Genomic DNA, 214,134 nt, shown 5'->3' with positions numbered 1-214,134 from the left:
GGATGAGAGAGCTGGGGAGAGACATGCCGGACAGTGCTACAGGCCGGGTCGCGGCACATGGGGTGCACCTTAATTCACAAGGTCACCTGCGCCCTGATTTTTTTTTTAGGTGTTTTCATGGAAATTTAAGGTAAATTGTTCGGCTACTCTGGGGAATATGCTTGAAAATTTTCTATGATTTTTTTTTACATGTAAAAAAATACAAGAGTAACAGACAAAAGTGACTCATGGAACCTTCAGACCTTTCATCTTTCTCCTTTAAGTCTGTCTTTTCTTCTGAGACAGCTAGTCCAAGGTTTAAATTGAGTACTCGCTCCTAGAGTACTCATCTGGTCTAGCCTTGGGACCGACCATAGGTCCCATAATGACAATCCTGACCCACATTTTTGACATCTGTCAATCATTCAGATTGATCAAATAAAACATTTTGCTGTAAAAAAAAAAAAAAAAGGTGGGTGGGTGCTACATGGAGTCAAAAGAATCCAAAACTTTGTAACCAGCATCAGGTGCTCTTCGGCATAAGACGACAAGTATATTGTAACAAAATGCCAGGTAAGGGGACCCACAAGCAGACTCAGGACACAGGGAAAAGTCAAAATCTGTTTAATGGAGGCAAAATTCAGTACACAGGAAGTCAATCAGCTCAGACAAAGGTACAAAACCTAAACTCAGAAATCTAAAGACTTAAACTGGGTCAAAGCACAAGGAATCTATCAGAAAAAATAAGGCTAGGACATAATGCAAACTGGGAGATTGCAGAAAGTTTCTGTAAAAAGTCCTGGAATTCAGTGTGAATTTCATCGACTAAAACTATGACAAAAATGTTTGTTGACAGCTTTTTTTTTCCAAGACAAAAACCAGACTGACACTAAGAAAAATAGATCTGTGATGACTAGAACATACAAAAAGTAAGTTTAGTTTTCGTCATCTTGACGAAAACTAGACTAAAATGTAATGTAGTTTTCGTCGGATATCAAAATCTGTGATTTTCTCCACTGTGGTTAAATCCGTCAAAAACAATGCAGCTGTAGCTATTCTGCCTCTCAGCTGTAGAAAACAGGGACCCCAGATTTGACAGTGTGCATACACACTATCATGATTTAGTACCAGATTTAGGCAAGAAAATAAATGCTTGGATTAAAAGTAGACTAAAATGTGAGGACTTTTCATGGACTAAAACTAGATCCAAATTTTTTTAGTTTTCGTTGACTAAAACTAGACAAAAACTAAAAAGGGTAGAAATTACTAAAATGTGACTAAAGCTAAAAGACATTTCATTTAAAGACTAAAACTAAGACTAAAATAAAAATAGCTGCCAAAATTGAACACTGTATGACACAATTCAAAACAACACGATACATACGAAACGAAATGATACAATACAATAAGATACAATTTAATAGAATATGATGCAATTTGATATGACACTATTCAGATGAATACAATATGGTAACATCCAATACTATATCATTAGATGCAAAAGAATATGGTATGAAATGATTCAGTTAGGTTCAATACAATACGATACAGTTTTATACATTATGGTACAATACAGTACTATTTGAAATGATACGACACATATGAAACAAAACGAAACAACATGAGAAGAGAAGAGACAATACCATGCAGTTGAATTCAATACAATATGATACAATTTGAAACTACAGTATATCTTTAGATACAATAAGATATGGTATCAAATTATTCAATTTGACATAATACAATATGATACTAAATGATGCGAAACAATACAAAAGGTTACGATGCAGTAAAATATGGTACTATACAAAACGATACAATAAGATATGAAACAATACGATCCTAAACTATACGATACGATACTAAATGATATGATGCGATATGATATGATACTAAATGATACGATACAGTACTAAATGATATGACACGATATGATACGATATGATACGATATGGTACTAAACGATATGATACGATACAAAACAAAACAATAGTGTACTAAACCTTATGATACTAAACAATAAGATACAGTACTAAATGGTACAATACAATACTAAATTATACGATACGATACTAAACGATATGATACGGTACTACATGATACGATAAGATACTAAATGATACAATAGGGTACTAAACGATACGATAAGGTACTAAATGATACGATACGATACTAAATGATACAATAGGGTACTAAACAATACGATACGGTACTAAATGATACAATACTAATTGATACAATAGAGTACTAAACGATACGATACGGTACTTAATGATACAATACGATATTAAACGATACAATGCAGTACAATACGGTACTAAACAAAATGATACAATACAAAACGATACGATACTAAAAAATACAGTGCAGTACAATATGGTGCTAAACAAAACGATACAATACAATACTAAACAGTTTGATACAATACGATGTGATACAATACGATACATTACTAAATGATACAATATGATACTAAATGATACAATGCAGTACAATACGGTACTAAACAAAACAATACGATACTAAACGATATGATACGATACTAAACGATATGATACGATACTAAACGATATGATATGATCCTAAACGATATGATACGATACTAAATGATATGATACGATACTAAATGATATTTCTCCACTGCAGGTAAGTCTGTCAAAAACAATGCAGCTGTATCTATTCTGCCTCTCAGCTGTAGAAAGCAGGGACCACAGGTTTGGCAGAGTGCATACACACTACCATGATTTGGTGCCAGAATATTTTAAATCAATATTAGATGCAATCAGGCAAAGAACACAATTTTGGCTCATTACTGCCATCAACTGTACTGGTGTAAGTTTAGGGGGCTAACAATGGAGGAGGGGAGGTCTACAGGGAGACAGTCCTGGTATTTCCTACAGCTTCTGGGCAAAAAAAGTTAAAATGAGGGATGATGTCTGTTGACTTTTACAGCAATTCAAATATACATTTTCAGATTCATTCCACCTACAGCGATTATCAAGGTTTGATTAAGTTTTAGTTATGTTTTGAGTTCAGTTTTAACCTTTCAAAATGGGATTGATCTTAAAACACACTCAAATTTACAAAGTCTTTGTATTTTTGCCATATTTACATAAATTCTGTGTTTTTGTGCATTAAAAAAGAGGCAAACCTTGTAAACAGGCCTCATCTAAGTCAACTTAAATGCTGCATTATTGATAAAACGTGTTAATCCTGTGTGCATAACTCCCCTTTTAAAGAGGATGTATGGATCACAGCAGAGAGCTGTCACCGCTCCCATTCCTCCGTCCATGTGCTCTTCCTCTCCACGCTCTGCCAGCTTCCTGTGTCTGTCCGGAGCACCGGTCACTATACAAGCACTGACCTCCATTGTAAGTTATACTCCAAACAAATAGCTCTGAAGGACATCCTGTAATGGGACAGTCCTCTATTGGAGCCAGGTAGGTCGTCCAGATGTTCCAGACAAGGACGGAGACCTTTTAGACCGAGCTTTTAGTGTAGGACATTTTAGGTAAGATTTGTGCCCTAACAAAGCAGGAAAATCTGATTAGTATGGCTGTAAAGATAATATTATTTTTAACAACTTTAAAATTACTTTTTGATGGCTCAACAGAGTTTGAGTACATCCACAGTGTACAATTAAAGTATATAGTGGAGTGTTGGACCTTGTGTACAAGATGTGGAGAGTTGCATGTAATGGGAGGACACATGGGACAACTGTGACTCAGAGGTAGAGTGGGCCATCCTCCCCAAAGACCCCTGGATGCTCCTCACCTCATATTAAAGTATTCTTAGACAGATATTTGGCCCAAAGGTCATGCATAGGTTTAACAGTTGGATGCAAAATATTCTTCGACTTCTAACATAGGTGATCAGGTGATTTCCAACTCTCATCCTAACCTGACACAACAGATAGACTGTTTCACAGACTTGTGTCCTCCCACTTCAGTTAGGACTTGGGATAATGTTTGGTGCCATGTCATGATGATCTCTGTTCTTTTAACTTTGACTTTTACATTTTATCTGGTTGTATTTGATCCTTTCCTCATTGTTAATTACTACAATTTTTCTTTATCATTTCTATGAGAATCTGTGCAGTATGTCTGAGGCTTTTGTTCTCTTTATTACTTATATGTTGTCATCTGGCAGATGGACATGTGCAGTGCTTAGAGTACAAGACAAATTTCCCTAAGAGAACAATAAAGTGTACTGTATCATATTGTACTGTACCGTATTGTATCAAGTCCTGTTTTATTGAATTGTATCATATCATATGTAATCCTGTCATATAGAATCATATTATATCAAATTAAAATGTTTCATACCCTATTGTATCTGTTGTATCAAATTATATCTTTGTCATTGATACAATCTAACCATATTGTGACAAATAATATTGTATTGTGTTGTATCAAATTTTATTATATTGTATTGATTATTGTATTTCATACCCTATCATATGGTATCGAGTTGTATCATATCAAATAATTTTCTACTGTATTCTTTTGTATCTTATTGCATATAGTTATATTGTTTAGTATCGTTTGTATCATTTAGTATCTTATTATATTGTTTAGTATTGTATCGTTTAATATTGTATCTTTTAATATCATATTGTTTATTATCGTATTGTATCTTATTGTTTAGTATTGTATCTTTTAGTATCATGTCATTTATTACCTTCGCCAAGGAGGTTATGTGATCGGCAGGGTTTGTTAGTTAGTTTGTTTGTGTGTTTGTTTGTTACTTTGTTCGCAACATTACTCAAAAAGTTATGGACGGATTTTGATGAAATTTTCAGAAAATGTCAGAAACAGCATAAGGAAGAACTGATTAGATTTTGGGAGTGATCCAGATCACTGTCTGGATCCAAATTTTTTTTTAAAGGATTCTTTACTATTGGGAGATAGGGCTAGTGGCGGAGGTCTGTGCTCTCCGAGTACTTTTCTAGTTATCGTATTGTATTGTTTTGTTTAGTATCATATCGTTTGGTATCGTATTGTATCATGTCAAATTGATTAATTTTATACCATATCCCACTGTATCTAACGATATACTGTGGTATCAAATTTTATCATATCGTATTAATTCAACTGCACGGTATTGTATCGTATTGTCTCTTCTCTTCTCTTCTCTTCTCTTCTTGTGTTGTTTCGTTTTGTTTCATACGTATCATATCATTTCAAATAGTACTGTATTGTACCATAATGTATTAAACTGTACCAGATCGTATTGAACCAAACTAAATAATTTTATACCATATCCTTATGTATCTAATGATATAGTATCGAATGTTATCATATTGTGTTTATTTGTATAGTGTCATATCAAATTGTATATTCTATCAAATTGTATCGTGTTGTACTGTATCATTTAGTTTCATATGTATCGTGTTTTGAATTGTATCATACAGTGTTCATTTTGGCAGCTATTTTTTATTTTAGTCTTAGTTTAGTCTTTAAATGAAATGTCTTTTAGTTTTAGTCACACTTTAGTCATTTCGATCCTTTATAGTTTTAGTCTAGTTTTAGTTGACGAAAACTCAAAAACATTTTAGTCTAGTTTTAGTTGATAACAAGTCCTCACACTTAATCTTTACTTTTAGTCCAAGCATTTATTTTCTTGCCTAAATCTGGTTTAAGTCATCAAAGATCTATTTTTGTTAGTCTTAGTCTAGTTTTTGTCACGGAAAAAAGGCTGTCGACAAACGTTTTTAGTCATAGTTTTAGTGGACGAAATTAACACTGGTATCATATTGTATTAAATTGTATCTTATCGTATTTTATCATGATGTATCCAATTGTATTGTATTGTATTATTATATTGCATCATATCAAATCATTCATACTACATCCTACTGTGTCTAATTGTAGCGTATCAAATTGTATCACAGGGCTGCACAGTGGTGCAGGGTTTAGCACTTTTGCCTCACAGCAAGATAGTTCCTTCTTTACTTCCCAGGGCCTTTCTGTGCAGTTTGCACGCTTATCCTGTGCATGCATGGGTTCTCTCCAGGTACTCCGGCTTCCTCCCATCACCAAAGACATGCGTGTTAGGTTAAATGATCAATCGTATCACATCTTCATATAGAAATGAATTGTATTGTTTCATATCAAATTGTATCATCTCCAACTCCATCATATTATATTCTATCAAATTGTACGCTATCATAATGAATTGTACTTTATTGTATACAATCGTTATATACCATATTGTGTCAAATTGTATCATATCTAATTGTATTTCATTATGCTGGATTGTATAACCTGAGCTTGACAGTTAACTTTTATCACTGTTCACTATCAGTGGAGCTGGTTGGTAAATCTAACTATTCATGAAGTTGGTCAAGAGGCAGTTAGAAACATCTTCCACCAAAAAAGCTCTCAATTCAGTTCTTTGCTCTTTAAATACAGAAATGTCCAGTTCCAGTCAAACTGCCACAGTAGTGGCATCCATCTAAACTCTTCCACGGCCACCGTTGTTTATAGGCTTGCAGTAAAAACTAAACTACGTGGCTACCAGCTCTTTCTCCTGGAATGACTCTGATTGGTCTGCCCTTTCTCTAACTAGGAACATGTGTGTCAGCTTATAGCTTTGTAAGATAGATCTGCCTGATGACAGACAAGGAATCTGGCCAATCCATTTGTTTTGCAAGGAAACACTTTCAACAATGACAACACCATTAAGCATTCAGAAAGCATTAGTAAAGTAAAAATGGTTAATAGTTAAGGTGCTAAAGCTTAACTAATGCATCAATAAAACATTAATAGCTGAATGTATGAATGACATAGATCCTTAATAATGCTGTACAGATGATGACTTCATTTTTTACCTATGCTAAACATGTCTACTTGTCAGTACAGTGTAACCCCATCACCCATAAATGTACAACTTTTTTAAAAGAGGGGAAAAACCCTAAACACTCCCATAGTTTGTGTTTGGAGCCTTACTAATTTACCCCTCCAACATTAACACCTTTAAAGAAATAAGCCTTATCTTTCAAGCTGTGAACTGTTGTTGATTGCTTCATTCACATTGTGTAAACATGAGCAAACTGAAGATGGTTTAAAATGAAACCAGATCACTGAGATACAGCATTTCGGCTGAATTTAGTTTTACATGGTTCGTGATAAAACAACTGAGACATTAACTGCTTCCTCTGTCAGCCTGCATAACAACATAGAATTATATAAATTGTGGTCTTAACGGTGGAAGTCCCCTCTGCAGACAGCTGTCTGTTATGATCAAAAGACAACATGAGACCGTAGATGAGAATGCTGAGCTAGGAGCAGAGTAAACAAAGAGCAGAGGCGTTAAAGAGATCGCCTTATCTCTGTGTTTGAAATAAATTCTGATGACTGTCGACTTGTTTCAGTTTTCCCTGCCGGCTGCTGGATTAGATCAGTCTGAATCCAGTGTGTTTGAGCTTGTTAGGGGGGTGAGGGGTGTTAACTAGGTAGAAGTCATTATTCAGACTTTATACAGGCAGAAATGATTAGAGAATTATTTTTAAAAAAGGATAAATAAGACACCTATTCATTTCACATTATGAACTATGAGCGGGTCTTTACAGCAGAAATAAACCCTGATAGTTCAGTGCATGCAAATTAGATGAAGATAGCTGCTGCTTACTTCAACTGTTAAAAAGCAGACTGGACTCATAGCCAGTCTGGTGGAAGGGGGTAGACTTATCTGCAGTTTCTCACCTCATTTTTTAAAATGTATGCTGAATAATGAAGGATGTAACTGGAGCAGATCTCACAGGAGTGGATGGTTTTTCAACGGGTGCATGGCAGCCAAGTGACGGCTGTATCACAGCCTGATTTTCATTTTGGTGTGCGTGCTAACAAGTCAGAATTTTCAGACTGCCTGCATGAGCGTCACATATCTTTTGCCTGATACAAGCATACAACCTGAAGAAAAGGAGGCTTGCCTTTTTTCTGTAACCTCTTTTCATTACTTTACCTGGCCAGTTATGCAATGTTTTTCTAGTTAAGACCAATTTTTGCAAGATTCTCCACTTATTAACCCTCAGAGGTCCACTGGCTATTTTGCCACTTTGTTCATTTTTTTTTTGAAAAAATAAACCACTCAGAAAATGTACAGTAGACCATGCTCATGTTTGGTATAATCTTTTTCCACACTACCTCAACTTTATAAAATAAAAACAACACTTTTTTAGTTCAATTTACATTTATTTTACATTTATATCAAATTAAAATGATCATATTTCCTGTTTTACTTGGCCTATTAGAATCAAACAAAAACTGAAAGAAAGCTTAAAGATCATGCTTTCCACACAAAGTGATTGCAATGCAAAATGTGGCACTGTTATCATGCTTTCATGAGACAAATGTGGCACGTGATGAAATCACCTCATTATCTAAGAGCTACCCCCTCTTCATTGCTCTATTTGGCCATCGTTGCAACATTTTCGTAGTCTTAACCAATTTTTGCCACTTTTAGCTCTTTTTGCTACTTTTTAACCACCCTCACTACTTTATCCTGTCAATTTTGCATCATTTTGGAACTTTCATCCCTTATGCCAGTTTTTACCATTTTTAAACCCCTTTTAACTACTTTATCCAGCCAATTAGTCAGCCAATTAATTAGTCTCAGTTGGTCTGGGAGATTGATGGTTCGAATCCCAGTCAGGTCCTTAACTTTGGATGAAAGTGTCTGTGACATCAGGAGTGCCACATCAATTTCTTTGAGAGGGGTGGAGTCAGACAGCTCATTAACATTTAAAGCCACAGAAACGGCTCATTCTGAGAAGGGCTGAAACAGAGGGGTTTTAAGACATGCAAAAATCAAATACTGGAGTGTTTTGTCAGCAACAGACTTCACAGGCATGTTTTGAGGACCCATGAGAACTATATAAACTTGTCTTAAAAGGGCAAAATATGTCCCCTTTAATGACTCTTCCTGCCAATTTCAGTCCCTAAACAATTTGGCCTTCTTTTAACCCATTCTTGCAATTGTTTAATTGTTTTCCATTAAATTTGTCTCATTTCCTTCTATTTTTTCTAGCATCTCTACATTTGTGCACATCATGGCTTAACAGTAAAGTCTGACATACTTTCCAAATGGTTTAGTTCCATGCATTCATACAGTAGCTGAAATGACTGAAGTTGGGCTGCAGATGGAGCCAAAGAGCACACATAAGATCCTCGTCCTCAGGCACCGTCGAGATTCTTCCATCAAATTTCACCGTTTTGTTTTACCTTAAACTCTGTAGATAGGATTACTTTCATCCAATGTTGACAGATGTTTTCAGTTACTGATTTGTTTGCCTCAACCCACAGATCATCTTTAGGTCTTTCTTCTACCTTTTAATCTACCTAAAGGTCTGACTCCTGCTAAATGTAAATTTTCCTTGCTACCATTACACCATGAAGACAAAAGATCTCCCCAAGCAGCTCATGGAAAAAGGTTATTTTGATGTTAAAGTCAGGGGATGGATATAAAAACACTAAGGCACTGAACATCCCCCAGAGTTCAGTTAAATCCATCATCAAGAAATGAAATGAAGATGGCACATGTGTAAGCCTGCCTAGATCAGGCAGACTGAGACCTCACAAACTGAGAGTCTGCGTGTATGGAGCGGCGGGCTTGGGTCTAACTACTTGAGGATGGCTTCTGACTGGATCTGTAATAGGTATGTGCAAAAAGCCTAAAATCATTCAACATCATATTGCTACAAAATGCTGCTGTTCTCATCAGTCTGCACTTTGGAACCTATTCTCAAAACTTTCGATTCTCAGGCATCTAAAATGCTGCAGATGAACAGCAAAACTGCAACAATTTTACTCATCAACACTGTAGAAAAGCTTGGCTACATTTGTCTGCATGCATTTCAGGGCTGCGGGATCCGTGCCGTCAGAGGGATCATTCACGGCAGTCAGCCTGCTCAGGTGGATGTTTGTCTCCGTGAAGAGCTCTTGTGAGCGGGACAAAAGGCTCTGATGGGTCTGTAAGCATCTCTCTCAGAGTCCGGTTTACTCAGCCATATTCAGCGCTCACACACATATAACCCTGATGGTTTCTGCTCAGCAGACATAAACCTCTCACAGGCTGTCAGCACTCTCCACCGTCTCCTCTAAGTGGACAGGAAGTAGAGGGAATGCTCACATGTGTAAACACAGCTCTCCTCCCTTTATCTACCTCTCTGGCTCAATTTTTCTCTAACTGTCACTGCAGAAAGAATAAAAACAGCCTGGGAGCGATAACTTCTTTATATGTCAGTAAGCATGAACATTTCAAAGAGGACCTGATCTTAGCTGAAAGCTGAGTAATGCCCTTACCTGCAGACAGGTGAGCGAGTCTCTGCAGTGTAGTCGGTCTGTCTGCTCTCCTGTGGACTTGTCGTCACCTCATGTTCCTCTGAATGAAGAGGTCAAGCTCATCCGGCTGCTCACATCCATCAAACACTAAGAAGAGTTAGACAAACACAGATAAAGCTCTCCCTGCCTTCTGTCGGCTCTGGACGGTCTAGAAGATTCTGAATGGAAACACTTAGAAAATCCTCGTCTACTTTTACATCCTTAGGCAGAGATTTGTCTTTGATTGGCAGAAACATCCATTCTATTTAAGCAACACTGGATAGAAAATTAAACCAGTGGCTCTCAAATGGTCAAGTCTCATGGCCTCTTCATGAAATTCCACTTTCACCACTGAAATTTATTGAATGCAAAATGACGCACTTGAACCTTAGATGGAACAAAAAGCACGACTGAAGGAAGTTGCAGGACAAAACAATGTTGAAGATTGATATATTTCATTGGAAAACCAGCTAAATAAGATGGACAAGTCAAGATCTGCAGAAAACAACTAAACATTCACTTGTCATCACAGAAACAGATAAAAAATTCCTCCATGTTAACTTAAAGTCAATCACAACCCAGAGGAATTTGGTTTCAAAAACTCTTTAAATGCCAACATTTCATATTTTTGATTTAATATACCATCAGTTTCCTTTAGATTACCAGAAACCATGAATTTAGTTTTCTTTTATTTAAAGATAATTTATTGACATCTGAGCGGAGATTTTAAATTTTCCAGCTCCCTTTCTACTCCACATAAAAGTTCCTTTAAAATTCTTTCCGGAGCAAAATAAATTTTTATTTTCTGTAAATATTACGCTTAAAAAAAAAAGTCAGTTACAAAGCAGATATTGATATAAGAATGAACAGTATTGGGCCAATCACTGATCCCTACTCCACAGGTAATCTAATTTCATGGGTATTTTTTTTTAAAGAAAGTGACAAAAAAACAAACAAACAAACAAGATTTTAGCTCATGGAGAGGTGAAATGGTTTTACAGTAATATTTAGGAGTAAAATTCAATAATCAGCAGGAAAACAACTTTAAGGTCACAGAGATGCTGTACATTATGATTCTATTTGTTGAGCCATGCTCTGAGTCAAATATAGTTCTAAAACTATTTGCTACTCTGAACAGTCAGTCCAGAAAGTTCACACTGGTATCGGACCAGTACTCACTGTCTCCCAATACCCAACACCTTGGTATCGGAATCGTATCCAGAAGGAAAAATATGGCATCGGAACATCCCTGGTAATAGATGTAGCAATAGCGAGTGAAAGCAACATCAGGAAGGAGAAATGAGAGAAGCTGGAGAAAAACTACGGGCTGAAGGAAGAGCTGGAGAAGATGTGGGTTTGAAGGCAACAGTGGTGCCAGTGGTGACTGGGGCACTGGGGCTGTAACCCCCAAGCTGGGTGAATGGCTCCAGCAGATACTGGGAACAACATCTGAGATCTCCGTCCAGAATTGTGTAATCCTGGGAACAGCTATGATCCTGCGGAGAACCCCCAGGCTCCCAGACCTCTGGTAGAGGACCTGAGCTTGAAGGAGACACAATACCGCCCAGGTGGGCGAGGGACAGTGTTCATTTCATTGACTAAAACTATGACTAAAAATGTTCGTTGCCAGCCTTTTTTCCATGACTAAAACTAGACTAAAACTAAGAAAAATAGATCTATGATGACTAAAACTGACAAAAAGTACGTTTAGTTTTTGTTGAGATGACTAAATCTAGACTAAAATGTAATATAGTTTTAGTTTGACATTTAAAATCTGTGATATTTCTTCACTGCGGGTAAATCTATCATAAAACAATGCATCTGTAGCTATTCTGCCTCTCGGCTGTAGAAATCAGGGACCCCAGGTTTGGCTGGTACCAAATCACTACCATGATTTGGTACCAGATTTAGGCAATAAAATAAATGCTTGGAGTAAAAGTAAAGGCTAAAATGTGAGGACTAAAACTAGACTAAAACTAAAAAGGATAGAAATGACTAAAATGTGACTCAAAATGCATTTCATTTAAAGACTAAAAATAGACTAAAATTAAAAATAGCTGCCAAAATTATCTCTGCTTCTGCCTTTTCAGAGGTTACTCAACAAATGATCAGGGATTTTGTTTAATATGTCTTTACAGTGCAAAATGTTTGGTGTTTATGTTATGACTAACTAAACAGTAACTAACTAATACTGCTGCACCACCATGACATCTAAGATCCTGCAAATTCACGGACAAAAGTGTTACTAACTTTATAGTGATACATCTTAATATCATTTGTTTACTTCAAATATTTCAACCATAAAATATCTACCTTGAATTTCTTACAATTAAAATATTTTTGGGATTGAGATGCCAAAATATGAAAGTAAATATACAATTTAAATAAGCTGAAAATAAATTCAAACACAGCAGGTTTTGTAGAACGAATGTATGTTTTGTTTTGTTTTGTTTTTTTCAAAAGGCAATAATATTTTAAGACACAAAGATATGCATGCCATTGACCAAGCCTCATGGTGACGTTACTTTGCACATCTTTGGTCTGGAGCATCATCAGGACCAATCTAGGATAATCAAAACTTAAAACAGTTCTGGTTGTACTTCCTGTTTTCTTCTGCTTGCACCAGAGTCTGTCTCCTCTCATTCTGTGTTTACTAAAAATCTCTCTGTTTTGCCCAGCACATTGCAGAAGTTAGCTAAGCAGGTTGCTTTTGTCAGGATTATATTTTTCTTATGATGTGTCTTCTCTGAAATCCTGTGGTGACCCCAAAGAGGAGGCCCGCCACACAGTTAGAGCGCTGCTGTAGACAAGCAGAAACAGCTGACTGGTGAATGATGTGGTAAAATAGTGTTGAAATGATATAAAATATGATTTACAACAGAAGTTCCACCTGGCCTAGAGACATGTAAACATACGACAGCATGCTGATGCTCCTCTAAGAGCTGATGAACTACCGATGAGGATTTGGGTATTTTTATTTCAGATCTGGGTTTGACTTTCTCAGGCTTTGGTATCTGAAAAGAGATTCTTCTAATATTTTCTCCACTCGCTATTATTTATTTTACCTGAATGGTGATGGGCCCCCTATTGGTCTTTGACTGGGGCGTCCAAATCTCTAGAACCGGCCCTGTCAGTTAATTATATAAAAATGCAAAATGAGGAAAATTCATTGACCAGTAGGTTTACCTTGTATATGAACACTTGAATGTTCTAAAGAGGGCTAATGTTTGAGTATTTTTAGATTTTAACCATAGTTAGGAACCAATCTCAACAGTTTGGATAAGAACCTTACAGGGTTTTAAGAAGGTTGTTAAGTAAGGCACATTTTATTTAATCCACATGCCGTGTTTATATGAGGAAAGTGGTCACATCAAAACTTTTCTAATCTTGCACCAAAGTAACTGAGAACTTGTCTCTGTGTGGTTCCTCATATTGTGTGTGTGTTGAGTTTGTATAGAAGCTCATTCTCCACGGTCTGAAGGCGAGATGGCACCCTGAGGATTTGCCTATCAGTGAGAGCACATGTTGTCCTGTTCAAAAACAACCAGCTATCTAAGACCACACATGTGTCTGCTGGGGCGTACGACTGCACTGCTTTACTGAGCACACTCACCAGTGAGTAGGAGAGTGTAATCAGTAAAGCACTTGTCTGTGTTTCTTTCACTTCCTCCTCTTAAATGAACAAGAAGCAATTTCACAACCATGACAGACAGACCCATGCACTCACTGACTCACAGACATGACACTTTCAGAGAGGACTAAAACAATAAAAAATATCACTGACTCAAAAGAACACATGAAATAATCTTGCTTTTCTCTTCTTGTTGAAGATCATAAACCCTGCAGGTACTGATCCAGCCACCTGATGGCCATCATCCAGGCTTGCTTCAGGCACATGCCCTATCTCTCCAGGCAGCCTCCTAGTTGACCCCTCTACCATGCAAACGGCCACCCCAAGGCCTGGAACCATCCAGCAAGTCTTAGGCATCAATATTTATTTGATCAACTTAAACTGTGACCAAAAATGTTTGTCAGCTAGCTTATTCTGTAAGAAGGACTAGGCTAAGACAAGCTAAAGATACACTATATTGCCAAAAGTATTCACTCACCTATCCAAATAATTGAAATCAGGTGCTCCAATCACTTCCATGTCCACAGGTGTATAAAATCAAGCACCTAGGCATGCAGACTGTTTCTACAAACATTTGTGAAAGAATGGGTCGCTCTCAGTGAATTCCAGCATGGTACTGTGATAGGATGCCATCTGTACAACAAGTACAGTGGTGAAATTTCCTCGCTCCTAAATATTCCACAGTCAACTGTCAGTGGTATTATAACAAAGTGGAAGCGATTGGGAATGACAGCAACTCAGCCACAGTGGTAGTGGTAGGCCACGTAAAATGACGGAGCGGGGTCAGCGGATGCTGAGGCACATAGTGCGCAGAGGTCGCCAACTTTCTGCAGAGTCAATGGCTACAAACCTCCAAACTTCATGTGGCCTTCAGATTAGCTCTAGCACAGTGCGTAGAGAGCTTCATGGAATGGATTTCCATGGCCAAGCAGCTGCATCCAAGCCAGACATCACCAAGTGCAATCCAAAGCGTTGGATGCAGTGGTGTAAAGCACGCCGCCACTGGACTCTAGAGCAGTGGGGATGTGTTCTCTGGTGTGACAGATCGTGCTTCTCCATCTGGCAATCTGATGGACGAGTCTGGGTTTGGTAGTTGCCAGGAGAACGGTACTTGTCTGACTGCATTGTGCCAATTGTAAAGTTTGGTGGAGGGGGGATTATGGTGTGGGGTTGTTTTTCAGGAGCTGGGCTTGGCCCCTTAGTTCAAGTGAAAGGAACTCTGAATGCTTCAGCATAACAAGAGATTTTGGTCAATTCTATGCTCCCAACTTTGGGACAGTTTGGGGATGGCCCCTTCCTGTTCCAACATGACTGTGCACCAGTGCACAAAGCAAGGTCCATAAAGACATGGATGAGAGAGTTTGGTGTGGATGAACTTGACTGGCCTGCACAGAGTCCTGACCTCAACCTGATAGAACACCTTTGGGATGAATTAGAGTGGAGACTGAGAGCCAGGCCTTCTCGTCCAACATCAGTGTGTGACCTCACAAATGTGCTTCTGGAAGAATGGTCAAAAATTCCCATAAACACACTCCTAAACCTTGTAGAAATCCTTCCCAGAAGAGTTGAAGCTGTTATAGCTGCAAAGGGTGGACCAACATCATATTAAACCCTATGGATTAAGAATGGGATGTCATTTAAGTTCAATGCGAGTCAAGGCAGGTGAGCAAATACTTTTGACAATATAGTGTAGATCTTTTATGACAAAAACTCAGACAAAAACTACATTTATTTTCTATCAAGGAGACTTAAAGCAATTTAAATGTGATTTTGTTTTTATAGGACATTCAAAATCCATGGTTTAAGAGGGCACAAACTGTTATGTTGGATGAATCCGAGGCTCTTCTGCTGGATTTACACAAAGAAAACACAAACTCCTTCAAAAAGTTTGGAGAAGTTTTTTTGTATAAATAATTTCTCCCCTTTAGTAACACTAATTGGTGCTGTATTAAATAGCGTTGGAAAGCTTTTTAAGTCAACTTTACTATTAGGTACAACTTGTAAGGATCTTGGATTCGTTGAATGAGCAGCACAGCTAAACGTGTGGGTAGCACCCTGATAGAATGTGTCAAAATGCCCTGCAATATTCTCCTGTTGGTATTCACTCTTGTTTGGAGTTTCTTGGTGGATTGGATAATTGCACTCTTATTTTACACAGTCACTCAGTAGTGTGTGGAAGACCCATATGTAGCCACAGCAGCTTGGCCCCTCCTCTTCATGCTAGACTCCAGTCTGGTCACATTCTGCTGTGGGACAGCATCCCACAGGAGGAACTGGTCTTCCTGGGCTGTTTTCTACCTGGGATGCCCACTTCTGTCTGTCTTTGACTTCACCAGTCTCACAGAACTTAGTCCTAAGTTTGGAAGAGGTACCAGGGCTGACACCAAATAATGCTGCTACTCTGCTTACTCCAACTTCCAGTTGCCCTATTGTGCAGGCCTTAACGAGAAGAGATAAACTTAGCACGTTGATGCTTGGAGCACGCACAAACTCAAATAAGTCTCGGTACAAATGTACACAAGTGGTGTCAATTAGGTGCCAATCAGGTTCCAGTCATTCGCCTGTGGCTGGCAGCACTTAAATACCAACAGGAGCATAATGCAGGGGTTTTTGGCACACTTTCACTTGCTACCCACATGTTTAGCTGTTTCGCTCATCCCATGAATGCCCGATCCTTACAAGTCCTATCTAATTATAAAGGTGACAAATCAGGCTGTCCAACAATATATGATACCACACCAATTAGCATTACTGAGAGGGAGAACTAATTGACCAAAAATACATTTCCAAACTTTTTTGGTGCTCTATGCACCATGCAAGACCTGACTTCCCTGCTTTCAGCAGTCGAATGGCAGAAGTGCTGCAGATGTATCCAACCTAAAAGCTTGTGCACTCTTATATCATGGATTTTAAATGTCCAAGAAAAACGAAATTACATTTAATTGTCATTTAGTCTCCTTGACAGAAACTAATCTTACTTTTTGTCAGAATTTTTGTCACCAAAGATCTTTTTTTAGCTTGTCATCTCAATGGAAAAAGCAAGTTGACAACATTTTTAGTGATAGTTCTAGTCGATGAAATTAAAACTGGTGAGTGGGACTCTCTGGGCTGTACCAGTTCTTAGGGTGGTGGGGGGAATTGCGGAGGGGCTAGTGACTAATTTTGACAAATAGTTTGACCAAAAAGAAAGGACTTTTTTTGCTGAATTTGGGCTAAAGTGTTTTTGTAGTTTTGGTTGACTTAAATGTCTAAATCTGTCAAGGGTAGAGATGACTAAATGTGACTAAAACTAAAAGGTATTTTAATCTAGTAGGATTAAAAAGCTGTCAAAGTGAACTCTGCCAGGTGCAACAGGAGCCTGTAGAAGTGCAGTTACCACTCATGTTTTAAGGGGATGATTCACATCCCTGCTCTCCTGAGCATGTCAGTATCACAGCATGGTCTTGCTGATGATACCTAAAGCCGTCACAAAGGAGTCCAGCTGGCATCTCTTGTAGAGCTGGGCAGTTAATCACAAATTAGATTAAAGCTGCAGTTAGTGATTTGTTTTTAGTGTCGTATGCCCACAAAAACAACACAACCCGTCAGGGTCTTGTTATTGAAGCCATCTAATAGAATAACTCACTTCTGCAATGCCTCCTATGCACTCTCACTTGAGGAAAACCAGCAAGGGATGATGCTCCAGCCAATGAGGAGGCTAGTATTCGCAGCCAATAACGGCTCAGGATGGAGGGCGTTCCTACTGGCCGCTGTAGTAGGTGCCCTTGCGCCTCTGTTCAGTGAGAAGTTGATACAATGGCAGAGTTACCAGCGGTGTTCAGTCCTACGTAGAATTTGTTCATGCTGAGACGAAGGGTTTTCTAACCTGTAATTCGGCCGTTGATTTCAGTGGAAAAGCGGAGCAAAATCACTCCACGAGAAGAACAGGAAGGGAGGGGGAGTATAGTTGATTCTATACGTTCTCACTGAATGTTACATACTAAAGCTTTAAATGGTAATACGGCCTGCTGCAATGTACAGCAGTAATTGCAGAAGCTGCAACATCTCTTTAACATGAAATGTGTCAATATAGCAGGTTAATAAATTCGTTTTTGCAGCAGCAGCAGAGCTTTTATGCACATTATGCAAACATTCAAGTGTCATTTTTTTAATGGTTTACAAAAATCCTCCTTTTAGTGTTTTATGCATGTTTTGTTTCAGCCAAAATGAGTGACATAAAAATGATAATCCCTTCAAAAAATTAACTGGTATCAAATTTGCAATATGAGCAAAAATAACTTCTTCATTCTATCTAGCACTGACGAAGCCTAGGATTAGTTCATGGAAATCAAACCCTCAGCTGTGGTCTGCTTAAAGCCAGCTTCACCTCCTCCATCCTCACCTCCTGATCTGGTCATTAGCATCAAGCCAGTTCTGATCTGCCAGATGTTGCAGTTTTTTTCCTCGATCCACAGAGACAGCATGAGTCAGTGATTAAAGATGGTCCATCTGAGATGTATTCACAATGAGGAGATGATGAGTCAATTCAGAATAAAACAGAGCTGATTGTTATTTTACGATGATGACTGCAATGTAATCTGGGTCTACCCCAGAGCTCGCTGGTCTCCTCTGGGTGTGCACAGAAGACACCCAAACAAAGAAGTTCTTATCAGTTGTCCAACTACCTTAACTGTCTCCTTTCCACACCAACAAGCAACAGTTGAAATCCGAGCTCTCTGAGCTCCTTTCTCTATCACCGATGATTTACCAAGCCACTGTGTGGAAGAAGTTCATTTTGAGGTGTAACCATAAGTGTGGTTTGGACTGTAGGCAACATTCATTTTGACTGTACTAATTTGTAACTTAAACTGTGTAGACTCTTCCTCCACATTAAAGTGATTAGCTAAAGTTCAGGCCAAAACAAACAGAATCTAAAATGTGAGTAAAGAGCAGGATTTCACATCTTGAATCAACTTGGCAGCCAGTCAAACAACTTCCTCTTTATCCCTTCAGTTCTTTAGTTTCTCTCCACCTCCTCCTTCTCTTTTCCTACACTCGCTGTGATGCAGCCCTAAACAAAGTGGGACTGGGAGGAAGTGATAAAACTGCACATCCTGTTGCCCTCATTGTCTCAGATAACATTTTCCACCGATAGAAGAATGAAACACCAACCATGGAGAGGTGCTTTCATGACAAAAGTCACCAGACTCTCCATTTGATTGTATGCTGGAAATACTTGAACACCCACTTCATTGGAAAGATATGATTTATATAGCCTACGTGTTCTCTTTTATACCAGGAGGGGCAGAGATCTCTCAGTTTATCAGTCTCCTTTAATCTTTTGGCCGAGTTTTAAGGAGAAGCAAAATACTCTGTGCCTTAAAGTTAAAAAATGCATGGTAGAGGATGGTAAGGCAGACAGGCGTGGTCAAAAGTAGGGCTGAATGATTTGCAAAAATAATCTAATCGCAATTTTTTTCCCCCAATATTGTGATTGCAATTTAATGTACAATTATCATTAGGTTCCTCATCTTATGTATTTTACAACTTCAAGCAATGATTCATTCCCTTTTGAACCTAAGGAACATGAATGATCTTGACTAAATGTAGAGAGAAAGCTCTACTCTAAAGATACTCCTTGGGTTAGTCAGTAGCATGCTTTGACTCCAGAGAGCACATTGCTAGAAACCCTCATATAGATAGATACATTTATGGCAATGTGTATCGAAAATAATGAATCTGAATATGAGGATGCAACAAGCTTTGCGCTTATAAAGGAGTCGGCTGGGGTGGAGGAGGTGAAGATTTCCCAGCAGCAGCGTGGTGCATCAGCATTAATTCAAGCAGGGATTAGTGACAAGTGTGTCATATTAAAAACACTGCTGTGTTCTCATTTTGATTAAGAAAAGCATGCATACAAACTGAAAAGGACAATTTTCAAACCATTCTAAAAAAAACTGACACATAAATGTTTGCATAATGTGTTCAAAATTTCTGCAACTGCAAACAATGAATGTCTTAAACTAGTGTTTTGACGCATTTCAAGTTAAAGAAACATTGCACCCCATGTGATTTGTAAATTGCAGCACGCAATATTGCAATTTAATCTAAATTGCGATCGATTTCTCAGGCTGCCAAGGGCCCATGCTGACCAATGATTTTGTTCCAACCAGACTCTACCAGAGTCCAAAGCCCAATGTCTGCCTGTGGAGAATGTGTATGTGCATCCAGCTGTTGCCATGATGAATATATTGTTTTTGTCTCCGTGTGGACAGAGCCTTGGACTGGTTAAAAAAATGCACAAACACCTTCAGTCATAATTCCTTAAAAATACATCTACATGTCTAGATGTGTAGATGCACTGAGTTGCTGCCATGTGTCAGACTGTTTAGCTATTCCTGTTAACAAGCAATTAAAAAGGTGTTCCTAATAAAGTGGCCAGTGAGGCTGTATCAGAGTTATTTCTTGGTAGCATTCCAAGTTATTACTGGGTAGTTACCACCTTATTCTTCAGAAATGATAATATAATTATACTTATTACTCTAATATTACTAGATAATTACAAGGTAATTAGGCCCTACTTAAATAAAGTGTTACCCAGTTCGCTTATCTTGGCAGAGTAACCCATCAATCCACTAACTGCAAGGCTAAGATAAACCAAAGACTTGGCCTAGCACATGGGCCCGTGGTCCTCCCCTTCTTATTATACTCTTGTGAGGCTTGGACGCTGACTGATAGCCAGAGTTGCAGCTGGGGTCCTTTGAGAAGACTTCTTTTTTGGTACATTCTTGGGTATCATTGACAAGACCAGGCTGCACAGCGGCGCAGGCGTTAATGCTGTCGCCTCTCAGAAAGAAGGTCCCTGGTCCGCTTCCTGGTCAGGGCCTTTCTGTGCAGAGTATGCATGTATATCCTGTGCATTTGGGTTTTTTTTCCAGGTACTCCAACTTCCTCCCACCACCAAAAACATGCTTGTTAGATTAACTGGTGACTCTAAATTGGCCATAGGTGTGAGTGTTGTCAGTCTGGTTGCCTGGGACCCAGTGGATTGGACCAGACCTCAGAGGCGGCTGTTTGCCATGGAGTGGTAAGTTTGGAGAACACTTGGAGAGATGGGGCCTAGAGCAGGCCTAGACAGTGGCCATCAGGAAGCCAGAGCAGTTCAGGACCGAGGTTGACGCGGTAAAGTGCAGAACTGGCATATGCTCCCATACCTGACCTGCAACTTTTATTTGCTCACTAGCTGCTGAATATGAAGCCTGAAAATCAGCAATACATCTATAAAGAATTCATACTTTTACGAGAAGATACAGACTCAGCCTTCATGTAATGACTGTTTTAGACTATTGTAAGTCATTCAGTAGTTTTTAAACAGAGCACCTCCCATGATAATAATGGCTGTGCTTTTCCTTCTGTATCCGTTGTGACTGCAGAGCCCTCAAATAAAGCTGCTGTAAAATAACCAACTACGTATTTCTAATGTGTTGATTCGTCACCCTGTTTTTCTGTGCTTATGTTGGTTTAAAGTCGCATTTTCAGTGTCTAAAACTCTCCTTTGTGCTGCCCCCCCACCTCCTCGTCTCCCAGCATTCCTTCATCTATTAATGTCCTTTCCTGTCTCTGTGGCCATCACTGTTTTTGCAGCCCTCTGCCGGAAACCAAACAAATTAACACTGCATTGTTCAGGCCACTCACATTAGAGCTGGAAACATCAGCACAGCAATAATTTCCTGAAACCGCACATTAATAAGCAAAGGCCAGCGGTGATACGTCTGTGTATGATGGTGTGTTTGAACTCAGTCTGTCTTTGAATTCACGTCCTAACTCTTTTATTTCATTCTCTGCAGCAGCAGTCGAACTGATGATTATCTGAATTTTATGACTTCATCCTGCTGCAAACATGGAGCAAGAATAAGGAACTCCCAGACAGTTGTTCACCTTCAAAACAACTAAATGTAGACAGACACGCCCCAAAATGCCAAATGCCATGTGCTTTACTAAGCATGCCTTACATTGTCAAAATAGGGCCCTAAGTCTGAAACACACTACATGAACAGAAGATTTGGCCACAATTGTTGATTATTGAATCCAGGTGTTTCAATCAGACCTGTTACCACAGGGGAATAAAATCATGCAGTCTCCATTAGCAAACATTTGTGATCTTAAATGGGTCGTTATGAGGAGCTCAGTGATTTCTGTGATGGATTTGCAAAGTCCCCTCCCAAGGATCCTGGGAGCTATGTTGTCGGGGGCTTCATGCCCCTGGTAGGGTCTCCCAAGGCAAACAGGCCCTGGGTGAGGGACCAGAAGAAGCGCAGCTCAAAGACCGTATATGGCAGAACGGCAGGAAGGACTCAGATCTCCCTTGCCCAGACGTGGGTCACCGGGGCCCCCTCCTGGAGCCAGGCCTGGGACTGGGGCTCGATGGCGAGTGCCTGGTGGCTGGGCCTGCACCCATGGGGCCCAGTTGGGCACAGCCCGAAGGGGCAACGTGGGTCCCCCCTCCCATGGACTCACCACCTGTAGGAAGGGCTATAGAGGTCGGGTGCAGTGTGAGCTGGGCGGCGGCCGAAGGCAGGGACCTTGGCGGTCCGATCCTCAGCTGCAGAGGCTGGCTCTGGGGACATGGAATGTCACCTCTCCTACAACAGCCAGAGTCTCAGCCCAAGAGATAGAAGAGCCCACATCCGCGTCCCCAGACTCTGCTTCCTCATTGGAAGGCGTGTCGATGGGATTGAGGAGGTCTTCAAAGCATTCCTTCCACCGACCCACAACGTCCCGAGTTGAGGTCAACAGCGCGCCATCTCCACCGTACAAGGTGTTGACAACCCACTGCTTCCCCCTCCTGAGACGCCGGATGGTGGTCCAGAATCTTCTTGAAGCCGTACGGAAGTCATTCTCCATGGTCTCTCCGAACTCCACCCACGTTCGAGTTTTTGCCTTGGCAACCTCTGAAGCCGCAAACCGCTTGGCCTGCCAGTACCTGTCAGCTGCCTCTGGAGTCCCACAGGCCAAAAAGGCCTGATAAGACTCCTTCTTCAGCTTGACGGCGTCCCTCACCGCCGGTGTCCACCAGGGGGTTCGGGGGTTGCCGCCACGACAGGCACCGACCACCTTACGGCCGCAGCTCCTATCAGCCGCCTCGACAATCGAGGCACGCAACACAGCCAACTCGGACTCAATGTCCCCCGCCTCCTCCGGAATGTAGTTGAAGCTCTGTCAGAGGTGAGAGTTGAAGCGCCTTCTGACAGAGGACTCTGCCAGACGTTCCCAGCAAACCCTCACCATACCTTTGGGCCTGCCAGGTCTGACCGGCTTCCTCCCCCACCAGCAGAGCCAACTCACAACCAGGTGGTGATCAGTTGACAGCTCCGCCCCTCTCTTTACCCGAGTGTCCAGGACATGTGGCCGCAAGTCCGATGATACGACTACAAAGTCGATCATCGAACTGCGACCTCGGGTGTCCTGGTGCCAAGTGCACATATGGACACCCTTATGCCTGAACATGGTGTTCGTTATAGACATCCCATGACAAGCACAGAAGTCCAGCAACAGAACACCACTCGGGTTCAGATCAGAGGGGCCGTTCCTCCTAATCACCCCCTTCCAGGTCTCACTGTCGTTGCCCACTTGAGCATTGAGGTCTCCCAGCAGGACGCTGGAGTCCCCGAAAGGAGCACTCTCCAGCACTCCCTCCAACGACTCCAAAAAACAGTGGGTACTCTGAGCTGCTGTTCGGTGCATACGCACAAACAACAGTCAGGACCCGTCCCCCCCACCCGGAGTCGGAGGGAGGCTACCCTCTCGTCCACCAGGGTAAACCCCAATGTACAGGCTGCCAGCGCGGGGGCAATCAGTATGCCCACAGCTGCTCGGCGCCTCTCACCAGGTGCAACTCCAGAGTGGAAAAGGAGTCCAACCCCTCTCAACAGGACTGGTTCCAGAGCCCAATCTGCTCTTGGACATTCAGACCTGATTGTTACTGCTCACTGGGTGACTGAAACCCTTAAACCAGAGGAGAAGCAGTGGGCCGGCCCTCAAACAGACGGTGAAATTGATGTTTGGTTTAGTTAAAGGTAAAATAAACAGTTAAACATTTTATAGTTGTTTGTTAAGGTTCCCAGATGTCAGCGGAGAGAGTGGCATCCTTACACCTTATCTTTCATTGATCTGACATTATCATCATATCATTTAACTTCAACAGAAAGCCTGCAGACACGTCACTATGTGCTGATGTAGTTTTACAGTGAGGCGTCATCTGTGTACACAGGCAGTAAAAATCTGTGGTGTGGAAAGAGAACAACAGCAAAAACAGGCCATAAAACCAGCAGCAGCAGATTGATGAGAGCTTGTGACTGGATCATTTAGCTAGGTTTGTTCCTCTGAGGGGAAGATAAGAGCTGCTATTCAACATTAACTCTGCTCATCATATTCATACATACCTCTGCATGCTCATCTGTAGCAACAGATGTTAGCATAGCATGGCACTATGTGCTAATTTTTGGGTTTCAACCCTTCATAAGGCAAGGAACCATATATGGTAACTTGGGTCGACTTCCTTCATGGGCCCTAATCTGCTCTAGCTAACATCTTATCCATAGAATAAAGACCCAAGAAACTGGAGTTCAGGGCTATAGTATGGATTCTTCTTCTCTTTTATGTGAAACTGTAAAAAACATGAAATAATGTCATTACAAGGTGTTCATGCACATATTCATGGTAAAGTAACTCTTTAGCACGTAGCTGCCACATAAGAAAGTAAAAAACCTTAAATAAGAGGCATACAGGCCTAGTTTAAACTGACACGCCAGATGGATGTGTTTCACACATCCATCATGGAAAGCTTCAATAGGAAACGTTTGAAAAAGGCAGAGGCTTTGAAATAAACTCAGAGTGTGATTAGGTGAACGTTCTGTCTGTCACATCTCTATGAGCCAATAAGAGCAACAAAACACGTGACGTAGCAGCTATCGAGCTGCACATGCGCAGCTACTGAGGAATAACGCGAAACATGGCAACTATAGACATGTATGTACTCGACTTTTGTCATTTTTGAAAAGAAAACAACTCACTGCTGTTCTTTGTTCTTCTTTTAATGAAGAAATGTGGTCAAGTTCTGATAAAACTGGCGCTTTAGCAGCATCCACGCTAATCTCTTCCTCCATAACTGCACCAGCCTCTTGCTGCTGCTTGTTTACGTCACAACTCTGCTGCGCCTTAAAGTCCTGCCCCTCATCGCTGATTGGTCCTGTCACTTTCTAACCAGGCCCAAACGGTTCAGATGGGAGCTTTGCAAGATGGATTCACCAGTGAGAAACATGGAAACGGGCGTATCCATCTGCTTTGCAAGGTTAGGTCTAGTTAGCATCTAAGCTAATTTTTGCATTGTTTTTAAATGGCAAAAGCTAATTGTGGTTAGCATCTATAACAATTCTACACAAGAACAAAAAGTGAAGATTAACGCTAACAAAATTGTGTCGTGGTGCCTGAAAACAGAACAATTTGGAAACAGGGTTGAGAGTGAACGTTTTTCAAAACGCTGTTGGGAGGGGGGGTTCTCTTAACCTTGCAAAGCAGATGGATTCTCTTGTTTCCGTGCTACTCACTGGCGAATCCATCTGAACCATTTGGGCCTGGTTTGAAAGTGACAGGACCAATCAGTGACGAGGGGCAGTACTTTCAGACTAGGCTGAGTCGTGACGTAAGCAAGCAGCAACAAGAGACCGGTGCCATTATGACGGAAGACATTAGCGTGGATGCTGCTGAAGCGCCAGTTTTATCCGAACTTGATGACATTTTTACGTTAAAAGAAGAACAAAGAACAGCAGTGAGTTGTTTTCTTATCAAAAACAACAAAAGTCGTGTACTTACATGTCTACAGTTGCCATGGAGTTCACTCCATCGGTAGCGGCGCACGCGTACCTCAGTAGGGGCTACGACGTCACATGTTTTGTTGCTCTGATTGGCCCGTAAAGATGTGACAGACTGAACGTTCATCCAATCAAAGGCTCTGCCTTTTCCTGAACGCTGTCTATCAGAGGTTTTCCAGTGTGTCAGGTTAGGGCTCTCTCTCATCTACAACATAGATCCATGCCTTTCTGGTTTTATCGTTTCACCCTGAGCTTATTTTTAGTGTAATCCCTGTAATCAGTGTAGTTAAGAAAAAAGGTGTCACTGTCCAACGATGACTGTGGCCAAATTGATAAGACTTGACTCACATATTCGATTCATTTCCTCATTGACCCTCCATGACTCACGGTACTGGCTTTGTTAGAGGCAGAGAGAGATTTTCTGTAATCACTGAGATTTTGGACCTTGTAGTAGCATGGTTAAAAAGTTAATGTTTAAAATAAATAAAGTCCCTCTATTGCTCTATAAGGGCAGAGTGCACTGACTCTAATTAAGAGATCTTTAATTTTATAAATTTTATATTCTGTATAGATAACAAGGGGGATATCAATGTAGACAAGAAGTCAAACTACAAAAGCTGCTCATGGCTGTTTTTGTATTTCAGCCAGTCTGATTTTTAGGAAAGAGTACTCTGAATGTTTGAATCTCTTATCTCACACCTCTACCATGTTAATTAGTGACTGGAAAATGTGGTTTGTTATCACAGTGAAGTATGGGCGAATAAACGGTGATTAGGTTCCTATTTTGGAAACTAAAGGGAACAAAAACACCTCATTAAAAGCCTGTCTGGTCTCCATTTCCCAGCAGCCATCAGTCTCTCCTCATATCCGTTTATATTGTTCCTAAAATGTCACTTGTGCCCTAATAGCAGCTTAATTCAGTCGGATGTTTGGCCATAACTATTTATTATCCGTGTGTGTGCTCTGTCGGCAGCTTGTTTGAGCAGCTAATCGTTCAGATGGAGCCGCTCTAAATTGGATGGTGAGGCAGAAAATCCTGTACTCTTTAAACCAACCCGTGAATACTTTTAAAACCTCCCTATCTCCCATTTGGATATAGCCTAATTGAAAAGCAAATAGTACAGCTGAGTGCACCCGTGAATCGCTGAGTGATATCTCCTTAGCTGCCGGAGGAATGAATCTCTGCTGTCGTGCATCCTCTCCTGTTTTCCATTGCTTCAGATGGCCTTCGTCACGCATTATCTATTGGATTATTGTTCTGAGGATTAATGTCTTGATGTGGGTCGTTTTCACACAGTAAAGTGGTTTTAGGGACGTCTCCAGGCCTTACTGTTGACTCACCAGATGTGACGTGGAACAAAAAGAGGCGGCAACTTTCAGGGTGAATTTTAAAGGATTTTAAAAATAAGAAAGTAGAGATGATGGGGATATTGTTTGATTTTTGTTTTTGAAGTCTGCAGAAACCACACTGGGGATGGCTTCCACTGTCATAGCTCTTTATATTTATGTGTTGTGTTACAGTTTCGCTACTCTGTCAGTATGTTAACTTGCAAGTCGAGTCATGTCTCAGTTGGGCGTTTTAATTTGGCTTCTGACTTCGTCTCAGTAAACAAGCATCAGGGACGAATTGGGACCAGCAGAGGCCAGTTGTGCAAAACAAAACCCAACATGCTCCGTGCAAACCACAATCAGTGCTAAGTCATAGATATTACAATACATCACAGATACACACATCTCCATTCCAGTTTACCCCAAAGGTGCTCAAGGGCTCAAGGTCAGGGATCTGTGCCGGCCAGTCAAGTTGTTTCATGCCAATCTTATCATACCATGTCTTTATAGTCCTTGCTTTGTGCACTGGGGCACAGTCATGTTGAGATTGAATAGGACCCTCTCCAAACTATCGCCACAAAGTAGGAAGCATAACATTGTCCAAAATAAGATTGGTCATCTCTGGAGATAAGGAGCCTAGCTCAAGCCCTGAAAAAACAGCCCCATACCATTATCCCTCCTCTACCAAACTCCACAGTTGACACTATGCAATCAGGCAGGTAACATTCTCCTGGTATCTGCCAAACCCAGACTCACAGAGAACTGTGATTCATCTCTCCAAAGTCCAGTGTCAGTGCACTTTACATCGCTCCATCCAATACTTGGCATTAGACTTGTTGGTGTGAGGCATGCATGCAGCTGCTCAGTCATGGAAACACATTCATGAAGCTCCCACTGGATAGTTTTTATTCTTACATTAATGATAGTGGAAGTTCAGAACTGTTCAGTGTTGGTGTCTTCCACTTTGTGGCTGAGTTGCTGTTGTTCCTAAATGCTTCCACTTTCCAATAACAGCCATTACAGTTGACTGTGGATTATCCAGCAAGGATTCATGAACCGTCTCACTGCAAAGGTGGAATCCCTCATCGTACCGCACTTGAAGTCACTGAGCTCTCCAGAACGACGTCATTTACATCCGTAATATTTGCAAATGGAAACTGCATGGCTAGGTGCTTGATTATAAACACCTGTGGCAACGGGTCTGATTAAAACACCTGAGTTCACTAATTAACAGTTGTGTCCAAATACTTTTATCCATGTGGTTAATATAAGGAAGGCTGAAATGGCCTCCGGTAAAAGGTTGTGAACTAAGCTGTGTCAGTCTGTGCTAGGAAATTTTAGGGCACTGGATATATTAACACATGATTTCAATTTCTGACTATGTTATAGAAAGCCTCATTTCAGTTGATCACTGTTGGACCTTTCTCAGATATGCATCGTATCTCACAACATTACCAAACAACTAAAAAACAAGCTAGCAGCAAGGAGTATGTAAAAGCTTGAAAACATAGATAACTTCACAGCCCACTGTATTTCCATGCACACCTCAGCTTTACTTTCAGTTCAAATAAAATGTCGATTATCCCTTTACCTTTCAGTGGTACGCTGTTTTAGTTTGGGGTCAAAGCCTGGCGTGGGAACTGTGGAGCATGCTCAGAACATTTAGAGATATAAACATACACAAGTAAATGGACCCCAAACATGTTATCTATGAGTGTTTGTCAAATGTTTGATATCCTTAATGAGCTACTTTGTTCCTCTTATCAGTGAGGTTTAATCAACAATCATTCACAGAATCAATCACAATGATTTGTATGGAGCAACGTGTCTGACTGATTGTTAATGGACTGATGATGGTGTGAATGAAGTTAAGATTAGAAAATCAGATATCTAGGCCTTTAAACAGATTTGTCTTTTCAGTTCTTTTTACTTGTGGGCTTGCAGCAATGAAGGGGACATGTATCACAATGCACTATGCACTTTAAGCCCCATCATTTTGCTTCCTTGCTGAGATCTGTTTAAGATTCATCACTTTTAGATCTTCAAAGTGACTGCAGAAATTAGATCATTCATTTCTACTGCAGCCTGGTTTAAATCAGCTCAGCATTAGTCCTCAAATGTAAATTGTATATGTGTATACTGTCTTGGATTTTCCTCGATGTTGTTACAGTATGGTTCTTTTCAGGAAGTAAGATGATGTGATGTAGTTCATAAAACCACAAAGTCAGGTTCAAACATGGGTTAAACAACCACTGGAGTTCATGTCACCTTCAGTTAAATTATTTTAAATGACAGAGATTTTATTGGTTGCAGGTTTAATCCCAGCTCCCATAGTTTCATTTTTAAGTGTCTTTGGGTGAGACACTGAAGCCCATTTTACTCCTGTTGCATTAAAATCAATGTGCAAAGTCCTAAAATGAACTCCTACAACTTAGTAGTAGTAGTTGTTTTTTTTTTTTTATTTAGGACAATTTAAATAGTGAATGATGGTATAAGACTATGCAGGAGGCATGAGTTTGCATATTATCATGCTTTTTTCAAGAAAAAGCATCAACCTTTGAGAAAAGAACTACACCAACTGTAGTCTCGATGGTGATCTATAGCATTGTGAACAAGTAATACCCCCTCCCTTCCTTATTTCTGATTTTTTTTTTCACATTTTTCAAACTTAAATGTTTCAGATCATTAAGCAAATTTTTATATTAGCCATATACAACCAGAATAAATAAAAATGCATTTTTTAAAATGATGACTCCATTTATTAAGAGAAAAAAGCCATCCAAACCTATCTTTCTAATCCCTTTAATGGTATCTGTCTGACAAAATGGAGGCTAAAAGATCTCCAACACATCAGGGCCCCATCTAAATAAAATCAAGAACAGATAAGAGACAAAGTAATTGACATCTATCAGTCTGGAAATGGTTACAAAGACATATTCAAGGCTTTGGGATTCCAGCAAACAATGATGAGAGCCATTATCCACAAATAGAGAAAACTCGGAACAGTGGTGAACTGCCCCAGCCTGCCAAAATTACTTCTAGAGCACATGAACGAATCATCCAGGAGGTCTCAAAAGAACCCAGAACAATATCTAAAAAACTGCAGGCCTCACTGGACTCAGTTAAGGTCAGAGTTCATGACTCAACCATAAGAAAGACACTGGGCAAAAATGGCATCCATGGGAGAGTTCCAAGGCCAAAACCACTACCGACAAAAAAGAACACATAGTCTTATCTCACATTTGACTGAAAATATCCTGATGATCCCTGGCCTGTGGACTGACCAAACTAAAGTTGAACTTTTTGGAAGGCCTGTTACATCTGGAATAAAACTAACAGCATTTCATGAAAAGAACATCAACCCAACAGTCAAACTTAGTGGTGGCAGTGTGATGGTCTGGACCAGGATGACTTACTGTAATTGATGGAACCATAAATTCAGCCCTCTACCAGAAAATCCTGAAGGAGAATGTCCGACCATCAGTACATGACCTCAAGCTCAAGCACACTTTTGTAATGCAGCAGGACAATGATCCCAAACACATCAGTGAGTCCACCTCTGAATGGCTTTTTAATAAAAGCACAATAAAGTTTCTGAGTGGCCTAGTCAAAGTCTGGACTTAAATCTAACTGAGATGCAGTGGCATAACACTTAAGCAGGCCATTCTTGCTTGAAAACCCTCCGATGTGGCTGAATTAAAACAACTCTGCAAAGAAGAGTGGGCCAACATTCCCAGTGATATGGAAGACTCATTGCCAGGTTTAAATTCTTGCTTGCAGTTGTTGCTGCTAAGGATGGATCAACCATTTATAAGGACTTTTTGATTTTTCTGAGATTCAACATGAAAAAGACTTACAGTTTAGATGAATATCTACATTTTTCCACAGTTATCAGGTGATGTAAACATGGGTTATTTGCAAAAGATGGAGAATCAAAAGCCCGGTGCTGCAGCTCCACATAGTGTTCAACGGTAGCTGTCACTGCTCTCAGGCTTTTTTGCCTTCCAGGCCACCGTGCCAGCACATGACTGAAAGCTATGAATTGTGAGAATCCCATCAGAGGCAGCCTGACCTGGAAAACTAAATAACAAACATGTTTGATATTTAAAATTCCACAAGTCTCAAATCATGTCAGGCCCTCTGAGGTTGCAGATCAGGCCTGAAGTTGTCTAGTGTGCAGCTTGGACCTGATTCCTCATCGTCCTGTTGCAGAAGCACTAGTGTAGTCTATTGCGGTCTTTCCTAGCATTAACATTTGTAAGAAGTTTGCTGTTGCCCTCTGCCCTGCTGACATGCACATTATTGTTTTCTATGGGGTTTCACTTCTTTGTTTTAAGAGCTGGTGTCTCACTTGAATCTATGCTTGGCCTGCAGTCTTACACCATGGCTGACAGAAACAGCAACAGCATGGATGTCAGATGTTGTAGGAGTACTGCTCAGCTTGTTTAAAGGTGTCCCATAAAAATGTGCTGTTGTAGCTTCATAAGAAAGGGGGGCTTTAGCATGTGATGATCAAAATTTGATTAGGTGTCCCCTTTGATGAGCTTCAGTCAGTCTGTCTGTTGAAAGTGTGCACAATTATCAACCAGAAGATGTATTTTTATATAAGGGGTTTATTCCATAGAAAAACTGTTTAACTGGTCATTTTTTGTCATTTTTAGCCGGGGTCAACCTTGGTCCTGAACTACACCTCCTAGCTGACCCCTCCATGAAGCATGCAGTTGCCCCCAGCATCTTGACCAGCATGGACCAGTATGAACTGAGCTGGATCAGGCCTGGGGAGGATTTCCTGAGCACGTTGGCATTAGACACACAGTTTCACAACAATAAGGAGTCCAACTGGCACCTCTGGCCATCAGTCAATGTCCAGGCTTCGCTGGAGTATAGTAAGACCCCGGTGCCTCACCTCAGACCCCAGGCTGAGCCAGCATCCTTGACATCACAGGACAGTCTTCCTGAAGAGAAGTCACGTTCCAGGTGCCAACCTGGAAAAACTGCCTGAAGTTGGGCTAAGCAGTTGAGAACCAGTCCACAACACCTCAGCACCAGCAACATTCAGCCTGCCTGATCAATCATTTTTGATCTGCATTCATCTCGTAGCTGCAGCATCAGGAGTACTACCACTATGCAGATGTTTCATTCAAAGGTGTGATTTTTAAAATAAAATTTAAGTCTTTTTAGGGCCCTGAGAATGACTCCATGAAGGATCTTAACTGGGCAAAAGTACAACCAAAGTACAGAAAGTGTTTATCTGGAGATAAAGAGGCATCATGAGTTATTTATCTTGATTAAACAATGATTGTTTCCTTTTGATAGGAATGCTATCAGATTATCACCTACGGATGTCTTATTTTGAAAGGGTAAACATGGGCCTTGTTTCTTTGTGATAAGATAAATTAAAGTAACGATGATTGGACTATTCTCTTTAGATAATTACATAACAGAGTGATGAACTGGAGGTTGTAATTCTTTGTTCCTTCAGTGATTTCTTATTGTTACATTTGCATTTTTGAATGAAAGCCGTCTCTTCTAACATGATTTTCTATGTAAATATCTGTTTTTACCTCCGCCAAGGGGGTTATGTGATCAGCAGGGTTTGTTAGTTAGTTTGTTAGTTTGATTGTTTGTTTGATAGTTTGTTAGCAACATACTCAAAAAGCTATGGATGGATTCTGAGGAAATTTTCAGGAAATGTCAGAAATGGCATAGGGCATAGGGAAGAACTGATTAGATTTTGGGAGTGATCTGGATCACCAGAAGTTTTTTAAAGGATTCTTTACTATTGGGAGATAGGGCTAATGGTGGAGGTCTGCGCTCTCTGAGTGCTTTTCCAGTTTAAATAAGGTTTCCAAAAGGGCCAGGACTGGAGTGGGACTCTTTCTCAGTCTTGGAGTTTCATGGCTCACACCAGCTCATTTAAGTTAAGCTGCGAGTTAGTGGTGTTGAAAATAATTATTTTCATACCGTATTGTGACACAGATGTGGATGACAATGCATTGATGCAGACAGAAGCTGCTTGTGTGTTTATACCCTGCAGCTGGATCTACTGTAAATACTCTAATATAACCTGTTTCCCTTCCAAACATGGCTGGTTTCAAAGCATTTTAACTATTCAGCTATTTACAGCTATTTCAACTAGTCTATTTTAAATTGTGCAGGTTTGTGTGTCTGTGTAACACTGATAAAATGTGACGATACTGAAACAGTCAGCTCCTGTGTAAAGACTGCTGGCGCATCAACATGGAAATACTCAAGAGTCCACAGAGTGTCAGTCTGCTGATGGAAACACAGAGCTACAGAGGAAGTTAGAAACAATTAGAAAAGAAGACAGCAAATAAAAGGATAAGACACCTGTGTCTGGAAGGTCCAGTCACTCATTAATCAGTATTCATGGCTACTATTACACCATGAAGACAGAGGAAGACTCCATGCAACTCAGAGAAAAGGTTATTGAAAAGTACAAGTCAGGGGATGGATACAGAAAGCCACTGAACATCCACCACAGCTCAGATAAATCCATCATGAAGAAATTAAAGGAATATGGCGCATGTGTAAATCTGCCAATTAGGCCATCCTCACAAACTGAGTGACCATGCAAGTAGGAGACTAGTGAGAGAGGTCACCAAGACACCTATGACTACTCTGAAGGAGTTACAAGCTTCAGCAACTAAGATGAGAGAGACTCTGCATACTATTGGCTGGGTTCTTCACCAGTCAAAGCTTTATGGGAGAGTGGCAAAGAGGAAGCTACTGTTGAAAAACATCAGATCAAATCTGGACTACAGTTTACCAGAAGGTATGTGAGAGACTCCATGGTAAAGCAAATAAAAGTTATTTGTTCTGATGAGGCATAAATGGAGCTTTTTGGCCCTCAGACAAGACAGCAAACACTTCACATCACCGCAAACGCACCATCTCCACTGAGAAGCGCAGTGGTGGCAGCATCATGCTGTGGGGATGCTTCTCAGCAGCTGGCCGTGGAAGGCTTGTAAAAGTAGAGGGTAAAATGAATGTTGCAAAATATAGGAGAATCCTGAAACGACCTTATCTAGTCTGCAAGAGAGCTACAGCTTGGGAGAAAATGTGTTTTCTAGCAAGACTACAACCCGAAGCATACAGAGATAGTTACACAGAAATGATTTAAAGACAAGAAGGAGAATGTTCTGGAGTGGCCGAGTCAAAACCCAGACCTCAGTATGCACAGTCATCCTGGAGAGCCTCTTTGTGGTGATAACGATGGAACTGCCACAAAATTTTTCACTGAAAACAAAGAACCACAGAATGAGCTTCTGAACAAGTTGCTAATTTCTATTCCTGCAAAGCAGGTGGGGTTCTTAACAGGTAAGCAAACAAGTGGCAGAGTGTCCTAATGGCTGGTTAATGTATGAGAAGCTTTATTGTGCATCTCTCTTTTCCTCTCATGGTTCACTGAGAAACATACAAGCCTACGTGCCACCCAGAAGAGCACAGGAGCCTCTGTTTGCTTTCTTTCAACATGAATCAGTTCAAGGCCGATTTAACTCCTCGATCCTCTGCAGTGAGAGAATAAATGAGTTAATGGTCCCAGGCTGCAGGGTTAATTCAGTAAGCCTCAGTGCATTTGTGTTTTAAGCAAGGCTACCTATAGGGGGAAAAGAGAGAGCTTTATAGGGCCCAACCACATGGGGGCCCCATGGAGGGCAGTGAAAAATACAGTAAATTGTGAAGTTAAGCTGTGATAATCACATACAGCCAACCAGGGCTTGACATTTACACCCACCAATTAGCCAAATGAGGGTGGATTTTGACCGTGGCAGGTAGCAGCGTGATTCTAGATGGCGGGTTGAATTTATCAGTGTCACAACTTATGCTTCACGCTGAAAGTTCTTGTCTGTTAGCCCTTATGATTTAGGCTTATGACATAGAGGGTGTTCGGCACATAAAGGGTCAGATTTCCCTCCAAAATAACTGAAAAATGTTTGGTCTCTTCATTTGTGCGTTTTTACGCAGCGCCAAGGGCTTTAAGGCTGTATGATACACATAAACACGACATTTACACACATACACAAACACACACTCACACTGAGGTGTCAGTAATGCAGACTGAAGGCTTCTATCTGTTTAGGAAAATTTTTTCAGAATGTTGGAGGATAAACTCGGAACTGAACTTTCTCCTTCTGCTTCAAAGCGCCTCTCTATCCATGGAGGATCAGCGCGTAGATTTGCCATATATCGATAATTAAGGGTTATAAAAGATGAGAGAAACTCCAAAACTTTGAATCAGCTCACTGAGACGGTGAGAAACAGAGGCAGAAAGATTAAAGTCTGTAACTGATCACTGAGGAGTCCAAGGGAATTCAAATAAACAGTGATTTTTTTTGCTTCTTATATTATACATCAGACAGTCCAGTTGTTTAATGTTCTCCAAATGTGAGTTTTGACTCTTAATGACTGTCTCTAACAGTGAAGTATGACACTTACCTCTGTAGTGTGCTATGTACAGGGAGAAGTGCTTCATTAAGAGCAGAGCTGATATTGATCATATTGATCATGTGAGCACGTATGTCATATCTACCCTTTGTACAAAATTTGGCATATAGCTCATAGTTTCCAAACACCAAAAATTGTGGCTAGTGGAAAATACCGAGTGGCTAGTAAGTTTGCAAAACCACTAGCCACCGTGGCTGGTGAGCAAATAAGTTAATGTCAAGCCCTGCAGCCAACTATCCAGGGAATGTTCAACCCGAAGATGATTTGTGACAATCAGAGGACCATGGGGTTGCTCATCACCTGAAGCTGTTGAGTTTATCGTTAGCCCCCAAAAAACCACCTCATGAAGTCATACTGAATTACTGGAAATATTACATTTTCATGTAAACAGCTCTGCGATTGACTGGCAACCAGTCCAGGGTGTATCCTGCCTCTCATCCAGTGTCAGCTAGGATAGGCTCCAGCACCCCTGCGACCCCCAACGGGATCGGCAGTAAAGAACATGGATGGATGGATGGATGGATGTAAACTAATGCCGCACCACCAATTCCAAAAAAGTTGGGGTGCTGTGAGAAATGTAAATAAAACTGAATGCAATGATTGTCAAATCACAGAAACCCATATTCTTGTCACAATAGAATAGATACAACATATTAGATGTTGAAACTGAGGCATTTTACCATTTCAGCAAAAATATTAGCTCATTTTGAATTTGATAGCAGCAGCACATCTCAAAAAAGTAGGGACAGGGCCATGTTTACTGTTGTGTAGCATCCCCTCTTCTTTTCACAACAGTCTGTAAACATCTGGGAAGTGAGGAGACCAGTTGCTGAAGTTTTGTGACAGGAACGTTGTCCTTATTCTTTTCTGATGTAGGATTCTAGCTGCTCAACAGTCCTGGATCTTCTTAGCAGTTATTTTTGTTTTATGATGCTTCAAATGTTTTCCGTCGGTAAAAGGTCTGGACTTCAGGCACCTTGTACTGTGTAGTTTTTAACCCTAAAAATGAAGTATGAAACTACATGCAATTCAGGGGCCTCTGTTTAAGCCGTTAAACCATGGAGAATAAACATCATGATAACAGTTAAATGCACATGCGTGTACTTCACATGCAAACAGTTTGCAGACAGCGGGCTGCAGACACTAGCAGAGTCTGATCTCTGCCACATCCAGCAACATTACTGGGTGTAGATGGTCTGGTAAGACCTGATTCAAGTCTGAGCTTTGGCTACTTTCCAGCATGTCATTCATCACTCTCCCCTCCTTATGTCCTTTGCTATCCATTGTCCTGTTTTAGTAAAGGAAAATTCCCCCATTTTTTTGTTTTTAAAAGGTAATCAATGGGCTGCAGACACTAGTAGAGTCAGATCTGGCAAACATGCAGTAATATCACCGTACCCTGCCAGTCAGCATGGTTCATAAGCTGGCGCTTAAATAAAACTAAATGTGGAATGTCAAATAGCAGTTTTTACTTTGTTTGAAACTTCTCTGCTACCAAAAATCTTGAAACAAAATCTGCTCTTTATGCTTTAAATTTCCTTGTATTGCTTATTTGGGAGGCTTTAACGAAGACATTTGCTGTCCTGATTTTCTATTTGCGTCCCTCTGTTTCCTGCTGTCCCTCCCTCTTCCCTCCCTCTCTGTGTCTCTGTGGCGGCTGGCGACAGGAGTATCGATGTATGCCGTGTTTTCTCTCATTAATTTATCAGTACGGTGGGGGGGGGGGGGGGCTCTGTGAGGGGAGATAATGGCCTCCATTTGGCCAAGGTCAACAGTCAACACATTCCTCAGTCGTTCAAATATAACGACTCACTAACTTCTGTCCACCGACACACAAACACAGGGCTAATAGATTGTTAGTGAGCTTGTACTACTGTCCTGTCTGTCTACGAGGGATTGGTCTTATTAAAGAGGTGATACAAAGCCTCTGATACCGGGCCGAGTATCGATTCCATGTTGGAATGGTTAACTTGTGATAACAGCTACAGAGAAATAAAGAGAGAAAATAATGTCCAATATTGACATGTACCCAGAACTAAAGAGGACTTTAATGTTTGTTATGTTTTAACTAGAGCAGGGATGGGCAACTCTGGCTACTATGAGGGCAGTATTCATCTGATTCTCACTTTCTGAGGGTCAGATTTATTACAAGGTTTAAGACGAGCCCTTAATTAGTTTAATTAGGAATCAAATGAAAAACTTTCATCAGAACTTATATGACAACATTTATATTTTCTAAACTCAAAATGACATTAGTAACGAGCTATGAGCTTTAAAAATAATACAAGTACAAATGCCAATTCCAAAAAAGTTGGGACGTTGCGTAGAATGTGAATAAAAACAGGTTACACTGATTTGCAAATCCTTTTCAACCTTCTAAATACAGGACAAAGCCAAGTTTTTTAATATTCAAACTGATTAAAGTCATTCATCTTTCAATATGCACATATTCTGAACCTGATGCCTACAACATGCACCAAAAAAGCTGGGACAGTCGCATTTTTCACCACTGTCTACCATCACCTTTTTCCAGAGGGGTCTGGCTGCAGAGCGTACATCTGTGACGGCCACTCTCAGACGGCTCATTTGAGCCGCCTGAGAGTGGCCGTCCCCACACTCCCCACACTTCAAAATTACAGACTTATAAGATTTCATGACTAAAACAAGGAAACCAATCAGAGGTCTAATCCTGGATTGAATAATGTATAAACCTGTTTTAGAAGTAATTGACTGTGGCTCACTTTAGCTTCATCAGCTGTAGCTAAAGCATACAAATTTTTCAATCAAGAGCAACCCTTTAAATTTCAAGCATTGATTTATTTTTTAAATGTTACCCTTTCAGGACCAGTTTAAGTGAAAAAATATATATATATCCCTGATGTTTGTAATAAAAACATAAACAAACAAAAAAAATTTAAATTCTAAAAGCAAATTAAATATCCTTGAGGCCTTTTTACTAACATAATACATTATTAATAACAGTGCATTATCATTGCGTTATTATAACTGCATTATTATTCATGGGGCATTTTTATTAACGTAATAAACTGTAAATGCACTTTGATTGCTACATTTTTATAAATGGTGCATCATGATTATAAATGCATAAGTACATAGAGTGCATTATTATCACCATTATACATTATCATTAACAGTGCATTATTGTTAACAGTCTGTCGTTATTATTTTGCATTATCATTGACCGTGCATTAATATTAACTGTGCATTCTTATTAAAATTGCATTATTAATTACAGTGCTGTTTTGTTATCAATATCATGCATTAGAGTGCATTTTTATTATTATTGTATGTTATTTAAAGTGCATTATTATTATCATTGTATGTTATTTAAAGCGCAGTATAACCATCATTTGATTGTTATTTACAGTGCATTATTATCATCAGTCTATTATGATTATTATCATTTTATTGTTATTTACAGTGCATTATTATTATCATTGCATTGTTATTGACAGTGCATTTTTATCAACAGTCTATTATTATTGTTATCATTGCATTGTTATTTACAGTGCATTATTATAATCATTGCATTGTTATTTAGAGTGCGTTATAATTATCATTGCATTGTTATTTGGAGTGCATCATCATTATCATTGCATTAGTGCATTATTATTAACAGTCTGTTATTATTATCTTTGCATTGTTTTTAACAGTGCATTTTTATTAATAATGCATTTTAATTATCACTGCATTGTTATTTACAGCGCATTGTTATTAACATTATACATTATCGTTAACAGTGCATTGTTAATAACAGTGCTGCCACTGAAAACTACAGGAAGATAGTGTGCAATTTTCCCCTCATGCCAAATAGAGTTAAATGGCTGACATTTCATGATGATCTAGAATAAAATGCTACTTTGAAGAAGCGACTCCAGAATAAAACTCTAGTATTATGAAATGCATATTTGTTTTTCTAGCAATGGCTGGGGAATCTTTCTTACACTAATGTTGTTCATAACTAAGAGTACAGAGCTTATTACTGGCCCGTTTCAGGTTTTGATATTACAGTTTATAAAATTCTAATGAAAAAAGCAAACTCTTCAGAATGAATGATGTGAGCATTAACACAGTCAAAACAATTAGAAAATGATAATAATAAGAAAAATAATGACACAAAAAGCTGCAAAACAGCCTTGACACCCTCTAAGGGTTAACAACATGTGGCACTGTAGAAACTTGGCAGTGCAAGATAGCAGTGTCCTTGGATGGTGGGGTGGGGTGGGGTGGGGGCTCTTTATGTATGTATTAAAGGTTTGCTTCAAGTTGATGAAAACAAAATAAGTTGTACATACTGAGGCAATATAACACCAATTTAACCAAACTTATTCTGCTCCCTTTTTACTGAGCTTGTCCATCTAAATGCTGCTAATTACACAGTAGCTCTACGCAGTCTAAAATGTCCTCTTGTATGTGGTTGTATTGACAGGATCTTTATTTGGGTCCCTCTGGTCAACGGGCTATCTACAGAACATTTCACCCACCAACCGTGTGTACTATTCCTCTGACTGTTGACTCTGTCCTGCACAATTTGTGAACCATTACACAATACAGAGGACGAGATCAATGTGCAAACTGTTGATTTTGGAACATCCTCTTGTGAGTGTGAGGTCGTTGAACCCCAGAATTGAAACTCAAAGAGCGTTATGAAATCAATGAACTTTAACCCTAAAAAATATTAGCCATTATACTCCCACAAACAGCCCATACTGTGAGCATAACTCAATCTGAACACCTGTAATCATCTCTTAAATGAAAAAAGCATTGTGAATGAACTGTGTGAGGATCAATCAGTGCTCCGCTATCTGTGAGCTGTCCCTGCTGTCCTGAAGGTTCACTCAATCATTAACCTAATCTGCTTACTGAAAAAGTCCCACTCACAGTGTTTGCATGAGAGCTCCATGATAAGCTATTTGAAGTTGAATGTGGTGATGGGACGATCATTGACATGGACTACACTGTTTACTGATCTGGGGCCACCTTTGATTTCTCAGTTAAACAGCAGAGTAAAGAGCAGCAGATAGGACTGCCTCTGTGCAAAAGGCAATGCAAGAAACCATCACACATACGGGGGCTCAGGATCTGATATCTTACTCAAAATGATGTTTTTGACTTAAATATGGGTGCTTATAAAGTATTCCTTCAAAAACGAAACACTTAAAGCCAACATACAGTGCCAATGAAGTATTCATCACCCAATTTGATGGATTTTATTAACCACTTTTAAAAAGTAGTGTAAAATAAGTGACGGCATAAATATTCACCCCCTTCAAGTTAGTGTTTACTAAAGTCCCTTTCGGCTGCAATCACAGCTCTGATAGGTCTCAATCAGGCTTGCACATCTTTACACTGCAATTTCACTCCATTCTTCTTTGCTAAACTGCTCAAGCTCTGTCAGATTCCACGTGGATCAGGCACGAACATCCCTTTAAAAGTCTAGCCACTGATTCTCTATTGGACTGAGGTCTGAGCTTTGACTCAGACTATCCAATACATTGACCTTGTTGTCTTCAAACTATTTCTGTGTAGCTTTTTCTGTATGCTTCAGGTCGTTGTCTTGCTTAAGAGTAGTCTTCCCCCAAGCCATAGTTCTCTTGCAGACTGAATGAGATAGTCCTCTTGGATTTCCCTTCATCTGTCAACACAGTTCACCGTGCCATCCACAAATACAAGTTAAAGCTAGATCATGCAAGAAGAAGCCATATGTGAACACAATCCAGAAATGCCTGGATGAAAGATAATTTAAAATGGACTCAGGCAAAATGGAAAACTATTCTGTGGTCAGGTGTGTCAAATTTTTGAAATTCTCTTTTGAAACCATGGCCACCGTGTCCTGCTGACTGAAGAGGAGAGGAACCATCCAGCGTGTTACCAGCGCCTGCATCTCTGATGGTATTGGGTGGCATTAGTGCCTATGGTGTGGGCAGATTACACATTTGCAAAGGAACTATCAATGCTGAGGAGTACACAGAGGTTTGAGAGCAACATAGGCTCCCTAGACAACGTCTCTTTCAGCAAAGGCCTTGACTATTTCAGCAAGACAATGCAAAACCGCATACTACATCCATCACAACAGCATGGCTTCACAGTACAACAGTCCAGGTGCTGAACTAGTCTGCCTGCAGCCCAGACTTTTCACCAAAAGAAATATTTGGAGCATTATGAAAGGAAAAATCAAAGGTCCAGGACTGTTGAGCAGCTAGAATCCTGCATCAGATAAGAACGGGACAACATTTCTCTCCCAAAACTCAAGGTAGGGGGTGCTACACAATGGTAAACACGGCCCTGTCCCTATTTTTTTGAGAGTGCTGCTGCCATCGGATTCAAAATAAGCTAGTATTTTTCCTAAAACATTAAAATGCCTTAGTTTTAACTTCTGATATGTTGTTTCTGTTCTATTGTGAATAAAATATGGCTTTATGAGATCTGGATATCGTTGCATTCTGTTTTATTTACATTTTACACAGCGCCCCAACTTTTTTGGAATCCAGGTTGTTGTATTTGGACTGTTACCTCAAACTTTTTGTGCCTTCAGCTGAGGATGAAGACATCTTTCTTTATGTCTGTCCATCCAGCTCATTTTTTAAGCAGATATCTCAAACTTTGCACAAATATTCAGCCTGACTCACAGGTGACCTGACTAGATTTTGAAGGTCAAAGGTCATTAAGGCTTCAGTTTACAGATGAGCTAAAACAGAATGACTCAAGACTTAAAACAAACAAGGTTTATTGTAATTATTACATATTTTGACAACATTAATTCATTGTTTATTACATTTTAAGGCACCTGCCATTACACATAAGAGCATCATCATTCAAACACACAGCACAAGAGAAAGGCTGACAGGATATTTACAGAGTTAAAGAGCACAAATACAGCAGGGTACGACACCATATACACAAAAAGAGAAGATGTCTGTCATGTGAAGGCACTGCATGGTGAAATGTTCGATTTGTACCTGAATATAACGTCAGGAACCAGTCCGTCATCCTGTCTGTTGGTTTGGAGTAAAAAGACCCCAGAGAGGATGAAAAATACAAAACAGTAGAAGAAGAGTCTTTGTCATCAGCTCCACAGTGTCAGAGTGGATGTCAGAGTGTCTCCACAGTCAGTGTTTGAACTCGGCCTCGTCCTCGATGTCCAGCTCCTGGTCCGAGTCCTCGGATACCTCAGAGTCCAGCTCTGTGGGTGACGGCTGACGGCAGCCGCTCTGCGTCAGCTCTGAGGTCGCGGCTGAGAGTCTGTGAGCCGGGCTCTGGGTCTCTGACGCCTCGGTGCTCTCCTCGGCTCTGGTGCTCCTCCCGGCCAAGCTGTCCTCCTCTGCCTCCCTCTTTCCTCCCTGAGGGTTCTCCTGAACACAAGGACAGAGGATAAACGTGTGAATCCAGAGGTCTGTGCTAAACTAGGGCTGCCAAAAACAGCAGTACTTTCATAGTGTTACTGTCTTAAAACCACACAATCTATGCTGTTTTTTTCTTTTTTTACTTTAGTTTCATTTGGTCATTTCTAACAACTTAAACTCAAGTACCCTGGTAGAATGCTGTTGTTGTTCCTAGCCTGGGACTTCCACATTACTAAAACTGACCCTGAAAACTCAGGCATTTAAGTAGTGTGCAGAAGTTTGCTTGCAATTTTTGACCTTTCAAAAACAAAATTTGCCAACCCCATGCTGGATGCAATAGTATCAATGTTTTTTAATTCTGGTGGTATAAACTAAATACTATAGCTGCTGAATTTATCCCATCAGGTTGACAAGGATTTAGTTAAAGGCAAAAGAATCAGAGCCAGCTCTCACCTGTTTTAGTCTTCTCCACTTCGCTCGTCGGTTCTGGAACCAGGTTTTAACCTGAAAGACAAAATTATCATTACTTTAGATTCTTCGGCATTGATTTACAGTGTCTATGAAAAATCATCTTCTTGGATGTTTTACTCTTTTGTTGATCTTATAAATCAAACTTGGTCAATATAATTTGGCTTTTTTTTTGGGAAAAACAACTCTTAAATCTCAAGGTGAAAATGGATTGCTACAATGTAATGTCAACTACATTAAAATATGTCATGTAAAATAAATGACTGCATAAATATTCACCCCCTTCAAGTCAGTATTTAGTAGAGTCACCTTTGGCTGCAATCACAGCTCTGAGTCTGTGTGGATAGGTCTCAGTCAGGCTTCCACACCTGGACACTGAAATTTAACTCCATTCTTCTTTACTAAACTCCTCAAGCTCGGTCAGATTCCATGTGGACCAGGCATGAACATCCCTTTTAAAGTTTTAAAGTGATTCTCTATTGGATTGAGGTCTGGGCTTTGACTCAGACACTCCAGAACATCCACCTTGTTGTCTTTAAACCATTTCTGTGTAGCTTCTGCTGTATGCTTCAAGTCAATGTCTTGCTGAAAAGTAGATCTTCCCCCAAGAGACTGAATGAGATAGTCCTCTAGGATTTCCCTTTGTTTTGCTGCATTCATTTTACCCTCTTAGCTATAAAAATCCTTCCAGGGCCACTGAGAAGCATCCCCACAGCATGATGCTGCCACCACCATGCTTCACAGTTGGGATGGTGAGTTTGTCTTCTCTGATGGCCAAAAAGCCCCATTTTGTTCTCAAAGAGACTTTGAGAACAAAATGAGACTTTGACTGATGAAGAACCCGGCCAACAGTTGTTGTCTGCAGAGTCTCTCCCATCTCAGCTGCTGAAGCTTGTAACTCCCTCAGAGAAGACATAGGTGTCTTGGTGGTCTCTCTCACTAGTCTCTTTCTTGCACGCTCACTCAGTTTGTGAGGACGGTCTGATCTAAGCATGTGTCGTATTCCTTCCATTTCCTGATGGTGGATTTAACTGAACTCCGGGGGATGTTCAGAGCCTTGGAAATGTTTGTATCCACCCCCTGACTCGTACTTCATACTGAGCTGCTTGAAGTGTTCCTTTGTCTTAATGGTGTAATGGTAGCCAGGAATACTGATTAACCAGTGACTGGACCTTCCAGACACAGGTGTCTTTATACTACAATCACTGAGACACATTCACTGCACTCAGGTGATCTCTGCTTCACAAACTGTGAGACTACTAGCACCAGTTGGCTGGACCTGTTGAATTAGGTCAGTCACTTTAAAGGGAGTGGATATTTATGCAATCACTTATTTGAAATTACATATTTTTGTTTAATATATATTACTTTGTAGAAATCTGTTTTGTTTTTAAACAGTCAAATTATATACTATGATTGAAATAAAGTCAATAAAAGGTAAAACATCCAAGGGGCTAAAAATGTTTTTTTTCAGTCTGTAACCTGCAGCCAGGTAGGTCAATCTTTCCACCCAGAGTCTGGCTCATTTCAGATATATGCTGCTGTTTTAAGTTTATTAGGGAAACAAAGTTATTTTTACTCCTCATTTTTCGTTCAGAAAAACCTTTAAATAATTTGAATGGATAGTCTGCATATCTTAAACCAATGAAATAACCCCAGATATATTTTGTCATTACAGAGGTGACCCTTTTTGTTTGCTGATCCTCATTCTACACAGGACTATATGTGAAACAGCACTGCAGGGAAAAGCCAGATCTCTGGAGAAATATTTGTTTTATTGAGATCTATGGAAAGTTCAATGCTGAAGTAACATTTTCTACTTCTTTCATAATTTCATAACCACTGTTATAATAACATCAATTATTTATGTTGGTGCAACTCATGAGAATAATCTAACTTTTTTATTGATGCTAGTTAGGAGTTAAAAGATACAGGAGTATAGGGGAAATAAAAGTAATAATGAATAGTATTGTAGAATGTAAATGTTTTGATAATAAAGTCAAAATATTAAGTTTGAAAAACATTGAGGAAACAGAGGAAATATTACCAATTTTGTCAAAAGTAAAAGAAAAAAATAAGAATAAGTTATTTTAAATAAAAGGATGAATTTGTAATTTGAAAACTTTTAATTCATTATCTAAAATTAACTTAATTCTGAAAACATGATATTATTATTATTATTATTATTATTATCATTATTATTATTGTTATTATTGTTATTATAATTATTATTATTATTATTATCATTATAATAATAATAATAATAATAATAAAAACTTATTTTTATTGTTCGTGGTTATTTTTAGCTCTGAGCTGAGCGCACAGACTGAAACCTCAGATTAAATCTAATTGGAGTCACGTGTCTTTAGCTCGGTTAACGATGGCACGCGCACGATAATAATGATGATGAATAATGATGCGCATGAATTATTCTGTCCTGGCGGATTAACTGGAGGCATGCATGTTTGACTAACCATTAAAACATAAATGCTCTGAATCATTCAGCATAAACTAATGCTCGTGTTTCTGTGCAGGCTGAGACGTTGGTTTCTCTCCTGCGTGCAGAGGTGACTGCGCTATCCAGAAGTCGTCTTAAATCTAATTTAGATGTGATGTAGGACTAAAACTGAAGAACCTGTGATTTCTAGGAGGGTAGCTCTCTGACCTGTCTCTCTGACAGCTGCAGTATCTTGGCCAGCCTCTTCCTCTCCGGAGGAGAAAGGTATTTCTGAGTCTCGAACTTCTTCTCCAGCTCGATGGTCTGATCGTTGGAAAAACGGACCTGACCGCCTTTTCTCTTGTGGAGGGGCCGCTGGATGAACGGGGACCACAGCAGGGGTTTACCTGGAGAACAAGAGGAGGGAGAAATGAATCCTACTGGGGGTGTATAACGCTGTCTTTATGTCTGTTTGGCCTTTATTCAACAAGAGAGACGGGAAAGACAGAAGACTGGAGTAGACAGAGCCAGGATCAGTGCGTAAAACACTCCTGTCTCCATGTGCGCCTCTACCATCTGAGCTAAAACGCTCCTTTATCATTTTGTTCACTTCTTTAAGTTGGTTTCTTTCAATTCAATGAATACTATCGATTTTAGTGTTGATTTTATGCACATTTAAGGCAAAAGATGAAGGAAAAGCATTTCAGAAAGATCAAAAGGAGGAGTTTCTCTGTTATTCACTGATCTGTTTCATAAATCCTCTGGACTGAAGCCTTCCAACAGATTTTAGAAAGTTGGACACAAACTTACAAATATCTTATTTTATTTATATTTTTATGTTTTGTAAGTCAGGCATCTAAACCTCAATTCATGCGTACTGGGCAAAAATAAAAATCAGGCAAAAATAATCTTTTAATTAAAAAAAAAAAAAAAAAAATCCAGAGCCTGTTATATGGAACCCTTTTGCAAAAAACGCACGTTCACTCTTCCATTTCTTTATCAACTATTGAAAGCCTTAAAAACTCGCCCACATCTAATTATTATTGTTTGCTAAATTCATTATTTGGCAGGAAAATTCAACATCTGCAGGAAAAGGAACATATCTCTATGAGAGATGAGTTCTCCTAAGGGTCTGGCTCCTGGTTTTTCTTATTTAAATAGTTTCTAACATGTTAACAGGACGACTGGGAGACATTAAACTCCTTCTAGACCAAATTTAGTCTTCCAGGTGTGCCATTCGCCTTTATCTTTAGACTGAGGTTCAGTAAATTGGTGCGTTTTTCTTTTCCTTACTATTGCAGCCTTAGCTCTGACAGGAGGCCCTGTATGTCTAATAACAGACTGACATTTATTTTTTAAAATAAAGTCATAATTAAGTCATATTTTAATGTTTCCTTCTCTTTATCTTCTTTACTTTTTCTCTTCTCATTTCCATCAAAAATCATGTTTGTTAATGTCAAAAAATCGCTACTCCAATATTTTTCGAGGGCCTACAAACACTGAAACAAAGTTCATATTTTAAACGAACAATATTATCAAAAACGGCAGAGCTTTAATTAAAAAAAAAACTCTGTTTGGGTGCTTGAGAGAAGACTGTTCCTTTAAAAACCACTGGGAAACTCCGCACACTGACCAAATTGCGCAAGTTCTTTGGCGTGTTTTTGATAAGGAGCATGTATTTCATGTTTTATGGATATATTCCTCTGTCTCATGAACATGAGTGAATTAATGCTTTTATGCATTTATTTACGTTTTAGCCACTCTGCAGCTCTTTTTTAACGTCATGTTTTTAAAATGAAAGAAAAATGTCACTTTGGGCCCAGGAGCTGCTGGCATTTTGGAGACCCCCCTACCATGAAAAAACCCTAAAGTGGGTTATTGATATATGAAAGTTAAGTTTAAAAATCAAACCACTGATTCTGAGTGAAAAAGCATTCAGTGTTTTCAACCAACAATCCTCGATCCTGCGCTTTTTTTTCGCTCTCCAGCCTCTGTGGCAAAGGGTTTTTAAAAGTTAAAAGCCTTTTTCAGTTTTAACAAGCCTTAACCATTCTGTCCAAAAACACATTTAAAAGAATAAGGTGGACTTTAGCATATTAAAATGTTTTTAAACTAGAATTAAAATCCTTTGAAATGTAAAAGAAAACTACAATTCCAACTTTCAAGCTTTTGTCCTCCTCCAGGAGAAAACCCAAACCAACAGCGTTTCCGGTGTCATAAAAAGGCACTACTCTGTTACAGGCGGGATGATATGAAACAAGGCTGTGTTCTTATGCTTCTTCTTCTTATAGGAGTATACCTGCACAAATTAAACAGCACATCACACACATATTTTAACAGTGCAGCTCGGGGGAGAAGGGCAGAGAGTAGTGGGCACTTCCTTGCACGCATGCGCCTAGAGAGAGGAGCTTTAAAGCAGGAGGAGGAAAGTTCAGATCCGTGTTGAACCTTTTTCTCCTCTGCAGATAGAAGCCTCGAGTCTACATTAAAGACCAGTGTGTATATGTGTTTGTGTCGCTGTGGATTCGGAATGAAAGCCTTAAAGTCTGTGCGCAATTACGCACGACAAACGCATAGAGAGACTTGGCCTCTTGGCTGTTATTTTGTTGAAAAAAAATCTCCCTGAAGTGAAAGTCATCTTCATTGAAACATAAATATAATCCACAAACAGCCGAGCTCAGTTAGAGGGAGGTGGACCACGTAGAGGCCACGGTCTACAGTCCCAGGTAGGCCGTGCGTCCATGCGCCTTTGTTTGTGAGCAGGCAAGATGTTCATTTTTAAAACTTCAATATTTTCGATCGATACCAAAACAGATTGTCATTTTATAAAGCAAAATATTGACCAGAAGTCCCCACAACCCAAAGAACTAAAAACTCAACTTAGAACGTAGAACTTAAAATGACTGATATGAGCCGATAAGGAGGAGAACAACACATGCGTAATTTTGCATCACATAAGAACCTAACTGGAGTTCATGTTTTTGGGAAGACAGTTGAAAAGAGTCAGCATGGGATGTTTATATCAAAAAAATTAGTCCGATCGTGTAAAACTAGTGCTGACAGCCTCTGCGTAAAATGAGTAAATGGGCCTGCTGTCATGAATCCGCAAACCTTTGAGTTTAGAGCTGACATCACGTGATCCACGCGGCAGGAAGTCTTTGCTCTGATTTTTTCGGGTAAATTTAACATTATCCATAGAAGATATAGGTTCATAAAACTAATACCAAACAGATTAATGGGCCCAAAACTCTTTCATAGCACAGTTGCATTGTGGGAGGATCTCTCCTCTGCAGCGGCAGGGCTGTAATCAGTGGCTTTTCCTCGTCTCTTTAATGAGCTGTAGGAACAATAGCAGAGCTGCACGCTGGCCTGCTGCTCGCTGTCTTTGAGGAAGGTCGTGACAGAGTGAAAACGATGGCCAAATATCCGCTTCATGTGCTTCCTGCTCTGTGGTGTGATTAGAGACCATGGCATCCTCCAACAGACGCTCACGTCCTCTGCTCCCACTGACACAACAACAGCAACAGATAAATGTGCTGCAAACACCTCCTGATGAGTAATCTGTGCACAGGGAAGTTGGCTAATCCAAGGCCAAGACAGAAGACTACTGAGAAAAACTGCTGTGGCTTTTTCTGCAGAAAGTCTAGTCTTATTGTGGATGAAGGTGATTAAAGCAGACAAAAATTAAAGTGTTAGATTCTGCAAATAAATCTAACAGAGGGAAGCATATCACTGTCATGCTTGGATATCAAAAATAGGGACCAGTAGCCTATCATGCTGCATGGAAAGCAGGGGTTTCAACTGATAAAACCCCCTCCAGCTACTTTTTCTGCCTGTGAAAAAGAAACTAGAAGGTCTGAAATCCTTCCTGCTCCTCGGTTCACTGAGCCGTGGGTAGCTTTAGTAATCTGGAGTCGTCTCGGACTCCTCATCCAGGAAATTTTTAAGCACCCGACACTTAACTTTCTGCAATCTGGTGAATATTTCAACCCAAACTTGGGGGCGGATTTGAATTTTGTGAAAGGAAAAAAATGGTACAGACTAAATAAGAACAAGAAATTATTTTGATTTGATTTCTCACATGGTCATTTTAAAAATGAGTGGTTTGATGAGGAAAAATCTCATAAAATACTCATGTTGACTTCTTTAAACACTTCAACTAAAAGAAGACTGTTGGATTTTAAAACTAGGGGTGCACAATTTTATCAGCATGACATCAGTGCTGGCACTAAATGTTCATTTCGGCTGATAAATCTGCTGGCATCAGCTGTAACGTCCAACGTCAGATCAAGTCTTTTCTTCATGCGTCATCATTCCTCACACTTTAAAGCTGGGGTGTCAAACTAAATCACAGCAAAGGCCGGATTCTGGATTCAGGACTAACCTGAGGGCCTAACAGGATCACCTTTTTAACCATACGCTGTCAACCTTAATTCACCAGTAATAAAATACGAAAAAAAAAACTTTGTAATGATGATAAACGATTTGACATTTAAAAAGTAAAAAAAAAAGTTTAAAGGCTCATAAATGTGAGAAAAGTCCATTTATTAGTTCAAAAAGGTCAAAACATGACATTGAAATTGAAAAATATATTTTTTTCAATGGCTAATATATTAGGAAGAAGTCAAAATAATGAGGTCAAAAGGTCAAAATCTGAAATAAAATTTGTCATGAAATTTAAAGTTAAAATAAGATTCAAAAATTTAAACTGGAAATCTAAAAGGTCAAACTATGGGATTATGAAGTCAAAGTCTGGAGTTGAAAATATGAGATAAAATACAAAATAATTGGTTAAAAAGGTCAAAATATCACTTAAAAATTAGAGTTATAAATCTTAAAGCACAAAATATTTATGAGAAGTCAAAATCATGAGTTGAGATGCTCAAAGTATGAAATTAAAAGTCAAAATCCTAAGTTTGAGTCCTAATTGTGAGATGCTAAATTGCCACATTCTTGACTTCTTATGTAATCACTACTACTACCTACTTTTTCAGATTTTATGACTCAACATGAATACCTTAAATCGTTAAGAATAAGTTGAAATTTTTATGCCTGAGGAAATCTGCAGACCTCAGACTGATGGGCCAGTTATAACAGAAATACGAGATCATCTTGCGGGCCGGATTTAACTGTTCCACGGGCCAGATTTGGCCCCCAGGCCTCGAGTTTGACACCTGTGCTTTAAAGTGTTTTTAAGGACGGAAATGTGTCTCTTTGTTCATCCTCGAACTCTAAATTGTGCATTTTAAGGGCTGAAGTTTTAGGTCTGAAGTACATCTAAATATCAGTATCGTAAAAAGAATCTTTAAATACCAACACATCATATATCTCTGTTTAACCCCTTAAAGCCTGTTGTTGGATATTTGATATATACTTTTATGATACCTCTATCTAATCAATATGATCAATAGATTACTCAAAAAAAAACTTCTGAATACAACCTGATAAATGATAAAAATGCCCTCAAGTGGATGATCAGTTACCAAAAACACCTTATGGATAAAATGAGATACTAAAAATATAATTGTTAAATTTTATGGAAATTTGGATTTTTAAAAATTTCAGTAGGAAGTTAAATGAACATTTCAGTTCCAAAAAATTGGAATTTCCTGGCTAATATTTGTGTTTTAAGGCTTTAAGGGGATAAAACCCCAGTCACAAACCTTACCTCACTGCTTAACAGGAAATCTATAATGAGTGATTTTAACAGAGGACTGGTTTTGTGTTGATGTTACCAGTACACAGACATATACGTACAGATATGTGCACGTGTTTCATGAGGCGTTGATGGGCCCTGACGTGCCGCCGCTCAGGGCTGGAGAGGACAGCCAGGGTCAAGCTCAACAATCGGCAGCCAGGATAAGCTCGATGGCATCTCTTATGTCCAAGCCTTTCACCGCTCATAACAGGCCCAGAGACCAGGAGTGGTTTTCAGGTCCTTGGGACATCCCCAGCATGACCAGTAACCCTTCTAACCTGGACAGAACCCTTAACTGAGCAAACCCGCCACATCCTCAATGTAGAAATGATTTTTTCAACAGATTATTTTCACATGACCCTGGTAATATGTAAGGACATCCAGAGCATGACCAGGGGTGAGTCAATCCTGATTATTTATTTATTTATTTATTTATTTATTTCAGAAAAGAAAGAGGAAAAAAAAATCAAAATGTGTTTCCCTGTCTTCAACAACCATCAGTTTTTAAATAAAGTATTTATAGTTGCATGTGCACTCTTGTAGTTTGTTCACCACCTTCATATAAGCTTCAGAGTTGACGATTTTCTTCATTTTTTTCCTTCTCATTCCTTATGATCTGAGTTTTTAATGCTGAGCTGTTTAATTTTTGGCTTTAGATTAAAATTAAAACAAATAATCACAGACAACAGTCATATAAAGTTTTAATAGTAGGTGTCTTTTAATAAAACCTGTTCCTGATGAGTTTAAATACTGATCTGTTTTCTGCTGAAACGCTTTTTAAAGAATTATTTGTTCAACCAAATCAATTAAATTTTGGCCTTATGAGTCTATAAAATACAAAAAAGGAAGTTAAAACTGAAGGATAACCTCTAACAGAGCCATCACATTTTCTTGTCCTGTTAAAATCGTCTCTTAAGCCTTAGTTTTACGCACGTGTGTTGGTTTTTACGCACTGCGCACACGTGCGTCACGCCGCTCTTTCACGGATCAAACAACCGAGAGTGTTTCATGTGGAACAATCTAAAACAAGAATTACAGAGAAAATAAAAAATAGAGGAGAACACAGGAACCCAGATTATTAAACCTGGTTAAACTGAGAAGAACTCCGGAAACTGAATGGAAATTCTCTTTAGTTAAAACGTTAGTGAATGATTTAAATACCTGCCTTTAAAGTTTAAGTTCTCAAAATGTGAACATGCCTCAGTTTTTATTGTCGTCTCCACAAGGCCATGCTGTTTTTACCACTTAAAATCCTTATAGCCGACTCTTCATCTATTCTTCTCGGGTCCCATTAGGCTCGATGTGCTGTCCCTGTTTGCTTTATTTTCGACCATAAAGAAAGTCAGCCACATCCTCACAGCAGGCCCGGCAGAGGAAGTGCAACAATATGTGAAAAACGGATCCCGGGCTATCAGAGGCCGAGTGTTTCCTGAATATGTCTGTATTGAGGATGTCGATAAAATAATCAGCAGCGTGCAGCGAGCTCCCGAGGAAGCGGCTGGCCGGGGTGAGCCAGGAAAACATCCAACAGCTTCTGAAAGCAGATTTACTCCTATCGACAGGCTCACGGCTTCCGCTAGGAACGGAAAAAGAGCCGCAGCACAAAGGCAGACGGTCTGCATGTCACACTAGAGAGGAGAGGACAATCAGTCACAGCTTTACCCCCAACCACAGCAGAAAGGATCACCCATAGGGAACTCTGGATCAAAAACAGGGCGGCACAACCGGAGCTGGGGATTCTTTTTAGCTCTCTTTAATCCCACGTGCTTCAAAATGATCAAATCTTCATTGTTTCTCATGATTATATTTTAACTGTGTGACAGCTGGGTCAGAGTTGTGCAATTATGTTGGAAGAAGCAGGAAAACGTGGTGTTTGTTTGCAACTTTTGATAATAAAACAATAAATCAGCCTGAATTTTGGTATGAAATAAATGTATACATCTGATAAATATATACAGAAATAAAAACAGCTCTATAAGGACCATTTCATGAGACGCACTGGAGATGGAGGCCTCAGACCTCTACCTTTGCCTAAAACCAGCTCAGTACCAGAATAATACACTTTCTAGTATAAAATAAACCCAAATTAAAACCAGGGCAACAAATCACCAACAAAATGCAACTTTTAAATCACTGCAGACTCTTACACAAAACCTAAGATGTACAAAAAAACTGCCATCATCCTCACACATCCAGATCATTAACATTTCAATATTTTGTGTAAAAAAAAAAAAACATTATTTTATTTCTCAGTTGTATTTAAAAAAAAATACAGAAACTAAATGATGTTCAGTTACACTCTGAACAAGTGAAAGAGCAAAGATATGTTGCCAACTTTTTGGAGAAGTACCTTTGCCAACCAACCACCTGAACCCAGAATAAATATTAATATTAATATTAAAAAGTGCAGAAGCTAAATGATCTACAGTCAGGAGTGTAGCTTAAGACTTTGGGCCCCTGGAAAGGATATTTTAATGTATTTTTGAAGCGTTATTTCTCCATTTATGAGAAATATTTTTACTAAGGTTGGATTGAATTTACTTGCATTATTTCCACTCTACCATTTGGACAATTTTAAGGGAGGAGTTGAGGCCCCCAGTATTTATTTTACCCTATTTGATACAAATTTCAGTCTGCTGACACATTCATTTTGTTGCTTTTGATAAAAAATGACACAAATTACTCAGAAAACAATAGATAAAAACACACTTTTAATTGTAGGCTCCTCTAGGGCCCCTCCCTATGTGGCCGGGGTAATCAGTACCCTTTCCCCCCCTGTGCTACGCCCCTGCCCGGGCCCACAGGAGGGAGGGGCCCTTGAGAAGCCTGAAATGAAAGGTGTTTTAATTTGTGTATTTTTTCTTATCAATAAGTGTCATTACTGAATCAAAAGCAACGAAATGAATCAATCAACAGACTGAAACTCATATCAAATAGAGTAAAGTACAATACTGGAGGGAGGGGGGCTGCTCCTCCCTTAAAAATGTCCAAATGGTGTAGTCCAGCTCTGCAAAATAATGACAGTAAAATGTATTCAACCAATTAATTTAAAAAAGAGAGAGAGCAAAGTGAACAAATATGTTGCCAGTGTTTGAAAAGTGTGTAGAAGCAAAGGAAACTCTTTAGTCCACTTCAAATGATGCCAATAAATTTGTGCAATTCAGTCCATTTGTGAGAGCTTGCCTGCAATTTTTGCTAAATGAAAACCAAGAAAAAAGCCCAATATTTAATATCTTCGACTTCTATTTTTCAAACAGGCATCAATATTCAACATTATTTGATTTCGACTAAAAAATTTGGGTTGTTAGAGGATCAGAGTTTTCAATCGTAGTTAATCATAAACTGTCTGCAGTTAATTATGATTCACCTCCTTTATCACTTCTTGCAGTTATACTTTTTACACTTTAAATTGTTTTTATTTAATTCTGATTTTTTAATACTGTCTTAAATTAAAGTTAACCGACTTCCTGTTTGAATAAATATCATCTTTTATTTTGAAAGTCAATTAACTACTTCAACTTAAGATTGTGACATTAACCTGACCATGGAAAAAAGAGGAACTTGTTCTGGATTAAGAACGAAATAATAAAAGAATAAAACAGTAAATGTTTGATAACATTTACATAACATTTGATAAAATTTACATCTTACTCGTTTTTGCTTCAGAAAAAGTAGTGATTGAAGTGTCAGAGGCCAGCCAAGCTTAACTGTTGTTTTGTACAGCTATGCCAGGACCGGAGCAAAATACTGGGATAGTGGAGAAGAAAAGAAGGTGCACCAGCAATGACAAACATTTTCAGCCAACTTTAAAGTCAGTCTGAACCTGAGCATCAAGGATGCTCGCACTAAGAATATGGCAGATAATTAATAAATCAGATCTGAGAAGGACCCTCTTATTGAGCCGGTGAGGGGTCCAGTCGTTTCTTTGGGCAGGCCTGGCTCTTCATTCTTTCTACCAACATTTAGTTTTGATAAACATCAGCATATTGCTACTAAACTTTGGTTCTCATCTGATCGTTCATGAAGTACATGATTTGCTCTTATTTGGAAGGAAATGGCTCCATCTCTGTGTTCCACCTCAAGTCCAAACTGCTCCATTCTCCTTCAAAAACATTTATTTTTGTATTAAAGCGGTTGCAATATTTAAAGAGGTGCACAGAAAAATAATAATGCTGTCTTACTCTAAATCATGTCTATATCCAAAATACTTGTTATATTGGCGAGACCTAATCAATAAAAAAACTGACAGCTGTTGCCCACCCCTGTGCCCACAATTCTGCACACATTTTAAATCAACCAAATCTGTTAAATATCGTGTTTTCTAAGCTTGCAGGCTGTGTTTGGACACTTTCGGATTCTGAATTCAATTTAAAGTGAGTTTAAGTGAGTTTGAATACGAGATTAGACGTGCCATACTTGTGCGTAATGGTGCGTAAAATCAAATCATCATTTATTCCAATGTATTATGATAATTTTCTTACCATAATGGGGGGGGATTTGGCACTCACACGTGTGTGAAAACACACACACACACAGACTCTCACACACTTAAATAAGAAGTGATTTAGAGCTCAGCTATGTTTTAGTCACTGGCTGACTTGCTCCTCTGATGTTTCAGAACAATGGGAGTCAGGAAAAGGAGTCAAGGTTGCCATGCACCCCCCTCCCCCCTATCACCACCAGCACTAACGGACTGAATGGATAAGCCTGCTGCTATTGTGGCCCTTCAGTATGTCTGTCACAATAATAATGTGACTCATATGTGCGCGGTGAGGCCGAAAAGTTGAGCTGTGGGGGCATTATTTCCTCTCCAGAGTGTTTATGTAGGCTTCTTGTAGCACCAGATTGTCTCGAGCGACATGCATGCATGACCAAGCGTGATATACTTATGCAAAATGGTTTCGTTGGCACTGAAACGAAGCTTGAGTACAAAAAAGGTTCTCATATTGCCACATCATTCGTGAAAGTTTGACTTCTTCTACACTGACATATCTATCTATCTATCTATCTATCTATCTGAGACATGATAAAAAATAATAAAAGGTGCATTAAAGGCGTCAGAAAATGTTTTTATGGTCTTTACGCACACTTGTTGAACTTACCCAGAGGATCATGCCTCAGCAGCGCCTGCGCGTACTCCCCCATGGAGCGAGGGTGCTGGTGGTGGAAAGGGTAGATGGACCCGGGGAAGGTCCCGGGTGATGCGTACGTCGCCGTTAAGGCCGCTGTAGCGTGATGGGACAGCGCCGGGTGGATCGGCGTGGGCTCGTAAATCGGTGTCCGGTACGGCGAGATGAAACTTGTGAAGGAGGAGTTTGGCGACGGGAGCGTCGGCGTGGGGATGACGGGAGTGGAACAGGAGGAGGTGGAGGATGAAGACGAAGAGGGCGACGTGGAGGTGGAAGTCCTCCCCAGAATGTCCTCTATGAAGAAGGGGGTCGGGTGAGCCGGCTGGATGGGAGTCGGTGCGTAAAGAGGGACGCTCATGGTGCCGTTTCTCTGCGCGCTGGAGCTGAGTTAACGGAAGGCTGCGTGCCTCCTCTCTCTCCTCAGAGCCTTCCTCTTTATCAGAGCACAACTTCGTTAAACTACCAGCTTCTGCTCTAACTCCCACTGTCACTGGTTGTCCACTAACGAGAGTCTCGGGGGCCGTTAGATCGTTTTGGTGTCCATCAGGCTGCGGTGGTGGACTCGCTGGTACTCCGTCCAACTGTTGGGGCTGTTATCTGGCTGCAGGCGGAGAAGGGAGGAGATAAGTGGAGGGGCAACTTCCTGCAGGTGGCCTTCGGCCGTTTCTGATTGGTTAGCAATCGAGCCGCAGAGCGATCAGATGACAGGAGAGAAGATAGAGGTATTTCAGGAGAATCAGTTCGTTACAGTCAATCATTAGAGATAGCTTTGGTGCCAAAACGGTGCAATGGTGACTCTGCAGGCTTGTGGTTGAAAGTGCTTCCTCCAAAAGGTCGTTCAAACCCAGAATAATCGACCACTTGTAACGCTTTAGTCTCACAATTTTACATTTTATGTGTAATAGGCGAAAGGGTTATTCAAAATTTCGGTCACTACAAAAAGTAAATCTCTTGAAAAGAATCTCCTAATTATCAAACCATGTAGAAATACTGCAGTTATGGAAACAAAAATGTGTAAAGAAAAGTCTTTTATCTCCATTCTAATGGGAAAGACGGGCAATTAAGATAAAATGAAACTGGAAGGTCTAACTGTGTCCTGTGACTTTAGCAGGGCCGGATTTAGTCATTTGAAGGCCCCAAGCAAAAAGCAACACACGGCCCCTCCACATTTAGCGGAAAGTTATCAGAAAGGGGGGACAAAATATTTTGGAGCATATCTTTCAGGTAGCAAGGCCAGAGAAGTACAGGACACAACCAAATCTGAGATGCAGCGTCTGTAAAAGGATATTTTACCCTTTTGTTGATATTATAAATCAAACAGAGTAAATATAATTCGGCTTTTTTGACAGAAAATTACAAATTGGGGATTACCCGAGTCCAGTGGATGTGTCTCATGTGATTGTAGTATAATTATTCTTCTAAAACCCTGTGCCCACATATGGGGACATTACATTTTGGCTTTTTTACATTATAGTAATCATTTTTGGTACTAGAATTGGTGAGATAATTGTACAAAATGATGTCCATTCAAGTTTAAGATATCTGCTTGAAATGCTGGGATAATTAGCTGTTTGGATATTTAAGGGAATCTGCTCAGAAGTTATGAGTTTTTTTTATGGTAGAGAGTTTCTTTCTTTTCTTTCTATTTTGTGTTTTCAGGTGGAATATGGGGAATTTATTACCAAATTTTGGGGGAACTGGATGGGGAATTTGGGTTTTGGCACTGTCCGTTGAAATGTTCAGGTTTTAACCTCCGCCAAGGAGGTTATGTGATCAGGTGGGTTTGTTCGTTGGTTAGTTTGTTAGCTTGTTAGCTTGTTAGCAACATAACTCAAAAAGTTGTGGATGGATTTTGATAACATTTTTAAGGAAATGTCACAAATGGCATAAGAAAGAACTGATTAGATTTTGGGACTGATCCGGCTCACCGTCTGGATCCAGGAATTTTTTAAAGGATTCTGTACTATTGGGAGATAGGGCTGATGGCGCAGGTCTGCGCTGTTACCACTTTACACCAGGAGATGGCGGACATGAGCAACTTCAATCCCAGCAGCATTTTGGGTGTGTTTCTAATCAGTTTTGGAGTTTATAGAGTATGAAAGACGCATGCCCGGTCAAGGAGACAAGTCGGAGCGTAACAGAGAGAAAGACAGCGAATTGTAGTGAGAATACTCACAATGCTGGGAGGAATAGAGGAATATTCACCCTCTGCCATGACTTCCAGTTGTCCAGAGAGACCATGGGTGCATCTGTTGGCACCCGTAGCGAAGCCAATGCTTTGCCCCACCGTGTTTCCACCCCACCGGGGAGGGAGTAATCGGCGAATGCCATGGTGGGGGCACATGGGGACGAATCCAGGAATTTTTTTAAGGATTTTTCACTATTGGGAGATAGGACTAATTGTGGAGGTCTGCACTCTCTGAGTGCTTTTCTAGTTTTTTAATGTTTCCATCATTTTCATGGAATTTTGGAGAATGTTTTTGAAAATTTTGAGAATTTGCCAAGAAATTCAAGGGGGTATTTGCTTTTACATTTGGGGAATTTGCATGGAATTTTTTTTAGGAAATTTTTATTGGAATTATAAGGCTTTATGAGCAAGTTTCACTGAATGATTTGAGGACTATCTAAAGAAATATTTGGGTATATTTTGGGTTTATTTAATCATATTTTGGGGGGTTTTGGAAAGGAAAACTTCCAAGAAATTCCTGTTCAACGACAAGGCTGATGTATTAACCTATCAGACAGGACTAATCCCAAATAAGAGGCAGAAACTAAAAATGGTCTCCTAAAAAGGCTCAGGTCTCAGGAGGTTAAAGAAACCTGTGTCTGGAAGGTCCAGTCACTGGTTAATCAGTATTCATGGCTACCATTACACCATGAAGACAAAGGAACACTTCAAGCAGCTCAGAGAAAAGGTTATTGGAACGTAGAAGTCGGGGGGAGAGACTCTGCAGACAACAACTGTTGGCCGGGTTCTTCACCAGTCAAAGCTTTGTGAGAGAGTGACAAAGAGAAAGCCACTGTAGAAGAAAACTCAGATTAAATCTGGACTGGGGTTCACCAAAGGTATGTGGGAGACTCCATGGTCCAGTGGAAGAAAGATCTTTGAGTTCTCTGATGAAACCAAAATGGAGCTTTTTAGCCATCAGACAAGACGCCAAACACTGCACATCACCACAGACACACCATCCCCACTGAGAAGCATGGTGGTGGCAGCATCATGCTGTGGGGATGCTTCTTAGCAGCTGGCCCTGGAAGGCTTGTGAAGGTAGAGGGTAAAATGAATCTAGGAGTGTAGGAAAATTCTGGGGGACAATCTTATTCAGTCTGCAAGAGAACTACAGCTTGGGAGAAGATTTATTTTCCAGCAAGACAATGACAATCCAGCAAGAGCTACACAGAAATGTAGGGTTAGGGTTCTGGAGTGGCCAAGTCAAAGCCCAGACCTCAATGCAGAAGAGAATTTATGGCTGGACTTTAAAAGGCTATTTTTACCTGATCCCCATGCAACCTGACAGAGTTTGAGCAGTTTCGCAAAGAAGAATGGAGTACAAATTGCCGTGTTCAGATGTGCTTGCTTCTTTGCCTTTCACTGCTGAGTGCTTATTGTGTTTGCACACTGCCCTGCAGTCTCATGTCCTTTTATGGGCAGAAAAGAGATGTTTATCTATGCTAAATTAGAAGAAATGTACACGTTTCCATGTTAAAAGCATCTGCAGCTCAAGAATACAGATGAAAACAATTCAGCAGTTTAAGACTGTGCCATGAATTCCATAAAGGCTTCTTTTAGAGGCTTTCTTAAGAACAAATTTAAGAAAAATCTGAGAACGATAATCGTGAATTAGGCCCAATAAGCATATTTATTTTCTGAACTCCACCTAGTCTGAAGATGTGTTAAAATGTTAAAAAGTTGTGAGGTTAAGTTATGATGTGCTTCTAAGAGGTGATGAAGTACTGATAGGTATTCATGGATTTAAACAGTATTCATCCTCTTGGATGTTTTACCCTTTTATTGATTTTATAAATCAATCATGGTCAATATAATTTGGCTTTTTTGACAAAACAAACATAAAAAAACTTTTTCATGTCAAAGTGAAAACAGCGTTCTGCAAGGTAATACAAGTTAAAAAAATGCAAGTTAAAATAAGTTACTGCATAAATATTCACCAATTAGAAGTCAATATTTAGTAGATGTACCTTTAGCTGCAATCACAGCAGTCTGTGTGTATAGGTCTCAATCAGGCACACATCTGGACACTGCAAGTTGTAGTTCTCTTGCAGACTGATTTTCCTATATTTTGCTGCATTTATTTTACCCTCTATCTTTACAAGCCTTCCAGGGCCAGCTGCTGGGAAGCATCCCCACAGCATGATGCTGCCACCACCCTTCTTCACAGTGGGGATTGTGTGTTTGTGGTGATGTGCAGTGTTTGGCGTCTTGAACCATGAGTGGGTCCCAGAGTTGTTTTTTAATGGATCTCAATTGGTGCCTGGAAAAGAATCCCTGTTCATTTCTCATTTGCAACATTTTTGCACTTTTAACCTATTTTTGATATTCATTTTTAGTCCTTTTTACCTCTTTACAAATTTATGAAACATTTTAACCTCTTTTCACCACTTTTTCTGCAAATGTTTGTCCCTTTGTGCCACTACACAAGCCATTTTGCCACTCTCTAACCCTTTTTCACCACTTAATCTGGCTATTTTTGCCAGTTTTAACCCATTTTTATTTTTATTTTTTTAGTAATAATGGCTAACATTTATATTTCTGTAAAAACAGATCAAACTTTAAGTCATTCTAAAACTATTTAAATATTGATTGTTTTTGGGGTGGATTTAACAGCTGCAGACATTTAAAGCCAAAGAGCTTAAGATTGTTCAGACTGAGAATCATTCTTTTTTATGTGCTCTGTGTGCTAAAAAGCAGACAAAGTCTGGATTATTAAAAAAATAAACCACTTCAGAAAGCAGTTAACGTGACATTGTTCCTGTTTAAATAAGATCGCAGTTATCACACTGATGAGCAAAGTGGGCAGGGATTAGCTCTAGACCGCTCAACTGAAATATGTTCTTCTGGAGAAGAAAAACAAAGGATTAAGATTAAAATGAATTGATAGAATCCTAATGAAGTGTTTGGATTGGGTTAGTGCTGTCACGACTGATTCAAAGTTTAAACATAGACAGATCACAGCCAGTAACGGCTTCTTTAATCATTTTCATTTTTATTGGGATTTAGCCCCAGGGTTTGTCGTGCCACTGAAAGGACTCAGCATGTTTTTCCAGCTAACTGCTGATAAGAAATTCACAGAAAGAAGAAATTAAACAAGAAAAACAGATCCAGTGCTGATCAAGTTTCCCTCCCAAGAGAAAAGTATGCTTTTTCAATGGGTGTTTTTGTTGTAGAGAACCTGCTCAAATCATTCAATTAACACAGTACTGGAAACTAAAGTAGACTTTTACAAGAGGAAACATTCTCATTCTGAATTCAATGGCAGCAACACCTCAAAAAAGTAGGGACAGGGCAACAAAGGGGCAGGAAAAGTAAGTGGTACCAATGAGAAACAGCTGAATGGGCATTTTGCAACTAATTAGGTTAATGGGCAACTGGTCAGTAACAAAACTGGTCCCTCAGAAGTGAAGAAGGGCAGAGGTTTACCAATCTGGAGAAATCTTTGAACAGGACAAGGCTGAAAGTCAATGCATTGCTTTCCACATTATCAAGCAAATGACATTTTTCTCTTATATTCCTAAACATTGATGCAAATGACAGTCAGAGTATTTCTCAAGTCATCAGCCGTTAGAGCATAATTTAAATGTTTTTGAACAAACTTTATATTGATAACCATTATTTGAAAAAAAACCCTCAAAATGCACTTTTCCACATGTTCCACGTTATTAAGCACGACAGAGTTTTAAAACATTTTATAGGTTGTAAAGAACTGAAAATGGTCATTTGTTGAATTTGCAGTATTAGGAGGTCATATTTACTGAAATCAAAGCTATTTCAATCAAAAATATCTTAACAGGCCAAGTTCCATGTTAACATAGGAGCCCTTCTTTGATATCTCCTTCACAATTCTTGCATCAACTTGTGAGTTTTTGGAGAGTTTCTGCTTGAATTTCTTTTCAGGATGTCAGAATATCCTCCCAGAGCTGCTGTTTTGATATGAACTGCCTCCCACCCTCATAGATCTTTAGCTTGAGGATGCTCCAAAGGTTCTCAACAGGGTTGAGGTCAGGAGAGGATGGGGGCCACACCATGACTTTCTCTCCTTTTATGCCCATAGCAGCCAATGACACAGAGGTATTCTTTGCAGCATGAGATGGTTCATTGTCATGCATGAAGAAAATTTTGCTACAGAAGGAACTGCTCTTCTTTTTTTACTATGGAAGAAAGTGGTCAGTCAGAAACTCTAGATACTTTGCCGAGGTCATTTTTACACCTTCAGGGACCCTAAAGGAGCCTACCAGCTCTATCCTCATGAATCCGGCCCAAAACATGACTCCACCCCCTCCTTGATGATGTCACAGCCTTGTTGGGACATGGTGGCCATCCACCAACCATCCACTACTCCTCCATATGGACCATCCAGGGTTGTACGGCACTCATCAGTCAAAAAGACTGTTTGAAAATGAGTCTTCATGTATTTCTGGGCCCACTGCAGCCGTTTCTGCTTGTGAGCATTGGTTAGGGGTGGCTGAATAGTAGGTTTATGCATGACTGCAAGCCTCTGGAGGATCCTACACCTTGAGGTTGGGGGGACTCCAGAGGCACCAGCAGCTTCAAATACCTGTTTGCCTCTTTGTAATGGCATTTTAGCTGCTGCTTTTTTAATCTGATGAATTTGTCTGTCAGAAACCTTCCTCATTATGCCTTTATCTGCATGAACCCGTCTGTGCTCTGAATCAGCCACAAATTCCTTCACAGTATGATGATCACGATTAATTTTTCATGAAATATCTAATGTTTTCATTCCTTGTCCAAGGCATTACATTATTTGACACTTTTCGGCAGCAGAGAGATCCTTTTTCTTTCCCATATTGCTGAAACCTGTAGCCTGCTTTATAATGTGGAAAAGTGCATTTTGAGGTTTTTATTTTAAAAAAATAATGGTTATCATTATGAAGTTTGTTCAAAAACATTTGAATTATGCTCTAATGGCTGATGACTTGAAAAATACTCTGTCATTTGCATTAATATTTAGGAAAATAAGAAAAAAATGTCATTTGCATAATAATGTGGAAAGCAGTGTGATGGATGCTTGTGATCTTGGGGCCCTCAGGTGGCACTGCATCAAAAACAGACATGATTTTGTACTGCAAATCCCTGCCTGGGCTCAGGAACACTTCCAGAAGTCATTGTCTGTCAACACAAGTCACCAAAATCCATCCACAACGACAGTTAAAGCTGTATCATGCAAAGAAGAAGCCATATATGAACACGATCCAGAACTGCTCCCACAAAATGGAAAACTGTTCTGCGGTCATATGAATCAACACTTGTTTTTGGAAACCATGTATTGGACCATCCAGCATGTTATCCTGGCCCAGTTCCAAAGCCTGCATCTCTGTTGGGTTGCATTAGTGCCTATGGCATGGGAAGGGTTGGGGTTAGGAAAGGCATCTGGAAAGGCACTATCAATGCTGGAAAGTTTTAGAGTAACATATGCTCCCATCCCCACAACGTCTCCCTCATGGAAGGCCTCGACTATACCAGCAAGTCGATGCTACACCACATACCCCATCCATCACAACAGCATGACATTACAGTCGAAGAGTTCTGGTGCTGAACTGGCCTGTCTGCAGTCCAGACCTTTCACCAATAGAAACATTTAGAGCATCAGAAAAGAAAAAAACTTCAAAAGAAGACGCAGGACTGTTGAGCAGCTAGAATCCTACATCAGACAAGAACGGGACAACAGTCCTCTCCCAAAACTTTTAACAACACTGTTGTTAAAAGAAGAAGGGATTCTATAATCTTGCAAAGCAGATGAATTTGCCTGTTTCTGTGTTTCTCGCTGGTGAATCCATCTTGCAGAACTCCCATCTGAACAGTTTGGGCCCTGTAAGAAAGTGACAGGACCAATCAGGAGTAAGCGGCAGTATTCCCGGGCACAGCGGAGTCGTGACGTAAGCAAGCAGTAACAAGGCCGGTGCAGTTATGGCGGAAGACATTAGCGTGGATGCTGCTATGGTGCCAGTTTTATCAGAACTTGACGACATTTCTTCTTCAAAAGAACAAAGAACAGCACCGAGTTTTTTCTTTGTGGAAACAATGTTTTTGTAAACTGACACGCCAGATTTGAAAAAAACTCGGAGTGTGATTGGATGAATATTCTGTCACATCTTTACAGGCCAATCAGAGAAACAAAACACGTGACGTAGCTGCGACCGAGGGCCACGTGCACAGCTACTGAGAAATAATGCGAACTATGGCGACTGTAGACATGTCAGTACGCGACTTTTGTCGTTTTTGAAAAGAAAACAACTCACTGCTGTTCTTTGTTCTTCTTTTAATGAAGAAATGTCAAGTTCTGATAAAACTGGCGCTTTAGCAGCATCCACACCAATGTCTTCCGCCATAATTGCACCGGCCTCTTGTTGCTGCTTGCTTATGTCACGACTCTGCTGCGCCTGAAAGTACAGCCCCTCACTGCTGATTGGTCCTGTCACTTTCTAACCGGGCCCAAACGTTTCACACAGGAGCTTTGCAAGATGGATTCGCCAATGAGAAACAAGGAAACGGGATCCATCTGCTTTGCAAGGTTAATGTGTTTGCCTTTCCTGACCAGATTCGGAAAGAGTCCAATCATCACGCGTGTTGTTGCTTTGATTGGCCCATAAAGATTTGAAAGACGGAACATTCATCCAATCACCCTATTAGTTTTTTTTTTGGTTTTTTGTTTTTTTTTTTGCAAAAGCTCTGCCCTTTCCCAAACACTCTATGGGAAGTTTTCCGGATGTGTGAAACAAATCCATCTGGCGTGTTACGGATGCTACACAATGTAAGCATGGTCCTGTCCCTACTTTTTTGTGATGTGTTGCTGGCATCAATTCAAAATGAACTTGTGTTTGTCATTAAATTGTAAAATGTCATTTTTAACATCTGATATGCGATTTATGTTCTATTGTAATTTTTTTAATGAGATTTGATTTTCAGTGCATTCTGCTTTCATTTACATTTTACACAGCATCCCAACTTTTTTGGAAAAGAAAACCAACAAACAAACAAATAAAAAGATTATTATAATGACTTAATTTGCTTGAAACAAAGAAATGCCCTCATGTATTGCTCTTCACCTGAGGCCTCTAAATGATTAAAACCGTCCCTGTCATAAAAGGACTCACGCCTCTTATCTATTTAAGTGGCCTACTATTGTCCCTATATTACACTGTAGTTCTCCATGCCAGAAACGCTTGTTTAAAGCTTTATTTATTCAGTTAAAGCAATTTAAATGCTTAAATGCCCCTGTAAAATAACACACGGGAGTTAAAACTGAACATTTAACTCTCATAGGGACATCCCTGTATTTTTTTTACAGCATATTTCCTCTTTGTTGTTGGTTTTACGCACATCCTAAACGAGCGTTACGCTGTTCTTTGACTAATCAAACAGCCGTGACTGTTATCTGGAACAATAATTCAAGTGAACTGCAATCCACGTCCGTAGCGGAGCAGCTGAATGCAGAGTGATTAACTCACTATTTGAATGTTTTCCTGTGAAACGCTGCTATCAGTGCGGTGGAGCTGATAATGGCTACAACTGCAAATCGCTTTAATGGCTCACTTAGTGCGCGTTTATCCGCTCACACACGTTTCCGCAAAGCGTTAAACAATAACCGAGAACTTCTCTGTTTCAGAGCTACACCACGGACACAGGAGCTTGATTTTTTTTATTACCAGGTGACTTCGTGAAAGATACCGTCACCAGGATGGACCTGCTCTCCGCTACTCGCTGATAAACACGCGCACTAATACAATCTGCGTCTTCAACGCGCGCGACGCCTCACTGCCAACTTTCTAACGGCTGTAATTTAGATAAAGTAGACCCAGAGAGCAAACAGGGATATGAACAGCCTTGAAGACATGAAAGAAATCCCCAAACTGCTAATATTTGGACTGGGACAATCATTGCAGCTCATTGATCCGCTCGGCTTCCCTCGGCGTCAGACTGCTGTCCAAAAAAACGATTGATAACTCCTCAGCGGAGGACTGAGGCTGCTCCTCGACAGACGACGGCGCCATGTGTGTTACCTCTCAGTCTACCGGAGGATCAGAGAATTGACTGTTTGCGTCTGAGCACAACAAACACGATCCACGCGTGTATGCGCAACAGGCCTGTCCACAGAGCAAGCTAGGTCCCTGAAAACCCAGAGGATGGGCCTTCCTCAGCTGTGATGTATCAGTAATATGAAGGCATGTGTGTTGGATCCGTAGAGCTAGTGTCCTGGCTAACAGTTTCTTTGTTTTGGAGCTGCAAAGTGTGCCAAGTTTGTTTTTGGGCTGTGCGGTTGAAATAATTTATTTCTGCCACTTTTTAACCACTTTTCATCACCTTTCCGTTCAATCGTGCCACTTTTTTCCTGTCTTAACCGATTGTTGCCACTTTGTACCCCCTTTATGCTGTAAATTTTGCAACATTTTTGCCACTTTTCACCCTTTTAGCCACTTTTTTAAAACGTTTTCACAACTCTATCTGGGATTTTTTGCAACATTTTTTGCTAATATTAACCTTTTTTTTTCTTGCCACTTTCACCTCCTCTTCACCACTCTTACCCCCAGGGGTGTAGCTAGGGATTTAGGGCCCCCAGAAAGAATATTACACAGGGCCCCCCTTAACCGGCTAGCCAAACAACGAATGTTGCATCATTTTTACAAATACCTATGCATTTAAATGTATTTCTTCACCATTATTTCCCAAAGTAAGAGAAATATTTTCTGATGGTTAAATTAAGTTTACTAGCATTATTACACAGCGCTGGACTATACCATTTGGAAATTTTTAAAGGAGGAGTAGGAGCCCCTCAGTATTTTATTTCACGCTATTTGATACAAATTTCAGTCTGTTGACTGATTCATTTAGTTGCTTTTATTTCTATTACTAGGAAAATATAAATACAAACACACTTTTCATTGCAGGCTTCTAAAAGGCCCTCTCTACTTTGGGCCCGGTTAATCAGTCATGAGTGTATCCATCTGCTTTGCAAGGTTAGATTTTACGCGTCCTTCATACAACCTTTAAAAATCCAATTGAAGGGTCTACTATCAAACTTTCAAACTTTATTTATATAGCACTTCTCATACAAGAAAATGTAGCACAAAGTGCTTTACACACAGATAAATTATAAGAAGATAAAAGGAGGTATGACCTAAACCCACCCTGCCTGACCCCCTAACCCACCCCCCCACAATCCATTCACAGTATTGGCAAAAATGCATCATGAATAAGACACTAGTAGAACAGGAAAATGTATGTACCCAGTACGCACAGAGGAAACACCATCTTGAAGGTTTAAAATGATGAAACACCGTAGGTTAGGTTAAAGTGTAAAATAATAAAAGGAGAATAAAAACACTTAAAGGTTATGGCAATATGCTTAAACAGAGAATTAAAACACTTCAGAAGAACTTAGGAAAAGATGGTAAAACAAGAGGATAAACTACTAAGAGATAATTCTGAAATTAAAACAAAATAAGATTAAATCTAAATTTCTAAAACAGATTAGGATGAGCATATTAAATTCAGGTAAAAGCCAGAATAAAGAGGTAGGTCTTGAGTTTGCTTTTAAAAATATTAACATTAGGCGCAGCCCTCAGGTCTTCAGGTAGGCTGATCCACAGACGGGGGCCGTAGTAATGACAAGATGCCTCACCGTAAGTTTTTGTTCTAACTTTGGGAACCATTGACAGAGAACTTCCTGAAGACCTGAGGGCTCTACTTGGCTCATAGGGTAAAAGCAAATCCAATAAATAAGAAGGCGCAAGACCATTAAGAGCTTTAAAAACCAGTAGAAGAACCTTAAAATCGATTCTAAAAGAGACAGGTAGTCAATGCAGAGACCTTAAAATCGGTGTAATGTGATCTCTCTTTCTGGTCTTTGTCGGCATTCTTGCAGCCAAGTTCTGCAGGAGCTGTGAAATATTCTTTTTAGGGAGACCAAAAAGAAGAGCATTGCAATAGTCTATTCTACAAGTGATAAAAGCATGGATGTCTCTGCATTGGCTTGAGAGAGAAACGGTCGCACTCAGGCAATGTTCTTTAAATGATTAAAAAGCTTTTTTGGTGATGTCCTGGATATGTGGCTCAAAACTAAAATCTGAATCAAATAAAACAGCTAAATTTTTTGCCTGCTCACATGGATTAAAAGATAACGTTTGGAGTTTGCTGACCAGTTTCTCTCTCCTGTCCCCTGTACCAATTACTAAAACCTGAGTTTTGTCCTGGTTGAGCTGTAAAAAGTTCTCTGCCATATATAATAAACACATAATTAAATATACAATATGTTTAACTTTTTACAGTAATTTAGATGATTTCAAAATATTGAGATATATATAGTGGATGGAGATATAGCCTAAAATTAATGCAATTTTAATTTTAGGCCATATCGCCCAGCCCTACTCCAGACATCACATTCGGAACTGAGGCCAAACAGTTTAATCTTAGTTTTATCAGACCAGATAATCTTGTTCTCACAGTCTGAAAGTCCTTCAGATGCTTTTTCGCAAACTCCAAGCAGGCTTTCATGCACTCTGCCGTAAAGCCTGGATCAGTGGAGGGCTGCGGTGATAGCTGTCCTTCTGGAACTTTGTCTTCTTGGTCTCCTCTCCTACTAAGGCCCGTCTCCACCGACTGCTCAGTTTGACCTGGACCAACTCTTGAAAGACTCTTGGTTGTGCCAAACGTCTTCCATTTGAGAGTTATGGAGGCCGTTGTGCTAATGGGAACCTTCAGTGCAGCAGATTTATTTTGTAGCCTTCCCCAGATCTGTGCCATGCAACAATCCCAAGTCTGAACTCTGTAGGCAGTTCCCTTGACCTCATGGCTTGTTTTTGCTCTGATATGCATTGTCAGTTTCGAGGCCTGTATAGAAAAGTGTGTGACTTTCATGCCCAAGCAATTCAATTTAGCACGGGTAGACTCCAGTCAAGGTGTAGAAACATCTCAGCAAAGATCAAGAGAAATTGGTGGAACCTGAGCTAACCTGAGAACCTGTAATGTTTCAGTTTTTATTTTGATTTAATCATTAATTTGTTAGCATTTGTTAGTTAAGGGAGTCTGAATACTTTCTGAATCCATTGCAAAGTGTATCTCCTATGTGCTGCACAGCTATGATGATTACAAGGTTTAGGCCCATTAGAGCACAAGGCTGCAGGTGTTTTTATTTAATTTTACTGTGGAAACTTTGGAGATTGATTATTAAAACAGTAAGATTGACTTCTTTAAAATGAATCTTGGATGTTCAGACATGTTGATTTTATGAAATAAACACCAGCATCTTCTATTGTAAATGTATGTCATAAAAAGACTTAGACTAGATTTCTACATTTTGGAGAAAATTTAGATTAGTTTCCCATGTAGGCTGGCATTTTACACTTATGTCTCCTGGCTTCATTATTCTTCTTTAATGTCTTTTTAATGCTAACATTCTACATTTCAGATTTTTATTATTTCACATAATGAGCTTTAAGTGACCCAAGACTTTACCTCGATGATGGCCAGCAGGGGGTGATATTAACAGCTGAAAGAAGAAGACGCTTGGAAGCTTAGAATAAAATGAGCCCAATTCTCAGATGATTCTAACCTAAGTGAACATTTTAACAAAGAGTAATAAAAATGTAGTTTCATGTCCTTCTAAATTCAGAATTATGTTCAGTTAGAAAACTACAACATTTATCAGGCATATGTGGCTCTCTTACACATCTTAAACTGTAACTTTAATCCTATAATGTTTATTTATGGCTTCAATTGGCCATAAATATAAATATAAATATAAATATAAATATGGCCTTCTTCAAACTGGTGAAAAAAGCTGGCTCTGTGTTTGGAATCAAGTTAAACTCATTGGAGGATGTGGTAGAGAGATGCACAATGAAGAAGGTGGAGGCCATTCTGGGGAACATGGATCATCCACTTCATATCACCCTAAATCACTGAAAAAACAACAGTGGAGGATGGCTCCTCTCTTTGTTGCAGGACAGAAAGATATAGAAAATCTTTCCTACCATCAGCAATAAGACTATATAATTCTACCATAAACAGATGAGACTCCAGAAAATTAATTTCCCTTTGGGGATTAATAAAGTTATTGTATTGTATTAATTAATGTATATGACAACTAGAACTGTGTGTGAAACTGGAACTAACCAATTTAACTTTTCATAGGGTAATCATTTAAATACTAGGAAATTCAAAATCAAACTTTTGTCACTTTATAAATAAACAAATTATATATATATATAAAATTATAAATGTATAAGAGCGTATATTACATTATTACATTTAAAATCCATCTTTACTTTCTCATTAAAAAGTTATTTAAAAACAAAATATTTATTTTACAAGACATGGTGAAGTTGCCTTTAGATTCTGCCCTCTTTTAGAGACATGACTGGCTTTATAATACTGTATTAGTAATGGTGGTACCACTGGTTTCATCATTCCAATGGTAATACTATAATAATCCCAAATATTAAATTACTTAGTGAAATTTAACACCGATGACTGAAGACTACTGACAGAGTGTCTAGGTTTGGTTTGTGGTCAGTCATCCTTTCCAACATGCAGGTGGGAAATCAAAAATAACTAAATTAGATTTAGTCAGATTTAATAGATTTCTGGTCTATATAAACCAGCTCTATACTGTATAACAGGGGTCATCAAGTACATTTGCACAAGGGCCAGATTTATTCTGAACTGAATCTCCGTGGGCCAGACTTTCACATAAACAAAAATCAAACAAATATTTTGGTCTGATTGAAGTATTATTGTAGTAGTATTCTTATTTTCTTTCAAAACGCAGGACATACTTAGTCATTACCAGTGAGATCTATCCCTATTATCTACAATGCAGCAAGGAGACAGACCTGACAGCAGAACTGGCTGGGCCCCTGAAAACCCCAGAGAATAGGCCCTCCACAATTCTGATTTAGCAACAGTATTAACTCATTTTTGACACTTTAAACCCCTTTTTGCCTCTTTTACCCGTTTTTTTAAGATTTTAACCCCTTTTGAACCACTTTTCCTGCATGTTTTACCCACCATTTTATCAATTCTTGCCCCTTTTTTTTAACCCCTTTTTATTACATTTCTTTCAACAAATATTGCGACTTTTAAGTCAATGTTTGCCACTTCTCACCCATTTTGCTGCTCTTTTTGAAACTTTCCTGCCTATTATTGCCCGTGTGCCACTCTCTAACCCTGTTTCACTACTTTGCCAGGCTGTTTGTGCTATGTTTTGCCACTTTTAACCCATTTTTGATATTTTTTGCCTCTTTCACCCAATCTTTCAATTCTTAATCCCTTTTTAAATCACTTATTCTGCATGTCTTATCAACTTTGTGCCACTCTTTTATCCGTTTTTTGCCACGTTTTAACCCCTTTTTGTTGCTTTTTCTTGCACTATTTTTGCCATTTTAACCCATTTTTGATACTTTGGCCCGTTGTTTTCCTTTTACCATTTTTTGCCACATTTTAACCCCTTTTCACCACTTTTTGTGTCAATTTCTGTCCCTTTGTGCCACTCCACAGCCCATTTTGCCATTTATCACCCATTACTTTTGCAGCGCTTTTGCCAACACTACCCCTTTTATAAAAAAAATCTAGTAAGTATGACTGAAAAGTACACGTCAGAAAAAACAAATCAAATGTTAAGTCATTCTAAAACTATTTCAAGGTTAATTGTTTGTGGGATGGATTTAACAGCTTTGGGGGCCATTTGATGATCAGTGCTGTACAATCAGGCTAACACCAGGATGAAAATGAACAAATAGGGCAGAGGCTGGTGTACAGGTTGGAGAGGGTCTGTTATTTCCACAAAATGAAACATTTACAAACTTAAACAGCAGAAGACAGAAACAGGGACCTCTACTATGTGTACCAGAAATCAAGATTTCAACATAAAGTCATTACAGAGCTCCGCTGAGCTTCCAAACAGCCATGCTTTAGATTATTGTTGATACTTGTTTACTTAAATTTCTCAATAACAAACTCAAACATTCGCTTTACTAGAAGAGCTGACGAGCTCCAGCGCATCTCTCTCACTTTTGGATGCAGTTTGATCCTGCACTGTCAGTCTCTGGTGGTTTATTACAGCCAGCCTCCTGTGGCTCCTTACCATTATCCTCTGGTTGTTCTGCATTCTTACAGTCATTTTCTGGTGTTTTTCTATTCTTAGAGTCATTGTTTGGTCGTTTCTTACAATTCCCACTTGGCTTGGTCTCAGGGCACGGCTGCAAAGTTCGCATGATGTGCTCAAGTGTCCACTGCTCCTCTCGTAAGGCGTGCTCCTCCAGGGTGAACTGACCCTGCTTGGTCCGGGACAGTTCCTTCACATGAGCGCACGACGAGAGAGCTGCAGAGCAAACATGCGTTATTCTCTGGATTAAGTGTCAGAAGGGTTAATTTGACTATTCTGGCTGATTGATCAGGAGTTAGCCTCACCTTTTCCAAGATCATCCACCAGACTTCTGACATAAAATCCACCACCACACTCGATATCTGTGATGGAAATATGACAGTTATCACGTTGTATTTTAAGGTGAGGAGAAATTTTAAAATGAAGTCCTCCCTCAGAATTGATTTAACAAACATAGACATATCTGATCACCCTTAACAAAGTGAAATGGGAAAAATACATTTAAGCAGTTATAGTGGTTGTTCTGAAAGGAATTCACCCAAAAATCAGATGCCCTACTAGATTATAAGTTGTAATATTTCCTGAAATGTCCTTTCAGAGTTCTGACTGGGCTGTTTCTGTTTGTACTGATAACCAGAAGGGGCTGAATTTCTGCTTTAACCAGATATTTCAAAAACATGTAAAAACTCCAACAACAAAATCTGAGGCAGCAGAAAAACCTGAGAAAATAAAATGTTGGTCAGTACAAGAGAAAATTAAGTGAGCTGATCAGACCAAGAGTGAAGTGAGGAGGACTGAAGTCCTGCAGAGTCAGGTTGTACACGGTCACCGGTCTCGCTGGTTTGGCCTCAACTTTCTGTCCTTTCATCAGCATCACGGACAGACGCTGGCCGTCTTTCTTCAGAGCAGAGTAGCTAAGATGACAGAATAAACAAGTCACAATAACAGAACCAGCCCAGATAAGTTACTTTTATATCTAAATCATACATGCAAATTTAACACCTGGTGAAATAGTGATGCTACACTCCACTGAATGAAAAAATGAAAACAGTCTCCACATTCAGTTTACCCAGCTCCTGAGCAGTTTCACAAACAAAAGTTATCTTTTCCTTTCACATTGGAGGCTGAACTCACAGTGGAGGAACCTGCATGATTTCTCCAGTGAAATCTTTCAGCTTCTCCTCAAAGTCAGACCTGGTGATGTGTTCTGTGGAGACAGATTGTACTACAGCATGCTGTCACACAGAGAGATAAACGCAGAAGGATGACAAAGCAGAACTTCTCAGGTGAATTAATGTATTACTGATACTTACTGAAGTCTTTCTCCTGAGTCACACTGCCACTGGCATCAAGAGTGTCTGTGGCTTTCCCCAGTTCTCCCACAGCGACATATTTCTGGAAAAAATTTACTGCATAATTTACATTTACCTGTGTATGGGCACAAAAGATGCATAACAAGGCCTAATGTGTCATGCCCTCTGCAGCCAGAGTCAAATTTAACACGCACATGTGTGCAGACAAGGTCAAGCTCGATAGCATGTCTTTTGTCTGGGACTTGTCACCCCTGGTAATTCTCCCGGAGACCATCAGCTAGGGCCGAACCGTTTGAAATAATCTAATTGCAAATCACTGCTGGCCGCTGTCTGCCTCACCTAGGCGACATCGCCTACCCTTGGTCCAGTCTTAGCCCCAAAATTACATAGAAAGTCTCAATAAAAGAAATAAAAAGTTAATGCAATTAGAAACATGTGTATGGCGGTGTGCAAGTGTGTGTATACATGCATTTATGAGTACATGTAAGTGTGTACGTGTGTGTACATAAATTTTCATATGTGTATAAAGGTGTATGTATGGAGGTGTATGTATATGCATGTATATATAATTCCTATTATTATGATTTCCCTTATGAGTTTTATTCCAGTTATTATTTATTCTACTATTATTATTATATATCTACAATCATTTTTATTATTATTATTACTTTGGTTTCTGATTTAATTGTCAGTCTAATTAATTCACACCCCTCTTTTTTGTTTTTTTTTAAGGACAACTATACTTTCTTTATAGCCATCCCCTTTTCCCCTTAACCTACAAGACTGGAATGATATATACTGTATAAGCCAGGACACCTTCCCACACTACAGATTATCCAACACCTAGGCCATAATAATGTCTTTTTTTATTTTTATTAATTAATCATTTTGTTTGTTTGTTTTTGTGTGTGTTTGTTGTGTTTTCTTGTTACTGTTCCATGTATGTATTTTCACTTCGTCACCAATAAAATAAAAAATAAAAAATAAATAAATATTTGCCATTTCCCCCCTAATTTGCAGATTAATATGTGATTATTTTTAGGTTCCTCATCTTTAGTATTTCTCAACAAACAAGCAATAGATCATTTTATATGATAACAAACACAATATTTGGTAGATAAAATTCAGGCTGAACAGTTTGGAAAAATATATGTAATTGTGATTATTTTGACTCATTACAACTCCAAGAGATATCAGCGGGGCCCTTTATTGGTCTGTTGATAAAGCATGACTATCACTGAAGTTTTTACTGCTGAGTATGAACAAACTCACCTTAGAGCCAGCCAGCATTGAGGTGAGCATCTTTGTGCCATTTCCAATACCAACAACTGGAAGAAACAGAGACTAAAAGTTAGTAGCAGTACTCTGCATTCCACAGCTAATGTAAATTCTGGTCAAAGGGACTGTACCTTTACTTTGACTCGTACTAGAAATATAACTGAAGATCATTATGTTCAGTAGTTTTGACAGCACTGATTTCATCTTGTTGGAAAAAAAATGGTATTCAATAGTGTTTAAAAGTTCACCAGTCTCAATATACAGGAATGTTGGTATTGTTTTCATACAATTTTGACAAAAAGCAGGAGTTTGTCTGCATTTTTGGTCATCAAAAACAAAAGACTTGTCAATATTTGGTGTCTAGGACCAATCAAACAGGTTTCTGTGCAGTTAGATTTTTACTAGAATCATTTTCAAGTTTATAAATCTGGTGTTGGGACAAGCATTTGTAACTTATTTATAATAAAATGATAAATTTCTCGTGTATCCCCATTAAGCTTAAAAATAATGAGCTATGGTTTTTGGTCCACATCCTCCAGCCCTAAAGGGCGTCTAAGACAAGAGTGGCACGTGCAGCAGCACCTGGATGCTCACCTAACACCCCGCTGGCTGAGCTGTCCAGCGTCCCTCCATGACCCATCTTCAGGCTCTGCTGCTTCCTCTTCCTCGGGTTGGGATTTTTTACACCAGCCTCTGGAGGTCAGATGACAGAAACATTTAACTGACTGATTCATCAACACCCAACACATTTTTACTCTGACTCCTGCTTCTGTTATTTTGCCTTTTAATAAAGTTTCCTTCAGCGTGTTTAAAACATCCGCAGACGTGGGCCCTTTCTTCTTATGAATCGCAAACAATCCATTCAAAGACTGTAGTTTAGGGAGACAGCTTGTTATTGGAGCAGCAGTGTTGCTTAGATTTCCTGCCATGCTTGTTGTGTTTCTTCTTCTTCGGCTACTATTTCTCTTCTTCTACGTTCGCAGTTTCCTACTTGCTAGCTAGCGTTTGACGTATTCCGCCATCTGCTGGCTCAAAACATTTGATATTCTTATCTCGGCTCCTTAAAGAAAATAACACCATATTAAATTACACTAAATACTCCAGTGTGCCCATATACCACTGAAAAGAAAAAAGGATGAAAAGCAACAGTTTACCAAGACGACGGAGAAGCACGACGTCCGTTAGCAGAGAGGCTCACGTTTAGGAAACTGCGTTAACCAGTATGCTTTGCGCGAAATCAACTTCCTGGTTACATCGTCGCTTGGCTTCCTCTGTCTGTCAGCTGTGCTTTTTACAACAACAGAAACGGCCAGGAGGATATTTGAATGGTCGTGGAAGAGGTTTGTGGTTGTTTAGGATTTTCAAGAATACTTTCTCAAAGATCTGTTTACTCTTACGTGTTTTAAAGCAACTTAAACTCGAGCAAGGGTGAAGAGGAACTGCATTGCGCGGCACTTTCTACTTTGGTCATTCATGTTTTTGCCTTCTTTTCATAAAGCTACATATCTTCCACAATAGATTCTCTTTAAACTGTTTTTTAAGTTCATGTTTAGATGTGACTATTCTACATAACAGCATTTATTTCAGTTATATTTAGATGTTTGTCTCAGTCCCACCAACTGGCTAACTAAACGTTTGTATATCAGTGTAGATGGCTGCAGCATACTTTACCAAATAAAAGAGGAGAGTTGAACAGCCTGTTGCATGCAGCAGTTAGTCTACATTATGTAAGCCAATCATAGAGACTGATTAAGTCTTGATTAAATACGTCAGGGCTGGAAAGAGTACAGGAATACCGAACTCAAGTAAAAGTCAGGGGTGAAAAATAACGAATTACATTTACTCAAATGACTTTAGTTGGGTAGCTATTTTGAGTGCAATAAGTGCTGCATGATTTGGTAATAATGTGCTATTTATGTAACACTGGACAGTATTGAGATTTGTTTTTGTGATTATAATATAATGCATAAATGTTAGCATGAGTCAACTTGCTTAGTTATCAAGTACTATATGAAAAATAATGATGGTTTTGAAATGTCTATTTCTTAACTCAAAACATACAAATGATAACTAGCATAAAAATACCAAACATGATGTCTTTACAGCAGCTTTCAAAGTAAATTATTGCCACAAAAACAAAGGTACTTCTTCAACATGCGATGGTGTTACTATTGTAAACTTAAAGGCCTTTCTGCAGGAATTTTTCTAAACTTTCAAGTACTAATTAATACAAAATATTTGGATCCTTTTATTTGATAATGTAATTGCAAAGCCTGACATCTTAATTGTGATTGGATTCATTTTGCAGCAGTAATTACAGCACAATCGCAACTGGTGGTTATTACTGATCATGCAGCACAATTTTAAAATTTAGATAATGCCATTACCTAACATTGTTGCAGGAGAATGAGAGTGCAGACTTAGATTACCAGTTCTGCAAATGTGAATATTTTTTAAGTTATTTTGAAGCCATAAAAAAATGTATTAGTAGAAGTATTATACTGCTGTATGTCCAAGTTGTTAATTAAATAGATAAAAGCAGTCTTTATCTTTTTCGTAAGACAGATATGTTGGAGAGAAATGAGTTGCAATTTCGATCATTGAAAACAAGAAACTTCCTAACCTTGAGTGTAAAGAACCAAAGTTTGTTGCTATTGTATCAAAACAGTGACCAATTATTTAACTGTAAGAGTTGTTGTTTTACTATTATTGTACTGAATTATAAAAGTCTGTCATCCTGTCATGACAACCTTAGATTGATATTTGATCTATAATCAGTAGTTTTACTGTTCCAAACTCGATTTGTAATACATATTATTTTACTTATTAAGCTGTTATTCATATAAGATGAAACATCAGCCTTTAAAAAAAAATTAAAAAAATATGGTATTCAGAAAACATCTTGGTGAAGTCTGTGTTTGAAGGGAGCCCAAATGTACCATTATTTTTTAATGATCTTAAAATCTCTTGAAAATGTTACAGCTTTGACTGACCAGCAGTCAGAAACTACAGGAACATATGGTGACTCTAGTCATATCTTTAATGGTAAAAGCAGGTACTGGGGGTTTTTATGACTTAACAGATGAATGAATATCAAATTGTCCATTGAATAAAATGTGTTTTTCACTTGACGACTCTTTTTTTTTTTTAATCCAGAGCCTTTATGTTCCATCTTTTATCTCACAGGGTTCAAAGAAAGACATAAAGGCGGCGCTGTGAATCTCAGATGACAAAGGAGAAAACAGAGAGCCAAGATGGATGATTTCAGGCGGACGTACCTGCGTCTGTGTAAGGAGGGAGGAGTGGAGCCTCAGGAGAGCATTGTCGCTCATCTTCAGGAGAGCAGGATGTCTGCCCATGGCTGCAGACTGGACCTGAGCGGACAGAGTCTGACTGCAGAAACCTGCTCTATGCTGGCCCAGGCCTTTCAGAATGACACCGTGTTTACAGAGGTGTCGTTAAGTGAATGCTTACTCAGTGAGGAAGGTGAGTATGTCTGAAGATACACAAACATTCTACAGATTGTGTGCTCTGCAGCTGTGCCAGTGACAGCTTAAACCAGAGGCATATTTTCAGGTTTTTCATCCTTCCGTCTGTCTGGGCTTTCATCCCAAAAACACTGATAGATTTTCATCAAACTTTGCACAAATGTTCACTAACAATCAAGAATGTCTGATTGAATTTTGGAGGACAAAGGTCAAGATTATAGGGCACATGTGCATCCCTTGCAATTCAGGAACGTAATGGGGGATATCCTTTATTTTGGGCGGTTTGTAGCCGAGTGTGAAGCGTTTGGGATGGGGGCCAGCACCTCCATGTCTGAGGCCATGGTTCTCTGCCATAAAAACGATGTGAGATCGACAGGCGGATTGTGCAGCATCAACAGTCTTGCAGATGGATTGGTCGGTCTTCGTTCCAACCCTCACCTATAAATTTTGAGTAACGACTGAAAGGATGAGATTGCAGGTCAAAATATTCTTTAGGAGGGTGTTTGGGCTCAGCTTTAGAGATGGGGTGAGGAGCTGGAACATCCAGAGGGTTGCCAAAGTAGAGCTGCTGCCTCTTTACATTGAAAGGAGTCAGTTGAGGTGGTTTGGTGTCTGATCAAGATGACTTCTGGTCGTCTCCCTGTGACACTTCCAGCCATGTCCAACAGGGAGGAGACCCCAGGATAGATAGACCCAACAATTGCTGGAGGGATTAACCTCCTGAGACCCCAACTTTTTTTCCTTGACTGGGGATAAGTAAGAATGGATCATTTCAAGCTCATCCTTGTCTTTAAAATGAATTAAAGCGTACCCAAAATCATGTCCAATATCAACACAAATGCTCTAAAATTAACAAAAGAAAAATGACCTAAAATTTCAGTGCAAAGTTCTTTAACATACTTTTAAAGTTTCACATTAAAGGTACCACAAATTTCTTCATATATTCCTCAAATATTGCAGTGAAACTTTATCATGAAGTCTGAATTTTAATTTAGAAAAATCACCCAAAAATTCCATATCAATTCCTGTTTTTTTAATCTATCCCAATATCTCAAAACAAATTCCCCATAATGTACAAATTTCCCAAGATTCTACAAAAATGACGGAAAATTCCCCAAAATCTAAAAAATTCCCTGAAATTTCCATAAAATTCTAGGATTCCCAAACACCCTGCCTTCCAATTCCCAAAATTCCAAGATACATTTCCCAAATTCCTTGAGAATACACAAACATTTCAAATCAAATTCTCCCCAGAAAAAGTCAAATAAACTTCCCAAAAATTACAAATACATTTTCCAAGTTTCCAAAAAATGGTTGAGAATGTCTAAAGTCACCTAATCATGAAAAATCCCTTGAAAAAAAATCAAAAATCTTACATTGAATAACTTCCAAGGAAACTTAGGAAAAAATACCCAAAAACTTAATCCTAGTTATCTTTCTTAAAAAAATATATCTATGAAAATTCTTGAAAATTTCATTTTAGTTTCTCCTATTTTGTCAAGAGAGTGACTTAAACTTCACTGGATTTTCACCACAATAATCTTAAAAAAAATCTTATAGTAGAAATTGTCACTATGTTGTCAGAAAGCCAATATGTAATGTCCTCATATGTGGATGCTGGGTCTTAAGAGGTTATATATCTCATCTGGCCTAGGCACACTTCAGAATCCCCCAGGAAGAACTGGAAAATATTGCAGGGGAGAGGAATGTCTGGGCTGATGTGCTTAGACTGCTGCCACTGCGACCCCCCAGCTAAGCAGAAAAAAAGATAGATGGATAATGGATGGATTATGTTAACTGAGGCTTCCTTCAAGTATAATTATATTTTTGTCTGACTTTCAGCTGCCAAAGTACTTCTGACTGGACTGTTTGGTAACACAGCAGTGAAAGTCCTGGATTTAAAGGTAACACTCTCTAAATTCTCATTAATGTATTCAAGTTTATAAAATAATTGTGTAAATGGCCAGTTCTTGCAAAATGTTTTCACAGGGGAATAACCTGAGATCGAAAGGGGCGGAGGTGCTGGGGAAACTACTGGCACGGAACAAGACTCTGCGTAGGTGAGAAAAATGCTCCCTAAGTGGAAATATTTAGTACACCCTTGCCAGTATTTATGGTATTGGTTAAGTTCAACGTCTGTCAAATTTGAAGCATGGAGGTGCCAGTTCCTGGTAGTATCAGCACTAAAGTTTTTTTATTTTTGAGAGAATTTTGAAAAATAATACAAATTTTTATCAGGCTCAAAAAAGTGACATAATCTTCCGACTGAAATTGGGCCTACTAAAAACAAAAGGGAACATATTTTGTACAAATAAAAAAGAACATGTTTTTTGTTTCTTCGCTGACATTGGTGTGTATTGAAATCAGAGCACTTTGCTGCTCATGTTGCAAAATAACTGGATTTCAACATCTGGTAGACTTGCCATTCACATAGGGCAATGTGTTCGCTGTGCAAAGTGGCGTGGCTCTCCTGGTATTTGAGCATGCGGATGAAAGTCAGGGTCTTTGGTCCTCCCAGTCTTATTGTACTCTTGAGGCCTGAACCCTGACTGATGGCTCCACAGTGACGCCTCCCCCTTGACACATTTTTGGGTATTGGTGGCAAGACTGTGTGTCTAATGGGACATGCTCAGGAGGCATGGTCAGCTGCTGGATACAAGATTGTCAGCTGTGCTTCTACGGGACATGGTGGGCTGGACCAGACATCGTGGAGGGGTCAGCTGGGTGGATACCTGGAGAGATGGGGTATGGACCTGGCACAGGCCTGCATGATGGCCATCAGGAGGCCAGAGCAGTGCAGGACAAAGGTTGATACAGTGAAGTGCAGAACCAGCCTGGTCTAATCAGACTTTTAATGTGACCTGGTTGAAACTGCTGTTAGTCTGCATACACTTTGTCTGGCAATTTAAACAGTTGTCTTTCCTAAACCAGATAAATCAGTACCCAGTGCCCAGATGTCATTTAACATGTGCACATTGGACCTGTAGTGTCAGCACTAGCCCCAGTGGTTGCTGTTCTCTTCCTAGGCCTGGCTCCATTTACATTTGGAGTGGACTGAAAAAACCTGCTGCAGGTCTCAGCATGGTTAAATACGCTTTAAATGCTCTCCTAGCACAGGGGTCCTACCTGACACATTAATCTTAGAAATAAAGACCTGTGCCATTTTAAGAACAGGGTGTATACATATTAAAACAGGCAACAATATATAAAATGTGATTTTTTGTTAATTGAATATGGAAAAATAGGTAAAATTTGTATGTAGGTTTAAAATAAACTTGCTTCAACTTTGGATGGACTATGTCTATGCTAATCTCTATAGGGTCTTCTGGTTGATATCTGCTACATATTATTTTGGAAAGCAACAGAATACAGAAATTAAAAATAATTGTATCCTCTATCTTCTTGAAGGGATTTTTTGTAAGACATTTATTTTGATTATTCAACCGCCCATACTACAGCTGAATGCTTAAAAGTGATATTCTGCTTTCAGGCTGGTGCTGGAGTGGAACGCTCTTGGGGTTTGGGACGAAGCCTTCTCGCTCTTCTGTGAAGGTTTGGCTGCTAACAGTGTGCTGACAGAGCTAGACCTGCGAAACAACCAGATCAACCATAAGGGAGCATCAGAGCTGGCTCTGGCACTCAAACGCAACAATACAGTGAAAGTCTTAGGTAAAACACAGTAAAATCAATATGTAAAACAACGTTCCAGCTTTTTTATGAGAGCAATCAACGTTGCACCTCCACATTACATTTTCAAACACTTAAGGGTGCAGTGTGTAACATTTAGACTGGTAGCATTTAGTGGAATAAACTTGGTAAAAATGAAACATAGTATATATAAATAGATCTGTTGAAATTAGTCTTTAATCCTCTGAGTATATAAAATGGTTGTATTTTTATTAACTGAGAATAAGCCTTTTATTTATTCGTAGAGAGGGTCCCCTGCATGGAGTCTGCCATGTTGGATTTTTGCATCTTGCATGTTTCTGCAGTCTTTTAAAATTCCTCAGATGGCCCGGTTATCACCACAACAAAGCACCACATAATCTAAAACAACCAGTGTTGTAGGGAGCTGCATATCCCTACATGTAAACCGGATTTTTATTGTGCCTTTTGGCTGTGTTTTTTTTTGTTTGTTTGTTTCACTTCTACAGATCTGAGGTGGAACAACATCGGCCTGCTGGGTGGTCGGTCTCTTCTCGAGGCTCTGCAGAAGAACAAGAGCCTAGTGAAGGTGGAGACGACAGGGAACAACATACCTGGTGACATACAGCGGGCTCTCGGTAGGTTGTGTTCATGCAAATTAACTCTGTAACAAGTAGGTGTTGGAATCGCAGGGCAACTCGAGTTGCAATTCCAATCAGTTTATCTTCAGTTCTGTCAATATTTATGTTAGACTTAATTTTCAAAAATGATTTGTTGTTTTTCTCACATTTTTAACGTCATAAAAGTGGTTTTTTTTTTTGGGCTCAGATCAAAAGAGGGAAAGGAGGAGCATGTCAGCTATATGTATAGGCTTTGGTGAAAGGTTTAGGACTATGCAGAGGTTTTCCTTTAGTCCATGGTCCACCTCCAGCGTAGGCTCATGCTACAATATAGATCAGTGTTACTCAACCCTGCTCAACCAAAGAGCCAAATTGTTTAAAAAAAAAAATACCTTTGCTAGAGCCACAATCTAAGTGGTGAAAGGTGGAAAAATGGCTTGAAGTAGCAATCAAAATAAGTTAAAGGTGGCGAAAATGGCAAAATCGTGGCAAAAAAAGAGTGAAAAGTGGCAAAAATGGGCCAAAAAATAGGAAACATGTGGTATGTTATGGCAAAAGGTAGCTTAAATGGGCAAAAAAATGGCACAAAAAAGGTGAAAAGGGGCAAAAATGGGAAAATCGTGGCAAAAGTGGGGAAAAAAGGAAAAAAATGGTATTAATGGCAAAAGGTAGCTTATTTGGATGAAAAGTGGAAAAAAATGATAAAGGGCAAAAATGGGATAGAAGAGGTAAAAATGGGGAAAAGGTGGCAAAAAGAAGTTGCAAAATGGCCAACGGTGAAAACGGCAAAAAAGTTTCCCTTTTTTTTCCCTTTTCAGGTTTTCTGGGGGAATAATATTTAAAATTAAGTCAAAAAAGAGCCACAAATCATTACAGAAGAGCCACATGTGACTCCAGAGCCACAGGTTGAGTATCACTGGTATAGATGTTTAAAGGCTTCACTTAGAGTAGATGCAGAACTGCAGTATCACTTTGAATAACTCACAGATTATAATACAATGATGCCTGTTACATGTACAGTGTCCATACTATCCTTTGGACCCTTAAATCTCTTCCAGTTATGAATTCCTTCTCTTGTGTTTAACCCTTAAAGAGCAGACGACAGTGCACAACTCAGACAGACAGTCTACCCTGAGAGACAGCCACAGCAAGACGCAGGTCCTCAGCAAGGAGATTCAAAAACTGAAGGAAGAGAAGGGCCGGCAGGTAACACTCTCTAAGGCAGTGGTTCTTAAAGTGGGGCCTATAGCCCCAAGGGGGACCCTGGGGGGTTGCAAGGAATTATATAAGACAACTTCCAGGTAAATGTAGGGCTTCTAATGAATCTACACCAGATATTATGACTGCTAAAACATAGCCAAAATATTTCCATCAGCCAAAGGGGCGCCTAACAGAAAAGTTTGTGAATGACAGCTCTAAATAATGAAAGAATAAGACAAACTGGTGGAAAGGGACTGAATTTTCTCTTTTAGATAAACCTTCTCAATGAGAACCAGGATGGAAATATCTCAATAAATGTAACATGGGTTGCTTTTATGATTCTCAGATTTTGATGACCAGCTGACATCATCCCTTATGTCAGTGTGATTTTTATTTTACTTAAACTTTGGCTTGAATGTTATTCAACTGCCTTTTTAAGACTGTGGTGAGACTAAAGCATTTTTTGCACAGGATTAAAATGACCTGTGGACCTCTGATAATTTATGAATCGCCCCCACATCAGTGTTGGTTGCGGTGCATTTGCATGGGATAAGCGACGTCTGTAATGTACTCAAATTTACTGATATTTCTTAAAGGAGACAGATTATGCAAAATTAACTTTTTCAGGCTTTCTAGCCTCCCCTAACTCTTCCATTGCACATTGTGGTCATGTAAGTTACCTGAGTGTCTCTGCAGCTGATCAGACAGAGACAAAGAGGGAGAAGAAGAAAGTCAAGCATCACTCCCATTTATCTGTGAAGGAGCCCTTAAACATGAACCTCTTCTGTCATTTTAATGATTTTTATGCAGTTGATGCTGTGGATATTACTCTGCAAAAGCCTAATCACTGAATGTTGAATGACAGATTTTGAATCATGGATTGTATCATGCATGAAGTCCTGAGTACATTTGGACAGTAGGGTTTCGATAAAAATGTGGAGTAAAATAAAGTCTCTTTTTTTGAACATGAGATGGAATTGACTGAAACAAAGCACTATTGATAATCCTAATTGATCAAATCTCTGTTGACAGTGTCCTGCTCAGCCTCTGTTGTTTTTTTGATCAGAAAATGCTGCACGTACCTTTAAAAAAAACACATATCCCTAAATTACAGAGATGCCTATTTGCACGGGAGTAGTATTACCTGTGGATCTATGTGTGTGCTGAATATAGTTGGTAATTTGCCCAGGAAATTGACTCTGTAAATTACAGACATGGTTGATTTGCACAGGATTAAAACCACAGACGTCCCGTGCAATTATTACAAATTACCAGAGGTCGCTAAGTAATACTAATCTTGTGCAAATAGGGCTTAAGACTACTGTTTGATAATACTTTTAGGCCCTTTACAGTTCACACAGAATTTGAGTTATTCATGAAGTGCTGCAGACTGAGGATGAAGTTCATTTGTTCTTCCTCTCTTTTTTAGTTCATAAGTCTGATGGAAACCATAGACAGGCAGAGGGAGGAGATGGGACACTCCAACAGGTGAGTTTAAGTGCTTCAGCATTACACTCAACAATAAGTCCATAACCTATCCTTTTACCAGACCCTAAAAGACCCATGAGGAGTCTTTCTAATATTTAATTCAGTCTCTCTTCATGTTCACAAAATCAATTTTGTATCCATGACATCATGCCGTGACCTTCTGACCCGTCTTCTTTCTGGTCAGGTCTACCTCCATTCAGATCGGCCAGCTCCAGGAAGCTCTGAATGAGAGGAAGTCAGCTGTCAACTCTCTCACTGCAAAGTAAGCGTTTCATTTTCCTTTAGTCCATGTTCTCAAAACAAAGAGCAACACAGTCTGCTTCTCAGTGTGCAGATTTGTTTAGATAAAAATGATTTTTCAGTCAAGCAGAAGGACTCCACAGTGTAGGGTGACTCAGCTTCCTTCTAGCACTCATATGTGTTTAATATTTTATTAGACGGTTGGAGAGGCTGCTAGTTAAAGTTACTGAAGGTTCTCAGTAACACAGGAGACCCAAACTCAAAGCTCATTTACTCAGACCTGAATAATGTTATGACTTTTCTGCAAGTGAAAAATTCAGGAGAGGATTAGAAGTAGACACACTAAGGTCCACTGCAGCAAAAGTTCAGCTTAAATTGTTTTATTTTTTCAATCACAACATTTTCATTTTAGTATAAAGTTGTAATGCAACATTGAGCCATTTTGGAACTTTTTCAACAACTCTTTGTAGCTTAAAAAAAAGTGCTTTTCTACTTTAAAATAGTAGTTTCAAAGTTGACCTGATGGTATTTTGAATAGGAAGAATGATGTCCATCCCATTCCAAATAGCAAACTGGTTACCTGTTTTCAGCACTTTGTAACTTAAGCAAAGAGGCTGCAGCTCTGTCAAAAGAAGTACTTACAGCCCTACAGCGTTAGTTCTCACAACAGCCCTCTGCTAATAAGAAGCTAGTCAGCTCATATCGTTACTGTTGAAATAACAGCTGAGGCTAAAAGACCAAGGTGGACGGTGAGAAAGGAAATAGGGTGTATTATATCATTGGTATATTGGTGTCTGCAGATATTGGCTTAAAATTTCATTAATGGTATCACAGATTTGAACATTTCTTCTGATATTTACAGCTGACATATCAGTGGTACATACCGGCAGTATAAATCAGTGGTTCTTAACTGGTGGGTTTGGATCTAGAAATAGGTCGTTGAGCTCTTTCAAGAGGGGTTGTGAGTCTAGAACAAGAAATAAAAAACATGGCAAAAAGTTGAAGTACAGGAGCCCCAAATAGACACACAGTAAATTCATCTATGAAGATTGGGGTTTTTTTCTGAGATGACAAATAACTTTCAGCATTTGTCTCATGATTTCTACCTATTTATCTCCCTTTATTTGGATATTAAAGCTGGTTTTCCAAAGATAATGAAGAAATTCACTCGAACATTACAAAAATTCCATGCAGCCTCTGGAAATCTGAGTAAATGAAAATGTATGCATGCACATCCTTCTGTAATCATATGCTTTTTAAATGTGCTTGTTTAGTCCTGTATCTCTGTTTTGTTCCATTTGGGGTCCATACTGCAATGGTTTAAATTAAATACATTAGAGTGGTTGGAAATTTTTAGAAATGTGGGTCGTGATTTCTCTTGAGGAGCTGGTGGTGGGTCCTGATGGCTGACCAGTTGAGAACCACTGGTATTAATCATATGTCAGCCTTAAATATTGGCATAATGTTTAAATGTAGGGTGCTGTACACTCACCCATCGTGAGTCCTGAACATTATGAAAGACGCCCCAAATCTAAAACAACTACCAGACTATCCGCTCCTCCCTCAGCTCCACTTCACTCAGCCTCTCTTTGCAAAATAGATACTTGCTTTTTACGATAAAATAGTATGTATATCAGTATTGGTGTTGGCTGAAATAATTTTGGAATTATAGGCATATTGGATATTGGAAGACATCCAAATATTGTGCTAACCTGACACGCCAGATGAATTTGTTTCACACATCCATCTGGAAAACCTCTCATAGACAGCACTTGGGAAAGAGCAGAGCCTGTAAAAAAAACACTTGGAGGGTGATTAGATGAACGTTCTGTCTGTCACATCTTTACAGGCCAATCAGAGCAACAAATAATGTGAAGTAGCCCCTACCAAGGGGTAAACTCCATAGAGAGCTGCATGATGTGAACCATGGCGACTGTGGACTCGTCAGTGCACTACTTTTGTCGTTTTTGAAAAGAAAACAACTCACTGCTGTTCTTTGTTCTTCTTTTAACCAAGAAAGGTCAAGTTCTGATAAAACTGGCGCTTTAGCAGCATCCATGCTAATGTCTTCCACCGTAATTGCACTGACCTCTTGTTGGTACTTGCTTACATCACGATTCTGCCGCGCCCCAAAGTACTGCCCCTTGTCACTGATTGCTCCTGTCACTTTCTAACCGGGCCCAAATGGTTCAGACAGGAGCTTTGCAAGATGGATTAACAAGTGAGAAACACGGAAACAGGCGTATATGTCTGCTTTGCAAGGTTAATATTGAGCATCCCTAGAATGAAACTAAGAAGAGGATTGATCTTGCAAAAGGCCATATTAAAAGCAGCAATCTGACTACAGAGTGGCAGAGTGTGCATCCATGCAGCCTTCATTCATAAAAGAGTGTAGCTGTATTATTATTGGTGCCATTATTATATCGCCTTTAGCAGCTCTACTGGATGCAGAAAGTCATCATGCTCAAATTATGTCTCAGGCTTGCATTAAAATAGATAAATGAATCCATCCAGTTTGCCAAACCATTTGTAAAAAATGGGCTCTGGATGTTTTATACAAAATCCAGTTTTATGACTGTACCTTGTAAGTCAATAGAGTTCTTTGGCTTTTCACAGCATCTTTGTCTGTTTCACTGTCCTCTGTTTTGTCAACATATAGGCTAATCACTGTTGATTTGGATGGGGCCAGCAGGTCACATATAATGCAAAATGCACTTTTCCAGGCTTTTTCTAACAAAAATATGTGCCCCTAGCCTGTCAACAATCCCCCCAAGAATGAGAAACCTCTAACACCCATTTCTCCACATTTCAGAAATGTGTGCTGGAACAAATCGTTCTCAGATTTTCCCCTCATGATGTCATGTGGGGAGTCAGCCCCTCCCCCAGGTTTGGTTTCCCATCTCCTCTTAGAAGAAAGTCCCCCCCTCTTCTCCTGATCTTCCTCTCAGCTGGCAAGTGAGAGGAGGATCAGGAGAGCTACATCTGTTAAGCCATTCCATTTCCCGAGAAGGGCGGAGTCAGGGGCGGACTCAGACAGCTCAGTAACATTTAAAGCCACAGACACAGAAACAGCTCGTTCTGAGCAGGGCTGAAACAGAGAGGCTTTTAGACATGCAAAAATCTAATACTGGAGTGTTTTTTGAGCAACAAACTTCACAGGCATTCTTTGGGGACCTCTGAGACCAATATAAACTTGTCTTAAAGGGCTCAAATATGTGACCTTTAACAACAGTGCAGTTTCTACTCAGAGACCTTTTAAGACCACCAAAGTGCACTAAATTGTATTCCTATGTTATGTTTTAATGTTTATTCTTATTTAATTAAAAAATCATAACTGCTGTTTTATCAAAATAAATTTGGTAAAACATTTTTTTTATCAAGACGAAAGAAATTCGCAATGTCATAAAAAATGAAAATTTGTGATTTTTTTTTTTTCATTTTTAGGTTCTCTTTGCCGTTAAGTACAAACATTTTTGGAAAGAACAAAACAGCTCTTTTGAAATCTTTCCTGAACCAAATCTGCTTGAATTAACATGATAAATTTAATATAGTTAGATACCTTTTGATACCACGTCCCTTGGAAAAGATTCTTTGTTATTTTGATGATCAGTAGTATTTAAAACCATACAAAATAAAATTATAACACAGGTCATTTGGTACCAAAACATAAAAAAACATTAAAAGGTGTTGCATGTTTTTATCAGTCCAGCATTGTTTTCTGCTTCTTACACTCTGCATTAAAAGTTACCACATAGGTGCATAACAGAAACATGAAATCACTCATGCTATCATGCATGTCAACCAGGGAGCAATAGGCGCCTTCTTATTTTTAAATCAGCATGCTATGAGCTCAGTGTTACTCACTGTGTCGTGAGCTGCATGTACAATAATGTCGACTGTAATGTCATTGTGCTTTACACAGACTGCAGATGACAGAAGCTGCCCTTGCCCTCTCTGAGCAGAAAAACCACAACATGGGAGAGCTGCTGACTCGAGCGAAGGCAGAGAAAGAAGAGCAGAGGGAACGACAGAGCAGAGAAAGGAAGAAGGAGCAGGAGGTACATTCAGATGAGAGGAGATACAACACGTCATTTCATGTCAGTCACAATAACGAGTGATTGATTAATCCTTTAGCTGCCCATAAATCTTTCAAGAGCACTATTATTTTTTTCAGCACCAGGGAGAAAATATTTTGCTCTAGGCTGTTTTAACTTCAAAGTCAAATTGTCTTTACAAGGGGGAATATTCAACCTGAAGCTTGAATAGTGACACGTGTGCTGATCTTGGTATCTGACAGTGACCCAATTTGTCTGTAAGGAAGATCCCCATACATTCTCTAAAATGACTCGTAGATATGGATATTAGGGGTGAGTGTCTCTACATGTCGTCTTTGTGACTGACTGGTGAATAGTCCTGGGTGTACCCTGCCTCTTCCACATGGATAGCTGGGATTGGCTCCAGTCTGCCGAAAACCCTGTGGGGGTTGTGGGACAAGAGATATAGATAAAACACCGATGGATGGATAGAAATATCCACCACAGAATGTTTTTGTTACATTTTCAAATTAAGGTTTAATCCCAAATCTTCTCCCAAGCCGTAGTTCTCTTGCATACTGAATAAGATTGTCTTAGAGGATTTTCCTTTGATATGCTGTATTCATTTTACTGCTAACCTTTATGAGCCTTCCAGGGCTGGCTGCCTAAAAGCATCCCCACAGCATGACGCTGCCACCACAAACGTAGCCAAACATAGCACCTTGTCTGATGACCAAAAAGCATCATTTTGGTGTCGTCAATCCAATAAACTTTCTCCCATTCGGCAATGGAGTCTCCCACATGCCTTTTGGTGAACTCTAGTCCAGATTTAATATGAGTTTTCTTAAAGTTTTTTTTTTTATATAGTTTTTTACTCTTTCTTAGAGTTTTCTTTTCATAGTGTAATGGTAGCCAGGAATACTGTGGAACCAGTGACTGGACTAATACCGTGATCCTTATTTCATTGATGGCAATGAGCACACATTTATTTTAGTCAAAAAAGCCAAATTATATTGACTATGATTGATTTACAAAATCAATGAGAGAGTAAAACATCTCAGGGGTGAATACTTTATCTTTTTATAGGCCCTGTATGGTTGATATCTAATAACATGTATTTAAAAATGTAAAACATGCAGAATCCCACAAAATATAACTTAGGTGTAGACTCAAAGTTCCAAAAACATAAATATTTCCTGCCACAATCTGCTCAGGCATCAGTCTGAACATTAAAACAATAACATACTTTGAATAGCTTTAAGATGCAATATCAGAATCATCAGTACATACTGCTGTCTTGTGTTCTGAAACGGATAAACCTTTCGTGTTTCCATCCTGCAGGACAACGTACTCCGAGAGGGCAAACTGCTGAGAGAAAACCAGAACCTGGCAGAGACCAATATCCAACTCAGGAACAAAGTAAGAGAGGTTTTAATGCCAATAGATTTCTTTTTTAACCACAGACAGAGCATTTAAGTTATCAGAGTATTGAAATAGATGCCTGTTTTTTTGCACATGCAATATTTACCTCTTTATTAGCAGTTATTAATTTTTACTTATTTTAGCTATTATATTTGGTGATGTGGCTGTTTTGGGGTCCGACTACCCTTTCAGGATTAGATCGTTAGCATCGTGACACAATTGCCAAAGTCATGTTAAGGTTTTCAGAAAAAAGGAAACAACATTTTGGCAAATACATGGGATTTTTTGCAACAGTAAGTTCTACCAGATATGTGTACAAGGTTCTTAAACAAAGAGAAGCCACAACAAGGACTACATAACAAATAAAATTGACTTAATAGATAATTAAGATGATAATTGATTAATTACAGTGATTATGGTGAGATGTGAGAAAGTTCCAGGACAAACATCAGTGCAGCCCTCCACTGTTTTAGGCTTTATGGCAGAGTGGATAGAAGAGAGATTCTCCTCAGTGCAAAATACATGAAAACCCCTTTGGCTTCCATCTAGCAATTTTTTGTAGCCTTCCCCAGATCTGTGCCATGTAACAATCCCAAGTCTGAGCTCTGCAGGAAGTTCCTTTGACCTCATGGCATGGTTTTTGCTCTGATATGCATTTGGTATAGAGAGGTGTGTGTCTTTCAAAATCGTGTCCAATGAATTTAATTTACCACAGGTTGACTTTAGTCAAGGTGTAGAAACATATCAGCAAAGATCAAGAAATGGGAGGAACCTGTGCTAAATTTCAAGTGTTTTTTGCCTGTCTGCATACTCAAACTGTCAATGTGATATATATATATATATATATATTATTTATTTATTTTTTTAATTTAATTTTTTTTGTTTTGTTTTTGTTTGTTTTGTTTTTTTTTTTTTTCATTTTTCATAAATTTGCAAACATTTCTGAGATTTTATTTTTTTCGTTCTAAGTGTAAATTAATGAGAGAAAAGAGGGTCTTAATAGTTTCTGAATTCACTATATGTATGATGATAATAGTGGTACCAGCCAGCAGAGAGCCACATTATCACTGAGCTGTTTCTTTGCGTTTAATAGGTGGAGGAGCTGGAGCGCAGGTGTAAGTCTCAGCAGCAGCAGATTTTCGAGGTGAAGCAGGAGCTGACCAACAGCACAGCCGAGCTCAAACTGAGACTAGCTCAGGCAGAAGGTACCACACACTGACTATACACACATTTTTATTCACAAAAATACAAACAAGCTTTCGCAGATGTAAGTCTTCACTGATTCCCTGTTTACTCCTCTCTGACAGATCGCCTGGAAATTGAGAAGCGAAGGTCCAAGCAGGCTCTGGACGACATGGATAGTCTGCGCCAAAAGGAGGTGTGCTTTTCGATTCTTAGACAAAGATTTTCACAACACACGTCTGAAAGTTTAGCATAATGATTTTTGGAAATATGTAAACCTTTTCTTTGGTAATAAAAAACAGTTAATCACAATTCTCGTCTTGCTTTGTTGAGTAGTAGCTCCTATGTGTAAGATTTAAGTACATGAGTCTGTGGGTGAAATCTTGGAGCATGAAAACTAACTTTCTAGCGCTAATAAGGTTGTAGAAATGAACAATATGCCAAAAGTTTCAATGTAAACCAGGAAACAGAGAGTCAGACTGCACTCCATATGATATCAGATTTTTGGGACTGATGCCAAGGCCAAGTTTAAGGAGATGAACTAAAACCCTGTGCAGGTGGAGCATGTGAACCGGCATCTTGAGGAGACGGAGAGAACCCTGCAGGAGCGCATCTTCAAACTGGAGGGGCAGCGGATACAGCTGGAGGAGGTCAGACTTAGCTTTAAAGAAAGAAACACTGTTGACATCACACGGGTTAATATAAATTTATCAGTGTATTTGATTACTACACAATGTTAGATTTTCTGCCTCAGGCTGCCACAAGCTATACAGTTGTGGGCTTAAGTTTTGGCCCAATTCAAGGCATGTTGCAGTTGACTATTAGTCCAAATAATCCCCAAGCGTTTGGTGTCAGCAAGTGTTTAACTGCTCCCTACTGAGTTCCAGCCGTTTGAGATTTATGGAAGTTGAATGAAAGACTGACAGTTTTACGTCTGTACATATGTTTATGAGAACACAAGTCTCTATCATGGAAAAACAACGAATGCAAAAACGGTGATGGATGAGAAAAGTGTTGAAGCGATGCTATCAGTGAACTACAACAGAGTTAACAAATTAAAAACACAAATGTTGAGATTACTATCACCTGACTGATTTTCACCTCATTAGAAACCTCTGTGAGCTTTTGCCAAACAATAATAAGAGGGTGCCTATTTTCACAGGGGGGTTTTACTTCTCTATAACTGTATTTTTCCAGGCAGTTCAGTTATTCAAATCCACAAGCTGGCATCTCGTGGAATAGGAATTTCCCATCCAGCACAGCTGGGAGTCAATTATTAAACTTCCTACACTAAAAGTAAAGAGGAAAAACTGTACATTGCCATACTGTTTCATTATTTACATCCCTAGACTTTTACTATCATGCTTATTTCTAACTTTTGTCTTATCATATGCCCTGCATTGGCATTTACCACCAGTACTGATTAAACATTCTGAAATTGCCAAGATGATATTTGCACATATGATGAAATATGCCTTTTACCTGCATGAGGTTGTGTCTTCTCCTTGTAGGAACTGAGTAAAGCTAAAGCGGCCTGTGTGACTGAGAGGGCCCAGGCTGAGGAGGAGCTGGGGCGAGTGCGAGCTCAAGTCCGCCAGGAGGAGGTGGGTCAAAAAACCTTTTTGTCTTAAAGGTTTAGTGTCAGTACAATCCTTGTCCTTGTGACCTTGCCTCACTGCTACATCTTGTACATTTATGTACATCTAGAGACAGGCTGTCCCGATTACTGTTGGAATGGAAGAGAAGGGTGAAGTGCTAGGGCTAATTTGAGGTAGAATAGCAGCACCACCAAAAATAAATAACAGTATAACTGACCGGTATTAGTAACTTTACCTTAACTGAAACCCCAGCAGCAGGTGAGTGATTTTAAACATCTTAGCGCCAAAGATTTAATGTAAGTTTCAAGTAAACATTTTAAAGAAAAAGAGGGTCATTCTAAATTAGAATACACAAACGCAAGTACAGGACAAGATCAGCAAAGAGATAAGTACCCCTGCTTTATCCACAGGGTTCCACTGACTTTAATCAGTGGTACTCACTCATCCTTCTTTACCCCCCGTGTTTCCTCTGAGCAGCAGGAGCATGTGTCGTCATTGGAGGAGAAGCTCCGCTCAGTGCGCTCTTCACTGCAGGAGGTGCAGCTGCACAGTTCCCAGCAGAAACAGACCATCAGCGAGCTGCAGGCCAAGAACAGCCAGCAGAGCATCGAGATGGACGGACTGAGGCGTAGGATTGAGGAGCTTCAGCAGGTCAGGACCCGTTAAAGAGCCGATTACACAGTACACCTCTAATAAGATTACGAATCTCGACAAGAGTCAAGAGGCTCAAATCATCACTGAAAAATAGGTGATACATTACAGCTACTATATGTATTTTTTTAACGGTGAAATGTCTATATTGTTATAAAAATGACTACTACTATGCTACAGTCATGTGCATAAGTTTTAGGCATGTAGGGCTTAAGGATTCATTACAGGGCCTGATGGGCCACAACCAGGGGCTGAAGAGGAAAGGGGAGGGTGGCCTGGGTCAAGCTTGACATGTCAACACATATGAGTCATGCTCAAAAGCCAAGAAAGGCTATACCTTTCTCCCACAAAATCATTGAATTTCATCCATGGAACCAAATAGTAAGTTTACTGTTTCAGAAATGCCTTGGGGCACAGATGTGCATAGTGTGCGGGTGGCCCAGGTCTGGGTCCGGCCTGTGGCTCCTTTCTCATGTGTTTCTTCCCATGTGTCTCTTGTCCCTGTTTCTGACTCTGTCCACTATTCTCTTCTCTAAAATAAAGGCATAGAAGGCTCAAAAAATATATATAATAAAAAAAAAACAAACATACTGAGTCATCACCTCAAAACAAGAAGTAAACAACAGACATGGGCAGCAGAGCGCTGGTCTCTACAGCTCATATGCAGTGCTGTGAGAAAGTATTTACCCCCAGACCATCAAACAAATTTTGTTATTAAACAAAGATCATCTGAGTAAATACAAAATGCAGTTTTTAAATTATAATTTTAGTAATTAAGTGAAAGAAACCATCAAAACCTACCTGACCCTATGCAAAAAAGTAATTGCCCCCCCTTGTTAAATCAGGAGTTAACTCTGATTAACCACATTTTTTGGAAATCTGAGTTCAATTTCACTGGCCACACCCAGGCCCGATTACTTCCAGACCTGTCTGACAAAGTGAAGTAGGCTACAAGTGTAGTCAAAAAGTAGCACATTATGGCACTATCTAAAAACATTCAAGAACAGATGAGAAACAAAGTCATTAACATCTATCAGTCTAGAAAGGGTTACAAAGCCATTTCCAAAGCTTTGGGACTCCAGTGAACCATGGTGAGAGCCATTATCCACAAATGGAGAAAACTTGAAATAGTAGAGAACCTTTTCAGGAGTGGCCAACCTGCCAAAATGTCTCCAGGAACGTAGTGACTCATCCAGAAGGTCACAAAAGAACCCAGAACAACATCTGAAAACCTGCAGGCCTCACCGGCCTCAGTTAGGTAAGAGTTCATGAATTAACCCTAAGAAAGACACTGGTCAAAAATGGCATCCATGGGAGAGTTCCAAGGCCAAAACCACTGCCGACCAAAAAGAACTTAACGGCTCATCTCACATTTGAGTTAAACATCCTGATGATTCCCAATACTTTTGGGAAAATATTCTGTGGACTGATGAGACAGAAGCTGAACTGTCTGGAAGGTCTACGGCCCGTTACATCTGGAGTAAAACTAACACAGCATTTCATGAAAAGAACATCCCAGAACATGCCAGCTGTCCAACATGGTGGTGGCAGTGTGATGGTCTGGGGCGTCTTTGCTGCTTCAGGGCCTGGATGACTTGCTGTAATTGATGGAACCATGAATTCTGCTGTCTACCAGAAAATCCTGAAGGAGAATGTCCAGTCATCAGTGAGTGAGCTCAAGCTCAAGCACACTTGGGTTATTCAGCAGGACAACGATCCAAAACACACCAGGAAGTCCATCTCTGAAAGGATTAAAAAAAACTACATGAAGGTTTTGGAGTGGCCAAGTCAAAGTCTGAGCTTAAATCTGATTGAGAAGCTGTGGCATGACCTTAAATGTGCCATTCATTCTGGAAAACCCTCCAAAAAGAATTGTTGTAGTTAATCCACAAGGTTGCTGTCAAGGATGGCACAACCAGTTATTAGATTTAGGGGGCTATTACTTTTTACATAAGGCCAGGTAGGTTTGGAGGGCTTTTTTCCCTTAATAAATAAAATCGTCATTGTAAAACTGCATTTTGTATTTAGTCAGGTCATCTTTGTCTAATATCAAGATTGGTTTATTGATCTGAAACATTTAAGTTTGAAAAATATGCAAAAAAAAAAGATGTGTTGTAAGTTGGAATGCACAGTATCATGCACATGCTATCAGTATCAGAAGATATTAGCTTGAATGGCTGTGTGGTTTTAGGACCTGTCGGGTAAGGACCAGGAGAGGGTGGCCGAGGTGAGCCGGGTGAGGGTGGAACTGCAGGAGCAGATCGGACATTTACAGGCAGAGAGGACGGCGCAGGGGGGACTCAAAGAGAAGATCAGTGCTCTAGAGAGAGAGATTAAAGGTGACACTTCATACCTTCACACTTTGTACAGCCATCTAAAGCACTTATCTTTATATTTGTTTTCTTTTGGCAAATATGTTTCATATTGTTCCTTTTTATCATTAATGTAAAGTGAACTTTTGAACTCAAACAGGTTATCTCTGTAGGTTGTAAATGCATGATGCTAAAAATCTGAAACATTTTATGTTTTTGCTGTAACCTGCTGTGCTGCAGTACTGAGCAGTAACCACAGAGAGGCGCTCCTGGACAAAGAGAGCGAGATGTCTTCCATGCTGGAGAAGCTGCGGCTTAAAGACGCTGAGATCCAGAGGATGAGGGAGGATGAGGCTAACAGAGCCAGCTACCTGCAGAGCGCCATCCTCAACTACGTCCAGGGCTCACCGCTGGGACACTTCAGCAGCCCGAAGAAATGATCAGAGGGACAAAACGCCTCACTGTGAACTCTCGCTGTGCTTCTGCAGAGGTTTGGACAGTCTGAAGGAGCAAAGATACTCTAATTGTGTGGACAAAGAGGGAAGGGAGTGAAAAATCAAGAGAGAGGCAGAAACATGGGGGGATAACTGGTGCTGTGATCATATATAATACAATATGCCGAGAAAGCCAGAATATGAAGTCTACCCAAAGTGCTAGTGAAGTTTTTTTATTATCTAGGTAATAATTCTGCTGTTTAATTAATACACCACTTTGATTTTTTGCATTTCATGAACACTTTTAACCTGACACGCCAGATGGATTTGTTTCACACATCCATCTGGGAAAGCTTCAATAGGAAACGTTTGAGAAAAGGCAGAGGATTTGAAAAAAAACTCTGAGTGTGTTTGGATGAATGTTCTGTCTATCACATCTCTACGGGCCAATAAGAGCAACAAAACACGTGATATAGCAGTTATCGAGCTGCGTGTGCACAGCTACTAAGGAATAACTCAAAATATGGCGACTATAGGCATGTAAGTACTCGACTTTTGTCGTTTTTGAAAAGAAAACAACTCACTGCTGTTCTTTGTTCTTCCTTTAACAAAGAAATGTTGTCAAGTTCTGATAAAACTGGGGCTTCAGCAGCATCCACGCTAATCTCTTCCTCCATAACTGCACCAGCTCTTGCTGCTGCCTGTTAACGTCACGACTCTGCTGTGCCTGAAAGTGCTGCCCCTCGTCGCTGATTGGTCCCGTCACTTTCTAACCGGGCCCAAACGTTTCAAATGGGTGCTTAACAAGATGGATTCGCCAGTGAAAAACAAGGAAACGGGCGTGTCCATCTGCTTTGCAAGGTTAGAACACTTTACTGTGATGATGATAATATGCAGTTTGGATATTAGACAGAAAAATCAAGATCGGCATATATTTGGACAAAGAGACAAGCACGTTTAAAAAGTATGTATGGGAGTTGGTGGTCTCATGGTCATGCCTGTGCACCCTGCATGCCTGTAGTCCTTGGAGCAGGCAGCTCAGGTTCAGATCCAGCCTTTTGCTCTTTTCCCATATGTGCCCTGGAAGAATTTATGCACATGTTATTTGACCCCATTTCTCATGTTAACATGCAAATTTTGATTGTTTTTTTTTGTGGAAGAGATCTGAAGAAATTTACTGTTTTTATGAACTTATTAAAAACAGTTTTTGTTCTCCAAGTTAACAAGATAAAGACACTTTTATGTTGAGAAAGCTGGGTAAAATCTAATATATGGTTCCACGTCTGCTTAGAGCCTCTGCTGTATCATTAATCTTGCAATGCTGACAATGGATTGGTCAGACGCCATGTCTGTCATCAGGTGGATCAGTCCTCCAAAGCTGCAAGCTGAAACGTTTGTTCCTGGTCATGACTGGACCAATCAGCATCATTTGAGAAGAAAAGCAATGTCTGCAGGTATGATTTAGTTGATCTGCAAGCCTGTAAACATTGGCAGCCAGTGAAGAGATTAGTGTTTATGCAGCTGCAGGGACAGTTTTTTGGAAGTGTAATACTTTCTCTGAAAAAAAAAAGAACAAAATGCAGCACAGATGGCTTTATGCCAGGCTATTCAATCGTCAGCCCTGTGGCCAGGTCAGGCCCTACTGGTCATTTTAGTGGCCCTAAGACTACTAATGCTTAAAAATACATGCACACAATTAAAGGAATAAATGAAATTTTAAATGATCATCAGTCACATTAACCCCCAATTTGTTTGTACACCCCAAACACTGGCTACAGGTTGTTGCCTACATGGATATTGAAAGCGTTTACCTGCAGGGGGATATTATGACATTTTAAACATGTTTTGTCTGATTTTGAGCTCAGCTGTGGGCTGCAGAAGCTCTGGTTAAGTCTACCAGGATATCAGACAGGGATGTCCAAACTATAGCCCAGGGGCAAAATGCAGTCTGCGGTCCAATTTTCATTGGCCTGCAGAGATTTTTAAAACTGAAATAAAATATGGCCTACATCAGCACACCAAGCTTTTGCTTGGTTGTATTGAAAGTCTCAATTTTAGTACTAGGCAGTCAGAGAAAAGCTGAGCACCCTGAAGGACACCTATGAAAAAGTGATGCATAACTTTCAGAAAGTAATATCATTCTTAATTGTTTCATTGATAAAATCCCGGCAGAAGTCTAAACACAAATATTCTTCCAAGAAGACCATATAAGTCAGTGGTTTTCAGCAGGTGGGTCAAGATCCAAAAGTGAGTCAGAATTGGTTAACCTGACACACCAGTTAGACTGTTTCATATATCCATTGCATAAATAAATTTCACATTTATCTTGGAAAGCTCCAATAGAAAGTGTGTTGGAAGGGCAGAACTTTTCAAAAAATTCTTGGAAGGTGATTGGGCGAACGTTCTGTCCATCACACTAATGACAGGCCAATCAGAACGACACAACAGAATGGGGTTGTAGGCATTTGCTGCAAAAACAATAGCTCTGTCAAGAAAAGCTTTCAAAGTGGCTCTTTGCTTTTTGTAGTAAAAAAGAAATGTGGTCCAGTTGTGATGAAACTTCTGCTATACTATCGCTACATCTGAACTAAACGCTACACCAGTGTCAGACATTGTTGTCAGCTTTTAGTACAACTAAACCCTGCCTGAAGGTACCGCCTCAGTCTCCTCTTGTGACGCTGATTGGTCTAGCCCATTTTCAGATCTGGCACTGGCAACGGCTCAGATTTGAGCTTTGCAGGATAGATTTACCTGACTACAGACTTGAAATCTGGCCAGTCCAGTGCTTTGCAAGGTTTCAAATGTGTGTCTGATAGAAAAAAATCTTTTTAGTGCTTTTTAAACATGGTTGATCTGTTCTGTCATTTTTTTTTTACTGTCTGAGGCCCAAACTGCAATAGTTTTAATCAAATAAAACTGACTGGCTGAAAGATATCAGAAATCTGGGTTCAGTTTCTCATTAAGGAGGTGTTTGTGGGTCCTGAGTCCAGAGCAGTCGAGAAGCAGCAGTATGAACTACCCAGTAGGTGTTTTGTCATGATTTTAGTTAACAAGTGCAGATCTAATTTTAACAGCCTCGGAGCAGACAAAGCCTTGTTCCCGGGCGCCAGGTGGGGAACAATTCCTCTGGCCACCTGCGCCCCTAATTCCTTCTTACTGAGTTAATTTTAGGAGCGATACAGAAATCAGAACATCAGCATGAAGGAGGAGCTTACACATTTTTAGGATAGCCTGCTCTTCCATGCAAAGACCACATTTCTCTATGTCTTATTTTAAGCAGACACATTGAATAATGGTAACTAAACAAACGACATCTTTCTCTCATATGCTCAGGTCATTGCCAAATAACCTCAATGCTTTTTTGCTCTTCTGTTAAAGGAACAATGTGAATTTGAAATTTGGTTCAATGCATCCTCCCTTTGCGTTATTCACTTGATATAACTGGGGTTAGATGACTTTCTGCACCCTGTAAAGCTTCTGAACATGAGGCAATGGCAAGTTACATAAAGCCTAAAGTTACACAACAGTCTGTTATGGATGATGTCTGCAAGGTTGTTTATTCTCCTGTCAGATTTCAGGTTTTCTCCAGGATCTTGCTCTGCCATTCTGGCTTTTTCTCTTCAGTGCTCCATTGTCACTGTATTCTGCCATCTAGTAGCCTCAGCTGTTGTATAAAACAGCACTTACATAGACTAACTGGCTTCATTTTAGCTGGAGGCTGGTGCATGAACTGTTGTGTTGTAATTCATGGAGAACTGCAGCCCAGGGTGGCATTCTCCCTATTATTAAAAAATCTTCAAAACGACAATTTTTGGTGAAAAAAAGTTACATATTGTTGCTTTAACACAGATTCACCATGCTAAAAAAGAACTGTTATCATCATTAACATGTTAATCTGCAACACTATTCTTCTATTTTTTTGTCCTTCTGGTCTAAAAATGCCTTAATATGAAATATGTGTCAAACTAGGCAAATGCCTCAGTTTAGCTCACAGACTGGAGCACATGTTTTTACCAAAATGTTATCTGCTGTTTTAGAATTTAAATTTAAACATGAATGCTGTCATTGAAAATCCTAAGGGCTGCATTATGTCTTGAGGTAGATATTTGATTGCCTTCTTCTGTTTGTTTCTGTGCTGATGAAGTGTCATTTTTTTCCTCTACATGTGTTTATTTGTGAATTAAATGGTTTTTTCCTACAGCTGTGGTTGATTTTGTGGTAGATCTGGGTTAGTCTTCTTTCTAATAACATTTACAGTATATTCACAGTGTGGTGTGTAGGTGGGGTGGGGATGTATGAGGTCACTGGGTCTTAAAAATACAGCCAAAGATCCTTTATGGTCAAGATGGTTAACCGAAAGCGGAAACCAGCGAAACCTTTGCATTGCTACGCTTCCTGATACAGGCTAATCCAAGGTTAGCAAAACTTTCAGATTTTCATTACATGTGTTTACGAATTTATTTTTTAATTACCTTAATCATTCAGTATCCTTTTTATTTCTGATTTTTTTTCTTTGATAAATTAGAAATCAAGACAAAGACTAGCTAACTTTACTGTCAACACGTCTTTTTTCTCGACATTACAACCAAATTTTTGACGTTTGACGTGCTTCTTTATTTTACATTTTGATTTTTTTTCCCTCAATATTTTGAATTTATTATTGACAATAAGACTATTTCTCAAAAGTTTGACTTCGACATTGACCTTACAGTTTTTTTGACAATTCGTCTTTTTCAACATTTCAGTTTTGATAATTGACAAAACGTCTTTATTTCTCCGATTTTATTTTATTTTGTCTACATTTTTCTTTTTTACTTGGCATTTTGAATTTTTCCTCAATGTTTCAATCGTATTATGGACGAAACGACTGTATTTCGCAAATTTTTCGACTTCAATACTGGCTTTACAACTGTTTTTTTTTTTTTTACATCTAGACTTTTCCCTCGCTATTTCAATTTTAATATTCATAATACAACTTTTTTTTTTATCGACACTGCGGCTTTATTTTTGACATTCCTACTTTTTTTTACTTGTTATTTTGACTCTTTCCTCAATATTTTAACTGTATTATTGACATTACGAGTTTATTTTGGACATTTCTTCTTTTTCCTGGATGGACTTTTTGCTCAACATCTGTGTACTGTATTACTGACATAACGACTTTATTCTTTAATTTTGACTTGGAAATCGAATTTATTACTTTTTTCTTCAAGGACACACCGAAAAACTTTCCTTATTTCTCTCGTCTGCTCCGGCGCTTTTCCTCTTCCGTTGAAAAGACTCACCTCTTATCTCGCTAAATCCAACACGGGGTTAGAGGAAAGGTCTGAAATTACGATAGAGTTCCATAAAGACCATCCATGTGTGACTTATCGATCTAAAACGTAGAGAAAAAGAGTTTAAGCGAAGACGGAAGTATAGGAGGGTGACTCCTCTTTTCCCCTGCCCGGACTCTGTCTCTTTAAATACACTCGGCCGTTTCCGTCATCGCTCGGCGCTGCTCGTCCTCGACCCCTTTCACTGCGGCTCCATCGCCGAGCGGACTGGCCCGCTGCTCTCATCCGAGACCTCAGCGCTGACTGTCGGATCTACTGAAGCACCGTCCAGCTCCGGTCCAAATGCAGGCGATCAAATGTGTGGTGGTGGGCGACGGGTAAGAGACCCCAAACTAAGACACACGTCCGGTTTTTACAGGGATTCAGAGGAGAGTCCACGGATGGATGGATGATGGGAGGATGCTATGTAGGAAAATGGGCTGGGGCTCACCGATATGTCGCTCGCCCTGCTTTTCTATCGCCTTTCCCCCCGTGCAGACGCTAGATTTCCTCTACTATCTCCTTTATGACCGCATGTATCGCACCGGAGCATCCCTCCGTGCATCCCGGGATGCTATCCGCGGACACCTCCACGCCTCGTAGGCCAGTGGAGGCAGGCTGAAGTGCTGATGCACGCTGAGGAATTTGTGGCCCTGTCAGTGGCAAACAGGCCCCGCTGCCCTAGTTCTGCTCACACAGTGTCTTTCTTACTGCAACCAGACCTCTTAAGGCTTCATGTGGGCTGAAATAAGATGCAGGTGTGGGTTTTTAGATCATGAAATCATCGCTGGGTGTAGATTAAAACCATTCCAGTCACGTCTGTGCAGAGATGCATTGAAATCAGGCTCTATAGTGAAGTCAGACTTCTACATCTTAATGCACAAGGAAGCTAAACTACTACTACAGCTGGACTTTGATTAATGTAGAAGCTCTATAAAGTTTGTATTTTTCATAAGGCCAATTGTTTTAAAAATCCTTATCACTAGGGATGCATGAAGTAGGATTTCTGCTGATATCTGAGATGCAGATATTTACCAATTCATGTAAGCCGATAGCATTACAGATATAGGCTATAGATGTGTGAGTTGTTGCTTGCAGGTGCATGTGATTGACCGTTCTGCAGCATTTTGAAAGCCTGTCACTTCACACCACTGCAACTGGAGGTAAAGATGCACCGTTTCCATAGCAAAGACTCTCACAGTCACCTTATTTAAAATGATTGGTATTTCTTATGTTACTGTGCAAAAAATCTACAAGAAGGATAGTACTGCACATTGAGTCTTTTTTCAGTGTTTTTTTTTATCATCTTAGTAATGTATGATTCCTAATTCCTTTGTCATCACCATCATAGCATGGTAGCATAATTCCATTGCATGTATAGAAACATAAATGCTTTGTTGGCTCAGTCTTGTTATTACTAGGATATCTGCAGATATCTGCTACGAATAGCTGGTACCGTCATCAGACAGCTTCATTCAAGCTGTGATGGCGCTCTTCAATAAGCTGCACCTGTCTTCCATGATGTTGAAAAATGGACGTGTTGTGTCACAAATCTGTGGCCTGGACTGGATTTAAGTAACCTTGCAAAGCAGATGGATACGCCCATTTCCTTGTTTCTCACTGGCGAATCCATCTTGCAAAGCTCCCATCTGAACCGTTTGGGCCCAGTTAGAAAGTGACAGGACCAATCAGCGACAAGGGGCAGTACTTTTAGGCGCAGCAGAGTCGTGACGTAAACAAGCAGCAGCAAGAGCTGGTGCAGTTATGGAAGAAGGGATTAGCGTGGATGCTGCTAAAGCGCCGGTTTTATCAGAGCTGGACGACATTTCTTTGTTAAAAGTACAAAGAACAGCAGTGAGTTGTTTTCCTTTCAAAAACAACAAAAGTCGAGTACTGACATGTCTACAGTCGCCATGTTTCGTGTTATTCGCCAGTGGCTGCGTAGGTGCAGCTTGATAGTGGCTATGTCACGTTTTGTTGCTCCGATTGGCCCGTAAAGATGTGACAGACAGAACGTTCACCCAATCATACTCTGAGTTTCTTTTCAAAGCCTCTGCCTTTTCTCAAACGTTTCCTATTGAAGCTTTCCCAGATGGATGTGTGAAACACATCCATCTGGCGTGTCAGGTTAGGGTTTAAGGATTGATGATAAAGAAGAAAACTTCAGCTGGCATGGGTCTGCTGGTCCTGCCTAAAACAAATACATTCTAACATATGGGTGATTTTACAGTTGATATAGGTAAGTGTTGCAGCTGATTAAAGACAAATATTTGCAGCAGTATGGACCTTTATTGACAGCTAATACAGGCCAAAATTGACACCTGATATAAGCAGATATTTAAAGCCTAATATTGACCAATACTACTGCCAACATAGGTCAAAATTTACAGTTGATATACACCAATACTTAGAGCTGACAGAGACTAATATTTGTAGCTGATATAATTCAATATTAACAGCCAGTAAAGCCGATATTTAAAGTGGATATAGACCAATATTTTCCCCAGATAAAGAGTGATATTTGTAGCTTATATACACGCATTCTTGGTGCAGAGTAGACCAGTATTTTCCACTGACATATGCTGATATTTACACCTGATATGGACAAATATTTGCAGCTGATTTTGGCTGATATTTACATCTGATAAAGGCTGATATACACAGATAATAAAGGCAGTTGTTTGCAGCAATATACACCAACATATACACCAGATTTAGAATGATAATTACAGTTGATACAGACCAATATTTATAGAAAATTTTACACCATATATAAGCCAATATTTAGAGCCTATGTAGACCAACATTAACAGCCAACATAGGCCAAAATTGACAGTTGATACACCAATACTGAGAGCTGACATAGGCTGGTATTTGCAGCTGATACAAGCTGATATTTAAAGTGGATTTATACTGATATTTACAGCTGATATAAGCTGATAATTACAGCCAATATAGATCTATATTTACAGCATGAGGGGCAATATAAAACAGCATTGACAGCTTATATAAGTAAATTGTTACAGCCAACATATTCAGCCAAAATTAGAGCAGGTTCAGGTGCATTTATAGCCGATATAGATCAATACTTACAGCTGATTTTAAGCCAGTATAGACTGATATTTACAGCAAATATAGGTGGACATATACTGCTAATATATACCTAAATTTATATAATCGTAAATACTGACAGAAATTATCCGCTCATATTGATAACTAACTTTTTAACTAATATCTGCAGATACCATTATCATGTTTATAATATTGTTATTTCCTTGTTTTAAGTTGCACTTGAGGTCTCCTACCATGACTAATTCAGATATCCACAGTTTAAAAGAGGTGGGTACTTGCCACATGCAAATGGCAACTGTTTGAAGGCAACCTTCAGCATCTAGGCAATGACCATTCCAATACATAGGCTCAAATCCCTCAACATGCAGTCAACGAGTTTGTTGATTTATGCATGCTGCAATGGAAAAATTCCTAATGTAAGAGTTGGAGGTTAAAGAGTTTTAATGTCTTTAAACTTTCCTCTATAAACCTTTGGGACTAAAACTTGATTTATACTTCTGCTCCAAACGGCATGGCAAACACCACAGACCCACCTCTTCACCTGAACCCCATGCAGAAGGCCATGCTGGTAGCTGAGGAGCACCTCCTGAAATATGCAACTAAGCATCACACCGATGTAGACAGCAAGCACTGTGATTGATCTGCTGGGTAGTAATGGTCACTGCCAGTCTCTGTAACGTCTACAGGAATATTGTGTGACTCTAGAGTGAGATAAATGGCTGCCAGTTGTGATACAACTATTTATATCGACTTGACAGGCTCAGCATTCATTGTACAGTAGCTGCAACTAACGACTGATATTTATCAACTCCAGTTTTAACAAAATTCACTCGGCTTCAGTTACAAAAATTTTCTGTCCAAGAACAAGAAGAAAAAATGGCAGCATGACTGGGAACTGGCATAAATGTTGCACTGCTGAGTCGTGTTTGGGTTTAGTATTACAGAGCTACACACACTCACCACACACAAGTGTAGCTGTTCGGGTTAGGTAGCACAGCTATAGTGTGAATTCAGCTACCACTACCATAAAACTGTTGTTCTTTAATGAAAAGTTGCGTACAGTATGTTGAAAAGTCAACAGCACTAGGGGTGTGACAAAATATCTATTTAGGAGGCGGACTCATGTGCTTGAGAAACAGAAGTTATTTTTTTTACATTCTTTATTGGCTTCACTTTTAAACACCTTTGTTGCATATCTATTTTTTATCTTTTATGCTCAAGCCTTTCATCTTCTTTGTTTGGATGCATTTGTAGTAGGGCTGAACTATTTTGGGAAAAAATCTAATTGCGATTTTTTTTCCCCATTATTGCAATTGTGATTTGATATGCGATTATTCCCTAACTTTCTTTTATACCTAAACATGGGCTGAACAATTCTTTAAAAGAATCTAATTTTGAGGATTTTTGACTCGTATTGCAAAGTGGATATGAATTAGTGCATTGAAGGGGTTTCGTCATTCTTATATTTAATACGAAAAAAAGTACAAAAATGAAGAAGGTAGGATTTTTTGTAGACTATACCCAAAAAATGGAATCTGAATGATTGCATGACATGTCATGCATAACATCTGCTTAAAAAAAAAAAGAAAATACAACTGTTAATTTGACACAAATTTCAGGTCAAAGAAATATTGCATCTTTTGCTATTTGAAAATTGCAGGAGGCCATATTGCAATTTAATCTAATTTGCGATGTGCAAGTGTTGCAATTCTGTGTCCCTACATCATTTTTGCCTAACCTTGCAAAGTAGATGGATACGCCCGTTTCTGTGTTTTGTCACTGGCAAATCCATCTTGCAAAACTTGCAAAGGTTAGAAAGTGACAGGACCAATCAGTGACAAGGGGCAGTACTTTGAGACAGGTGCAATTATGGTGGAAGACATTAGCGTGGATGCTGCTAAAGCGTCAGTTTTATCAGAACTTGACGACATTTCTTTGTTAAATTAAGAACAAAGAACAGCAGTGAGTTCTTTTCTTTTGAAAAACGACAAAATTCGTGTACTGACATGTCTACAGTCGCCATGGTTCGCATTATGCAGTTTTATATATCGAGTTTACTCCTTCGGTAGTGGCTACGTCACATGTTTTGTTGCTCTGATTGGCCCGTAAAGATATGGCGGACAGAATGTTCATCCAGTCACCCTCAGAGTTTTTATTCAAAGGCTCTGCCCATCGGTTTTCCAGATGGATCCATCTGGCGTGCCAGGTTAATTTTTGCCACATTTCTTTCAAATGTTCAAATCTGGCTCATTTACTAGAGATTTTCATTTTTATTAGTAGAAAAACAAAGCAAAACTTTTGATGATATAATAAGGTAAAAAAAAAAAAAGGTAATGCTCTAATTATGGAATCTAATTGCAAAGCTGTTATTCATAAATACTGACAGCCCCAGTAAAGACAGTACAAATTACACAATAAACATAAGAAGAAGCAGTTTACCAACAGTTTAAATAACAGTTTCCAGAGGAAAATCTCTTAGCTTAATGTGGCTATTGAAAAAGCAACAAAATATGAACTCTAGAAAAGTGTCAAAGCTGCCAAATTAACCAGAGATCACTGGACCTCGGTTTGTAATTTTGTACATGCGCTCCTGCATGTTTCTGTGTGTATTTGACAGAATGAGCTCTCCTACCTTTTAGACCACACTAGTATAGCAGTGCAGCACTTCTTCAGATAATACATCTGAAGTCAGCATCATGAAATACTCTTCAATTTCATTTGATTTACATTCCCAATTCCAAAAAGGTTGGCGCATTGTGTAAAATGTAAATAAAAACAGAATTCAATGATTGTCAAGTCACAGAAATCCATATTTTATTTTACAATAGAACATAAACAACATATCAGATAATGAAGCAGAGACATTTTACTGTTTCATGAAAAAAATAAAATAAAATCTTGAAGTTGAGGGCAGCATTGCATCTCTAAAAAGTAGGGACAAGTCAACAAAAGGCTGGAAAAGTAAGAGGTAATGATTAAAAATAGCTAGAGGAGACTTTTGCAACTAATTAGGCTAATTGGCAACAGAAGTAAAGATGGGCAGAGGTTCACTATTCTGTGAAAAACTGTGGAACAATTTCAGAAAAATGTTCCTCAACGTAAAATTGCTAAGACTTTGAAAATCTCACCATCTACAGTCCATGATATCAAAAGATTCAGAGAATCTGGAGGAATCTCTGTGCACATGGGACAGGGCTGATTGTAAATACTGGATGTGTGGAATATTGGATTCTGTTTTTATTTACATTTAACACAGTGTCCCAATTTTTCTGAAATTGGAGTTATACTTATCAAGTTAATGTGAAGGAGTTCTTCTCATTTTCACTATGCAATGTTTTGAAATGCAAACAACAGGATTTCAAGCATGATTGAAGTGTGATTAATTGGATAAACTGTTATAATTCAGAGATTAATGGTGATAAAAACAGCTGATCGTTTAACGGGCTCACATTTTAAAGGCTGACATACTTTCATTATCCTCCGTCTGTTCCCCTATTTCTCTCAGTCTGTTTCATCCCAGCCAATGAAACTCCCTCGCTGACCTCAAATCAGCCTAATGGGTCCCTCACACATATTGGCACAGAGTGTCACTGCCATTCGTGGTGTCCATGGAAACATGCACACAAAATTGCTCATTGCCTCATGCATGAGCACACAGCCAATACCCATCCATGCCACCACCTATCACTGTGGCACCCTCCAGCTTTTGTTAGCACAGTGCAGGACCAGCACCGGGGGGGGGGGGGGGTTGTGTGTGCTCTGTGAGGGCCGAAGAGGTAGGACCGGGCCACGGCATGTGAGAGTGTGGGGGAGGGTGGGGGGTATCATAGTGGGGATACTGTGTCCCTCAGGCAACATGAATGTAGGCCAGTGTGTGTGTGGCGGCACAGTGAATGGGACGAGCAGCCTGCTTTTAACTCACACGGGTATCCATGAATACACAGCCACACTCAAACTGTGCACAAATAGTTCCTGAACATGACTGTTGAGCTGTTATAAATGATGTATCCTCAGCTCTTCCTCCTCCTCTTCCTCCTCAGGGCTGTGGGTAAGACCTGTCTGCTGATCAGCTACACCACCAATGCCTTCCCTGGTGAATACATCCCCACCGTGTGAGTAACAACATTGCACATGCTCATACAGCTGTCAGTCCTCACTTGTTATAGGAAAATAACGGATATGAGGTTTATTGCTGCACAAATAAATGACATCAACCTATCAGTGTGATTTTGTATGATTTTATCCTGTAGCAGCTCGTATTTTCAATGTAAAGTCACATTTTTGCATTGCAATTAATAGAACTGAAAATTACAATGTAGTATTTGGACTACATTAAAGAAGAAAAGGCGTGTATTCTGCCTCTTTTACATTTCAAATGTCACTGAGTTCAGTATTTGTCTCCCTGCAGCTTTGACAACTACTCTGCCAATGTGATGGTGGATGGGAAACCAGTGAACCTGGGCCTTTGGGATACAGCAGGACAGGAGGACTACGACAGGCTCCGACCACTGTCTTACCCACAGACGGTATACGCACTCTTTCCTCCAAAAACACAGACAGATGCTCAGCTCTGTCTGAAGACTCAAAAACATTTAAACCTGAACAAAAAGCTGCTTCTGTTCTCAGCCAAAATGTATTCTACTGAACGGACTGATTTAACAAAATCATAATAATAACAAATTAAACAGCCAGCAAGTATGTAGCTTTAGGCATGCATGCTATGAAACCTTTTTTCTCTTATTTTTACCTTCTTACTTTATATTTCATCTCAGTTTTGCAGTACTGAGTTTAAATGTAATTTTTACAAATTTAAGTTAATAGATGTAAGCTATTAAGGGAAAATTTTATGGTGCATCTCCGCCAAGTGTCCCAGTTCAGTTCAGTTCAATATGGTACACAATTATTTACATTTCCACTGTCAAAAATAGTGAAAGGAACAAAATCGCAGACCCATACCATCCTACTTTTTGGCACCCCTCTGTTGTGGTACTCAGCATGCCTATCTAACACCAAAGGGTCGAGCTAGACTCACTGCAGCTTGTTGAGTGGACGAAAAAGCTGCAACAATGGACTGACACAAAATCTGCAATTTGGGGTTAACCTGTGAATTTTTAGGAGTGATTTAAAGGTTGATTTTGTTTCTTTGTAAATAATGTCAGCATGTTGCACCTCCTTGTGATTGAGCTCAGAGGTGCAGACTTTCTTAGGGATCACTGAGAAATAAATGCACAGGGAACTCAGCAAGTGTCCCCACTTGTCTCAGAATGAATGACTGCTCAGGGGTTTAATGTAGATGCATGCAGTACATGTAAAAGTGTTCACCCCTTTCGATGTTTTAGCCTTTTATTGATTTTAAACCAATCATGGCCAATATAATTTGGCGTTTTTTTTTTACAAAAAATCTTTAATGTCAAAGTGAAAAAAAATATCTACAAAGTCATGTCAACTAAACAAAAGTATATAATGTCAAATAAGTCATAAATATTCACCCCCTTGAAGTCAGTATTTAGTAGATTCACCTTTGGCTGCAAGCACTGAGTCTGTGTGGGTAGTTCTCAGTCAGGCTTGCACATGTGGCCACTGAAATTTTACTCCATTCTGCTTTGCAGAACTACTCAAGCTCTGTCAGGTTGCACAGGGATCTGGTGTAAACAGCCCTTTTTAAATCCAGCCACTCTATTGGATTGAGGTCTGGGCTTTGACTCAGCCTCTCCAAAACATTCACCTTGTTGTCTTTAAACCACTTCTGTTGTATGCTTCGGGTCATTGTCTTGCTAGAAAAAAATCTTTTCCCAAGTTCTTTTACAGACTGAATAAGATTGTCCTCCAAGATTTTCCTGTATTTTTCTGCATTCATTTTATCCTTTACCTTTACGCGCCTTCCAGGTCCTGCTATCGAGAAGCATCCCCACAGTAAGATGCTGCCACAACTGCGATGGTGTGCAGTGTTTGGCGTCTTGTCTGATAGCCAAAAAGCACCATTTTGGTCTCATCTAACCAAATAACTCCACTTGACCATGGAGTCCCCCACATGCCTTTTGGTGAACTCTAGTCCAGATTGAATCTGAGTTTTTTTCAAGTGTCTTTCTCTTTGCCACTCTCTCATAAAGCTTTGACTGATGAAGAACCTGGCCAACAGTTGTTGTCTGCAGAGTCTCTCCCATCTCGGCTGCTAAAGCTTGTAACTCCTTCAGAGTAGTCATAGGTGTCTTGGTGGCCTCTCTCACCAGTCTCCTTCTTGCATGGTCACTCAGGTTGTGAGGACTGTCTGATCGAGGCAGATTTACATGTGCCATACTCCTTCCATTTCTTGATGATGAATTTTACTGAACTCTGGGGATGCTCGGTGCCTTGGATTTTTTTTTGGCATTCATCCCCTGACTTTCAGTAAACTTTTTCTCTGAGTTGCTTGAAGTGTTCTTTTGTCTTCATGGTGTAATGGTAGCCATGAATACTGATTAACCAGTGACTGGACCTTCCAGACACAGGTGTCTTTACACTCAGTCACTTGAGACTAATTCAGTTCACTCAGGTGATCCCCATTTCACTAGTTGTGAGACTGCTGGCGCCAACTGTCTGGACCTCTGTTGAATTAGGTCACTTTAAAGGGGATGAATATTTATGCAGTCACTATTTTACATCACAAATTTTTGTTTAATTGACGGGGGTTTTTTGTCTGTTTTTCTTTTTTGGTCAAAAAAGCCATATTATATTGACCATGATTGATTTATGAAACCAGTAAGGGTAAAGCATCCAAGGGGGCCACTGTCACCTAGCTTACATCCTAGCTTACTTACCCAGTAATGGTTCTGCTTGAAGTGAAAATCCAAAGAAGATCAGGAGTAACCAAACTGAACTTAACCAAACCAAACCAAACCAGAGTGCTTGGTGGAAATGCACCATTAGTGACAGCTGCCAAAGACCCTGTACCTTCTTTTTTTTTTTTTTAATTTGGCACCAGGTACAACTCTCATTGGTAATTTTTATGGTTTTAGTGCCCTTTAGGTCACAGCTCATTTGGTAGAGTCCCTGTAACTTCAACAAATTGCATGTAAACATACTGGCTGCCAGCTAAATAAATCTTAGAATAATAGCTCTATGAAGAAGTGTTTGTCTCTGAAACTGTAGATGCAAACCGCAAACGCACACGCGCACGCCAGCAAACACGTAGATCTGGATCTCAACTAGCCATCTCTCTGGTTCTCTCCCAGGATGTGTTCTTGATATGCTTCTCCCTGGTCAGTCCGGCCTCCTTTGAGAACGTCCGAGCTAAGGTCAGTACGCTGACTGACCACCTCCCCTTTACCCCCCCTTCCCCCTCCACGCCGAATCTGACCACACGGAGGCACATCTTTTGCTCCACCTGGCTTATCACAGCACCAACCTGAACCTTTCTGACCTCGACTTAGAACAGTCTGGAGTTAAACTGACCCCCGTGATGGGCGCCAGTACGGAGACGCGTTGTGAGGCGAGGTCTGAATGAATCAAAGGCTCTGCAGAGGGAGGGCGACGGCCGCTGGGGTTTGGTCTGCTGAGGGTCATGAGACGCTCACAGATGAAACCACACTGTTGAAGGTCTGACATCGCTCTGCAGAGTCTGAAGGGGATTCTCTCTCCATGTCATGTGACCGGGGGTTTCTATGCCTCAGGATGTCGTGGTTTCATTGAACTGTGTTTCCATTCACACAGATCTGTTCAAATCTCTTTCTCAGTGTGTTGAATCTGGCTAACTGCTCTCCTTCTCCTCTCTCACTGACTGTCCGTTGTTGATGCATACGTTCATGTCTGTTTGTGTCCGCGGTGCCTTAGTGGTACCCCGAGGTGAGACACCACTGCCCCAACACACCCATCATCCTGGTGGGCACCAAGCTGGACCTGCGGGATGACAAGGACACCATCGAGAGGCTGAGAGACAAGAAGCTGTCCCCCATCACCTACCCGCAGGGCCTGGCCATGGCCAGAGAGATTGGTGAGACCGTGTAGGCCAAATGCACCGACAGGTGGAGGGGGAGGAGGTTTCAAATGCTCTAACAAATCCAAAAAGCTCTTCATGTCAAACATTGTGCAGCAGTTGCCTACACAGGATTCCTGCAGATCCTTAAAAAGTCTCAAATTACCAATCCAACAAAGAGTTAAACCATTTCAACCTGTATTTAATAGAATATAGCCCTAGGACAAGTTATGCAATGCTTAAACTGATCATATGTTGTGTTTTTTTTATCTGCACACATTCTGAACTTGTTGCCTGCAACATGTTTCAAAAAAATTGGTACAGGTGCCTGTATAGCATCATGTTCCATTTCCCTTTCTTCTAACAACACTGTAAGTGGCTGGAAACTGAAGACATTAATTGTTGAAGTGTTGAAAGTGGAAATCTTTCCCAATTTTGCTTGATGTTCATCTTCAGTTGCTGAGCAGTGCAGAGTTTTGTCATATTTAGTGGCTCATAATGCTCCATAAATTTCAACAGTAGACATTGTTAATTTTGTTGACTAGAACTATGATGAAAAATGTTTGACTACCTTTGTTCCATGAAGAAGACAAGACTAAGACTCGCTTAGAAAAGATCTTTAATGGAAAAAACACTGATGAAATAAAAGTAGTGCTGTTACTCGATTAAAAAGATAATCAAGTAAATCACATCACTACTCTGTTATTATTCAAAATTAATCACAGCATTTTTTTATAGTTTAAGTATATTTATACGTTTTTAGATTTTTAAAGGTTGTTATTGTCAAGAGTTTCTTTAGTTTGGTGGAAAGACAAAATAAGGGTAGACAAAAAAGACAAAATATAAACACATTCACACTCTATTGAAGTTTCTTATAAAAAACTAAATTTTGCCATTTTTATGTGACATTTGAACACATCATAACATATAGAATACAGTCGTCTAATTTACTGAGATTTCCTGAACGCATCATATTTTCCGTCTTCAGCTCGTAAAGTTTGCTAATTAACTTTGATTTTTCCAATTCCACCGCAGATTTCTACACTGGATTAATATTGTTAACAAACAGAGCTTGCTCAAAGTTTTGGAGCACTTTCCAGCATTTATCTGAGCAGCTGAAGAAGAAAACTGTCCTGAAGCAGCTGAAGCAGGGGTGTCAAACTCAATCATAGCAGGGGCTGGATTCTGCATTCATGTCTAACCTGAGGGTCTAACAGGGTCGCCTTTTTAACCATAAACTGCCAACCTCGTTTTAGCGGTGATAAAATGTGAGAAAAACAAAAACAAAAAAAACAAAAAAAAACAAAAAAAACAAACAAACATAAGATTAAATGCTCATAATCTGAGAAAAATAGTTTATTAGTTCAAAATGGTCAAAACAGGAAATTTGAATAAAAAAATGTTTTTAAAGGCAAATATATTAGAAAGAAAGTCAAAATTATGAGTTCAAAAGGTCAAAATATGAACCAGAATTTGTAATCATGAAATTAAAAGTCAAAATATGATTCACATATTTAAATGGTGAGTTTTAAAGGTCAAACTATGAGATTAAAGTCAAAGTTAGGAGTTGAAAATACGAGATGAAATACAAAATAATTAGTTAAAAAGGTAAAAACATGACTTAAAATTTTAAATTATGAATCTAAAAGCTCAAAATATTAAAAATATTATATAAGAAGTCAAAATTATAAGTTGAAATGCTCAAATTACAAAATAAAAACTCAAAATTCCAAGTTTGAGTCCTAATCGTGAGATGCAAAATTTAAAATATGAAATTAAAACACAAATCAATTTCTTTTCCCACATTCCTGACCTGTTATTTAATTATTTTTACTCTTTATTTTTTCAGATTTTATGACTTAACAAGGATATCTTAAATTGTCAAGCATACGTTAACATTTTTAACTGTTTGATGGGCCGGATTTGGCCCCTGGGCCTTGAGTTTGACACCCCTGAGTTGAAGAGAGTAGTATGGCTTGATCCTGTGTTATTAGCATCTTTGCTAACATTAGCAAAGATCTGCTTTGCCTGAAGGTGGTGCTTCAGACTCGTTGTGCTTCGATGTAAAGACAGTTCATCACTGCAGCATGTACACACAGTTTGGTTTTATCTTAACTAACATTCACCAGCTTTTAAAAAAGAAAATTACCGTTAAGCAGACCTGGGTCTGTCTCCTCACTCCCTGCTGGCTGTGTCTGACCCTCTCACCGCTTCACCCCACGTAAACATCTGTGCTGGAGGACTACGGGAGCAAGTTGGGGTCAAACCTAGTCATATGATTGAATTGCGTTATTTTTTTAACATGTTAAGGTTTCAAGATAAATCACAAGCGTTATCGCATTAATGTTAACAGCCCTAGTAATAACCTTTGTTTTATTCTAGTTAAGATTTAAAAAAAAATCTTCTCCATGCAAATGTTAATATTGTTGATGCATTTCAGCAATGATCTCAATGAATCTTCGCTATTAGCTAATAGCAGATAAATCTGAATATCATTTGCAAATCAATGACAAGGGATATTGTGTTTTTAAGACTTGATCCCAGAGGCAATAGGTACAACAGAAAAACAAAAGCACAAAGACAACTAGCTATAAGATGGATGAATTCTGTACGATTATTCTTATGTGTGAAACTGCTCCGTTGCATCATACCCTCCTCCTTCCACAGGGGCAGTGAAGTACCTGGAGTGCTCCGCGCTGACCCAGCGAGGCCTGAAGACGGTATTCGATGAGGCCATCCGAGCCGTACTCTGCCCTCCGCCTGTGAAGAAGAGGGGAAAACGGTGCACCATGTTCTGAGGAGGAAACACTGCGGAAACACGACACTACATCACCATGAACAACAACCACTACTTCTCTGAGAGGATGAGAGAGAAAACTAGTGAGAGTGAGTGTGCACTGCTGAGATTGCTTTCTTTATATTGATGTTTTTTCAAAGCGATATTGGTGACAAGAACCAATACTCAATTGGATTTTTTTACCATTACTGATAGGTCCATAGGTTCCGTGAAAGACATTTACTGTCCACCTACTTTGTACTCATAGAACTACAAGTTGCCATGAGGGCTGACAACAAAGGTTTTATTACTCGTCTTCATACCACAACATCTTGTCTTTCTCAGCCATGCTTGCTTGATTTAATGCAGTGTTGACTACGTAGAAAGTGAACTGTGAAAATCGCCTTCAGGTCTGAAGTTACCCTCAGCTCCTGATCTGTGATCAGCATGTTGAGTCACAAAGTTAGGGCATGTTCACAAATCTGATAGGAATGACAGTAAAAACACAACACACTTCATGCTTTCACTTAAATTTCACAAATACAGCATGATGTATTTAATGGAAATGATGTGATTCATGTACAAGAGATGACAGTGATAGCTGATGTTGAGGGAAATGCAGGATTGAAGCCGATTGTGCCATCCTTTAATCAGTATTAATATTGTACCCACTAAGTAAACTCCTCAGTCAGTATCACATAATCACAGCAGTGCATCATCTTAACCTCAAGTGTGATCTCAAGTCTGAAGAGTCCAGAAGAAGCACAGGAAGTCACATCCCATAATAAAATGCCCATTATTTACAGCACAAATAAACATGTTTACAGCCTGATTCAGAATGCTACGATGAGCACATTCATGTTTTAGTGATTTCAGGCAGCTTAAAGCCTGTGCATTTTAATCAACTTTTGCTTGCCCCATTTGCAAACAAGCAATTCAGGCCTTTTTTATTTGTATGTCCCCGATCACAACAAGGAAAACAACCTGGAAATATCTGAACACGTGATGGGCGGGGGTCAAACCATTGAGGGCTCTCATTAGGATTTTTCTCCAGAAAACAGGACTGTGTCTCTCATAAAAATGTAGATATAAACAGAGAAAACTTAGACAAATAAGATGAATTGCAAAAGAAGACAAAAGGAAACTAAGAAAGTATGTTTCAGTGATTTTTCCACTGGTTTTCTTCCTGGTTGTTTGGAGCATTGAGTGACTATATTTGAGTTACATGAAGTTCAACTAGGGACAATCCCGTTTTTACCCCTTGTAACAGAGTGGTAAGGAGTGAAAACAAGATGCTACTTGATTGCTGTTGCGCATTGCCGATAAATAGCTTCACCATCAGAGACATCAAATGTGGTGGGTCATTAAAGTTTGGGCCATGTCATTCATAGTACCAATCTCCACGTAGCTAAAGATTGCATACATGAGAAAGTCTGTAGTGCCATTTCATAAGTGAACCAGGTGCATGGTGGGAAATTCATCATACACCTTGGTTTCAAGTGTAGTCCTGAAAAATCTTGTCCCAAGGGTGATGTAGCCCTTGGCTTGTAGCTCTAGCACCTGATTCAAAAGAGAATTGGAATGCTCCTTCACCCGATATGGTTGCACAAAGTAAGGGGTAGGGCTAAGGCAGTGATACTCAGTGTGGGGCTCTCTTTTGTGATGATTTGTGGCTCTTTTATGTTTTAATTTGAAACATTATTCCCCCAGAAAACCTGAAATAAAGGAAAACTTTGACCACAGAAATAATATATTGCAAGTCACATTGATCAGTTTTTCCCACACTTATACAGTTGGCTTTAATTGTCAACTTTTAAATTTGTCTGAATATTTCCATTGCCCTAATTTGAAATTTTTGCCACTTTTAATCAATTTTTACTACTTTAAGCCCACTTTTGTCAACTTCTTTTTGCCCATTTTTTGGCTCTTTTATCTTGCTTTTACTATTTGCAATTTTTTTCCTCATTTTTGCCAATCTTTGCTGCTTTTTGCCCATTTTAGTCACTTTCCACCCATTTTTTTGGGTCATGTTTTCCACTTTTTGACCATTTTTGCCACCTGTTACTAATTTTGGTGTTACCTTGCTCCCAAATTTTGCCATTTTCTGCCCTTTTTTGCCACTTTTTCTCCCCCATTTATGTCACTTTTCAACTAGTATTTGACATTTTATGCATTTTATCACCCTTTTTTGCTGCATTTTGTCCATTTTACCCCTTTAACTTATTTTTATTGCCACTTTAACCCAATTTTGCCACTTTTCACCACTTAGATTGTGGCTCTTGCAAAGGTATTTTCAACAATTTGGCTCTTTGGTTGAGCAGAGTTGAGTAACACTGGGCTAACGGGTAGAAACGGGATTGACCCTTTGAAGCTAAAAGTAGCTCTAGAGTTTCGTAGCATCTTTGACTGACGTGATTCTGACCGTAATTTGGATGCTATTTTCGGCTATGTAGCAGTTATTACAAATTTAGACTGTAAAATGAATAGGAAGATGTTATCCAAACCAGTAGATGAAGTATGAAGTAGTTCATTTCTCAAAGAAAATAATTTCTTATAGGGCTGAAGGATATATCATTTTTCATTCCTAACTGCACTGTGTGCATGCATAATAACCACACTGCAGGATATGTTAGTCACATGACTTGAAGCATGTCATCCTGCCTCTTCTATACCATTTGATGTAAACCAAAGGTGTGAGTCTGCATGCCATCACAGACACACTGGCATGACACTCGAGGCAAAAGCTCAGGGCCTTTCTTAAGTGTGTATTCCAACTATCAGCAGCACCTTTTCCTGCTGTGTGTTACAACTATGGTCACATATGCCCTTAAAAATGGCCCCATTGTGTTGCTTATTATTTTTTTACGTTGCAGCTGCAGGGCTGGTGTCTTACTTACTGGTGTCTTGTAATCCTTTTTGGGCTGGGCATATCGTTTCTGCATAAACACAATAATAAAAATCAATCAAAATCTAAATTCAGTAACGGGCTGACCATGTAGATTAACTTAATTTTGCACATTGCAAGAAATAGTTGATGTGTAAATAACAAGCAACAAGTTTATTTTAAAATGCCATAAAGAAACTTTTCTCTCCTTGGAGGGGAAAGGTGCATCTTTAAGAGTCGCTGTCAGAAGGCCAGACTGTGGTGAAAGTAGGAGGAATGCTTTTAGACCTAAATTAGGAAAAAAAAACATAATTATTATATTGAAAATTTACTGAATGTACATGAAAAAATACTGCAATCATCTGCTATGATTTCCTTTTTATTTAAAGAAATTGCAGAAAGAAATAATATTGCAGTTAGTTTTTTTTTCCCCAGAATTGATTAGCCATAATTTCTTAGAGTTGCCCCCTCTAGTGGCCTTTAAAAGAATGCAGGTAGAATACACAAACATGTAGACTCCTTATTTACAGCCTATGATTTACTAAATCAGTGCACTGCATTAAATTTCCCTACAGAAAATCTTGCACAGGACATTGACCATCTTTGTTCCTCGTTTTAAGGTGCTGAAGTAGTTTCTTTAGTGGGTACGACATTATCATTACTGAAGGGAATAAGTAACTTTAAATACAAAGTATATACGATATTCAAACCTCAGCAGCCCCATCAGATCCCTCAACAAGGTTTTCACTTGAATAAAAAGAAGAAACATCTGATCTCAGTCGGGTATCTCTGGGTAACTTCATCAAACTGTGAACATGTGACGGACGAGCATGCCAAACGTGGGGGCTGTACAACCTTGCTGCCTGAGTTCTGCCTCTGGGGGCGGAGGAGCTTGCATGGGTCTTAAAATATTATGTCTTAATTTATCCCATTGTTTAGATCTTGTCTCTGTTCCTCTGTGTGTGAGTGCGTGTGCGGCTGTGAGCGTGTGTGTGAGTGTCACAGGCGTGTTTATGAACACTGGCGTGCGTGTGGACAAGCACATGTCGGTATCAGTGAGACGGCTCTGTTTGACAGTTTGGGGTAGTGCATAACGACAGTATTGTTTTAAGCCAAGTTTTTTAGTGTCCAGTTTTTGGTACAATTTCATATTGTATTGTAGTAAAACACAAGACTTTTCAATAATCTGTGGACATAAAGAAAGAAAAAATGGATATTAATGACATCTAGTGATGTACAGAATAATCCTTCAAAGGAATGCGTTATGAATATCTATCTACATGTACCTGAATATTTAGCTTTTAAAACTAAAAACAACTCAAACTAAAGGGATTATAGTCGCTCATGTTGAAGTTAGAAGTGTTGCTAACAGTGTAAAATAAAGGGGCCAATCCTTGTGGAGTTTGTCGCCGTGGCAAACAGTGCAGATTGCACCTTTATGAAATGCATTTCTGTATGGTTGCAGGCCTGCAGTGTGTCTGTCTCTGCCGTGCGGCGAGACGCAGCACTGCGGTCCACTCCGTCACGCTGTCTTTGGTTGGCATAGCAAACTGTGTGGTCGACTCGTGTGTTGTGGTCCTGCCTACTAGCTGAGGTGTCCAAATGTAGCTGAGAAACGCAGCGAAAAATTCTAATAATTCTACTATTGCATGGAAGTTCTCTGGTTATTTGACCCACTGTAATTCTTAGGAGAGGCTGTATGATGAAATGCATTGGCCATGTATGTATGTAATGTAAGATGACTTGTATACTTGTTCCAACTGTTTGTCTTATTTTTTATTACTTCACATGTCTGTGTGGTGAAATATTTCAATTTTTTGTATACTAAATACAAATGTATATGTAAGGAAGACTGTGGTCTGATGTGGTTTGTTCTTAACTTCAACTTCAATAGTTCCTTTCATGTTTACAGTGTCTTTAAAAAGTAATGTCAGTTAAGTAAGATATATAATATAGAAATATATAATGTAGAATAAGTGACTGACCTAGTTCAACAGAGGTCAAGCTATCTGGTGCTAGTAGTCTGACAGTTAGTAAACCTGAGTGCAGTGAATGTGTCTCAAGTGACTGTAGCATAAAGACACCTGTGTCTGGAAGGTCCAGTGACTGGCTAATCAGTATTCCTGGCTACCATTACATCATGAAGACAAAGGAACACTCCAAGCAACTCAGGGAAAAGGTTGTTGAAAAGTAGAAGGGGCTGTCCACATGGAGAAGAGTAAAGGAGCATCTGAAAAGTTTTTTATTGTTTTGGCGTTTTATCCACATGACTGGTGTTTTGGGAGCCTGAAAATGCTATTTTTTTGAGAGTCCCAGAGTTAACAAATCTGTATGTGCCAACCGTTTTGTCTCTGTTTGTACATCCAAGTGCATCTTTCCTGAAAGGATTACATCTCTCTTAACCTGCATGTGTGAGCCCAGCCAACATCAATAATGGCAGATTACATGATTGTGTTCATGCAGCAGAAGCTACTGATCTTATTATGGCTCTGAAAGCAAATCCTTCTGCTCCTCCACTACCACCGTGAGCAACAAATGGTCTTAAGAACAGCATAGGCCACATTTTCTTAGATCCACTGCAGACTGCAACCACAAGGGCAGCTAGGAGAAAGTTTTGGGTAAGAGAAAAGTTTTGGGTGCATTTGCTCCAGTCCTCTGTTTTTGGTATGGCAGCGTTACAGTGCCACTTACAAGCCTGGCGTATATACTAATGGTTTTCAGTCGTTTTTAATGGTTTCGTGCTTACGTGGATATTTCTTGAAACAATGCTGTCTTTAAGGAAAACTTTTCCAAAGTGAAAAAGAAATAGATCGTTTTCATCTCCATGCTAACAAGGCCACAAGGAATGGAACTGACAACTGAGTGAACGTGCAAGAAGGAGACTAGTGAGAGAGGCCACCGAGACACCTATGACTACTCTGAAGGAGTTACAAGCTTCAGCAGCTGAGATAGGACAGACTCTGCGGACAACAACTGTTGGCCGGGTTCTTCACCAGTCAAAGCTTTATGGGAGAGTGGCAAAGAGAAAGCCAATGTTGGAGAAAACTCAGATTAAATCTGGATTGGAGTATACCAAAAGGCATGTGGGAGACTCCATGGTCAAGTGGGAGAAAATGACATCTGCATTTTTCTGAAGTTCACATTGAAATTGCTTTCCTCTCTGAAACTAACCCAGCTAACATTAAGAGGTAGATCATAAACTTAACCACAAGAAAAAAACTAAGACTAAAAGTTTTTTTCAAGGTAATTGTTTAATATCACAAGGTCCAGATGACTGTTGACTTGTCCACTGAGTTGACTGAGTTTTAAAAGTAACATGAGACATTGAGGATTAGTGGCGTCCCTGTTTTGCATCACCATGAGATCAAGAAGAAGCAATGGTGAGTAGCAATGTGGTCTTTGAACAAGTTAAAACTGAGGGTGCTAGTTATGTTTAACCTAGTAAACACAGATTTCAATGATGGTCTTGCCATTAAAGAGGAAGATAAAATCCATTCATCTGCACACAACAGACCACAGGCTAGATATTTGCATCTTTCATTATGTATTTTCTAAAAGCTCACTAGATATCTGCAATTTGAGAAAGTTATAAATAAAAGTTTTAATAAACTCACCAGGGTGCTGCCATGTTTTAGTCCACACTGCACTCTGGGTAGTTTTGACAGTCCTCTGCTCGTACTATGTCCATGCATCCAATCATATGAACATGCAGGCACTGTCAGTGCCTGCAGAGACAGAGAGGGAGAGTGAGATCCTACCTGGGTGAGCAGTCCTGGCTCCTGACACCCGTACAGCTTTAAGTACCACTATTCACACCTCCTCTGATTGGGCCAGGTGTGAACAGTGGTTCTGAAAGCTGTATGGGCGTTAACGGCAAGGCTGAATGATTTGGGGAAATAATCTAATTGCGTTTTTTTCCCCAATATTGCGATTTGATGTGCGATTATTCCTTAAGTTCCTCATCTAATGTATTTTCCAATAAACAAGCAATAAATTATTCGTTATTATTACGAGCAGTATAACCAGCATAGCTTAATCAATAAAAATGTCATGTTTTTGTTTAGTACAGCTTCTGTTAGTCTCTTAATGTTTACTTGACTTGTACTGAGTCTTGTTGGTGCAAAAACATAAAAAAAAATCAATAAAAAAAAGCTAATTCTGATGATTTTGACTTGTATTGCAAATTGGATATAAATTGTGCTGAAAGGAATTTTTTTTTGTCATTCTCATATTTAATAAGAAAAATGTGCAAAAATAAAGAAGGTAAGAGTTTTTTCTATTCTAAAAAATGGCATTTGAATGATTGCCTGATATGCATCGGTAACATCTCTGCTGTAAACAAATGTTTTAAACTGGCATTTTTGCACAGATATCATTTTAAAGAAATATTGCGCCTTCTGTGATCTTAAAATTGCAGCAGGCCGTGTTGTGATTTAATCTGATTTTCCATTAATTACCCAGCCCTAGTTAATGTCCTGGACTGCTCATATGCTCTCTCCCCCTTTCTCTGCAGGCACTGATATCGACACTGTAATATCAGCTCAACTCGCCACCTTTTTGCCTCTGACTATATTCAGTTTGATTTACACTGACAGTAATGTCTTCAGGATTTTAATTTCACTAACAGTGCAATCATGTTCATACTAAAAATATTTAATTGGAGACTAATGCATAGAAACAGTAGGCTAAGGACCACTGAAGCCCCACCACACCACACTACCCAGCAGACTCAAACATGACTGCCTCCTGGGGAGTTTAAAACTTCAAATTTTCTTAATTTGCAGTGAGTTTTTTTGTTCAAATACATACGAGAGATACAAATCATATTCATCAAGATGAACTTTTCTTATCATGTCAGGTTCCTTTTAAGAGAAACAACAGCCATGAGAGAGAAACTCAGTCATGGTGTGATAATAACAATAGAGAATAGGGCAATTTTCATTGTGAAGGACAGTCAGAGGTACATGTCACAACATTTAAAGATTCAGATCGAAATTAAAGGCTTTAATAAGGACAAGATACTCGTAATGATAAGTAATAACAAGAAGTACTAGCAGTATGTGAAAGAAATTATGCCTACTTATAAGCTATTAATCAGCCAGCACCATTTGCCAAAATTTCACATCATTAAACAGAAAAACAAAGAAGTTACAGCAAAGTCTGGTTTAATGAAAGTATAAATCAACCTCATTTAAGTATGGCTTTAAGATGATAAGTCAGGGAGTACTTCTTGTTGTTTTTCCACCCCAGCAGACGGGTTGATGAGCTGAGACGAGGACAGTCAGCAGGCCAGGAATCCTCCATCCACCGGTAGAGTGACTCCATTGGTCATTTTGCTCATATCACTTAGCAGGAATAAAATACTGTTCACCACGTCCTCCACCTCTGCACACAAACAAAGACAGCTCAGTCAATATTTAGAGACTAATAAATAGATAATGTGTAGGTGTGAGCATGCACTGCTGCACATCTAGTTTATACCAGAAAGACACAAATCAGCAACAGCTTTTATGATAGAAAGCAGTCCTTCTGACATCTATTCCACTGTTTTCTCCATGTCCCATCTGCTAACATGGAGGAGGAAGAGGATCTGATGACCTATACTGCAGCAGGGCCAGCTCTACTTGGGCTTTACTTCCTGAGTTTTTCATTCCAGTTTTTAGAATCTTTGGTTAAAATCTCAGCTGACAATAAAAACAGATTTTTAATTTGACTGGCAGCAGCTTGGGGATCATGACAAAAAAAAAAAAAAACCTGATGAAGCATGTTTTTATTCAGCTCAAATGTCGACCCATAACTCATCTCTCACTCCAGATATAAGAGGACGTATTAATCCCTCCATACAGCACGGGCGTGGGGGAAGAGTCGCTCCATTGTTTCACAGCTATGAATCAACATTCCTGAATCTCAATAAACCATCCGTCTCTATGTCAGCAGCCTGGTATGAAAGCTCTGAGGAGGCGTGGCAGTTTGAGCACATTCTCCACAAATTTAAAAGAGGATCATCCATTTAAACATCATGGTGGGATTCCCAAAATCATCAGAAAAAATACCCCCAGCTTTGACAGTGGCAAGATCCAGGTACTTTAAAAGCAAATTACAAATCTAAAATAGGGATTATAGAAAGAAAATCTGTGGATATGTGGACCACAGTAAGTTAGATGTAAAAGATCAAAGTGAGTAAGTTTAGTTTATAAAGTCAGAGGTTTGTGACCTGCGAAGCGGCCCAGAGGGATGCGGGACATCATTGGCTTGGATTTCTCTGGGTCACTCCAGCCCAGACGACCCATGTCAGTCATCACCACGGTGGGGTTCACCGTGTTCACACGGATCTGATAAGAGCAGAAATACAGCAACATTAATATTATATCTTTGTGAAACATGTTATTGCTTTAAGATAATCAATGTTCTTGATCAACAGCAAAAAACAGAGGGATTTACTAACTTACTAAACTTTACTATTAATATTTAACTCTTTTATTTATACATGCATTCTGATTGGTCTGCTGGGTAGCGCTGGGTGACTGCCAGTCTGAATAATGCCAACAGGCATATTGTGTGTACTCTTCTTGGAGATAAATGGCTGCAGATGGTGAAACAACTTGCTGAATATACAACCCCTCTACAACTCCAATTCCAAAGAAATTGGGGCGCTGTGCAAAATGTGAATCAAAACAGAATTCAATTATTCGCAAATCTCATAAACTCATATTTTACTCATAATAGAACATAAAGCCAAAAATCAGATGTTGAAGCTGAGGCATTTGACCATTTTATGAAAAATATTAGCTCATTTTGAATTTTAAGGCAGCCATACAGCTCAAAAAAGTAGGGACAGGGCCATGTTTATCCCCTCTTCCTTTAACAACAGTCTGTAAACGTCTGGGAAGTGAGGAGACCAGTTGATCAGAGAGGGATGTTGTCCCATTCTTGTCTGATGTAGGATTCTAGCTGCACAACAATTCCGGGTCTACTTTGTCAAATTTTCTGATGCTCCAAATGTTTTCTGTTGGTGAAGGGTCTGGACAGTAGGCAGACACCCAGACTCTTTGATTGTAAAGCCATGCTGTTGTGATGGATGTGGTATGTGGTTTAGCATTGTCTTGCTTAAATAGTTGAGGGCTTCTGAGAAAGAGATGTCTGGGTGGAAGCATATGTTGCTCTAAAACCTCTATCTACTTTTCAGCATTGATAGTTCCTTTCCAGATGTGTAAGCTGCCCACGCCACAGGCACTAATGCAGCCCCATACCATCAGAGATGCAGGCTTTTGAATTGTGGGCTAATAACAAGCTGGATGGTCCTTCTTCTCTTTAGTCTGCAGGACATGGCATCTGTGATTTTTAAAACATTTTTTAATCATCTGACTACAGAACAGTTTTCCATTTTGCTACAGTCCATTTAAAATTAATTTAGGCCTAGAGAAGGTGGCGGCGTTTCTGGATCATGATCACATATGGCTTCTTCTTAACACAATCCAGCTTAAACTGTCATTTGTGGATGGCACAGCCACCTGTATTGACAGTGATTTCTGGAAGTGTTTCTGAGCCCATGCAGTGATTTCCAGTCCAGAATCATGCCTGTTTTTAATGCAGTGAAGCCTGAAGGCCTGAAAATCACGAGCATCCAACATTAACCTGCAGCCTTGTCCCGTGTGGAGAGATTTCTTCCACAATTACAACACAATTTTTCACATATTTATGAACCTCTGCAAGATTTTCTGAGACCAGGTCCCAGAGTTTCATTTCTCATGAAATTGTATAAGGTCTCAGTTTCAACATCCAATATGTTGTTTATGTTCTACTTTGAATATAATACAGGGTGATGAGATTTGCAAATCATTGCATTCTGTTTTTATTTACATTTCACACACTGTCCCAACTTTTTTGGAATTGAGGTTGTACTTACCTGCATCCAAATATGTCAGACATGAATTATCTCATGCATTGCTCTCTCCTTGGCCGAACAACTGCAAAAATTCCTCATACCCTGTATTATCTGTTTCTTCTGTCGGACTTTTCCATCTCCTTTGTTTTTCTTTTCTTCTTTGCAATAGCTGCAGTAAAATCAACCACTGATCAATATTTATCAGCGCCAGCTCCATTATAATATGACTTGTTTCAGTTTCCATGACTTCCTGTTCACACACAAGCAGGAAGTGTAGCAGGAGGACCAGAAACAGGCATTAAAAAAACACTCTACCGAGTAGTAGTTGGGTGGAGTAATGTAAATGAACGACAGCATACACAGGTATGTAAGAGCATAGGTTATCACAGCGTAGCTACAGTGTGGATTCAGCACAGAAGTATAACCCAGCTTTTAATTTAAGGGTACCTGATGGGGTCCAAGCTCCAGGGCCATGACCTTGGTCAGCATGTCCAAAGCTCCTTTAGTGGCACCTGAACAAGGTCGGGATCACAGAGAGTTTAAAAAACAGGTTTGTTAAAAGTAACTGAGAGCCTGTTTCACATTTCCCAAATAAAGGCAGAAGGATTTCAGACTCTAAATTGGAGGATCATTTTCAAAAACCCTTTAAACCTAAGAACTTGAAGGTTTCCTCGATAAACCAGACTGTACTTTTGCATTGGTTTATTTGTGAAACAAAGTAGTTTTGTCTACTTCTTGAATAGTCACAGGTCAGTAGATCATACATTTTTTTGCTAAACAAGGGAATCCTGCCCTCCCTGTAGGGGCATCACATAGTCTTGTGTGTTACTCACAGTAGACAGCGTGGTCTTTGAGGGCGCACTGTGACGCCTGGCTGGACACGTTGACGATGGAGCCTCCAGATCCTCTGGCCTTCATACCACGAGCCACTATCTGGATTTAACACATAAATGTACTGTCATAAATAAAGCCAGTTTTAAACAAAACTATAAACTGATTTCTCTCCAATCCATTGAAAGTGGAATCATTTTTACATTTTAAAAAAATAAATAAAAGTCTCTTGAGATAACTTCAGTTATGAGTTGGTGCTGTAGAAACACAGACTGATTCATTCATTGATTTAAAAATCAAATCAGTCATTTAAAAAAATCAAGTTTTGGTTTCATTAATTAATTTCACATAATAAGGCATACTGAGGTTGCTGTTGTAAGAGGTGTTCCTAATATTTTGACCCTCTGGTGCATGTGGGGTTGGTAAAATAGCACAAGCTCCTTAGTGTAATGCTCCTCACACCAACAGTCACTACCACCTAAATAAGAAGTGTACAGAAGAATTATCAGCTTTCTGGCAGTCAGCAACATTTTTAAGCAATAAGTTGAGTCTAATAAAGTGATCACAAGCAGCCATTTGTTTTATTAATTAATCAAAATCAAAATTTTATGTAAAAATGTAATCAGCTTTTTAGTCTTAGCTTCTTTTTCATAACTTAAATTTGGACTGGTGGTTACTAACAGTCTTCCAGGTGTGCAGATGGCTTAAAGGTCACATATTATGAAAAATACCCTTTTTTAAGGATTTTTCTTACAAAAAATGTGCCCCTGCCCAGTCCACAATCCCCCCAAGAATTTAACCCCCCACCACCACCTCCACCTTTCAGAAAATGTGTGCTGAAACAAGCCGTTCTCAGATTTTTCCCTCATGATGTCATGTGGGGAGTTAGCCCCACCCCCAGATTTGGTTGGCCCTTCCCACTTCGAAGAAAGTTCCACCCCCCACACCCATTTCCTGACAGGGGTGTGGTCAGGGGCGGAGTCAGACTGCTCATTAACATTTAAAGCCACAGACACAGAAACAGCTCATTCTGAGCAGGGCCAAAACAGAGGGGTTTTAGCCTTGCAAAAATCAAATACTGGAGTGTTTTTTCAGTAACAAACTTCAGAGGAATGTTTTGGGGACCTCTGAGACCAATATAAACTTGCTGGGGTAAAATATGTGACCTTTAATTATAGGGTTGTGCCCAAGTATGGGAGCTAATCTTGCAAGCAGGGAGTGCAGGTTTGAATCCTACCTGTGGCTATTTCCCTGATTTCCCTGATATTTCCCTATTGCTTCACATAGACTTAATATCACATGCCATAACATAGGGTGGATATGAGACAATTCAAGAACTAAGAGCAGAGAACAAAATGCAGTGACAGTTGTAGAGCACTGAAGTACAGAGAGATGTGGTTTTACTCGTACCTGTGAGACCTGCAGCACCGCTTTCACATTCACATTAAATGACCTGGAGGTAGAGTCAATAAAAAGATCAGGTTAATACACTAAGTTTGTTTTCCAATTTAAACTTCTTTTACTTTTTTTAGTAATATTTCTTACTTGTCAAACTGGTCAGGTGTGACTTCCAGAAACGACTGTAAGGTAGCATAGGCAGCGTTATTCACCAGAAGATCGATGGGGCCGACGTTCTGCAAGGCTGCCTCTGTGGCTCCCCAGTCTGCCAGGTCCACACATACTGGGGTTATTGATGGGCACTGTGGGAGGAAGAGACAAAAGGTGGTTATGTTGGAGTAGAAAGCAGACAAAAAAACAAAGAGGAAGAGAGGATCAAGATATTGTTTTTACACGAAAAGGTATGTAGGTTTATGGCATTGAGTAATAGTGTGAGCACAACTCTTATATCATCTAAAAAACTAAATCAGCATGCTCCTCATTCCCCCATCCAGTGATGAAGCTAAAAGGAGACAATAGAAGAAGAAAGCAGCGGGTAGGAGGGTGAAGTAGAAACATCACATGATAAAGAGTGGAGCGATGGAGTGGGAGAACAATGAGAAAGATAAAACAGAAGAAAATAATGGTGGGTGGCAGTGGTGGTGGTGGGGTTCTTCTTACCTCCTCCACCAGACTGTTCAGGTCGGCCTGTGTGCGTGTGACCGCCGTGACCTTCGCCCCGCAGCGTGCCAGAGCCAGAGCTGTGGCCCTGCCGATCCCTGAGACAGCAAACATCCATAAACACAAAGCCTGATTAGAGAGCGAGGTGCTGCTGTGACACCAGAGCTGACACACAAACACACCAACATTCCTCACGTCTCAGACTCCGACGCAGACTGAACCACATCAACAATGGAGCTCTTTAAACGCCAGACTCTCTGAGTCTCTGAGGGGATGTCGGGTTTATAAACATTATTCAAACTGATCATCATCACAGTAAATCTAACCAGTTATTTTTGTACACTGAAAAAACTCCAATCAAAGAAACTGTATGTTTCAATTTCTTTTCAAAAATATCTTGCTCTCATTACATTTACTTGAAGACGTATTTGTAGTGACAAATATATTTTTAAAATTGCTATTGATTGTATATTCTAATGTCCCATCCAGCACAAACTGGTGCAGCCAGCAGTTATATAAAATAAGTCAAGCAATGCTCTTTAAAGTCTCACTTTACTTCGCACCTCTGGCTATCATTTGCCTTTTCAGTTTTCTTATTTCCTTTTCAATTCACCACAAGTTCCTCTTACAGTGGTTAAGTTCATGGCATAATCTTCAAACTATCTAAAGTTCCTAATTTTCTTCAAAATAAAAGCAGGAAGTCATTTACACTTAGTTTGAGACAAGAAAAAATCACAAGGAAATGAAAATAGTTTGCAAGAAATTGGTACCAGCAATTGGCGTAAAAGTTAAATATCGTATCAGCAGATATGAAAAGTTCTGCCCATATGCATCAGCCTCAGATATCTCCAAATGTAAAACTGTCCAATCAGGTATAGGTGGCTTCTACACACTCATGGAGGCTGACTGTGAGCCCTTAAAATTTTGAATGAATCCCCAACTTAAAACCACTATCAGACTGTCTACTATACTACCCTTCTCTCTCAGCTTCACTTGACTCAGCCTCTCTCTCATCACAAAAATGTTTTTAACAGTAACAAAATTGTGTATATGCACTCATCAGCCACTTTATTAGGTACACCTTGCTTGTACTAGGTTGGACCCTTTTGCCTTCAGAACTGCCTAGATGGCATACTTTCAACAAGGTGTTGGAGACATTCCTCAGAGATTTTGGTCCATATTGACATGATAGAATCATGCAGTTGCTGCAGATTTGTCGGCTGCACATCCATGATGTGAATCTCCCGTTCCACCACATTCGAAAGGTGCTCTACTGGATTGAGATACATATGAAGATGGTACACTGAGGTCACAAAGGTGATGGACATGGTCAGCAGCAATACTCAGGTAGGCTGTAGCATTTAAATGATGCTCAGTGGTTACTAAGGGGGCCAAAGTGTGCCAGGAAATGTCCCCCACACCATCACACCAGCAGCAGCTTGAAACATTGATACAAGGCAGAATGAATCCATGCTTTCATGTTGTTAACGGCACATTCTGACCCTACCATCTGATTGTTGCAGCTGAAATTGAGACTCATCAAACCAGGCAATGGTTTTCCAATCTTCTGTTGTCCAGTCTGTGTGAACTGTAGCCTCAGTTTCCTGCTCTTAGCTGACAGTAGTGGTACCAGTGTGGTCTCCAGCTGCTGTAGTACATCTGCTTCAAGGTTTTACCTGTTGTGCATTCAAAGATGGTATTCTGCATGCCTTGAGTTTTCAGTGGTTGAGTTAGTTTCCTTCCTATCTTGAACCAGTCTGCACATTCTCCTCTGACCTCTGACATCAACAAGGTATTTCCCTCTACACAACTGCCACTTACTGGACATTTTCCCCTTTTTCAGACCACATCTACATGGCTAAATGCATTAAGTTGCTAACATGCTTGTGTTATCAAGCAACTGAATGGGTGTACCTAATAAAGTGGCTGCTGATTGTTTATCTGTATTGGTATTGATTAAAATGGGTTTGGAAATATCAGCATACCATGTATCAACAGAAATCCAGTAAGATGCATCAATAATTTAATAGTTTTATTCTCAGCTAACCTATAATTGAGCCATAACTCATTTAACTGCTTCAATCACACACACACATTACAAAAAAACTATGCAAAATGTCATTAGTTAGTTTGCATTTATTTCAACACTACTATAAAGAGGGGTGATCTCAGCATTTCTGCTGTCATGTAAACACTCCATTGTGTGTCCTGCAGGGCTGAAAATGTGTGTGTTTGTGCAGCAGCCTGCTGGTGTGGTCTTTACCTTTTCCTGCTCCTGTGACCAGAGCTTGTTTGCCTGCAAAGGAAATCTCCATGGTCTTTTTAGATCTGAGACCAACTGTAGATTAAAGCACAACCAGAAGTCAGATCAGTGATAGGAAGACATCCAAGAGTGCACAGATGCAGCCTGGAACCTCTCATCTCATGCCCTCTCGTGTCCCTTTGGAGCTTTTAAAGCTTCTAATTTTCAAAATAAAAGCTTGGGTCTGGTCCGCAATGTCTAGGTGGTACTTTTGGGGTTTTGAACTACATGGTGACAGTAATCATACTATTAAATGATCACAAATGAAATACTTTAAAATACATCTCCAAGAAAAAACTCATGTATGCAGTTTAATTATAATAAAGTGCATATTACATAACACAAACAATTTATTATGATTGCTTATATGCCAGCCAACACGAAAGGTTATTAAATAAATGTGCTGCACTGCCTACTGGAGTAACTGGGGTTTCTAGCCTGGAAATTCAAAGCATGCTGCTTGACTAACCCAGGTAGCATCTTTAAAGCAGAGTCTTCTCTGCCAAGTAAAACTGTAGGCTTTATCCATTTGAAATGAAATGGTAAAAAGTATGAGTGTTTCTGACTGAATGTAGGTTATAATATTGATTTATTGCTTGAATTTGTTGAAAAATGCATAAGTTGAGTAATCTAATAATTGCAATCGCAATATCTGGGAAAAAAATCACAATTAGATTATTTTTACAAATCACTCAGCCCTAGTGGCAAATAAAAAGTGTAAAAAGTTGAATTCCCTCTCCAGGATTAATCAAATGTACCTTCTTGCTTCTTCTTCTTCATCTTCTTCATACACACATCCTCACCAACAGCTGGCAGTAGGCCAATGTGGCCAGAATCAACTGGAGGCTCACCGGCACCATGCCTACAGATCTGTAAATGCCTCTCTGAATCATGTCGTCTAATTACTGTCTTTAAGCAGAAAGGGCAGTGGAAGTGGCTTTCATTCCTGCAGGCATGGTGACATTTTGTTATGTAGAAATCTATGAAGAGACAAGAGCATTGTGCTTACTCAATGAGCTGAAGCAAACTAGTATGTAAGATTATACTATTGGCATGTAGGGATGCATGGTATTGTCAACATGATATCAATGTTTGCACACAACAGCTACAGATTTCACTTTTGTATATGCAGTAGTGCTTTGCTCAAAGCAATAGGGTGATATCAACTTTTAATACCGTTATACCTTCCTAAAATTGTCCCATGGTGTATGGTGATGCTGAAGCAGGTTTGACTTCATTTATTCTTTCAACTCTTTTATAATATTTCTTTTTTACAGAGTCCAAAAAAGATAAGGACAAATAAAGTCTTTGCCCACTGAGTCTGATGCTTATTCTTCTAATCATTATGAAAACATGTTTTTTGTTACTGAAGGAGAATTTGGACTTGCTCAGATTTGCACCAGTGATTCAAACCTGTGTGATCAAGAAAATCAACTCTAATTTTAAAGTTTAACCTCCATAAAAAGGGTCTTTTAGTGAAATATTTATATAGTCTTGATGATTACAGCCTACAGCTCACATGTAGGGCTCTAAAATCTCCTGGTGGACGGCTTACAGCTTTGACTCTGGACCTGATAAAGACCGGTGGACAAACAGCAGCAGATGGCATGGCACCTCAAACCATCACTGACTGTGAAAACTTTAAACACTGGACTTCAAGCACCTTGGATTCCATGCCTCTCTGATCTTCATCCAGACTCTGGGACCTTGATTTCCAAATTAAATTAAAAATCTAATTTCATCTGAAAACAGGACTTTGGACCACTGCGCAACACTTGTAACATTGTCTATGGTTCAGGATTGGCTTGACACAGAGAAAACTACACTTGTAGTCCATCTCCGGGACCCATCTGTGTGGTGGCTCTTGGTCCACTGACTCCAGCCTCAGTCCAGTCTTTGTGAAGCTCCCCTGAGTTCTTGGATCTGCTTTGTTTGAATCCTCTGATGGCTGAGCTCATCCCTGTTGCTTGTGCTTTCTTACCACACATTTTTCTTCCAGTCAACTTTCTATAAATCTGCTTTGACACAGCCTCTGAGAACAGCCTGCCCTTCCAGCAGTGATCTTCAGCGGCTTACCCTCCTCTTCTGGAAAACAGTCAAGACATGATTGCTGTTGTGTTAACTGAACTAGAGTGGGAGACTGAAGGCTCAGGAAACCTTTGCAAGTTGGACTTTTCAACAATATTCTAATATTTTGAGATAGTGGATTCTTTATTTTTGTGAGCTGTAATCATCAAGATTAGACAAAAAGTCTTGAAATGTTTTACCTTGTAAACTGTGAATCTAGAATACATTGAAGTTTAACCGTTTGAAGTAAATCACAGGAGAAAAAATAAACCTTTATGCGATATTCACTTTTTTTTACATGCACCGTATATATCAGCATTTGCTAAATAATATTGGACACTGACAAATATCTAATATCATGCATCCCTAATGGTAAGCCTTCTTAGCTGCAATGGGTTGCAGACAAACAAATGATAATGGATTTTCACAATTCAATTAGAGATAACTAACCTTTATATTTAACAGCATTTTTCACATGCGTCTCCATGTGCTTTAAAACCTTCACCCGACACCGGGCTTTAAAAAGATTAGGGGGGCAAATGGGGCAGTGGAACAACGTACAGCACACCGTGCATCGTGTCACCGCTGGTATTCCAGATTTTTTAAAAACACTGACGTGTACCTTTGGGAAATCAACAGAAACAAATGGTCAGAGTCTGCAAACAATATAATATTCCAAATGGACGGTGCTTCTGAGCACTGTTTTATACCTATAGGAAGCATGACAGTAATGGTCTTTGATGCCAACATCTGATAGTGTTTCTACTGACATCAAGAGTTGCTTAGCAAATCTAATGACAAAATTAAAAAACCATTAAGTACAAATGAATCATTTCCTCCTGTTAAAAGAAAAGTTTTAACCCATAGGCTGTGAAGATTAAACCTGCAAAAAGAACTAAAACTGCCATTTCCTGTAATTTAAAATCAGATCTTGATTTTAAAACAATTAACGGTATCAATTCATGCAGTGATTCATTTGTGATTTAACTGGCCAGTAACAGAGCTCAGCAAACATTTCTTAACCCATTAATTGCTAATTAAGAGTGTACGTTTTCTTTAATTGAAATTCAATTTGGACTCAAATTTGATAAAATGACTACAGAAATATTTAACTTTCTTCAAACTGAGTTTCTGCTGCCATACTGCCTCCCTTTTTTGAATCAGTGGCTCTCAAAGGGCAGCTCTGACCTGGAAGTTGGTGGTGGAACTGTTTTAAGTAGGTTGTGAATTTGTGCATTTAAAAACTATGTGGCAAATAGTCTATAGGCTAAATGTTCATTAGTCCTACATAAACAAACATCAATACTTTTTTTCTCCTGTGTAAGAGTACATTTTTAATTTTTTTTCTCCAGATTTCATTTTAATTTATTTACTGTCCTTGTGATAACAATTTTTTTTTTCTCAAGTTTTCCAGGTAATTTCATTGAGAAATCCCAAATCTTTCCAGGACAAAATAAAATTAAATGTATGCTTGTATGCTGTTCTGTAATGACTCACTTTTCAAACATGTTTGTTCTGTTGTTCTGCTCATTAATCTACTTTTTCACATTTAATTCATTTCGTTGAGCGGTTGAAATTCAGAAAAACATTTGTTTTGCGATTCCTCACTAGGAGGTAGTGGTGTGTCCTGATACCTGACCAGTAAAAACCACAGCTTTAGACTGCTTCATGCCCATCTCTGTCCCAGGCATCTACAGTATGTTATGACATGCTGCTGGAAGTTACTTAGCTCCGAGCACTGGTGGAGTCATGAGTAATAATATCTCTTTTGAATTAATTAATCGTAGATTTGAAGCAATCCATTGCATTTTTCTAATGTAATGTGATTGGATGATTTTTTTCATTAGAGTTGGATTGTGGGGACTCTTTTAGATGCAGCAGGGTTGATTTTGCTGGGATGTTATGATCAGGAGAGTAAAGAAGAGCATCAGATGGTAAACAAAGATTACATGTCTTTATTTATTTGTTGGTGTTCTGACAGATTTGTAGTGTGTGGCTGCTGTGCTGAGTTTATCTTTAAATGGTTAAAATACATGAATCATAACTTTACAGTAATGTGCAGCATGATGGTGATGATTTGTGTTAACTGAAGATTTAATCTTAAAATTGTTCTCTTTGTTAACAGATTAGGGGTTGATAAATTTACATTTGTAATAACTGTGCCAATCTCTGAATATAGAATATCAAATCTCTAATAAAAGACCTCAATTTGATATTAATTCAGTGTATTTTAACTAATTTGAAGCAGTTACACAATTGTGTATTGCCTTTTCAGGTCAATTTGGCAGTTATATATTATTTTGTCTTTTAAACATGCCGCTCGACGTAATTTCTGAACTTTGAAACATTAAAAATACACGTTTTTCTATCGAAAAGCCAGAATAAAGTCGTGAAATTTCTTGAGTCAGCTAATGTTTTGTATCAAACGCTAACCGTTGACCCAGGTTTTACGGCAATGTCATCGCATGTTTCCTTAAATAAAGAATAAACGTTAACGCCAGAGAATAACCAGTTTACGCTTAATGTTCAATTTCATTAAAAACGAAACGAATAGCTAAACAAAGTTATATTTGTTTGCCAAAGACTCTCTTACCTCTGACTCCATTTTGAAAATACCTCGCGATTCCATATTTTTGACCCGCTCTGCTTACCGTTACGAGGCACGAGACGAGAGAGCGTCCCGCGAGAGGGCACGAGATGAGAGGTACTGAAGGCTGACTGGTTTACAGTCTGCTGCGCCTTGAATTTCTGTACTGTTTGTTAAAACTATTACTTATTTTAAACTCCAAACAGTGAATACTTCTCAACTGATGACAACATGGCCCTTTCTTACCGTCGGTGGTGCACAAGGAGCTCTCGGTGGCTCGGTCTGTTGGTCCGGGCTGCAGGAGGCGGAACACGGAAAAGTTCCGCTGGACTCAAAGGTTAAACTTCCACTGAAGTTTGAAAAAAAATCTGTTTTGTTCCAGGTCGGTCTGCACAGTCACTGTGAACAGGCACAAAGCTCCACTGACTTTCTGCTGCATGGTGTCAAATAAATAAAACAGGGGAGACCGGGGACAGTTCCAACACTGGATAATCAGGGACATAAGCAAGATACACAGAAACACTGTTTTTCTACCCATAACATGGTAAGGGAGGGCAAAAAGATACAGGAGGAAAAAAAATGCAATTGAACCTAGAGGCAAATTCACTGGTGAAAAATGAAACTGATATGGATGTGCAAAATACTGCAGGTTCCTGGGTCCATTTGAGGCTGGAGAGTTTCCACCAGACGGTCCAGTATTGTTCAGGACAGTTTGGCATCAGCCTTGCTGGTAGTGATGTGAACTCTGCCCCTTTTAGAGATCAAAATCAATTGGCTTCACTTGGAAATGAGACTGTCTTTCAGTTCCCCAAAAAGCTCTTTATTTTGAAGAGTTTTGACTTTTAAAAAAAAATTATTTTTAATAAAAAAGAATGAAGAAATAGAAGCTCAAGCTGGCTCTTTATCGTCATTCAGTTGTTGTTGTCTTATAAAGGAGCTGGCTCTTAAAACCAGCTCACTGACCAAAAACACAACACAATGATGTCCTTAATCGAGTTGTCATTTCAATTAAACTGGTTCCCCACATGGTCTACTTGGCATCATTGTGTCACCATTTCATTTAAAGGCATGTTTATGACAAATGAAGAAAGTTCAGAACATGGCTGTTCAAGATCAATAATCATCACATCCTTTCTTCTTGGACCACCACTGTGTTTGAACTGTTCAGCAACTTCTGCATCACTGACACGTACTATTTGCTCGGAGGAGTAAAGGAAAAAAATCGCTTTTAAATCCACAATCCAGATGTCCAAATTAGCACACTGATCAAAAACTGCATTATTTTCCATTAATGCATCAAAGATGTAATTCTTATTGGGTAACTTTTTTGCTTTGCACCATGCACAACATCTACCATCCCAGCATGCCACTGAGGTCCAGACTGTTGTGTTTCACAACACCCAAGCAGTGCCACGGACTGATCGGTTCCATGCCATGTCGCATTGATGCAGGAATTTGTGCAAAAGGAGCCCCAACCAAGTGTAAACAAAAGAACAAATTTTCAGGTCGACATTTTTTTGGTCCTTTTGAATTTGAACAGGCACTTAAAAATTACTCACAGGAGAAATGTTCAGTATTGTCATTGTATCCTTTTGTTACTGCTGTTGATGACAAACGATACAAGGAACCTCAGGAGTCAGATTTTTTTGCAGCTAAAAAAATGGGACTGAGCCTTTATTTCTCCTCACATTTTCATCTTTACATTAATGCCGTTTTATATGTTTGAAACGTCCTCCCCTTTGGAAGATGCTCCAATGGCTTCATAAACACACACCCTCAAATATGAGAACATCTCCTTTGTTTAATCACAGCCTTTTCCACATAAACATCCACCCAGCTTATGATATAGACAGTCAGTTGCATTTTATCTCTTGCATCACATAAATGTCAGTGTTTGTATATCTGAGAGTGAGCTCATGAGCCTAACAGGGTTTGACTGATTACACACACACAGCTCCCAGGAGGTTTAATGAAACGTACTCCTATAAATCTGTTCAGACATGTCATCCCACTTATGCATGAGGTCACTCTCTTTGTGTAATTACAACGGTGCCAAAGCAAAGGGTTGTTTTCACCAGTTTTCTGTTTAAGTGCAGTGTGGGCAATAAAACAGGACAACAAATCTTCAAGAAGGCAGAAAGTTTATTCTTATAAAACAAAAGAATAAAACATCAGTGGTATGTAGTTTGCAGAAACATGTTGCTCAGTCTCATCCACTGACCTGCAGTGGGTAGTGTTCTACACGAATACTGCACAGGCAGAAATACTGATGCTGGTGGAGACAGGGGACATTTACTGGAGCAAAGAAAGGGATTATAAGACAAAAACTATTTGGAAGGGCTTGCCTATGTACCATGAACATTTACAGCACAGAGTTTGCAGACAACCCATCCAACTATAGCTTGGTTTTAGTTGTGAGGCACACTGAAAAAAAGTCAAACCTTTGTAAGTTTGTCTGATTTCTACTCAAAATTATCTGATGACACTTGGTTTATACTGACAGGTAAAGATAGAGGTCTTAATTCAAGATATTACAGGAAAGAACAAGGCCTGAATAGCTTTTTTTTTTTAAGTCGGGTATACAAATTTACTGGAGTTTCTTGTATACCCAACTAATTTAGATTTTAAATATCTTATTTCATGAAGTTCTGAAACAATTTGCTCCAGCAAATTTTAAAAAAGAAGCATATAGAGCTCAAACTACAGCCAATACAAAGATAAAATACTTCATATTTACACCAGAACATCAATGTACAGGAATCGATCCAAGTAGTGCAAAACCAAAAAGATGGGACAATCCGAAAAAGGCAAATGCAAGAAGATATTTGGCTGAAAATGTGAATAAAAAACTGCAACAAAAGATTACATCTGAATTAATCTCATTTCTTGTCCAAAGATTTATGACAATGTGTACTTGTTTAAAAGAGTCTTTAAAAAGTATTTATTCTCTTCTTCTAAGCAACTACATATGATGTTGACTCTTGTCAACGCTTGAACAATAAAGAGATTAATTTACCTAAAAACTGTAAGACTGATGAGGAAAGAAAGATTTCTTCTATCTTAAACAGTCATGATAAGTAATACTGCTCTGGTCCTTCATTTAGTGTAGCATCACCAAAGACTCTTCTTCTCAATGGACATGGCAGATGTTCAAGTTAAACATCCATACAGGCATTTGTCAAGCTAAAGTGACGTGATTTTGGAGTTGAAGTTGATCAATTTCAAAGCAGGGTGTCTAAGTCGAGCCACTTCTCTGATAGTAAGAGGATAGCTTCAGTTTTTAGCTGCCTTAAACAGTAAACTAGCCCATTTGACTCCTCTTAACCTTTGTGGCTTCTATCCATGCACATTTTGCAACACGTGTTGTCAAATTTAACAATTTCTTGAACTAAGGCAGTTGAACTTTGATATTTTATACCAGGTTTTAGAACGATGCAATCTATGCTATTTGCTCAATGATCGCTTCAAAAGAAAAGCAGCTGAATTTTGTAAGAGTTTGAGATCTTGAGTAATATTTTTAACTAAGAGCTGCTGCAAGCCAAAGACAGAAAGCACCGTCTAAATTGCAGGAATGCATCTGTAAAGTTTGGGTGGCTGTGGCTCAGTAAGTAGAGTCAGAAATTCAATTTCCATCATGCCAATGTGCCCTTGGGTTAGACACTTAACTCCAGTTTGTCTCACCAGTGTGTCACAAGTTGTTTTTGGTGTGTGGATCTGTATGACTAATTATTTCATAAAAAATGGCACCTGTTTATAGAAGCATTCTCCATCATTGTGTGCCTGTGGTGCCACAAGAGCTTTGGGTAGTCAGAGACTTAGGAAATAAATGTACATGCTGAAGTCCACCGACCATTTATTTACCAAAGTTAAGGTCCTGAAAGTCTGCCAATGCATTTGTGCAATTTAGACAGCGTGCACTTTTGGACAAGATATCATCCAATTTGGAGTGTCTTAAGCACTATTTGCATATGATTAGTATTACCTAGGGACCTCTTCTTATTTCTAAGATAAATCAACCATGTCTTTAATTTGTGAATAATTCTAGTTCCAATTCCAATTAGGCCTATAGATGATACTAACCAAGTACAAATAAGGTTTTACACAGTTTTATTGTCATTTATTTAAACCAAGTATCAATAGTTTAATTTTTACTGTATTATTCTTTAATAGTCTGGTATCATGAAAACCTCGTCCAGACCATCTTCAACCTCCATGCTGCACATTTGATGAAGAATACAGTGGTTCCTTAGTAAATCTCTCGTTTGACCGCCTGCTGTGACGTAAAAGCTGGCAAAATTAATCACACCCAATACTAACCAATGTTTACATGACCACTGTCTTAAAAATAAGCTTATCACAATTCCAGACTGAACGAAATACCACAAACACACAAATACTTCATATACCAGGGTCTCATAGTAATGACAGAGCACAAAAACAGACAGTCCTGTTTTTGAGTTGGACATTATCCATAGTGTTAATAATCCACTCCACAAACTTCACTGTTTAAACGATGTGCCATCAGCCTTATTTACACTCCATTAGCTGGAAGAAGTCATTCTTTGGCTCCACTAATTATTGACATGATGTGCTGAATCCAGCTAGTGGCATAGAGGTTTCACAGGTATCAGTGCTGCCTGTTAAAAACACGGGCTGTCAGTGTTTGTGGCGAGCTTTGAGCTTTGGACACCAGTCAGTGCTTGAATACAGGAGGCAATGGACTGTCTTAAACCTGCAGGATGAGAGGAGAGCACATTCAGAGTCCTGTTCAATTGAAGTGTTACCATGTTAGGAGAAAAAGGCTCCAAGTTTCAACATAGAAAAGTGAAAAATAACCCCATGTTCCGCTGCATAAACTATCTAATAGACATACAGAGGCCACTGAAAACAACCTGAAGCTAGCATGTGTGATACTAGCAACACATCATTCCACATTGCTTACATGCTGATGCTGTCACTTGGTGTTGAGTCATGTTAGATAAACTGCACTCAGCTTAACTGATTTCTGAGTGTTTTAATTTAGACTATATGATGGTCAATCAACGTTCAAATTAATCACTTAGTGTTAGAAAATAGCAACGTAGAGTGCCTCTTCTTTTCTTCTGTTTTTGTAAACTGTTATGGACTGGTTTTCATATGGAAAATAAACAATGTGTTAAGATGTTTCTGGATTGTCCAGTAGTCTTGAATGCACCATGCCAGCAGTGCATGTAAAGCTGCTGCTGTGTCACTTTAAATGACATAACAAGACTCAGATAGAAGGCTGTCGCTGAGAGGATGAGAAGACGCCAACTCCTTATGTTACAGGACCCTACAGCTGACCCACACCCATGGACTTAAACGAAACTAGTCACCATTTTTAAATTAAAACCCAACCAAACTAAAACTGAACTTAAAGCTTGGGCTGACTGATCACCACAAAAGGCAGACAGGTGAGCTTGCCCAGCTTGTATCTCCTGTCATGAAGACCAGTCCTTTCTTTCTGTCTACTGACTGTCTCTTTTCTTTAATGCACTTAATGTTTAGGCTAGTAGATTATGTCTCTATTTACCTGGGCTTAGCTTGCAACACTTCGTAACAACCCTACTTTAAATCCCAGATTAAACCCACAGAGGTGCAGTTTAAAATAAAGACGTTTACCTTGTGGGGTCTTCATTCAGTGAAAAACCTCCAACTATGCTGACCACATTCCTCCTGTTCTCAAAGCCTCCATAGCTCAGAGTCACCTGTTGAACAACAAACATAGAACATACATGGTTCAGCCAAAATGCAAAGAGCAGATGATAGATCATAGGAGTGCAGCAGTGCCATTTTAGTCAGTCTTCAAATGTGTAGGGAAAGTATGGTCAAAAACACTACATCAATACTTTACACTGCATCAACAGCAGCATTTATCTGAAGAATTTGATTTTTCTGCCTTACAAAGCTCCCAAATATAATATATTCTGTCAACACAAACACAGACCTGGTTGAGCACGCTGTCTGTTGGCAGCTTCTGCAGGTTCTCCAGGTGAGAGTGGAACAGGTGAGTGTGTGTCAGCGTCACCTCCAGCAGCGCCTCTATGATGTATCCGATGGTGCAGTCATCTGGCAGTCGGATCTTCTCTGCTGTGCTGATGAAATTCCCCAAACTGAAACCAGAGGGCGCACTTTCAATCTGCAGAAAGATCTCTCTTCTGTTTTACCCCAAAACTTTTCACTGCAGCCATCTCAAACCCAACATTCCCTCTGATTAAGAGGAATTTATGACCTCAAGATACTAATTTTTTAAACAAAGATTTATTTGGGTGATGTTCCCAGTATATTTCAACTCAGATTAGGAAAGGTCACCACCAGGGCTTTCTGCTCTGCTTAACTAGAGGAACAGCATTATGATCTATTTATCTGTCCTTTTGGTTGTTAGACAGCAGTTCATATTACAGTGCACTAAGAGAACCAATTCCCTCTGTGGTTTTCTTAAGTAATTAACGTATCAGGACTAGATTGATTCAAAGAGAGAGTTTAACAGAAGTTAGTGAGGTTAGCTAATATAAGAGCATCACGGGGCCTGTGGTTGGTCCTCAACAAAATTTGTCCAAAAAACTTTACATATTGCTGCCGTTGGGCCAAAACCTCCTATCTCCAAACAAAACCTGCTGTATTTTTCCAAATTATTTTAACACCGAATGGTCATAGTCAGCATCTTTTTGACATCTCTCATTGGTTTAAAAGCCCACTGACAGATGTAAAGGGTGTCCAAAATAACAGATTTATGACTTAGAAATAAAATAATGATAATGAAGATAAGAGGTTTTGGCCCAACTCCAGCAATATTTAACCCACTTAGTCCTCATTTTAACAAAAACATCCTTCTGGAGATGCAAACAAAAAGGAGAATCTTTCCTTATTGTAAATATTTATTTTTGAATTCCAGTTTTGTGGGGGAGGGGTTGCAAACAAGTTACTAGTGCATCACTTTTATAGAAAGCATGCCAGAAGAGATACCCACATTCCAATATGACTGGGTTTAAAAGCCACAGTAAGCCCACAGCCTAAGAAAAATACAAAAATGCTCCCTTTTATTAAGACATGAGTGGTGAAAGCAACAAGTGCTTCCAAAACACTCATTGTTAGAAACCTTTCTGCACTTTAATCAATTGTTTAGACCAGCGGCTTTCATATAATCTAACCTCAGGACCCAACCCCAGCTTTGTGATGGCAGTCCATATTTATAAGATTAATCTAATCGATATATTAAAAAAACATTATATAGTTTGGACCTTGGATGAAACAAAATGTCACCGTATATTTTCTTAATGGTGTCACACCTCACATCAGTCCTATTTGTCCTAAAGAGAATCTGTATTTCAGGTATTTCGCATCATTTTTGTGTTACACTTGGCTTAACTGCCTGCATAAAATTCAACTTTACACTCTCCCGCACGCACCAAGTGAGCGTGTCTGTGGAAACTACAAACCGTACTCGATCAAACAGGACCACTTGGAAATGCAGCTTTAATGCCCCAACTTTTTTTTTTTTTCCAAGCACACATCTGTGCTGTTTCCATTACTAAATCTGACTACAACAAGTCCAGACACCTTATCTGAGTGTTACCCAACAGCTGTCTTACTTGACAGCTTACTAGGAGGGTTATCTGTTCACAATCATGGCATATTTCTACAATAATATCCTGGCCTAAGAGATTACAACAGGTTAGATCACACGAGGTGAGTCTATGACCTACCTTGCCCATGGACTCATTTTTAGTGCCAGACCTCTGCTGATACAGAAACCTGCTCCACCTGTGGCAAACCAGAACTTGACAGAAACCTGAGATAAGATAGAAAAATAGGGGGTACTCAATAAAAAAATGAATTACTTTACTTGTGAGAGGAGCCAGAAACTCTTAGAAATGTGTAAGTTTACTAACCGATCCGTCACTTTTGACTCTCTCTGCGGCCTCGATAGGATGGTCCAGACTGGGCCGGCCCAGGTAAACATCCTGGCTGTGGTGGTAGGAGGAGAGGAGGTGCAGCAGGCTGGGCAGGATTACGTAGTTATCATCATCAACGTGACAGAACCACCTAAAACACAGAAACACAAATCTAATTAATAACTGTTAAAACTGACTGATTTAATCTGCTCAGATCTTTGATAACTCACTTTTTCTGCGACTCGATGAACTTGTCATACTCCACTGACATCTTACAGCACAGAGCCTGTCGGGTGTGAGCGGCTGAGCAGTTAGTGTTGATGATGTTAGCTCCTGGGAAAGACAACAGAGGAAAACAGGGTTTAATTCAGAGCTGAAGTAGGCAATCCTGAATCTCCACATTTAATTTCACTGTATCTAATTCAACTTGACACCATTACATTTCATTCTTTCATAACCCATGAACAAGCAGAACAGACATGAGCTCCTGGAAGAAATATTGTTATTCTAACTATAAATATAATAGTGGCCTCCTTTAGTCCTAAGGTTGTATATAAAACACTGTCTAAAACAAGTACTAACCACTACTAAAACCTTCACTTCTCTGCTTTTTGCAACATCAAAAACATTTAGAAAACTTAAACTCAAAAGCATGCTCTTCCCTGTCAAACATGCCCTATGTCCACTGAGCCTTGGCCAGCTGGTCCACAGTCACAGCATAATCTGCGTCACTGTCCAGATGTTGCTTTTCCCATCAAATTCATTGTTGTGATCATCATCTTAAATGATGCAGTGATCATCCCTTTGTCACTTTCCTCGCTCAGATTATCAGCCATCGTTTGTATCACTGCTCAACTTTATAAACACTCCCTTGTAGAGGCCAAATAGGCTAAAGCAAAAACATTTTTATCCCACATGCCTTCCACAATTGTATCCTTGCATATCATGTTGCAGATCTTTAGTCACATGTCTTAAAAACAAAGAGACCATTCTAAACACACTAATGTTGTATCAGGCCTTAATGGGTTAAAACAACCCTTTCTACAGTAGAAATAAAGATGTTTACAGCTAGGGTCATTATTATGATCTGAAGAGTCACTACACACAAAATGAATGAGCAAATATTTGGAGAAGCACTCTTCTGTTCATCTCTTTACCCATTCTCTTCTGCAGCTCCTTGTCCTCCCCGTCGGTGAATATGAAGGTCTGAAACAGAGAAACACAAACAGATGAAAAGTGTTTGTTCAGCGAAGATAAAACACATTCATGCTCTCACACTGTGACACTATGAAGAGCTCCATTGTTTCCACTTGTTATTGAGGACATGTGTGCAGTTGCTGGGGGTGAAGCAAAGAGAGAGTTAAAACAAATCGCCTATTGTATCATCTTTTAACCTTTCTGTTTCTCTCCCGAAGAAAAATGACAGGTTTCAGAGTTACAGAATATAAGTAATGGTTTCATCAGCTCACACATCAAACTTTTTTAAAAATAACATGTTACATATTGAAATTGTTCTATAAAAAACTGTTGTTCACAACAATGAGATCTGGTTGTTTCTAAGGGTGTTCCTAAGCGTCTATTTTCCATATTTGGCTAATTGCCGATTAAATTTCGTTTAACCTACTAGTCTAAAGAGGAGAAAATACTTAGAAATCAGTCAGATTCCTCACAAGGTCACTGTGTCAGTGGGTGTGATGTGAGCCTGACATCCTCTCTACAGCGTGGCTAACATTAAAAGCTAGCTCTGCCAGCTTTCGTCCCTCTTTGAAGATTAATATCGTGCTTTGATATGTGACCATTTTTCACTTCAGTTGACTAATTATAATCAACCCCCGACAGCCTACATACCACTTTATTTCCATTTATTACTCAAACAACAGTTGCACCGTGCTTTTCCTACTACGTGCTAACTGCTAAGCAGTTGCTGAGCTTCTCATATTTAAGTCCTGTGGAATGCTGTGGGAAAAGCCCAGACAGGAAGGCAGTGGCTATTAACAAAAGCTACAGCGGTCTCTAGAGGCTGGAGGTTCATTAAAGTTTAAAAGAGCATTATAGACCAGGATTTCAAGCCTGTGTTTATAAAAATGGTAGTTTAACCAACTCAATCTTGCGCCGGCTTATTTAAACGATCAACAAATTTAACCGTCTAACCACGCACATCCCTGCTTGTTTCCAATACTTTCTAAAAGTAATCCAAACCCATCCCAGAATGCTCTGCAAGAATCTCACAGCAAGAGCGAAGAAGGCCAATATAACAGCTTTTCTGTCTCACTATGTGAAATTCATCAGTGAAACCAAAACACCTATTAAGTAAGTACATCTTATGGAGTGCTGTCATTGTGGGACAGTGGTCAGAGGTCGGATGGAGGTGGGCGGAACTGAGAAGTGCTGGTCTCTTCTCATCGTCTTTTGCTGTTTTGATTCAGAGGCTCCTGTTAGTGGTATTTACATATTGTGTATTTAAGAAAAAAAAAGTTTAATCTAGTTGTGGGCTGTTAATACCATCACCATTACAATGTCTGCCACTGCATGGATTTTTGCACCACCATCATCACAGGTTGTGCATAAGAGGCATAACCATTGCTGCCATTAGCGAGGCAGATTAAAATGAGTCCAGTCATCAGCATGTTTGGGTCTGGCACAAAAGAGCAGCCAGGTAACAAGCCAAATGTCAATTGCCTGTGTCAGTGTAATAAACGTGAAGCTCAGCAATGAGGTAAAAAGTGTTCTCTCCTTTCAACGTTTAATGTGTATAATAACAGCAGCATACAACAGATGCACCTGCTTTGTACAGTGTCTCTGTTTGCCTGTCCAGGGCTTTAACACAAGCAGTGTGCTGACGTGGAGTGGCACAGTTTGACTTTGGCTCTATGCTGCTGCAGCTAAACTTATATGGCTTAAACAACTGTTAAAATGTGTTTTAAATGATGACTTTCTTATTTTAAGTCTATGATGATTCAAAGAAGCAACCTGTGGTGTTAAACGAAGTCAGAACAAGCTGTAAAGTCTGTAGCAGCACAAATTCGCTGGTATCTCTGCTAAAGCTATGTTAAATTAATAATTAAACATGCTATTTCAAGTTCTTCCCAATTAAAGTTTGTTATTTTGCTTGAGTGCTTTCATTGCAAAGGCCCTTGTCAGAAAATATGCTATAGAACATTGGTTCCTAGCTGTACTGTATGTACTCTTCAAGTCTTTTCCACAGACCTGTAGTTGCACAGTCTGTTATTTTGAGCATGCACAAGACAGAGACACATTCACAACCTCCTCAAAGCCCTGCAGACACACTTTAACCTTCACACACTGTCTAATGACATGGTCAGAGAGCATGTTTAACTTTACTTCCTCCTATTAAATATCAGCAGTCTGTCTCTTTACATGAAGACACCCTGGACTGCTGCAGGAAAAGAGCTACCTCGACACATCTACAGTAAATGCTAATCAGTTTGAGCAGCTTTTAATTTTATAGGCCTGCAGTCGAGTGGCTCCTGGTGTCAAACTGTAAATGGTTTTTTAAAGCTGACAGCTAACACAAAACAGACCCTCAAACAGCAGACCGCGACTCAAAGTAGATCTGTTGATACTGGGAGCACAGGCTGGACTGGAACTCCTCCACTCTTGGTGACTGGGGCATTTCTGGGTGAAGTGGGGCAGACTGTTTCTGCGGTTAAGCCTCCTTCTCTCCACACTGAGGCTCTTTGTCCTGCAAAAGGACTTACTAATTGCTCAAATAGCTCTCAATACAGGGCCAGTCACAGTGCTCTCTGTGTTGAATACTTAAAACTTTATAGACCATAGTTAGGACTACTTTAAACCAAAGTGTGAAAACCCACTGTGAAAAGTCGGCTGAAAATTTATGACCCTGTTAAATTAATTAAATGATCTTTCTTGTTATTATTTTCCTGCCTAAGATTTACTCAAGAACCCAACAGTAGATTAACTGGAAATAAACTGACAGTCATTTATATAATAAGTAGTTTGAAGAAAGCACACAACACTATGTTCTGTATTTCCTAAAGTGGAAGGATTGAAGGTTTCTCTTGAGCAGGAAAAACCTATTTTTAGTGGACAATTTCCATTAACGTGGCTCCACAGCTGTACAACATTAGAACAAGTCTAAGGATTCAGTTTGCATGAAGTAAGGACTCTTGATGCTACACATAATCCCCTACCCACTCTCCCCACAGGTGTTTTCATTTAGTTCATATGATGAGATGTCTTTTCAAAGCTATGAGGGCACACAGACCCCGTTTGACTGACATTCCCCTGGCTGGGTTCATCGGTACACCCTTGGGAAATAAGTAGTGGCATTGAAAGTTCAGCAACAGAGAAACTACTTCAGGATTCTTGGACGTTTTCTGTTTAAAACTCTACAATATAATGGTAAACACCGTTCTGTAAATCTATGAGATGGTACTTGTTACTATTAAACATTTTCCTGACCTCTTTTTAAATAAAAATCAAGATCTAAATAACGCAGTCACTAATTTGCAGCTACATGTCATAGAAACATGCAGCTACATGTCATAGAAATTGATTATATCCTGGATTATGTTATATTTTCTTATTTTGGCAGTTTATACAAAGGATGAAGTAACTGTGATATAAAAATGCATGTAAACAGACTACTCCTGCAGAACTTCAGCTGTAGGAATTCTATTTATTGTCCACATCCTTTAAAATAAAAATCAAGGCGTTAAAATGTGTCTGCGGAGACACAAATCATTATTTTAAAGTTGCGCAGAAAATTCAGGAAAATAAACATTTAGGCCTTAAATATTCTGGGGAAAGACCTTCAGACCCCTACCCTGATGGCGCCAACTATGAAATGGCAAATTTTAAAATACTGTATGCACTGACCAACAGGTTGTTGCAGAAGAAAAATTTAAAAAGTGCTTGTGAACACAGTATTTGTGGATTAAAAAATATAGAGAGGAATAAGTTATTTGCCAGGTCATTAACTTAGAAATTAAGTTTTAAAAACTGAATGAAAAAATGTTGTTAAAATCAAGATCATTATCTGGCCATGAAAAAATGGTGATATAATATTGTTTTCAATATTTCCCACCCCTAGTTGTAATTTAATTTCACACCAAAGAGGGTAAAAGTTAATTTTCTAAACTACTTTGGTTAGAAATGTTGAATGATGTAGAATGTCCTGAGCTGTTTTACATGCTGTGATATATGGACATAGAGGCAGTAATGTGTCCACATTGAGGGTGTGACTTTAGTACTTCTTGCCTTCATTTGAATGACATAAATCATGCAAAATGCTCTTTCTCACACCCATGGCACTCTTTAACTGCTATGAATTACACTTAAACAAATATTTCTCACAAATTCAACTGTCTATGAATCCAACACTTTACTTCCCAAATCTTCACTTGTGAAAGGACAAAGCTAGATGAAGTTATTACCTTAGAAGCTGCTTGTCCCATGATCACAAAGGATTATGGAAAGGTAGTAAATCTGCTGTCAGACAGTCATGAAAATGAAGGAACATTTACAGATAAAAGTTTAAGTGATTATCAATTAAGAGACAATTTTGTGATTAAGTTTATATGGATGTTCTTTTCTAGTTTTCATGTTTGTGCATACTGTAAAACATATGTTGATACATATTTAATAGCCCCATAGTGGCACCATAACACTGTCCAAGTTATGTACTGGTCAGGCTGGAATGAAAAAAGGAATGTCAGACATGGTTAAATGAATCCTGGGTGAAGATCTGCTGTCAGAATTACTAAGATTTATTTCACAGAGATATTATCTATAATATGTGGTGGCTGAGAGATGGTTTTAAGGCAGGGTTATGGGGTTCAGCCACACATTAAGTTAAATTTGAAGTAATAAACTCAGAGCAAAGACAACATATGGCGTCTGTAAGTCTTAAATAATTCCCCAATGACGTCAATAAGCATCTCGTTCTGATAGAGAAATTCTGATGGAGCAGACGAGGGGTGAAGTCAAGATTTATTTTCTTAAAAACGTCCTGTGGTTCCACTAAATGTCAGCGAGGACATGCAGCAGGAATGTGTTTGTATAAGAGAGGGGCTTTTGAGCGTTTAGAACTGCCATCAGAATGAAGCTGATAGCTTTGATGACCGCAAGATATAGATTTATTACAGAGGGCGTTTAGCTCGTGTACCACACCCCTGGCAGACGGGATGGGAGGTTTGGGTCTTGGGTAACATGGGTTAGGGGCGGCTGCAATTCTAACTCCCAAAGAATTATACATGATGTATTTTTGTGTTATTTAAGATGGTACTATCTTGATGACAGTGTTTTAGAGCAGGGCTGTCAATATTTCTTTAACTTTTCAATATCACATACTTAAGAGTGATCCAATCAGAGTACCAAGACTTTTAAAATAAATACAACTATTCCATAAAAGAGCTGTGAAGAAGAGGAACAACACTCAGTCATTCACCTCCTCCACACTTTAACTGTAGAAAAACATGGCAATGCTTCAGCATTGAAATGTTAACAATATTTTTGTATAGTAAGATACTATGCAGGAATTTCATGGATGTTTTTATTGAAAGTAAAACCAAGAATTCAACGTAGGACTTATATTTTGCTGCTGTGGTGTGTAATTGGTATGGATAAAGTCTGTAGGGATGGGAATCGAGAACTGGTTCCAATTGATTCAATCCATCGACATCATTTACATTTAATCTTAACAATTCCCTCATCAATGCCCTACAATGCCCTACTGAGATATTTCCAACAAACATGAGAATTGTATTCTAGCATGTTTTCCGTCCAAACACTTGATGTTTAAGATTTTTAGTTATCAAAACTGATTGTTATAGCCAGTAATTAAAGTGTTCTTGTCACTGTCTTCCACTGAAGGTGGCATACATCTCGTTCAGTGTTCAGAGAGAAACAGAATCAATGAAATTTTGAGTTGTTAACGTTGAGAACCTGTACAGTCTACTTTTTCGAAAAAGAAAATTTACAGGAAGGGACCAATAAAGAATTGAATTGATAAGAAGAATTGATAATGACATCAGTAGCAATAAAATATGATCAATTCTCATCCCTTAAAATCTGATTATCATACTGAAGTTTAAATATCAGGTAATGTCACAACCCTGATTTAGGGCTGCAACTTTATTCAATGTCATTAGTAATTATAAGAGGTGTAATGATAATTTTTTACAGCTGTGACCAAACAGAACTGTGTTCACACCAACTTAAAGAATGCCAGAAAGCTGTTTTTTATTCCTTAATCAGGCAACTGTCTTTTATATAAGCCCTGAGGTAATGCACAGATATTACACATATGTTAAAGCCTGTGTATTCATAGATTTGAAAAAAAGCAGTACACCCTGGTGTGGTTTATGCCTAGGACAGTCTCTTTTTACAAAAGTTGTCTCTCTTTGGCAAATGTGTCTGAGCTTGTATAACATTACATCATAAACATGATGTAATGTAATGTACATACTGAAGTCATGAGTCATTGTTTTTACATTCAAGGTTATGAAGCTTCAAAAAAGGATGACAAAGACCATGAAATAAACTCCACTTTGACATCTCATTACCACTAGTGCACGAAGGAACCACCACAAAGTAATCCAGTAGAATAATATGATTTTTTAGGAGTTATAACAAGACATACAGTATAAAGTTTAGTTCTGCAATTCAAGTATTAAGTTATATAGTCCCCTTTTTATCAAGGCAATAAGTAACTGGGAAAATTTGTTTTTTTTTCCTTTTCTCTTTTGTTCCCAATAACCAAAACAGAAAATCTCCCAAAGCATCTGCAGTGTTTAGATTGTAAAGATAAATGTATAACCTGCGCATTTGTACCTGAGTTTATACATGTCCACAGTAAAACATACCACAACACAATTGACAAGAAGAAGAGTTAGACCAAACCTGCTACCACAGTGGAACGTAGCAGGAGTGTAGACTGAATGAGAGTAGGTGAATGAATCTGTTATTGTGAGGTGTGCTGAGTTGGTCATCTCGTCGCACAACACACACTATGGAAACAAACTGTTAATTATTTGTTGTAATGCTGCACAATTAATCTAATTGCAATCACAACTGCAATGTCAGTTGTGAAATTATATAACTGCATAAAAGGCTGCAATCATTTCTGTAATAAGTAGTACTTAAGAGGTTTACAGGAATGCCTGCAGAAAGGCTTTTAGGTTTACAGCAGGACGCTTCGCAATTTGTAGAAGTATATGTAAATAAACACTTCACATTATCATTCTCTGTATTTTCCTTGCTAAACAAGTGAGTAGTCTCATGACACCATTTATGTATTAACTGCAATCGCAAATCACAACATTGTCCAGTATTGCAATGGCACATCAGTTAAGATTTTAAAAATCTTCCAGTGTGTGCTGGGCTCAAGTCAAAGATGGAACTCACATATGTTTGCCAGAAAAGAGAGAAATGCATCACATCTGAGAATGCTAAGCCTTTTAGGCTTGATACACAATAGACAACTCTGGACTGATTTTGGGGCTTGACAACCGTTTACTTGCCCAAAACATCCTTATGTGTGAGGTGTCAATACAATTATTTTACTGCTTGCAATCAAGTTGGAGCCTCCTCAGTTCCAATCATAAATATTAAACGTAAAACTTACAGGTGAAGATCTGGTGGTCTTAATTGGAATTACCATAAGAGCCAATGAGAGCAAGAAGAGCAGGGAGTGTTACCAACTTGACTTTCACAGTTAAAGAACACAACTGTGTGCTGATCAGAGTTGAGAATTGATAGAGAAGATGAGCTTGTCAAATTATGGCAATAACCAGAGCTTTTATAATGTGTCATGCACAGCATACCAAGATGGGGCCTATGATGTTAACCATGCTCCATATTTGTTTTGCTTCTATAATCACGTTTAATCATGCAAGTTTCTGTGAGTGCTCCTGTCTATGGAATCAACTCTATGAAACATTTGTCTGTTTGCAGTCTGGTTTAATCACCTGGCATATACGTTCACAGGATTAAAAAGTTAAAATTGGTTAAAATTTTTTGTCTTTAATCTTCCGCAATTTTGAAATAATTTAAGATGTTGAGACTCTTCTAAGGAGTAGCCAGCTTCACAGAAACATTTTTGGTCAACTGCAGCTCTACTTACATGTTCTTGAGCTTGGGAAACCCACGTCTGTGTCAGCAGCCCCAGTCTGGACTTGTGATATTTTTTGGTTGTTTTCACTGCAATAAAAATGTCCTTTAACTCTAACGGGTCTCGAGTTCTCAGTCCTGAAAGCCCATAAGGATTTCCTCCAGAAAGGGCACCTGGTTTAGAGTCTGTCCTCCTCTTGGGATCCTGTTTTTCCTTCCTAGTAATGTCAGTCTCAATAGATTCCCCCTGTCCTGCTGAGCTCCTTTTGAGCCCTGCGGTAGACTCCGTTTCCTCTTCTTGGTCAGACCCTGCTGGGAGTCTGGCATGGTGCGATGGTCTCGTCTGTGCGGGTCTGACTTGTGGTCGGGGCTGAGGCAAGTCCACCTGGCGAGCGGGGGGCTGGAGGGCGGGGATGAGCAGGAGCAGGAGGCCGCAGAACGCAAGGGAGAGCAGGAAGCAGAACTTGCTGACACCCACTGAAGCTATGTGCATCCTGACCAGCCGATGGAGCAGCTTCATCAGCCTCCAGGGCTGCAGCCACCGCCAGCACCAGCCTGTGTCATCCTCACACCATCATACGGAGTCCTGCAGAAGATTAAGATGAATTCAACATTCAAACAATGTGATCGGCAGAGTGAAGGCACATGTGCATCGCAGATCTTTCTGAATAGTGGAGAAAGTTCCGATTGTTAGGAAGGCCATATGGCAGGAATCTCCCTGCTGGGGGTCAAACAGTCACTGGAGACAAGCAGGAGTTTCATGCTTCATTTGCTACTTTTTGACTGCTCCTTTTCTAGAGAGGCACAAGAACTGCAGTCTTTGTCACAGAGTCAGTACTACACACCACCAAACAAAGATGTAAACCAGTGAATCTGAACAATTCTTGACACAGGAACCACAACCACCTTCATAATTAGAAGCCCAAACCCAAATTCCTGAAAAATGTAGAGATGTTGAGAAAACCAACTTGTTATTCAAAAGATAATGAGATAAACAATCAAGATCCTGAGAGACAACAAAAATGTACTAATTACCAAGTCAAAATAGATAAAAATAAAATATGTTTTGTATGTTTTCTTAGGGATTCTGTACATCATAGAATATGTAGCGTATTTTATCCACAGACACATCTGAAACCAACTTAAGACAGCTCTGTGACCCCCTTTAACGCCCAAGTTAAACCCAACGGTTGGGAACCACTGCTGTGGAGTTAATTTTACTCCTTTATTGTGTGTACCCTCCATTGTTTTGTTATTTATCCCATCTATTCTACAGGTTGTTTGCAGATGTTGTCTCAGTGCACCACAGTGAAAAACTCCAGATGGTGGGCAGGAAGTAATTTCTGCACCGAGAATCACCATCAAAATGCCAAAGTTTTGTGCTGTTGTTGGCTCCATCAATGGTTCAAATTGCAGAAATAATCTTCAGTGACTCTTGCGTCCAGAAAGTAGCAACACATTCAAGCAAAATGTTTTAATAACTCATGGAAAAACAGTGACAGACATGGATTAAAAGCCTCCTACTAAATCTGGTGGACAGAGTCAAGACAATGCTCACATCTGGTCTGTTTCCACCAAGTGGTCCAGTTTAGTTCAGAGTAGTTTGTCACAGTTTGGTATGGTTAACCCCGACCTTGTTTTTGTTTCCAGTGTTGCTGTCTGTCCAGCCTCCCATGTTGCATGGGAAATCGGTCTCGCTTTTTTTTTTTTTTGTTAGATCTGGATCATTGGGTTCAGTTCAGTGAAAGGAACCAGTCCCGTGTGCTCCCAAAAAGCTCTTTGTTTGGTACCAATTTGGCTCTTAATAAAATAGAAGAAAGGGAACTGGCTCTAAAACAGAAGTCAGCTCCTGTAGTTCATATAAAAGAGTTGACTTGCAGAACAGGCATGTCTGCGTCACTACTTGATCGTTTACCCCTCAAGGTTTATTTACTTGAAAAGTGTTACTCAACCCTGCTCAACCAAAGAGCCAGATTGTTGAAAAATACCTTTGCAAGAGCCACAATCTAAGTGTTAAAAGGTGGCAAAAATGGGTAAAAGCGGCAAAAAGTAAGTTAAGATGGCAAAAATGTTCAAGGAGCAGCAAAAAGGTGACAAAAATGGTTGAAAAGGGGCAAAATAGACATAAAAGTGGCAAAAATGGGTGAGAAGTGACAAAAACATGAGATAAAAGTGGCAAAAATGATCAAAAAGATGCAAAAATGTGTCAAAAAAGGGTGAAAAGTGATTGAAATAGGAAAGAAGCAGCAAAAAGGTGACAAAAATGGGTAAAAGTGGCATTTAATGGCAAAAGGCAGCTTAAATGAGTTTAAAGTTGGGGGGGGGGTGTGAAAAATAGCAAAAAGTAGGTTAAAAGAGGCAAAAAACTAATGAAAAGGGGCAAAATTAGCACAAAGTGGCAAAAATGGGTGAGAAGTAACAAAAAAATTAGATAAAGGTGAAAAAATGATCAAAAAGTGGCAAAAACATGGCAAAAATGAGAGAAGAGTGACTAAATCAGGTAAAAAACATTGAAAAAGGTGGGAAAATGGGTAAACTGGCAAAAAGCAGTGGCCGAAGTGGGTTTAAAGCAGTAAAAATGGATTACAAGTGGCAAAAAAAAAAATTAAAAAGGGGAAAATTTTTACATAAGGGCAACGGAAATATACAGACAAACATTATTGGTTGACTATTAAAACCAACTGTGTAATTGTGGGAAACAAACTGGTTAACGTGAGTTGCAATGGATATTTTCTGAAGTCAAAATTTCCCTTCTTATGGGTTTCAGGGTGAATAATATTTTAAATGAAGACACAAAAGAGCCACATGTGGCTCAAGAGCCACACGTTGAGTATCACTGTACTTGATAGTTGAAATAGCATTTCCATAGGAAGCAATGTTTATGAAATGAAGAGGGTGAGAAGCACCGTCACAATTCAAGTCTCTTAACTTGAGACTCTTTAACACTTCTGTCTTCCTCCTCCGGCTTAAAGTGTAGTGGGAGGTCTGCAGGGTGATTTGTGATATTGATAGCCTTCATGTCAGGCAAACAGCACGGGAATACGTAGCTACAAACAACCCATTTACGTTTTTTCTTATATTTACAACAATTCTTAAAATAAATACAGCACAAAGACAAGATATTTAAACACACATTCTGAATTTGATGCCAGCAACATGAAACAAAAGCCAAATGCCAACTTCATCCAGTGCTATCATCTTCTTTAGGTCAGCCATTTGTGATCGGCTGTCCTAAGGTGTAAAAGTGTGCAGTGGTCTGAACAATGTCCATTCATTTATTCAGGGCTAAAGGGAAGATGACCAACCAGACTGTTATTGGACCAAAGTTCAAAAGCCAGCGTCTGTGGTGGTGAGGGGGTGTGTTAGTGCCCATAGCATGGGTCATTTGCACATCTGTGAAGGCACCATTAATACTAAGAGGTGCAGAACAACATATGCCTCCACCCAGATGGCATCTTTCTCAGGGACGTCCCTGTTTGTTTCTGCAAGACAATGCCAAGCCACATTCTCCACAAGTTACAACAGCATGGCTTCACAGTCAAATAGTGCTGGTATCAGACCTGTCTTCTATTAAAAATGTAAGGAGCATTATGAAGCATAAATATGACTATAAAAATCCCACTCTGTTGTGAAACTTCAGATGTACATCAAGCAAGAATGGGAAAGAATGCCACTTTCAGTACTGCAACAGTACCTGAGTACCAGTACCTTCAGTCCTCAGACCGTTACAAAAAAACGGTGAAACTAAGTTTGAAAATTATTTAAAATTTTCCCTTTAGTTCACAATTTATATAACAACTCTGGCTGGCAAAAGATTAGTTTCTAAACACCATTAATCTCAGAATTTTTGTAGTTAATCTAAATTAATTGTACCCTTTTTACTGCATTTTTAAAATTCCACCAATTTTCATTTAAAACTCTGTTTAATGCGTCATTATGGATTTTTCAACTGTCTTAAACTAAGTGTACTTTACTTCCTTTTTTAGATACAGACTTTCTTTTTTGCAGGCAGATTAAAGATTACAACATGAATTTAACCAGTGAAAAGGAACTCCTGATGGGTTGAAAGGAAAATAAGTGAACAGTAAAATGGTGATTACTTTTGATTTGCCCACTGACCTCTCTGAATTTTTTACAAGTGAAATATGACATTATAGCGGTGTTAAATGTATTTTACATCACTGTGGCTGCAGAGATACAGTAGTGGCTTAACCACAGTGTGCAAAGGGACAAAATAACATGTGATTAATCACAATTTTAAAAAGTAGTGCACTACTGGTAAATTTTGACAGCCCTAGAAACAAGCCCAACTTGTTGTGAAATTGGGTGTGTATCGTCTTGCTACTTTGTGTCAGCATTGATAAATAAAGGATTATTTCATGTCATAAGGCCAAAAAAGACAAAAGATGTGAAAGGGACAATGAAGATAGCAAAGAGCATAATCTTCTTGTGATAAAATATCATTGTTAAAGGGTAATTATAATTTCAAAATGAGATTAACACAACAAACAATGCCACAACATTGAAGAGATTAGGCCTAATCCAGCCCCAGCTGTTGGATTAAATACTCACTGGATGGTCAAAATCCTACTGTAAAGATGAAAATCTCTTTCTGACATGCCACAGGTGGAGTTCAACACTAATTATACAATATTTATTTTTTCAAATCACTTATTCATTCATTTACATCTGGCTAAACTCCATTACATTTGTAGTGATGGTATCAGAAGGTTCTTGTTTTCTGCATTAATATTTACCAAAGACCATAAAAACAGAAGATGTGTAGACAGTTGGGCTGATAAATTCCACAAATAATCAGATTGCAGTTTTCTCTAGGGACACACAATATTAACGATATGCTATCATTATCCGCTGATATTAGCTTTAAAAGTGAAATGTCAAGTATGAAAATTTCTGTGGATATTTACAGCCGATATGTTGCCTATACAGATCTGCCTATATATGCTGTAAATATTGGCTGTTTAAATAAATAAGTTAGTTGAGTTTTGCATCAGCTGAAGTCTTTTTTTTTAATTCACCATCATTCCTTGCACCTTTAAAAGTGTTTTCAGAATGATACATTTTTTTTAATTGGTTTGTCCTCAAACTTCAAATTGTGTGTTTTAAGGACTGAAGGTTTAGGTCTAAACTACATCTTAATATCAGTATTGATATTGGCTAAAATTACTTTGAACACATCAGCGAAAAAAAACAAAACAAAACAATTTTATGCATAGGGCTGGGCAATTAATCCCAAATTAGATTCTATCACAATGAGGCATGCTGCAGTTTTTAAAATCACAGACAGTACAGTATTTCTTTGACCTGAAACGTGTCAGAATACCAGTTTAATGCAGTCTTTTTTTATGCTCTACACATTATGCAAACATTCGAGTGTCATTTTTTTTTTTACAAAAATCCCACTTTTCTTGATCATGTACATGTTTTTCTTCATCATAATGAGAATAGGAAAAACGAGCATCCCCTTCAATATAGCAATTGATTTCAAATTTTTTATATGAGCTAAAATCTCATTTTTTTTCTAAATAATTTATCTCTAGTTTAACTTGTCTAATATTGTGCTTGTTATAATATAGAATGATTTTGTGCTTATGTTTGTTGAACAGCACATAAGATGAGCAACCTAAAAATGACTGCATATTAAATTGCAATGCAATATTGTGAGAAAACATCACAGTTCGATTGTTTTCGCAAATTTTCATCCCTAATTGTGCATCCATAATTATCCTCCCCCATACTGCGATTGCAATTTAAAAGTTGATTTTTTGAAGTATTTTTAAGGTTCTTATATATATATCTCAACAAACAAGCAACACATCATTCTTTACTATAATAACAAACATAATATTTGGCAAAAATAAATGTAACAATTTTTAAATACTAACTTATTGCCATTATAGTGACTCATTTGCAAATATGTTATGAACTGTTGTACTGAGGGGAATTATGATTTTATGTCTCATTTTTAACAAAACACACAAATACAAAAGCAAGGAAAGAAGGGTGTTTTGCAAAATATTGTAGAAGAAAATTAACACTTGAATGTCTGCATTATGTGAAGAGCATTAGGCTACATCTCTGCTGCAAAAAAATGTGAATCTGTAAACTGGTATTTTGAGATACATTTCAGGTCAAAGACTGCAACTTCTCAACCATACTGCAATTTAATCTAAATTTTGAAGACTTGCCAAACCCTAGTCAAAATCCATCTGTACAGATGAAAATCTCACATAGTATGCTACAGGTGGGGTTTAACACACAGCGGTCACTTAGGATAAGGTTGATTTTTTTTAAACTTCTTTTCTTCTATATCCCAGTTTGTTTTATTCATTTACATCTGGCTAACCTATTACATTTGTAATGATGGTAGTATCAGAAGGTTTTTGTTGTCTGTGCAGCTTCTAAGGACCGCAACAGCAGAAGGTGTTTAGAAACTACAACTAATGTAGATGGAGAAAAATAATAAAAAACTGTTAGTAGCAAAGTCTAGGGGCTAATATGTAAAAACAGGACTGTCTCACTGGTTAAAAACTTGTTTCTGACATCAGTTATGAGAGCTCTGATACCAAACAACCACGATAATACCTTAAAAATAATGCATCTATTAACACCAAATATTAACATATCAAACTATCAGGTGCTTTCCAGACTAAAAGACACACGCTGGTTAATTCGCATTAAGAGGATAATGAGAAATATTTCTCCGTGCAGTTGTAGTTGCTGTTAGACATGCAGCATTGTTTGGAAGAGAAGTCGTTGCTAAAGTGGATTTGGAGGAAAATACTCATCTATGGAAGTATTCAAGACCTTCTAAGATCATAAACATCCTCTCTTATTCAACAAAAGTTAGCCTATAACAAAGAGTCTCAAACCAAACGGTAAATCCAAAAGATTTCTAAGTGAAGTCTGGCGTGGTGCTTTAAAAGCTGGGAGAAGAATGGTCGCTGAAGCACTTACCATGAACTACCGTAAGACGCATTTCCCTTCTTTTCTCCGGTCTTTCACCTCAAAGTCACTCAGGAAAGTTCTGAAAACATGCAGCTTTGTCGAAAAAAACACTCTACCTCGATGGGGATAAACTCAGACTTTAGTACTGTCGGTGTTAAGTCAACTTTAGCGAACGTTAAATACCACCAGAGGTTCAACGCTCAGCTTGAAGTCTGCATTTTGTTCGACGTTACCAGTTTTCGCTCTTCTTCCGCCGCTGTCCTCGCCGAGACATCGCTTTCACATTCGTAAAAACAGTTTTTAAAAACATATACACCCGAAAAAGTTAACTTTCACTCCCACAGCTGCTGCCCGCTTCTACTAACTCATCAAATACTGCACGAACCACTTTCATTCGAGCCGTCAAGCTAGCTGCAGATGTGCTTTTCCGGTAAACGCTTTCAAAATAAAAGCGTGATTGACGCTATTTATCCAAAACCGTTAAGTCAAAAAAGTTTAAATCTGTTTCATTTTAGTGAGATTTTCCGCGGTCGGTGGTCTAAAAAACAATAATGATTTCGGAGAGTCACAAAATTAAGACTATTTTCATACCTACTTATTAGTGACAAATTAAATTAAATTAAATTAAAAGAAACTGCTGTAATCTCGAAATAAGAAAATGTTTGAGACTCACAACTCATTTTTATTCAAAACAGCCCTGGTTTTCTTAAACTTACAGCAACGGAAATCAGAGGTTTATTTTATCCTTGAGAGAAAATGCAAAACGCATTACTACTGATAGAAATTTCAAATTTTATATAGAAACATCATTTTCTACCTGATATCAGTCATTAACGTGTAATAAAACCGACAAGATAGTGGACAAATGGTTACATTAAATGTAAGACAAATTCGGATATTATCCACTGGCATTTACAGCCTAAAAAATGTACTTCCGGTTTGTTTTGAGTGTATTCTCCTCAGCTTTCCGCTCCGTCCTGTGTTGCATGCGGTTACAGCTGAACAGCGCCCTCCATCGTCCATAATTTCGCAAGACATTGCAAGCAGAGTGCATAACAACAATGCCAACCTTTTATCTACAAATATATTACCTATATTGTTCTTGAATAATGAAGAGGCACTGTGCATTTTGAAAGTATTCAGACCTCCTTTACCTTTCTCAATTTTTTTATGTTGCTGACTGATGCTAAAATCGTTTAATTTCATTTTTATTCTCATTAATCTACACTTAGTACCCCACCATGACAAAGAAAAAAAACAGAATTTTAGACATTATTGCAAATTTATGAACAATTAAATCTGAAATATCACACTGACAAAAGCCTTCAGAGCCTCAGGCTCCTCCTATTTCTCTTGATCATTGCTGAGATGTTTCTACACTCTGATTGGAGTCCATTTGTGGTAATTAAGTTGATTGGACATGATTTGAAAGGCACACACCTCTCTCTAGAAGGCCTCACAGCTGACAATGCATATCAGTGCAAAAACCAAACCATGAGGTCAAAGGAACTGCCAGCAGTGCTCAGAGACAGGATTGCTGCAAGACAGGATTGTACAGGAAACTACAAAAGGCCTTAATTTGGCCATTTTTGACTGTTTTGGGCAGCATCACTGTTGTTACATCTGAAGGATCTCTGCTTACAGATTTCATCTGTCTCCAAAATTTTGTGCTCATTCAAGACAAGATGGACAACTAAAGTTGTGCAAACTGTAAGTTTTCGCCATAGAGCAGGGCCATGAAAGTTCAAAAACCATTGTTCAATATTTTTTGTCGTTTGCCAACTCTTTTGATTTTATAGTCTAATAGAGCTTATATGTCATCATCCCCAAACTTCACAGGGAGTATCACATGATGACCCTTAATACGTTCATGCATCAGTAGCATCACTTTGTCACAGCCACCCCTTCTGCCAGTTGAACCTTTCCTCCTCTGAATTTTTGACACGCCCCCCCCCAAAAAAACAACTTTAAATACACAGCCCCCACAAACCATTCAACCTTGGGTTATGATTTTGGGTCTGCATATGGGTCATCACCAGACCTATAAAAAAGCCTCCAGGACCCATACCCATATCTTAACAGGAAGTCCCCCAGCTTCACCTCAATTTCAAAATATGCCATTTTTTGATGGTGCTAAATGACTTGAACCTTTTGCAAACTTTAGCCTGTGATTTTAAGATCTGGCAAGGCAACAGTATCACACTGAGCACACTCACATGCAAACATCATATCATAGTGCCCCCTACTGGCAACAGAAAGTGACAAGTGACACAAATGGTTCATTTGTTTGTTCCTCTTATTGCACTGAACATATCAAGCTCAGATTTGAACTGCTGTGTTGCATTGATAGACACCCTAGGGATGGCTATTGTATCGATAACTCGCAAATTTCACAGGAAGTTGCCATAACTCTTACTTTGATAAAAATGCCTCAATATTTGTCCACAAAATGGATTTGACTTATTAAAGGATGCCACCAGTGGCAAATCAATATCTCGCCATTTGACACAGGAAGTTGCCATAACTCACAAATGAAACATCTGTTTTGCTTCAAATTTCACATGTATGATCAAGGTCTGTCCCCCTATAAAATAATTAATGTTATGGTTTTGCAGCAGAGCTCCCTACTGGCATCAGGAAGTGACACAATTGGGCCATTTCTCAGGGCGGGTGGGGGGTATTTTGCAATTATGAAACTTAAACTTGAAGGCTGACCAGCTTGTGCAGTAAAGGCATGGAGGAATATGTAAATGAACCAATAAAAGAGAAGACATTATTTCCTTGGTTTTAGTTTAATTTATTGATCAGGGACACGCCACCTTCCACATCAACGTTCATCGACCAACATCAGCTGTATGTGTTTGGCACAACACACCAAAAACAACATCAATACTTGGATCATTTGATTGACTTACTCTGCCTTAGTTTCAGCCAAACTTTACTTTTGTCCACATGACTGAAATATTGCACATTTGATTTAAAAAGTAAACTTCAGATATGTTGAATAAAATGTGGATCTTTTAGAAGCAAACTACTCCCACTTAGCTGATCCAGCTGGAGGTGATTTCACACATCTTGCTCTTGATATTTGATATATTCTATAAATATCTGTTCATGTCTTTAAGGTTTTTGTACGATATTTCACACAGAATGAGCACAGATGGGTTACAGACCACAGCCAAGATTGACTAACTTTGGGAGGCTCAAGATCACATGACTTCATGGTCAGATAACCACAAAGCAATACATCCATTTGATCCACTGATTATACCAGCTGTTGGAGATTATTTTTAAGTGTAATAGCAATAAGATTGCTGTGTAAACACCATGATCTCCAGTCTTAGTACAAGTGTTTTCAAGAGTTAAATCATGGGCTTACAACACTTTACCACCCATAATAAACAGACTGGAGTAACATCTAAAGCTTGGAATACACTGAGGGATTTTGTGATGATTGTTTGTCGGTTCTTTGACTCTACAGAAGAGATGAAAGTTGTTCTGACAGTGTTTATAACAATCCTGATGAATCTTTAAAGGTTTTTCCACTGCTACAATGCACCAAGCTGCACACATACATAAGATAACTTCACATCCTAACGACAAAACCAAACTTCCTCAACTCATTCCTACAAAGCTGTATGCTCTTAGACATAAAGATTTCCAAACCATTCTCCCTGAAAGAGCTGAGGTTCAGTTGAGAACCATTTGCTTCAAGAACTTCAAGGATTGACCTTGTAAAGCATTGGTGGTGATGCATGATGGGCATATTAAGAAAAATACAACTCAAAAGCCACTTGCAATTGACCCTTTGTTGGCTCTTGGATTGGTCCACTGATCCACTGATCAGAAATCCTCTCACAGCAAACTTCTGCCTGGGCCAAATTTTCTCAGTGTGTTGTGGTGAAACTGTCACCTTAGTTCTTTTACATCCTTTTCATGTTTTTTGTTGGGCTTTTTATGCCTTATTATAGAGAAATAGTAAGAAGGATGAGTTGGAAACAGGAATGAGAGAGTGGGGAATTCCATGTGGGAATTGGTGCTGCAGGATTTGGCAAAAATGTGCAGTTGTGATTATACAGGACAATGCTGCGATTGCAATTACACATTAAGTCATGAAGGTATCATGAGTCTACTTCCTGGTTATCAAGAGAAATGCAGAGAATAATGAACGTTTTGAAGTCTGGATTCTCAACTCAAAACATACAAACATTAAGTTGTTTTTACAGTACTTCTTTCACAATAAAGATGCTTCTACAAAGTGAAACTATTGTTAACTTAAAGGCCTTTCTGCAGGATTTTTTTTAAACCTCTCCAGTTAATACAGAAATAACTGCAGCCTTTTATGTGATTATGTAATTGCACAGCCTGACATTGTGACTGTGATTAGATTAACTGGCAGCACTAATGGGAAAGGAGCCAAAAACCTTGAACCTGAGCCACCCATTTACATGGTGTGTGCCCTAAGTGTTGGTCATCTGTGGCTTTAATTTCATTACTTCATTGTGGTTAAAAGTTGTGCTTTGGGTGTCTAAAAAAGTGACTCAAGATACCCACATCATGACACAGGTTTTTTTCTCATCCTGTTTCCCAAACGGAAGGTTAATTTTGTAAAAAAGCCTTGTTTGGATTCGACTGTATGGAGGACCACGCAGGAAACTCAACCCACGACAATCACGCGTGTTTCAAAGACATGGGCCAGACATGGCCATCGAACAGGCCGGGTGGATCTGGCACAGTGTAGTTCCTAAATACTGATAGTATGTGTTATTCTAGTGCTGCTAAGTAGCTACTTAATAGCAACATATAACTAACACTATAATGCCAGAAGCACTGGCAAAATTTAACACAATGTTAGGAGTGTGGAAGTCTCACTGTTAAACATTTCAGAGTTGATTTTAACTCCCAAAGTGTAATTTTAACTCCATTCTGAGAGAAACAGCCTTCAGTGTTGGGAGTTAGTTGACAGCATGGATCCATTCAGTGTTAATTCACCTATGTAGAGAGACCTCGTTGGGAACTGTGAATCCAAAGAAACCACAGATGATTCATGTGTGCACTGACATATTTTTGCGGTTTAAATTTGACAACTTCTGCTCTCCACCTAATGAATCTCAACGAACACAGACTGTCCTCACTGTTTGATGATGGATATGTTTGAGGGAAACCTAACGGTTCATGGTGAAGCACATAGATGTTACTGTGCCACACTAAAAGAAGCTCCAGTATGAGAACAGCTTGGCACCAGAGCACTGGAAAAAACCCTTTACACAGACTACAGCACAACTCACACAGTAAGAGTTTCACAAGGACCACTAGAGGGTGGAAGAGGGCTGCACTTTGGCTCATGCATACACACACAAATACAAACACAGAGAAGAAGAGAGGAGGGTCAGGGGCCCATCACTCGTCAAATCGTCCCTCCAGGATGCTCTCAAAAGAGAAGGGGACGAACTTGAATCCCTGACCGGAGTAGAATTTGTTCTGGAACTCCACCCTGAAGAAGGACAAGAAGCAGAGAGAAATCAGTGTTAAAATATCAAACAATGAAAATAATATCAGAGTTTTTGTTTGGTATAAGTCTCATCAGGATGAAGAGGGAAAGATCTGTGAATGAGATGTATGTGAGCTCTGGAAAAATAGAGATGTCACAACAACTTTAAAACAATACCAGTAAAAATGAAACTGAAAAATCTGAGGCACCCACCACTGATATCTAACAGGGATGGGAAATGATGTGCAAACATTTAGTCATTCATATGTACATTTATACTTCATTTATGTTTCAATTCAAAAAGCTTTATTATTCTTTTTTCTTTGTTTCATAGTTTGGTTCATTGTTATTCCACATCATATTACTGTACAACTCCTCAGTAGCTACTCAGTGCTTAAAGTAAACTTTAAAATCAAATAGTTTTTATTTTTACTTCAGTAGATTTACAGACTAGTAGTTTTACTTCAGTCAATTTTAACCAAAGTTAGTGATAGCTATGGCTTTCTAAGAACTGCTGATCAGAATGAAACACACAATAAAACTGAGGCTTACAAAATCATCATTCTTTGTATTATTGAACAAATTATGAGGTGGAGATTATTGGATTAAATCAAAACTTTAATGTATGAAAAAGAACAGAAACTAAACTGCAGTATTGCTCTTGTATTGATCTTAACCTTGTACTTTTTCTAGCTGAAAACAAATCCAATTTGATAAAATCATCTGGCTGTAATGTTTTTAAGGAAGGGCACATTCCTTTAAAGTCAGTCAAAGTGAAATCCTCCCACACAACAGTGGAGTTTTCTGTTCAATGCAGCAATGAAGGAATTCAGGAGAGTCATTGACAGAACAGAACAGTTTGACCTGTGGCAGGAACAAAAACATACACATGAACCATTTAAAACTATAGGGGAGAGTGGGGTAAGATGAGCCATTTTTTATTTATGTTGTCATTTAGGCAAGGGAAAATGCAACAGATATAGCATGAAAACATATACCCTTGTTTAAGGAGGTTTGCTATCAACTGTGAGGATGCATCTATGGCGAAGAACCTGAAAAATATGACCTTTCAAAATAAAGTGCTCCTGTGGCTCAACTTGCCCCGGGTTAGGGGTAAGTTACGCCAAGTCTTGGGGTAAACTGACCGTGTGACTTCATAACTTTAAACCTTAGCATGATTAAAAGATAATGTACTGCTGTACTGCTTTTTACCTTACCATTAGTCATGTTTGTTTTCTTAAACTTGATTTAAAGTACCTAGAAAGAAGTTTAATCATTTCAAAATTTTCATGCCATTAGTGAACACATTTTACAACTATTTGGGGAAATTAGGGTACTCATATGAAATACAATTAAACCAGCATAGTTTTGAACAACAAACAAACACAAATCAGTGCTTGGCAGGAAAAAAACATTACTCCCTCCAGAAATATTTCTTGTACTTTCACGTTTTAAAGTTTAGACTTGCTAGAACAAGCCAGTTTGAACTAGTTCGAGTTATGTGACCAATTCCCAATTAAAACCATCTAGCCACAGTTTTGTTTTCTTCATGTACACTCTTGGCATGATTCTCTACAATGTTTAACATATGATCAGACATGCCAGTTGTGTAATATTACATTGAAATTATATTTTATGATTCAGAACTTTAATATAACTTTTCAAACTTATGGTGGGGCAAATTGAACCACTGGCTCAATTTACCCCACACCACATGGCTCACTTTGCCCCATAGCCACCATTTGGAAAAAAGTTGCTAGCTTTTCTATTCAGGCTAATCTAAGTCAAATGATTTACATGGTTTTATACATTGGTAAATTATTATTATGAATAATACTCCATTTTAGACCTGGATAAATTTGCTTTGATACAAAGCTATGTAATGGAGATGAAATCACCCCCCCCATGTGCAAGATTCTGAGTAACAGAGGGATAAAAGAGAAGGAAACAGGATCACTGGACCCAGAATATTTAAACAAGATCATGTTAACTTGACCAAAGTATTTGTTTTATTCTAAACTCTTTAAAATAAGAACACAGTTGGCCCTTGTACAAATGTAGCTGAAAATCAATTCTGCCTCTGTTTGATATTTTCAAGTGTGGACAGAACTGAGCTCCATCAGCGTGAGAGTTCAGCTCTGCACAGAGTAAAGGTGCAGAAAGCTTCTCTCCACATTTCTACATGAATCAGCGCCAAAAAAAGAGGGACCAAGGTAACACAAAGTCCCAAAGCTCCTCCTATGAGCTTTGACAAGGGGTTTAATCTATCTATTACCATACATAATATCACATACAGTACATCTTTTCCTAGACTAGGATGGGATTTGAGGGATATTTGAGGGAATCAGAACACCTTTAATATAGCCATATATTAATTCTTATTTGAAAAGGTAACAAAGTTTACATTGACAAATCCAGAGAGGTGACGTTAGTATGTAGAGCTGACGTGTGAGCATTAGTGGATTGGACATTCATGAACGGTACAGTCTGATGGTCTGCTCTGGCTCAGACTGCTATGTGACCAAATATGGCTGCTGAGAGCCGGATCGGCCTGTTGCTGACACCTCCTCTATTATCTCAACCACTACTGAGCTCAGTCTGCTCATTCAGGAAAAATAATTCACAATATATGCTAAAATGACCTTCACAGAAGAATATGTGCTTTAGGATGCCTGGTGCTTTAGATCACAGCGGATGTAAGAACACATGAAGAATGCTAACAGACTGTTTTCAAGGTCACTTTCTGATATTAGAGGGATTCTATGTTAAAGATGTTCACTTTAAGTTAATGAACAGGTTCTATTTGACTTCTTCTTGGCTCCACAGGGCAGGCTTGGTGATAAACAGCCTGCATTGACAATGTCAGGTGGAAACAAACCATTTTACATGTTATTTAGGTGTGCAAACTTGTTAAATAATCCTGTGAAAATATAGAATACAGAATATAGGTTAAACAGAACTTGGGGTTGTAAATTTGTGGAAAGGAGCAGGATTTAGTCGGGTTGTGGTTGGCAAATATGTTTACGAAGTCCTTTTATCTAACCTTACATGCCTGATGGACTGTTTCATATATCCAATGAATGGATATATTTCACATTCATGTGTGAAAGCTCCCACAGAGAACGTTTGGGACTTTTACACAAAATCTAAGAGGGTGATCGGACAAACGTTCGGTCTGTCACATCATGACGGACCAATCAGGGCGACAAAACAGAATTAGGTTGTATGTATGCGCAGTTCTGGAAAAAACATTCGCTTGAAAGGTAAACTCTGCCACTGTGTATGAGCAGTGGAGCATGATGTGGATTAAACTTATGCCAAGGCCAGATGGGAGAGGAGCGAAAATGTCTTCACCAGCAAGAAGAGCTTATAGTGTAGCTCTTTGCTTTTGTTTTAATATAAAAAAGTGGCACATTTCTTATAAAACTGCCACTTTTCTATCACTAATCCCTTCAGCGGTAGCAGCTATTTACACCAGCTTACAGCAGAACTCAATCTCCCTCTTCATGATCACAAACCCATGCTGAAGCAGGTCAGGTTTATCATTAACACAATCATAAAGACTTTGTTATAATAAAGAACTACAAAATATATAATAGTGATAACGGCATTGCAAGTTTAAGCGTGGTTCATTGCACTTTAATTCATGAAGAAATGCAGTGCATTTCTGACGAAAGTGCCGCTCCATCCAAGCTAATTGCTACACACTAGTGGCAGCCATTGCTATCAGCTTTCAGTCCGACTAAACCCCACCGTCACTACCGCCTCGGTCCCCTCAAATGACGCTGATTGGTCTGAACTGTGCTCGGTGCGGCACAAACGTTGTGGATGGAGCTTTTTAGGATGAATTTGCCTGATGAAAGACTGGCAAATCCATATGCTCTGCAAGGTTACTCTCATTAAAACACACATGTTAACATTAATGTCTATCATAAATACAGAGAAAAGGACAAGGACAGCTATACCTCATAACCCTGCAAATCTGTATTTACTTCCAACATGTGGACTTATTTTTCCTTCTTCTCTGTGAATATATACACTGCATGTTGTTTGGACAGTATTTATGTCTGTGAGTTAAGTTCTTTTGTTGTTGGGGTTTTGTCTTTCTTGTTGTGTTTGCTGTTTGTGTTATGATGCATTGTCATAATTGTGATTCTGCTTATCATCAAAGCTCTTTTTAAACCTCTGTTTTTAAAGGTGCTATACAAATAAAGGTTATGATTATTATTTATTATTACAGTTCATGCTGCCTACACCTTTTAAAATTCCTGGTAATTAAAAGTGATAATATTGTGTGAGTATCTTTAAATCAGTGTAAACTTTTATGTCTGAAATAAAGCACAGCCTATCTTCATTTCTCAAGAACTTGTGGGACCATTAGATTGTCATACTAAGTTACTGCATAGCTTTGATACTATTAATCAGCCCTACAAATAAGGGAAGCTAGGTAAAAGTAGTGATTATTATTTAAAATAAGCAAAATCATCTGTCCAAAAAGCAAGATAAGGTCACAAGCTAAGGATTTCTTTTGAAAAACATTTGAAAATCTAGTGTCAAACAAACCACAGCCGAGAAAAACGTCCACTGTCTGAGTTAATGTCTTTCTTATGTAAAGATCACGTTTTCCAGTAAGAGAAGAAGCAGCTGTTGCACTAATACAAACCAGGTACAGACTGTAAGACAGACTCTGAATGTTTTTGCTACAGGTGAACTGCTCTTCATCTTCTCATTCATCTGCTGTTTTTCCCTCAACATCCAATGATACTTTCACCCTCATAAGACTCCTGTAATTCTGGGATCATAAAAACCTCTGACATCTTCATTTGGGAGGAAAACAATAAGAGCGGATTCTCAGTTCCTGCTGGTTCCTGGCCTCATCGAACACGGGGAGTGCCCAGGAATGTCTCCCAGCCGTGGCAAATATTTGGCCTGCCGCGCTGAGAGAGGGCAGCACTTAAAGAGAGGAGAGAAATCCTCTCATCTGTTTCTCCACAGCTGTGGATCTGGAAAAAAAAATGCTTGTACCTAGCACACACTACACTTGAGTAACTCTGAAGTGTGTGTGTATGGTTGTGAGTGGAGATAACTCATCAGCATGTGTGTGTGAAGAGCAGCCAAAAGAGCAGAGGGCCCAGATTGACTGCTGTTTACTTTGAACATTTCCATTCACTCACCTGTGTGAAAAATACTCCACTACTCTTTTTAACCTTAGCAGAGACCTGTTGAGCCGACACGCTGCTGCTGTATTAACGAAGAGCTTCACGCATGTACAACTAAACACAACAGAGCCTGAGAGCTGCTGGAGCAAACCTGGATTCTAAATAAATACCACAGTGTATTTTAAAGCTGATAAAATATCATAATTTTTCAGTGTTTAGAGGATAAGATTGGTAACCCACAGTTTTTCTCATAAAGTCCTTTTTAGTTATGTAAAATCTGGATTAGAAGACATACTGCTATATAAGTTGCAGTCTGTTTTTGGGGCTCTCTCAGAGGGAAAGGGTTGACATTGTCAGCCTGTGTGATGCTTTTATTGGGTTTAAGAAAGTTTAAAACATGTAACAATCCAACAGTGTGTAGTGATACATTGCTTGGTTGATTAATTTGATAGAAAAACAATACATCAATCTACACAATCACCTTAAAGGCATGCTTTTATTTTGAAATTCCTATCGCATGCCTGTTTACAGTTTCCACCCAGCTGCATGTCCTCAACAAGAACCTCTTGCCTTACTTTGCCACCTACATCTACATTTTTTATCCATATACAATTGCCTTATAGTGATGGGTTGTTCGTGAATGAGCCAGTTTTATATCATTATAGGCTCTCTTTTTCATTTGTCTGTATGTTTTTTGTGTGATATGTAATTGATTAGCAGGAATGATCTTTTCTAAATATATTTCCACAGGCACATCTCGCATTAGGGACACAAGCTTGTTGGTACAACATTTATTATATCAGGTTTTTCATACAGCCCAGCCAGTAGGCAGATTTCATTTGACCCACAAGGGGTTATGGGGGGACAGTAAAGTATATTTTTAAAAATTAATAGTATGATATTTTCATCAATTCAAAAAACTGAGCACAACTGGACTAAAACACCAGCATAAATATCAATCGTATGTCATGACATTGCTAAATCTGGCCGGTCAAATGAGCATAACTGGCACCTGAATGAAGAGCCATTTGGGAGCTGAAAGAGCCAGCTCTTCTTGCTGAGCTGAACCGTGATCCGGATCATAATTAAAGCTTGAGTTCATGCCTCCTCCGGTTAAAAAGAAAAAAAAAGAAAAAAAAAAAAAAAAAGGAAAAGAAAAGTAAAGTGACTTGTCAAAGATTTTTTTGCTGCTGATAAGCAGACAAAGGTGCTTTGTTCAGTCTAATCTCAGCTCTTCAGTCTTGTCTGTTTTAGTCTGACTGTATTAATATTTTCCTGGATCCAAGTAGCTGATTACAATCTTTGCATAATAGTCCGGTCTGCATTAAAACTCAGAACAAAACTACCTTTAGCCTGGTACATACAGCCCAAACATACATCAAAAAGGTGGAACTGCACAACATATACTGTGGAGACTCCTTTAAAGAACAACACAGTCTGGATGGAAACAGTTGGGCTCTTATTTCAAAGGTGCTCACATCACTTTCCATAGTTTATATGAAAAACAATCAGACTGAGGACAGACAGACAAACTGCCTACAACAATCAGACCTGAGAGCAGCAGTTAAGCAGTGAAACCACACCTCTATCCAAGAAAAACACTCTCCCTCTCTCTTCGTTTATCCATCTCATAACCATTACATAAGGCTGTGTGTTCACAGCAGAAGCATGATCAGAAAGAGCAAAGAAAATAAAACTAGCTGCGGTCCGCTAATGGTTTTAAATTAGGAGTCTAAGCATCAATGCATTAATCATGATTAACCAAGGTTCATAATTTCCCTTTCAGCACACTTTAAGCCACTAAATCTCTCTGCAGCCACAGTGATGTAAAATAAGTCCACTGCTCCTTAATGTCTCGTTTCATTTTAAAAACCTCACAGACAGCCCCGTGAACAGTCAGAAGTCATTGTGAGTCTGAAGATTGTGTTAATAAACATTTACCTTTATATTTTTTCCTTTTTAAAACCATAACAAGTTCATTTTTCCATGGTTAACTTCATGCCTTAATCATTATACCTAAAGGCCTTTAGTTTTCTTTCAAAATAAAAGCAGGTCAGGGTCAGATGGCCTAATGGTTGGGTGGCACCCCATGTGCCTGTGGGTCTTTCACTGCATGTCTTTCCCCACTCTCTCATCCCTATGACTCTGTCCACTGTCCGATAAAGGCAACAAATTCAAAATAAATCTTAAGAAATTAAAAGAATAAACAAAAGCAGAGCTGTATCCAAACAGGAAGTTAGTTACCTCTAGTTTAGGACAGTACAAAACCAGTTTTAAATGTGCAGAAAGGGGGTAGATTAATTTCAACAAAGTACAGAAATTTAACCAGAAATATAATTTCTAATCATCTGACATCTCAAATCACCATACAGACAGTAGCAAATAAATTCAAAATAAATCTTAAGAAATTAAAAGAATAAACAAAAGCAGAGCTGTATCCAAACAGGAAGTTAGTTACCTCTAGTTTAGGACAGTACAAAACCAGTTTTAAATGTGCAGAAAGGGGGTAGATTAATTTCAACAAAGTACAGAAATTTAACCAGAAATATAATTTCTAATCATCTGACATCTCAAATCACCATACATACAGTAAATGATAATTGTGGTTGTTGTCAAATATAGTAAATATCACAAAAAATAAATATAGTAATAGATGAAAAAGTTTTGTGTCTTTAGTGACAACATAATATACACTTTTGTGTGTATTATCACTTATTTTTGCATAAAGATGATGGTCTCATGTCTTGCAATCATTATAGGGGGAAAAAGTTACTCTGTTTTGAATGCTTATCATATTCCTACAGATTTGGCAAAACCAACAAACAAAAAAACATTTAAAAAGTTTTCATATGTTCCTGTGTTCCTCTCGTGCGTCCATCATGTTTGACAGCAGCAACCGTGATGCATTATGGTAAATATTGCTGGGCTAGTGAGCATCGGTTGTTCACTACTTTTCACAATGCATTATGGGAAAGAATGAGTACACTATATAGTGAATAACAATGCTCACTCAGAATTCGGACACCACTCCCTATTCACTATATAGTGCACTATATAGTGAATAGGGAATGATTTCAGACACAGCCAATGAGTCGTTGAGAACGTTTATCAAAAGTGGTCTTCCACAATAATGCTGCTAACTACCAAAAGCACAGACAAGGAGAGCCACTATCAAAAGCTTTTCTCCCTCATCAAGTGAAATTTATTCACGAGAATAAACATGCTGCTTTACAGTTAAGTATATACACCTTATGGATATGGTATATTAAAAAAATCTGACAAATTCATACTTTTTATGCAATTTTCAAGACCCTCTTACACTTTGAAGACCTCATCACATCTTAAATTCCTAGCCCATTCCCATAGCAGCACAGATATGTTTACATTTTGTGCTGATTTTAGATAAAAAAAATACAAGATAGAAATAAAATACTAGAAGTTTTACTTATTAAAGTTTTCTTGGAGCATTTTGACATTAGATGACCTAAAAAAAAAGACCCTGGTTTGACACAATAAAGTAGCTGATTTTTTTACTTAAGCCGACCAAAAGTAAAAAAAAAAAGAATTAAAAATTCATCTAAACCGAACCAGCAGCTAAAAAATAGCCCACAACCTTTTTACATGTATAGAAAATTTAAAAAGTTAAAACTTTGAAACATTTTGACTTGCATTTAAGATTTCTGATACTTTTGAAAAGCCTCAATTTTCACCATTTTGTTTTCCACAAATACTTTAAGAAGAAGTACTTTGAAAAAGAACTACAAAGGAGACAAGATTTACTCTTTGATACCACTGGCAAAGCTTTTACAGGCCATCTTTGTTTAAAAAATATATATATTTGACATCAGTATTGGTGGATGGCCTGGCGGTTTGATCAGCCCCATGTGGAAAGGCTAGTCCTCCAAATGGGCAGCGCAGGTTCAAATCCTACCATTGGCTCCTTCCCCACTCTATCCACTATCCTGTCCTCTTTAAATAAAGGCAAAAAGCCCAAGAATCAATCAATAAATATAAATACATAAGTAAAAAATAAATAAATTCAGGGTTAGTGCATAATGGTGTAGTCTTTCTTTACTCAGCTTCTCTACTTAGAACTAAACAGCAACAGAGAACCCTGGTGTGTGTGAGAACCCATTCTTGAGTAATGTTATGAAACACAAGATGTATTTTATCATCTATGCTATGCTGAAGGGGCTGTTCCCCTCTTGGGATACTATACATTAATCATCATTACTCTCACCATCATCTTGCCCTCTTAAGTACGTGCTCTGAACCCACTTCTCATAACATTGTCTAGAAAAAAGTGATGCATGCATTCAAAGGATTCAGCCTCTATCTTCTAATGATTTACATACAGTAATCAACACATGCCTGTATTTCATATTGGTAATCTCCTCAGTGTTCTCCTAATAATCCATATCTTCTCTACATGTTTAATGTCCTGTATTCTCTAATGATTGACCTCCCTGCACGTCAGTGAAGTTTACATCTGTGCAGGATGGATCAACAGGGTGGAGGTGGTACTAGGAGCCGATGGATCTGCAGGGTGTGAGGTTATCTGGAGTCCTGTACGCTCACAGTTCAGTCAAACACTTTGTGTCCATAATGTTTCATGTGCTAGCATTCCTCATGTGGATGTAGATCTGCAGCTTTGGTTGAAGAATGACTTCTCAGTGTGTGTGTTTTCTATCCCAACTCCTCTTGGCATAAGAGGGCTTTACTTTCTGCATGTGCACTTTGCATGTTAAATGCCATAGTGCATGGATCATACCACAAATAAGCATATATTTAGTGGCTTGGGTGTAGGTTTAATGTGTGTTAGTACTTCAAATGCATCATTTTGATGTGTTTTAAGACCTACTCACAAGGTATTATTATTATTATTACTACCTGAGGACCTCTGTTAGTTTGTAATCACTGATAAAACACGGGTAAGATCAGAGTTTAATGTGCTGAACTATGACAAAACTGTATTGGGTACAGTACTGATCCAAACTGGACCACTTTGTGGAAACGGACCATAAACGAGTGTTATGTGACACTGCTCATCCAGGCTTTATGTGGAGGCTTCCTTAATCCCTGCCTGCTGCCATTTTTCAGTGAATTTTTGAAACCTTTCATGTTTTTTGGCTGAATGTTTCATTACTTCCAGGACACAAAAGTGCTTAAGAGATAATACATTTTATATGGTTGCATTTTAAACACTTAACACATTCATAAACAGCTCAAATCGTGGCCTTTTTGGTAGCCTTTCTCTGTGTAGAAATCACTTCTTTAGCACTGAGTGGTGTTCTCTACTGTTGCATGACCTGCATAGAACCTCTAAGCACTGGTAAGACAGTCTTCAGCATGGAAAGAATAAAAACCCTGGGTGTTAGGGATGGCAGAGGGGGTCCCAACTCATTTCCCAACGCAGGTTCTTGTGTCTTACTTGTTGTGTTCTTTTGCTTGTGTATGATACTTAGTCTTATTTGTGATTCTGCTTATTGTCAAAGCATTTTGTAAACCGCTGTTTTAAAAGGAGAGAGAAATAAAGTTCTTATTATGAAGTCCTACCAGTGCAGACGCAGGGCATGCAGGAAAGCTGACAGCCCCTCCATTACAAGCAGGATGGCAACAGTGAGAGTTGCAAAGAATGCAAAGATGATGGACAGGCCGAAGAACCCGCCCCCACTCCTGGATGACAGACCCAGGTGCATCACCATGGACCAGAGGACCTCTGACAACTCTGCAGACAAACAAACAGGGACGTTTAATATCCTGATATCATGACAGCCATATTTTGGGTATTCGTATTCATGACTTTACTCACGAGCATGAGCCAAACTGAGGGCCCAGAGACGCAGGTACGAGGCTGTGTTGGAGATGCATCCCAGACAGTACTCTATGGTGTGGATGGCCTGGTGAACTGCAACATCACCAAAGTCAAACTGTAGTGGAGAGACAGGGTGGTAAGCACAGGTTATAGTAACATAGTTTGCGTTTTATTCTAACAGGCCTCACATTTCCTGTTTACATTACCAATCAAGACAAACCAATTAACCAATACTTCACAAGACACGAAGTCACTCAAAGAAATCAGGTTAAACAGGGACCAACAATATTAAAAAGAGATTGCCCACACAGTTAGCATATCAGGTCGGCACAGAGAGAAGGTGATGTTCATGCAAAAGGTTACAGACATTCTTAACAGGTGTTCTGAGAAATCTAATTCCAAATAAAATGTGACTAATCGTCAAGGAAGTATATTTCTAGACCAAAAATATGTCAAAATAAAGTCTGCATATCTAAACAATTTGTGCCGCACTATTGCCAAAAAATGATCTTTGACACCTCATTCAAATCTGGTCATCCTTATGTCCAAGGGAAACTTTCTGCAAATAATGAAGAGACTACAAGAGAGCCTGAAAACATCATGGCTGCTACCACATCTTTGTGGTAAAGGTAGAGGGTAAAATGAATGCAGCAAAATGTAGGAAAATCCTGGTGGACAATCATATTTAGTCTGCAAGAGAACTTTGGCTTGGGGGAAGATTTATTTTACCTAAGCATACAGGGAAAGCTACACAGAAATGGTTTAAAGACAAAAATGTGAATGTTCTGGAGGGGCAGAGTCAAAGCCCAGACCTCAACCCAAAAGAGAATTTGTGGCTGGACTTGAAAAGGGCTTTTCATGCTCGATCCCCGTGCCACCTGACAGAACTTAAGCAGTTCTGCAAAAAAAGATGGAGTAAAACTGTAGTGTCCAGATGTGTAAGCTTGATCGAGACCTTTGTACACAGACTGAGTGCTGTGATTGCAACCAAAGGTGCAGCTACTAAATACTGATTTAAAGGGGGTGAATATTTATGCAGCCACTTATTTGACATAATGTTTCTATTTATTTGACTTGATTATTTTGTAGAAATCTGTTTTCACTTTGACATTACAGAGGGTCTTTTTTTGTTTCCAAAAAAGCCAAACTATATTGACCATCATGATTTATAAAATCAATAAAAGGGTAACACATCCAAGGGATGAATTACTTTTACTTGTTAGTGTTGTAGTACTCGAGAATGGCCTTGGTCTTGAGATCAGTCTCAAGACCACATTTTGAATGTCTTGGTCTCGGACTCAAGACCATTTTTACTTGGTCTTGTCTCGGTCTCGGACTGGCCGGACTCAGGATTTTCCATCAAGACCAGTCAAGACCAGCACTGATCTGCTATTATTTGACTTCATTAATGTGATAATAAAGAGTGGCACTCGCTACAACAAATAGCTACACCTGCAAAAACTCGGACATCAGTCCATCTTATTTCTAGTCAGAAATATTTCTGAACACTTTCTTTAGGACTCATTCACCTGACAAATCTAGATAAACATCTCATTTTTAGATATTTAAAATAATTTTAGACTTGTCATTGGCTTTAAAATACATACAAGGATTTACATTTACAAGAAGTTAGTTAAACTAATTTGTTAAAATTTGAGATTTTTGCATGTTGTGCTTTGAAAGAGTTGCAAACAGCTTGTTTTTATCCGTCACATTTATTTAAAAGAAAACTAAAATTAAAGATAGAAATCTCTTTAACTGTTCAACCTTGTCATGTTTTTTTAAATTGATTTTTATGGTCTTGGTCTTGCCTCAGTCTCGGCTTGTCTCTGTCTCTGTCTTGACTCGGTCTCGACCCCCATAAGTCTTGGTGTCTTGGTCCTGTCTTGGTCACACTCTGATCTCGGATAGTGTGGTCTTGAGTACAACACTAGGCCCTGTACCTACTGCCTATTCAGTCTTGTTTAAGTGTTGTAGTTGAAGGAAGCAATGCAATTTGTCAGCTTCAACTGTCTTGCAACTGATTTTTAATCTGTCACTGTCTCTGGCCATTATACTTCTATTTGTGTTGTAATAGCAGAAACATTTTAAAAGAAACTCTGCATTACTACACATACTGCCTTTATTAAATTAACGTTGTTTCCTATCGAGTGGCATCCTTCAAATCTTAAAAATTTTATTCTTAACCCTGTGCAGCCATATGCCACCACTACCCACAATAAATTGCACAACAATGGTAGCATACATGCATATCTCTTTTACATTTTCTCAAAAATACAAACATTTAATGTGTTTTGTGTAACATACAAAATGTCATTAATGTTAATCTTGTAGAGTCAGACTGTCTTCATAGGCAGAACTCCCTTTTATTATTTCACATTACAATACAGTCTGAGAAAAGCCATGAAACAAGAAAAAATGATGCAGTCCAGCTCCTAAAAGCTGGATCCCTGCTGCAGCTCCCTATCTCTGTTTATGTTATTAAAAAGTCAACATTATTAGAGACATTTTGGAGGCTGAGTCATGACAAGTGCATCAACTTTGCCAAGTAAAATACCAAATAATTTGGATTCTTTTGACTGTTTTTGTGATGGTTTGAGCGCTTTAATAAAGCAGGCATATAAACGACACATTGTCTTTTTTAAGTGTGTGGAAATAAACACAGAATTTGCAGTTTCTCATCGCCTAACCATGTGTCGTCAGAGCTTATCACTGAGGTATGTGAAATAAACTCTATTTAACTCTGGGAGATGATTATCACACAACTATTCAGACTGTGACCAGTAATAACAATTGTGGTGTTAAAATGACATAACAGTGGAAATTATTAGGAGAGGAGTTTCCACCATCTTAATGAGTAACTGCTTTGACTCCTTTGACCCCTGCCTGAGACGTCAGCTCTGAACAGGCATAAAACAAAGACGCCTGGGTCGTTTGAGTCAGTTTCGTCTTTTCCCTCTGCAGGATCACAGAGCAGAAACATGTTTGTGTATTGTAAAGCCAACAGAGTTCCTCCGTTCTCTCCTTCCTGGAGCAAGGCTAGCCTTTCCTGTATGTAATGGGCAGAGAGGGGGAAACATGGGAGCGTACTGCACTCAACTGTTCTCGGACGGTTTGGCTTGGCGCTGGCCTGGTTTCCTCTTTCCATGCTTGTCTTTTGTCCTTGGACCCATGAAATAGAGTTCATGGAAGTAGCACTTATTGTTCCTATTCAAAGGGTCTCGGTCAGAAAGGCTAATGAAAACAACAGCGGCTGACACTGTAACGGTGAAATATGCAGAGACAGGAGGCTCTGATTGAATGTGCTGGGTTTCAGTTTCTGCAGATAAGACTGTCAAAAACTTGAACAGTTTTTTACTATTGTTTTAAATGACACAAACTCTTGTTTTAAAAAGATTTCAAAAATAACTGAAGCTTAAAAAAGAAAAACTGCAGATCTTCAGTCATAGTTTTCACCCATAGCTGCAGTAAGTGGAAAAAGAAATAACCAAATTCTGGGTCTCTAGGAATTTTATTTTTGTTGCTACGGTAAAGAAACAGGCACTGATGTCCATTTTATTGATAAATCAAAAAGCTAAGAGACAAGCCTAACTGCTTCTTAAGAATTCTGATCAGGTCAGTCTTATGTGTTGCTTTGTTTGTTCTTCATATTTTAACCCAGTTTTCTATAATTGTTGAGTTTTTTTCTTAACATTTTCATCATAAAATTCCCTGATTTTTCTACATTAAAATTTAAAGACACTTAAGTTAATTTCTAGGCAGGTCTTCCATATTGGCAGACTTTATAATTCATTTTTTTTTAAATGATTCAACTCCAGTTTTCAATCATTTTTAATTTCCTTTTTTTCTTTTATTCATTTCATTGCTTTTAACATTTTTCCATCTGTCTTATCTGATGAACTCCCATTATCTCCCCTTAATGCTTTCATTTTTCTGCAAATGTTAATTCCTTTTTATTCTCATCTTCTAACATTTTGAATCCTTATTTTAGTTTTAATCCTGTGTGAAGCAATGTCACCTTATATTTTTATGTAAAGCTTTTTTTAATGACTAAGACGTTTTTTTGTATAAACTTTCATCAGCTTCTTGGTCCTATCTCTTAGGAACCAAAAACTGGAAAAAGAATCATTCTGTGACAAAAAGTAACAAATTATTTATTTACTGTATTTACAAAGAAAGTCCTTATGGTTTTTGTATGGGCTCTATTTGTGCCATTATCCAAAGTCAGTTCCTTTCTGAAGTGAGGGACACATCACAGCCTCTCTGTCCCTCTTTCTCTCCATTATGAGATTGTCGTCTCTGTGCAGGCCGTGCAATTTGACAAAATGTGACGACATAGTAGCCTGCCATTGGTTGTCGCAGTGGTAATTGAGCTTGTGAAGCACTTTTCTCGTCATCTGACTACTCAGTGCACTTAAACACTGCAGATCACACCTACTCATTCACACCCTTTCACTCCACATTCACACACTGATGGCATAGGTTGCTATGGAGAAGTAGCAATCAGTATTAGCTAATCCCATTCAAATGCATAGGTACACATTAACACACCAGCAGTGAAGGAGAGGGAGCAAACTGGAGTAAAGTGTCTTGCAACGACATGTGACTGACAGAGCTGGGAATCAATTCCCATAACGTTACGTTTGACTCTACCAACTGAGCCACCAGGAACAATGAATTGTGGGAAAACAATATGGTTTGGAATTGTGTTGTCACACGCAATGCTTTGTGGGAGATCTGCTATGTTGGTAGCTACCACAGTTAATCCAGCCCAATAACAGAGTATTGGCAGTAGCAAGTTTTCTCTGTCTGTTGTCATTATTTTCTTTTCTCACTTTTTGAATCCACAGGGTGAGACGTTGTTTTGTAACAGTGTGTAGCACAGCTTCACATGATCGCAATGATTAAAAAATAGACAATTACTGGCTTCTTTCCACCTATGCAGTAGAGGAGAGTTCATTCAGGTGATGAGAGTTCATGATCTGAGTTAATAAATACAAAGATATGTGTTTGTTTGACTGTCTTTCATTAGTCAGTATAATGTTAAACATGTTTACATTTCTTGGCATCCACTTAAGGACTCACGTTACTTTTGATGTATATTGCGTATTAATAGAAATTGCATTTGAAAGAAAATAAAGTTTAAAAATACTGTATAATGATAATCAAAATGTTAAAACAAATTTGCAAGAAAAAAGATTACATCAAAGCAAGAAAAGAGGCAAGATAACTGAATTAAACTATCTCTAATGACAAATATTTTCTAAAGGCACAGAAAAAAAAAAAGATTTTTTTAACCTTAAATTTATGAGCTCATGTTTTTAGCAGACCTCAGGTATTCTGGAAGCTTGTTCCACAGGTGTGAAGGATGAAACCAAAAAAATGCTTCTCCTGCCTGACAAAATTCTTTAACTGAGAGCTGCATCAGTCTCTCTCAAGCACTTACTTTATCTGGCTTACATGGCTGCCACGCCCAACAATGCAACGCAGCATGATTTAAATTCCCAAGCCTTATATGGTGGGTAATGCCAAGCTACTGGTAGAAACGATCAAAAATGAGTTAAATGGATAGAAACACATTCAATATCAGAGTTACTGGTGAGGATTTTATCTTCAACTACCACAGACATTTAGGCTTGCTAGAAAAGCCTCCATAAAGTCTACAAAGGCATGGATAAGGTCATTAGAAAGGCTACAAGAGGAAGAAATGTAAGTGGCTACGATTTATAGTTCAAAAGTTATTTAACTTTAAGTAACCTGTCACTTCTTGTCGTATAGGAAACAGCAGTCTCAAAGGGTTAATTGCAATGCAATTAAACTCTACTATTAGAGAAACAATTTTTCATAAAACTGCATCAATTGCATGCTTGAATGTCCCATTCAGCACACTTTGGTTAAGCCACAGCAGAAACATCTCCCTGCAGCCTCAGTGATCCTAAATTAGGGTTGGGCTAAAAATCTCTGATTTTTTTTTTTTTTTTTTTTTACATCAAACTCGATTAATCTAATTGATTTTTTTTTCTCAATGAAAAAGAATCTAATTAAATAGGTTTAATTTTATTTGTATGAATACCATGTACCAAAAGTAAACTGAATAACCCTTTAGAGCACTGATCATCAACTGGAGAACCGGGGACCACTGGAAACCTTGTGGCTGGCTTCATAATAGGGACTGAGTTCACTGCTAAAGGCTAAAAATAAGGTACATTTAGAAAAAAAAATGTAGACGGTAGTGTTTCTTTTATTATCGGCATAGACATGAGCTGGCCCTTCAGATGTAGTCAATGACCCCTAACCTGACACGCAAGATCCATCTGAAAAACCTTTGATATACAGCATTTGGGAAAGTCAGAGCCTTTGAAAAAAAAAACTCGGAGGGTGATTGGATGAATGTTCTGTCTGTCACATCTTTACGGGCCAATCAGAGAAATAAAACATGTGACGTCGTCGCCAATACTGAGGTGCGCGTGCGCAGCTACCGAGGAATAAACTCCATATAGAACTGCATAATGCAAATCATGGCAACTGTAGACATGTCAGTACACGACTTTTGTTGTTTTTGGAAAAAAAAAAGACAACTCAATGCTGTTCTTTTGTCTTCTTTTAACGATGAAATGTCGTCAGCTTCTGATAAAGCTGGCGCTTTAGCAGCATCCATGCTAATGTCTTCCGCCAAAACGGCACCGGCCTTTTGTTGCTGCTTGCTTACATCACGACTCCACCATGGCCGAAAGTACTGCCCTTCGTCGCTGATTGGTACTGTCACTTTCTAACCAGGCCCAAAAAGTTCAGACAGGAGCTTTGTAAGATGGATTCGCCAGTGAGAAACGACGTATCCATCTGCCTTGCAAGGTTAGATGAGGCCTGCTTTAGAGGGTAAAGTGTGAGCTGTAAACTTGTCTTAAAAGTGCACTAATGGAGGGTTATTTACATAAATACACAGACTTACAGTTTTTATCTGCTTAAGAAACAGACTAAAAGTCATGCTGATGTCTCTCAGTGGTCCAAGCAAGTAAACAAGACTATCAGAAGAATGATCAGATAAGATGAGATAAGATAAGAAAGACTTGATTGTCCCAGAGTGAGTTAGTCATCTGCTGCTCTTCAGCGATGCTGCAGCCTTGGACAACAATCACCAACATACAGATTACACATTAAAAAAAAACCCCAGCTCTGTCACATCAGATTATAAAAATTAAGCAGAGATTTTGAAAATCAGTGTTAATTTTGGCAGATATTTTTAGTTTTAGTCCAGTTTTAGTCCATAAAAAGTCCTCACATTTTAGTCTTTACCTTTAGTCTAAGCATTTATTTTCTTGCCTAAATCTGGTACCAAGTGATGGTAGAGTGTTCTATGCACCCTGACAAACCTGGGGTCCCTGCTTTCTACAGCTGAGAGGCAGAATAGCTAAAGATGCATTGTTTTTTGACATTTACCCACAGTGGAGAAATACCATGTATTTTGAATGTCAGACAAAAACTATATTACATTTTAGTCTAGTTTTAGTCATCACAGATCTATTTTTGTCAGTTGTAGTCTAGCTTTTGTCATGGAGAAAAAGGCTGTCAACAAATATATTTAGTCATTGTTTTAGTCAACGAAATTAACACTGTTGAAAATTTTGGTTTAAAAAAGCAGATTTATAGATTTCCTTTTAAGTGTTCCCTTATTTCCTTTTTCAATCCATGAAAAGTTCCTTTTTCCATGGTTAAGTTCATGTAACTAGGTGTGTTCTGAATCGCATACTTCTCTATTTAATAATTTATATTTTGAGTGCATAACTGTACAAAGTGATTTTACTGGCACACACAAAACTGACAATGATTTATTCATGTAATTTTTCCCTTAGTTAAAAATTGGACTGCCATGTCAAATACCAAAGGATAGAAAAAAATGAAGAAAATGTGATGGGAATTTGGTATTCTGAGTTGTAAGCTTAATTTTAAACTGACGTTTGCAAGGACATCAAGATTGTTTACTCGTTTCAAGATCAAATAAATGAAGCATTCGAAGGTCAAGCATTCCAGAAACATATTTTTACACTTCCATGTTTAAATATGTCAAACATAACTAAGCCTTATCTTAGCACACACACTTTTACAATCCCACACAGAAACATGCCTCATACTAGAGTGGAGGACAGTTCAGGAGAAGAGGAGGATTTGACAGGTCAACCAGGGTTCAAACAAACAAAGCCACCACTTGTTACTAAATGCACCAACAGAAAAGGCAAGACAGCATCCAGACATGCTACGGTCATACCAACAAACACGGTTTCTTACCGGCTCCTCCTCTGAGTGCTTAAAAGTAAGCAAAGATTCAAGGTTAGTGGCTAAATCAGCTGCTTTAATCCAGGGAGTATCATCAGAATATTGTTCTCAAAATCTGGAGACAAACATTTTTTCTGGCGATGTTTCCTGTTTAAGACATGATTGGAAACCGCGGTTACAGACTGGATTATGACTGATGCAAAATGACATTGTAATATTGATAGGGCATGTCAATGTTTTTTTCCTAGTACTATTTTAAGATCAACTTGAAAGGTATACAGGTGGGTAAATTTAGGTTTATGTGATGATTATGTGACTTTGGTAAACTCTAAAGCTCATTTCAGACCATAAATTTATGATGCAACTGATGGCTTTACTGTGATGAAGGGGACAGGTGCAGCTGTGTGAACTGAGCTGTTGCAGCTCAGATTTGGCTGGCTGACACTGTTGTCTGCATTTCAGTTTCTTAAATCACCAAAAGGTGTTTTATGGCCATAGGACATGTCATATTTCAACAGCTAATCAACTCCTAAGAGCCCAAAAAAGAAGTCAGGTGATCACAAAGGTTGCAAAATGGCCAGCTGGCAGCAATGATTGAGTTTTGGAGGAAGGATTGAGAAGATTTATTGATCACTTTGAGGAACAGCTCAGACGTCATGACAACAGCATTCAAATTTATCCAAAAAGCTGAACAATTTTCTCACCTACAGGCAGGAAGTACAGTGGCATAATCAGTCATTCTAAGCTGAAGTAAGTCTTGGCTCTGCTTTAAAAGTTGATACAAATTCCCATAACTTATGAACTCAGGGATCAACAATCAGGAGAAACTGACAAAAGATAAAATATCTGTGTCTTTGAACTTGAGGCATAAGACTTTTCCTTTCTGTTTAGCTGTAGCACAGCTGTGTGAACTAACAGTCTTCAGAACATTGAAGTGAGGCACTTGCAACAACTGCAAGTTTCAGCTCATCTCACTGTGAATCTTTGGTCTGAACTGAGCTTGAAGTGAACCCAGCTTCTGGGTATAAGTTGAAACTATGCACTGACACAGCCCCATATGTTCAACTCTTTCATACTCAGCACTGCCAGAAATCCCAGATGTAAGTGTATTTATTATGATATACAACTAAAAAGAGCCTGATCCTTTGATTAATTACACAATTTCGCATTCCATTTCAGCGTTGATAGGTTATGTCTATGTGGAGTGTCATATACTTGGAATAATGCTGAAATAAAGCAGCCTTATCCCATTACAGTTATGCAATTTGTTATCACAGGATAAACATTGAGAGATTTATGATGTGGGAGACCTGGGAGACACCAAAACTATGAGTCACAGAAAGAAAAAAAGAAGGTGGTATTTTCAGAAATTCCACCCGCTGTTTCTCATGAAAACCACCTCACTGTTTATGTTTCTGAGGTGGAAAATCCATCTCTTATCTGCTCCTCTCCATCCCTGCTCTCTCACTGTGCTCACTGTTGTGCCAGCATTGCCCACATCTGATGTGACTACAGAGAAGAATACACTGCTCTGTGATATAAGGCACGACACAGTTTAAACCTTTAGTAAATGAGCTGTTACTGAATATTTAGAACCTGGACCTAAGATGAAGTTTGCTATCTGACCCATATACAAGAGAATTTAGTGAAACAAAAATTCTGTTTACCACACCAGAACTAACAAGGCAGGGATAACAAATTTAGAATTTAACACTTTAAAGGTACAATATCCAATCGAAAATTTGACACCAGTTTAACTCAAATGAAGGTTTGTTACTAAACTATGATAAAAAGCAAAAGCTCATGGCCTTAAATTAAGTAACAGCATTGTTTCAGAATCATTTTACATTTTAAGAAGTGCCCGTTGAATTTTGGACATTTTGCCTTTATCTGAGGGCAGGAAAACAGCATAAGAAATTAGGGAGGAAGAGGGAGAAATTCCTTGCAAGTGAGAGCCACAGGTGGGACTCACACCTGTTCTTAGTGTGACTGAACCTCTAGGCTTTGGGCACCCAAATAAACGGCTTTTTTTTCTGCAAGTTATGATCGTCTCCACTTTTGCCTTCCACAAGCTGGCTCCAGACTAGACAAATCCTTTTTCAAAATCGAACGACAACATAAACAGTTTAAAGGAAGTGTTTCCTGGCAAGCTACTAAGCTATACCCTCAAAAAGATGAGCCAGACTCGTTTCTCCTCCCGTTTTTGCTGACTAAGTTGACGTATGAAAACCTTCTTGGTTATGACTAGGAAAAATGGATCTGATGAATGGGGCAGAGTTCTAGTTGCTGAAATATTTTCAGCTGAGAGCGCTGTGAGAACAGTGGCAGAAATCAGCTGACACTGAAGAGGGTTTTGCATTTGGGATGCTGAGAACTGAAAATAATGAACTGCAAAACAAGCCAGCACAAAAAAACCTCTAAAGGTTCATTTTTAAAACATAAAGCTTCAATCTTTCATTAACTCAGTTTTTTGGGAACATACAGAGAGCAAACACATTATTCCGATTACAGTTTCCAGTGGTGGCAGCATTGTTTGTCACAGACTCACCTCATCTCCCTCCTCTGAGTGCTGGGAGAGCTGGTCGTGGTCCATGATGCCAGCCTCGTCCTCCGTGGGCCCGTTGCCCACCCGCGCCCCTCCAAACTTCTGCGTGCCCTGTTGGGTGAGTCCGGTGCATGATGAGGACACGCCTGTTTTCTCTAAAGACTGCTCTAGATTCTCTGCAGGGGTTTCTTCCCTCTTCTGGGACTAGATACAGAAGCCACAAGAGCTGTGTCTAGCTTAAAGCAAGCCTTAGATTGAACGCTTCTGTATCAATTTACTTCAGTTTTAGGGGGGATAGGATAGGGCACCCAGCACAGACAGTGAAGGCTTAGCCTCTAAAGTGTGAAACAAAAATTTAAACCATTTCACAAGTATGAGAAAACAAAACGAATGCTAAATTTACAGTGATTGTCAAAGATACCATCATTTGATACATTTTTAAATGTTTCAGTACTATTCTGGCCTGTGTGTTTTAAACATCCAATCTTTGTTTCAGCAAACTGTTGGTTTGGTTTTCATTAAATGCATGTCTGATAAGATACAGTGACATTAAAAAGATTAACAGACATTTGTGAGGAATCCTCTTTTCATCAGCTGCAGTAACAACGGCATCCCCGCACGCAGTCGGATGGGAGTCATCCGTTAACACAGTCACTGTTTCAACTGATACACCGGGAATGTTACATCCGTGCACAGAGGAAATTGTTGTAGAAACAAAGAGCAGATGGTGTGCTCTGAAACTGGTCATCAGTCTGAGCTGATCTGATATTACCATTGATTATCATTGATTGCTGAAGTTTATTATGTTAACTTTGAGCTCAGAATTACGATCATATTCACTGTCACAGTGTTTGTAGTCTGCATTCAACATATCAGGTAGTTGTGCACAACCCAAGCTCTCTTAGCCTCTTGTGGTGTCCTCTGGTATCATGAGTTGCAAATAGGCAAGTATATTTGCAAGAGTGCTCATGATGCAGCTGGACACAAATGCAAACAAAAGGTGAAACAGCAAGTATATCTTTGGCCTGAAGGTCTTTGCACACTGAGTTTTGGAAGCAGTTTTTGGGTTCGTAAACAGACAGAACACTGAATGCACTCGAACCTTGCACACTGAGTCTGATTCATTTATTTTTGTATTCTCTACTAAAGTCATAGTATGCAGCTCATGGGTTTGTACTGCAAAAAGAAAATGCATTGAAGATAATTCTGTGGCTCTCTTACTCCTTAAACAAGAAAAGACCTCAATTGACATAGGTCTGTTGGTTCAGCCTAAAACTCCAATAATTTATTAGAATATGTGGACAAAATTTACAGTCCATATATGCTGAAATGTACAGGCAGAAAATCAGATGTAAATATTAGCAGAAATTTTGACATCTGCCAATACCAATACCAGACAGATCATATCATGCATCTCTAGAATGGAAGGTCTTATTTTCTATTCAAGAGGCCTAAAGGTAGCGAACATTTACTCTGGGAGTATCTATTTACAAGCAATGGCTTTAAAACAAAAAAAAACCCAACAACAAAGACCTACGCTTAGGTATTAAGGAAAAAAGCAAGGTATGATTGCTAATTTCAGGATACTTCTAATTATTAATTATAATTTTAAAGCAATGATGTGTCAGTGATTTGCAGTTGATCAGCCATATCTCAATAATTGAACTGCATTAACTTCAATTATTTATCTACTAATTTAGTCTGGAAGGAATTCAGGTCAGATCTGGTAGAGTTTCCAAAAATCTCATGTGCTATTTAACCTTAATAATAATTTTAAAAAAGCAAACGCCGAAAAATTAGCCTACACCTTCATCTTTAGATGAATAGGCTTTAAAAATAAAACAAAGAACTACAAAAATGAAGACCTATAAGTCATGCATTTACAGGTCATTAAAAGTATTATTGAGAGATTTGTAGCAGAAAACAGTAAAAATAATCCCCAACTTGTGTCTTTGCTCTGGCACAGAGCCAGGCAGCTAACCTCTGATAAGAAGCTTTTTTTTTTAAGAGGATTGTATTTCTTGTGAGTGGGCGTGGCTTCAGCTCATTCACAGACACGCCCACACCATCCTAGAGCAGATTTTACTTCCTCATTTTTCATGATTTTGAAGCTTAATTTTAGAAACGTGGGGACGATTTTCACGACTGAAATTTGGCATGGTGGCTCATAACACAGGCCTGTCACACAAAAAATCACTTTACATGTACTTTAATTTATCATGGTCCAGAAGATTTGTTTAGCTCATTTTGTCTATAGGTTTTGTTATGTGTGGTAAATAAAGTGCACCCTCCCTGCCTTTACAGCCCAGCGTGTATTATGCCCTCCAACCACATCAGCTCTCAGTTTAATTTAAGTGAGGAGCAGAGGGAAACATGACATATACTCTGGTTAATTTGGAAAGCAAGAGCTAGAGAGCCAGCTGCACTCTGATTCTGAGGATCGGGACCCTGAACAGTGAAATGTACCTCTTTGAATTTGTTACAGGGTAGTAGCTGCTCCTTTGTTTTGTAATTCAGGTACTGCTAAAAATGTTTTAAAATCAACAGTGTCTAAGAATCTGCCCTCAATATCAATCAAAACAACCAAGATCAGGATTTTTGCCATTATTGAGCATCCCCAGTGCATTATGACTGACAGCTTTATTTCTAAAGTCAAAGTAGACTTAGATTTTAGACTCCAAACCTGACATACTTGACAAGTCAGGAGTGAAAATGTATTTACCATATCAAAGAATTACTCTTATTGGAGTGTTATACCTTTAATTTGTGCTGTTAAGTATTTGATTCAATTCAAGACAATATTTTGAGCAGTAAGAGCTACGGGCTGCTACAACAGGTAAATCAAAATCCAAATCATTTTGATTTAAATGTATCAGATAAGAACAGAGAGAAAAAGAGGCTGTTAGGGTGCCCTGAGTTTGGTAATCTTGGTAATTTTCCATCAAAATGTGAGCGTTTCCAAGGCAGGCTTTAAGCATTTTTCATGGCAACACAACCAACCACATTACACGATACAATGTGCATTGAAATGAATGGCAGAATAGGAGTGAGAAAGAAGATTATACAAGTTATTCATCAGATGTAGAGGTAAGGTTAAAGTTGGGGTCAGAGTCACATACCAGGTGCTTTTTCCACAGGTGCTGACGCCGAAGCACCCAAGTTTTCACAACCAGCATACAGGGTACACATGCAAGGGCAATCAGCACCAACAAAACCTGGATCCCCATCTACAGATTCAAACAGAGAGAGGTTAAAACGGTATTGGTGATGTGCAGTAGTAGTCAAAAGGCTAAGAACTACTTCTAACAGTAAGAACAAAAACAACACAGCTGATTCAGTCTAACATCTTCCCCCCTGCATTACATGCCTTTTTTAATTTAAATTAATGTATCTATCTAGGGAAGACTACAGGCTGTCTGACAGAGAGCTCATGTTTCTGTGAGAGTGTTTTCTGTTGTTTCAATCTTAAATTTCATCTGGCAACAGGGTGAATCGAATACTGAGTACAGAAAATGCTCATCCTCCCTTTGGCCGACCTTTACGTTCTCCTGTGTTCTGCCCTCCTTTCCTGATAAGAGCCGAGTGAAAGAAACAATATAGTGAAAGTTTGATTAACTGTTGATGGGGTCAGTAGTTTATGATGTACCGCTGGCAAATAGTACAAGAGGAAAAAAACACCTCACTACTAAAAAAAAATCAGTCCACCTTCAATGTTAGGCAGGGATGAGACACCTATAGCACAGAGAACAGCTACGTACAACATATAACAGAGACGTTTTCGGTTTTTTCAAACAGTTGGTTTGAAAGATTTTTTTTGTGGCCAACAGTCCAAAAAACTGGGACATTTTTTTCCTGATTTAATTTACTGGCTTTACTGGGGATACCGGCCAGTGGTAAATCTTTTTACCAAACAACCCGCGTGACTGCATGGCCCCACTGACAGTGTCCAAGCCAACTTATTGAATCCCACTCTTCCCAGCTCCCTTTGCCCAATCATTTTATAAACTGACTAGTCTTGTCAATGAAAATTAAACTCTATTAGGTATATTATTCATTAAGGAGTCTCTTGCACCTCAGCCCCTCCACAGGTGGAGGTCGGTGCTCTCAGAAAGGACGAGTAACATACAAAAGAAGTTTCAATGGATTCTTTCTCACAAGCCAATCCAGAGAAGACACTGGAGCATACAAGTCACTTTTATGCAACTTAATCAGGCACAAAAGACTAACATTTCCACACAACGTGCAGAGTCGAAACTGTGTTGACTCTGATGAAGATGCATTGCAAAAAAAAAAAAACAAATTAGGGATGTACAATTTAAGATAATATCTACTAAGCTATCTGTCAGACAGCATTTTATAATCAAAAAAGACATAAAACTTCAATTTCAAGCACCTCCAAGCACCTTATCCAAACCCTTACAACAAAATATTACAATTCAAGCGTTTTTAAGGATTTCAAGCACCTTTGTGAACCCTTAACTAGAAAAACATGTGCAAGCTTCCCTTTCATGAGGACAGGTGATTCATCAATTAAAGAACACAGGTGAGAACATGTCAGCAATTTAAGACCAGCTTCATGAATCTGCTCTCTTTAGCTGCTCTTCAGATGAATGTCCGTTAGACAAAACAGTCTGCAACTGCATAAAAGACACTATATAATAAATTAAGATTTCAACCAAGAAGAGGCTCTACATACTAGGTTTAATAGAAAACGAAAACCAAACTAGAGGCTTTGGTAACTAGCAGGTAACCTGTAGTCCTGTTAATGGTTCAGTGAATATAGTGCCTACAACAGAGCCTAATAAATAAAAGACACATTAGAGTAATACTTTGTTACTGTCGTGACTGACCTACAGTGTGTTCATATGTCACATCTACAAGAACAGTGCCAGTAATTCAATAGCTGCTTTTCCGTAGCTAAAACTGAGCTCTGCCTGGATGAAATTATACAGTACTGAGCTGTTGTTTTTGGTTAATTTGATAGTAGCTGCTGTGTAACTCTTGACCAGGGTTCAACCATGCCAGTGTTAGAGGAAGGGGTAAGGAGGGTAGGAGAGGCAGCAGGGAGGATGAGGGGAGGGAGCACCTGTCCTGCGTAGAGCGGCTTGTTAGTGGGGTCACTGTAGTTAAACAGACACATGTTGATGAAGTGGATGAGCAAGCTTGGAGCGTCTTTGGAAGTGCGGGCATCGTAGGCCGTCCACTTATAGAAGACCAGCAGAACAAGGTAGCCAAACAGGCTGGACATGAAGACGATCTCTGGGATGAAGCCAAGGAAGATGTTCAGAGGCTTCTTGAAGTACCTAAGGGGTAGATCGTCAGTCAGCAACAAAAGAATCAAAACTTTCATTGTTATTCTACAGCTGGTAAAAATGACCTGCAATCAAATATCAGCAACCAGCAGACAACATGAAGATGGAGTTAGGATTTAGAAGTGAGCACAAGACTGTAGAAAAAAAAGTTGCAATTGTAATGTCACTACAGTGAAGAGTTATAAATGGCGGTAATGAAATCTCATGGATATGTTGGTCATGCTAATTCAAATGTCACCTAATATTAAATGAAACCTTAAAATAGTAAATGGACTTGAGCTTGTTAAGCACGTTTCAAGTCATCTGACAACTTAAGGCCGATTCTTCCTGCCCATGTTCGGCCATATTTCAAAACTCTTGTCTGCTGGAGATTTAGTGACATCTGTTAGTGTGTGGTGCACTTCTTGGGTTCCTCTCTTTTGTAGAAAACAGTTTGATTATCCATTATTTGCTGTCATGTAGGGTCTCTCACAAGCCTGAGGTATAACAGGAAGTTGGACCAAAAAATGTATTTTCTTTTCGATATTATTTATAGAGTAACCTAAGGAGATAACATCCCAGAATATAATCTGTTTTGTTGTACAACATACATGCATTTTATGAACGTTACATTGCCTTAAAAATGTTAATTGTGCCAAATAATGTAAATACCACTACATGCATACACATGGTACCATTTCTATGCAGTTTTTTGATGCCTCATAATGTTTCAGACAATGTTTGCAGAAAACTGCAGAAAATTCTTAACATTTTCTTATATGACTAGACTGCAACCAACAATCAGGTCTGCAGAGCAAATTACCGAGACGGACCTCCCCTCCATCCATGACTTGTATGGGGTGGGTCAGGTATCAGGATGATTACATCACTGCAGACCCAACACACCCTGCATACAAACTGTTTAAACTCCTCCCTTCTGGTAGGCGTTACATGGAACTGCCATTTCTCTGCCATCTCTGACAACACTGACTTCCCAGAGCTTGAACTGCTCTCTCAAAGTGGGTATTTTCATTTCAACTCTAAGAGTCATAATGTATTCAAGTTAGAAGTGTGCTCAGTTTGTATAATAAACCATAGTCACTTCTTTAACACATGGTCAGTTATAACGGATACCTTATTTAAAGTGCTTTTAACAAGACAAAGGGCTACTTAAAAAAAAAAAGCAATATCCAACATGTCTTGTTAAAAGCTACTTCCATAAGTATGTAGACAAAACCAATGAAAACATAAAACATTAGGCAGAAGTGTTTATGTTTAGTACTTACAAGTGGTTGAAAAGACTGAGAGAAACTCCAAAGATCATGTGAATGACGCCCAGGATCACAGACATCTTCATTTTAAAGGAGTTCAGGAAGGTCAGCTTGTTTGTGGCAACGTTCCAGATCTACAGGGATATAACGTGCACACATGAATACTTTATGAGTGCATTTATGACTAACAGAACTTTGATTCCCTTATGTGAGTTTAGCTGTTTTTGGACAACAATAGATCTTAACAGAACAGAGGAAGAAGATATTTGTCAATAAAAAAAAAGAAGAACTAAACTTGCAGAAGCATTTACTGCTATTTTGGGTCTTTTCCTGAGACTTGTTTACAAAAGCGTATGAGGATAAGGTCATGTCCTGCCTGCTTTTTAAGTTTTTATGCTAGAGGCCATGTTTGCATCTCAGATAACAACTTTCAGGAATTTATTTAGACTTTTTTATGGTTTGTTTGGTGAGTAAGGAATCCTCACCGGATCGATGCCGAGAGGATAAGGCCCGCTGAACACCCCAGGGACAGCAGGATCTAACTGGAGAACTGCATTTCCATCAAGTGTTTCAAACCTAGAGGCAGATCAGAAGAGTGAGTGTGTGGCAATAAGGCAGATTATTTACATGCTTGATACACATAGCTACAACTCGATCCATGCTGAAAGACAGATGTTTTCCCTGTGCTTATTACCAGCAAAGGTTTTAAAGAATCATGCAGATTTAAGGCACCTCTGAATTCCTTTCTCTTGTGAAAAAAGAGACTACAAACACTTATTACATGCATTCACTGCTTACAAACTATGCTTATAAAACAGACATGGAGTATAAAAAAGGTTGAAAATTGAGGGTTTTTTTAGCTCTAGTTCCAGAAATAAATTTCTACTATGAAATGCTCCACTGACATTTATTGATTTAGAAAATGTTCAAGTCATTTTTAAGCCTGGTAACAAGTCAACCAGCTACACAGTATTCATAACTATAAACATTTGAATTCTGTACAAATAAAAAAATTAGGGAAAAAAAAGCAAAAGGAATAAGACAATGTTCAGTGAGTGAAGGAAGTACACATCCCATGATTCCACCTAAATTAGAGCCAAAGATAACTTTTCAACAAATGATACTCTCGTGCACTCCTTTCAAAAGATACTAACCTTCTTTCTGCTTTTACCTTTCATTAGCCTATTTATAAAGTTGCACCAATAAACCGGGTGAGGACCAGAATTAGCCTGCTCAACCTTGACTGGTGACTAGTCCTCTCCTATATTGATAATTTAATTGCTGATCCTAAAGGAACACCTGCAATTCATCTGATGCATCTTCATCCTGCCTCATGTGCACCATGCAGGAAAACAGCTCTGGAGTGCACAGCACATAGAGAATATTTTTTCACTAAAAAGATGATAAACTGCCAATGTTTTATTACAAACAGAAAATTGAACATCCATGAAAGACAAAGAGAAAAAAAAATCTTTTTTGTCAATTACTGTTCAGATTTTTTTGCACATTATTTTCTTTTTTGCCTTTATTCTGACAGCTGAAGAGAGGTACGAAATATGGGAAGAGAGAATGGGGGAAGACATGAACCAAACAGTGCTGAGACCGGGAATTGGTCCTACAACCAGTGTGTCACAGACTATAGTCTCTGTATACGCCTGCTGAACGCCTGCTCTACTACTCAAGCTCAACAGGTGCCCCAATTACAGCTCTTTTAAAGAAAAAAAATCGCTATCAGCAGGTCAGACTGGGATAAAAGAAATCAGAAATCACCCAGTGGAATTAGAATTAGTGCATTTCTAATTGTTTATGAAGTTAATGATCACAGGGCTTTTTCCCAGAGATCATCTGCATGCCGGACTTTTTTGGCCTATGATGACCTCCAAAGACACACATTGCCAACAACAGCCAACAGCCACATTTGGAGACAGCACTTGACACGTTAGGATTGTAAGTAGTACAATTCTTTTCCCAGAACTCAAATAATCCATGTTTTGGGTTTAGACAAGGCTGGCATCTTACGGTTATCATACAGAGCTGTCCCATTGTTTTACGCTCAGGTGGCCCATACTAGTCTACCTTACGGCTAATTATCAAACCTGCTACTGAGAAAATGAGTGAGAATTTTAACTTACAGAATCACATTGTTGAACTCAATTATCAGTGATGCTGACTTACGACCAGTTGGCTCCTTTGGGGCTAAACATGGGTCTGACGCTCCACCCTGAGCCAAACATGTTGAGCGACTTAGAGAAGCAGTCGTTGTAAATGATGCCGGTGTACATGGAGAAAATTCCCATCAGCAGGATGATGTAGCGACCAGCAAACACCATGTTGAACATCTGCAAGGACACACAATTTATAAAATGTTACAGGTTTGTTTTTACATCTGTAAATGTGTACTGGTACATTGTTTATACCGTTCTTTACCTCGTTGTCAGTCTTCTGAGCAAGGAGACGACTCTCTCGGATGACCAGGTAGAGGGCAGCACAGGTCATCAGCAGGCCGTGACCCATGTCGCCAAACATCACAGCAAACAGGAAGGGGAAAGTAATGATGGTGTATGGTGCTGCAATAAACAACAATGGGGAGTTAAGCAGCAAAATCAGACAATCCACCCACTCACACAGCTTTCAAGCCATGAATAAATTCCACAGAAAGAGTCTGAGATAAGCAGACCAGTAAATCACCTGGATTAATTTCCCGGTAGTTCCCAATGCCATAGGCGTCAACGATGTTTTGGAAGCCTGATGTGAACTTGTTGGTCTTGTTGAAGGTTGGAGGAGTCTGCTTGGTCTGCATCCTGTTGAGGATGGATGGCACCGTGGAGCCGCTTCTCTCCTGTCAAATAAAAACACAACATTTGTTACCCATATGTAGAGTAACTGTATCATTGTATTCTTCAAAAAAGTCATCAATAATAGTTCAATACTCACTGAGAAACATTACAGCCAGTAAAGATGTGATAGGTGTAATGTAAATAAAAATAGAAAAAAAACAAAGGATGAACAAGCTCACCGTCCCCCTGCGCAGAGCAAACTGGATGGAGTCCAAGTCTGAGACGGGACACCAAACCTCAGCGATCAGACACTTCTGTGTGACGTCAATGTTGCAGAGGTTGAGTGTGTGGTAGATGGCCTTCATCTTCCTCACCTTGATGAACCACACTCGCATTGTCTTTGAGGCGGCCTGCAGCACCCGCTGACGGTGGTCCTCGGTTTGATTCAGGACCTACAAGTGGCATAAAGTCATTATTTTAATTCAATAAGAATTTTTTCTTGTCATCTTCCTTTAAAAAGTGTTATTTTTTTGACTGCGGTCATGGCTATCATGGCTGAACACATATACTATGCAGGTTTTGTTGGGTAAACATGTCAGCACATGTGATTAATGGATAGATCATGCTGTACTGGCTCACATGCCATGCCATGTTTATCCACAAAACCTGCTTTTCTTTGTAAACCTGGGTAAAATACTCTATTGTAGCAGTGTAATTCATTACATCTGGTTGGCAGGCTCAGACTCCAGCAGACCTCTCAAGCAGAACCAGAGCTTTTTTTCCAGGCTTAATAAGGGCAAACCTTAGGGAACCACAACACTATGAGCCTGCACAAAGGTCTTTCACTGATAAGAACTACAGGCTGCCTCCAGTATTCGGGCTATTGTAATGTGATTGGGAATAAAATATGGCACGGACAAGTCAGGCTGAACACTGACTTCCTGTTGTGCAAAGTTTCTGATGTATTTTTTTATTGACCAACGTTGTAACAAAGAGTACAAAGGCCCTTTGAGATATCAAAAACAAATCTGCACTGCTTGTAGCAGGTTGAGGCCAGATTTTTTATTAAGCAGCTGAAAATTCCAAAAACAAAATCTAAATAAAGTATGAGCTTAAGGAAAATAAATCAATTGTTTATTTGGTGACTTTTCAAACAAATATGAGTAGACTAGTGAATTGTTTGTAAGCAGGGCTGGACTGGTGATCTGGTATATGGGGCATTTTTTCGCGGTGGGTCAACACAATTTGGGGCCAATAGTTTTTTTAAAGTAATAACTAACTTCTTACATACTTCTGAGATCATTGGGTGAATGTCTTTTATATGCACCAGAAGCTGAAAACTAAGGGGGGCAGAGCATTTTCCAGCTCCCCCCAAAAATTTAAAATGCAACCAACAAATCTGTTTTAGACTGGGTGCAGGTGACCTGATTCACTGCATACTGAGGACATATATTCAAATTAAGCATGCTAATGGTACTGAATTTTATGTTAAAGCCAAACCAACAAGGAGTCAGACATATTTGGTTGCTCAGTTAAGAACAGGACTCTTTCCTCTGGCTCTTGAAGTTGGCAGGTTTAAAAACATACTAGAGGAATAGAGAACGTGTGAACTTTGTGATCTAGGAGAAATTGAGAATAAATCTCATTTTCTTTTATATTGTTCTTTCTAATATGAGTTAAGATCATCTCTTATAAATGAAATGTTTGTAATATTTGAAACATTATGGAACGCTGATGACAGGATAGCATGGTAGTTTATATTCAATGTTTTTAAGTTGGCTTCTTTTGTAGCAAAAGCCTGGAAAACACATCAGGATGGTTTGTTTCATTAGTATCATTTAACCGAGCATCTAATTTTGGTTTCTGGTATTTTTGTATTAATATTGCTGTCCCTTTTCTTGGCTGGGAATATTGTTTATGCATGAAAAATAATCAAATCAAATCAATCAATAATGTATAACTGAGATAAGAAAATTAAAAACAGATGCATTTTGTAAAAAATAGCTAAGTTTCTCCACAGACTTGCTAAACTGAGCTTTTGCTTTAAAAAGCATTAACTAAAGGTGTCATATTCTCTATAACACATGCTAACGATGTGGAAAAAGAAAGCACCACAGCAACTGTATTTTGGAGAATAACCAGCATTTCAACCTACTGTATTCATCAGGGCAATCAACCACTTGCAAACATATTTTTCCGATCAGGACATACATGTCTCCTAAAACACGGAAAACGTGGCTCTCTGTTTATCATTCTCCTAGTTGAGCCATGCACATCTTTCCAGCTTAAAGATGTGCATGGCTCAAGATGAAAACAGGAGAACCTTCTATTCTTTAGAGTCACAGCACATGAGACGTGCATATCAGGTGCATGAGATAAAGCACTTACACAGGCAGACCGAAAGCCCTGACTTATTATCCTGCAAGCCAAAAAGAAGCTGATACACAGTCCTCAGGCATCCAGACTGAAGCATCTAAGTAACAGGTTTAACTCAACTGAATGACTACTTAAACAAATGTGGAAACACAAAAGGGGCATTTTTTTTATCCTTGTGTCATACAAGAAGAGGGGAGGGCTTAGGAATGGAGGAACAAAGAAAATATACATGTATAAGCAGTTAAGTTACTTCCATATTCATTCATTAAAAAAAAAAAACAACAAACCATCTGGAGATCATCAATTCGGCTGTTGACTCCAGCCAACATTTCCTTCCTCTCCTGTGGGGTCTCTGGGCATGGGTAGAGGGAGGCACGGAACCTGGAAATAAACAGTAAACATTATTTCAAACATAAAGTACCTTCTCTTTCTGTTTCTTTTGTGAGAAAAGGTCACCACAGTGTTTCAATTTAGAACACTCGGATGAGATAAGCAGGGTGAAATTAATTCATGCAGTTAATTATTTGATGAGTGATGATTTGTGACACCGACCCCTCACAGATCTTCTTCACCCTGTTCTTCAGCTGGTCACCTTGGAAGAAGATAATGAACACTGATTTGTGGACCTGGTCTCCCTGTTTCAAAGAAAATGAAGTGTTACAAAACTCAAAAACTTACATTATCTTCTCCAACATATAAAGTTAGTTTGTTTCCTGACCGTGGTGGGGTCCTCCAGAGGGTCCTCGATTTCGGCCTTCCTTAAGAAGACATTACCGCGACACACCCTCCACAGCATCCTCTCAAAGGTTGGAATCCTCTCCCTGCTGATCACTCCAGCTACAAACCTGTACAGACAGAGTACAAACATGAGCCCAGACAAAATCACAAAAACAAAACAACAAAGACTCTGAGGAGTCAGCCACCTGAGTGATTTTAAAGGTTTAAAGTTCTGACAAATATCCAACTATACCAAATTTTAATGCTTACTTTTACATGTATTTGACCTTTGTCAACAGCTTAGCTGACTTGGATGGTAAAGGCTGCTTTGTAAAGAGTCAGTAATAACTAATCCCATGCATATGCATGATGCCCACTGAGGCTGATGGAATCACTTGGACTAAAGTGTCTTGCCCATGGACACATCAACATGTGAGTGTAGGAGCAGGGGACTGAACCCACGACTTTCTGTGCTTTTTGTTCATAATACCTCTTTAAAGAAAATTTCTAATCTTTTTGTGGCATTTATGTGATGGTAACAAAAAAACAACAGAGACAGTTGATATTACGACACATAGAGCTGAATTTTTTACTTTTAATTTTTGTGTGTGTTTGTGATTCATAAAGCAATGTAATACCAAGTAGGTTCTACTTAAGTTCATGACATGCACAAAGAAAATGATGCATTTAGAAAGTATTCAGACCCTCTTCACTTTTTCCAACCTGATGCTCGGATTGTTTAAATTAATATTCATTCTCAATCATCTGCAGTCATTATTCCATACAAGGCGAAAACAGGATTTCAGAAAATCTGCAAATTTATGAAAAGAAAAAATCAAAATATCACATTAGCACAAGTATTCAGACCCTTTGCTGGGGTCATAAAGGAAGCATGTTTGACAGCACTTACAGCTTTGAGTCATTTTTAATATGATGCAACAAGCTTTGCACACCTGGACTGGGGGATTTTTTGCCATTCTTCTTTGCAAATCCTCTGAAGCTTCACAGAGTTGTTCCTAAGCCACTCCTATGTTGTCTTGGCTGTGTGCTTAGGGTCATTGTCATGTTAGTGAATCTTTGGACCTGTCTGAGGTCCTGAGCACTGCAGAACAGGTTTTCATTGAGGATATCACTGTACTTGGCTCCATTCAGCTTTCCCTCAACCCTGACCAGACTCTCAGTCCCTGCTGATGAAAAACACCCCACAGCATGATGCTGCCACCACCATGCTTAACTGTTGGGGTGGTATTGGGCAGGTGATAAGCGGTGCCTGGTTTCCTCCATACATAATGTTTAGAGCTGAGGCCAAACAGTTCAATCTTGGTTTCATCAGACAAGGGAATCCTGTTTCTCACAGTCTGAGGGTCCTTCTGGTGCTTTTTTTTGCAAACTCCAATCACGTTTTCATGTGTTTTGCTCTGAGGAGAGGCTTACGTCTAACATCCCTGCTGTAAAGCCGAGATCAATGGAGATCAATGGCCACAGTGATGGTTGTCCTTGAACTTTGTACCATCCCCACACAGGATCTCAGGTAACCAAGCCCCCCCCCCAGTCGCTCAATTTGGTGGGATGACCAACTTTTGGAAGAGTCCTGGTTGTTTCAAACTTCTTCCATATGAGAAATTGTTCTGTAGCCTTTCCCAGATCAGTACCTTTCAACAATCCTGTCTCTAAACTCTGCAGGCAGTTCCTTTGACCTAATAGCTTGGTTTTGCTCTGGTACGTGTTGTCATCTGTAAGGTCTTCTGTAGGGATGTATGTGACCAATCAAGCTGGGGAGGAACTGGGCTAAATTTCAAGTGCCTTTTACAAAAATTTCTAAAATTCTATTTTCACCTTGTCATGGTGGGGTACTGAGTGAAGATTAGTTAGAAAAATCGACAACTGAATACTTTCTGCATTGATTCTGGGGGTTTTACTTATTTCACTACTCTACAAATGTCTATGACCCAGAAAACAAATCTGGTTTGCATGACTCTTAGTTATTGTCTTACTGTTAGAAGAGTTAAAGTCAGTCATGCAACAGTCACAACAACAGTTTGACTCCACATGCCTTTTGTTAATGAGATCCTACTGACATCAAAGCATGCTTAATGTGTGGTTGATATTTCAGAATTTGCTGAAACTTCTGGGAAACAAGTTTCAAAGAACATGATGCAATGTTCAAGACCTACCCCAGTCTAAGAGGGGCCCCGCGACCTCCCTCACTCCCCTCCATCAGAGCTGATGACTCCTCCAGCAGGTTAGGATCCTCCATCTGTCCGAGAAATCAGAGACTTCTGTTACTTCATTTACAGAAATAGAACAATTATCCATTGTAATTTTCGGAGTTTCTGTGTACGTCTGAGGGTCCAAAACAAGCAAACCTCATCAAAGAACTGCTGTGTTCGTCTGAGGATGTGTTTGAGCTCTGTCAGCTCAAGGAAATTCTTTTTCAGGGCTTCCTGGTTTGTGTTGATCTCCTTCAGTTCATTCTCCAGCTTCTCAAAGGTTGCCTGTCAATCACAAACATCAGACACATTTACGGTTATAGATTTATTTCTGAGACTGCATCAACTTTTGATTTAGCAATACTTTGACGTGAAGCCAACATCTGATCTTAAATATAGAATGGAGGGAATTTCCAATTTCTTGGCTAGACATGAATAGCACTTCAAAGCTTGGTATGATACAGACTTATACAGTCAGGGAAGTGTTTCAAATTCCTTTAAGTGGCTGATGATAATTAATAATGACTGCAGATTGATTACCTCCAGATCGATCATGTCCCTGGGAAAGGGCACCTCTGGATTCTCTCCAGTGTCCACAGTTGGGATGTTTGCTTTCTTGATCTCCTTTTCCACAAACCCTGTTTCAAAGAGAGGATACGTTATTGAAAAACATATTAGGCTAAGTAGTTATCAAGATGAGATTAAATAAAAAATATGATTACTGTCATATAATTAACCATGCACTGAAAAAAAAAACTGAAATCAATAGCCAAAGCTGACGTGATTAAGGGGAGGAAGTGTGTCATGGCAGAGTCTTTCTATTGTTACTCACTCAGTTTCCTGTCCATCTCTTCACATCTCCGCACTTCATTCACAAACTTGCGTTGAAACACATTTACATCTGGGTTCAGCTGTGGACAAAAAAAGCTTTTTAACAAATGATTGAGGAAATTTTCCTGAACGAAGAGAAACTGACAGCCAAGGAAATGAACACAAAACTTTCAGTGATAATTTAATATTACGTTTACAAATAAAGCTGTGAATCAGTGAAAAATTTTCATGATTAATCACATTAGAGGTTTAGGTTCGATGTGTTAATGATACTGATACTGATTGCCATTTTCATGATAAAAACAAACTTGATCTTGCTTTGCACTTCCTGTATTTTACTCAGTAGCTTCCTGCTTCTCAGTAACATGAGCGCAGGTATCCTTTTCTCTTCCGTGAGTCGCTGTTATTATCTTTCACTGTATTCTAAACTATAACTTACATGGCTAAGCCTTTAAATAAATTTGCAAATTGAAGAGCAAAAGTTATACAGTTGGTTTGTTTTAAAAGATATGCATTAAGACACTGGTTCCTAAGCTGGGGGCTCAATATCTTGAAGAGGGCTCTGGCTGCTCTGACGTTGTCAAAATCAGATGTGCGTATATTTCTTTTAAACCATGATTAGAGACATAATGTATGACGTGGTATTAGAACCTGCCAAAAGATAAAAAGGATATGTTAATTTTTTTGGAAAAAAGTCATTTTTGGGGGGGGAAATAGACATTTTTGAGATTATACAGTCAGAGATTTACAAGAAAACCATACTTAGTATTTCAGAGTTTAAAAAGTCATAAGTTAATAAGAAAATAATAGAAATTTCTAAGTGTAAAAGGCCACAAATTTTGACATAAACTCAGATATTTTTTTCATTTGTTGTAAATGTGCAATATTATAAAGTCGTACATTTTTTAGAAACCAAACTGAAAACAGCAGATGGATAGCCCCAGTTTAAAGAATAGGCACTTCTAACTCAAGAAAATAATGATAATAATTTTATGATTCCAAGCTGCAATCACAAGGACTTTCTAATTATTCAGTTCCAGTAAAAAGGTATCATTTCATTAGGTTTTATCAAAGAAAGTGGCAAAGAAAATGGCTTCAACTAGTATAATTTTCTTCTGCACAGTTGGGTATTAATACTCTATAAGCTCAAAAAATGCTAAGCTTTGGTTCATGTTAATATACAACTTTTTAAATCAAAATTAGAGTTTTTTTCTTGTAAATTTACGACTTGACAACGTTGCGTTTTTTTTACTCAAAAATTTGCAAATCCTCTTTTTAACTTTTTAGAGTGACCCTAATACACCATTGTAACAATGATTAATTTATACATAGATATTTTGGTAAGAACCTATCAAGTAAAAGGGCCCATTGTGTTGGGATTTTGTCAGTGAAATCAATTAAAATTGATGTTTCATTATTCAAGTGGGTCATAGGGGTGGCAATCCTTTTCTTAGATTTAAGTGGGGGGATTTCTAAGAAAAAAAAGCTAAGGATCACTGCATTAAGGCCTCAAGATTATATGTGCTATTGACAGCCTTTAACCTTTAACCTCTTACTTTTCTGATGACTTCTAAATGGACTTTAGATGACTTTCTAAATTTCTTAAACTGATTTTATTTTGTGACAGAGAAGCTCAAACATTCATACTCACATCTCTGAACTGGACCATGCCCAGTTCTCCCAGCTCACTGACGCAGCAGTAGGCCGCCTCAGACTGGAGAAAGAGTTGGGCGAGGGTCATCTCCTCGCTCCTAAAGAGTTCCCCCATGATGAGGACCAATGTCTGTCTCCACTTAAATGAAGAAACCCCACACCTAGGATAAGAGGGTAAAGTTTGAGGTTAGATGTTGAAATATCATCATCAAACTTCTTTACATGGTTGGAAAGTCAAGACTGAAAAAAATTGTTAATTATTCTTTTTGCCTCGAGAAAAGTTTTTTCCTCAAACCAAATCCCTCAACACCCTCACGAACGAGCTCATGAAATGAAGAGATAAGGTAGAATCAGAGATGAAAACACAAAAAAAACAAGTAAATAAACAGCAGATACCACCAATAAAATACACCAATATCTCCAATTAAAAGCCTCTGCTTTTGAGGAATCCTAGAACAACACAGACATGATCCAGCAGCATCTGATACAAGAAGTTCAGTGCTTCATCCTCCATCACCAGTAAGCAAATCAACAGAAGCATCCATCTTTGTACATAATTTAACTACCTCATAAGCAAAAATTATTAAAAAAAAGATTATTAAAAAAAAACACAATATGTTACATAAAACTATGCTTTTCTTGTAGGGTTAAATATTTTCTTTCTGTTTTGGCATGATTTAAAAGTTTTGTCACTAGCTTCAGCCACTCAGTATACTGGTTAGAGGAGAGCCATTTCCTAATAAGTGGAGATTTAAAACAGGTACTTAATTGAAGAGACTAAATCATTTGTCCTATAATGCATTAACTTCCCTCAGGAAATAGTAACTGTACACACAAGTTGGGACTGTTAAATTTTGCTTATGATTGATATTCTATTTTTGTGCTGCTACTGTGATTATAAGGCACAACCGTCTGTTCTACCTCATTTTGAAGATCCATATTTTTTTTACCATGTGTTCAACATCAATACAATCTCCACACCAAAAAGTTTAGAAGCTTTAAAAGAATGATACACCTTTATACATCTTTTGCCAAATGCTACCTTAAAGAGCACACTGTCTAAGTTACAAAATATGTTGCCACTATTTCAATGTCAAAACATTACAGAAGGATTTGTGTAGTTAGACAGTACGCAGGAGTTTGCTTTTTAATGCTGGTACTTACAACATTGTTGATTAAAGATAAGGACACAAACTGAGGTGTTTCCTTACAATATCTGTAAGGGTTAATGCCCAACAAGGTGTCCAGTTATCAGGGATTAATGGACGACGTGGAGGCCTGAACCATCTGACGGTTGCCTCCGCGAAGTCCATTAATTCCTGATAACTGGACACCTCGAAGGGCATCAACCCGCTTATACCACGGTCACTGGCCAACGAAAATGATTATTGAAACTACTAATTTGTAATTTCATAAATTTTGTGATCAAAATAGAAAGTTTTACTAAAACGACAATTTCTTTCCCCTAGCAATGCCTGAGGGCTTGACTAATAACTGGAATAGCCATTCCAATCCCATAACATTCTTAGGGAATGTAAACGTTATTCAGTACTCCAGTAAATAGGACGGGCCATGGATACGAAGTCACTACGGAACAAGAAAACTAGTCTGCTCAGTGCACTTTCTGAACAGATTTATCAATGAAAAGACATGAAGACGAGTGAGACTGAGAGTCATCTGTGGTCAGACTATAAATCTGTACGTTAACATGAACAGTCATCTGATAGAAAGCTTCGTTTTCGCAGACCAGCTGTTTGAATAAACAGCATAACTCCTCCTTCTGCACTATGAGGTCACAGACGTGAAACAGAGCTGTCCACGCCCTGCAGGTGCTGACTGTCCATCAGACACGTCAATATTTATCAGATATCATGCCGGTTTATCAGAAGCATTTTTGTTTTGCTCTACAAAGAAATCATGACTTCTTTTCTTTTGTTTATGTTATTTGAATCTTCTGACAATAGTTTATAGCAGTTAGAACAGGACGGAAGTGAGTTTTTTGCGACACTCACCTCTCAGAGTCAAGGTGAGCCTGGAGACAAGACGCACATCAGATAAGAGCGTCTTACATTACTGGTCTTAATCCTGGACTCTGTCATTTTATTTATGTCAATAAGTGACGGTTGATGCCAGTCCGCAGGCTCCTTAGGCTGGCAGTGCTGTACTCCCTGCTCAGAAAATATTACTGTCTCAGGTTGCTATAGTAACTCCCAGCGCAGTAATGGCAGTGTAAGGATTTTTGACCGGAACTACTTGTGAAGTTCAAACGGTGTCAGCGTATCAGAAACTAATGGACACCAATGGAATTTCCAGAGCCAATCAAAATCGAGTATTCACTATGACCATGGTATAAGCCATTATAAAATGGAAGGGGTCCCAGAGGTTCCAGACAGCGGTTAATGGTACAGGGGAGACTTTGGCCTACCAAAGTTTGGGAACAATTCAATTGGACAGTGTGCATGAGCTTGCCTGAAATTTTGACTAGAAAATTAGGGCTGAACGATTTTGGAAAATAATCCAATTGCGATTTTTTTCCCCCCCAATATTGCGATTGCGATTTGATATGCAATTGTTCCTTAATTTTCTTTAATTCCTAAACAAGGGCTGAATAATTCTTTAAAAGTATCTAATTCTGGTGATTTTGACTCGTATTGCAAATTGGATATAAAGTTTTGCATTAAGGGGTTTTTGTCATTCTCATATTAAGAGCACATAAATTATAGGATTTTTTGTAGACAATTCTAAAAAAAAATGATACTTGAATTATTGCATATGTCATGCATAACATCTCTGCTGCAAAAAAATAGTTTAAAACTGCGATTTTGACACAAATTTCAGGTCCTAGAAATATTGCACCTTCTGCGATTTGAAAACTGCAGCAGGACATTTTGCATTGAATCTAATTTTCGATTAATTGGCCAGCCCTATTGAAAATAAAAGAAACGCTATAATACTGATTGTAAGGAACTTATATTTGTGTAAGTGTATGTTTTATATTTACTAGCATCATATGAAAGATTAAAACTCTGACATGGTGACAACCCTACTTACTCAACAACAAGCTAAAGCTGGATGCGGAAGGGAATGGCGCCCATTGGACGAGGATGGACGAGCCCTTTAGACATCAGCTGATACGTACCGACGCCTAAATACGAATTTATCACCATTTCCGTGAGAGAAAATTAAGCTTTATTTCACTTTGTGTATTCCTTACTCTTAATTCGTCTTCTATTCTTAGCTAGTATTCCGAGCAGCAGGGCATCACTGATGCCGCAGCAGCATCCTCTTCTCTGCGGCTCTGCCCTTCACTCCTCAAGGACGCCATGATGCTGCTGGAGTCCGGCCTACAGCTCGGTGTGAGCATCTGTCACCGCCTCTCATACATCCAATAAGTCCTCTTTCATAAACAGGACATTGTTTGTGACATATGCGGACAAGTGCACTAATATTTAGACTTCATTTATAGATAGAAATATAAGGAAGAAAACCAAATATTTGACGACGCTTTAAATTTAACGTTTGCGACCGTTAGTCGTGACAGAAGCAGGTGGCGGTGTCATATTACCTCTCTCAAAACAAACACGTCAAATATATTAACCACAGGACTTGTCTCCTTTAAAAAATACACCATAAGAGACTGAAATAACGCTACTCAAATTCAAACATCACTGCTGACTCACCTGACAGACCAATATTCCTCCTTCTGTCAAACCTCCTCTGGATGCAGGATGCTGTGGTCCAGCAGAGCGGTGCGTCAAGCTGGAAATGCGTCACCGGAAATACACCCAGGAATGAGTGCCTTCACAATAAAATCCTCTTAGACGTACTGAACGATGTGTTGTCAGTGTTTTTCAAACAACAAGTTTGATAATAGTCCCAGTGCATGTCATAAACAAATATTTTATAAATAAAGTTCAATTCTGCCTTGAAATAGCCAAAATTATGTTAGCTGATTCGTAAGTGTTTTTTTGTTTTGGAAATCCGTACCGGAAGTCTGGTTAAAAGTCTTTGAATTTGATACGGATGATCCAGTATTTCAAGCTACGATATGGTGAATTGGCAGGAACATTACAAACACAATGGATGCTTTCATTCTTCAAAGGGAGTTAAAGGGCACACATAGGTCACAATTCTAAATATAGACCTACCTCATCTTCAGCCGTAGCATGCATGGAGTTTATTAAAGGCACGAAAAGGAAAAAAATGAGAATACAGATGTAGTAGATATCTTAACTAGCCTACTTTCCCCTTTATTGAACAGTTTCAACGTAAAATAACAGTTATCCATCATATTATAGGCTAATGCTTGCTTTAACAATATATAAACACATAAATTGCAAGATTATTCCAGGGAAAATGGATACAAAATAAAAAAGAAACTGGAATAAAGAGGGAGATAATAAATACATTTTTAGATTTATAAATATTAAGAGTAAAAAAACAAAATTCAACAACATGCCACAATAATTTATGTATTGTTATCTCTTAATTATTCTTAATTTTAAAGGCTTCTTATTAGTAGTTATTCCAGATACAGATTCAGAGATTTTTGGGTTCAGTGAAAACCAAATTATCATTAAAAAAACAACATTTGGAGCTCTTTAACATCATGAATATGACATTTCCCAATACTGCAGATAAGTTTAAGTGTACAGGTATCAGTAGGCTGAAATAGTAAATACTGTGTCTCACTCTGTTTTTGAATATGGCTTTTTGAGGCCATATAGCCAATAAATATACAAATAGGGACAAAATTGTTAGCCCCCCCATGAAAATGTCAGTTTTTCCAAAGAATTTCTCGAGTGCTGTTAGACAGAGCAAGGAATTTACATCACATCTTTTGGAAGCTAGCATAATTTTTCCTTGGACACAGAAACAAAATTATTTTCCAAAACATACCAGTGTCTAAATTATTAGCCCCCCCTCATGCTAATGGTCAGTTGTGTCTCCTTTGTTGCTGGATAACAGCCTGCAGTCATTTGTTGTTGTTTTCAGCTAGTCTCAGACACGTCTACTGAGGAATCCCAGTCCATTCTTCTTTGGCAAAGCTCTCAAGCTCCTCCAGATTTGATGATCTTTTGGCGGGGACTTTGGTTTTCAGTTCACCCCACAGATGTTCAATGGGATTCCAAGTCAGTTTGTGCAGGCCAGTCAGTTCAATCAGGAGAGACAAAAGAAGCGTGATCATTCGCTTATTTTACAAAGAAAAAATTTATAATATTTAATGATGAATCAAAAGTCTTTGGTGTAAGACTCCGTAGTGAACCCCGTCAGTCTAGAAAAAAGGGGTACAGCCCGTCAGATCAGATAGAATACCCTGGAGTCTTGACACTGGTGGTGGTGAGTGATTAGGAGAGGGATCCGGTACTTCTGAGGAGCTGAACTGACTTGAAGTTGAGAGTATCCTGAAGCGGTTGACGAGTGAGGTGGCGACTGGGGTGGCGGAGGGATGCAGCGTTCAGCTGAGACGAATGACTGCAGAGGGAGGAGAACAGGTTTAAAAGAGGACAGCGACATGGTGATTGGACACACGGGAATTGTTTTCTGAGTCTGATTGGACAATAGATCGAGTAAGTAGACACCTTTAACAGCTGATCACCAGGTGAGAGTGACAAAGGCATAATGAGTGAAGGGGAAAAGTCTTCCTGCTTGAACTTTCGCTGAGCTCCATTAACGTTCATTTTGGTCATCTGGAGGTAGTTCTTCCCCAGGAGCCTCAGATGTTTGGAAGACAAAGTGACAATCCAGACCCAGTTTTGCTGATGTCTGCTTGAGGTTTCTTTTGAATTCTTCAGATATCCATTTTTCTTCACGATTCCTCCAAACTTTACCAGATTGCCTGTTCCAGATGCACTGAAGCATCCCCACAGCATAATACTCCTACTGCCATGGTTCACTGTGAGGACGGTGTTCTTTAGGTTGTGCCCCTCTCCCTTCTGTCTCCAGACATCTCTACAGCCAAAGAGCTCTGGTCTGAATTGCTTATAGGAGCACAATGCAAATCTCACAGGAGCAGGTGGGACATTCATGGTGACAAAATTACTTTCTATATTGCAAAAAAACTGAAAAAGCTCTCAAAAACAAAGGAACAAATCAAGGACGAGACAAAACCAGGTTCCATAAGTCCAAATCAAAGTTAGTCCTCCTTCATTCAATAAAGCCTGCACACACTGAAAAAGAATCAGAGAAATGTTACCCACTTTGCTGTTAGGTACAATCACTGAGAAAACAGGGTTTAAAGGCTTTTCCTATTTGTTATTTATAGGTGAAGGTACTCAACATGTGTGTTTGAAACGCCTCTCGTTGCTTCACTGAATATGAACTGTATGCTGCTTTGTAAAAGCTGAGGTCAGGACTCAAAATAGGTTTGCGCAAGTTAGAGTTTGATACACCCCTTATGTGAAACACAGCAAACTGCCACACACATAGTCCAACATGCAGATTGATACATCTCCTCTGTGATACACCCAATACCAAAAAAGTTGGCACGCTGTGTTAATGAAAATTAAAACAGAATGCAATGATTGTTAAATCTCATAAAACATACTTTATTTACAATAGATCAGAAACAACAAAAAAGATGTTGAACTGAGACACATTACCATTTCATGGAAAATATAAGACCATTCTAAATCTGATGGCAGCAACACAGCTCAAAAAAGTAGGGACAGGGCAACAAAAGGCTAGAAAAGTAAGTGGTACTAGCAACAAAAACAGCTGGAGGAGAATTTTACAACTAATTAGGTTAAGGCCTTGTCCATAAGGAGATGAAATCGATATATATTTTTGTTTTGTTTTGAAAACATTTTCTGCAGATGCAGGATTGTTTCAGGAATTGCCCGCATAAGCACGTAACCACAGAAGACGACTGAAAATGCTGTGGTATATATGCCTGTAAGTGGCGCTGTAGCACTGCCATAGGAATGCAATAAAAAGAGAGAAGAAGATTACAGAGCATGCTATAATCTGGTATAAGTATAATATCTCTGTGGTGGATCTAAGAACATCTGGTGTCTGTTGTTTTCCATGACCCTTTGTTGTTCTTGGTGCTGGTAGAGGAGCATCAGATTTTGCTGCAAAAGCCATCTAATAAGTTCAGTAGCTTCTGCAGCCTAAACACAGCCCTGTAATCTGACATTGCTGTTTTGCGGCTTGAGTGGGCTAAGCTATGCGTGACGTAATCATTTCAAGGAAAATGCGTAAGTAAGCGTATACATTTTTTTTCACTGTGGGACCCGGTTTCAAAAAGTAGCGTTTACGGCCTCCCAAAGCACCATTTCCTTGAGGATGAAACGCCGATATGACGAAAAACTTATGCATATACTCCTGAATTTGTCTCCATGTGGATGGGGCCTTAGGCATACGTGAACACGACCCAGAACCGCCACTGTCTTCTCCGGGCCAAAGCTCATTAGAAATGGACTGAGGTAAGATGGAAAACTGTTCTGTGGTCGGATGAATCAAAAATTGAAATTCTTGAAGGGAACCACAGACGCCATCCAGCTTGTCATCAGCTCACGGTGAAAAGCCTGCATCTCTGATGATGTGGGGTTGCGTGAGTGCCTATGGAATTATCAATGCTAAATAAAGAAGGCCTTTTAGAAGGCCTGGGGGTGGGGGGCATAAAATGGTAAAATGTCTCAGTTTCACCATCTGATGTTTTGTTTATGTTCTATTGTGAATAAATTATGGGTTTGTGAGATATGAAAATTATTGCATTCCATTTTTTTTTTTAATGTTTTACAAAATGCCCCAACTTTTTCGGATTCGGAGTTGTAGAGCAACGAGTTAGAAGGTAGGGAACAGAGCCATTTGCATGTATTTGTAAAGAAGTTTACCTGATTTATCAATAGTTCAAGTATTTGAATGTGAAACTCTGCAATAATACATGTAATAATAATTTTTAGCATTAATGCGTCAGTTTTTATGTCTAGATTCTGCAGCTTTTTCCTCAGATATAAGTAGGAAGTGCTTTGGGAAAAACCATGAGATTTATTACAGTTATTAAAGTGCTGATAATGGCAGCATTATATTCCAAAATGTATTACTAATTCATGTTAAGAGACTTAGAACTTTCCTTATTTCCAGC

The 214,134-nt window shown here is 39.0% G+C and overlaps 7 protein-coding genes across 15 annotated transcripts; 2 read left to right on the top strand and 5 right to left on the bottom strand.

Moving 5' to 3' along the window:
- Window positions 1–42,310: 42,310 nt before the first annotated feature.
- hhex (hematopoietically expressed homeobox) lies at window positions 42,311–57,257 on the bottom strand. Its single transcript, XM_041815891.1, has 4 exons — window positions 56,649–57,257; window positions 46,077–46,255; window positions 43,397–43,447; window positions 42,311–42,952 (listed from the first exon to the last, which is right to left on the bottom strand). The coding sequence occupies exons 1-4, from the start codon at window positions 57,031–57,033 to the stop codon at window positions 42,710–42,712; spliced, it is 858 nt and encodes a 285-aa protein (XP_041671825.1). The 5' UTR covers window positions 57,034–57,257; the 3' UTR covers window positions 42,311–42,709.
- A 15,422-nt stretch (window positions 57,258–72,679) lies between these two features.
- Window positions 72,680–76,598, bottom strand: trub1 (TruB pseudouridine (psi) synthase family member 1). 2 transcript variants are annotated; one of them, XM_041815988.1, is made up of 8 exons: window positions 76,403–76,598; window positions 76,216–76,314; window positions 75,616–75,671; window positions 74,344–74,425; window positions 74,165–74,255; window positions 73,805–73,944; window positions 73,336–73,392; window positions 72,680–73,246 (listed from the first exon to the last, which is right to left on the bottom strand). In XM_041815988.1, the coding sequence occupies exons 1-8, from the start codon at window positions 76,548–76,550 to the stop codon at window positions 72,933–72,935; spliced, it is 987 nt and encodes a 328-aa protein (XP_041671922.1). In that variant the 5' UTR covers window positions 76,551–76,598; the 3' UTR covers window positions 72,680–72,932. The 2 variants fall into 2 exon arrangements, with proteins under 2 accessions (XP_041671922.1, XP_041671923.1); XM_041815989.1 differs by having other exon boundaries at window positions 74,165–74,237; window positions 76,403–76,597.
- Window positions 76,599–76,865: 267 nt separating this feature from the next.
- lrrc45 (leucine rich repeat containing 45) lies at window positions 76,866–98,588 on the top strand. The gene is made up of 18 exons (XM_041815893.1): window positions 76,866–76,961; window positions 78,808–79,107; window positions 80,952–81,013; window positions 81,099–81,169; window positions 82,600–82,778; window positions 83,264–83,392; window positions 84,468–84,580; window positions 86,004–86,062; window positions 86,247–86,324; window positions 90,225–90,360; window positions 91,678–91,755; window positions 92,852–92,963; window positions 93,066–93,136; window positions 93,498–93,590; window positions 94,452–94,544; window positions 95,016–95,189; window positions 97,381–97,528; window positions 97,742–98,588. The coding sequence occupies exons 2-18, from the start codon at window positions 78,876–78,878 to the stop codon at window positions 97,939–97,941; spliced, it is 2,028 nt and encodes a 675-aa protein (XP_041671827.1). The 5' UTR covers window positions 76,866–76,961; window positions 78,808–78,875; the 3' UTR covers window positions 97,942–98,588.
- A 4,868-nt stretch (window positions 98,589–103,456) lies between these two features.
- Window positions 103,457–118,794, top strand: rac3b (Rac family small GTPase 3b). The gene is made up of 6 exons (XM_041815041.1): window positions 103,457–103,588; window positions 110,363–110,434; window positions 110,731–110,848; window positions 113,534–113,596; window positions 114,132–114,291; window positions 116,941–118,794. The coding sequence occupies exons 1-6, from the start codon at window positions 103,554–103,556 to the stop codon at window positions 117,069–117,071; spliced, it is 579 nt and encodes a 192-aa protein (XP_041670975.1). The 5' UTR covers window positions 103,457–103,553; the 3' UTR covers window positions 117,072–118,794.
- Window positions 118,795–119,261: 467 nt separating this feature from the next.
- Window positions 119,262–138,132, bottom strand: dcxr (dicarbonyl/L-xylulose reductase). 5 transcript variants are annotated; one of them, XR_005993460.1, is made up of 13 exons: window positions 137,670–137,718; window positions 135,527–135,698; window positions 133,768–133,989; window positions 132,971–133,045; window positions 130,708–130,805; window positions 130,195–130,349; window positions 130,060–130,102; window positions 128,652–128,751; window positions 128,266–128,330; window positions 126,148–126,265; window positions 125,120–125,318; window positions 123,548–123,658; window positions 119,262–120,221 (listed from the first exon to the last, which is right to left on the bottom strand). XR_005993460.1 is itself a non-coding variant. In XM_041815039.1 (11 exons), the coding sequence occupies exons 2-11, from the start codon at window positions 135,561–135,563 to the stop codon at window positions 125,215–125,217; spliced, it is 1,017 nt and encodes a 338-aa protein (XP_041670973.1). In that variant the 5' UTR covers window positions 135,564–135,698; window positions 137,910–138,132; the 3' UTR covers window positions 124,917–125,214. The 5 variants fall into 5 exon arrangements, 3 of the variants coding, with proteins under 3 accessions (XP_041670973.1, XP_041670972.1, XP_041670974.1); XR_005993459.1 differs by lacking the exon at window positions 123,548–123,658; XM_041815039.1 differs by lacking the exons at window positions 119,262–120,221; window positions 123,548–123,658; window positions 137,670–137,718 and adding an exon at window positions 137,910–138,132 and having other exon boundaries at window positions 124,917–125,318.
- Window positions 138,133–139,787: 1,655 nt separating this feature from the next.
- Window positions 139,788–162,062, bottom strand: rfng (RFNG O-fucosylpeptide 3-beta-N-acetylglucosaminyltransferase). The gene is made up of 9 exons (XM_041815653.1): window positions 161,648–162,062; window positions 154,683–155,255; window positions 146,734–146,782; window positions 145,807–145,909; window positions 145,574–145,727; window positions 145,388–145,473; window positions 143,629–143,794; window positions 143,304–143,389; window positions 139,788–142,395 (listed from the first exon to the last, which is right to left on the bottom strand). The coding sequence occupies exons 2-9, from the start codon at window positions 155,187–155,189 to the stop codon at window positions 142,320–142,322; spliced, it is 1,227 nt and encodes a 408-aa protein (XP_041671587.1). The 5' UTR covers window positions 155,190–155,255; window positions 161,648–162,062; the 3' UTR covers window positions 139,788–142,319.
- Window positions 162,063–164,425: 2,363 nt separating this feature from the next.
- On the bottom strand, window positions 164,426–209,824 carry LOC121528803 (V-type proton ATPase 116 kDa subunit a1-like). 4 transcript variants are annotated; one of them, XM_041816410.1, is made up of 22 exons: window positions 209,726–209,824; window positions 206,044–206,206; window positions 204,394–204,472; window positions 204,102–204,199; window positions 203,718–203,846; window positions 203,526–203,608; window positions 201,353–201,479; window positions 201,187–201,269; window positions 200,922–201,015; window positions 198,498–198,710; window positions 198,170–198,320; window positions 197,909–198,048; window positions 197,657–197,820; window positions 195,967–196,057; window positions 195,497–195,615; window positions 194,006–194,222; window positions 192,039–192,146; window positions 188,923–189,123; window positions 186,387–186,404; window positions 178,101–178,218; window positions 177,845–178,016; window positions 164,426–167,132 (listed from the first exon to the last, which is right to left on the bottom strand). In XM_041816410.1, the coding sequence occupies exons 2-22, from the start codon at window positions 206,158–206,160 to the stop codon at window positions 167,039–167,041; spliced, it is 2,616 nt and encodes an 871-aa protein (XP_041672344.1). In that variant the 5' UTR covers window positions 206,161–206,206; window positions 209,726–209,824; the 3' UTR covers window positions 164,426–167,038. The 4 variants fall into 4 exon arrangements, with proteins under 4 accessions (XP_041672344.1, XP_041672346.1, XP_041672345.1 ...); XM_041816412.1 differs by having other exon boundaries at window positions 188,923–189,030; XM_041816411.1 differs by lacking the exon at window positions 186,387–186,404.
- Between the last annotated feature and the right edge of the window lie 4,310 nt (window positions 209,825–214,134).

Source organism: Cheilinus undulatus, linkage group 20 (assembly GCF_018320785.1).
Source record: "Cheilinus undulatus linkage group 20, ASM1832078v1, whole genome shotgun sequence".
In the NCBI taxonomy this organism is placed as follows: domain Eukaryota; kingdom Metazoa; phylum Chordata; class Actinopteri; order Labriformes; family Labridae; genus Cheilinus; species Cheilinus undulatus.
This window is presented reverse-complemented; position numbering and strand designations above follow the sequence as displayed.

Excerpts from the sequence above, each read along its gene's own strand:
- hhex (XM_041815891.1), bottom strand. The coding sequence starts at position 57,033 with ATGAGCGTCCCTCTTTACGCACCGACTCCCATCCAGCCGGCTCACCCG. Across the intron at positions 46,256-56,648 it reads GCTGAGGCATGATCCTCTGG|GTAAACCCCTGCTGTGGTCC; the intron begins GTAAGTTCAACA and ends CTTGTTCTCCAG. Across the intron at positions 42,953-43,396 it reads AGTGGAGAAGACTAAAACAG|GAGAACCCTCAGGGAGGAAA; the intron begins GTGAGAGCTGGC and ends CCTTGTGTTCAG.
- trub1 (XM_041815988.1), bottom strand. The coding sequence starts at position 76,550 with ATGGCAGGAAATCTAAGCAACACTGCTGCTCCAATAACAAGCTGTCTC. Across the intron at positions 75,672-76,215 it reads CTCAGCCAGCGGGGTGTTAG|TTGTTGGTATTGGAAATGGC; the intron begins GTGAGCATCCAG and ends TGTTTCTTCCAG. Across the intron at positions 74,256-74,343 it reads GACTCAGGAGAAAGACTTCA|TACAATCTGTCTCCACAGAA; the intron begins GTAAGTATCAGT and ends AGCATGCTGTAG.
- lrrc45 (XM_041815893.1), top strand. The coding sequence starts at position 78,876 with ATGGATGATTTCAGGCGGACGTACCTGCGTCTGTGTAAGGAGGGAGGA. Across the intron at positions 79,108-80,951 it reads ATGCTTACTCAGTGAGGAAG|CTGCCAAAGTACTTCTGACT; the intron begins GTGAGTATGTCT and ends TCTGACTTTCAG. Across the intron at positions 83,393-84,467 it reads TGACATACAGCGGGCTCTCG|AGCAGACGACAGTGCACAAC; the intron begins GTAGGTTGTGTT and ends TAACCCTTAAAG.
- rac3b (XM_041815041.1), top strand. The coding sequence starts at position 103,554 with ATGCAGGCGATCAAATGTGTGGTGGTGGGCGACGG. Across the intron at positions 110,435-110,730 it reads GGTGAATACATCCCCACCGT|CTTTGACAACTACTCTGCCA; the intron begins GTGAGTAACAAC and ends GTCTCCCTGCAG. Across the intron at positions 114,292-116,940 it reads GGCCATGGCCAGAGAGATTG|GGGCAGTGAAGTACCTGGAG; the intron begins GTGAGACCGTGT and ends CTCCTTCCACAG.
- dcxr (XM_041815038.1), bottom strand. The coding sequence starts at position 137,705 with ATGGAATCGCGAGGTATTTTCAAAATGGAGTCAGAG. Across the intron at positions 128,331-128,651 it reads CAAAGACCACGCTGTCTACT|GTGCCACTAAAGGAGCTTTG; the intron begins GTGAGTAACACA and ends GACCTTGTTCAG. Across the intron at positions 125,319-126,147 it reads CCCTCTGGGCCGCTTCGCAG|AGGTGGAGGACGTGGTGAAC; the intron begins GTCACAAACCTC and ends GTTTGTGTGCAG.
- rfng (XM_041815653.1), bottom strand. The coding sequence starts at position 155,189 with ATGAAGCTGCTCCATCGGCTGGTCAGGATGCACATAGCTTCAGTGGGT. Across the intron at positions 145,728-145,806 it reads TTCATCGAGTCGCAGAAAAA|GTGGTTCTGTCACGTTGATG; the intron begins GTGAGTTATCAA and ends TCTGTGTTTTAG. Across the intron at positions 142,396-143,303 it reads CTGAATGAAGACCCCACAAG|GTTTAAGACAGTCCATTGCC; the intron begins GTAAACGTCTTT and ends CTCATCCTGCAG.
- LOC121528803 (XM_041816410.1), bottom strand. The coding sequence starts at position 206,160 with ATGGGGGAACTCTTTAGGAGCGAGGAGATGACCCTCGCCCAACTCTTT. Across the intron at positions 197,821-197,908 it reads CTCAGAAGACTGACAACGAG|ATGTTCAACATGGTGTTTGC; the intron begins GTAAAGAACGGT and ends GTGTCCTTGCAG. Across the intron at positions 196,058-197,656 it reads CCCAAAGGAGCCAACTGGTC|GTTTGAAACACTTGATGGAA; the intron begins GTAAGTCAGCAT and ends ATCTGCCTCTAG.